At 45.2% G+C, this 288,358-nt stretch overlaps 2 protein-coding genes across 4 annotated transcripts in view; both read right to left on the bottom strand.

Moving 5' to 3' along the window:
• The window catches only part of LOC308521578 (7SK snRNA methylphosphate capping enzyme-like), a gene marked incomplete at its 5' end in the record, with an annotated part of 69,384 nt that extends 17,838 nt beyond the window's left edge, over positions 1 to 51,546 (bottom strand). Inside the window, one exon of the mRNA XM_081094643.1 lies at positions 51,511 to 51,546. Coding sequence (XP_080950769.1) covers positions 51,511 to 51,546 — 36 coding nt within the window. The remainder of the gene's footprint in view (positions 1 to 51,510) is intronic.
• A 109,602-nt stretch (positions 51,547 to 161,148) lies between these two features.
• Positions 161,149 to 281,096, bottom strand: RUNX2 (RUNX family transcription factor 2; the record flags this gene model as incomplete). 3 transcript variants are annotated; one of them, XM_081094249.1, is made up of 7 exons in its annotated part: positions 161,155 to 162,972; positions 164,712 to 164,777; positions 192,947 to 193,108; positions 211,064 to 211,237; positions 266,166 to 266,270; positions 272,134 to 272,290; positions 280,728 to 281,096. In XM_081094249.1, 7 exons carry the CDS (start codon positions 281,094 to 281,096, stop codon positions 162,494 to 162,496), a joined length of 1,512 nt encoding a protein of 503 aa, XP_080950375.1. In that variant the 3' UTR covers positions 161,155 to 162,493. The 3 variants fall into 3 exon arrangements, with proteins under 3 accessions (XP_080950376.1, XP_080950375.1, XP_080950377.1); XM_081094250.1 differs by lacking the exon at positions 164,712 to 164,777 and having other exon boundaries at positions 161,149 to 162,972; XM_081094251.1 differs by lacking the exon at positions 211,064 to 211,237.
• Between the last annotated feature and the right edge of the window lie 7,262 nt (positions 281,097 to 288,358).

The following is a 288,358-nucleotide window of genomic DNA, read 5'->3' as shown; positions in this document are numbered from 1 at the left end:
GTTGAATGTTTTTTGTGAGACCCTTTATAATAGAAGCTAAATTCTGGAGTCCAAATGACTATCAGTGTTCCAGAACACTCCAGAATCTTCATGGAAGTTCTCAAGCCATCAGCCCAACTAAAACACTCTCTCAAACATTTAAGGAGGGAAATGTTGCCACCTTTTGCTTCCAGAGTACATGCTATAAATTTCAGGACCCATCTTCCGCCTACCATCTCCTCTCCCACTTGAGCAAGCACGCAGAGGATTCTGGGTGGCTTCTACATCCCTCACACCAAGTTCTCGCCATCTGGAGAACCAGGTCCGCTGGCTGGACTGCTGAGGGGCATCCTGATCTCGGTTACGATGTCATACAAGCTACAGAGACGGAGAAGCAGCCAGGCCCAGCCCTCCCTTCTCCTACCCAGGGCATCCATCTCCCGTCACAGCTACTTATCTAATTGACTGCAGGCCCATTTTTGCAAAGGTAGGTTAAGGCCAAAGCCAAGACTGCTGCAGGAAGAAGATAAATTGCTTGCGGATCACCACCTGGGCTAGCAGTTCACTGGGGTCCTGGCAGTGACTAGACTTTGGTGGGGCATCCATGAGGCTGACACCAGAGCTCAGCCGGCCTCCGATGAAATTAGGCCCCAGGGAACTCTGAACTTCCTTCTCCTTGGAGCTGTGTTGACTCTGGGAGTACCTGTCCTCTTCACGTGTGTGTCTTCAGACAAGCCTGTGAGAATGAGGAAAAGAGGCCCCAGGCCAGTCTAGGGAGGAAGCTGGAAACACTGTGCCAAGTAGGTGTCAGACACTCTCCTCCAAGGCCCAGTGTGGGAACATTGCGTGGCCCAGGTCGCTCATAGCCTTGAGCCATAGACATACCCGCCCTCCACCTGCAGCCTGAGCCAGCTGTCTTAATAATGCCTATGTAGACAACAAGGAAGACAGGTGAGTGTGCAGACGGCTCAGGGAAACTCCTTCCTGCGACCACAGAAAGAACCCAACCCAACCCAGTGGTCTGCAAACTGCGGCTGGCGAGCCACATGCGGCTCTTTGGCTCCTTGAGTGTGGCTCTTCCACAAAATACCGACTTCTGCGCATGGGCCACGAAGTTTCAATTGCACTGTACGTGCGCGCCCGCATGTGGTATGTTGTGGTATTTTGTGGAAGAGCCACAATCAAGGGGCCAAAGAGCCGCATGTGGCTCGCGAGCCACAGTTTGCCAACCACAGTACTAGCCTCATCTTTAAATGTGAAAAGAGCCCCTTTGGCAGCAGCTCCATCACCGCGGGTACCAAAATCCTTCCCTGTCCACTCCAGTGGTGGCCAGGATGGAACCGTTGCTCAGGGTTAGAGAAACCACCTCAGCCAGAGCCCTGGTCCTGACGTGAGGACAACATAGGGTTTTTCCCAAGGTCCAGGCACCCCCTGCCCACCCAGAGCTCCCACTCCGGCCTCGCCCTTCTGGTCCTGTGGTTCCTGAGATGGCAGCCCTACAGCAGTTTCAGCGACAGGACTGATTTGGCAGAAGAGCCTCCTGCCTCTGGCTGGTCCTGGCCCAGGCTTCCACCCATCATCCCACTGCACTGACCAGCTGCGGGAAGTGAATGCTCTCAGGACCCTGGGCTTGAGTTTAGTCTGGGCCTTGGATGCGGGTGGAGAAAGCTTTCCCTTTCAAATCAGGTAGAATTACATCTTCTTATACAGTTTCAGCTGTAACTATTTTCGTCACACCTGCAATGCAACATGAACGAAGATTCACGTTGCCCACAAACAAGAACCTCATAGAAAACCATGTAGTGACCCCCCGACATGGGACCTACTTAAAGGACCCTAAAGGATCCTGTTAGACGCCCCCCCCCCCCTACACACACACACCCTCCGGCTGGCTTGTCACAACCCAAGGAATTGCCATCCTTAAAGTTTCATTCCTTTGGGTTAAGATAGTGTCCCCTGTCAAAATACTAAAATTCCTGGAAAGGATAGCACACTGAGTATCAGTCTCCAGCATCTTAGAATCCATTTATCATGTTTTCATCACCCTCACCCTGACCATCGCAGCAGCCCCCTCGCTGGCTGCCCTGCCGCTGTTCTCTCCTCCCTCCCGTCCATCTTCTTCTCTTCTCCCAGCAATTGCTTTTTATTAAAAAAAAAAAAAAAATCATCCTTGTCACTTCCCTGACTCAAAACCTTTGTTAATTCCCCTTCGCTTACAGAATACGACTCAAAGCCCTTAGAATTCAAGGCCTCGAATGTTTTAGCCCAGGGGTGGGCGAAGTTTTTGACTCGAGGGCCACAATGGGTTCTTAAAGTGGACCGGAGGGCCGGAACAAAAGCATGGATGGAGTGTTTGTGTGAACTAATATAAATTCAAAGTAAACATCATTACATAAAAGGGTACGGTATTTTTTTTTTTAGTTTTATTCATTTCAAACGGGCCGGATCCGGCCCGCGGGGCCGTAGTTTGCCCACGACTGTTTTAGCCCCCTGCAAGGAGATGGCAGCCCGTCACCTCCCTCCCCCGCACCCTGAGCATTTCCCAGAGGAACCAGGCTCTTTCCCCTTTTCTTTCCCACACTGCTCCGCCCTTCCTCCGCCCCTCCCCCTCCCCACGCTTTGAGATCCACCTGGAATTTTGTCTTGATTGTGCTGTGTTTCCACATCCCACCCCACTCCCTCTGCACTCTCCGTCCTGCCTTTCTTTTCATCCCAAAGATACCTTATGGAGATCTCTACAAAGACACTCATCACACGGGCCAGTGATTATGGATGAATGTAAAGGAATATTATATTCTTTCATATATATATAATATATATGAATACAATGGATATAATAATATTCCTTTCCCCCTTTCCACTGTGAGCTCTGTGGGCAAGGACTGAGTTTAATTCATCCGTATGCCCCAAATCCCAGCACCTGGTACACAGCCAGCCTTCAACACACGTGTGTTCTCTTCCACCCCTGGCCGTCAACTGGGAGATTTTTATTTGGAGAAGGAGTGATGGGGAGGAGCGGGGTCAAGCAGGAAACACATTTTCATTGGTCTGAAGACGATAAGCTGTCCCTTGAAGACTGGATGAAGGAGAACAATCATTGGAGGCAAGAACTCAGGACGGGCACCCCTTCCTGGTCATGTTCTCCGGACAAGCCCAATCCTAGCAGAGAGCTAGCCACTGCGGCGTTTAACACCTTTCTGACCACGTTGCTGTACAACTGAAACCGATACAGAATATGATTGAATGCAAACTGTCACTTAAAAATAAACAATTAAAAAAGAATAAGTGCACTAAAAATAGAACTTCTCTGCCCGAGTTCACATAATTTTATTTTGATCCCCAAGTTATTTAAAAGTATGTTCAAGTTTTCAAATGTGTATTATATTTTTGTTGTTAATTTCTAACTTGTGTTTTAGTTAGAAAACATGATCTATGTGTTCCTGATATTTTTCTTTTATAATTTGGGAACCTTTCCTTGTTGCCTAAGGTATGGTCAATTTCTATGAACATTTACACAGGAAAAAACACATAAGCCCCAATTGTGTGGTGCAGGGCTCCCTATATGTCCACCAACACAGCTTGTTCAGTAAGCCGTTCAAATCCTCTCAGTTGTATTAACTCCTGGTCTACTCAGCGTTGCATTCAACATCTCCCACCTCGATGGTGGGATTCAGTCGATCCTTCTAGTCTGCTGAGCCTCCACAATTGTATCTGCTCTGGCTTGCTTCAGAGCTATCCGCTGCAAGGAAGAGAGGGCTTGCAAACTATGAAGCATCACGTGAAGGATCATTGTTACTGTTGAAAATGTTCACAACACCTCGCATCATCTTGAGAAGGGATCTTAAGAGCTTTTATGTGCCTTCTTGTCACCTTCATCATCATCATTCCCACTGCTGAACACCTAGTGGGTGCAAGCTCTTCTCATTTCCCCCGGGTTTTCCCTCAGATGCCCATGAGGAGGTGCCATTTGTCACAAAGGGAAGAGCCTTGCTTGGACCCCAAGCTAACAAAGCGGCAGAGCCTGGAGCGGAGCCCAGGTTGGCCTGTCTCCAAAACCCATGTTTTTATTATGTTTTGTTTCATTGCTTAAATTGTTTTTCTAATGATGAAATATTTCATACATATACATAATAATAAACATAACACTATATAGAATGTGTAAAGAAAAACAAGCAAAACCCATGTCCCCACCACACGGCCTCAAACATTGTACATGTTGAATGCTTTTCCAGCCACCCACGTGCCCACTCTGTTCTCACGTCCCTCACCCCCTTCTCCAGGGTAACTACTCACCTGAATTTTATCATTTTTTTCACCTTGTTCTTTTTTTCAAGTTTTATTATGTATGTATATACTACATAAGTATGCACAATGATATATTGTGCATAATTCTGAACTTCGTTTAAGGTTCATATGACAGTATTCTTCTGCAACTTGGGAGATCTACCTGTATAGACAAGACTGGAGGAATAGATTCATTTTCACTGCTGTATAGCATTCCACTATATGATTATATCACCATTTTTTAAGTTTCTTCTACTATAGTGGATATATAATTTGTTCCTACTTTTTCTTATAACAACGGTGCTATAAATACTCTTGGTGTACATAGGCAAAAGTTTCTCTAGAGCATAAATACTAGAAATGTGTCTTAGTTAGCTTAGGCTGTCATAGAAAATACTCTAGACTTGGCAGGCGAAACAACAGAAATTTGTTTCTCACAGTTCTGGAGACTAAAAATCCAAAATCAAAGTGCCAACATGGTTGGTACCCGGTGAGAGCTCTCTTCCAGGCTTGTAAAAGCTACCTTCTCACTGTATCCTCACATGCCAGAAAGTCAGCAAGCTCTCTTATATGGCACTAAACCTATTATGAGGGCTTCACTTGCACGGCCTCATCTAAACCTAATTAGCTCTCCAAGGCCTCATCTCTGAATTTCATCACACTGGGGTTAGGGCTTCAACATATGGACTGGGGAGGGGGTCACATTCTGTCCATAGAAGAGTGGAATTGCTGGGTAATAGTTTACTCATATCTTCAACTTTACTAAACACAGTTAGTCCTCTGTATCCGCAGATTCTGCATTTGCAGATTCAACCTCATCAAAAATATTTGAACAAAAACATCCCAGAAAATTTACACCCAAACATGACAGCGCAACAACTATTTACATAGTGTTTTCATTGTGTTAGGTATTATAAGGAGTCTGGAGATGACTTAAAGTATATGGGATAATGAGCGTAGGTTATAAGCAAATACTATGCCACCTACACTAATAAAAGACAAAGATGCTAATTGATCATACCTTTGCTATGCTCATCAGCCAATCAGAAGAGTATGCAAATTAACCCAACAAAGATGGCCGTTAAATTTGCATACTGCAGGCATTTCTCACTGTGCCACCCCCCTCCTCCCCCGGGTGGGCAGGCCTCAGGCCCACCCCAGAGTGGAATCCAGGCCTGCCGTGTGAGGCCCGGGGAGGGAGGGCAGGGGGCAGTGCGATCCCGAGCTGCCACCCACCCCAGCGCAGGATCTGGGCCTGCCGTGTGCAGCCAGGGGCAGGCCGGGCAGGTGGGGCAGGCGGCAGCACGATCCCGAGCTGCTGCCTGACCCAGCACAGGATCCAGGCCTGCCATCTTCAACCAGGGGAGATGGGGCAGGCATCGCGGGATCTGGAGTGCCATCTGCCACCAGGGGGCCCTGGATAATGTGGGGTACTTTTCCCATATCAAGGCCCATATCCTTAATCACATCTACAAAGTCCTCTTAGCCACATGACATGACACATTCATGGGCTTTAGGCATGAAGCCATGGGCATCTTGGGCCCAGTAGTTTGCCAACCACCAAAGTCAGTGGAGAGCAATGAGCAGAAGAGTGACCTGCTTTCTGAGTGGCTGTTGGGAAGAACCAAGCCTCTGCTGGTAACAAGGGGTAACTCGATTGCTGAACTGTTGTCTGAAGAAGTCAATTCAAAAACCCATGCTCCTGACTGGCTCCCCAACTCACCCACCCACCTCCTTCAATATGCATGCCATCAGCATCCTTCAGTCAGATTCACAATGTTTTCTCTCCAAAACTTGAAGGATCTTTTATGTGTCCTGACCTGTTTGTCTTCCTTGCCCCCTCCCTGAGCCACCCTGCCTTGTTTGTTTCCTCCCCACCCACCCCCTTCTCCCCATCTTCCCGGTGATGACACTGGCTGACACACACCCACACCCCACCTGTGCTCCGGGAATCTGGAGTGCATCCAAGGTCAGAGTACAAAGGAGCATTTGTCTCTCAAAGGCACCCAGAGAAATGGTGCCCAACCTCCCCACAGCTCACCATCACGAACCTGCCCAACAGACACAGAACCAGCGGGCACTGGAGACCTTAGTGGTGGAAGAGGTCCAGAGAATCGCATCTGGCCGCCCTTTACACAGGAGCAGATGAAGGCCCCAAGGGGAGAGCGCTTTTGCCCAAGGCCACCAAGCCAGTGGGGGCAGCTGTGTTGCAGGCAGAAGTTACCATCCAGGCAATTTGTAGGGAGAAGGGTGATACTGTCCATGCCTGGGTTTTGGATGCAAACAGGTAGTCTCATCATAGTCTAAAAACTAAAATAAAATGAAAGTGTCCAAAATTAATTAGCTGCTTGGGGAATTTGTTGTTGAGAGCTAATTTTATGTCAATCTGAAACTAGCAACTACCAGTGTATTATAGCAAGAGGCTTGTTGCTAGTACATGATGATTAATACCTTGTTATCTGCGTGGTGAGGGAGGGGGCTGAGTGGTTTTGGGGAGGAGCGCTTCAGGCTGAGGAAGCAGCAAGTGTGACCATCTGAAGTAAGATCCCCCTTGATGTTCAGAGAAAGAGCAAGGAGGCCTGTGTGACGAGCAGGGTGAGCAGCTGAGGGGAAGTGAAGGAGATAAAGTCAGAGATCACTCACGGCCTTTAGGGTTTTACCTAAGTGGGCTGAGAAACTCCAGTAGGTCCCGTTGCGGCTAGAACACAAGCTGTGAACAAACAAACACGGTGGTTTAATATGACACCAATTCATCATCTTGCAGTCCTGGAGGTCACACGTCCACATGGATCTTGCTGGGCTGAGCTCAAGGTGTCAGTGGGGCTGGTTTACTTTCTGGAGGCTCCAGGGAGAATCCCTTTCCTCATGTGTTTTAGCTTCCAGAGTCTGACTTCCCTCTCTGGCTTGTGGCCTTCTTTCTCCAGCTTCAAAGCCAGCAACAGGGGGTCAGGCCCTTCTCACATCCATCCATTCCCACAGCTGACCATCCGTCCATTCCCACAGCTCCCCGGCCCTGACCACAATGTGGCCAGGTTCTCTATTCTTAGAGACTCACGGGAATAGGTTGGGCCCATCTGGGTGATCCAGGGTACTTTTTCCAGGTCAAGACCCATACCCTTAATCACATCTACAAAGTCCCTTTAGCCACCTGAGATGACACATTCACGGGCGGTGGGCATTAGGCTACGGACATCTTGGGGATCATTAGTCTGCCAACCAACAAACTCAGTGGAAGCTCTGAGTAGAAACGTGACCTGCTTTCTAAGTGGCTGCTGGGTAAGAGACCAGACTATGGCAGGCAAAGGTGAGGCAGAGAGTCCAGTGAGAGGGTTACTGTAACTTCCCAGGTGTGAGGGGAGGGGGAAGTGGGTAGAAACTGTGAGAGGCAGGCCTATTGCAGGCATATTTTAAAGGGAGAGCTATTAGGACCTCCTGATAGAGTGGACATGGAGGGCAACAGGAAGAGAAGAGAGGGGATTCCAAGGATTTTGGTCAGAGCATCAGAGAATGGAGTTGCTTGCTGGAGGGGAGGACTGAGAGGAACGGGGGTGGGGAGGGGTGACATCAGGTAATACTTCCACCGCACAGTTCAGCCATGTCTCTACTCTGGCCCCCAGCTTTCAGGATCTTATATTTCACTTATGAAATCAAGACACACAAGATAACACAACTGATTAATTACGGATACATCAGAGCTTATTTCGGCAAATGAACACTATCCCCAAAGCTGTCATCTCGGGAAGCCATATACATTTATCCTGAGGCTGCTGCCAAAATATCTTTGGAATTCCTTTCTAGGAGTTGGACTGATTTATGGATCCTGACAGAAAACCGACCTTGTCATTACTCCTTCAGAAGGTCACTTTAAACGCTTTATTCACCGGACCTGACTCTGCTTGCAAAAAACTGGAACCATTTGTCCCCATGATGACAATCTGCCACCACTGAGGATATTCACATCTCCAGCTGTGGCTCTGTCACTGGAAAAGTCAACTGCCATCTCCAGGGAGGACAGATTTTCTTCCACTCACCAGTGCTCCCTTCTGTGGGCGTGAGGGCCACCTCCTTCCTAGAGCCCCAGGGATTGCCAGTAACATGGGGGAGGGGGATCTTGACAACCCAGCACTCATCTGTATTGCATAGATTCAGGTACAATATGGTTTAAAAATAGTGTTACTTTATGACAGTAGATCATCCATGTGTTTCACAAGATACATTTTTCTCTGGTTTCAATAGCAGACATATTTATGTAGCTCCTAAGCTACTGGGTTGTTCAGATCATATGGTCCATGTGAACACATAACTGGTCATATTTCTTGCTTCATTCCCAGAGCTAGATTAAAATCCTCGGCACCCGGTTTGCTCGGTTGTAAAATGTAGGTGCTCATCACACCTTCGTGAGGCAGTTTTGAAGAGGAAATCAGGCATTTCATATGAAACACTTCACACAATGCCCAAGAAATTCTTGAGAAATCTTGGCCGAGACGGTTAACCTCAACCCGTGTGCGTGATCACATTTATCAGATTACTGCTCACCTTTTGCCTTTCCCTGAAAGAACCGCCAACGTGCAGGTTCCAACCGAGGTGGTTACTTTCTTGATTCTTGTCTGCTTTTAAAATTCCCTTTGAGGAACTTGGCTGCCCAGTTGGTTGTGGGAATTAGGTAAGTGAGCAATGCCCTTCTTCCTTCCCCTCCCTTCCCCTCTCCTCCGACTGCCAGGCCATCCCAGACACAGGCAACAGCTCTAGCCAGACCAGCATTCTACCAAATATCAGTCTCCTCGAGCCCTTCATTGCTGGCATACAATGCCAGCTGCTGCCTGGACTCCACCTGTGAGAACCACACACCCATCTTAGGCTCCACGGTGGAAACAGCCTGTGCTGACACCTGGATGCTGAGGGAGGGAGGTGAAACGATGTAAAACTTTGGGTCTCCATCCCTTGCAATGAAACCAACACCCAAGTTTTCATTAACTTGAGAAATCACCATGTGTCAGTGCCAGGAGGATTTTTCTCTTTCCTCACAGGGAATTTTAGGGACATTTTAACAGGAGGCTCCTGGAGTCCATGCCTCATGCTTCAAATCTGACTCACAAGTAAATCAGTGGTTTGGAATTTTAATCCAATCGGGGAGATAGTGTTGACCAGAATACGTTTTAGAATCACCCTCCTCCCCTGCCAAAATGACAGTGATAATGGTCCATTTGCTGTCTTTGGCCCTGGGTTAGAGTGGGCCCAAAGGGCAGTAAAACATCATGAGCCAGGGTTGGTGAGGCTATTGGCCACATTAGCTGAGAAAATAGATTTAAAAGTGCCTCGCTCTGTGCCAGGCACATAATTGGCACTTTATTCATGTCAGGTTGTTTTCCCCATCCCTCACGGTTTCCCACCAAAACCAGACCGTATGCCAACACCGTGACCTGGCTGTGAAGGCCCTCCTCCCGGAGCCCATTGCCCACATCGCCGGCTCAGGTCATCACTGATGGACCGGCCATGCCTATCTTGCTTCCTAAGGCTCCAGAACTTTAGAGAAACATCTAACCACTTGATTTGACAAATGACTTTCTGAGTGGAAAAGGGTTTTACATTTAATACATATCATAGGAGACATCAGAGCTATGCTCAGGAGATCAAATAGTTTCTTCAGCTAAAAATGTAAGCATGATCCCTATTAATATCTTTCCAACAAAGGCCTTGGGCTCCCCACCCCCGTGATTCTATGATCTCAGTTTATTAATGTTGCAGTCCCCTCCCCCTGGTTAAGCTGCCCTCACCGCAGACTCTCATTCCAGTCTGATGTATGCCCTCAGTAGAACACACCTCCTTGGCAAGCATTTAATGTAAAAAAAAAAAAAAAATCCTCCATCATCATAAATCGTAAAATCAAACAACTGCACACCATCTCCTGGGAAATAAAATCTGAAAAGTTAAGAAGGGAAAAGAGAGGGCTATGATTATTTTAATCCTATTCCAGATGCTCAAGTACTCTCCCCAACAAAACCCAGATCAAACATGAGCCTATTAAAACAGATGATGACTACAAAAGTGCATAACACGTTTAGCAAATAGTAGATGCTCAGTTAATATTTATTTTTTAAAAAAATAAGTACATACATATAAGCAGCCCTGTGGACCATGCCTGCACAGGCCCAGCCTGAACAGACAAGATGGGTTCTTGTTACCAAAGTCAGGATGCCGTGATTTTCAAAACACCTTCCTGCTTATTAGCTGGTTTGACAAATCAGCATATGGAAGCTTGCACCTGGCCTTCCTGAGGTCCCGCAAAGAATAGGTTAACACAGACACACAGACACACTTACACACAGAGAGAATCCTTTTCTTGGAAGACCTTGGAACCATGTGAATATTTTGGAACTTCTGTCAGCTCTACAAAAGTTGCTGAGATAGGGAGCACTGATGCTTTATCAAAACCAGAGTGAATAACAGCACTGATTCATCACCACCAACAACAAAGAAGTGTCAGAAGGATACTGATATTGAGGAATGGATAACGGAGAAGGTCAAAAAGGCAGACATACCAGCCCCAAAAGTTCCATTTCATTTAGCCAATCCAACCCTGAAATCAATGGTAAAGCCATGTAATTCCCTGGGCCTCCGTTTATGCAGATGGAAAATGGGAACAAAGAAGTTGCTTTCAATCTACCTGCCAGGATTCTTGGGAGAGCAAAGTTACCCAGCCTGAGAAAGGTGTTTGGAGAATGGAAACATAAACCGGCAGCAGCGGGTGAAGGACAAATGCGTGAGAACCCAGGAGAGAGGGTTCTTGGTACTGAGCTACAGAGGGATTCCTGGCCGAAGTGGCCCAAGGTAACAGGAGTAAGAACGCTCAGACTAACAGGTTGTGTTTGCTGATTGGAGGCCTCTGTCCTGCTGCCTAGGCTCACAACCTTGCTGTCCTGGGAGTGGATGCAGAGCTGCCATCTACCAGCTCCACAACCTGGAGCTTCCCGGGCCCATCGCCTTCTCTGTAGAGGTAGACTCATGTCTTCTCCCTCACAGAGGACCACTGCCAGGACCCAGGGAGGTAGGTGAGACCAGGGTGCACACAGAGGTGCCACACACATGTTAACTCAATCTGAAAGTACGTCCTTCAAAGAAACTGGTCCACTCTCAGAACACTCGGAGGGGAGAGGCGCTTCCTCGCAGCTTCCTGTGTGTGTCTTGGGTCCTGCCTCATTGCTCTGGGTTTCCTCCCACCACCCTCCCTGCGGCACTTCCAGAGCCTTGGAGAGTCGCACTGTGGGAAGCAAATGGCCTTTTGCCTCATCCTCTGCTCCTGCTGGTGGAGGCAGTGCCTGAGGGGAGGCAAGAAGGCCTGATGTGGTAGCTGGGGGCAGGTCTGCACAAACAGGGTCCTACAGAAAAGGGGGAAGCAGGTGAAACCCAGCTGCATTCCAGCATTTTCCCCAACAAAGCTCAGTTCCCCCCAAGAAGCACTGCACCAGCTTGTCCCCCTCCCTATAATCTGGTCCCCCTTGTCAAAGCCTCCTTAGACTCAGGACTGTGAGAGCCAGTGGGACAGGGCATCATTTCATCTGGATTGTCATCCTAAGCCCCCTGAAAACATCCTAGCAAGCAATAATGGGGGCACTAGAGAAAGTCTCAATATTTTGGAGAGCCATTCATAGAGTGCACATGCCTCACATGAGAGTAGACAGGCTGACCATGCCTCAGGGCTCTGTTGGATGGAACTGTATTGATTCAATGTGGTCACTCTGGTTAGCTGGTGCTGACAACAGTTCTGACTAGGCCCAGCCCCAGTGGCTCAGTGGTTGAGCATCAACCTATGAACCATGGTTTGATTCCCCCTCAGGGCATGTGCCTGGGTTTCAGGCTCCATCCCCAATGGGAGGAGGCAGGAGGCAGCTGATTGATGGTTCTCTCTCATCATTGATGTTTCTGTCTCTCTCTCCTTTCTTGTCTGAATTCAAAACAAATATGTTTTTTTTAAACTTCTGACTAGTAGTTTGTAACTTAAAATGGCTGCCATGATTACTTGATGAGTGCTATTGTAGTACAAACTTTTTCTAAGCAAGGAGTCCATTGGAGGAAAATAATAAAAGACTTAGTGGCCACACAGATAAAACCCACCAACCTCGCCCATTTTGCAGGTGAAGAAACAGAGTCCCAGAAGTTAGGTCTCTCCCAAACCCAAATGGGGCAGAAGCGGGATTACAGGTGACTACCTGGCATTTCCCTCCCAGTGCTGTTTGGTCAAGTTGCTCTGCCACATCCTGGGTCCCGCCCTCTCCACACAGCCCTGCTAATTTCCCGGTGACACCTAGTAAGGTTGGCCAAGTGATGGACACGTGTCAACAGATCCTTCCAGAATTGTGCTGTGCATCAGGCAGGATAGATGCGGATACTTAATTTAAAATTAATTAAAATCAAATCAAATGTATAATTCAGGTTCAGACTAGCCATGTTCCAAGTGCTCAGTAGACCCACGTGGCTAGCGGTGCCCACAATGGGCAGTGCGGACATAGACATTTTCATCACTGAAGAGAGTCCTACTGGGCAGCACTGCTCCGGAAGTAGTGACTCTAACAGGGAGGTGTCTGGACCCTGCATTTGGCCTGGACTTAGGGTCTATGGGACCCCAAACCCTAAGGACCTGGGGATCCGAGAGAAACAGCCTAAAGGACCACTTCCTTCTGAGACTGGCCTTATGGTTTCCATGACCAGAAGCCTCTCTCAAGACTCAGCCACCCTGAATGCAGTATTCACAAGTCACTCTGTCACCGAAGGAAGAGCATCAAAGTGGGAGTCAGGAGAAGGGGGTTTTAGCCCCCCCCCACCACCCCCCACCCCTTGTTGCCTGTTACAAGCTGTGTGTCTTCAGCAAGTAGCTCCCCCTCTCTGGTCCTCAATCCCCCACTAGAGAAACAACTCTGCCTTCTCAAGTCTTAAAATTCCATGCCACCCGTCATCCTTTCACTCATCTCTCTCGGGGACCTGTCTTATCTTTCTTTGGTGCGTGTGCATTTGGAGGGATTTTCATCTTAATCAAGGGAGCCGTGGAGAAGGCAGAGGCAGTCGCCTTGGCCAACACCGACATATGCTCGCATGCAGAGAAAAACCTCTGAGGAGATTCTAAGGCAGCAGAGGGCCTGTAGGGTACTGTTTTCCACGCAGGAATCCAGTAGAGGGGGACATTGCATAGAGGCCGTTCCTCACAGGCCAGTCCCTGACTTGATCCTGTGGCTGTGAGTGCCCAGATGCAGAGGGCAGGAAATGTGTCTCCTTCGTCCTCGCAGGACCCCAAATCTCTCCACACACCAAGCTTAGTGAGTCACAGCCAGAGGCTCCGGGGCAGGCCCAGGAAAGCCCCGTGCTCTTTCTGTGCCGTTAGCACTGACGAGTTTTCCCTTCCCATGTCCAAATTATAAAATCGAAGCTCATTTTCCCAGGTGTCTTACTTAGCAGCTGTCAAGAGTTGGAACTTGGCAAGACGAACAACGGGGTTTTAAAGCTTAAAATGCACTGATGTCCCCGGACGGGTTTTCCCCTCTCTGCCCTCCACTCCTTCCTCAGAGAATTGTTCCTTGTCTGCCGAGGTTGCTTAAGCCCCTGGCAGTGTGCCTCTTGAGATAAATAATGCTCTTAAGGAAATAAAATGGCATTCACCATTCACTTTTTCCTAAAGGCCTCATTTAACTTCCCACGTTGACAAGGGGACGTCAACCTCCTCCTCAGATAAAGGTTGATTGGCAGGCCGTCCACAATCTCTCACCATCTTCTCAGAACAAGACTCACCCGGCCTGGGCACAACTGAAAGCAAAAGGCTGGTTGGAATTTCCAGCTCCTGTGATTTCTCCCTTTAGGTCTTCAGAGGTAAAGGTGAGAGTAAAGACTCTCAAGAAAGCCCCTGACTCTGTGTGAGCACCCACCACGGGGTGGCAGGGCGGTGGGGGTGGAGGGGCAGCAGGGCACACGTTATTTGCAAGTTCCCAGTGAGATTTTCACAGAAAGGCTCTTTTCCTTGTAAAGGTCCCATTTAAGGGTTAAAGCTCAGAAGGTGCTGCCTGGATCCAGCTGCACCAGCATCTCCAATGCCCCAGGCTTTCCAGCAGGGAGGAGAGGGGAAGGGGTGCTGAAGCCTTGACCTGGGTAGTGACACCTTCTCTTTGAACCAGAGGCACCCGTCCTGGTACCTGAAGCTGTGCAGGGCAGCTGGGCGGGTGTCTGCAAGCAATCTAAGAGAACATGCGTTGTGGGCAGAGGGAGATTTCATCCCTGGCAGTTGGTCTCCAAGCTGAATAGACAAAGGAGCAAGAAATGGGGAGATTCCTGAGCAAATAAGGTGGATCTGCTGGTCTACCTGAGTGAGGACTCCCGCAGTATTTTCTAAGGCACCGGACTGCCTGGAGAATGCAGGCAGAGTATAGACAGACGTAAGGGCCCTGGGTTCACCAGAAGAGCCTGGGGTGAGAGGAAGGGGCCTCCAGGCTTTGGGGCCAGATATGGCTTCAGGTCCCAGCCTCATGACCTCTACTTGGATAACCTGAAACAAGTCACCTGGAAGTGCTGCACTTTCATTTTCTCATCTTTTGTGGATTTACTAGAGGCCCAATGCATGAAATTCGTGCAAGGGGCTCGGCCCTCGGAGCCACAGTGGCTTGCCCCGGGCTGAGCCCCAACTTCATCCGGAAGGTCTTTAGACTGTCCAGTCTAATTAGCATATTACACTTTTATTATTATAGATTACTGCGAGGAATCGATGAAATGATCTGTGTGAAGGTGCTCAGCACTCTGCCTGGCGTGTAGTGAGTGGTCACTAGATGTGAGCCGCTACCTTTATTCTCTGAATGAAATGACACGTCAGTGTCCCGCAGGTAGAGACACGGACGCACGAGGAAGCTCTCTTGCACAGGCTGCGGGGATTTCTTTAGGATTGACATTCTGAGGCCTGTGTGACTTCAGACCGACCCACACAGAAATGTCACGGGGGAGTTGGATGGGTGCTTCCTAACATGTGCTTCCCGGTCTACCCAACAGCCCTCTTGTGTTTGGAATTCTACAGAGGAAGCCACATGGGCAGTATAAATGGCACAGTGCCAATTAACCAAAAAACAAATATTTCTCAGATCCCCGGGCAATAAACTCTGAAAACACCACACCTCCACCTCATTCTAGCCCTCACTGTAAAACGATAACCCTTCATTTCAGACCCCACTGGAGCAGCATAGTGGAATTTGGGGTGTTATCATTGTGCCAACAGCCGTGCGCTGGGCAGGGTGTGACCCTGATGGTGTTAAGTGGCGTGTGCTTCAATCCCCATCCTTGTCCCTTGGCCATGGTCCATGAGGTGCTTCCTGTGCAACCCAGGGACAGCACACTTCTGGAGGGTTCTAATCCCAGGCCAGCTGCTTCTGCAAGTGAGAGTGACATTATCATGTGATAAGAACCTGAGTCCACACAAATTAAAAAAATTTTAAAAGAATGAAAAAAAAAAGCATTGTTTTCAAGTTTGGTAAGAAATTATCTTATGACACATTGTCTCAAGTGATCATTAACAGTGGCCACCCCTAACTGAATAGTGGGCTGGTTTATTCATTCATTTCACACACTTGTATTAAGCACCTACTACATGCTAGGCTCTGTGCCAGACCTTGGAGAATGAAGAATACATTGGACTTTAAAGCCTTTAAAGACCTCACAAAGATGCAGGGGAGACGGACAACACAGGGTGACCAGTGCAGTGCAGGGCACAACCAGGGCGCTGTGGAGCCCATGGGGGGAAGACAGTCAAGGATGAACAATTCTGTCTACAACCTGGAGGCCAAGGTCCTGAGATAGGAGAGTCAACCTGCCTGGGGCACAGGAGGGCTCCTGGGGACATGGAGGAGGAGGCAGGTGCCGGTAAGAGCATCTGAGGCCAGCAAAGGTCACAGAGATCAGGTACAAAGACACAGAGGTGGCAGCCGCTGAGTGGGCATGGCAGCCAGTGGGTGGGGAGCCTAATTCCAAAGCCAACATTCTTCCCCCACACCCACGATTTCTCTGAGTTTCACAACGCACACAGCCGTAGCATAATTTGTGCTGAACTTGAAAGAACAGACTTCAGATGCCGGAGGTGGAAAAGACCTGCAGGCGTCCTACAAAGGTTATGTCCTTGACCTTCAAGCACAGAAGCCACATGTCAGGTTCCAAAGCTCTCTAATGACGTACACACCATGGCAAACTCTGATAATAGTGTCTGACCTTTCTCCTAGAAAATCAGGCAACACGTCTTCCCATGGACCCTGTCACACTGTGAGCCAATGGTCTCCTGCTTGGCACGTATCATAAAGAGCCTGATAGTATTATTACCTTAATAATAGCAACTTAAAAAAAAACAAAAACCTCATAGAATAATGGAATGAATAAATGCCCCACACATGGCACTTAAGCCCTCTCCCCAAGTCAGCAACCGAGAATGGAAATGCTCCCCGTGAGCTGGTTGACGGAGTCTATATGAGTGAAGGTAGTGGGAGTGTGGGGCTATGTCTGCTTGTTTTACCTTTTTCTTAAACAGTGGAAAACGTCTCCCAAGTGGCATCTTGCAGACTGCCCCCCATAAACCATAATAGCAGATTCTCACCTAGTGTTTCCGATGTGCCAGATGTTGTAACTCACTTAGTCCAACAACAACCCTGTCAGATACAGGTACTGTTATTGCTAATGTTTTACAGGTGACACAGCTGAGGCACAGAGAGCTTAAATGGCCTGCCTGCCATCACACAGCTGGTAGATGGTAGAGCTGGCGGGGGCGGGGGGGGGGGGGGGGCGGGGGCTGAGGAGTCAAACCTGGGTGGTCTGACTTGGGAGCCCATCCTCTTACTGACCCCTCTGGGTGGCCCCAAGGTTGAAGGCATATAAACACAGTGTGCCCTGGTCTTAGCCCCGGGAGAAGGCCATGGATTCCAGGCTCCAGAGGAAGACCCTCAGGCACATCCCTGGAAGCATAAGATTCTAAAGTCACAGGGTTAAGACACTGTCTATTAAGGGTCACTTTAAGATAACATTTCCTTCCTCCTGGGAGTAATGAATTTGTGCAGTTGTAGGAATCGGTTTTCAAATACCAGGTACTTGAGAAAAATAGGACTTAGAACAGGTAAGATCCCAGCTGCAGGGCAGGGATGCTGGCCAGGGCGGACCTGGGGAGAGGAAGGGCTGGTCTCCAGAGTCTGAAGAGTAGGAGGGGAGGGTGATGGGAGAAACAACACCCCAGGACAACAAGCTGCCTGCCTGCATGTCTGCATGTGAGCTGGAGATCAGGCCGCAGCAAGGTGCCTGTGAGGCCATTTGAAAGGGCCTCCGGGCAGGCAGCTGTCTGGGTGCTGAGCGCTGAACAGCCGGGTCACTCCTAGGAGGCATAGCGTGACTAGAGCTGTGGGGGTGGGTGAGAACAAGTCTGACGTGAGAGTGTCAGGGCTCCCCAGGAGGTGACGCTCAGAGTTTTCAGTTTCTATCTTGATAAAAATTTTGCTATTTTCAAAATTGCAAAAGAAATGGAACCGTGACTCATATTTCACAATTTGCCTGGTGTATTTACTGTATTTCCAGAATTCTGACAATGGCGTGGTTTTCTGGGGTGATGGGACATCCAGGTGGACTATTTGGCACAGGGGCATGTTACCAGGGGCGTGGTGGGCCATGCGTTGCCCCCGCCTCATGTCGTATGTTCAACAGCAGAAGCCAAGGATTTAGGTGGGTTCCAGGTCCCAGTGGATCGGGGAGGACATTACAAGTTTGGACATATCCACGTGTGTATATGTTCTGTCTCTTTTTTAGTCCTCTCTGAGCCACATTTCCATCCTCTGTAACTTTATGAGGTCAATTACTTGCGCCTCATCATTTTTTAAAACAGGTTTTAAAATTTTAATGTTTAAGTGGTAGGGGTGTGAGTAGAAGCTTTCAAGATAATGGGATTTAGGAGCTGATGATACACAATTAAATCTTGACGCTTTGGAGGAACAATGAAAACACCCAGAGAAACTGAAAAACCAGAGTTTTCCCCTTTGATTTCTAAATGAGGACTCAAGTCAGGACGTCTGTGGAAGAAATAGACACGGGGCCGCTCCTGTCACCGGGAGATAGCACCCAGCTTCGGGTCAGCAACATGTTGACAGTGTTTTGTTTCTTTTTAAATGTGCTCATTAACCTTGGAAATGAGTTTATACAGGAAGAGAAACTACTTTAATCTTCCAATGGTTAGATCTCACATTGTTCAGCACCTTTCGTTCAGACCCCTTGATATTGTCCATATTTGCAGTTCTCAGAGCCCCAGGGGGCTGTTGAGGCCCAAGGTGAAGGTCATGGTCTCCTCTATCTCTCACCATCATGTTTTTCACTCTCTCTCTCTCTCTCTCTCTCTCTCTCTCTCTCTCTCTCTCTCGCTCTTTGTGGAACAGAAAGAAACCTGATTTCAAGAAACTAGTTCTCATTAGAAAATGATTCATTTAGATAGCCTGAAACTGGCACTTGTGGAGGTACCTACCTATACAGGCAACAGGACAGAGCCTTAAAATTGTTATTATTTCATTTCATTCTCCCAAGTGCAATTTTGCCCATTTTCAGAGTAAGGCATTATGGTCAGAGACTTGTCCCAGCCACAAACAGAAAGGGGCAGAATTGGGACCCGAGCCAGGCTGAGTCCAACAGCGTTAGTGCTCATAGGGATGAATAGAAATGGAGGCCTTAGCAAAGCTAAAAGCCAAATGAGGGGTGCAAACCCAGAGGGCTTTTAGGCCAGTGAATGGGAGTGATTCTTGGGGGGACCCTCCTGTTGCACCTCAATTGTCCCTGTGCAGCAGTTTGACCAGCTGGATGCTGCAGGGGCTTCCCAACAGGCTATGAGTCCACTCTGGTCCCCCAACAGGCCACCCTCCACACTCAGCCAGCGTGATTGATGCAAGCCTGGTGAGTTCTCTCTCTTGTTAAACACCCATTAGCACTGCCCATTGAACTCAAAAGAAACATCCCGATCCTCACGTGCCAGAAGGTCCCACCTGACCAGACTTGCACACTTCTTTTTTTAAAAAAAAAATTTTATTAATTTCATAGAGGAAGTGGGGAGATAGAGATAGAAACATGAATGATGAGAGAGAATCATTGATCAGCTGCCTCCTGCATGTCCCCTACTGGGGATGAGCCCACAACCTGGGGATATGCCCTTGACTGGAATTAAATCTGGGACCCTCCAGTCCGTAGGCCAACGCTCTATTCACTGAACCAAACCAGCTAGGGCCTTGCCCACTTCTTTAGGCTCATCTCACCCTTCACCCCTGCTGTCTGCTCTCCAGGCACCAGGCATGCACTTCCTCCTTCTGCCCGAGGGCCTTGCATGTGTTGCCCCCTTTCCCCTGAGCGCGCTGGCCCACCTTGCTTTCCACCAGGCCACCTTCTTCCCCATCTTTGTGCCGCAACGTAAATGTCCCTCCCTCAGAGAAGCTTCTTGTGGTCACCAAGCCACGCTCCGCAGCACATTCAAGAGCCCCTCGCACACATCTTCAGCTTCACTCATCACTGTTAACATGGGGTAGTTATTTGCACACTTGTGTTTAATGTCATCTTACCTTCCGCCCAAAGGAGGAGGTTTGGGTCGATAGACATCTGCGAAGCAGGAACCCGTCATTGTTCACGACGGTACCCCAGAGTCTGCTTCAGCACCTGACATACCAGTGTAGGAAAATGAGATGCTCAAGACATGCTGTTCCCCTCACCAGGCAATTAATTACAATGCAGACACTCGCTGATCTGTTTCAGACCTAAGGCCCCAGGCACGTGTCCTAGCTGACTCCGGAATTCCATCAGAGCCAATGTATGAGCAGCTGGTGGAGCAAATGTGAGCACACAGGTTACAGGAAAGCCGGGGCCACTCTGCAGTCCTCTCCCCTCATCGTGTCATCATAAGCTGACAAGGGGCACCAGCTAACTGTTCTCACCTTACAACCTAAGTCCAGGGTGATTCCACTTCCCTTAGTTCAGATCCCATTCCGCTCTGTTTGCCTCCAGAGGATCCTCCTCAATTATCATAAAAGCCCACATTCTAGGCCCGGCCTAGAGGCCCGGAGGATTGGCTCCTCACTGACTTGTCCTCCTACCGGCCTCTGCCCCTCTCACTCAGCCAGCCACATGGGCTCCTTACAGCTTCTAGAACACACCAGGCATGAACCTCCTGGCCTGTCAGCCCGCTGTTCCCTCTGCATGGACCCCTCTTCCCCCAGACAGCCACAGCGCTCGCTCCAGCATCTGCTTTAGATGTTACCTTCCCTAAAAAAAAAAAAAAAAAAAAAATACAATAAATAAAATAAAATAAATAATAAATAAATATCACCTTCCCTAAAAAGATTAAATAAATAATAAATAAAAATCGCCTTCCCTAAAAAAGATAAAATAAATAATAAATAAATATCGCCTTCCCTGACGTCAGTCCCACGCTCCTCCAGCCCCTTCCTTGCAGCATGGTTCTCCATCATGGACCACTGTCTAACACGCTACCTATCGCTGTTACTCATCATCTGCCTCACACCATTGAAACAGGAAGCCCCGTGAAGGCAGGGGTTTCTATTTGTTCACGGCTGGGCCCCACTGCCTGACACTTACAAGGATCTCAACAATCAGGCGCTCTGCGAGTCGATGTTCTCATTTCACCCTTAGGTTAATCCCAGGGATGCACGCGTTACCCAACACCTTCCTCGCCACCTGCTTCTGTCAGGGCTGCCCCTGCACCACTCTGGTCGGGTGGGAGAGAAGAGACCAAAGAAATGCAGGCCTCTGGACCTCCTGGATTCACAGCACGGCCCCCAAAGCCTGATCTAAAACAGGTGGCCTGTTTCCATTTCGCAATTCTTTCGTCGGCCGAAAAGTGGGTTTCCTTAGGTATCAGTCATTCATTCCAGGTAAAGATGACGAGAGTATGGAAGGCCCTTCAGAGTCAGAAAGCCACTCCCATTGGCCATGTTAGCTTCTTTCTGTCGAACTGTTTCCCTGCTCATTTATTTTTCTAATCTCAAATACAGATTTTGTTACCTTTCAAAATATAGGGCGTTTAAGAAAAGCAGTGCTCCTGGTTAGAACTGAGAGAGGTTCTTTCATACCTACTGGTCACAACCTCCAGGGGCGAAAGGGGTGCAGCTTGATCCCAAAGAGAAAAACACAGCAGTTTTTTAAACCAGGCAGGGGCTGTTTCCATGAGTTGGACAGGTCCTGGGCCCTGGGGGGGCAGTGAGCTTGGTCATGTTTGCATTTCCGACACCATCTCTCTGAATTCTTCCCCTAACCCATGGCTGCTATGCTTTGCTATTAGTTACTCCAAACATGTTGCTCATGCTTAAGGCCTGGTAGTTATCTTACAGTAAATACCCAAAGCACGCTTCCTCCCCGATCCCCACGCCCTGCGCTGAGCCTGCTTCTCCATTCCCCCACTAGCTTCACAGCTCTGTCGTTTTCAAAGCAGCCCCTTGTACTCGGGACAGCCAATTCCTTCGGCTCCACCCAACCAGTCTGCTTTCGAATCTACTTCCCTCTTAAATCCCTCTTCACTCAGCAGTGAAACCTTCTGCTTCAGTCTCACAAGGAGGCCTCCTCCCTCCCGCCACCCTGCCCCAAGAGGAAGGAGTAATATTAGAACTGAAATCAAATGTCAGTTTCAGCTAAACTGAGCAAGGCACACTTTCACCAGGTGTTTCAGATGTTGCCTCCAGAGACAGAGGAAGGTCACAAAAGCAAAGGGCGAGGACCTTTTATCCCCTACCCCTGGGTTCACACCTGCTTCTGAATAAACAGACAAGGCGTGGACTTGCCTGCCCCCTCTGATTAGAGGAACTGTCAGGGCTCCATGCACCCATTAATTCATTAATGCAGTCTTTTGTTTATGTAGCAAATAGTATTTGAGAAGTTTATTCCTTTGACTACTGACGGTTTTACAGTCTAATCTTCAAGAGTGCCCTATTACATTGCACGTAGTCTTACAAGATATTGTATCTTATTGAATGGACGTCAATTTGGTAAAATTCAGTTCCTTTATTTGGACCCCATGGTATTTTCTGATGTGGCAAAAGAGCCCTGGGCGCCGAAACCGGTTTGGCTCAGTGGATGGAGCGTCGGCCTGCGGACTGAGGGGTCCCAGGTTCGATTCCTGTCAAGGGCATGTACCTGGGCTGCGGGCACATCCCCAGTGGGAGATGTGTAGGAGGTGGCTGATCGATGTTTCTCTCCCATCGATGTTTCTAACTCTCTATCTCTCTCCCTTCCTCTCTGTAAAAAATCAATAAAATATATTTAAAAAAAAAAAAAGAGCCCTGGGCTAGGGCAAAAGAAAACTGGAGAGGAATTCCATCTATTCCACTTACTGTATGATTAACCATAGGAAAGGTGATGACTTCTCCAAGCCTCAATCTGCCTGATCCATAAAATGGGTATGATACCAACGGCCCTACCTACATCACAGGTGTTTCTGTATCTTACTTATCTCAGTGTCCTTGGCAATCAACACAATGCCCGACAGACAGCAGCCTTTCCAAAACCATAGATGGAACTGAAAACATTGTAGTTAAATTGAGAAAGTAGTCTTGAGTCAAGCATTATGGAGATGAAAGCCTCATCTCTACTTAACAAAATTCTATGCATTCTTTTGTTGTTCTTGTTGTTGTTGTTAATCCTCACCCGAGGATATTTTTTCGTTGATTTTTAGAGAGAGTGGAAGAGAGGGGGAGAGACAGAAAGAGAGAGAAACATCAATGTGAGAGTAACACATTGATTGGTTGCCTCTTGCACTCACCTAGACCAAGGCCGAGATCAAGCCTGCAACCGAGGTTCGTGCCCTCGATTGGAATCGAACCTGGGACCCTTCAGTCTGCAGGCTGATGCTCTATCCACTGTGCCAAATTGGCTAGGGCAAATTGTGTTCATTCTACAAGGCCTGTTTCAAATGCAATTTTACCCCCCTAATGTGAAGATAAGAAAGAGCTGAGGCTGTTGAGTGGTGTCTGGGACACCAGGCCTCACCTGGGAGATACAGCCCACTGGAGCAGAGCTCTCAAGAACTGCCATGAGAAGAGATCCAGTGCAGGCACTGGGGTCTGGAGACCCAGGCTCTGTCAGGGAGGAGAGACAAGTCAAGGATCCAAAGCAGAATAGGACTCTGACCTGTGGAGAGCAGGAAAGAAGCAGATAGGATATCTGAGAGAAAAATTGGGAGCGCTTGTGGAGCAAGTAGAGGTGGTATCAAGGGGCAAGTGGACAAGGACAGACATACTCTGAGTGTCTGGTGTGTGTTCTCATGCTGCTGAATCATGCAGGATGGAAACCATCCCACCCCTTCTCAAATCCCATAGCACCCTGTACTTCTCAGGGCATTGCCCACGCTGTCGCTATGGTTCTTCAAGGCTGTGCAAATCTTCCCTCCCCTACCAGAATCTAAACTCTTTGAAGGCAAGTCCAAGTCTTACTCATCATTGTACCCTCTTCCCAGTCCACACCCAATGCCGAGCCCAGTGTCTTGCATATAATCAGTATAACAAATATTTGCTTGCTGGATTAATAAAAGCATTATACTGTTTGGTTTCCAATATGAGCAAATAAAACATAGTCCAAAATACTATTGAATCTTTACTTTACTTGTATAGTTTTATTATCTGGGTTTTCAATGTTCTGCCTTATCCTTCAGCATTTTACAGCATACTTAAGTTTTCTTATACAACAAAAATCACTTGTCATTTGACTGTGTGTTATACCAAATAGCGTAGGAAGGGCTACCATCGATTGAGCATTGTGTCAAAATGGCTAGCTGTTGGTCAAAACCTGTGGCACCCCTTCCACAGTGTGGAGCTATTGCTAAGAGGTGGCAGCTAAGCTGGGACTACATTTCCCAAACGTCCTTGCACCACGGTGAGACCATGTGACTGGTTCTCATCAAAGTAATGTGAGTGGACGTGGATGAGTCTCACCTCTAAGGCCAGGGCTTTTCTTCACTCTCTCATTTCCCTTTGCCGCCTGGAAGCAGAGGTCTTTGAGGAAGTCAGGGGATGAAAGTCTGAATCCCTGAATGACCACATGGAGGAAAGCCTTCTCCTTTCTCCATTGACTCTATTCCATGGGCAAGAAATAAACTATCAAATCCCTGGAAATTGGCATTTAACTGTTAAACACCTAGTGTTACCTTAATATAAGTACCTACTGTATGCAGGTGCTTCATACAACTGAACACTTGTAACAGCCCTGAATGGTCGGGGCGGGGGGGGGGGGGGGACGGGCGAGGGGTGTCACAGCTAACAAATGTTGGAGCTGGAGTCTGGCCGAGGTTTGTCTGGCTCCAAACGATGGAGAGTTCTCTGCTCCAATACATCACCCTGCCTCCCATCCGTCAGTGATCCTGGACTCTGTCTTTGACATCATTTTTAACTTAGGAGTTTCTGCCCTGATTCTGACCTATACTTTTTAAAAGAGGTTCAGGTATATGTTCCCTTTCCTTCACAGAACCCCCTCTACCACCTGGAAGAATTATGCATTCCAAGCCCTGGAGTGCGCTTCAGAAACCTTAATTTCTTCCTCACCTGTTTTGACACAATTTTTTTATTACCAGAATTGAATTCTTTCTCTGAGGAAATATTTAAGCTTATTATGGCTTGGCTTCTGTTTTTCACCAGTCATGAGGGGTAAGAAGAGAATTCATTGTGGGTATTGAGTGGAGGACAGGAAAGAAAGTGAGAGAGAGAGAGAGAGAGAGAGAGAGAGAGAGAGAGAGAGAGAGAGAGAGATAATAGGGATGTATAAATGTCGCATGGTCCTGGCTTGCATCAGAAAGCGCTCTCAGAACCTTTGTACTATTTCTCAGGCACTTTGTTGATAAAATTTATGCCACCCACGGTTATGTCTGTGTTAGTTCTGTTTCTTTTTCTCCTTCTGACTGAGACATAGAAAAGTTCAAATGACTAATCCAGAGTCACACAGTATCAAGGGACAGAACTGGAAAGCAAATTATATCAGCATGAAGAGGCATAGAAAGAAAGGTCAGTATAAACTCCTCTGCAAAAAAAGAGCTCATGAAATCACAGGTGTGGGGCTTTTTGACCCTTAACACATAAAATGACAGTTATCCAAACTTAGGGAAATAAAAGAGTAAACAATCCCAGATTTTTTCAAATAATTGAAATTAGCTCCTTTAGCTACTTAAACAATAACCTGTCTAAAATGTATATACTTGTTGCCTTTTTGAAGTATATTAATTATTCTTGATGATTCAAGATAAACATCTGTTAATGAATTGGATTGTTAACTGATGGACCAATTCGCAAAATAGTGAAGGAAATAAGGCTGCTGCATTAAATATCCCCAAAGCGGTGTGTAGCACAGTTCAGTGCGGAGATTTTGTCTCTTTTGTTTAATAATGTAGCTTAAGCACCTTGACCAGTGCCCACCACATGTGGTCACTCAAAACCATTTGTCTGGTGATTGAATAAATGAATGACTGTCTCCTTTTATATCAGGTCATTTCTTTTTTTTAAAATATATTTTATTGATTTTTTTACAGAGAGGAAGGGAGAGAGAGAGTTAGAAACATTGATGAGAGAGAAACATCGATCAGCTGCCTCCTGAACATCTCCTACTAAGGATGTGCCCGCAACCAAGGTACATGCCCTTGACTGGAATCGAACCTGGAACCTTTCAGTCCACAGGCCGGTGCTCTATCCACTGAGCTAGACTGGTTTCGGCTAGATCAGGTCATTTCTTATCATCACTCGGTTTGCCCTTAATAGGTTGGGAAACTAGTGATAAATAGATAGATAGATAGATAGATAGATAGATAGATAGATAGACAGACAGATAGATAGATAGATGGATAGCTAGATAGATGATAGATAGAGGAAATTGTAACAACAAAACTTTTAGAACTTTCTGCAATGATGGGAATTTCCCTGTGCAATGTCTACTTGCCATTTTTAAGTACTTGACATATGACTAGTTCAACTAAGGAACTAAATTTTACATTATATCTACTTGTAATTAACTTAAATAGCCATGTCTGGCAAGTGGCCCCTATACTGGACAGCACTGGTTTTGAATAAGTAGCTAAATAATTCAATAAGGTAGTCTGAAGGCTCAGCAGCATTATTTTATTAAAAGATTTTATTCTGCCGTGTTCTGTATTCTGAAGGAATGATGGAAGCTGGTCAAAAGGCTCTCCTGCAGACCGAGGCGTAGGAGTGGGGTTGACAGTGATTTGGCTCAAGAAGGACAGTGCAGCCTTAGTGGTCGTGTTAAGAAGGGCAGGGGCACAGACTGGGAAAGCAGGAAGCTCTGCCTGGGATGCCACTGAGGCCAGATAAGCCTGAGAGGAAAGCTGGGCTTTTCAGGGAGGCCCTCCATCTTGTCGCTCAGGGCAGGCAGAGCCCCCTGAGACCCAGGCCCAGCTCAGCGAGGAGTGCCTTCAGGCACAGAGCCCACAGCGGGCACCAACTTGGGCAATGACAGTGCTTTGATGTGGGGGGTTTGGTTGTTGGTTTGGTTTGTTCTTTAATCCCTAGACTTACTCACAATTTTTTCCAACACAGGGCTCCGAGCAACCAGAATTGGCCTACAAGCTCTTCTCTGTCCCTATCCTAAGAGGCAAGGGTCACTCTCGTTTAGCTGGGAAGCTCCAGGGTCTGTTATCCGACTAGGTGTGGGGCTCTTCGGGGACGTCGGTGTCCTGCGGTGACGGGGTGGCTTTCTGAGCGGGACAGGGGCAGTTCGCTTGGTAGAAGGAGCCCACCCACTGCATCTCTGTCCAAGGTATTCCTTGGAGCTAGAACCACCTCAGCGACGTAGACCTCAAGGGTCCACACCAACGTCCGCTGTGCTCAGAAATGCCCTCTGCCTATCTCTGCAGGGGGAGAGCCTCATCACAGGACAGTGACACGAACATACCTCGTTCCTGGTCACGGACATCATTGCTTCTGTGTGACCGGCAGACACACGCCACTGAGTCATGCACCCACGTACTCCTAGTGGAAGGGGCAGGTTGGCCTCGCCCACCACCCTGTGGCACCGCTCCTGTTTCATAACCAAATCTGCACAATTCTTTGTTTTTAAGATGAAGATATACCTATATCGCTACATAGATATAGATTCATGTGTATATGTAATATAACATAAAAGTGATAATGAATAATAAAGAAAATATTTTAAGAATTATGTAAACAAAAGCATCCAAAGACCCTCATCCAAAGACAACCTCAGCTAACATTTGCTGTATGTCTTAACCTTCCATTTCTCTAGGCACAGAGATTTTCCTCCTTCACCTAGTTATAAGCATGTTATCATTGGTATCTTGCTTTCTGTCATATCATGAGCATTTCCCTTATAATAATACAGTTTAGCAAACACCATCTGTAATATCTGCAGAGTATTCTGTGGGAGCAGTTACCATGTTCACCTAATCATCCTCCTTTGGAAAGACATTTGGCTTCTAGTGTCAGCCATTTCCCTAAATTATGACAGCAAATAACTGTGTGTGCAAAGGCTTGACCCCCGCCCCCCCCCACACACACACACCCCAATTCTGGGACACTCTCCTTAGATTAGAAGAGGAATTTCTGAGTCCAGTGCCATGAAGACGAGGAGCCGAGGTTCAGGGTGGACCAGCAGAGCCAAGTTCAGGAGCAGATAATCTTGACCTTCTTGGTGTTCCAGCTTCCAGGTACAAGATCCATGACAACAGGATTGCCAGGGCATTTATTTAAAACCCCGATTTCTATGAAGCACCCAGATTTATTGAATCAGAAGACCCTGGACTGCGCTTGGGCGTGTGAGCCTGTGACAGTCACAGGTGATTTCCTTATGTCCACTTCTGAACCACAGGGCCTCCGGGGGACATTGTGGAGAATGCCTTATAAGCCTTCTGTTTATCTGTTGTTATTAAAACTGCAGGAAACAGGCTTCTTGCTAACCCTGCCACTTGGCAAGGGGGAATCACAACAGCAATGTGTTCGTTACCTAGATTCTTGGTGAAGTATTCAATTAAAATGCTTAATTTCTTGCCTGGCTGGCATAGCTCAGTGATTGAGTGTTGACCTATGAACCAGGAGGTCACAGTTTGATTCCTGGTCAGGACACATGCTTGGGTTTCGGGCTCGATCCCCAGTGTGTGGTGTTCAGGAGGCAGATGATCAATGGTTCTCTCTCATCATTGATGTTTCTATCTCTCTGCCCCTCTTTTTCCCTCTCTGAAATCAATAAAAATATATTAAAAAAAATAAATAGAAGCCCTTCTTCACCTTCCGTGATCTTTGAAGGTTAGCCTTTCCTGTGTGGATTTGTATTTTTTTCCTCAGAGCTTCCTTGCTCAGCCCCGTCTGCAATGTCCTCTGCCCAGGCTCCAGAGTTTTGTGTTCTCTTCACTCAAGGGCTGGGAGAGTTCCCTCCTCGGTTCTAATTATAAACCTGGAGGACTTTGCTGGAACTTTAGTAACATAATATTACACTTCCGCCAAAGGACAAGTGTCTGGGCGTCACCGACGGGGTCCTCTGGGGAGGAGAGCGAGCCTGGCTCAAACCCAGGATGTGCAAACACTCAGGGCTCGGATCGTCTCCCCACCCCCGACCGTGTTCCCATGGTGTTCCTTTTCTGAGGCAACAATGAAGTCACACAAACCCAAACCGAGAAAGACAGAGAAACGGAGTCAAAGCAGGGAGGAATTTTGGAGCGCACAGGCCTGGAGGCCGAGCTGGGTGTGATCCCAGAGGCTGCCGCCCAATGGAGTTGGAGGGAAACACCTTGCCTCCCACACCTTGGCCCCAAGTCAAAACCTCGTTCTCAAAGGAGGCGCTGAAAAGGCGTCTGAGTATTAATTTGTCTGTTGTGAGAGGTTTTAGTGCGGCTATAAATCACACCAGGTCGCAAACAGGGCCTCCGTGGAGGTGTCCCTGAGCTGCTGGAACCTGGTGAGACCTGCACAGAAGGAACTCCCTCCCACTCCCGCCCGGGAGGAGGGGGAGACGGGCTCCGGCCGCTTCTAATCACCTGAAGTGGTTAAGAGGCCATGGCTCTGGTCCCACAAAATCACCCAACGAAAGTGAACCTGGCAGGTGTGGGGTCCCGGCAGTGGAGGGATTTTTAAAGAAGCATTTCTCAAAAGTAGGGTGTGTTGAAACACCGGGGCTACAGTTTAAGGTGAAAGGGCCCGAGTCAGGGAAGGGAAACGTTCAGTTACCTGTGAGGGGCTTCCTTTTCACATGAGACAAGCAGGCAGCTGAATCCAGATGAGGAAGGGATAAAGGTGAAAGGGTGGCCAGTGTGACAGGTGACCTGGCCAGCTAATGGATGTAACTTCAAAGTAAGAAAGTTCCCTAGAGTTTGGTGAGTGGTCTGGTACCGGGACCCCACCCCAAAGTCCAAGCTATAGGTCCTCCTAGATCAGTGGTTCTCAACCTTCTGGCCCTTTAAATACAGTTCCTCATGTTGTGGCCCAACCATAAAGTTATTTTCTTTGCTACTTCATAACTGTCATGTTGCTACTGTTACAAATCATAATGTAAATATCTGATATGCAGGATGGTCTTAGGCGACCCCTGTGAGAACCGCTGTCCTAGATCAGTGGTTGGCAAACTGCGGCTCGCAAGCCACATGCGGCTCTTTGGCCCCTTGAGTGTGGCTCTTCCACAAAATACCACGTGCAGGTGCGCATGTACAGTGCAATTGAAACTTCGTGGCCCATGTGCAGAAGTCGGTATTTTGTGGAAGAGCCACACTCAAGGGGCCAAAGAGCCGCATGTGGCTTGCGAGCCGCAGTTTGCTGACCACTGGCTAGATAAAGAGAACAAAACAATGGCAGAGCAGCCAGGAGCGGGTTCTTGTGATATCGCTCATTTTCCAATTTCATATCATTAAGATGTCCCTACTCTTTTTTTTTTTAAATCCTCACCTGAGGATATTTCTCCATTGATTTCTTTTTAGAGAGAGTGGAAGAGAGAGGGAAAGACAGAGAGAAACATCAATGTGAGAGAAACACGTCGATTGGTTGCTGGGGAGGATCCTGCAACCTAGATGCATACCCTTGACTGGAATCGAACCCAAGACCCTTCGGTCTGGAGGCCAACGTTCTATGCACTGAGCCAAATTGGCTAGGGTGCCCCTACCCTTCAGAGTACAAGAGAAAAGCCTGGAGACAGTCCCAGGCCCAATCGCCAAAGCTTCCTAAGGTCCAAGAATCTTTCCCACCAGATGATCGATCCCAGTGCTGTGGTTGAAGGATCTGAGGTGACTGAGACCCTCTCCCAGAGCACCAAGCCTGGCCCCACTCAGGGGCACCAACCATAACACGTGTAGTCGGGGTTGAGCAACCCTACGGTAGCTCTGTGCCCCGTGGGTGAAAAGGCCATGGTTTTTTGGTCCTTCTCTTGGAATGAATCGCAGAAGGAGGACTATGCATTGGTTCTTTGTGTACACGAGCCAGTGACTCAATTCTGGCAGCAGCATTCTTGTAAGATGGCCTTTGCCGGGCCCCATAAGCAAAAGAGGTAGTCAAAAGCATCATTAGTTTATCTAGCTGACGATGACCACATTTCACCCTCAGAGGGGCCTTTCTAGATTTTATCATGGCTCCCAAATACTCATTCTCCCCTCCCCACTCCACCAATTATATGTCATATAAGCAAGAAATGTAAGAAATAAATGTTTGGTGTTGTTTTCAACCATTGGGTTATTGAGGGTGTTGATTATGATAGCAAAAGCTGGCCAGCACAGCCCTGCTCCTTGATAGACACAGCGATGTAGGACAGTCTTTCATCCAACATACTTCTTTGAAACATCTACTATGTGCTGATAGAAGTACAAATCTTACAACTATAGAATCTGACCACAACCTACCTTTTAGCTTTCACCCCTCCTGCTACAGAAGCAACTCTCCTACTCAGAACCCTTCAATAGTTCTCCAGCTGACTCCAAATTAAAGCCCAAGTCCTCTATACTGGCCTGGAGGGCCCCTCAGAGTCTGGCTCTTGTCTCCTCTGTGACCTCGTTTTCCTATTACCTACAGCTCCCCCTGGCCGCCTTGCTGTTCCCTGAATGTGCCACGTGTGCTCCTGCCTTAGAGCCCTCGCACTTGCCATTCTTTCTCGCTTGACTGCGGTTCCCCAGGATATCACAGGGCTCCCTCCCTCCCCTCCTTTGAGCCTTTGCTTGAGTGTCACCTCCTCATTGAAGCCTGCCTGGACCACCAGTTTGAATTGCAACCTCCCCCTTGCTTCCCAAAACCTCTTTTCTGCTAGAATTACCTGTTGCCCTCCCCACCCGTGTATATAATAGTCTGTATCAGTGTTTCTCAGAGTGTGGTGCACAAACCCTGAAGGCCCACGAGACACATTCCCACTATTTCATCATCATGCTAAGATGCTATTTTCCCTTTTCACTGTGTTAGCATTGGCACTGGTGATCCAAAGGCAATGGCGGGTAAGCAGGTGGCACCTTTGTGTGAATCGAGTCAGTGGCACCAAACTGTACTAGTGGCCATTGTGACCCTCCCTGCCACACACCCCCATTCCAAAAGGTGCTGGTTTCACTTAAGAATGTCCCTGAGGAAACTATGTAAATCATTAATTTTCTGAAATATTGACCATTGTGTGCATGTCTTCTTAATATTCTGAGGCATATGCCTAAAGCCCTCCAGTCACCTACCAAAGTATGATGTTTGTCTCAAGAAAGCACTTGTGAGATTGTTTGAGTTACAGGCTGAACAAGCTGATTTTTTCAGAAATCCGTTTTCACTTAAAAGAATGACCAAGTGACCAATTATTGTCACTCAGACTTGGATATTTGACTGAAATTTTCTGGAAAATAACTGGTGGTATTTACTGCCAAAGGGAAGACACAGGCTTTCCAGTAAAAATCAAAAATTTTGAAAACTTATTTTTACCACTTCCCAATACTGAAAAGACTTTTCTAATGAAATTGGTGTTGATAACAGTAACAGTGGCTTCTGTTATTAGAGCATGAAATGGATTAACATTTGGAAGATCTACAAAACTGGGTGAACCCATCCTCTCCAAATGATCAATTCATGGTGCATGGATAAAAGACATTCAAAATGTGGGATGGACCAACATATTTGAATGATATAAAGCACTGTTACAGCTTCAAATTCAACATTACAACTAACCTTTAAGAAACTGCTGCTTGGGTTATGGTGTAGTATCAAAAAAGAACATCCACAATTTAAAAAAAAAAAGGCTGTTAAAAGACTCCTTCCTTTTCAACTACATATCCGTGTGAGGCCAGATTTCCTCCATATACTTCAGCCAGAACAACGTCAGCACCGATTGAAAGCAGAAGCAGATATGAAAGCCCAGCTGTCGCTTACGTTAGTCAGAAATTAAAGAGATCTGCAAAAAACTGTAAAAACAAACAAACAAACAAACAAAAAACCCTCCCTTGTCTAAATTGTTCTTTTTTCTGGAAAAAAATAGTAATATTTTACTAAATATATGTTATTTGTACTAAAATGTTAGGAGTATATTGTTATTTTTATATTTCATATCGTTTTAATTTCTAAGCCTCATTTCTAGTATTATAATATCAATAGCTTTGACTTACATAAACAAAAGCTCTTTGCGGTTCTCAATAATGTTTAAGAACATAGGGGGTTTGAAACGAAAACATTCGGGAACTGCTGCCTGTACATAACGTATTAGTTATTTTTCGTCTTCCTCTTTCAGAATGCAAACTACAGCAAGGCAGGGTGGTTTTCTGTCTTGCTTACCGCTGAGTTCCCAGAGCTTAGAAGAGTGCTGGGCAGTAGGCACTCTGAAAAGATCTGTTGAGTGAATGCATTAGTGAATGAATGAATGTCCCCGTGGCACCCTCCACTCACAAGGGCCTGTCTGCTCACTCTCCCACAAGCACCCCTGAGACTCAGAGTCTAGCTAAGGCCCCTTATCCATTCATCTGTGTTAAGATATTTTCCAACTTCCTGCCTCTCCAAACCCAACCATTCCCACCCATGCTGAACTCCCACCGCACTGACCTGTGCCACTCCGCTGGCCCTTCGGGCTACCACCCCCCCTTGTTTATGCGCATTTCTTTTTCTTCCCACTGGACTGCAAGATCCTGGAGTGCCGCGTCCGGGATTCCTTAGCCTCTTCCTCAGCTCTAAGCACAGTGCCTAGGACTGAACAAAGGCTTTGTAACTAAATGGATGATTTTAAAATAAGTGAATGATATACAAAATGAACATCCAGTCACATGAATAGCATATATTCAGAAGAATTGTTTCCAGCAGCCAATTAAAACCTGTTTCCAATGGCAGCCTGGATCCCACACATTTCTTTACCTCTAGCTAAACCTTTACTGGCTTCTGCAGGTCCCTTAGCTCTGGTCAGTGCACCAGAGCTAGTATCCAGGCTTCTGCCTTGTGGCCAGTGACTTGGCCCTGGCATTACTCCCTGCAGGGAGCTTGCCTCAGTGACAACAGTAGTATTTCTTGGGCATCTATCATGTGTCAGTCACCATGGTCATAGGTATAAGTAACCTCCCCACCTCTCAGCAACTAACAGGAAAGAACCATAAGGAACTAGAAGCCATGTCTAATTAATTTGCTGTGTTTTCACCCCTGGCAAATAGTAGTTGCTCAATCAGTGTTTAGGCAGTGGTTCTCAACCTTCTGGCCCTTTAAATACAGTTCCTCATGTTGTGACCCAACCATAAAATTATTTTCGTTGCTACTCCATAACTGTTATGAATCATAATGTAAATATCTGATATAGAGGATGGTCTTAGGTGACCCCTGTGAAAGGGTCGTTCAACCACCAAAAGGGTCACGACCCACAGGTTGAGAACCGCTGGTTTAGAGAATGAATGAATGAATGAACGAATGAATGAATGAATTCTACAAGATGGGCATTCACATCCCATTTTTTAGATGAGCAAACTGAGCCTCACAGAGATTAGGCAGCCCACCCATCATGTTATTATCCCTCCACATATTCAAGGCCACCCACGGTATACCCTTGGGTTTGTGCCCCAGGCCTCGTCTCCCAGTGAAACAAACCTAGTTTTCAGGCCACAGATGCTTCTGGTCTTGATTCCTTCATTGTTCATTCAGCAATAACCTCTCAGTTGCAGCTGCCTGAGTCACAGCCCCTCAGCCCTTCCAGCCCTGCTATCCATGGAGCACAAGCAGCTATGTTTGCAAAGTGCATCAGACCTTTTGCATGAAACTTCTTGACTTCAGTTGTCAGTTCAGATCAGGGCCAGCTCACAACCCAGAGAGCAGCACACCAGACCCATGAAGCCAGCCGGCTCCGGGTGGAAAGCTAAAAGCACCTCTCGCAGTCCTCCTCAGCTTCCGCTGCTGGGGAAGAAAATGAAGGTCAGGAAAGGCGGCTGGCCTACACACCCGAACTGCTCTCAGCCTCCCCACCCTGTGGCTACAGTATTTGCTGGAAGGTAATCGACCTCTGGCCTGGGCAGTGGTGACCGCTCTGCTGCCTGAGTGCCTCTAAAAGCCGTACTTACTCGGAGGAAACGGAGCTGGGAAGGAGCTGGGAAGACCAAGTTCTGCCTCCTTCCCAGACACTTAAGCTCTGCCATGACCTGGCCACAACCATTCTTCGCTCAGCGATTGCCATTTACAGCGCAGAGAGCAAGTAGCCTCGTGTGCGGGCTAGCCAGGTGGGGGATGAGTGCCAGGGCCCCAGAAGGATTGGGGGTCCCAAGCCGCGGGTGTCCCCAAGCTCCCTGGAGCTCACGGCGGTCAAGGACAGCACCGATTTGGCAATGGGAGAAGGGAGAAGAGAGGAGTAGGCCCTTCCCCTGCAGCCGCCGCAGAGAACAGAGCGGCTGTGGCACCTACACACACACACACACACACATACACACACACACATACACACCTTTTATTGCTGTAGGTTGTTCTCTACCTTAAAAAGCGATACATTTCAAAAGTAAGAAAATTTGAATAATATGTTAAAAGCACTAAAAAGAAAATTTAAATTACCTGTGACCCCACCATTACTCAGAAATGATTATTTGGGGTATTTTGTACAAACCCTCTAGTCTTTCTTCTAACATATCTCTACTTTGTGACATCTTCCTCTCATAAAGTTTGTACTGTTTTGTAAATGAGTTTTTCACCAAACACTACACGACAAACATTTTTGTCATCACAGTAAATAAGAGTGTGTTAAAAGCATACACACTATATTCCATCATCATCTGGAATTTATTTAAGCATTAACTTTTTTAACTATGCCCTCTTATTGAACTTTTTCACTATTCTAAACAATGTTCTAAAGATCTTGAACAGAAATTGAGCACCTCAATTATTCCCTTAGGAGGGTGACCAGAATGGAATTATTGGGTAAAAATATACACACATTAAAAAAAAATTCAAACAGCCCCATTAAGGTATAATTGACATGCAACAAATTGCACATATTTAAGGTGCCCGATTTCATCATTTCTGACATACATACACGCGCGTGGCACCATTGCCACAATCAAGATCATGAACGGCCATTACTCTCAGAAGTTCCTGCACTCCTTCCTCCTCTCCCCGTCTCTGCTCTCCGCCTCCCAACCAGCCACAGGTCTGCTTTCTGTCACTATAGATTAGTTAGCATTGTCTAGAGTTTTGTATGAATGAGATCCTGCAGTATACACTCTTTCCCCTCTGACTTCTTTGACTTAGTATAATTATTGTGAGATTTGCTCACATTATTGTATGCATCCATAGTCCATTCCTTTTTGTTGCTGAGTAGCATTCCACTGTATGGCTAGAAATGTGCACACACTGTAAGCCTTCCTGAGGCACACTGCTGAATTGTCTGTGGAGGCTTCTTGAGGTGCTTTGCCATTAGAGTATAATGATTTGGGGTTGACCAGCCCCGAAAAGCTGGGATTGAAATTTCACTGTTCAGAGAGCACCATTTTGCCTCCTGAGCTGCACAGCCTCTAGCATGGATGACCTGGGGGACAAAATGAAAGCAACCAAAAGGAACACAGGAGAAGAGGGGCCAGGCAGGGTGGCAGTGGGGTCATGGCAGCCCTGGTGGTCCACATCTCAGGCTTCTGAGCCCAGAAGGGCCCTATCTTCCTGGAGGCTGCCCAGCTGGCAAAGGAGCCTTTGCTTAACCAGCTACGGTCACTGGCAGTCATGGGCATTGATGAGCAGAGCACTCAGACCACAACGCTAGTGTGTGTGAAGTGTGTCTGCCCTCACTATGCCTATGCATGAACATTGTACTGATACAGACAAACATAACTGCAAAATAGCAAACAGAAAAAAAACACAAAAAACAAAACAACACCTATATTTGCTTTGCTACTAGACTGTAAAACCACTTGAGGGTCAAGTCTGTCACTGACTCACCATTCTACACAGCCTCTTACTCTGGTAAATTCTCAGTACACTTTTCTCGAAGGCCGTTGCCGACAATTTCTTTGAAATCACTAAGCTCCTGCCCACACAGGGAGACAGAAATCAGATGACCTCAAGGAGGATTGCTGGGGGCCCGGGCCTGCTATGATCAGATAGGATATGTTCTTCTGAGGAAGACCAACATGAGAGGAGCGGTGACAGTTAATTTTACGTGTCACACACACACACATGTTCATAACAAAATGAGGAGGAAGTCTCATGACAATTACAGTCTTTGTTCCTGTAACTGGTCTCAGGGTGGTAGCTGGAATTACTAACTACCTTCTTCCGCTCCCCATTCTGTATTCCCTGTGCCTTCAGCAAGCACCTCCGCTGGCTGTGGTTCTGTACCTGGTAGAGCAACTCAAGCCTTCACTCCTGAAGGATCTGGGCCACCAGGAGTCCCGCCTGGACTGGATGGAAGCTGTTTCCCATTGGTCTTAATCACAGAATGTAGTGATACTAAGAGATATCCCAAGAGATCTCCTGTGTTCCAGACATTGTCTTCCTTCCCTCCTCAATGGGGTCCCAGTCCAATTCCTCCTTGGTCATCAGGATCACTCGCCCTGGCCGGCACAGTCACTCCCTTCTTTGCATGATGGTTCAGAGGTTGAGGAGCCGAAAGTAGCTGAGTGGTAGCCTAGACTTTCAGTTCAATGGAACCATTATTGTATCCTGGTGAAAGGAACTAAGACTACTAGGCCAGCAGAGCATAAAGTCACAGGAACAGGAAGCAAAACTTTTGCTAGTGGGTCATTAAGGGTGTATCCTCCCTACTCCCTTCCCACAAGCTCCTAAGCTTCCTTCCACACGCAGCCCCATACCCTTTGTTTAAAGCCACTTCCAGATTCCCCAGTGGGAGTCAGTCAGTCCCTGAGGATGCCTTGTTTTCCATTGCATTGAAATTGTTTGTTTATTCATTCAGCTAGTTTCTTGGGAGCCTACTGTGTGTACCCTGGGAATCCAGCATCTAGTGAAGCAAAAAGAAAACCATCAGTTAAGAGCAATGATGGAGATGTGCAAGAGACAGCCTGGGTCTGCTGAGCAGAGGCGCTTGTCAAGGAGAGACTGGGGATTAACAAGAGCTTTTGGGGAGAGTTAGGCCCAAAGACGAGCCTTGAAGAATGAATAGGAGTTATCCAGGTACAGGAGTTACAAAGGAGGCAGGGAGCAGGGACCAAAGGCAGAGAGGCAGTGGGTTTGGGGGAGAGTCAAAACACCTGCCCACCAGGAGGACTGGAGGCCAGTCCATACCAAAGGGCTGGGTAATCAGTCTGGTGGTCGGGAGCATCCACAAAGGACAGAGCTGGGACCGCAGGCACCAGCCAGGGCACCCAAGACTTTGTACTCGAAGTTAAGTGGACAGAAGGGAACCACTTGAAACTTTGAGTGAGTGACTCATTTAGATGTGTATTTTAGGCAAATCATGTGTGCTATGGTGCAGGAGAGTGGTCAAGGATGATAAGAACAGGTGAGACAGAGTAGTTACAGGGGAATTGCAACACTCAACAAAGGAGGTTTGAAAGATCTAAACTAAGAGAGCGGTGGCCGGGATGCTGAAGGTGATTATGATGAGTATTTTAAAGGCAAAATTGGTGAGACTTGATGTTTGATTACCATGTGTAGGTTAAGGGAGAGGAAGAGTCAATAGTGATTCTTGAGTTTCCAGAGTGGCTTGTGTCCGGATGGTATGTCCCCTTAAACTGGAACAGACCTGACTTATTCACTTCTCCATCCTCAGAGACCAATTGAGATTCTAAAATACAGCTAGTGCTTAATAGAATTCATGAATGAATGTATGCATGTATGATGAATGCATGAATGAATGAGTTAAGAACAGGGTCAAGGTCTTGTCTCAGTGTCCAACTCTAAAGAGACATTTACACAGAAAGCAGAGCTGATTGCTGAATGGTGCCCTGGAGTTGGGCAGCTGGATGCCCTACAGGGAAACTCTCAGTTTGAGGATGGACCTCTGTCAGTAGCCTGAGCTTCACAGGCAGGAGTGTTGAATGAAGACTCAACCACAGCAAGGAACGGAGGATGCCAATAACCACAGTGGAGATGACTTGGATCTTTGTCACTTTCAAGCTATTGACAGCTCATCAAGTCTCTGGGATAAAAATCCCAGGGGCTTGACCTAGACAAAGAGAAAAAGGTTTGAAGACTTTAGGCAGCAAAAGAGACTGAACATGGACAAGAGCAGTGTTTACAAAGTCATTAAGAGGTCACCTGAACAAGGAGATTCCAGCCCTCTTCTTAGTACACAGGTCAACTAAATGGAAGCTATACTTCCTATGAAAGGGACAACATAGATTGCGGATCCTCTTCCATTTTGAAGAAGATCAAAGACTCCAATAGATTTTAAAGAGTGTTAAATTGACTATGGCTAATAACCTAAGAGTTACTTGGGTATTTGTATAGGATGGGGAAATTGAGTGCTTTTTCCCTTCATCCCTTCCCTTTTTTGTATTTGTTGAGAACTCCTACATGGGCTTTATAGAGCTTCCCTGGGAGCCTTCCTAGCTGAGTATCCTAGAACGAGTTTTTAAACTCTGATTCTTCAGATTCCTCACTGTAGATTAGGCACAGTAGCACCAACTTTAGAGGGGCGTTGTAGGATTGAGTCAGATAATACAAATAGTATATGTTCAATAAATGTCAGATTTTATCCTCAGAGGTAGAACCCTGATATTATCTTAGAATAAATTAACCTTTATGAGTTTCCTCTCTCTCTCTCAATCTCTCTCTCTCTCTCTCTCTCTCTCTCTCTCTCTCTCTCACACACACACACACACACACACACATACACGTGCATGATCAAGTTTTCCTGGAGATACTGAGGATTTTCACCTAGAGCATACAACTTTTTCTCTTTATTCAAGCCTGCAATTCAGATTGGAGATCTGCTTAAGAGCTAGGTTCTGGACTCCCCTCCAGGACCACCCAGGAGTCTGAGCAGCCACAGGACGCCTGCAGCTTGTTGACTTAAGAATATGAGCCATTGGAATGTACTACACCTGTCTGTACTGGCTACCTAGCCTTTTAGTCCTTCAAGGTGTTTAATTTAATCTGCAGAACTCTATACAGTGGGACCCTCATTCCCTCTGAGGTTATTGCTTGCTTTTATAACATCAAGCTAGGAAGTTATAAAATTGCAAAGTGTGGGAAAAATACCAAGGGCCTAACCTTGGTTTGACCACCTACCAACTGTGTGGTCTTGAGCAAATCATTTCACTTCTCTAAGCCTCAGTTTCCTGGCCTATAAAATGGGGCTCATGATCCCTGCTGATCTCTCAATGTTATTATGAGGATCAAGAAAATATTTTGTGCAGTATAAACAATTATATGAAATAAATGTGTAAAATAATTTCTATTTCTGCTATATTCATTAGCTTCAGCTACACTGTGCTCCAAGAATGCAACAAAAAGTCATTTCCAGTTTATACAAGGTCAGATGTGGATTGAGCGGCTCTTGAGGGCAATTCTCTCCATACAGTGATTCTGGGGCCCAGGCTCCCTCCACCTTGAGATGCTAATATCTCAACATGTGGCTTCCAGGGTCACTGTGACAGAGGAAGAGAGGGATGGTGGTTCCCCCAGGATATTATTAGAGGTCATCCCTGTAGTTGGTTGTACATCACTTCTGCCTCCCTCCGATGGGTAGAACCCAACCATGTGGCCCAACCTACTGTAAGCAAAGGTGGGAAATTTAGGGGAGCCCATGGACTAATTATGAATACCACTATCTTTGCTACACCTGCACTAATGACAAAGAATTCACATGGTTATGGAAATGCAGGACAAAGTACAAAGATTTTGAAATCAGACAAGCCTGGATTCAAATCTAAGCTTTGTTGCTTACTAGCTGTTTGAGTAGTTTGCTTAACTTTTCAGAAGCCCAGTTTCCTCATCTTTGAAATTGGGGTGTTAATAGAACCTACCTTTGTATCTGACACAAATAATATGTTTAAGAAAGATGGCTGTTTATTTTGTTTTTACTCTACTCTCTGAACCTTGAAACTGCTGCTCTACTTCTGTGAGTATTTATAGCAACTTGAGAAGGAAAAATCTAAAGCATCTGTTGCACTTGCCAACTCCTACCCTTGAAATACTTTATCGCTGGTAATACTGATCAAAATGACCTTCAGAAAGAAGCCATCAACTGGGGGACATTCATTTATCAAATAAGCACCTTATACTATGTTCCAGGTGCCAAGACGAGGGCTCCTACTATTCCATAGAGCACCTGTGTGCAAATTTTAAAAAAGTACTTTCTCTCAGTGTGTGACCATCCCATGGGGCCCACAGCCTGCTGAGTGTGTGTTTTAGTCACTCCTCAGCCAGGCACCCTTGTGCTATGACCAGCCTGCACAACTCTACCCAGCAGCCCTGCCAGAGATGCATGAAGAAAAAACACCTAGTCCTACTCTTGAGGGACTCGCAAGGAAGCTCTGGGAAGACAGATCCACAACCAATTAACAGACTCCACTGTAGAGCAGAGAAGAAAGAAAATAATGTAAGGACACAAAAGGCAACAAATTGCCCTTCTTCCTTCTCTCTTCCAGAAAATGAGCCTGTCTTGGACTTTAGTGACTTTTATTCTGGGGTGGTTCATGCTGTTAAAAGAATTCCGTGCCTTTGCTCTCCCTAAATGGAGTCCAGTTGAAGCTCAAGATACATAAATTAAATCACACGAGTTTGGTCTACTATCCTTCCTCTGAAAGCCCGGGGCCCTGTTTTCAAGTCTCTTTCCAGTTCTTTTACTAGCAGGTGTTTTACTTGGGAGAACCCAACTTCCCCATGCCTCAGTTTCCCCTCGCATAAAATGGCCATGGGATACTAATCACAAGTATATTAAGAAGGATTAAGTGAAAACATCATGAACTTTGAAAATTATTAACAAATATAAATGCAAAGAGGTTGTTGTTGCTTTATGTGTATAATTTATGAACCGCTACAGTAATTAGCAGTCATATTTTCTGTGAGATAGCTTTACAATGTGCCTTAATTTGTTTGTTCTAAGCACTTTCTTCAAATGAAGATAAAGTGGGAGGTAGAGTTTGCTATTAAGAATTACACTAAGTTACAAGTAGCATAAATAATTTAGAAGTCTTATTTTTTTCTCTTGTAACTGGAAGTCCATAAAGAAGGCTTTCTGGGATTGGCACAGTACTAGTATTGTGGCCATACTATCAGAGGCCCAAGCTCTTTCTGTCTTCTCTCTCAGTCATTCTTAGCTTCTGCTGTCACCTCAGAGTAACACCCTCCAGCATTGCAGTCTCATTCCAGGCAGGAAGAAGGAGAAGTGGGGAAGGGAGTCCCCACTCCTCTTCAGGAAACTCCACTCAGTGTATTGGCTTCTCATTGGCCAAAGGAGTGTCACATGACAATTCCTTTCTGCAAGGGAAGCTGGGAAATGTAGGTTTTTAGCTGGGCACATGGTTCTGTTAGTAGCAAAAAGGGAAGAATGGTGCACTGGCTGGGTGGCTTAGTTGGTTGGAGCATCGTCTCATACACCAAAAGGTTGTGGGTTCAATTCCAGGTCAGGTCATATACTTAAGTTGTGGGTTGGATCCCCAGTCAGGGTGTGTATGGGAGGCAATTGATCAATGTTTCTCTCTTTCCCTCCCTCTCTCTAAAATCAATAAAAACATATCCTCAGGTAAGAATTAAAAAAAAAAAAGAAAGAAGGGAAGAAGAATGAATATTAGGTAGGCACCTAAGAATGTAGACCAGATAGTGTATCTGATCAGTTGATTGAGACAAGGAATAAAGGCATGATAAAAAGTATATGGTATAATTTCCCATATCAATCATCTACTCACATTATAATGCTGTCTTACCATCAGGAAACCTCAGTGACACGCAACAATAAACACCTGAGGTCAGCTCGGGGTCAGCTATGTGGCTCTGCTAAGCTTAGCCAGGCTTACTCACATGTCTGGGGATGGCTGGCTGGCTTTTGGCTGATCTAGACTGGCTTTGGCTGGGACAACTGGGGTGATCAGCTCTGGGGACAGTGTCTATTCCTCAGGCTAGCTCAAACATGTTGTCATGGCAATGAGAGATGCACAAGAGAGCAAGAGGAAACAGGCAAGGCCTCTTGAGGTCTAGCCTTAGAACAGATACACATCATTTCCACTTTATCCTGTTGGCCAAAACAAGTTCATGACTAAGCCCAGAGACAGCATGGAAGGGACAATACAGAGTTATGGCAAAGAGCATGGATACAGGAGGGATGAAGTATTAGGGTCATTTTTACTATCTTGCCATCACCTCTCCATGAGCCCTCAGGTCTATGGGCTCAAATAAACATTAAGTGGCTAAAAACGATTCTCTAGGGAGTGGGATTCATTACATTGACACTCACTCACAGGTCTGCTGCAAAAAAAAGAGTTATGTCCAAGCAGCACGATCACAGTATTTCTTATTTGGGGTTTTGAATGTTTTCCCAGAAAGTAGAGCGACAGTGTCAGAATTTTTAAGAGGTAGAAGAGCCAGGGTGGCAAAGGCTGCATCAGGGTGAGGAGGAGGAATACGAGTCTTTCAGCTGCAGAAATGACCCTTCACTTGAACTTGGCTCTTCACCTAAACTTGGAACTAACATAAAACTAAACCCGTTTCAAAGCCGCCTTTTCTGCACAGTGCTGCTATTGTGCGGAGGGTTGTACAGTTAGCTAGCCTCACAGAATCCATTTCCCTGGGCACATCCTGCAGGATTTCTCTGACCGCTGGTGCGAACACACCAACATGGAGCTCATTTGTCAAGTCGCACTGTCACTCAGCCTCCTTCCTCCTAGAGACACACACTGGGGGGAGGATGTTTCCTCTGGGGTCTTGGGCTTGTCTGTTCATGGTCATATAAGTCACAGCAAGGAGAGAAGAACATATGAGAGAAAAGGAAAGTGTCCGAAGGAAACAGCCAAGTGCACAGACACTGGGCTTGAAGAACAGCTTCAGGGGACGAAGGCCTTCCTTCTCCACGGGAGACGAACAAGAATGCAGTCAGCACAAGGCTCGCACTGGGAGGAAGAAAAACGGCTTTCGAGAGGCCTGAGTTCTACTTTAGATAAGTGAGTACTCCTCTCAGGGCCTCAGTTTCCCCGAACAAGCAGGTGGAACTGGGTGAGAATGAAGTTCCTTCCAACCCTTGGAGTCTGTGTTTAGAGAAAACCCGGAGGTCACCAGCTCAAGGAATTTGTATGGGAGCATGCGTACATCCCCAACCTACATGGGAGATGACAGGCCAGCTGGGCGTTGAGACGACTAGCGTTGAGAGCTCCCAGCCCAGGAGAGTAGGACAATAAGCCCTTGGAGGGTGGGAGAAAGGAGGTACGTGGAGTGTCCCCAAAATGGGGCTGACAAAGAGGGGGGGAAAGAGTACTGAGAGAGTATATTTTGGAAAAGGGGATTCAGAAAACAAGCTTTGCTTCAGGACCCAGAGGCCCTGGGGCACAGAATGCTCTCCGAGCACATGTGAGCATTCACAGCAGACAACCTCGGTTCCCGGATCCACAAAGGGTGGCCACGTCCGACGGGTACAGCAGGTGTCATTTTCGAACTGGATGTGCCGTTCTAAGAGAAGGGATGATTGCATTTAGTAGTCCAGAGCCCTTAAATAAATTGGGTCTAAGCATCCAATCATTGACTAAAGATGGCCTGATCACCCACTAGACACCAGTCACACGTGGGGCATCTTGTTGCCTTCCTGTCTTCAGGACACTGATGCCAAATGCCATCACCTCTCAGCCACGGGTGGAGACCCAGGCCAGGGAGACACGACGGAGGCGCAGATCAGCCCTGACCGGAAATGCAACAGGCAGGCCTCTTGTCTCCCCAGCTTTGCTTCTATAACAAATTTCCTGCTCTGAAATGCCGTCCACAGGCAGGCCCAGGAGCAAGAAAAAGAAGAAGAAAAAAATAGGCCTTTTAAAATTAGCGCACTAGGATATGGAGCTGGCGGGAGGCGGGGATGAAAAGAAGGATCTTGGAAGAACTCCAGCTACTTAATTCCAGCTTTTTCATTCCGATTTGGTGATCTGGGACAGACACATTGATTCACAACTTTATAGTTCTTGTTCAGCAATGATTTATGGGTTGACCAATCTGGGCCTAATCAGTTGGAGAAGGATGGTTGTGTTTTTTTTGGTCCAATAATGTTATATTTATGAGCCCATGAAGTGCACCGTGGCTGCAGCCCAGCCTGCAGACAATAGAACAGAACTTCTAAGATCTCCGAGAGGGAGTTCACAGACCATTTTCTCCTCCCAGATCATGCTTAAAGCTCGGCTGTACATTAAAGGCTTCTGGTGTCATCTCGTGTTTAAACTCCAAGCTGCCTGCCCGTAAATCTTTAACAACTGTGAATGGCTCCGACAGTTTTGAACGTTCCTGGTTCCATCTGCCCATCATTTTTTCCCCCTCTTCTCTCGGACTGTGGAAGTCACCAGCCGTGGCTGGAGCTTCAGACACTGCTGGGCGCTCGCTGGCTACTTCGCAGCTGCCCCGCCGGGGCAGCCTCTGAACATGCGTCCGGAGAAACCGGGCCAAGGCCGTGCAGAGTTCAGCGGGTTATCGTGTGCTTCCGGCTCTACTTGTGGTTATTCTGGTTCAGTAACTATAAAGAAATGAGCAGCCTGGACAGACAGGAACTAGTTGAGAAGCCTGCGTGCTGGGGAGGAAATAGAGGCACTCAGATCAGAAGCGTCTTTGACGGGAAAGATAGTTCCCTTGTCACTCTTTTGGCAGGTGGCTCACAGCCCCCACCTCCAGTCAGCCCCGACCGAGTCATTTGCAGGGTGCCTCTGGGCAGTGGTATCCGACTCCCCGAATTTAGCTTTGGAAGTCTCCTGACAAAGGGTTCACCACTTGCTTTATCCAGAGAAGAGACAGCACTCGGAAATGTCATGAGCATCTGCAGGATGAAGGACACAAAAGCTGGGAAGTCTGAATTCCTGGGCCAGATCCCTAGAAAGAGGCCCAGGCCTCTCCAGAAAGAGGCCTTTTCAGGATCCTGGGAAGATTGGTTACTGTCACTACGGGGTGAACAATAAAGGATCATCGAGACCAGGGATTGGCAAACTTTTTCTGCAAAGGTCAGACAGTAAATATTTTTGGCTTTGCAGATTACCTGCAGTCTCTGTCACGTATTCTGTTTCACAGTGATTTAAAAATGTAAAAGGCCTTCTTAGTTCACACGCTGAATAAGACCAGATTGTGGGCCATCGTCTGCAGACTCAGTTTAGAAAACGATTAAAAAAAATTGTTTTCATTAAAAAGTTTTGAGCTGAAACCGGTTTGGCTCAGTGGATAGAGCGTCGGCCTGCGGACTGAAAGGTCCCAGGTTCGATTCCGGTCAAGGGCATGTACCTGGGTTGCAGGCACATCCCCAGTAGGAGATGTGCAGGAGGCAGCTGATCGATGTTTCTCTCTCATCGATGTTTCTAACTCTCTATCTCTCTCCCTTCCTCTCTGTAAAAAATCAATAAAATATAAAAAAAAAAGTTTTGAGACATCCTCCGTGTGTGTCCACTGTCAGGGGCAAGGGCTGTGTCCACGGAGGTAGACTGGCAGCTCTGGGCAGTCCTGTCCTCAGAGAAACATTTACACAAAGGGAGCCAGCGCGTGCTGTGGTTGGAAGAACACAGGACTCAGGACACGTGAGCTCCCAAACCAGCTCAGCTCCACATCTATCCGGTGCCCCTCAGCAGGTCCCTGGACCTGGTAAGCCTCCTGTAGGGTGGCACAGTGTAGGGCAGTGATGGCAAACCTATGACATACGTGTCAAAGGTGACACGCGAACTCATTTTTTTTGGTTGATTTTTCTTTGTTAAATGGCATTTAAATACATAAAATAAATATCAAAAATATAAATCTTTGTTTTACTGTGGTTGCAAATATAAAAAAATTTCTAAATGTGACACGGCACCAGAGTAAAGTTAGGGTTTTTCAAAATGCTGACACGCCGAGCACAAAAGGTTCGCCATCACTGGGTAGGGGGTCAGGCCTGATGATGCCAGCGCCCTCCTACATGTGAAACTCCATGTAGCCACCTCAAGTGCTTTTTGGAACAAAGTGGGATATAAAAGGGAGGAGTGGATCAAGTCTGTTAGATCTGTTCATTCCAGCTCAAAGCACAGCCAAGTCTGAGGCGACCACCCATCAGAAAACCCCGGAGCCGCTGGGTGCAAACCCTGCCTGGGGAGACATGGGAGGTATGCTCGGCCTGGGGGCGCCTGCATCCCTGGCCTGCTCACCATGGAAACAAGGGATGCAGCCCGTGCATCGCCAAGAATCCGGGCAGCTGAGCGAGCCATGCCATTGTGGGCAGACACCGAGGCTCCCAGAAAACAAGCACAGGCGAGGCCTGGAAGCAGCAGCGGAGGCAGGTCATCGTGACCTTCCCTCCCGGCCGGCCGGCACCAGACTGGTTGACGGGCGGGTCTTCGTCTCCATGCAGGCAGCCAGGCGGCCCTCAGGAAGCGAGAGGTGGAGCCCACCACGGCCGGGTGAACCCCGGGGCTGCTCCCTCCATCAACATTCACTCTGCACCAGCTCCAGGCAGGAATGGTGTTGGCATAGCAGGGACGGGGACCGGGTAAACAGGATCCATGCCTGCTCCTCCGGAAGGGCTGGCTGGGCCAGAGAGCACGCGGGCAATAGAACAGCACTTGGTGCGTTTTGAAGATAAAAGCTGGAGCCGAGAGCCTTGGAAGATGCTCCTGGTGGCCCCTCATCAGAGGCTTTGCAGTCTGGCTGTGTGGAGATGGTTTGAGCCAGCCTCATCCCTGAAAGCCACGGCTGGAGTCAGCATGCTTGCTGGGCCCTTGCTTTACAGGAGGCTCAGCAAATACCCCTGGGACTCAGGATCCTAATGTGGGCGCCACAGAAATGGCAGAAATTCTGGCATTTTCTGTTTCTCTAAGCAGAGCTGGTTGTTTAAGTCAGGTAGCCGAGGGACTAAGGAGCAAGAGGCGGGCAGGAAATACAATTATGGCCAAGTCACTTGTACAAGCAATGTGGTTAATGACGTTGACCTTAAAGGACCCGGAGGTTATTGGTACTTTGGAGGCACCAGGTTGGCACAACCCTCCTGGCCTCTTTTCTCATCCACTCTTCCCTATACCTTGCCTTTTCCTCCATGGTCTCCTCTCCCCGCCCCCCCCCCCCACACACACACACACACACCCCATATGCACAGCCTCATCAGTGCTGCGGGCCGGTGCGGGAGAGGCAGGGAGGGGGTGGGCAAGGTCCCCTGTTTTCCAGTTTACCGTTCCAGTTTGCTGGCATTTTCTCGTTTTTCAGAGACCTGTTACTTCCAGAGAGCAACGCTGCTGCCACCCCAGGGAGAACCACCTGCCCAAGGCAGCTGGGCTGCCCCAGGTCTCTGACCTACTTCTGAGAGGGAGAAGTCCTCCATGAGAGGCAGCCCCAGGTGGCGGCCCAGCCAGAGCCTTGGAGACAGACCATTCCAGGCTGTTGGTTACCAGCTGTGCGGCCATGGGCAAATCACAGGATCCTTTTGTGCCTCAATTTCCTGGTCAAGGAAATGGGCTTATAAGCCCTTGTTCCCAACCTCTCCTACAGAATTACTGTGAGAAGTAAAGGAGAACCTGTATATGGAGCACACAGCACAGGGCCAGGCACCTCCCAGGAGTCTGAGAGGTGTTAGAACAGAAGTCCTTTAGTTAATGGGCGTGGCTGAGGGCAGGTCCCAGGGCTGGCTTCCTGTCTCCCAGCGTGACCACACACACCGTTAACCTGTTCTTATCCAGGGCCTAACAGCCCACCAGGAAGGCTCAGAAACCCAACCCGTGGGCACTCTGCAGTGGAGACATCCCCCAGGGACACTCTCCCATTGCCACGCACTCGTTTGTTGTGCAGCAGCACTGCTGTTGAGCCGCAGCAGATGAGAGAGCCAGGTGCCCGAGCCCACCTGCGGCGGGGCCCAGAGGGCGAGCCCTCCTCTGCAGCTGTGAGGACTGCCCACGCGTCTGCTGCTCCGTGCGCTCATGGCTGGCCAAGCCTGCTCCCCGGCAGACAGCTGCTATCTTTAGCTGGACCACTGCTTTGACTCCAGTCGCTGCTGCCGCTTGTCATTTGCCTATTCGCCGTCAGCTGCGTTCCCACCCTTCTTCGCTCTGTTCTGTGTCCCAGGGGCCAGGGTCCCACAAACTGCATTCCCCAGACTCTCTCCAACAGGCTTGCAGCTAGATCTCTGGTAGGTGTCCCAGGAGGCAGCAACAGAGCTGGCGAAGTGTGAGGGTGATGGGGCAGTGTCTGCAGTGGCAGGGGCTGTGGCCTGGCGGAGTCACTCCTGGGTTCCCGCTGAAGCAACGCATCTCTGAGCAGGGCCTTTGGAGTCACACATCCGTGCCCTCTTGGCTCCTGCAGCCCACGGCTGGGAGAACTTTCCCACAGTTTCTCGTTTGGGGGCTCCATACCTCTCTCCATGCTCCCCCAGCTTCCAGCAGCCTGGCTTCCAATTGCTCAGTGACATCCCCTCTATGTGGCAAACCTGGGGAGCTCTGTGTCCTGGCCAATCCAGACTAATGGACCATTTGAGTGACCATCCAGGATTCACTGTTCGCGGTGGCTTTGCGCCTCTCCAATCTGCCCCACGGTGTGCTGGTTTAAAGTTTAGCCTTCAGACAGCAAGCTTGTTCTTATTTCCCCTTTTTCCAGGTTCTTCAATGGAACCGCCCGAGGCCCCTGTGCTTCTCCTACCGTTCATTCACTTCCCCTTTCTGAACCTAATGCAGCCACAGCAGCATCCTAAAACAAGAAGCACGCCCTCCGACCCAGCAATCACACCTCTAGGAATTTACCTTAAAACATAACTACAGAAGAGAAAGACATGCATGCCCCAGATACAGTCATCACGGCCCTGCTTATCATCGTGAAAAATTGGAAGCACAAATAGGAAATTGGTTATGAAAATTTCACTTCCTATCTAACATGGGCAAATCTATGATCAAGGTAAAAAGCAAAACAGGCTACAGAACAGCAGACATAGTATGAGCACAGTTAAGCAGAGCCGCACACACGGATGCATTTGTGCAGAGACAGATGTTTCAAACAGCAATTGCCCAATATCTCTTGGGTGTGGAATTTTGGGTGGGCATTATGGTCTTCTTTGTTCTCCTCTGTATTGTCTTAATTCTTACAATTGATGTGTCCCTTTTACAAAATACTGTTTTATTGGGAAAGGCGGTATGCTGGGATAGCAGCAGTGAACAAAACAGACAAAACTTCCTCCCCTCGTGGAGCTGATAGTCCAGTTAAAAAAATGAAGGAAGACACATAGTGTGTGGGAGGTGATCAGTGGGAGGCAAAAATGTAAGAAAGGAGGGTAAGAAATGCAGCTGAGAAATGAACGGTTCGGATTAGGGAAGGGGTTACCACTGTTGAAAGAATGGTGCTGTTTGAGCGAAGGCCTGAAGGAGGTAAGGGAGCAAGCCATGTGATATAGCTGGGGGAAGAGTAGTCTAGCCAGTGGTCGGCAAACTGCGGCTCGCGAGCCACATGCGGCTCTTTGGCCCCTTGAGTGTGGCTCTTCCACAAAATACCGACTTCTGCGCGTGGGCCACAAAATTTCAATCGCACTGTACGTGCACTCCCGCACGTGGTATTTTGTGGCAGAGCCACACTCAAGGGGCCAAAGAGCCGCATGTGGCTCAAGAGCCGCAGTTTGCCGACCACTGGTAGGCTACAGAAATAGCCAGTGCAGAGGCCCTGAGGTAGGAATATGCCTGGTGTACAAGAGAAGCAGCAGGAGGCTTGTGTGACTGGAGTGGAGGAAAGTGTTAAGAAATGAGGTCAGGCAGATAATAGGAGACCAGATTATGTAAAATGCTGGCTCTTACTGTGAATGAGATAGAAGCTACTAGAGCAGCGGTTCTCAACCTATGGCTCTCGACCCCTTTGGGGGTCGAACGATCCTGTCACAGGGGTCGCCTAAGACCATCGGAAAACACATATATAATTACATATTGTTTTTGTGATTAATCACTGTGCTTTAATTATGTTCAATTTGTAACAATGACATCGGGGGTAGCCACAACATGAGGAACTGTATTAAAGGGTCTCGGCTTTAGGAAAGTTGAGAACCACTGGACTAGAGAGTCTTATGCAGAGGACTAAGCTAATCATAAATATTTTAAAAGACCACTCTGGCTGGTCTGTGAGAATATGGCAGGAGCAGGGAGGCCAGCAGGGAGGCTATTGCAATAACTCAGGTAAGAGAGGATAGTGGCTTAGGCTAGATGGTAGCAAAGGATATTGTGAGAAGTGGTGGATAATGGACCTCTTTAGAAGGTAGAACCCATGTGATTTGCTGTTGGATTGATGTGGGTATGAGAGATAGGGAAGAGCCAAGGATTACCTCAAAGTGAGAGGGAAAACGTTCTTAAATCACTGCTCCATCCAGTATGGAATCCCTTCTGCTGCAGCATCAGTAGCTCCCCGCCTGGTCTCTGCTTGCATGCCTTCAGAAACAGGCCCCTCACTACCTCACAAAGATGAGCTGCTGTAACTGCTGGTAAATTCTCCCTTGGTTCAGGTGTGCCATTCTCTGCCATTGGACTTATGCCGATGTTCCGCTTGCCACTTTGAACCACTGTGCGCTTGTCTTATGCTGTGCCAACCCTAACAACTCCCTAAGCCTTGGGAAAAACACAGATCAGGGCAGTTTAGCATCATTCAGAGGGAAGTTTCAATCTAAAATCTACAAAACCAATGTTCCTTTTTTTCTGCCGAGCCCCTTCAAATTTTTATTTTATTTTTTTAAACTCAATTCCATTCCCCTCCAAGCTCCTGGGCACTGGCAGGTTTTCCCTGGCTGTACCTTCTGCAAGGTGAAGGCCAGTCCTGCTCCTACCATCCCGTTCAGCCCCATCTCCAAACGCCCAGCCCAGGCCCAGTGTCTATGGCCCTACTCACCCAGGACAGGAGCTCGGACCTCGCTCTGCTCTCCTGGATGAAACGAGCGTGATATCAGCTCCCTCCTCTGATCGCCACAGTCCGAATCTCACATATATATACACACAGTGGCATTCTGACCATAGGAGGATTCAGTCACGGGTTCTGAACGTGGGATTTATATGTCAGCCCCTCTTTGTTCCTGAAAGATCTCATCTCAGCATTTTTATTTTCAACCTCATACCAAAGGAGCCCACTGAAATGAGGACAAAAGGCTGTGTGACGGCGCCAGGAGTGGAAACCCGCTGCTGAAGCTCCCTGTTGCCAACGTAGCTGTTTCTTCAGCTAAAGGGCAGAACGAAGGCCAGTGACTGTGGCCATGGATCCTCTTCCTGAAAAAAAGAAGAGGGGAATGCCTTGTCCCTCCGAGACCGAAGGGCAGCTCAGACCTGAGTGTGTGACTCTCACTCCCCCGGGGCCTCCTGACCCAGCACAGGGGAGGGGAAGTAGCAGTACCCACGAGCCATAGAAGGGCAGTGGGCAGACATCAGCTCCATGTCTGGTCCTGATAGACCCTGGCAGCGCAGAGGCTGCCATGCCCACTGCACACAGATGAAGAGACTGAGGCCAGATGAAGAGAGGGGTGACGTGGCTGTCCCAAAGCCTAGCCCAGGAAGCCTGGCCTCAATGGGACTGCCATTTCCGCCACCCTCTGCTACTTCTCCCCAACCCCTTCAAACTGTTGCCACACTGGAACCTGATCACTCCCCCTCCCCCACTCCCCCCCCCCCCCATGTGAGCCTGGAGCTCCGGGCAGAAAGAAGCCTATTCTATTCATCCATGTGTCCCCAGGGTCAGCAGCAGTGTAGACACTCAATTAAGGTTTGTTGAAGCTTCTGTTGGAAGTGGGTGGCTAGACCTAATACGCCCTGGCTAAAAAAAAACAAAAACAAAATAACACCTCCCCCAAGGAGCTGCAGGGAAAGTTTTGGTGAGAGGTTGAGCCATCTAGGCCACTGTGGGGTGCAGAGACAAGTGGCATTCCTGGGAAACAGCCGCAACTGGAAGCAGCAAGAATCCCACAGCAGACAGCCCCTCCCTACCCTCCCTACTGGCTCGCTACTCAGCATGTCTTGGGCCAGTAGCCTCAGCATTCCCCTGGAGCTGAGTGGAAATGCTGAGTCTCAGGCCTCGCCGCAGAGCTGCTGAGGCCCAAACCGCACCTCCGCAAGCTCTCCAGGTGGTTCCTACGCGCAGAAACCAAACAGCCCGCCTCGGCGCACCAGCTGGGAGCCTGCAAATGTTCAGGGGTGGGATTGTACTCTGTGCCATGTGGTTTCTGCCCCCAGATTTGCTTCTGGAAGAAGAGCAGTATGTTTGCTTTGGGCAAACGATTAGACTTTATTAAAATTCTAATTCCAATAGGAAGGTGAGAGGGCCCTGGCTCGGTGTGGGAAGTCAGATCCTGGAAGCAACCAGTTATTCCAGATTTCTGAAATTCCATCCAGGTCTCAGCCCGGGGACACTGGCAGGATCTGGAGACATTTTCTGGTTGTCACCATTGGGAAGGGTGGTATCCAGTGAACAAAGGCGGGGGATGCCGGCTTCCTCCATATGCCAGTCACTCCTGGCTGGGTTCTGGCTTCCATCCAGAGAAAAGGGGTGGGTTTACCAAACCGGGGATATCAGGGGGTTTTAGGAAAGAATCATGAGAACCTTTCGAAGCTTCTTCTTCACAAGCATGGGAAAAGCTGGCCGAAACTGAAGGAGAAAGGAGGCTGGACAAGCAGCTAGGAACAGGAAGAGCGGGCCCTGGGGAGGAAGAAACGCACGCGGCAGAGAGGGCCGCTGCCAGGCAGTACATATAAAAACTTTATTACACAAAATATTTTCTTGTTCATAAGAACGACTTAAATACCCCGCCCTTCTCCAGATACATCAGTTTTTTCACTTCTCTATTTTCCAAACGTCTTGAAATGCGGTTATAATGAGAAAAAAAAATAAATTTTCCCCAAACTTTTTTTTCTTTAAAGAAACATGTAAACGTTACCAGAGGTCGGATACACCATCAGCAACTCGCGAGAGGAAGGCTGGGGCTGCCGTGAGCGGCTGCTTCTGTAACCGGCTGTGCACCTGCCCTCCCTCCGCACTTCCCAGAAGCCACAGGCGCGGCCTGCGAAAGGCTGGTTCTCTAAGCATCTTTCCCACGGTCCCACTGCCGACTGGGGGCGCCCTTCCTGCCAGGAGTTCAAGGCCTTTTCCAGAACAAGAGAAGGGCCTGTGAGGGGCCTGGAGAGTCCAGAGGCGAGGGGCAGGCAGCCTGAGAGCTGAGAAAGCCTCGCATGGGAGAGGTGTGGGCAGTGACATCATTTCAGATGGAAAGGCGCGTGGAGGTCCGTTCCCCTAAGGAGGTTGATAGAGTGATTCCCTCTTCTGCTGGGTTTGCTGGGCTGGTGGGTGACGGACAGGATGCCGGGTGCCCTCCAGGACCCCCTTCCTGAGGTGGTTCAGATGCCCAGCTGAGTGCCCGCTGCACTGTCATCCGCCCCATCAGGCAGGGGCTGGGGCTGGGGCCCCAGGGACGAGGCCAGTTTGGTGAGGGCCTTCGCTATGACGTCCAGGTGGCCGTTCATGGCCCGCAACTCCACCAGGATGTCCCCAACATTGGCTTCCAAGCTCGCAGGGGCGGCGGTGACGGGCGGAGCGGCGGGAGGCAGGGAGGTCCCCGGATCCTCTGCGCCCTCCTCCCTGGCCGATGCTCCCGGGCGCTGGGCGCGGCCCCTCTCAGGGCCCTGGACGGGCACCGGCCACACCCGCTCCTCCCCGCGGCCGCCAGGAGGGGTGGCCGAGGGGCAGCCCGGCAGCCAGTCAAGGAGGCGCGGGGCAGCCTCTGGAGAGGAGGCCACCACAGAGTAGAGGCCGGTGCGCCTGGGGGCACCAGGGCCAGGGGGTGCAGGGGCTGTGGGGAACTGAGGGGGCAGCAGCGGGGGCAGCACGGAGGGGCCTGGAGAAAACGCCTGGGGCTCGCAGGAGGAGGAGGGGGAAGGCAGAGCGGTGGCGGAGGGCCCGGGTTCCTCAGAGGAAAGAAACAAGGTCGAAGACTGGGAGTCCAAGGTACTGGGCTCGGAATCTGCCAAGGAAGAAACGAGAAAGGGTCACTCAGGCATTATGGTCTGCTGCAAGCCCAGCTCCACGCTGGGGGCTGAGGAAGAAGGTGAGAGAGCAACGTGGACAGGTGTGGCCCAGCACTGGGATGCAGAGGCCGGGAGAACCGCGGGGTCCCCATGGCACCTCAGCGGGTGAGGAGCTCCCCTGGGGTCAGGAGAGGCGGCACTCCTGTGCAGACAGCAGAGAGTTCCAGGCAGGAGCGGGAGCTGCAACCTCTTTGGAGGCAATCTTGCCCAGGACAGTGCGTGCAGACAGTGGAAGGAAGGCCCTTCCACTCTTCTCAGAAGCAGAAGTGGGTTAACCAGACAGCCCCTCACTGCCCCAGCAAAGCCAGGCTCCCAGAGGGGAGTTGAAAGGGTTTGGGGTCGGGACCCAGAAGTCCTTAGTGCCGATTCTCGCTCTAAAAGACTTGATTTCATTTCCCCATCTGTACAGGAAGGCCGGACCCAGTGGCCCCTGGGGACCCTCCTAGGACCTGCCGTCGGAGGTCTTCAACTTGAAGCCTTGATCTAAGTTCACAGTGGGCAGCACTTGACAAACCTACCTTTGCTGCTTCTCTCCCAATCCCCTGCCTCCAGGTAGAAAGTGGGCGACAGCTCTTTGTGACTGGGCTTACCCGCCTCAGATCAAAGGACCCACATCAATGCCGATGACCTAACCCAGCCGTCTCAGCCGCCTTGCTTGCTGCTGTGGGCACAACGGTCCATGCTCACCCTAGAAGCTGTTCTGCATTTTACCAGAGCCATGTCTCGGAGGCCTCTGCCTTCCGTTCTGCATTGTCTGTTTGGGTGCCCACCTGTACTCCCTGCCCTTCAGGGATTCCACGCCCTTCAAGGGCAGAACCTGCTTGGCTGCCTGGGTGTATGATGCCGGGGAGAGTGCCATGATGAGAGTCAATGAGTCGACACATCCCCCATTGCATGGGAACACGTGCGCTCTTAACACTCGTCATGGGTGAGCTGTTCTTTCGGCTGCGTCTGGCAGAGCCTCAGAGGAGCCCTAATCAGCTGGTGAGAGCTTGTTTCCTCACCCGTCCTGACTTCAGCTCCCAACAATGTCCTCGCAGGCCCCAGATGTCCGGTGCCCAGTTTGTGTGGTGGGGAGTGAGGTCTGATGGGACCAGGGAGGCAATTGTTCTCAGAGGGACAACCTTTGAGGAGAAGCCACCCACGTGCCTGCAAACCTCTCTGGTAGAAATGGCCCGGGTACTGTCTACTGTTGGCTTTCGTAGAACTGCCTCTCCTCCACCAAAACATAACCCCTCGGGTATCTGTGATGATCTTATGTTGCAAACCAAGAATCACACACACCTCTAAGCACGTAACTCCTGTGAGCTGGAAAGGATAAAGGAGAAACCCTCCAAACTGTTGGATCTGCTTTTGCTTGAGAAAGATGTTAATGAGCTTCACACATCCAGCTCTTGCAGCAGACAAGAGCCCTTTATATGAAACCAAATCGAAGTCTCGTGTGTAAAATGGAATAGAGGCCAGCACGCAGAATGTTCTAGGGCAGCATTTCTCAAACTTGACTGTGCATGCCATTCCCCGGAGACATTGTTAAAGGGCAGGTGGTGATTCAGCAGGACGGGGGTGGAGCCTGAGACCCTGCATTTCCAGCCAGCTCCCAGGTGATGAGGATGCTCCCGGTGGGGACCATAGCTGGGGTAGCAAAGGTGTAAGCCAAAGGGACAAGCTTGGCAAATAAAGGCTAGGATTCATGATTGTAGACATCAGAGTAACCAGGTGTAGAAGAGCAACCTGGAAACCTAATATGATCATGAAAATAGTAATAGTGTTGATGCTGATGAACACTCAGCTGCCAGGGGAACAGGGAGGTGACCTCACCTGCCATTACCGTAATAGCCTCCAGCAAAGCCTTGAACCATGAACACTGGCTTGAGGGGTGTGTGTGTGTGTGTGTGTGTGTGTGTGTGTGTGTGAAGATTCTTAAAGAGAAAAAAGCCCTTCGCTGTTGTTTCAGCTAAAACTTCAAAAAAATAAAAAACACCTCAAGTTGTCAGGACTCACCCCCAACCTGAATGGCAAATAGAATTTAAAAACTAAAGCAACTTTTGAGCAAGTACATCACCTTCCAGAACTTTCACCTGGCTGTCAGGAAATCCGGTGGCAGCAAAAATCTGGGCTAAATGATTTATAGGTCTCTTCCATCCACAACTGATCATTTTATCCCTGATTTGGGACATAAACTTTTGAATCAGTGACATCATTTTTATGCAGCTTCAGTGATTGCTACAAAATAATGTCAGGATCTTGCTGTTACAGACACTGCTCTTTGTGGAGGATGGGGGCTCTCAGGTGCAGAGGGTCGATTAATCAGACTCTTTAGTTCCTTCCTTCACCCCCTCACTTGGTCTCTGATCCTTATCCTGCTTTATTCGTCTCCTGAGAATGATGAGCACCTGACATTTTATGATTTTTTTGTTAACTAGAATGCAAGCCCTATGAAATGAGAGACTCTGCTTATTTCATTCTCTGCTGCGTCACCAGGGCCGAAATTGTGTCTGGCATGGAGTAGATGCTCAATAAATACTTGTTGAATGAATGCCATATAATCATCATCGGGCCAGAAATACAACTCCAAATGCAATAAACTGATCCAGCTGCATGTCGTTTACTCATTCGGTGCTTCGACTATTTATGGAGTCTATACAATATTTGGGACACACTTATACTAAAAAAAAAACTTATTCTTTGTTTATCTGACATTCTAATTTAACTGGGTGTCCCATATTTTATCTGGCAACCTTATGGGAAGTTGATTTTTTTCATCCTGTCTCATAGAAGAGGAAACGAAAGCAAAGATGGGTTTGGTGTTTTCACAGAACTGCAGAGTTAGGAGAAATCTTTGTCATGACTGGATTAATTACTTAAGAGGTGTTTTCACGGAATTTCATAGTTAGAAGGAATCTTTGACGTGACTGGATGAATTACTTAAGACGTGGAGATGAAGGCCAGTGAGAGAAAGGAACTCGCTGTTTCATGACACAGCTGAGAACAGTCTCTTCTCTCCTTGCCATCTATCATTCAGTTACAGAACCAATAGGTACTGAGGGCCTACTATGTGCTAGATGCTATACCAGGCCTGGTAAACACAGCCGGACCAAACAGCGTCCCTGCCCTGAAGGAGTGTTCAGGTTGCCATCTGGGGGATCGGACTGGGGTAGAAATCCAAAAAAGCTGCCCAGCAGATGGCCACCAGCTAGTAGTTAGCAGTGGCTTGCTCGGAAAGCTTGGAGCCTTGGCCTTTCCTGGGTGTATTCGAGGCTGGTGTGTGAAAAGCTCAGACCAAGCTTCCCAGGTCTGGCACTCTTTCTTCTCCCCACTGCCATCCCATCTCACTCACACACAATCAAGCACTTGGGGGGGATGCTACTTCTTGAGATGGGGAAGATTAAGTTCAACTAAATGTCAGTGATTCTGGCTCCTGTTACTATCCTGCAAATATCTTCACAAAAGTCAGTTTTAAAAAGTGAATAATATATATGTAAATATATACCATAGACATATTAAATATATATTTATATATCCTAGATGTTAAATATATGGTAAATACATATTTAATTGCAAATCAAAATTATGAATTGAAAGACATATTTAAAATATATATAAGAAAATATATGTAAATACATGTTGAAAATATATAAAAAGCATTTAAGAAGTGTTCATTCTAGAAATGAAAGAATTGCAAATTAAAATAATACTGATTATGAATTGAAATAATTATGAATAATGAGTTGCTATTTTTCACTTGTAAAATTTTCTAAGTATCCTCACGCTGATGCTCACTGCTGGCCAGCTAGGCAGGGAAGACGCGTTCTAAGATATTGTTTGTGGTCGAGTAGGTCAGTACATCCTCTCCGGAAAGCAATTTACAAATACATGCTCCACTGCTTAGTGAGACAAGGAAATTGCCAAATCATATTATGTGGATGCCTTCAACTGCCTGTAAAAAACTGTGCAAAGTAAGGATTCAGAGAAAACACATCTAGATGTTAGGCACGTGATGAGATTATACTTTTCCGAATTTTCAAAGATTTCTGCAGCCACCAGGTGCAGATATGCCTTCCTTTGTCACCTATCTTTAGCAGAATGTGACCACTTCCTACCAAGCCTGCAGGGCACGGCCTTCTGACCACTTTCTGTCCAATGTGATTGCTGAATAAGGCTGAATCGTTTCTGGGCTGGCAACTGTTTTACCTTTTGTACACCCACTTGGCACCAACCTGGGACTTTGGCTTTCTCTGCAGGGGTGGGGGGGGTGGGGGCCTGTGGAAGAGTTGAAGTGTAAGGCCAGAGGGCTATGGGAACCTGCCATTCATTTGCAAATGTGCCCTTACCATCATCTCCCTAAATCCTGTTCCTCTCCTTGTCTTCACCTTCTTAGTAAATAACCTTCCATTTGTTCATCCAAGCCTCCAGGACTAATCCTTGACCGCTCTCTTTCCCTAACCCCACCCCCATCTGCCAGCAATGATTATAGGATAAGCTCTGCCTTCAAATATATCCAGCATCTGACCATTTCTCACTGTCTTCTCACTGTCTCCAGGCAGTGGCCCAACGACTGGGGGCTGAGCTGAGACAAGAAAACAGGTCTCCTGAGTTCCTGTTCAATGTTTCCTCTCCACACCCAAGAGCCCACATGATCTGAATGAATCCTTTAGAATGCTCCCCTACTCACTGCATGTCCCAGCCCTCCTGGCCACCCTCCACCACTTGTTCGGGAAAATCATCTGCTGAGGTCTAGCTATTAGATAACAGCTAAATTTATTCATTAATTCATGCAACAAATATTCATTGAGCACCTACAGTATGTCCAGCAGAATGCTCCATCATGTGCAAAACCAGACTTAAATCTCATGGTGGGGGGACATGAAATCATCAAATAATTGCACAAATATGTAATTACAACAGTGACACAATCTACATGCTATAAACATCTGAAATAGAGGGTTGACCTAATGAAGGAAGATTCCATGAGGAAATGCTGATTGAGCAGAATCCCGAAGGATAAGTAGTTAAGCAAGAAGAGGGGGGAAATATTGAAGTGTAAGCAAGGGGCAGTGACAAGAGGGAATATTGCAAATATGTGGGCCTTGTAGAGAAAGCCAGAGTGACAGGAGTGTAGAGAGCAAGGTAAAGGAAGCATGAGGTAAGATGTTCAACAGGTGAACAGGGGACTGGAGATGCAGCAGATAACATACACTGCCAGTTGTTATCCATTCTCCTCCTACACCTCCTTTTTAGCTGGACCATAGCACTTAGAATAAAGATTACATTTCCCAGCCTCTCTTCCAGCTAGCTCTAGCCGTGTCATTAAATTTGGGGCAGAAGGATGCAAGTAGAAGTGCTGTGTGCAATTCCTCCTTCCTGTGCCTGGAATTTGGTTGCGGTGGCTGGTGCTCAAGCAGCCCTCTTGGGCCATGAGGTGAAAACCATATGCTAAGCATGATAGAGCAGAGAACTGAATCCCTGATAACCTTGAGGAATTGCTCCAACAACCCTTGCTCATTTAACTGCAGGTTCTTCATATCTATTATATAAAAAGCTGATGGTCATCACGCCATCATGCCGTAATGACCAATCAGCAGGAGGCTGTGTGCACGGGGTGGGTGGGGACTTGACTCTGGAGGACTTGACCGGAGGTGGGGGTGGGTTTCTGGGTCCCGCCTCCCATGGCAGCAGCGGCCGCAAGACTCTTTCTGGGTCCCGCCGAGCTGCGGGACTCTGGGTCCTGGGTCTTGCACGATTTCAAATGCTGGGCCCATTGTGAGAAAATAAAATCTAATCTGTCCAAATCCCTGTTAAATTGGGTTTTCTGTGATAGCCAAACCAAATCCTGATACATGTGGCCTTGTTGAACTTGTTAAGGAGTTTTGTCATTATCCTAAGCAATGGAAAGCTTTGGAAAAGTTTTAAGCATAAGGGTATGTGTGTGACATGAGTAGTTCTGTTTTTTGAAAAGTTCACCTGGCAGCACTGAGCAGTGAGTAGACGGAACAGGAGCAGGGAGACCAGTAAGGAGGCTCCAGGTGCAGGTGAGAAATTACAGAATGACAGTGGTTTTTGTTAGAGTTGTAGCTCTGGGGATGCCGAACAGTAGATTCTACAGAAAGCTGGGACATGGAAACATTAAGTCTTACTATCGGCAGGGCGAGGAAAAGGAGGCAAAGAAAAATGGGTACCCTAGCTGGCTGCTGTTTCAGTGCAAGATCCCAGAAATTCTGACTGCAGAAGGGGAACTTTCCCTTTCTGGTTCTCTGGAGTCTGGGTGGCCCCTTCCCAGCCCACACCCAGCCCTCCAGCATAGCTCAGCTCTGACACACCTCACCAGAGGCGGCCCTCGGGAACAGTTTCCCAGGAGCCTGGAGGGAGGAGAAACTGCATAGCCTTGGGGAACCAGAGAGGCAGAGGTCTGTGGGAAGAGGACCAGACCTGTCTGCGGGAGAAGCGACGTCTCTCAGCACGACGGCCGGGCCCCTGCCTTTGATGGTTCAGACTTGGCTGGGTTGCTGCCTGCTCCTTTCAGGATGCCCGGGACACAAAAGGGAGGGTTGAGTGTCTGATGAACTCAGCCCAATAATATTCACTTCTTTTATTTTCCAGGAACGTCATGAGAACCACAGGGCAATCTTCTGGTTTTAAGACCTGATGAGTCAAGTCTACAAATACCTCTGACTCAATCTGATCCCAAGTTCTCACCAGGCATCTCTCAGGAACGTGGCTCAGCAGGAGGGCAGCCCCAGCAGGGGAGAGGAGGGCTGAGGAGGGCTGGCTGTCCTGGAGACAAGGGGATTCCCGACTTGACACTGACCATTCCCACAATAGGAGCCAACATTTACTGAGTGCTCACTGTCTCCATGCGACGTGTTCAATGATCTCTTCTCATCTGCGTGGCAAACTATGGAGTAGGTTCTGTTCTCAGTCCCATTTTACTGTTGGGAGAACTGAGGCTCTGGTGTGTTAAGAACCCTGCTCACCGTCACAGAGCTGGGGTGTGAGTCAAGGCAGCTGATGCCAGAGGCCAGTCCCTGTGCAGGAGGGAAAGTGCTTTCTGGGGTTTTTGCAGGCACGGAAGGAGTGCTGAGAAGGAGGCTAACATCTGTAGAGGGTCTGCTACCCTTAAGGCCTGTGATCTGCATTTAAAATCACCTGGAGAGCTTTGTAAATATTATTGATGCCCCCAAACAATTACATTAGGATCTCCAGGGCTGGTGCCCAGGCATCCTGCATTTTAAAAGCACCCAGGTCATTATACTGATACCCAGCTAGAGTTTCTCAACAATGACCCTCAACTCATTTGCAAATGGAGAAATTGAGGCTCTCAGAGTTTGGAGAGTTTGGACAAAGCCCATGGCTGACAAGACCCACGTCCCAAAGTTGGTGGCTGACTCCCCCATCAGTGCTCATCATGTTGACCCATTCTCTCTCATATCTGGGCCTCCTCTATTTTGAAAGTGTGTGAATTTTTTAAATGTAAACCTCTTCTGCAATTTGCATTCTTTTTTTTTTTTTTTTTGGTTCAAGTTCAAGTGCTATTTAGCCAGTTGCCTGAGAGTAGCAGTGCAGTCTATAGCCACTGAGTAGGATGGGCTGGCCCAGGGGTCACTGAAACCATGGCCTTGGCTTCATCCAGACTCTGCTACGGCCAATGGACCAGACCCTCCAAAGTGATGCCCAGGACGTGCCCTCTGACTTTCCCAGGAGGAATGCTGCCAATCCACTGTAGTGCCAGCCTCTGAGGGGCCACCCTCTGGGTTCAGAAGGCCCAGCCCTGGGGAAGTCCTCAGTCTCTATTTCTTGCAGCATTAGTGACTTCCCAAGGAGCGACACAGGAAAAGTCATTGCCCCTTTATTTCATTGTGAAGTATCCAGCCTCTAATTTCCTAGTGACTGGGGGTGGAGCTAATGAGGAATATTCATCATCAAGCGAGTTACTAGAGCAAAGTAGCTGGGAAGGGAGAAGGGCAGCCACAGGGACTGACTCAAACAGCCCAGAGGTGCTCCTGCCCGTAGAGCACCTTTGAAGAAGGGGAGAAAAGGAAGGGGAAGCAGGTACCATACGTCCATGTTCATAGCAGCATCCTTCACAAGAGCCAAAAGGTGGGCGCTGCCCCAGTGTCCATGGATGAATGAATGAATGAACAAAATGTGATATGTACAATGGACTATCATTCAGTCTTAAAAAGAAAGGGCATTTTCATAAAGGCTACATGGATGAACCTTGAAGACATTATGCTAAATAAAATAAGCCCGTCACAAAAGCCAATACACACAATATTGTATGATCCCTCTTGTGTGAGATCCCTGGGTAGTCAATTCATAGAGGGAGAAAGGAGCACAGTGGTTGCCAGGAACTGGGCTGGGGGGGTGGGACGGGGGTAGATGGAGAGTTACTGTTTAATGGGTGCAGAGTTCCGGTTGGGAGACTGAGGACTTCTAGAGATGATGAGGGTGATAATTGCCCGACAGTGTGAAGATACTTAATGCCACAGAACTGTACACTTCAAAATGGTTAAGATGATAAATGTTAAGCTGTGTATAATTTACCACAATAATAAATAATAAAATGGGTGGGGCGAGGTATGACAACTGAATTCACAATTTTATCCAAACACTTGAAAGAAGGTCTATATATGACATTTCTGGGACTTTTGTAAAATAGGAAGAGAAAAGAACTAATAAAATAAATTATTGCTGAGAACATTATAGGTCGGATGAGGGTTGAGCACCCCAAGGAGCCCTAAGAATGAGGGTCACTTACTCAGTCCTGGACCTAAACATTCTAAGATGTCTCCTTTTCTGGTTACCAGGGTGAAAGCCTCTAAAATAGCTTTGTTGGCACTGTGTGGACAAAGGCTGGAAGAAAGTACAGTCCAGAGCCTGACACTCTTAGATCCACTTTTACACCTATTCTGCTTTCACAAGCAAGGTGACTTTTTAAAAAATATATTTTTATTGATTTCAGAGAGGAAGGGAGAGGGGAGAGATAGAAACATCAATGATGAAAGGGAATCATTCATCGGCTGCCTTCTGCACGCCTCTTACTGGGGATCGAGCGGGCAACCGCGGGCATGTGCCCTTGACTAGAATTGAATCTGGGACCTTACAGTCCACAGGCTGATGCACTATCCACTGAGCCAAACCAGCTAGGGCGAGCAAGCAAGGTGATTTTAACCCTTCAAGCATTCCACAGCAAGCCTCTGGCTCCTCAGGGTCACATATTCTGATTAGCACCACTGGCCACAGAAAAAAGGAGGGAGTTGTTCCAGTTCAAGAGCCGATGGTTCTGAGCCAGAGTTATAGCTGCTCCATTGCTTCCTCTTCACTCTGCTCAATCATTCCTTGAAGGTACTGGGCACATTTCCACCTCAGGGCCTTTGCACGTCCTTTTCTTTCTACCTGGAGTGCTGCTCCCTTGGATATCTGCATGGCTCACCCCTCACATCCTTCAACCTTTGCTCAAAGTCACCTTCTCAAGGGACTGTTTCTGGACACCTAGTTGAAAGTGCCACCCCGACCCCCCTCCCCCCCACATCAGCTTCTGGTCCCCCTTGCACTGCTCAGCCAATGCTTGGGACCCTCTCCCACTTGTATCCCCAGGGCACTCCAGGTGGAGGGAATTACATGTGCAAATAAATGCATGAGGCTTGGCAGACTGTGGCCTGCAAGGCAGTTTGAAATGGCTGGAGGGTGGGGTGCACAGGCCTGGGAGACTTGCATGAAATGGCTTAAAAGATAACAAGGGCAGACAGCTGAGGAGCTTGTCTGCGAAACTAAGGAATTTGAACTCTGGCAGGCCATGGGGAGTCCAGGAGGGGATTTAAATCCGAGAGTGAGAGATTTGATTTGCAATTTTAAAAGATCACCCTGGCAGCCAGCAGTGTGGAGGCTGAACAGGAGGGGGTGAGGTTGGAGGTGAGAAGACCAAATGTAAAAAGTAATGTCTTGCACATTCAAGGAGCTAACATGATATTACAGCAGAAGAAAGCACAAGAGTGAAGTCCAGCCAACCGCTATAGGAAGCAATTGGCTTTTTTTTTTTTTTTTTCTAGGAACAGATTGCATTTCAGCAAAAAGAAACTTTCCTGCCACCCTTTACGACCCTGCCGGTGAAGGCTGGCTCCTGCCCTCGCTCCAGTTGGCCACCCTGGGTCTTGCATGCATCAGCGTTCAATAAAAGCAAGTGTGGGCTTTATGGGATTGTTTGCTAAGCCCCGGGCCAGGCTTTTCCACTCCCTTCAGCAGGGCTGCTCTGCCAATTTCTAAGTTGGCTGTTTCTCACATATAGGGTGTGAGGGATATCTCTATGCGTCTCTCTGAACACATCCATTTGGAAGGAGACATGGGTGACTACATATAATATCTTTCTGGGATATTTTTTGAAGAGATGTTTATACAGCCTGTATCTTCCATGGCACAAGCCTTTCCGTAGTAGAGTATGGAGACAGGAAGAGAAAGAATGAAAAAGCTATTCCCACACCATAACCGACTTGGGCTCATGAAGGAAAATTCAAAATAGATTATGTTCCTCAGCTATGCCTCCAGGGTTGAACCGTTTCCAAATCAACCCATTTAATTCTTCCTCCTGGACGGTCACTCACCTTTGAACTTCACTTTTTAAAGACGATCGTTAAAAAATATAAATAACACGGCACAGACCAGACCTGCCCAAGCCCATGCGCCCTGCCCCTCCCCCTCCAGAGAGAGAGTGCACCAAAGGGGCCATCTCACTTGTAAAAACAGGGCTGTCTGATGCCCTGGATGGAAAGAGCGGGTTGTAAAGTCGGCATTTTGGCTTTAACAAGGCCGGGAAGCCCAGAGCAGAGCCAGCTGGGTAGTCTGAGCAAACCCAAGGATATTAGAACCTGGGGTCACAGGGAGCCGGCCGCCACCAGGAACGCGGGGAGGGGAGACAGTCTGGCGGGGCTGGGGGAACAACTGGAGCCCATGCTGCCAGCTCCTCGAGGTCAGTCCACAGGCAGCGGGACGCAAGGCGGGAACATGCTGTGCCCAGCCACCCAGGGCTTACTAGGCCCTCTTCACACCCAGAGGCTCCAGGACCCCAGGGGTGTGGCAGGCGGGCACACAGGTGCGCACTCACCAGCGCGGCTGGGACAGCATCTTAGGGAAAAAGCCCCCCTGCCAAGCTGTCACCCCAGCCCCAGTGAGAAAGGAGTGGGGTACCGCCTGGAGAGGAGGGAGGGATGATGGCCCATTGCCCAAGGCAACACCCAGCCGGTTCTTGACCAGGGTGTTCCCTACAGTAGTGGCAGGGCAGAGGAACGGGATCCTCCAGGACCCTCCACTGTCCTGTGGACCAAGTGACAGTGCCCAGGCCTGGATGCCTGGTGCACATCCAGGGAGTGGACTGGATCCATCAGTCATCCCTGCGGCCTGGGCAGCAGACCCTGCTCTTTACAGTGGATGCCTCTGGCGTTGTTGCCACCTGTTGCCACCACCCGCTCCCTCCCTGACCCCTGCAGAGCCCTAGCAGGTTCCCTAATTGCCCATCCAGGCACTTATAATACCCAGTCCTTCCTTTCTCCTGAGAATTCCTCGGAGGTTAGCCCTCCCGGCCATGCCGCTGTGTCTCTCCTCAGGGTATCTTTCCTACTTTGGGTCCACGCTTTCCCTTTTCTTCATTTCATGCCATTCCTCCTAAGGATGACCCTTCGTGCCAGGCTTGGTGATCCACAAAGCTTCAGCGAGCAACCCCAACCCTAAACATGGCCCTGTCCATGGGAGGCAGAGGTCCGGGCATCTTGCTTTGTCCAGGAGGAAAGATGTTGCTCCCCAAGGGGAAACAAAGCAAGGTGGGGGGCAACTTTACAAAATAAAAGTCTAGAGTGAAGCAGCAGAGCAGCGCCGCTGCCCCCGGCACCGGGCTTGAGGCCCACTCTGCAGCCCCAGCCAGGCCTGCGCGGACCCCGCCTGCCACCGGCCTGCAGACACGGCCGAAGTGCTTCGATGTTTCCTTTTCAAGAATGTGCTCAGCCTGACCCCACCTGTGCTCTGGCTGCGCGGTCGGCAGAGGGGGGAATGAGAGCGCGGGCCCGGAATTTCCTGACCTCTGTGAAGTTCTCTCAAGATGTGGCCATGAGGCAGTGCGATGCCCAGTGAGGCAGGTGCAGCTTACAGTCCCCCCACCCCTCCTCTCCCGCCCCGCCTCCGGGCCGGCCTGAAAAGCACCTCCCTGCGGAGTGACTGAGGATGAAAATCCCTAAGTCCCCCCACTCTCCCTCCATGCTGTCCCCAAATTGGAGGAGCTAAGGAAACTATAGTTACACCACTTACTCTATATTTATATAATTGTAGACTTATATTACATATTTATGAATTTATTAAAACATATATAATATATAAACATATATTAACGTTATAATGTATTTATATTATATAGTTATATATATTGAGCTTTATTTAAGCAGGACATTAATATTGTCTAAAAGTACAGAAAAAATCTCTATGCAGTTTCAAAATTAAGCTCTCTTGCCTGATTTTGTTGCTCTTTCAGAGAACAGGAGGGAGAGGGAGAAGAGGAACAGAGAAGGGAGGAGCCCCACTGCTCAGATCTGCAATGTCCTGACAAGCTCTGGGGACCTAGGACAGCCCCTGAGAGGTCCAATGAAACGGACCAGGTGGGTAGGTAGAATTATCCGTTCATTTTTTATTGTGAGTGGCAACTAACCTGAAACAGTCAGACAAAGTGGAGTCACTATAATTTCACTTGGAAATTGTCCGAGGACCAGGACTGACCAGCACTTGCCAGGGAGGTGGCAGTTTACCATTAGCCCAAGGGTTCGGAGGGAAGGGCTTGGAGCAGTGACATCCTTCCAAAGATGCTGGAGTGGAAATGAAGGGAGTGTTGAAAGGGGACCACTGAATGTCTACGGAGCCTGGCCCCACGCGGGGCTGTTGGGAGCTTAGGTGGAAGCATGTTACAAACCGTCAGTGCTCCCCAGCCGGCTAGGACTCTTGGTAGTCCCATCATTAGGGTGCATTCACACGCCAGCGCAGGACCAAGAAGATGCAGGCCTTGCAGAAACAGAGCCTAGAATGTGTACTGTCCTCATGAGTTAGGGGCCAATACATTCATTCTTGTCTTTCAAATACAGACAATGATGAGTGGACACCAAGTGAGGTGCACAGGCGCCGATGGAAATGAGGCACCCATGCCCTGAAGCCTTGGCCCCTCTGCCCACACCCCACCCCATCACCTCCCTCTACCCAGGCCCTGGGAAGAGCCGGGACCTCAGGGATTGTGAACCCAAGAAAGCCTAACTTGGGAAGGAAAATCCCAACTTGAAGCAAACGCTCACAGAGCTCTTAGCACCGCCTGCGCTCTGAGTTGAAGGTAAGAGAAATGTTTTCTGGGGCCTTTCAGCCCAGCTGAGGAAGTGATTCTCCCCCTCTCCACTCCCTTCCTCCCTGGCCTACCTGCCTCCCTTCCCTCAGCGCACACCGTCAGTTTTCTTTTCCTTCTGGGGAAAAAAAATCAATTTTTCTGAATTGCTGCCTCTTACTGTGGAGATGGCAAAACAAGAGCATCAAACGAGGCCATTGGGCAAAAAGGAACCAAATCCTAGTGAACTGTGATTTTTAAATGAAAAAAATATATACTGTGTATTTTGTATTTTATTATCTATTTCTTATTTGAACATTATTTTATTCTAGTTTTAAGGTAGCCTATAGGTTTAATTTACTGTAACATTGACGGAACCTTTCCTTTCCCCAGCCGACCACGCACCTCTTCTCCTGCTGGGAAGCGGGTGCTGGGCCGCCTGGGACTCCTCTCGCACCCACGGGCTCTGGGAACATCTCCCAGACTCTCGGTGCGGCCTTCTCCTCTATACAATGGGCAGAATGACACTCCTCCTCCCACAGGTGCGCCATGAGGTTGTGATTGCAAACGTGGGAAGTGCTCTAAGGGCCTCGGATTAAAGGAGTTACATGAGAAGAAAAGATCATTCCAGAGTGGACTTCTGCTCAGTTGTGGCCACCTGCGCCTTTCCCCCGTGCCCCCCCCCTCCCACCCCTGTCCACAGGACTTGGAAGGAGTGCCAGCTGATGAGGTCTTCAGAAAGCCTCTTCTGCGGTTCTCAACCTGTGGGTCACGACCATCGGAAAACACATATAGCCTACCAGATATTTACATGACGATTCATAACAGTAGCAACATTACAGTTATGAAGTAGCAACAAAAATAACTTTATGGTTGGGGGTCACCACCACATGAGGAACTGTATTAAAGGGTCGCGGCATTAGGAAGGTTGAGAACCACGGATCGCTTGCCTTGCTTTTCTTTACTCTTTTAGTGAACCCGTGGGCTACTCTTCTTTTCTCCTGCTTCGTGCAGCCGAACCTCTCCCTCCTCAGAGTCTCATCAGCAGAGGAGCCAGATGGCTGGAGATGGACCTTCCCCGTGTCATGTTTTCTCTCGTTCTCTCGCCCCTGCTTCCCCTTGGCCGCCGCTCCCCGCACCTCCCGTTTGCAACATGCCGCACATTTTCATCACTTAAGACAAAGTTGACTCTGAGCCCTTGGCCGTAGAATTTGCTTCTGCTCTTGGACTGGCGGCCCAAACCGGGTACTGAATCCGCTCACTGGAACCCAGTCTGTGCGCCCCGGGGTGCGGGTCACTGTCCTGGCGACGGCTCAGCGCCCCGCTGCCCGGGAGGCTCTCCGCACTCAGGGCTTCCCGGCAGCGGCTCACACGGGGAATGTGGGCAAATGCCCAGGCAGCTGCCGGGGCCGGCGTGAGCCAGCGGCCAAGAATGCCCCTCGCCCTGGCACAGCTGCGCCCTCAACAGGTGCTGCCTGGCTGCTGGCTGCTCACGATGTGTCACATCCTCCTTGGGCACATCCCTGACCAGAGCCACACGCCCTGGCCAGTCCAGAGGCCACAGGGATGTGAGCACAAGATGGTCCGCAGGTGACAAAAAGCACCCAGAGCCATGTTTCCTCCACCCTCCTGCCTCCGCGTGGGGCGAACTGACCTCCCTGCCTGGCCTCCCAGGAAACGAAGCGTCCCCAGAGAAGGGAACAGCTGCCCCTTCACTGGCTGGCTCTGCACAGGGCACCCAGCCCCATGCCAGCCTCACCGAGAGTTCTACCAGGGCCCTACTGCACTAATCCCACAAACTGGAAGAGCCAGTGAGGGAAAGCGAGTCTGAGCCTGGAGACAGGACCCAACCAGGGCCCCTGGCCCCTCCTTCCTGCCTTCCTGCCCTTCACCTGCTCCTCCCAGCCCACCATGTCCTCTTCTCCCTCTCCTGCTGGCCTCCATGCAGCCTGCCTTCCCCTCAGGGACAGTTAGTTACCTTGGTGTGTGTGTGTGTGTGTGTGTGTGTGTGTGTGTGTGTGTGTGTTGCCTCCTCAGCAAGATAAGAAAAGGGATCCCCCCAACAGTGGTATACTCATCCCTGCAGAAATGAAAACTAAATCAGAAAAACATCACATGTTAAATGTGTGTATGTAAAAATCTCCTATCCCAATCCTATATAATAAAAGGCTAATATGCAAATTGTTCCCTCGACCGAGAGTTCAACTAGAGGTTTGACCAGGGGGCAGGGCTGGCCAACCACCCTCGCGCCCCCCCCCCCCCCCCGCTGGCCCCGTCCCAGATCGCTCCCCCCCACCCCAATTGGGGCCAGAGCCAGCCAGACCCCACCCATGCACAAATTCATGCACCGGACCTCTAGTATCTTATACTTTGGGAAGCAACTTATATTTGTGTCTTTCTTAGCTGTATTTACTTTATGTTATCACCTGTATTTTACTTTATTTTTTTTTTTACTGTGTTTTATTTTATATTTCCCACTCACTGTAAATGGAGTTCTATGAAAATTTAGTTCCATGATCAAGGAATGCTGGCATATTCTGAGCTGAACAAAGTTAAATGGTTTCCTCACTGTAGACTTTTCAGGACCTTAACTTGATAAAGGGCATGGCGGGCATCCATGAGAGAGAGGGATTTCCAAGCTCACCTAACCTAGAAGTCCCCTTTGTGGAGGAATATTTTGAGAGACTGATATCCCTGTGGCCAAAGGGACGAGACCTCAGCTCCTCTCTTGAATTCTGTACAGCGACCAGCACAGACCCTGGGCAGGCCGACACTTAATAAAAACCAGCACCTCCCCTTACTTCAAGCCAGAAGGACAGTCTCTTCTTCTAGAACCTATGACTGCCCCAATGGGAAGAGCTCAAGTCTTTGCTCGGGGGTGCTTCAGCTGGGATAGTCAAGGGGTACCCAAAGCCCACACGAAGCCCCCATACAAAGCTACACCCCTCGGTTTGGCACCAGCAGTGCCAGCATAAGGGCAACCAAAGCCCAGAATAGTACAGATCTGGCCCTGGGCTGTGAGGAATCTTTTCACTACAACTCTACCCTCCACTGCCCACCTTCCTGGACCTGCTCTAACTTCTTTTGAGTTCCTCATTCATCAACTCTCACCCCCTGGCTCCCGGAGGCCTCACTTTGGTGGTCCATGAGACAAGGACCTGGGATCTGGGCCCTGGTTCTGGAAGCCTCCAAACCCCCCTCCAGCCTGCACATATGTCCATGGGCCAAATTTTTTTTCCCTTTAAACCAGGGGAAGAGAAGAGTGGTCTCCAGCCTCCTGGGATTAGGGGGCTGGGGTGTAGGAGCACTGTCAGGGCCAAGCCGAGGACAGGCCAGGGAGTCTGGAGATGCCAGGCAGGTCCCGCAGAGCCCTGCCAGCACGGGTGCTCTGAAGAACAGAGTGCCCTTGGCAGAGGCAGCGCTGTTGCTGGGGCACTAACGCCCATGATTTCCTCCTCCTTTCCCTGGCGTGTCCCTGCAGAGGGGTAGGAATTAGGCAAGAACCAGGCAGACAGTATCCTCTGGACAACCTTCAGGGCTGTTAAGAATCACGGCAAGCATCTGCAAGCCAACGCATGTCCCTTCCTCTCGCTGGGCATGCGCGCCGGATGAGACAGCGAGGGAAGCACGGCTCCTCTGAGTGACCTCGGTGTAGTCACTTGGCGGCGGGGACCTCGGTGTGTCCGTCTGCGACGTGAGCATAGCGGTCCCCTCCTGGCTGGTCCCACGGGGGCCTTCTGAGACTCACGGGGGGAGAGGGGGCCTGAGAGATCTGAGCCCGAGTCTCACTCCCTTTGTCCCAAAGCTTTCCATCCTGCTGCTCAGCCTCTCTTCCCCACGCAGATCAAATCCAGACTCCCTCTGTGCCCACACAGGGGGGGAAGGAGACCCCACGGCCCCCCCTCCTCGGATTCCAATTCCAAGGCTACATGGCGGGAGTCCCTGCGCTGCCTAACCTGGGACACACTGCATCTCCGAGCCCCTCCCTCACCACGCGCCCCTCCCTCACTACGGGCCCTGCTATAATGGTGGTAGGTGTCCTGTCACTTCTGAAAAGCCCTCTCCTGAGAAGCTCTCCAAGGCTGTGGCAGAGAAAATGGTACCCTGACCCCATGGAGGTTTAACTCAAGGTGACCGTTCCTCCCCCTTCCTAACTGGTGCATGTGGAGTGAGAGGGCAGGCCCAGCACAGGAGGGCAGGGTAGAGGAGAGGACAGGATGGGCTCTTTTCTGCCTCTTCCTCACTCCCTCAGGCCCATCTCCAGGACACGGCTTCCAGTTTCAGCCTTTCGCCCGGCATAACTCAAACGGAAGCTCAGGATTAGATGTCTTTCCCCGGACAGAAGAGCCCTCCGGAGCACCCAATGTGCTCAGCGCAAGGCTCCCTGGGCCTGGGCAGTGGCCCCTTTATCCTCGGGATCGTAACTTGCAAAGCCTTCACCACCCCAATCTCAGACTTCAGGGTGTGTAGACCAAGTCCCGTCCCTTCACACACCCTCTCTCTGCAGAGATCTGACTGTGGTCATTGTTCCTTGGCCTGGGACTGCCCGCTCCCCTTCCCCAAAGTCCCAACACAGGGGAGACACCAGGAGAACCCCAACCCATAAAATCAGGGCACACTATCCAAGGACAGGAGAGAAGGGCTGTACTATAGCCACTATAGAAAAGGGAAGAAGAGGAGGGGAAAGGAGGGGAGGGGAAAGGAAGGGAGGGGAGGGGAGGGGAGGGGAGGGGAAGAAGGGGAGGGGAGAGGAAGAAAAAAGAGAACAAACAAACAAAGAACAGGAAGATAGGAATTTTAAGCCAGGAGGCCTTTAAAAGAGAACTTTCTCTTCCCAAACAGAGGGATGTGCCTGGGGAAGGAATGCCACCAAAGGGAGCACGTACCAGTCAATACAAACAGACTTATTTTAGGACTCGGTGGAGAATGGACGCTGGTGGTCTCCCCCTTCTTCCCGGTGGGTCGGCGTCCCTCCCAGGGAGGAAAACTGGGCCATCACAGGGCTGGCCCTGCGGCCCGCCGAGGCGGCCAGCGTGGAACCGCGGTGGGCGGCCACACGGGCGGCGGCTCGGAGCTGCACCTTGAGGCGGGCGATCGAATGTGTGAGCAGCACTTTGATATCTGGCCATGAAAGGGCGAGCTCTCAAAGCCCCCATTCATGGACCCTCCACACAGGAGCAGCAAACAGAAAAAAACTGTTTCCCCGTCCGTCTAGAAAGGTAGGTTCCTGTTTATTAATGGAAGACCACATAAAGAATGCATGGTTACAAATGTTCTTTCTGAGGCCCACAGAAGCTGGTGGCTGGATGTTAAATAAAAAATAAAAATAAAAATTCCATCCGGTGATTACCTGGGACAAACAGCTGCCTCTGTGGCCCCCGTGTTAGTTTTAGAAGGAAAATTCTACTAAAGTACGGGGGGCCCATTCAGCAGGCCGTCCCTCATTTAGGGCGAGGCGGCTGTCCAGGGGGTCTGCTGAGAACAGGGCTGCTGCTGGGAGCTCTCAGGGGGTGGGGTCAGCAGCAGCCACAGCCGGCCACAACGTCCCCTTCTTCCTGCTAGCACCCCCCTTTCCTTCCTCCTGAGTTTGTAGCAGTGGGAACACCCAAGGGGATTTTTTTTAAAGGTCATTGGCAATCAGCTCCCTGTGGAGATGGGGACCGTGGAGAGGAGGCCCCGGGGAGGAGGTTCAGAGAAGTTGGGCAAGGCTGGCTCAGAGCAGGAGGGACCGGCCACCTGAGACCACGCTGCACCTCCCACCGACAGCAGGACCGTGCAAAAGGAATTAAGGAGCAAACTGGAGATAAGACCGAGGCTCCGGCTTCCCTTTGAAGCTTAATTAAAGCAAACTGCCCAGCCTTGCACTGCGCACGCTGCAGACGTTCGCTGCAGAAGACCCGAACATCGCGGATAGTCATCAGCAGAGAGCGATGTTATTCCGGAGCTGGGGTGGGAGGTGGAGAGGAAGCGGGTCCAGGCTTCCAGGGCAGTAGGGAAAATCTGAGCTGTGATAATGAAATACATATCGTGCCAGGGGCCAGCGAAATTCTTGCTCTCCCCAGATAAGGGCGGAAAGAGTCCAGCAGGAGAAATGGATTCGGGGCCATCGACATTCAACTTATTTATTTCTCCGGCAGATCCTAACTGATTTCTAGGTAAGGGGATCAAACAGGCCTGTCACCAAATCACAGAGTCGTCTCAAGTGTGTGCAGAGGGGACCCCATCCAGCCCCTGGACCACCGGCGCGTTTTATGATTTCTTTACACTACAAATATTTGGCAGTGCTGAAATCACCCAATAAAATCCACCTGGGGCTTCATCTGCAGGGTGGAGGCGCTCCCCCAGTGTGTGCTGGAGCTCGGCCCAAAGGAACCGCTGCTCATCTTATTCTCACATCCCAGGAAAATGCGTCCCCTCTGAGTCTGCCTACCACCTCCTGTGAGTGAAGCGGAGGTCTCTGCTTGGTGTGTGCGGTTGTTGCTTTTGCTGTTAACGAGGCGACTGTTGTTTTCTATTGCACACAGACACAGACGCGGTCAGGATGAGTTGCCTGTGGGTGACAGCTAGGTGCCGTGAGCAGACTACCAGGCCAGTCCTGACCCTCCCCAGACAGAGTGAGTCCAGGCCAGTCCTGACCTTCCCCAGGACAGAGGCCGGGCCTGCCACGTTGGGCAGCATGGGGTAGCCTCGTGGCCTGAGTCAGAGGACCACGACCCAGATCTCCCCCTCAAGCCCATCGGCACCTTCCTGCCTGGAGAAGAGGGTCGGGGGGAGGCGTGTCTAAGACAGGGACGGCAGCCATGGCTCGAAGAGCTGCCTGAAGAGGGGCCACGCGGGGTGAGCAAGACAAGGGAAGAGAAGCAGGAGGCAGCCGCAGTCGTGACTCCCCAAGGTACCCAGGGACTTCGGGCAGGTGGGCACCATTGTCAGCGCGGCCACCATTTGTTTTTGGCCGCGGACTAAGATTGCAACCCGTGTGAAGACATTGACACACATCTGCATGCTCTTCCCTTCGGGTTAAAAGTTCTCAGAGAAAAATGTGGGTTCCACTCACAGCCATGCAGCCTTCCTTGGAGAAGTTGGTACATCTGCCCTCTCCACAGATGAGAATACAGAGGTGCAAAGAGAAGGAAGTGCGGTGGGAGGAATGGAGGCAGATTCCTCAGGCTGGGCCTGAGGCTCTGCCATCCAGCACTGTCCAGTGTCCCCAAGGGAGGGCCTTCCAGGAGGCCAGGGGGGATCTGGGCTGCTTGCTAAGCACCCATCTCTAAAAGCCTCAATGTCAGAGGTTCGGGACTAAACCACGGGCCTCGATGAGCAGTTTCCTCCACGAGCCCTCAAACTTCCAAAGCCTGGACCACATGACAAAGGAGGCAGTCCTGGCAGCGTCTACAGGACCATGAGTTCCATCCTCATCCTCACCAGAGCCAGGCCTAAGGGCAGAACAGACTCCATGAACTCCAAGTCCCTCTTCCTAGGACGGGCAGCTCATCCTGGGCCCCAAGGAAACATGGAAACCAGCCCTGCTCACCATTAGAGAGAGACGTCCCGAAAAGACACACACAAGGTGACAAAGCCAACAAAAACTAATGTTTCTCCAAAGACCACGCCATGCTGTAAAGCAATGAAGAACCTGCCTTCCTTTCAGGGATGGGCTTGCGGATGACGTCCCCAGCTCTGCTTCTTCCCTCCTGTCTCAGCAATTGCCAAGAGGCCGGTTACAGTCTCCACAACGTGTTGGCATGAAATCCAGAGGAGACTGCCTTTTTCCTGGTCCTCTTCCCTCCCTCCTGAGATGCCCGTGGCTCTCTGGGGGGTGTTCTCCCTTGCTGCAGCAAGTTAATAAACCTGACTTTGTCTGATGATTCTTGGTGGTGTTCTTGTTGGAGTGAGGAATGTGGTTGCAATAGCTGAGGCTGAGCCTTGCTTCTGACCACAGGGGCCTCTGCACACCCAGCTCCCATCAGGGATGATACGGATGCTCTGCTGCCATCAGCAACTGGATTCCAAGAGAGATCACAGGCCCAACCCATGGGTGACTGACCCAAGTCCCAAAGCTTCTTCCCATTTCTCCTGGGGGCCATATGGCCTGCGGGCAGTCAGGGTTCCACAAGGAGAGAAGAGGAGGACACCCTGAGCTCTGAACTGCAGGACTCGCCTTTGTCATAGTGTTGCTATTTTTTATTTTTACATTGAAAATAGCTTTGTTGTTTTCTGATTTAAGAATAATAAATAGCACAAAACATTCAAACTCTAAGAAAATAAGAAAACTAAAACTAATCTGAAATCCACTAACCTGCTGATCACCATGAACATTTTGGTGATTCATTTTTATATCTCTACTAGTGGCCCAGTGCATGAATTCGTGCACCCCCGGCCAAAGGCAGAATCGTGCGGCCCGTGAGGAATCAGGCTCCCTCCTCTCTGGTTCCAGGTGCATCACCTGAGAACCACCGATGCTAAGTCACTGCAGTTCAGCAGCTCCTGCATTGAGCATCTGCCCCCTGGTGGTTAGTGCACATCATATGTGCCAGCCGGTCAGATGGTCACTTAGCCTTTTATATATATAGATGTGAACAAATATACATTGTCTATATACATGGGAGGCCACACATGCTGGTGTTCTACAGAGTGTGCACTTTTTTCTCTTTTTTGTCTTATGCTCCACCTCTCCATCTTCAACATGCCCCCTGTGGGAAACCCACACTCCCTATTGTGCCCCCTCCCAGGCTGATCTCTGCCTGCTTTCTCCACCCAGTGATGGAGCTCATTGAAAACCCTGGTCCTATGAAGGCCTAGATTTTGACAATGGACCCTGGGGACAGACAAAGACAAAGGTCCACATATGCAATGAAGGAGTCTCACATTGGAAGTCCAAAGATTCTAACCCATAGATGCTGGATGTGGTGCTATAATTTTAAAGATTGTCAAAGTCGGTTGTTGGGCCGTAACTGAGTTCTGCTCAAAACACACTACAGGACAGATAGGGCAGCCTCAGAGCATCCTCCTCCTCCCGCCAGAGCTACGCTGGATAAGGGGAAGGGTTCTGTGTGAATTTCTATACACTCCTGGCTCCTTCAGGTGCTACTTCCAGTTGGTTCTCTGTGGGTGGCAGTAATTTGGGCAGGAAAGTACCCAACCAGGTCATTTCCAGCTTTCATGGCTCCACTCACCCCACATAAACATCTTCCCAGTTGCAAAGCACTCAACTCTACTATAGGGAGTTTTTCTCTGTTCCCCACCCCCTCCTAGCAGTTCCTTCCTTCCTTGTCCAGTTATTTAAGATCTTGGTTCTCCTGCCCTTCACCCGAATGGATTCACCGTGTTCTGCATTGAACCCCTCATGCCTGTGCATACATGCCTCTCTTCACCATTTTGCATGACATCTTTAAGGCACCAAATAGGATAAATGGCCACTTCGTTTGTGCTGCTGCACACCCAGCATGTGACAAAGATGGATGCCCTTTTAATCAACCTATCTTGCAATGAGATGAATGAGATGGTAATCACTTGTTTAAAAAACAATTCATTGCATAAAAATATCCTATTTTGTGCTGCAAAAATATAGGATTTGTACCCAACGTTTCAGGAGCATATTTATTGCATTAAACAGAGGGGGGCACATCTGAGTCCCTGTCTGTGTGTTTCTGCAGCCATGAGCCTGGGCCTCTGGTCTCTGGCCTTTTAAATCAGGACCAGGTTGCCTGCCACATACCTCTCTCCTGCCTGTCACTCCCCAGCCGTGGGCCCTGGCAGGCCAGAGCTCCGCTGTAAAAACAGGTGCTGCAGAGTTCACCCAAAAGATTTTTTAAAAACCCAAAAACAAAAACTTTCCACTCCGGGCAGGCAAGCCTTACTTTTTCAAAGTGTTACTTAACAGAAGGCCTTGTAAAGCTCATAAAAGCAGGGAACATCTGGTAACCGGTGTCAGTTTTACACGTTCTCCAGCACAGGGTACATGCCTCTTGTTTCCACTGGTGTAACTCAAGGATGCTGGTGTGCCTCCGGGCACCCTGCCCATCCCAACTTTCATGGGATGGGCTCGAGCCAAAAGGTCTGTCTCCACCTTCCACCAGCCCAGCAATAGACAACAGACAACCTCAGAGCCCAAATCCAAGAGGCCAAGGCTGGGGAGAGCGGACTGGGCTGTGACAGGCACACACCGAGGACTGGGAGCCTGGGGGAGGGGCACAGGCTCGGGTGCTACATGTGACTGGCAGGCTGAATTTTGGGGGGGACCTTTAAAATACCATGAGAACCCATGGTTTTAATATTCATTCATTTATGCAAGAAGTTAAACATACCTCCTGTCGACTGGGTTGGGTGCCAGGGGTTGGGGAGCAGTACTCAAAAACATTTAAAATCAACATGTCCAAAGTCCTCTGGCAATGAGGCCTCTCAGCTGGCAAGTGAGGACCCCAAGGGGTTCACTATGAGTTTCTGACTTGGTTACCAGGAGGCCTCCTTCTTCCCAGCCTGCCTTCTTGCTGTGAGACTTACAACCCTAGGAACAGTCATCTAAAAAAAATCAGAGGGGCCATCTAAATGTTGGGTCTCTAAGCAAACACCCCAGAAAGCAAACACTCACACGTCCCTTTGGGATGCAGTGCATTCAGGGCCCAGGATTGTCCCACTCTCCGAATCTCAGAAGACGGGGCACAGTGCAAGCACCCAGGAGCAAGCTGCAGGCCCCAGGCCGGCCGCGGACTGACCATGTGTTCTAGGGCAGGTCTCTCCCTCGAGCCTCAGTGTCTTCATCTGAGAAATTGCTCTCTTTCTCACGGGATTGACGTGAGAAGCACAGAACTTCTGAATGCGGTCTGCCAGACATTCCACACACGTTCCTTACAGCGACTCACGTATGCTTGCTGCCTCCTTTGTCTTTCTGTAGTTTCACTAATAAACCCAGTCTGGCTAATAAGTAACGGGAAGTCTGCTGAGAGTTTCTGGGAAAGAAATTTTGCTGCTGACGAAATACCCTTGTGTCAGAGAAAAGAGCTCCCTGGTCGCCCTCCTTCCCTGGGCGTCCTGTCTTTGGGATGGGAGCCACGGCAGCCATTCTGTAATCACTAGGCGATAAGCCCAAAAGTGAAAGGTTCATATGTGGAGGACGGCAGGGAGGAGGCACAGAAAGGGCCTGGGTCCCTGACCATGTCACTGAACCAATGCCAACCTGCTTTTGGACTTGTTGGTATGTGAAAAGCATAAGTAAATCCTATTTATGTAAGCCATTGTTCTCATAGAACCTTGTATTTTTCTCTGATGAACTTATCACAGTTGTAATTACCTTAAAATGTTTAATTATTAGTGTAATTATCTGTTTCATGTGTCCATTCCCAACTAGATTTTAAGTTCTATGAGGGCAGAAGCCACACCTGTCTGGTTCCCCAGCTCCAAGGACAGTGCCCAGCATGTAGTAGATGCTCAGTAAATAGTGGTTGGTTAAATGAACAGCTCTTGCTCTGAATGGACGACACTGGTTACCTCAATTCTTATTCACAGGAGCACTAGTAGGGTGATCACTAAAATTAGCGTTTATGTTCTAGCAACATGGAGTGGCCTCTCTACCATTTTACTAACTGGAATCAAATTTTCCAGGTCAGTGGAGCTGCCTCCCTCATGGAGAATAACGCCCAACACGGACCCATTAGAAGACCTCAGTCAGCCCCTGTTGAACAGAATGTGCAGCCTCCGAGAACTGAGAGCTGTTTCCAATAAGATACATGTATTCTGCATTTGAAAGGCAATTTGAATCCTTTCTCCTGACGGTGAGCCTCCAGCCCAGCTTTGAGAAAACACCTCCATAAGCAATATACCCCCTACAGTTTCCTGATTTTCGCTTCAAGAAGAAGGAAAGGCATTTTCTTAGTGAAAACCTTCTTCCTCCTTGCCTCCCCCGGGGCTGTGTTTGACCACTTGTAGTCTCAGCCGGAACTAGCAACCCAAAAGCAGTCCCAGGAAAGAGAAGGAAAAAGGATCGCACCACCCACCCGGATCAGGAGTTTACAAAGTAGTTCCCCGTGGTTGGCTGCGAACACAGAGTGGAGGGTGGTCTCTGTGACCATCGCCTGTGCCTCGTCCTCCCTGTGCGAAGGGGTGTATGTTACCTTCTCCCTCTGTTAAATGCCAACGCACAAACCCCCGGAAGAGGTCCATCGGCAGTCCGAAGACGGGCTCCCCCACAGAAGGCAGGAGGATCTGAGCTTCAGCTTCCTGTCTCCATTCACAATGTACTTCCAAACCGAGGGAGACAGGCTCCCTTGGGGCCAGCAAGCACAGCGGTCAAGAACCAGGCTTCCAGACCTGGGAACTCTGCCACCTCCTGGTTATATAATCCTGGCATGTCACCCGATCTCCATAAAACGTACTCTCTGCATTGCTAAAGTTTGGAAATCGGTGAGATAACCCATGTAAAGGGTAAGCTTGCCACAGAGTAAGCTTCAAAAAAACCCAGATATTTTTTAAATATTTTTAATTGATTTTAGAGAGAGGAAGGGAGAGGGAGAGGGAGATAGACACATCAATGAGGAGAGAATCATTGATCATCTGCCTCCCACACACCCCGCACTGGGGATCGAGCCCGCAAGCCGAGCACATGCCCTGCCGGGGAATCAAATTGTGACCTCCTGGTTCATAAGTCAATGCTCAGCCACTGAGCCATGCAGCTGGGCAAGCCAGGATTTTTATCCAGGCTCCACCAGATTCACGCTTACCCATCAGACCACACTCCGGGAGTTGCTAAATGACCTGAGAGGCTTTCCCTCTGCATGGGCCGGCTCCCCCAGCCCTCGCTGGTCCTGCCTGTGTTGTTTCCAAGTCCACTGGACAATCCCAGCCTCGTTCTCTAAACTCAGCTCTTCTCACTTGAGAGACGCCTTCTGCTGGGTTTAAGTTGTGGAGCCCAGCACCCGGCCACCTCAGCCACTGCCTCCGTTATCCTGAACTCTGCCCCCGTTCTCTGCCAGGCACGTACCTCCTCTCAGCTTGTTTACAACCTCTGAAAATCAGGGATAATGATTTCTGCTTTGCAGAATTGTGATAACGGTAGAAATTTAAATATTTGTAAAGTGCCAGGCACATACTAGGCACTGGAATTGTACTTCTTATTGCTCATAATATGATGATGATGATGATGATGATGATGATGATGATGATGATAATGATTCAAAGTCCAGGTTGGCATATGCCTAAACCAACCAACCAACAAACCTGGAGAAAGGACAAAAATGTTTTTTCTTTTCTTAAAGCTGAGATGCACCTTGGCAGTTGGCTGGGTGCAGAAAGGGAGCCAGTCAGCCACCCAACGTGCTTCTGCTTCCGGGGAAGTTTCACCTGAAGGCGCTGCCCTGCTGGGCAGGGTCTGGGAATGCCGGGCACATCACTGGCACCACCACACACATAGAGAAGAATGTGTGGGTGCAAATACAGATACCGATTGGAGCTAAGAATCAGATGTACCCACCAAGCTTTTATTTTAGAAGGATTTCTATCTGTCCTGCCATCTCTCTCTCTCTCTCTCTCTCTCTCTCTCTCTCTCTCTCTCTCTCAATATTCTGGACTCCTGAAAATAGAGGTTTATTATGGAAATGCTGACAGACCCTTAAATAGGGCACTGTATTTGCAACTCTGCAATTATACCTCCATTGAAAAGCTCCAAAGAAAACATGATTTCCTTGTGCAAATAAATCATGCCTGGCTTTAAAGGCCCCAGATTTAAATCATCTGAACCATAAAGAGACATCATCTCCCATATGTAAGTGAATTATAAATAAGGATGACTTGAAAAAACAACAACTAGGCTTATACCAGAGAAACATACATGGACTTTGATGGTATTCATCACACTGGACCCGCATCTCACGGCCATCCTTTTGCACAAGTAGGGACGAGATTAGCCTTATTGCAGTGTTAATTTGATTGGCCTAGAAATTGCCCCTGAATAAGTAAGCAATCTATATCTCAGGATTCAGGTCTCTCTCTCTCTCTTTCTCTCCCCCCCCCACCCCCTCCCCACCATTGTCCCACCCTTCTCCTCCTACCCCCACCACTCCAGCCCCATCTCTAAATTTGCTCTGTGGCATTCTCCAGAAAATGATCAAAAGTTAGACCCAGCAAATAACCATGTCAAGGCAGTACAGTAGCTCATATGTGTGCAGTGAGGACAGACTGCCACACATCCATGTCACTCCATGCTCCGGACACACATCTCATTGCAGACCTGAGGCCACCAGCCCTCAGAGCTGCACCATGACAAGCAGCGTGTGTCTGATACACAGCATGTGTCTGCAGCCTCGGCAAAGCTCAGCCCAGGTTTCACAGGGCTGCACGGAGCGCTGGATGAGGGGCCCTTATGCGAAGGGGGGCAGCTCCCAGCAGCAATCAGAGAAGCAGAACGCGGTATTGAAGGGCGGGCTTCTTTTTCCATCCAGATTGTGGTTTGCTTGTTTTCAAACAGTTATTGATACTTCCAAATGGCACTCACTAAATGACAGGTTTCCTCTGGATGATTATCGAAAATGAAACTAGCAGAGTCGAGGCTGTAAATCTTTTTCTTAATCGCCAAAGACAATCTGCATTACAACAATATGGACCTGCGTGTGGTTACACATATTTATATCCACAAAAATGGAAAAGCTTATATGACATTTGTTGTTTCAACGACATGACTATGTGTAGCTATTTCCCACAGATGTAATTTTCACATTTGGGGGTAGGTTCACTCCTACGTGGCCTTCCAAATTACAAGTGAGAGATTAGGTTATGCTCCTTCTGATTTTCTTATCCAAATCTATTTTATTATAGTCTCATTCTTTGAAAATTGGGTAGCAGAGTTACCTAAATCTGTATATAACCCTAGTAAGCTGAGGGTCCCTGTAACCCAGGCTTGGTGCAGTGGTGCAGTAAAAGCAATGCAACAGAAAAAAAAAATAATGTAATTGGAAAGAATTTAAATCATTCTTTGGTTCTTTTTAGAAAACACCAAATTGGGGCAGAGAGCACATGTTTAATATGATAAAACAGCTTCTAACCCTCGTTACAAACTGAATCCTATCCCTCCCAAATGCGCATGCTGAAGGACTAACCCCAGTGTGGCTGCACAGGCAGGTCTTGTTTTATTGCACTTCTCTTTATTGTGCTTTGCAAATATTGTGTTATTATTATTATCATTATTATTATTTTGCAAATTGAAGGTAAGACACTCTACCAGCAAAAAAAGATTATGACTTGCTGAAGGCTCAGATGATGGTAAAAATGTTTTAGCAATGAAGTATTTTTTAATTAAGGTATATATTTTTTCAGACATAAAGCTATTGCACACGTACTAGACTACAATATAGTGTAAACATAACTTTTATGTGCACTGGGAAACCAAGCAAAATGTGTGTGATTCGCTTTACTGCCATATTCACTTTATTGTGGTGGTTTGGAACCAAACCCACCATATCTCTGAGGTATGCCTGTATTTGGAGATGGGGCCTTTAAAAAGCAATTAAGTTTAAATAAGGTCATAGGTTGGGCCCTAACCCAATATGACCGGTGTCCTTATAAGAAGAGATGAGACACTAGGGATGCAGGCACACAGAGGCCGTGTGAGGACACGGCAAGAAGATGGCCACTGAGCCAAGGAGAGAGGCCTCGGGAGATACCAAACCTTCCAACACTTTGGTCGTGGCCTTCCAGCCTCCAGAAGTGTGATAACCTAAATTGTGTTTGTTTAAAAGCCACCCAGTCTGTGGCATTTTGTTATGACAGCCCTAGCAAACTAATACACCCCTCTTTAGATATCTTTTGTCCTTATTCTCCCCACTTATCAGTGGCTACACCCCACCCCCCACCCCCCAACCCCTGCCAAATCTATGTACTCCTTCTCCCTCTATGGCCCTCAAACTCTCCCGAATGCCCTGTTTGCATTTCTCTCCTCCCACTCCCCTCTGTGGCTCTTTATGATGGATGTCTATTGGGCCTGCCTGGCTGCTCTAGCCATTTGTCTTTTCTTTTTCTCATCTTATCCTGCCCAATATCAGATATTCCAGAAATTTAAAAGCCTTCCTCCAAGAGATAGATGGAGAGAGAGGCCACAGGATTGTTGCAATCTGCTGTCCTTGTTTCATATTCAAGATTATAAAGTAGAAGCAACTGGGACAAAACCAAAAGGGATGAAGGTCAAATAGACAGAATGCAAACAGCAGCCCTGCTTACATGATGTCAAAAGTTTAGTAGAAAAGTATTCTTTCTCATCATTAAAAAATAAGAGAATCCAAATGTTTGACTAATATGTTTGTCATACCAAGAAGATTGACTGCAAGCTTCGACACTCTGTCCACCAGACCAGCAATGGGTGTGAAGGCACCCTGGTGGGAATGAGTGCGCTCAAGTCTCCTCACCAGCTCCTCCCAGGGGAAAGCAGAAGCCCGCCGGGCTCTTTCAGTCTCCCTAATGATAGAGAAATGAGAGAGGAAGAAGGGAACTGGAAATGCTTGGTGGAACTAGGACAATTTTAAAAGCTCCAGTGTAGTCTGATTTTTGTTTGGGAATGGGCTTGTTTACAACTGACAACCAAAATATTTAGAAATGTAATGGGGAGAAAAGGTCATCACCAACTCCAGCAAATTCTACTATTAGTCAGCAAAGTGCCTGGAAGTCTGGATTCAGGCATCTGTGTGCAATTATGACAGCATTCCCAATGTACTCTTCACCTTCAAAGCCCTTTCCCCAGCATTAACTAATGAATCCTCACAGCACACTACCGGGAAGGTGTGACTAGGTCTGTCTTGGAGAGAGGGGCCGGGGTGGCCCAAGGAGGACTTCACTTTCCCAGGCCTGAGAGAGAGTCCTGGAGATATACATCCTTGGCCAACTGCAGTCAGCTAAGGCTCACCCAGCTCTGCAAAGACTTCAGACTAACTGGCTCCCCTAGACGAAGGAGCCATCCAGAGAGGAGGCCACCAGCTATGGCTGCCGCTCCCTAAGAACTGAGAGACACAGCTCCTTTCCCATGGATGATGCAAGCTCAGTTCAGCAATGTGCACTGACTTTATCCAGTGTGGACTGGGATTCCCAGAATGTCCTTCCCTCTATGGTTCCAGCTTAGGGCTGACCTCAAGGGAACTTGGAGTGGGATTTGGGAAGTGGAAGCCAAGCAGCCTCCATTAAACTGGGGAGATGGTGGAGGGCTCCAAGCACCTCCGGCCTTCCACCTGCCCTAGTCCTCTAGCCCACCTGCTGGAGGGGAGCAGAGCTGGGCCGGAAGCTCTTGCAGATCCTGCGGAATCTCCTCCTTCAGCTCCTCTGAGCCCTGGGCCAGGCACACATGCAGTTCCATGAGGAAGAGCACCTGTTTCTGCAGGTCAACCATATCATTAGGTGAAAGGTGATGAGTGGCACACACAGTACCCATGTGTTCTCGTGGGCTTCTTAAAGGTGTGCTCCAATTTATCCTGGCTCCCCACTACTTCACACCTACACTCTTCTGCCCAATTAGCAACACTGACCTTCAGTGACTTCAGGCCCACCACCAGACACAGAGGCAAGAGCCTTCCATAAGCTTCTTCACCGGCTCCCACAAATGTCTAAGGTACAATATCTACAGAAAATCTCTTATTTACCTCATCACTTATAGTGGTTTGGCTTCCTTGATCAAACCCTACCTGACACAGAGCACTTGACTACTTATGTGATCACAGGACCTCCCAACAAAATGGGCCCCAACCAGGACTCTCATCCCCTGGAAGCCTACCAGGCAAGTAAGATAGCTTCCACAATCTGGATGGGCTGCCAGTTGTCCCCATTTCTCTCCTGTAGGTTTAACTGACCACATTCCCAGTGAACCAGGACTCAGAAGACCTGTCAGTCTGGAGTCTAACCCAAGAGCACATTTCAGTCCTATCTTCTCCCTGGTACTTGCTCCCATCCCACTGGTGGGAGCAGATGAAGATACAAAGACTGCGCAACACAGGGCACCAGCCTGTGCATACAGGACAAGTGTTTGTTTAGAGGAGCTATCTAAAAGGGGCTCCACCCACGTAAATTTCAGCCTCAAGTGTGAGCCAGGTTTAGGGATAGAGTGGCTTCACTAAACAGTTTAGATACTAGTATTTTCCAAGTAAGGCTCAATATGGAAGAAAGAGAGAAATGATTCAGCACAACCCTCCCAAGGGACCACCATTCATCTAAGGGGAGCGCAGCCATACTCCCTCCAACTCACACCATAAGGACTGTTGGTGGAATCTATGGCTGACTGGCCGGATGCTGCACTGATCATTGGCCCATTTGCCCTTAGATCCAGTTCCCACCATTTCCTGTATTCAAAAGGGATGACTCCAGAAAACTACCAAGACTTCCTTGCCCACTGCTTCCTGCTTGGTTTGGCCAATGAGAAACACAGGCAGAAAATTGGAGAATGGGCGGGAAAGAGAAGCCAGTGTTCACCGCTGCCCCATCCTGTACATGGGACTAAGTCTTCTCCAGCCAACACAACACCAACTGGACTTTCCCTAGAACCAGATTCCAACAGGTAGCTCAGGCTGTTGGGCTTGGGTAACGCCTCTGTTCCTCTAGTCCTAGTAGGAGTGATGGCTTTCTGCAACTGTTAATCTTGGGGTTGCCTTCTAAAAACCTTTGTAACTCATGCCCCATATTAAATTTCTTCTAATAAATCACTCCACATGGGTTTTGTTTTTTTCTTGCAAGACTCTGGCTGATACAGATACTTTCAACCCTGGAGATTAGAATTTGCCAAAACCAACTTCCTTCCAAGATTTCTAAGCTCCCTGGGCTAGCATCATTTTTTAAAATTACTTGTAGACAACAATACACAAAGTGTTGCAGAAGAGGAAAGTTGAATGATAACTCTGTACCTAGCCTTTGGAGGTTGGGGGTAGTGGGGTTCAAATTAATTCAAGTCTTCCTACTAACCCAGCAAGAGCAGACATGTTCTAGAGAAGTTTCTCAAGTGGTAGCAATCAGTTTACACTCATAGTGATGGGTTTTCACACTGTCTTACCCCAACTTCACATCTTCTGTATATTCACTAGCACATGATCTGCTAGATCCTGGAAATATATGATGAACAAAAATGCTCCTGACATCAAGGAACTTCCAGTCTAGCAGTCAAGTGTGATCATGTGATCCTATTCTAGGATCAGCCCTTGCCATTTGAACACAGGGAAGTTAAGTGGCCTCACTGGCATGAATCTGTGGTACTGGCTTAGAATGGCCTGCTGCAATCAAACCAGCCAGATAAATTAATCATAGACTACAACCTTTGAAGTCACTTGGGTAGAGACGTTCATAAACATAAAGGCAGGCTCTTCAGGTTCATCCTGACAGCATTACCCATCACTAAGATCATTCAGATAGGGAGGGCAGTGACATGTACCCCCAGGGAGGAGATGGTATTCCCCCTCTCAAAGTTCAGAGCCCGGTCTCTTCCAGGGTTGGACATTCTGGGTCGTTCATTTCACTGCACTCTGTGCTCTGAATCTACTAAACCTTTAAGGGTTGCCTTATCCTACATGTTCAAAACACCTTATCTTCTCTCTTCCTCTGTCTCCAAGCCAGACACTGACCCTGTTGTTCTTCGGTTTCCTTCAGACCATGATCTTTCCACCTCTTCCTTCTTAATCAGCTGTGCACTTCTGCTCAGCACCTGATAGGTTCTGATGAATTGAAGGCCCTCAATAAGCGTCTTCTTGTTGAATGAATGATCCTATGGATGCACAACTGATCAGCAACCACTGATGTGTTAGCAAGCTGTCTACAAAGCACTGGTATAGAAATCTTACTTTAAATGTAGTAACACATCCACTTTTGATCATCATTGGGGCTATATGCCAGAAATAAGCCCTACAAGGAGTAATGCTAAAACCCCCTCTCTGGGCACAGACCAGGACCAGGGTATGCAGCGGCAGGCTGGCTGCTGTGACCAGACCTGCAAAACTGGTTCTGTCCTAAGATTCAACTAATTCTAGAAAATCAAGATTTCTTAGGAAATATTTAAAGCATTCATTTCCCAGAGTGCCCCCATGAAGTTGGCTCAGTATGGATCCAATATTTTAAAATCTTCCACTGGCATTTCCAGTTGCATAAAATGTGGATCACAACAGACTACAGGCAGACATCTCCTTCATTTTCCTTTGCCAAAGTGGCCTGCAAACCCAACACCCACGGACAAAGCCCTCAGCAGAGTATAAGTTAGAGACCACAAGAAAGTGTCTGTTCATAGCTATAGGACTCTCCCTTTTCTCAGACCTCAAACCTTGCTCTCTAGCTCATTAAAAATAGACAGTAGACTCCCCTGAGGCCCAGATTTGTGCCAGCCTAATAGAACAATCAGGAAGCCAGAAGTGACTCAGCTCCTACTTTAGAATCAGGGTGACTTTTCTACCAACCTGTGCTGTTGTTCTGAGGTGCCCAACCATTAGTGTTCCTGACCCTGCTGGTTCTGACCTCCAAGTCATGTTTGTCCTGTTCTGCCATGACTAATCCCCTGGCTGGGCTTCAGTCTTGCCTTTGACCTCTGAGAGCATAAAGCTCATCACTCGTGGCCTGCAGACCCCTAGACTCAACTCCTGTTCCACCTCTGCATGTCCAGTCCTGACAAAAGCCACCCACACCACCTAGCTGCGAGTAACTCTCCCCATGGGGGTGGGGGGTGGAAAAAGAACAAAACATAAACCAATAAAAACCCTGGCTGAAGATGATATGGCAGATTTGCAGTGACTTGGATGCCATGCGGAATTAATACGGAATGCCTTGTTCCATAAGATGAAATCACAGCGCCCAAAACAAGCCAAAGGATGGCCTCCAACTGTCCCCCCGCCTTACTGAGACAGGGTGGCAAAGGTTTGCCCTCTCTTTGCCTCCTAGGCAGGAAGTCTTCTATGGCTCTTGCATTCCATCCAAAAGACAAAAGAGGGGGTGGATTTCTCTGAACCCTCGCCAGGTCACATTGAGGTGGGTGTTGGGTCTTTTGAAACCGTCAGAATGAGTATGCTTCTGATTATGGGGTTCCCAAGACTCTGAGCCAGCCTTCTTTTTTAAAGCACATACATTTTCTTTCTGGACCAGAGCCATGTTGCTCTGGCTATGTTAATCCCCCCCAGTAGTCACAGTGCTTCCTAGGACATCCAGGGAGTTGCTTGTTTTAGGGAAATCCTGTTAGTTTGAACTCTGTTCAAGAATGTGCCCAGTGTGCTTCAGCCCAAGAGCAAAGTGAATTTTGCCTGGAGAGTTAAAAGCACTTGGGTAGTTGGGGGTGGGGCCAGAGATCATACATGTGAATCTGAGGGGTCAGTTAGCTCAGCCCTGCAGCACTGGAACCTATGATCTTGGAGATGAGCTAGCCCCTGGGAGATTCTCAGGATGACCATAATGGAAGGGTCGGTTAATATTGATGTGGTGTGGGCGACGTGAAGTGGACTGTCCTCTACTCTTGTTCTAAGACCTTCCTCTCCCACTAGCTATTGTCCCTCTCTGTGAATGAGAGGCCCGGGAATTCTCAAGGCAACGTCTTTGCCGATAGGGTGGTATGTTGCCCTTCCCAGATTTTTACCTCTTACTTTTCTGACCCATCAAAACTTGTCTGTCTTGTGTCTCTCTGCTGATAATAGGAGAGGATGATAATCCTCGTTAATGTGTTTTCCAGGGCAACCCTTAAAAAAGTAACTAGAGAAGGTCATTTCCTATGTGATTGGAATATAAAAGTGCCAGTTGTTTGCTTCCCTCGGCCCAAGAATTCTTCACCTCTGAGTCAAGGCCATTTAGAGGTTCACTACGATGTACGGTAAAAAGCAACCCGAAGAGGCAGCAGTAATACAATGGGCAGAACATGCCACTGAGAATCAGGGACTTCTATCTCCCTCCTGACTCTACCATTCCCTGGTGATGTGATCCTAGGTAGGCATTTCACCAGTAGTTCACAAAGGTCCCAGGCAATAATGGCAATTTACTGATTCAATAACGCTACACCGACTGAGGATTATCTGTAGGGGGTACTCTCTAAATATTTGGTGAACAGATGTGTTCCTGCCATAAATTGTCCTGCAGAACAGTTAAGATCTTATTATCACTTATACTTGTACATTCATCGTATTCTTTCCCAATATTGGGTTTTATTTAGGGGAGGGAGGAGGAAATAGAGAAAAGGAGAGAGATGCTCAACCACTGAGCCTGGCTGACATGGCTCAGTGGTTGAGCATCTACCTATGAACCAGTAGGTCACAGTTCAATTCCCGGTCAGGGCACATGCCTGAGTTGCAGGCTCGATCCCCAGTGTGGGACATGCAAGAGGCAGCCAATGGATGATTCTCTCTCATCATTGATATATCTCTCCCTTTCCCTTCCTCTCTCTCTCAAATCAATAAAAAATATATATATTTTAAAAATGAGGCAGAACATGAAACATGCCATCAAGGAAAGAGAAAAAAGACAGAAAGGAAAAGCAAAGGCAGTGGTGCTGAGGTGAAAATGAGCCTCCTTCACAATTGTGCTCAATTGCTCTTCCCTTTCTCATAACCTGGTAAAAAATATACCACAGGGCATGTGGCCCAGCAGGGAAGCAAGCTGATAGGACTATTCTGAATTTGAATCCAGTCTCTACCTCTCATTTTACAGAAGTAAGCCTTTCTATGCCTTGACTTCTTCCCTATACAAGGAGGTTAACATTAGTACCTTTCTCAATGGGGTGCTTTGGGGACTAAAAGAACTAAAGCAAGTTAAGCTCTGCCCTGGTACTGCATGCTAAGCCTTCCCCACTAGAGACTCACTATGTGCAGCCTGTTGCTCGTGTAGGAGAGGAACACAGGTGATCTGCACTCCAGGGCAGGCATCTAGAGGGGAAAATATTTTTCTTTTAAGTGGGAGGACAAGAGTACTGAGGCTTGCCAAGGCCTCTTGAGTGGCACCATGTAAGATGGGAAAATGAACTCAGCTCGATGAACTACATTAAAGACATGCATGAGGCCTATTTATAAACCCCCAAGTAATCCACAGGCGCCAGGTTACCAATGCTCTGCACGCATCCCCTGCTAAAGGTCAGACTCATAGCTGGGACTCACCCCTGCCCGTGAGATGCCATCTCTATGCTGCTGCATTCTGAAGTTGGATGGTTCTTGACCAATGAGTTGTTCTTTTAGTTGAGAATGGATAGAGCAAAGCTCTTCACAAGTTAAATTGTCATCTAGAGATAAGGTCAGTTGAGGCCTGGGGATACCACCCTGCTCAGAAGGAATCGGGATGGGATGGGTGAGGCTGCTTTCTTCCCAAACTACCATTTGGGATTCTCATCACCAAAGACAAGGATGTGAACTCACAGCTAGAGCCACTTCGTGAGCTACTAGGGCATAAAGAAGTCTCAGTGTCTTTGACACTCAACAAAAGTTTTTTGTTTGTTTTTTAATATGCCATCGAATTCTTTTCTGAAGAACTAATCAAATAAAATCCAAAGTCCTGACCATGGCTTCAATGCTCCACATGATCGAGCCCCTTGTTTGCCCTTCTCTCCCATCACTCTTGTCCTAGCTCGTCCCCAATCATGACCAAGCTCACTCCTTTAACTTGCTGCATCCTGCTTTTGGAAAAGTCTTCATAGAGGCTCCATCACTTCATTTAGGTCTCAATCCAAATGTTACCTTAGCCGCAAACTCTACCTGACCATGCAATTAACAAAGACACTACTAACCATCTTTCCCCCTTTCTCTGCACTATTTTTATTGATACTACTTAGCACCACCTTACATACTGATTCGAGAGTGGGCATTTACAAAATGTTCTTCTGCTAACCATAGTATCCATAGGCAGTGCCTGGCAGGCACTCCATAACTATTTCGCCTACACACAGACAACAATGCGTGAATTTGCTGGGTGGATGAATGAATGGATGAATGAATGTGCAGTAAGGTGGCAGAACCTTTAAGGGATTCTTAGAGAATGCTGCATGATAGCCATCCTTTGAGTTCTATTTCATGAAAAAGAGCATAAAATAGAAGATTTTGACATCATTGCAATCCATTGATATTTTTAGTTAGTCCTGAAAACCGGAATTCCTCTTCCAACTCATTTTAGAAGAGCCCTGGGTCAGGCTGAGGAGGGTGAAATTTAATCCTGATTCGGTCTCTTCCAAGTACATGATCTTGGACAAGACTCATGACATCCCTGAACCTGAATTTCCTCCTTAAAGTAGAGCTAGAGATAACATCTTCAAGGGTGTGGGTGGTGGGCATTAAATGAGATGCTATATGCAAAAGCTCTCGCAACTGTAAAGTGAGATGTACATGGAGTGTAGGTGCTATATTATAAAACATGGAATGTGGCCTTCTTTTAAAAATTTGACATTCAATAAATTGGTGGGATGAAGTGGCTATACTCAGGACTATCTCTAGAAGAGTGTTTTTGTAACTATGGACCTTTACTCATTAGTGGGTCATGAAATCAATTTGATAGATTGAAACAAAAATGTTATGCAGTAAAAGAAAAAAGAATCGAAAATAGGATATTTTTGTAATATTCATATTTTCATTTTGTGGATGTATTTGTAATGTCACAATATAAAACAAAATTTTCACCGTGGTCACTGTTAAAAGCATTGAAAATTACTGAATTGGAAGAATCTAATATGGCCCTGATTTTCATGATCAAGTCCTGCAAAGAAGTGGAAGCTATGAGAAAAAGAACAACATTAATTATTATTATTGTTGTTACTATCTCATGTGATCCTCAAAATAACCTTGCAAGGTAATTATTGTGCTATCCCGACTTTTCAAAGGCTGAATGTAAGTCACACTGCAAACCGGTGGGAGAGCCTGGTTCCAGCCCGGTTGGTGTTCCTGACTTCTCTGTGTGCTCCAGATCCTACGGGCCTAGACCCAGGCTCTCGCCTCACCTCCTAGGGGCTGAGGGAGGTGGCAGCTAAGGAAATGAGGAGCCAGTACTGACACTGAGGCTTCAGTTCTGAGTGGCTGAGAGAACGCTGGTACAGATGCGTAGCATGGGTACCTACGCAGAGGGAAGTAGTTTGTGCAGTAGGGAAGTGGGAAAAAAACAGCATTTAAAGTGATGGGGGGACACCCAAGTGACTAATTTTCTAATCAAAAGAGAACTACAAACCCCTGGTAGAGATCGCTGGGCTTTGGGCTGGCACATCTTTGGATCAGAACCAGCACCTGCCCTCTTGTGCAAAGGATACTCCCTAGTCCCTAGAAGGTAAGTGAAGCTTGTGAACAGGGCACCTGCCCTCTCATGGGGCCAGTGTCCTCGTGACACATTTGGGTTGTGAGGGGCCTTCAGCCCTTCCCGGGGTGCGCCTCGGTACCCCTCCTCCATGCAGAGGCCAAGGAACGTGCTAAAGAGTCGCTTCCTGTTCTGCAGCTTCAGGGCCTCAGGGCCCTCAAAGCTCTCTAACTCTGTCCCCCTTCAGGTGAGAAGCGTTCAGGGGTCCCGGAAGCTCTCACTTGCCTCTGTGATCAGCTCTTCCACGTATCTCACCCACATTTCTCTTGCTATGGCATGAGCTGAGGTGCTTTCAGAAGATGAGCCAGTCAGAGAAAGATAAATACCATATGATCTCACTTAAATGTGGAATCTAATGAACAAAATAAACTGACAAGACGAACTAGGTCCAGGGCATGCATGCATGGAATAGAATGACAGATCTCACAGGGATCTGTGGGGGCTAGAAGAGATTAGCTGAAGAACATATAGGCAGATATGCACAGCCCATGGGCACAGACAACAACGTGGTGAAGGGAGTGGGGGATGGGGTTGGGAGGGGGGCAAAGGGAGAAAATGAGGGACATCTGTAATAGTGTCAACAATAAAAAATAAAGATGTGGCCTTCTGAAAAAAATGCCGACCAAGAGCAATCATAACTGCTAAGCATCCAAACTGCAAGTCAGCCTCATGCCAGAAGCAAAAATTCAGGCTCAGGTATCAAGAAAGAGTCAACAACATGCCACAGACACATTTTTTAAAAAATTACTGCAACAACGCATGTGTGAAGTGACTTAAGCTGCTGGATGATTCTGAATTCTCCTCAGCACAGGTAACGCCCAGAGGTGAGGAAGATAGCCAATGATTGAGACTGTGGGATCTGGGGTCAGAAAAAGGAGCAACAACAAAACAATAACAAAATATATAAAGGGCTGAGCTGTTAGCCTAAGCCAGTGGTCGGCAAACTCATTAGTCAACAGAGCCAAATATCAACAGTACAATGATTGAAATTTCTTTTGAGAGCCAAATTTTTTAAACTTAAACTATATAGGTAGGTACATTGTTATTAACTTAATTAGGGTGCTCCTAAGGCTTAGGAAGAGCCACACTCAAGAGGCCAAAGAGCCGCATGTGGCTCGAGAGCCACAGTTTGCTGACCATGGGCCTAAGCCATTCCATAACATTTAGGATTAGTCTGCATGGTAGGCTGAATAACAGCGCCTCTAAACATCAGCATGTATGTCCTGGTTTCCAAAACCTGTGAATATTAACTTTTATGGGGGAATGACTTTGCAGATGTTAAATAGTTTTGAGATGGGGAGATGATCCAGGATTATCTGAATGGCTCCTAACTATAATAACCAGTGTCTTTATAAAGAGAGAGGCGGAAGGGGATTTGCCACACAGGGTAGAGAGGCAGCAAATGGAGAGATGCGGTTAAAGCAAGGAGTGTGGGCAGCCACCAGAAGCTACAAGAGGCAAGGAGCAGGTCCTCCTGAGAGCTTCCATGGAAGGCCTGGTCCTGCCTACACCTGGACTTCTGCCCAGTGACACCGATTTCAGACTTCTGGTCTCCACAACTATGGCTTGTAAGTGTCTGCTGTTTAAGCCACTAAACTGGTGGTAATTTATTACAGCACTTTGGATGCTCAGTACAAGTACCACCATTAGCTGAGAAAACTTAGGCTAGTCATGTAACCTCCCTCAGTTTTCACATCTGCAAAATGGGGATAATGCCACCCACTATGTAGGGTTCGTGTGAAAAGCAAAGGAGATAAGACACATCAATCTTAATGCAGTTTGGTTTGCATCATGTACCTATTTACCTTGCAAACTGAACTTTCCATATTTGGGTAGGAAAGAAAATGAAAGAAAGATAGTAATAACAACAACAACAAAAAATCCTATTTAAATAGCACTGGTAATGAACTGTTTAAATAGTGCTGGTAAATATAGGCATTTGCCACAGAGAGCATATGGGATGAAGGATATGAATCTGCTGTTCCTTCTGCAGCGTGAGCCTCAGCTGCTTCTGCTGAGCGCATGTTCTGGACGCAAGTCCAACATTTAAAGACAAAGGTTTTCATAGAGCACAGTCCCTAAACACATGCCCACTTCTTTATCTGGTACCCAACCAAGAAACACCCAGCGATATGATCCAACACCGAAGAAAGACCACCTGAATGCTTGCCAGACCGCAGAAGGGGCCTTCCTATGGGATGGTCACCACTCATTTTAAGCATGCATGATGTACACCTATAAGCAGGTGGGATGTGACTGCACTACTGACTAGTCACTAGCCTCCCACACAGGCACGCACTTGGCTATCCAGCCCTTTCCTTTCATTCCCCCAGTGAAGCGACCCTCCCTGAGCTCCCAAATGCTACTGGCTTTCTTATCTCCCGGCATTGCTGCAGTTCTGGGACAATTATCCTCCCCGAATCTCATCTTCATTACGTCATTTCAATGCAAAGCTGCAAAGAAGCCATCAGGGGCATAACGACTCCCCAAAGTTGGGGAATGCACACCGCACTAAAAATCCGTGAGACTTATCCATTACCCTGTTTTTGCTGCTTGCTCACAGTCATTGCCTCAAAAAATTCATCCATATTTATAGAACACTGCTCTTGCTTCAGCATCTCCCACTTCAAACATGCTCTTTAAAATTGCGGCAGAACTTATTGCTAAGCAGCCATGTCTGCATCCAATAGCCCTTTGGGAGGTTATATGAAACAGATAAGCAGCTCTAGCGGAGTCATAACATAGCAAAAACCTAGTCATACCACTGAAAAATGAAAACCTGAAATTTACCCTTAAAAATGGGAGTCTCTCTGGAAGGGAAAAAAAACGTCTCTGGCTTCTTTAAATATCCCCCTGTATTTAATTTCACTGAAAACCACGCTGCTGGCCCCACTGTGCCTGCAGCCTTCTCATTACCTCCAGCAATTTACATTGCATCTTTTTTGAACTCTGAATTCCCGGACAGAGCTGTGTGTGGTGCGGCAAATTAGTGAATCATAAAAATTAGAGCTGGAAAGGCCTCTGGGGTCATAGGGTTATCCTCTGCCAATTCTAGATGGTTCTCCGTGGTTTTGTTCCTGAGTGCTTTGTTCAAACTGGTTTTAAGTCAACAGTACATCCCACAGGGAGGGGAGAAAAGAGCAACAACAACAACAAAAATGTCCCTTGCCCATCCATTTCCCTGGCCAGCCCAACCCAGGAGAGGGAAGCCTGGGGCCACCGGGAAAGGAGCGATGAATCATGGGATATGAGGGCTGGAAGGGACTTCAGAGGGCAACTAGTGCAACATCAAATTTCACAAATAAGGAAAATGAGGTTCAGAGAGTTTACTGCACAATCCCACAAGGCTTATATGAGACCTGACATTGGAAGCAGGGCCTGGCACATCAAAGTTATGCGACAAATATCGGTTCCACTTGCTTTATTGGATCATCCTCTGCCTTGTGTTAGAGATGGTTGTAGGCACACATTAGACTGTGGCTCGTAAACGCCTTGAAAGTAGAGCCTCTGTTTTATTTATTTTTATGCCCCCACAGTGCCCAGATCAGGGCCTTACACATAGAGGATGGCTCAGTGTTGGTCACATTGAATTAAGTTATCACAAAAAAATGGTCTTTCTTCCTTACACAAATCTCACTAGCTTGTATCCCTGGGTGTCCCTGCCCCCATCTTCCAGGCCTACCAACAATGGGTGTGCATTACAGGAAGGTGGGTTTAGGGTCAACGTGGGCCGAGCTTTCATATGGGCTCCACCTGAAATGGACAGGGCTGCGGTGGAGGTGAGTCAGGCAAAGCTGGATACTGGGACGTAAAGGCAGGGATCCGGGCATTCCATTTAGGTTTAGAATATTGACCTCTGAGGTCCCATCCCACCTCCAAGCTTTTAGAGTCTATGATATAAAAGAGCTTTATTTGCAAACGCACATAAGGTTTCAACTAGTTGAATCCCTTAAAAGTCAAAGCCCTCTCAAGACAGATCCCCATGATCTCTCGCCCTTATAAATCAAAGACATCAGGACATGGCTCCAACCGTGGGCACGGGGAAAGAGTTGTCCCCAAACTTTCCTCCCAAATGCACCTCTTGATCTTGCTTAGAGACTTCAAAAGTTATCCTCTAATACACTCTTTAAAACCTCATTTAACATAGTCTAGCGTGGAATTGGTTCTGTGAGTTAGTTTGGCGGAGAGATGAAATCACATCAAATCCATATTCATTATAGACATCCCATATGTCATCTGCCAGGATGAATGGGGGCTCTCACGTGGGAGGGAGGGAACTTCAGCAGAAAAACTCCAGGCTTTCCAGAGACCTGTCTGCTGCCTTCCTGTTTCGCCTCCTTTTAATTGATTCATCCCCAAATGCCAGGCAGCCAGGGGCACTCAGCCTTCCCAGCCGAAACCCTTTCATGCTTAACGCCTCTTCCCAGCCAGTTATGCCTAACTTGGCCTTTGAAGATATGGTTTAACTCTTACGTGTTGTTTTTAAAATTAACTTATTTAAAACTGGGAGTGTCCTTGTAGAAAAATTAGAAAATGAAGGGAAAGCAAAAGAAAACCTCCCACCTCCTGGAGAGAAGTGTTATGGATATCTAGTCTGTAATATTTCAAGCCTTCTTTCTCCTCTTGGTTCTCAAGGGGAAAGAGGGTAGTTAGAGAATGACTTTTTACCACAGCTCCACCAAGAGTCAGCTGTAACTTCTAAGTCTTAACCTCACACTTGAACACTCACCATAGAAAAGCCAAGAGTTGGGGGAATGGGAAAAGCTTACAGAAATGATACAAACAAAAACATAATCCCCCTCCTAGAAGAGTCGGGGAGGGAGAAAGGACAGAAATGGCCTTTTGACCTAAATATTCAGACTTGCAGTCGTTATTATCATAGCTACCGTCTATTGAACACTGAACCATGTGCCAGGCATCTTTCATCTCATTGAGTTGACATCTTCCAGAGCCTTCTGAGGGTGCGCTGATAAAGTTTTAACAACTTATAAATGTGGGGGTTAACCCATGACTTGCAGCATTTTGCCATTTGCCCTGGTGTAAATACTCCTACCAACTTCAAGCTAAGACCCAGCGCTGGAGAGAGACGTTCTGGAGCACAACATCCTAGCGTCTTTCTACCATTGAAATGTAATATGTGAGAGTCACAGGGCCAGGAGGGAGGGATAACAAGGAATCCTTTTGGGGTTGTGGATACACTCATTAGCTTGATAGTGGTGATGGTTTCAGGGGTGTATACATGTGTCAAAACTTACCAAATTGTACGTACTAAAAATGTGCATTTGTACCTTTAAAAGGGAGAAAAGGAGGAGAAGGAGAGGTGGGAGAAAGAGGAAAGGAGGCGGTGAAGTGGCAGCGACAGCCGCAGTGCCATGGTATAAGGCACTCTCTCTGCCCATGGGGAACGTGCAATAGAAGCTGCACCATTAACACTCACCCTGGATTTCCCTATAAACCAATGAATGATGGTGGCCCCAGAGTTTCTATAGAACAAGGGGCTCAGGGATGACATTAGTGAACGAAAATGGTGCAGGTGCTTTTAGTAACTCATCTTGGAGGTGAGTTTGTATAGAAAATGTCTATTTTTGATTGTTTATTTGGGTGCTTTGTGGAGATTGGCGGGGGCGGTGGGGGGCGGGGAGCGGCTAATGCCCCTGTGCCTGCCACTCTGCTGCTGCAGGTCACTCTGCTGAGAATCCCAACGAGTAAACAAGATTGATTCCCTGGTCCCATCTGGCCTGCACCCCGGCCAGCCCCCAGCTCCCACCTCTCTAGCACCTTCTCTTGCCCATTCCCCCCCCCACCTCCCCCCCCCCCACCCCGTGCCCTCTGCACTCCCTCCTGCCGCCTGTCTGAGCACCCGGGGAACTAACTGCTGTCCTCACCCTGGCCTGCATTTTTGTAGATCCGTAGAATAAAAAGACTCAGAAGGATTCATTTCTAGAGGGGACATTAAAGACTCCACTGAAGTCTGTGGGACCACAAGAACAATCACCTACAATCACCTATCACCTTGGCAACTACAAGTCACAGACCTTTGCTCTCTGATTGTTGGCCTCTCGATAGAGGGAAGCTGAGCTCCCCTCGTACCTCCCTTCAAATTGAACCTCAGGAAAGAGCCGGTGGTGGGCAATCCTTGGAGTCTGTGCTGCCTGCTGGAAACCCAGTCGTGCCGGCCCCCACTGAGGATGGTAAGTTCCAGGGTGAGGAATCGGGAGCAAACCCAATGTCTTATCAAGAACGTGTTCCAGTGAGACTACGCCTGCCAAAGGGTGCTTGAATCTCCCTGGAACGGAATCCTTCTTTCCTCTGGGTGGTAATGACGGGACCAGGTGAGCTCTAGACGGGCCGGAGGGTGAGCCGGGACCTGGACTGAGAGCGCCTGCGATTTGAGATGGCACAGATGAGGCCTGCAAGCCAGCCTCCCGGAGGCCCGACTCCCATGGCGCTGGCTGAGCCCCAAGTCAGAGCTTGTCCGAGACAAACAACAATGCTATTTCTAGAGTCATTCTGACTGTGTTTAATTTTTTGGAAAACTTAACATAGGATCAGGAAGTCTCAGTTGGAGGAACAGTAGAAGTATTCTAGCCTGACTACTTCTCTGACCCAAATCTCTGCTCCATCATCCCTGAGAAATAGCCGTCTCCTCTTTGCCTGAATGCTTCCAGTGACAGTTTTATTTCCAAACAAGGTCTAATTGTTAGAAAGTTCTTCCTTATATGTGCAGCTGTGAAAAAGAATGAGGAAGTTCTCTTTGTACTGATGAGGAAAAATCTCCAAGATATACTATTAAGTAAAAAATAATAATAGTGCTGAACAATGTGTACAATATACTAACTACTTGGGGATTTTTTATCCTCACGCAAGGATATGTTTATTGATTTTAGAGAGGAAGGAAGAAACAGAAAGAGAGAGAGAGAGAGAGAGAGAGAGAGAGAGAGAGAGAGAGAGAGATGAAGAGACAGAGAGAAACATTGATCAGTTGCCTCCTGTACGCTCCCTGACCTGGGATGGAACCTGCAACCTAGGTATGTACCCTGACCAGGAATCAAACCCACAACTTTTCAGTGCATGGATGACACGAAAACCAGCTAAGTCACCTGGCCAGGGGTACTTTGGGATGTTTTTTAAATGATAAAAATAAGAATTGACATTCATATCTGCTTAAATACACATTAAGGAACTCTGAAAGAATACACAAGAAACTTTTAAAAATACAGGGTGGGATTTATAGTTCTGAGTATGCAAAAGTTTATTCTTGTATTATTTATTAATTTTTTGTATGGCTTTCCACATGGACAACTATAGACCTACTTTTGCCCCACCCTGTGTTAGCTGTTCACAGAAGAAAGGGAAGAATGAAGCAGAGAGAAGAGAGAGCTAACCTGTATGTGAAATTTACTGCATGCCAAGAAATAGTCTAAGTCCATGTATGAACTCATTTACTGCTCACAAGAACTCTGTATCATTATCCTCATTTTTCAGAGGAGACCACTAAGGTTCAGAGAGGTGAAGTAACTTGCCTAAGGTCACACAGCTAGTAATCAGCAGGACTGGGACACAAAATCCGTCGGCATGGCGTCAGAGACTATGCTCGTAAGGGCCATACCAGACCTCCCCTACCGGACTACCAGGATGCAAGGGAGGCTTTTCCCTGTATTTGTATTTGTTAGTATGATTTTTGTTAGTTTGGTTGGTTGGTTATTCATTTACTTACTTGATTAGTTAGGTTTTGAACCGTGTAAGTGTATTATATACTAACTAAAAACTTCTCTAGCTGCTGTGAGGAGGCATATTAGATGCGGGGGGGGGGGGGGGCGGGCGCAGGGAGGCGCAGTTTGAAAAACCAAGAGAAAAGAAAAAGGAGAATGAAAGGTCTTCCTTAAGCTGAGCAAAAACCTGCTTTCCTCAAGTTTTTTTGCTTTTTGTCGGGATTGATTCTTTGGGTAACTATGAGGTCCTGCTAAATGGAAAAGGGCATTCCTGATTCTCTCTGCTGATCCCTAGATGTCCTGGGTTTCCATATCCTTCATGCTGGTCAGTCTCCCCCAAATGCAACCCAGATCCCACTGTCCTCTCCGGGGGGAGGCCCCAAACAGAGCTCAGGTCTCGGGCGCTGGTCTGGCCAATATGATGGTCGCCTCCTTTGCTTTGAGAACTATATTTCTGCTAATACTGCCCATGTTCATGCTTGCTCTTTTGGAATCCTCATTTTCTATGGCTGTTAACTGAAACGGCCAACGTTAATCCCCAGGTGCTTCTGCTTATTCAGCTCTTCCCCATCCCTCGCTGGTGCAGCTATTTCCTGAGCCCATATCTGGGATGTTAAATCTCTTCCCATTAAATTTTATCTTTTTAGTTTGTTTGATCCATTGTGTCAGCTCGCCTCAGTGGGATCCTGGCTCTGTGCCCCAAAATAGTCAAGATCCCTCCCAACCTCATGTCAGACAGGTTTCCATTTAGCAGATAAGGAGACTGACTCCCAGAGAGGCCACTTGGCTGAGATCTCATACATTATTGGTTCAGGGGAAGGGACGAACCAAGGGCTCTTGACCTCCGCTAGGAAGATCCTGGTGTCCAGCTCCATCACCTTCTGCAGGAACCGGGGAGAGAGCGCACCAGGTCGTCCCACGGTGGAGGGTTGCAGTTGAGAAAAGGAGGCCCTCATGTGCATGGCACATGTTCAAAGTTGGCTGGCGATGATAGTGGCTTAAAACATCATGTTCTAGATTAGCTGCTTGGGGTTTTCTGCAGCTTGTGCTGCAATCAGAGATGCCGTGGGGATGACATCTTCCTTATCTGTGAAGTGATGTGATGTGGAGTTATTCACCGAGCAATCCCGAGACCACAGCCAAGGCACAGATCCAGGAATTCCACTCTAGTCCGCCTGCCCGCCCACCCTCCCGCCAGCCAGATGTGCAGGTTGCAGGGGGTTTCAATGCTCTGCCTGTCTCCTCTCCGAGAGACGAGATCAGACAGCCACTTGAAAGATGAGTCAAAAAAGGAGGGGGAGCCTATCTAATCCTTATGCTGGTAGCGTGTCTGATTTGGCAAAGTGGGTGGAAAAAGCGAAAATGGGGAAATTCCCCAGGGGAACTTAGTCTGTGGGCATGAAGACCCCGGAAAACACGGCAGGGGAGACAGAAACCGCGAATGGGCCGATCCAGGTGCTCCGGGACCCTCGTCCCTAGGAAAAGTCAGGGGAGCACAAGTACAAGAGTGAGTCCTCAGGAATGAAAGGGCCTTTGAGATGAGGTGACGGCCGTGGGACTCGAAGGCCAGCCCTCTGTAAAGGTCACGGGGGTTTCTTGGGGGTGTGAGACACACCTCAACAACTCCAGTGAAGTCTCGGATGCCATCAAGGATCTGGGGCAGGACGTATAATAAAAGCTCGCTAACCTAGGCCCCCAGATTGTGGTCCCCAAGTCTGACCCTGCCTCCTGGGGGGGTTTTGAACGTTATACAACCACCTAGACCTCCATTTCCCCATTCTGCTGGTGACTCGGGGGGGGGGGGGGGAGGGGGGAGGGGAGGGGAGGAAAGGGTAGGAGGTAGAATAAGGGAGGTGATTAATAATCTCCACCGCACCCGCCTAACTGATGTCTTATGAATACAGAGACGATAACATCAGGAAATTCTTCTCAATTACCTCGAGAATGACAGGGGATGAATAGGAAACTTTGTTATTGCTATTATGATGAAATTCAGAAACCTGCCTATGGGGTTATGTTTTCTGAAATCCTGCAACAATTTTTTTCTCAACTAGGTCACAGTCTTCACCTTGTCGAAACACTTAACAGAAGTCTCCGGGTCCATCATGGGAAATGAAATCCTTGGACGCGTAGAAAGGCCCCTGCAACATGCCCTTCTGACCCCACGCCGGGAGCAGGTTAGTGCGGGAAGACATCTCAAGTATGTTCGGTTGTGAACTGGGTGCAGCCGGCATCCCTAACGGATAAAACTGGTTCCAAGAATGAATCATCCTGATTATACCCTCGGGACATTGTTCATAAATATCATCTGTCCCCAAAGACTTCCAAAACACGGGAGTCATGGCAAAACACACACACATATATACATGTAAGCAAGGTTCCTAACAATTGGGCCATTGTTCACAGCAGCGAAGCCAGGCACACCCTTTATCTAAGATAAAAAGAAAATGCAAAAAGCAATCAAATGAAATCTACCCTGCCGAACCTGAAAAACGACAGCTGGATGAGAACATTGTCTGCGCCCCACGTCCAGCCAGCCACCTTCTGGGAGCATTTCAGTGAGCAGAGGGCCCTGCCCTCAATGAGGAAGTGCGCCTGCCACCTGCAACCCACGTCCCCTTTTGTGGCTGTCCTCCCAGTCACTGCCACCCTCACTCCCGGAGCCTGACCCCTGGTTAATTAAATTTCTTTCTCCCCTGTAATATGTTCTCAGAACAAAAAAAATCGCTCTTTTTTTTTTTTAAGTAGGGGATACACCTTTAGCTGTATTAATTTCAGCATTTCAGGCACCTGGAGAAGGGGTGAGGAGAGGTGAAGGAGGAGGCGAAGGGGATTTGTTTCAGATGCTCTCTAACTCCTCCAGGAAGAGTCTGCATTTCAGCACATCAAGGGATTCCCTCCCACCTCCCCGCTTCATTCCTGCACAGAACAGAAAGTCTCCAAAAGACTAGCCCTACTCCATGGCCTCTTGGTCACACTGTGACATCCTGCCCCAAACAGACTTCCCCTAAGAATGAATGGCTCTCTCAGAAAGACCAGGGAGGAGGCCATGACCACATAGTGTAAGGCCAGGTGCAGGGTACATATCCACCCTTGCTGAGCCTGCAGCATGGGGTAGAGGTTGAGGAGCCTCTGTGTGCACATCATGGAGAGATGCACACACAACCTGTGCACACAGCACCTCCCCATGCTCCTCTCTTCCCGCATCTCAGGACTTAGAAACTAACTGGACCCCAAACCCTCATGTGAAAACCAACTGTGGCCAGACCCCTACACACACATACACATCCAGCTAGAGCACCAAACTTAAAAGAGAATCAATGCTCCTACACCAACCTTTTATTTTTTTATTTTTTTAAATATATTTTATTGATTTTTTTACAGAGAGGGAGAGGGACAGAGAGTTAGAAACATCGATGAGAGAGAAACATCAATCAGCTGCCTCCTGCACACCTCCTACTGGGGATGTGCCCGCAACCAAGGTACATGCCCTTGACCAGAATCGAGCCTGGGACCGTTCAGTTCGCAGGCCGATGCTCTATCCACTGAGCCAAACCAGTCATGGCCCATGCCAGCCTTTTAGAGGGCATTGGATCAACAGCTTCCCATTGGACACACATCTTCTCATTTGCCCACCCAGAAGTTGTAACATCAAGTGGAAAGAGTTCTAGCTTTGATTCTGCACATTCAAAACACTCATGCAAAGAGAGAGGGAGAGAAAAAGGGAGAGGGAGACAAAGAAAGGGAGAAAGACACATGGAAGGAGGGAAATTCTCATAGACCACCAGGGTTGGAAGTCACCTCCTTAGATTAAGCCAGGCCAAGCCACTAATTTTTTAAAAATGTCTTTGATGGTTATAGACCTATTCATTTTTTAATTTAGTCTGAGTCAATTTGGTAATATACTTTAATAGAAAAGTGGCCATTTAAATTTTCAAATTTATAGCATAAAATTTTTCAAGATAGTCTTTTATTTATAACTAGAGGCCTGGTGCACGAATTCGTGCATGGATGGGGTCTGGCCAGCCCAGCCTGATTGGGTGCTATCAGGATGGGCGGCCAGGGGGTGGAGCTGAGGGCAGTTGGCCAGTTGGCCCCACCCCTGATTGGGATGAGGGGGGCAAACGGGGGCCTCCTGGTCAAACTCCTGGTTGAACTCCCAGTTGAGGGGACAATTTGCATGTTAGGCTTTTATTATATAGGATCGCATCCCTTTTTTCCTGGTTTGTTCATGCTTTCTGTTCTTTCTTACTGAGCTTTGCCACAGATTTGTCTTTTCAAGAGAAAAGAAATAAAGTTGTTTTTTGCATATTGATATTATACCCTCCCACCTTGCTGGACAAGTTTATTACCCCTGAAAGGTTTTCTGTGGATTCTCTATCCAGGAGCAGGTCATCTCTAGCAACAAATAGAGACCATTTTATTTCTTTCTTTCCAACAAAGTTGCCTTTTTTGTTTTGTTTTGGTGTGGTTTGGTTGTTTGGTTTTTCTTTTCTTTTGTCTTTGTTTGTATTTTTGCATACTTCTCCTGGCTAGGCCTTCCGGTCCAATACAGAGTGGAAGTGGTGAGATGGTACATCCTTGCCTTTTTCCTGACTTTCAGGGTAAAGCTTTCAATCTTTCACCACTGAGCTTTCTTAGCTCCAGGCTTTCCATTGATGCCCTTTATCACTGGTGTGAAAGTACAATGGTGAAGCTGGTCTGGGCAGCTGTTTGGCAGTTCTTCAGAAAGTTAAACATGGAGTTACTATATAGCCCCAGCAATTCCACTCTTAGGTACATGCCCCAAATAATTGAAAACCTGTGTCCACACAAAAACCTGTACAATAATGTTCATAGCAGCATTATTCATAAAAGCCAACATGTGGAAACATCCCACATGTCCACCAACTGATAAATGGATGAAGAAAATGTGGGCTATCCACACAATGCATTCTTCAGCCATAAGAAGGATTGAAATACTAATATATGCCACAACATGGGTGAATCTTGAAAATATGCATAATGAAAGAAGGGAAGCACAAAAGGCCACATATCCATAGAAATTATACTAGTGTTGGCAAGGGAATGAGGAAAGAGAGCAATACAGAGTAACTGGTAATGGATGTGAAGTTTCCTTCTAGAATGATGAAATGTTCTGCACTTAGCAGTGAGGGTTGCAAAGAGCTGTAAATATACTAAAAACCACTGAATTGTACACTTTAAAGGGGTAAATTTTATGGTACATGAAGTATATCTCAATCTCTCCACTTAAATTTTCTTCTAAGCACTTTGGCTGCATCATATAAATTTTGATGATGTGTTTTTGTTTTTATTCAGTTAAAAATATTTTCTATTTCCCTTGTGATTTCTCGTTTGACCCATGGGTTATTTACACATGTGTTGTTTAATTTCCAAATATTTGGAGGTTACTCATATTTATTTCTGTTGTTATTTGCTAATGTAACGCCCCTGTGTTCAGAGAAATACTTTGTGTTATTTAAATGCTTTTAAATTTATCAACACTTTGCTTTACAACCCAGCATGCAGTCTGCCCTGGAGAATGTTCCATGTATGCTTGAAAAGAATGGGCATTCTGCTGATGTTGAGTGGTGCATTTTATAGAGGTCAATTAGGCCATGTTGGTTGGTAGTGTTATTCAAGCCTTCTTAGATCCTTGCCAATATTCTGTCTAGTTATCTATCAATGGCCTCCAACTATTTTTGTTAAATTACCTATTCAATTCTGTCATTTTTCTTCATATATTTGAGACTCTGTTCTCAGGTGTGCATAAATTTACAACTTTGATCTTTTATATCTTCCTGGTTAACTGGCCTAGTTATCATAATAAAATGTCTCTAATAAAATCTATTTTGTCTGACATTAATATAGTTCTCTTATGATTACTGTTTCTATATTATACCTTATTCCATCCTTTTATAGTCAACTTATTTGTGTCTTTGAAACTAAAGTGCATCTCTTGTGGACAGCACATAGTTAAATCTTGTTTTTTAATGCAGTCCAACAAACTGTGCCTTTTGACTAGAGTGTTTAATCCATTTACCTTTAATGCAGTTACTGTGATACTTGGGTTTATGTCTGTCCTATTATTTTGTTTTCTATAAGTCTCATGCTCTTTTTAATTTATCTGTTTCTTCTTCACAACCTTCTATATCAAATAGATATTTTCTAGTGTGCCCTTTTAATGTCTTTGTTGCGTTTTTAAATTAATTTAGTTGTTACTCTAGGGATTATAGTTTATATCTAAATTTATCAAAATCCTCTTAGATTAATAAATTTAATAAATTAACTTTATTCCAGTACAGTACTGAAAGTTTACTCCAATATAGCTCTGTAACATCTCCCTCCTGTTTGCTATTCTTAATATATATTTCTTAATATATATTTTTCTGTTCTTAATTTTTATATTTATATGTTATAGACCCCAAAATACAGTTTTGTAAATGTTCTTTTATGCAATTATGTTTTTAAGTCTGATATGAGAAGAAAAGAGGAAAATATATAATATGGTCTTTTATAATTACCTACACAATTACCTTTTCCAACGTTCTTTATATCTTCATGTGGATGCTGGTGTTATTTTCTTTCAGTCCAAAGGACTTCCTTTAATATTTCTTGTAAGGCAGGTCTTCTAGCAATGAACTCTCTCAATATTTGTTTACCTGGGAAGATATTTAATTCATCTTCACTTTTGAAGGACAGTTTTGTTGAATCTAGTATTCTTGGCTGACTTCTTTTCCTTTCAGTGCTTTGAATATGTCATCCATTGCCTTCTGACTTTCAGTGTTTCTGATGGAAATTCAACTTTAATCATTTATCGTTCCTGTGTTCATGATGTATTGTTTTCTCGTATTGCTTTCAAGTTTTTCTCTTTGTCTTTATCTTTCAATAGTTAGACTATGATGTGTCTAGGTAACTATTTTTTTCTAATAAGGCTTGAGTTTGTTGAGCTTCTTGGATTTTTAAATTAAGCTTTTAAATCAAATTTTTGGACTTTAAACTATTATTTCTTTAAGTGCTTTGTCTGCATTTTCTCTCCTGCTTCTTCTGGGACTCGCATTACACCTATGTTGGTATGCTGAATGATTTTCCATAGATCTCTGAGGCTCTTCATGCTCTTTGCTTTCCATTCCACAGATTAGATTATTTCTGTTGATCTAGCTTCAAGTTTGCTGGATCTTTCTACTGCTGTCTCTAATCTGCTTCTGAGGGGCTGTAATTTTTTGTACTTCCCACCTCCAGAATTTTAATTTGGTTCTTTTATAGAATTTAGCTCTTCATTAAAATTTTCAATTTGATGTGTCATCATCATACTTTTCTTTTAATTATTTAAACATGGTTTCCTTTAGTTCCGTGAACATATTTATAATATCTGCTTTGAAGTCTTTGTTGGCTAAATCAAAAACCTGTGTTTCCTCAAAGACAGCTTGTTTTGGCTGCTTTAATTTTTTTCTGTGTAGGAGTCATGTTTTCCTGTTTCTTTGCATGTCTTGTAATTTTGTTATTGAAAACTGAAGATTTCAATTCCTATGTTATAACAACTCTGAATTCTAATTTTCTCTCCCCAGGGGTGGTTGCTGCTGCTTTCTTTCTTTTTTTTTTAAGTATAATTTCCATCTTATTTTTTTCCAAAGGACTTTTCTTTAATCCATAAGGACTTTGCTCCCTCCATGGGCTTTGGCGGTGGCTGTGGGGCAGCACCTGCAGGTCTAACTCATTGTGGGGGGTATTTGGTCCTTCCAGGCTTCATGAGAATGATTCCTAACTACCTACTACTAACTACTAACTACTAACTACTAACTACTAATTCCTTACTACTCCTGTGCTGTGAACGGCACAATTCACAGTAATGTAGTTTCACATACAGCTCAGAAAGAACATAGGCATCAAAGATATTCGCTAATGGCTAGGCCTCTACTATGTTTTGAATGGCAAACTTCCTCCTCTTCCTCCTCCACTTCCTCCTCCTCCTCCTCCTCCTCCTCCTCCTCCTCCTCCTCCTCCTCCTTCTTTTCTCATTCAAGGATATTTTTCTCATTGACTTTTTTTTTTAAATATATTTTATTGATTTTTTACAGAGAGGAAGGGAGAGAGATAGAGAATTAGAAACATCGATGAGAGAGAAACATCGATCAGCTGCCTCCTGCACATCTCCTACTGGGGATGTGCCCGCAACCCATGTACATGCCCTTGACAGGAATCAAACCTGGGACCCTTCAGTCCGCAAGCTGACACTCTATCCACTGAGCCAAACCGGTTTCGGCTTTCCCATTGACTTTTAGAGAGAGTGGAAGGGAGAGGGAGAGACTGAGAGAAACACCGATGTGAGAGAGACACGATTGGTTGCCTCCTGCATACCCCAGACTAGGGCCAGGCACCTGCAACTGAGGTACATGCCCTTGATTGGAATGGAACCCGGGACCCTTCTGTCTACAGATTAACCCTCTACCCACTGAGCCAAACTGGCTAGAACTTGAATGACAAACTTCTTAATGGTCTTGTCCTTGGGCACGCCTCGGATGCTTTGGTGCATCAATGGGCTGCATGTGGCTGCAGCCCTTTTTTGATGCAACCATGTTCCTTCTTCTCTTGATCAGCTTAGGAGAGAGTAACCAAGAGAGGGCTGCTTTGTTTGTTTGTTTGCTCACTTCATTAGTGACTTCCTTGGACTAATTATAAAGTATGCCTTCCTGAAGTGTGTAGCCACTGATGTACCTGCCCAGGTATTTGTTCTCTCTCTCTCTCTCTCTCTCTCTCTCTCTCTCTCTCTCTCTCTCTCTCCTCTCTCTCTCTCTCATAAAGTCTGGCTTCCTACACTCCATGTGCAGCCAGAGATGTAAGAATAGTCACTCCTGGGTATATGCACAGCCTTGCATATGTATGTAGGCTTCCAGACCTCCAAGAATGTTATCAATCTCCACTATGAATCTCTCACTCCTTGAATCTCCCTGTTAATTTCTGGCAAGTCTACCTGTCAGTTGCTTGCCCCTACCAGGATTGCAGCCTCAGGATAACTACAATGTTGGTCTTCCTTATTCATTTACCACCAAGATGATACATTTTTATATGGTTTTTCTGCACTCCACTCCAAAATAATTCGGCCTCCTCCAGCAGCAAACCTGCTGGTCTTCGTGGCTTGCCCTCCTTGTGGAACTGCTGTGCTGATGGAACTGGAGTGGAGGATGGGAGCAGCCCCCATTTAAACTGCCAAAGATTCCCTTTATTCTTAATCAGCTCAGTACTTTGTATTGAATAAATACTTCTCAATTTGTTGTTTGTCTTTGATTTTTCAGAGTCCTAAAATGGTTGTCTTTTTCTTTCCTTTCCCCCCAATTTTATCATTGCATTTGGGGAAAGTGTTTGACAAGCTTCCTTATTCCACCCTTCCAAATGTTCCATAAACCTTCATACTATATCTCATTTAATCTCCATAATACAATGAAGTAATGCTATTATTTATTATTATTTCAAGTTTCTTGAGGATGGAACTGGGTTTCAGAGAGGCTAAATAACTCACTGAAAGTCATGGCTCATATTGCTCCAGGGTGGTGCTGTGTTTGGAGGGCTTTACATCTGAATCTTTTCTAACTCTTTAAAGACACTCTTTATAGAGATGTTATCTTGAAAAGCCCTATGCATCCTGACAAAAAAAGATTAGGAATAAACACTATTGTCTTGGTAGTTCAGGTAATGCTGTCTATTTTGGTCATGCTACAGATACAAATTGTTTTCATTACATATTACCCATATTCCAGGTGCTAAACAATGTGCCACCATCGTTCAAATTTAATCCTCATAGAGTGTTAGGAGGGAGGGAGGCCCAGCCACGTTCATTCTGAGGTTGTGAAAGCTGCAACTCAGAAACATCTCCTTTGTAAGTGGTGTAGGTTTCGAACTCAAGCTTCAGACTCTAAGGCCTAGGGTCAGACATAATTCAATGTTCTCCCTCAATTGGGATATCATCTAGCAAAAATAAAGTGGGGAACATAGAAAGAACCCCAAGAAAACAGATAAGAATAATGAAAGATTTAGAGATCTAAATCAAGACAGAAAACTTTAATGCTTGTTAGTACTTAGTCTAGAAAGGAGCTAAAATAATAATACTTAGTATACACAGTGATATCAATGATTGCTCATAAGCACTAGATTATTATTTTTGCTGGAGGAAAAAAGCAAAACAAAACAATAGGAAGTATATTTCTATTCCATCAGGAAAATCTTGCTTCTTTCAAGGATTCATGAGATATTAAAGTTTGTTGCCCCAAAGGTTATGTGATCTCATTCTGCAAAAACTAATTGTTTTTCAAGTTATATATATATATTTCAAGTCATCATACACACACACACACACACACACACACTGAGTGGCCAGATTATTATGACCATCTGACATTTGTAGGCAAATTAGCTATAATTTTGCGCTGAAGTTGCTAGAGGGCCAGACCATTATAAATAGGGAAGCAGGTTTTTTACCATAACAGTAGAAGTGAATTTTTTTCTGAAGATATGGGTAAACAACGCAATTTAACAGCCTTTGAACATGGGATATAGATATACACTGAGTGGCCAGCAAAGGTGCTTGAACAGACCTTTGGCTTCCATATCCCATACGATGCAGTGTACATCTAATTTGCCTGCAAACGTCAGGTGGTCATAATAATCTGGCCACTCAGTGTGTGTGTGTGTGTGTGTGTGTGTGTGTGTGTGTGTGTGTGTATTTTAAGTGAAGGCAAGGGCCCAAATTAGAATGACAGGCTCCCCATCAATCCCACCAGTGCCTGAACTCTATATACTGCTCATCTCTGGTGTTTCCAAATCCCTCTCTGGTTCACGTGACTAATTAAAGCAAGACTCTTGCATGACACACCCTTCCAGGCAGGGCTAAATCCCTATTTAGAAGAACCAGGCCACTACAGTGTGAGTTCTAACGCAGAGGTATGTAAACGCCCCACTTCCTCCAGCGCATCTCCCTGGCCAACTGCCATGAAATTCCCCCACTTGATGTGATACGGTAAGGTAAGGCAGAGTCTCTGGAAGGTTACTGATACAGCATATGCATCAGCTTGGCCACATCTCTTTAAAAAGATGTGCACATCAAGTTGGCATTCTGAGGTTGGAAGAAGGAGTGGTTCTGAGAGAATACCAGCTGAGATCGGGGGTGTTCGATTTGTGGACAAAAAGGCAGAGAGGTTGAAACTTTTGCATTGGTGGAGAAGTGAGTCAAGGGTACGGAGAGAGGAAAAGCCTATGAGAGGGGAGGGCTAGTTCACATTCAGAGAACACTGGTGTAGGCCAAGCATCACACTTTTGTCCTTCACAATTGTCCTTCCACCCGGCACTGACCTGGATCATCCAAAATGTATTCCTTGGGGCCAAGGGTCTGAGTGCAACCTTGACTGCACCCCCACCAGCCAGCTGGAAGCAGAAGCATATGTTTTTGCATTCACTTTTATATTAACTTCGTTTTGCTCGAGATTTCATTAAAACCCACTTCCAGTGTTGATATGTGCAACATGAAATCCTCCAGATGAATTGGGTCTGTAGATGGTGACAACACTCTCGCCACACTCCATGGATCAAGTTGCTCTTTATCCACTTGACTTGCCCGGAATGTAAAGGCGAACGCGAAGCAAATGCTATGAAATCAATCGCCACAGAGTGTTGGTTTTTTGTTTCTTTTTTTCCTATGTAGAACCCAAAGGAGACTGACACTCAGATTAGACAAATCACTTTTCATAATCCTAAGGACTGCTGCATGATGTATCCAGAGTATTAATCAAAGGCTGAGACCGAGTAAAATGTGAATTAAATTTCTTAATGGAGAGAGACATGAACTTTCTATCCTTAGATCTTGGGCTGTGGACATCTCTAAGGCAATGAAAAATTCAGCTACCCGGTTTATAATATTCTGGGAGATATATCACCAAAGTGACACAACTTAGCATGGTTACATTTTCTGTTTAGAGAGCTGGGTTTCCGATGTGGTCAAAAGGAGCTCAGGGGCTGCTGGCAAAGAATTCGAGGGTAGCCCATGAAACCCAAGGTCCTGTATGTTTGGGGTCACTTAAAAATTCCTTTCCATCAGTGGTTGGGGGCCTGTCCTGGATCTCAACCAGAATCTGGGGTCTTAAATTTTTTTAATTTAGTCCACGGAATTGCAATGAAGTAATTCATTTTGCTTCTCTTTTGCTTTCTATGCCAGTGCAGCCAAGATGAGCCTAAAAGAAATTAGACTGAAAGCAAATGAGATTTAATATGAAAATTGAAAATAAGCTTGCACGTGGCCTTTTCTGAAAGTCAGACTCACACATCTGTAGTCCCTGCCATGACACTGGTTAAAACAGAGATCAACAGCAAGAAAGAAATGTGAAAATTGGGTCAAAGTGTTTGGGAAACAGATTTTTTTCTTGCTCCCCACCGAGGCATTTGGGGTGACGTGGCTGTGCAACGTCAATCCACCACGACCATCTACCTGAGCAGGAGCGGACACAGCAGCAGCCCAGGCATTCTGCATCTGGGACTGTCTCTGGCTCCTTGAGGATGGATGCGGCTAGGAACACACAGGGAGCTTTTCTAGTGCCCAGTGTTTGCGTGTGGACAGCTTTCTCCCAGGGGGTTAATGCCTTTCATGAGTATGATCTGACTTATCCCCACAGCCTTCTGGTGGATGGGAGGGAGAGGCGAGGAGAGGAAGCCAGCAGTGTGGATTGAAACACCCATTGGAAATCCACAAAGCCCATTTTAGGAAGAGCAAGTGTAAATGGCTTGCTCAAGCAAAAGCAAGCTGGTGGGAAAAGGAATCAGAGGCGCTCAGCTTTCCCAATGAGTTGCCTCCCCCTACACACACACACACACACACACACACACACACAGTCCGAGCCTCCCTGGGACTGTTTTCTCCACTTCTAAAATAGGGATTATGGTGCCTAACTCAAAGGATTTTGATGAGGACTCAGGGACATGGCCTAGGTAATAAAAACTGATCCAGGCCTGGCTGGTGTGGCTCAGTGGTTGAGCATCGGCCCATGAACCACCGGGAAGTCAGGGTTCAACCTTGGTCAGGGCACATGCCCAGGTTGCGGGCCCAATCCCCAGTAGGAAACAGCCGATGGATGTTTCCCGCTCATCCATGTTTCTATCTCCCTATCCTTCTCCCTTTCTCTCTCTAAAAAATATCAATAAAAATATATTATTAAAAAAAACGGACCCATAATAAAAGCCATCCCCTCCTTAAACCCTTCACTTTCTCCCCTGCACTGCCATATCCATCTGGAAAATGGGCAGCCACAGAAGGAGGCAGCCAGATTGGCAGTGGAAGAAGTGAGCTTCTGACAACCACCCCTCAAACAAACTGGTTACCTAGACGACACATTTTAGGCTATGCATTGCCCACATACATTCAAGCACCATGATAAAATGTGTTCTGCATTTTGTCAGGCGGAGAGTACAGTGACTCTCAGCCGTACGTCAGCTTCTTCCTCCATGCCTCCTGCTTCTCTTTGCCCCTCATGGCGTCCTCAGTAATTGGGAAAGACCAGGCCTCCCCACCACCCCGGAGATGGCGATCATCAGCACACGTGCAGTAAATCTTGAAGATCTATCCCCACTCGAACAGAATGTGCCGCCGCACACCAGCTTACAAGAGGCATAATTAGAGCTCATTCGGCTGACAGATTAATGGGAGGGTAGCAGAGGCCGGCAGCAGTAAATTAGGCAGCTAAACACAGCTATCTCTGGCGTCGCATCGGCACTGAAGTGCACACCTTTTGCAGAGTACTGGCCACTTCTCACAGTTTCTTAAAGGTGTATGTGTTTTCTCTTGAAGGTACCTCAGGAGTGATACTTTTGTGGGGAATTTGGTCTACTGGTATTCACCACTCCATTGCCCCAACTACTTCAGAATCCCCTACTTAATATGTGATATATATATTCATGGCTTATTATTGGATGAACAGCCAAATCTATATGTAACAACAATGACTTCTTAATAGGACTTAGAAATATTCTCACTAACTAGCTTGGGGGTGTGGGGGAAGGTGGTAGGGGACACCCTAACAAGCTCATGATTTTTGTACCTATGTTCTGATTACTGGATTCCCTTGAAGTAAAATGTGGTATGAAGGAAGCTACATTCCAGATTATTCTGATAGATAAAACAAATAAACCTGATGGTACAGGTCTTCTCATTCTAGGTAAGACAGCTCGTCAAGAGTACACAAGGTCAAATTCATTCTCAAGTGCAGGCTGTGGTCCTGAATTCTTCACATCCTTTTCCACCTCTTTTCAGATTTCTGCAACTTTGAGAGCATTTTTCTAATCCCAAGGCTCCTTCCTGCCTATTCATAAGTTTTCTCCTTTCCTATGTCCCCAAATTTTTTGTAAACTAGGGATCTTCAAGTGACATTTTTTTTGTACCTGCCAAGAGAATTTTTAAGCTACATTTTTAAGATGACATCTAAATTTCATCATCACACATTTAGATAGTTATAAAGAATGTACCACCTGGCAATTTATGTACTCTACTTGTGCTTTCGCTTTATTTCATCAAAACCTTATTGCAATAGATTCTGGCTTATTCCATTTGTGGGCAAAGTCTCCCATATATGACCTAAATGACAAAGCAGTTCTCACTGCTGCTCCAATTAACCAAATCAGACTCACAGGGAAATTCTAACTTCATTTTTCAATTCAAATAAGTGTGCTAATATGTGTTCCCATGGCAACTAAGTCATTTCTGAATTGGCATTCTAATAGATAAATAGATGAGTGGGGTAGATAGACAGCTATGGCAGATACATACATACATCCATGGAGACTTGCTCATTCCCCTTTCTATAGTTCTCTCCAAAGCTCTTTGTTTTGTTCTCCTGGGATTCTCCTTTGGGAGAAATGCCTCTTCAAATTATCTCATTATTTAGAGACCCAGAGGATATTTAGACCCTGGGGCGATGCTCTATTGTGAGATTAGGAGGGATGAGAAGATGCCTTTATTTTAAAAGTGTGACAAGGGCAATTGTTAAAGGATGAAAGGAAAACCAGAGGTGTATCCTCAGCCCTGTGAGTTTTATAAAAGACTACAGTGGGTGTTGATCCAAAAATCAATGTCGTTAAAGCCATCGGCACCAGCAGAATCCCTAGAACAGGGGAGTCGTCCCTCCTTTGGGAGTCGAACGACCCTTTCACAGGGGTCGCCTAAGACCATCGGAAAACACATATATAATTACATATTGTTTTTGTGATTAATCACTATGCTTTAATTATGTTCAATTTGTAACAATGAAATTGGGGGTCACCACCACATGAGAAACTGTATTAAAGGGTCGCAGCATTAGGAAGGTTGAGAACCACTGCCTACAACAGTGATGGTGAACCTCTGACACGAGAACTCATTTTTTTTGGTTGATTTTTCTTTGTTAAATGGCATTTAAATATATAAAATAATTATCAAAAATATAAGTCTTTGTTTTACTATGGTTGCAAATATCAAAAAATTTCTATATGTGACACGGCACCAGAATTAAGTTAGGGTTTTTCAAAATGCTGGCACGCCGAGCTCAGAAGGTTCGCCGTCACTGGCCTAGAGCATCATCGGGCGCCTGCAGAAGGACGCACGCCACAGTGTGAGGATGGCTGCTGTTGATCGAGCACATGGGACGGGGTCATCCTGGGGCAAGCTGCATCTGCTGCACCACCATCTGCCTCTGTTCCTCCAGCCGCCACAGCCAGAGGCGTCACCCCTTCACTTGCTCTTCTATTTATTCAACAAACATCTTGTGTGAGCCCTAGTGCTCTGATGCTCCCTTGGCATTGTGTCCCAGGGGTCACCTTGAATGATCATGATCATCAAGATATGGAGATTCCTATCAGCCCTCATTTGTGACAACTTCGTGTCCTAACAGGCAGTGCGCACTGTGTGGAGAGAGCAACTGGTTACTTGGTTCCAAAAAAAAAAAAAAATCTGCCTACAGTATTTTCAGACACTTGAGCCAACCAGATTTCAGATCCCAAATAAAATGAAAGAGGTGGGAGGGGTGCTGAGGGAAGAGGTCATATCCTAAACTCATTGTTAAATTGCTGGGAAGTGTGAGTGATGAAAATGGCCAGAAAATATGATCCTTTGGTGAATTGGGATCTCACTAATGTTTAATTGGGTCTCCTGTGAGACATTTAAATCTATGGGCAGCTATCAAGGGTGAGAATTCTACTCTAGTGGCCCCCAAATGATTTCACCTTCACTTTCATTTTAGTGGTGGAGAAAAGCCAGGGCATTCGCTGAAGTATGTGAGCTATGGGCTTGTGCTTTAAGGCCTGCATGTGTGTGGTAGCCACCACTGAGCAAAGTCAGCATTCTGTGATCTCTTTCAGCATCACTACCAACACCAGAGCAGCCACCCTGGAGGTCTGGTCACCCCGTACATGCCCTGGATTTCTCAGTTTCCCAAAAGAGAGTGTTTTCAAAAAAGGGGGGGCGGGGTGTAGCAATGACCATATTCAAATTTTCTTCAAGTATTTACAAACATCCTTAGGCTGAAATCTAGGTGCTTTCAAATAAACAATAATAGTTTGCAAAGCCCTCCACAAACTCTTTACCCACAGCCCCTTACCAATAAACAAAAGGGTAAGGTGTTGTATGACGTTCTTTGAAATTCCACCTCATCATCACGGGTTTGGGGGCTTGAGACAGGTAGGAAGAGCAGTGGACCAGGAGGCAAGGGACCAAAGTTTTCATTTCAGCTCTGCGGAGGGGCTCAGGGGGCTCTGGGAAAGCTGTCATTTCTGTCCCACCGTCTGCCTCTGTTCCTCCAGCCGTCTGTGCTATGTGATCTTGGATAAGTTACTTAACCACCCTCTGTCTCGGTTTCCTCATCTGTTGAATGAGGAGGCTGTCTGCAGGTTGGCAATGATTCAAGGAGCTAAAGCGTGGGGAGTGCTAGGCTAATGGCCAGCACGCACCCCAGGCTCAATAGTTTGTGCCATCACTGTTGGTGGCACTGGGCGAGCAGGCCTCTCCGTGCCTCTAGGTCTCCACTTTCTCCTCTTCTGCCCACGTGAGGGGGGAGGGGACACAGTTTTTTAAGTGTAAATTTTAACAAAAGGCAACTAGATCAAAGAGTAGTTTCTCCCTCCATTAACCTGCAAATGTCTTGAGGTCTAAGACCAGAATCTTGTTTTCTAGTCTAGCCCAGGCTCCCTTGCTCCCCTCTGTTGCCCAACAGCACCGTATACATGGTAGACATCAATAGATGCTTACTGAGTTGAATTATCTCTAAGTTTAGCTTTATGATAAGGGAGTAAATGAGCGAGGCCGTTTTTGTGGGGGTGTTAACGTGAGTCTGGGAAAGTCTGTTTCAATGAGAGTAGGTGTGTTTATTAGTGATTTAGAGAGGAACACAGGGATGGGTGTAAACATTTCTGTAATGACTGAGCCGCTTTAACTGACCCGAAGACATCCAGTGACATAAATCTCCTTCTGGCAGGTAGAGATGCTGTTATTACATTTAATAATAATCATGATAAAAGGTACATTTTAATTTCCAAGTGAATCGGATTTTGACATTGATCTCCCAGAGATAAGTGTGCATGGGGAGAAAATGAGGTGCCCATTTTCTCTCTTTGCCTTTGCTTGCCTTCGTTCATTGAAAATGTCACCTGGGAGAAGGCTCTCTTGGTTCAGAAAACAGTGATAATGAACGCTTGCCTCCCCGGGGGCTCCACCCCTCTCCCCTGTGAGTAATGCCAAGTGCTGAGGGAGACCTCTGAGGCTAGCCTGGGTGTCCAACGCGCCACTTCAGTAACCTAAAATGGAAAGCAAATCTAAACAGTGGCTGTTAATTTATTTTTACTTTTCAATAAAGGAGAGGGGGGAAAAACCTGTAAGTGCTTCACCTGGTGTGTGTTTGTGATGACTCACTTCGAGAAAATTCTGGGGGGGGAAAACCCACCCCACCGCTACCTCTAGGAAATTCCCTTTGCATGGGAATGAAGCTCCGGCTCCCACGCTCTCAGACGGAGACAGTGGTGCGGGGAGTGGGTCTGCCTTCTGGCCCGGGAGCAGCAGCCCTGGGGCAGGCCAGTGCTTCTCTCTAACCAGATCCTATTTTTCGACCTGAATGACTTTATGGTGGGGGCTTAAGCAACTTCCTACATTCCCGTCGCTGCTCTCCATTTCTTCTGCTTGGAGTGAAAACCCGACAGGGAAGCAGTAAAATAAAGAAAAGAAGGAAGACAACATCTCTCTTCTCTTTCCTCCCTAAATCCCCCTCGCAAACATCCCACCCCACGTCACAAAATGTATGGCGAGCGCTAAGCCCGGGCAGTATTTTGACACGGTGCACAGTCCCTTTCTCCTCCCCGAGTCCTTTGAGGTTCATCTTGCAGCCCGGGGCTCTGTTCCCCTGCCAACTTGGTGGGAGTGTTTAGTGACTGGAAGGCTGTGGCCTGCTCTCCCCAGAACTTCACACTTCATTTTTCCATATCCCTGGGAGCAGCAGCAAATATTTCACCAGCCTGGTTTGCCGGCTACTGCCATAAATCAGACTTAGGCCTCAAAAAAATAGCCCGGCCTGTCAAGGCATTAAGCTTTTATTTTCTGACTCCATCCAGTGGTAAATGAGAGCTTGTATTTTCCTTTAAAACTGTAAAGGGATTTTTAAGGATTGTCGCTGGATGGCAGCCAGCTCCGAAAGATACAATACAGAGTGTAACTGGTTAGGAGAGATTTGAAAAAGTCTTAAGTATGAAAAATGGCTTTTCTTAAAGGTTTTTCAATGAAATGAGAAACGGGGCTTAAATTACATAAAGGTTTTTTGGTGTGTGTGTGTGTGTGTGTGTGTGTGTGTGCTTTAAAACCTGGACTATTCATGAGAAAGGCATTAGGAAATGGAAGAGCCGCGCTCTTGGAGAAATATGAGTTATATTTGCGAAGCGTGCTCGCTCCTACTTGCCCCCCTTCCTTCCTCTCTCGTTCTCTGTGTACACAGATACTTGGGCCGGTTCATTAGTCAGTTCCTGCCATCATTACCAACGATATGACAGCAAGAACAAACAGACCGGACAGTTTTATGTGCTGTATATTAATTGCTTCATAATTTAGGCCTGCAAACCAGGACAGTGAGGCGAGTCCACTTGGAAAATCCCCTGCTTAAAATTCTAAGCGCGTCTGCAAGGTGCAAATCATGCGTCTGAGATCACTTCGGGCGCGTCTCCCCCGCTGAGCCATCAGAGCTCAGACTCCAAGTGCTGTGAGCCTCCTGCCGTAGGAAAGGCAATCGCGCCAAGACCCACGCCCAGGAAACCTGGGCAAAGGTGTGAGGAACCGAGATCAGGCCCTCGGTGTAGAAAAACAACCTGCTTAGGTTTTGTGATGTGTCATGTTTCATTGAGGCGCGCAGTTAATTTCAGTGAAATGTAATGAAATGGAAATAAACATAAGCTTTCCTCTGCCTGGTCTGGGTCACTGTGTGTGCAGCCTGGGGTGGTCCGGAGGTGGGGGAAGGCAGGGAAGAAATGATCTGTGTTTATGACGGCTTCCCAGCGGCATTGGTATCAGGATGAGCTGGATTTGAGAAGGCAGCAGGCCATGAGACAACGTGATCTGATTTTACAATCAGGAGGAGAGTTGGGCACAAGGTGGGTGGCGCTGATGGGGAAACAGCAGCAAAGGACCCGGGAAGTGGAAATGACAGGCGTGTACCAAGGAGTGTCATAACAAGAGTGAGGCAAGACATGCCCCGGGCTGATTCCGCAAGGATCCCACAGACCGTCCACCCTGCTTGCGTAGCGATTTCTGCCCACCATCCCCACGTTGGTTACTTGCATTGAATGTTGGGCGTTCCCATGTGGGGCATTGTTTTCCTGGGTGTTGCTTTTTCTGCTCTAGGGAGTGCAGAAGAATCTGCAAGCGGACTTTCTGGCCTGAAGCACTCTGAGCAATGGTTCTAATCTCGGCGTGATCCCGGAATGCATGGACTTCTAACGCTCCCTCCAGCTGATTTGGCTCCGCAATGTTAAACCCTCCCCTGGCACATGGAGCCAAGCTGTCAGGGGCTGAGGCCTCTGCAGCCACATCCCTGACCTCCTGGCCACTCGGTGATTGATCACAACCTCCTGTTAGTTCTTTGGGTTGGCTCGGTTTTTCTCTTGCCTCTGTTCTTCTCCCTCTGAAAACTGTGAAAATGATATGAAATTCAGACTTGAATGTCTGTGAGTGAAGTTTTATTGGGACATGGCCATGCTTACTAGCTCACAACAGCTGAGCAGTTGTGGCAGAGATGGTGTGGCCCGCGGGTACGTGCCAGCTGGCTCTGTACGGAAGTTTGCTGACCTCTGCACGAATTCCCTTCATCAACCTCAGACACCCACACGGGGTGCCGTCTCTGCCTCCTCCACATGTCCTGTGGCCTCGCCCTCCAGCCAGTGGTCTTATACACCCTGGACTTGGTTGCGTAGCGAATATTTTGTATACTGAACTCATTGCTAAATGCTTTTCATTCAAACTACAAAATGGCAAAAGTATTAAATGAAAAAATCAGAAAGCCATCAAACAATAAAAAAAAGATTGCAATAGAAAACCTGGAATGTACATATTGGTCATCCATAAGTAGTGATATTATGGATGAGTTCAATCTATTTTGATTATCCACACTCTCTAAGTTTTCATGATATACATCTTCTAAATTTTCTCTGGACTGTACATATTCTAGATTTTTCTCTACTGAGCATTCCATAATGTATAAATGTTATTTTTAATGGGAATTTTACAAAAATGTGTATTGCGTGCCTTTCATATGCAAGGCACTGAGTTAAGCACCATGGAGAATATAAGATATATCAAAAATAATTCTTGACCTCAAGGAAATCTAAAATCTGGTAGTTGTGTTTTTTTTAAAGACACATGTAATGATGTTAAGTATAGGCAGGTTTGGCCTGTTTGGGTGGAATATCCCAGACAACAGCTATTCGTTGCTGAGGAAATGTGTTCGAGTGTTATTGATGGTGTGCATGTGTCTGTGTCTGTGATCCCTCTTTCATTCCTCCCCACAGGAGATCCTGGCAATCCTTGAGTATGTCTACTATATCCTTTTAAAATATGGAGTGTGTGTTTTAGTTTGCATTACAGATATTCTGACATGATATCATTCTTTAAATTTTATACTAAAAAATCCCCCAAAGCTTTTGGGCAATCTTCTGTTGGGTTAATTCCCAGGTTTGTTGTGGATTTAGTGGCTCCTGTGAATGGGATCTCATTTTCTATCATCTTTCTGGTTGGTTATTGCTGATGGATAATGAATCTTGAATATGGCAACCTGGCTGGGGAAGGAAAAAGTAAGTAAAACAACAGAGGAGCCTCTGACAGAACCCCGAGCCACAAACCATGGCGTCAGAGTCTGCACCTGAGGTCAAAAGCCTGGAGTCGGGGGAGGGCCATCTGGGTCTGTGTCACCACCATGTGCTTCATGCTCTTCGTCACTGAGGCCCCTGTGGGTCTGCTACACCTGCACCTGGCATTCCCTGACCCCACACCCTTGCCACACTGACTGTCCAACCTCACCACACAAGCGTACCCACCAAGTAACCCATTCTTCCCTTTAAGACCCCCGGCAGTGTCCCCCTGGGGCTCTGAGCCTGTGATGTCCACTATAAACCCGTTGGTAAGAGGCAGCCCAGCTGCGTCCTCTTTCCTTCAAGTTACATTTGCACCCTCCAGGCCGGCTCCCAGGATCCAGCAGACCGTACTGAGTGGCGCGCATTATCCTAGGGCGAGTCTACCAGTTCAATAACATCTGAAGAAATCTGGAATGATCTGATCACCAGAGGTTTCAGGTCTTGGCTGGCTCCTCTTACCACCACCAGCACCTGAGCTAACCCATTCCACTGGTGACATAACTTCCTAATTCTCCCAGAGGTTTGCTGAGTGTGCCATTTGGAGTGAAATGAGCTGGTACCCTTTGTCCACATCCATGAAATGTTGGGGATAAGCTATTGAGAAGCTTGTCCAAAGACCCGGGCTAATCAAACCATCTTTATCCAGTGTTTACACAGGAGTAAGCGGTGCTAACTCTTACTATGGCTGAGGCCCAATTTTCCCCAGTGACTTGTCTTCGAAACACAGTTAGTCATGCTGGTTCTTTCAAGAACTAGACCACTGGTTCTCCACCACCTGGGAGCCCTTAACAAATACCCGTACCTAGGCCCCACCCCACAGAAACCGAACCAGAATGTCCCCATCTGCATATCAAGAGTATCAAGTTTGGTCTCTAAGACCAAGCAGGATAGTTGTCTGGCAGGGAGAGGTGGAGGGGTGGGGTGGGGAGCCTGTCCTCCGACCCCACCTCTCTAACCACATCTAAGCTGAAACCACAAAACCAAGTAAACAGGCAAGTGAGGGCTGATGCAGTGATTGGAAAGAAAGGGGAGGGAGGGAGAGGGAGCGGGGGAGGCTGGAGGAGGAAGAGAGGCCATATTTTATGGACGGAGTTTTTCTCAAGTTCAGAGCCCACACTCCACTGTGGATGTGAGCTTCGAATGCCATGGAGAAGGTTGGTGCCCGCCGGTGCCCGCCAGTGCCCGGCCGGAGAGGGAGAGCCTGGGCTGCTCCAGGCAACACTTCCTTTTCTTCCCTGTGCCCGGCTCACACTCACTTCATCATCGCTGCTGCCGCTGCCGGGCTTCTTGGGTGTTCTGAGCCTCTGGCTGCCCGTGAGGGAACGAACTTCCTCACATGCCCCAGCCTCAGCAGGCCATTCTGGGAACCCGCAGCGGGAGGGGCACGTGGCTCTGGAGGATGGGCATCCACCAACTAGAGGTGCCGCACGCTCCTTCTGGGGGCGCGTGGGGTGGGACCTTCGCTCATCGGGGTGTTTCTAAGGAATGAAGTAATCGGCACTCCGAGGCCTCCTCTGAGACTTTCGCCAAAGTTATGAAGAAAGAGAAATAACTTTGCTTCCATTCCCATAGTCCCCTTGAAATGACCTACCTTTCCAGCCCGGGTCCTCTTTGCTTCCTCTGCAACATACTAAGTGCCCTTCAGTGGTGCTAGCGGGTACCTAGCCATGTGTGAGTGCTTCTCATGTGCTCGCCTCTGTAATACTCTGTTCATGGATGAAGAAACTGGGGCCCATGGCCGGTGGTTGGTAGATAAGAGTTTAGACTTGGGCCTGTCTGAGACCAAAGCCAGAGCTTGCAGCCACCACTCCATGGGGAGAGCTGTGCAGGCAAGAGACCGGGTTGTCTGTGAGGTCAGACTTGGTGTTCAGAGTGCCTGGTGATCATCCACCAGATTCACCCGAACTCAGAGCCACGTGAGCAACTCTGGTGGGAGCAGCACAAGCAGGGCTAGGAGCCCTGACTATCCAAACTTCCACTTCCTCCTCATCCGCACAATGGGACAATGGTGCCTACTTCATAGGGTTGTTGAGGCAATAAGATAATTCAGGGGGAATGTTTACTACAGAGTCAGAGCTAATGTAAGAGCTCCATAATGTGGGCATTTTCTTATTATTAGAAATGTAACCACCACATATGAACTCACTCATCCTGTGAACATACACAGAGGGCCCTGTACCAGTCACGGAGGTACACGGGGGAAGCAAGATAGCACACTGTTAGCGCATGCTCTCCCCAAAGTCAACTCTGCAAAGCAAGCTGCTATTGGAAGTCTGCCTGGGAGTTTCAGAGTCATCAGAGAATGATGACAAGAGTCCTCAAGTTGTGACAACTTCATGTGGACACTTCCTCCCCCCCCCCCTTTTATTTTTAATCCTCACCCAAGGATATGTTTTATTGATTTTGAGAGGGAGGGATAGAGGAGGAGAGAGAGAGAGAGAGAGAGAGAGAGAGAGAGAGAGAGAGAGAGAGACAGGGCTCAGTTACCTCTCTGACCCACCCTGGCCAGGAAATGAACCTGAAACCTTTTGGTGTACAACAATGCTTCAACCAACTGAGCCACCCGGCCTGGGCCCCTTCACACGTCTTTGAAAACTAGGAGCAGGATTCAGGAGAGTTGGAGTGCCATGGACCAAGCCTTATTGAGGGAGCACTTTCTAGGGATCAGCCACAGTGTTCCTTGTTTCCATGCAGGGCGATGCCTCTCGTGTGGAGGATCCCCAGGACTCATGATGCAGGAGGTGCTTTCGGGCAGCACCTGAGGTGCTCGGTTGTCAGGAAGTCATAACAGGAGATAGCACTGACTCGGCGGGCGAGAGGAGAAATCACTGTGGTGACGAACTCCATCTCGGTGGACAACCCGCCTTGGTTGCCAGTGTGTCCGTGTTTCTAACTAGCTGTGTGCTCTGAGCAAGTGCAGGATTTCCTCTCAGCCTGGGGCCTTCCGCTGGAAAAGGGGTGGGAGTCATAGGAGCCCCTGTCTCATGACGGTGGAGGTGTGGGTGGAAATACATGCTAGTGAGGGACTCGACAAATTTTCCCCGTGACTCTTATCCTCTGTCAATCTTCTTTATTGCAACAAGGAAGTCTCTGTTCGGTGTGCTGGTAAGCCTAGGATTGCTAACCAGCCCTTTAACAAAAAGAGAGCAAGCCTCAGGCCCAGGTGACAGCACCTAGCTAGGACCTAACACGTTGCTTTCATGGTGGTGATGGCGATGGTGGCGGTAGTGTGTGTGTGTGTGTGTGTGTGTGTGTGTGTGTGTGTGAGAGAGAGAGAGAGAGAGAGAGAGAGAGAGAGAGAGAGAGAGGGAGAGAGAGATTAACTTCTAACTGTGGCAAGTGATGGTAACAGAGGCTTCCTTTTAACATAAACAAATCTCATAAAAATCAACTTAAATGCAAATATTGAGGAAGTAATGGGACAGGGAGCAGGGGGACAGCAAATCCCTAGATGGCAGCCATCGGATGACTGAAGTTCAGGAAACGACTGCAGGGCAGACCCCACATCACAGCTTCGAGCCTCAGAGAGAGATGCGGCTTCAACACCTTCCCAGCGACACAGCCCAGCTTTGCACCTGGTTTTTCCTCCCTCTAACACCTCTGCCCTTTCCCAGTATGTGAATCAACAGGAAGAGGCCTCCACTTTCCAGCCACCCAGTTTTCAGACTCCAAAGAGACCACTGCACTTCAGCCGCCCCCTTCGTTGAGGCACCATGGCTGTCCTTTCACTCCCTGGAGCTGCCCTCAGGCTGAGGGTAGAGCCCAGCACCTTGGAGGGACCCAGCTGCTTTTGGAGTCTCCTTAGAAACACACTGTCTCTAGGTGTGGCCCACTTCTGCACCCGGCTAACCTCACTCACGGGGTATTAGTTCCAACTACTTCCTTCCTTAGGTGGCAATTGTGGCACCTTGCTGTGGCTCCTCTTGTGCCAACCACACATCTGAGACAGGTGAGCACCTCATAAAGCAGAAGAAGCCAAAGCCACACGCACACGGAGGATTCTGTCTCCTGTTTCTCAAGCTAGAGAACGGGGGTGGGGGTGGGGGTGGGGACTCAGGGCAGACATCGTTGGATAAACAGTATTCTTTAGCACAGCTGTGGTGCTGGGTCTTACAAGTCAGTGAACGAGGGAGCCCAGGGGATGTGGGTTGGGAAGAGATGAGAATCACAGAAGCTGAGATGCAGACGTTTCCTAAAACTACACAGCCGCACTCTGCTGCTTCACACACGAGGGGAATGAGGCTGAGAAGTAACTTGACCTGCCCAAGGTCACGGGCATCTCGGTCAGAACACGACCATGTTTCCCTTTGGGCTTCTGAACCCCATTTGACCCTGGGCCTCCTTTAAAATTCTTGCCCTGTCGTCTTTCTTCAATGGATAATTTAAAATAGAAATAATAATAAATATAACACCTCGTTGTATATGTGTAGCACCTTTCTTCCAATAAATGGTGTTCTTTCAGCTTGCCCACCCATGCTGCACAGAGCGGAAGCGTTTCCACGGTGGACTCTGACATTGGTTGCTGCCTGGAGCCTAGCTTCCAGCCCACACACAGACCCTATCAAAGGTGCAGCTCAGGGACAGGGCTCAAGTCCTACAGGGAGAGCTGTTATTAGCTACTTCAGGGTGGTGTTAAAAAAAAAAAAAAAAAGGAAAAAAGGCCCTCACACATAATACACATGATGAATATGTTTAGAAAGCTAGAATTTAACTGCTTTTAAAATTAGCTATCTTTCTTTTAACTGTACTAGTAGCAAAACAGTAGCAGTAGTAATAGTAATTACCATCATTTATTCAACTTCTACATAGGAGACATTTAGATCCAGTATCTTATTTAATCCCCACAGAAATCATAATTGGTATCCGTCCACCTTGGTGATGAGACAAACTAAAGCTCAGAGAATTTGCCCAAATGCAAGAAAAGTAAAGCCTTCCCTTTCTGCGAATAGGTGAACTAGATTTGTAAAGAATTCCTAAAAGCACTTGGTAAAAGATAAAAACATTTTTTTAACCTATGACAGATTTGGCTAGAAAGTGAAGTGACTCCTTGGGGCCCAGAAATGATGAGACAGCCCCAATCCACGCAGGAGCCATCAGATCAGCATTTCCCACGCAGAAGGGACAAAACCTAAAGCCCAGAAGAGTAAAAGGTCAGAACATACACCCACAAACACAGCCAAGAAGACAGAAGGGCAGCACCTCAGCGAGTGAGCAGAAGAACGCCTGCCCCGCAGAGCAAGTACTCGCAGTCACGTGGCCAGCTGGGCCTCCGCTCTACGTGGAGCAGGAAGAGAAAAAAAATTCCCCCTCCCCATGTCTAATAACAGATATAACCTTTATTGAGTTTGGGGCCTGAATATACACAACTATTGTGGCTGAAAGAAAACCCTGACTTTTTAGTTTAAGTTGGTTCCAACTTGGTGAGACCCTTGGGCACCTGACAGAAGCAAGTTCCAAACTTCTCTGGAAGAAAATACTTCAAAATGGGCCTCAATGAACCCCTGCAAATTAAGTTACAAGGAAAATAAACTCTTTTTTTTTAAGTCATTAAACACAGGGAAATAAACCACCCTGAGTGAGAGTCAGCTGAAATAAGAAACTCTAGAATCAGATCTTCAGAGACCACAAATACTAGGACTTATCAAACATATATTATAAAATTAGTATAATTAATATGTTCAAAAATGTGAGAGGAGGTTGAAAGTGTATTAAATTAAAACTATTATAACTGGTCAGATTTGAAAAATGACCAAGCCGTAACCGGTTTGGCTCAGTGGATAGAGCGTCGGCCTGCGTACTGAAGGGTCCCAGGTTCGTTTCTGGTCAAGGGCATGTACCTTGGTTGCAGGCACATCCCCAGTAGGGGGTGTGCAGGAGACAGCTGATCGATGTTTCTCTCTCATCAATGTTTCTAACTCTCTATCCCTCTCCCTTCCTCTCTGTAAAAAATCAATAAAATACATTTTTTTAAAAAAGAAAAATGACCAAATAAAAATTCTAGAAATAAAAAAAAGATAAATAAAATTTCAATTTCAATGACTAGACTATCAGAGAAAATATATGAACTGGAATATTGAAGAGATTACACAGATTCATGAGGAGCGGGGAAAGCAATGGGAAAAAGGAAAATTTTTAAGAAACCTGGAGATTAGGATGAGAATATTCAAAATAAAAACAATAAAGAGAATGGTAAAAACCGATATTAAAAGAGATAATGGCTGGCATTCCCCAGAATTAGTGAAAGACATCAGTGCAGAGATTAAGAAAGCCCAGAGAATCCCAAGCAGGATATATCAAAAGAGGTCCATTCCTAGACATATTAAATGTTTGAAAAACAAACACAGAGAGGAGACCTTAATAGCAATCAGAGAGAACAAGCAGATTATCTAGAAAAAAGTGACAAGCATTAATATAAATCAACTAGCATCAAATAACTAGTAATTTTGAATTCTAAACAAGAAAAGCTATCTTTCAAAGGGGGAGGGCCAAAAAAACTACTTCAGATTATGCCAAACTAAGAGAAATTACTACCAAAACACTCTCATTGTGGGAACTTCTAAACAACATGCATTTTAGAAACAAGTAAAGGATCCCAGAAGGCAGGTTTGAAATGCAAAGGGTCAATGAGCAAATATGAAGTTAAACATGTGGTTAAATAAAAATAAAAAAAATGATGGTAGAAAACATCAACAATGTTTAATTTATGGGTTTTTAAAAATTAAGAGAATTGAAATTCTAGAAAATGGCACATAAAATTCGGAGGTGAGTAATTAGAATTCAAGTGTGCTTTGCTTCTTTTATTGTTCAAAAAAGCTTAAATACAGTGATTAAATTTCAATTCTATTATGTTAATTACGCATATTAAAGTTTCTAGGATGTCCATTAAAAGAACTAGAATACAGGAGGGAAATTGGAATTAGAGGTTCAGGAAATAGAACCAATAAATTCAAAACAAGGAGGCAAAAGAAGAAAAAAAATGAAACAGAAAAAACAAACAAACCACAGGATAAATATTATTAGAAAGTACAAAACCAAGATGGCAGAAATGAATCCAAATAGTAGAGTTATTACAAATAATGTAAATGGACTAAACTCTCCAGTTAAAAGACAAAGACTATCAGAATAGATCATGACCTGGATGGAGTAATTGGTCGAAGTGGAGGAGGAGTAGAACTGAGGCTCAGAAGGTAACCCCAGCAGCACCATGTCACATAGGTTTTAACAGTGTAGCTGAGGCATTTGACTTTGATTGGGCTCTCCAACAAGAAGCATGGGACAGGAGACTATTTTTTTTAATATTTCTACTATTATTTTTAATGCAATGTTATCTAGCATATTCATAGCTTATACTGATAAGCATTTTAAAAATTAAAACAAGAAAAGAATCTCAAAATAAAGAATAATCCTTTGGTTTTAAGATGGATAGATAGGTAGGTAGATAGATAGATAGATAGATAGATAATAGATAGATCTAAGATTTTCCTCTATACACTTCTGTATTGTTGGGACATTATTTAAGTGCTATTTTTGTGATTTAAAAAGCTCAAAACTTGGCAGTGGGGTACTGTAGATTCTTGAGTAAAGAAGGACTTGGGAATGGAATATTTAGGGGGAGGCGGTTAGCCTGCAGGATGAATTTCGAGATCAGGACACAAAGACTAGAGTTAAAGAAATAAGTTTGAACAATAGAAGAGACTGCCTGACTGAACCAGTGTGATAAATGTAGGATGGAAGGAAAGGATAAATCTAAAAGGAAAGAAGTGACAGAATTTGTTGACTGTTCCTGTTCCTGCAGGTCAGGGTTGGTTTGAGCAATTGAGTTCTTAAATATGAAGCAAGAGGCAAAAATTATCTAATAAATGGTGATGACAACAATGACGCCCGCTCTAGTCTGCTTCTGCAGAAGGATTCATTACTAATCTGAGCCAACTCCAGGGAGTCTCTATTTGGAGAGCAAAAGACTCAGTTATTAGACATCCAAGAGGATTGTACAGAACAGTGGTCCCTCCTTTATATCTTTCGTGGGAGGGATTTGGCATAGCAGAGGATGCAGCACCACTATAGCCTTTAGCATCTCCATAGCACAAGCCAATTTGATTAGAATGAAAAATTTTTTAAAAAAAACCCACATCATTTGTACACTCTACAAGGGCCTTCCCTAAACCTAGTCCACCATATTAGAGGAAATGGAATTACCTTGGAATTTCAGATAAATTGAAGGGAGAAGGCAGTATCCTAATTAGGCCACAGGTTGTGACATGGGGTTGGTAGGTGCAACCTCTGGGCCCCAGACAGGTTCTTTCTGGAGCTACGCTATCTAGTGGTTGGATAGGAGATCCTGAGCTCCAAAAGACAAGGAACCAATTACCTGAAAATGGAAGTACCTTCATCATCGTTTTGGGCACCACCAGAATGGTAGCCACACGGACCCTTCAGAGGCCTCCTAGAACTCCATGTACAGAACCTGAGCAAGCAAGTTCTCAGTTTCTCTGAGCCCTGGTTTCCTTATCTGTAAAATGGGTTGGCAATAACAGACTTCTAAAGGTTTGTCATGAGGGTCGAATGGGATGATGCTATAGAAATTACACAGTGCTTGGCCAATGTACTAACTTAATACGTACTTTTTAAATCTATTTTTTAAGGAGAGGAGATAAAGAGAGCTCTTGTGTGCCACCCCAGCATCCCTTCCCCACCGTTGGACCTATTCCAAAACAAGACGGCATTCTGTACCTTGAGGCCATTTGTGCATTATTAACCAGATCCTCTCCAAGGAGCTCCTCTCCATTACCCCTGCTCCCTGATAGCACTGCCTGAGGTCCGAGCCCTGAGAACTGACCCAGGCTCACTGGCACGCTCAAAGAAACGAAGAAACGTGACCTCCATTGGCTTCCCAGGTGCAGGTGCAGAGGCACATCCTCACCCAGAAGCTTTGGTGCCTGCCCTGCTCCAGACCCAGCTCCCATCACGATGCCCATCTGTCCCACCTGCTCTCATCACTGGCAGCGAAGTGGTTTCAGAGAACCTTGTACATGGAGGCAAGACTTGGAAGGAGTTCTTTTCCCTGAAGACAGTTTGTTCTTACAATAAACTACAGTTTTATCCACTCTGAATGCCAACAGGGATGGTATTTTCTCATGATTAAGCTTCTTCACTCCCCCCTTCCCTTCTTCAGACTTTGGCTATAAATAGGAACATCTTTGTTCTGTCTCCTCTGGACAGTAATTGGAAACACGAACTGGGGAGACACCCTCCTGTCTGTCCACATCTCTTGGTTGCTCCTCCACAAGTCGGCAGTCGCACAAACAAGCCGGCGGCTTTGGTTGTGTTTTCTCTGAAGTCAGTTTCTGCCACTAAATGGTTATGGATTCCAGCATCTCGAGAACCTCAGGACCAAGACGGATGGTATTTTCGTGTTTGTTTGAACATGTGCACTTAATGCGCTTGGTTAATTAGAGTAATTAGTAGTCTTTTCATCCCAAGGCCGTTGCTGAGATTAAAACAGGGCTGTTATTTCTTTTAATGGACTAACTGAAGAATTTTTGTCTTGGAAGTGAGTCAGATGAAGTTCTGCTCTGCAACAGAAGACAAAGGGACACGGATTCTGAGGACCTGGGGTCTTTGGGCAGAGTTCCCAGCCTCGGTTAGTCCCTCCAGATTTTTCATCCGTCAATAACGACAATGCCCAGGGTGATATCATTTAATGCCCAAACCAGGACACTTTTGAGGATTAAATGGGGCTCTAATTATAAATGCAAAGACTGTTATGACAGAATTTTCCAGGAGATAATTTTTGACAAATTCCTGGCCTGGGAGAGCTGGCCATAGCGCAGCTGTGGTCCGCGTGGGCTGTGGTCTGCGTGGGCTGTGACGGCTACTCTCCACCCCCTCATCTGTGACTCCTCTGCCAGGTAGCACTGATTCTCTCATTGCTCTCTGCTGCTTCTCTCCACCTCCCACCGCCCCTGCTCCTCGTCTTTCCTGCTTGGTGAAGGCCAAAGTGCGCCACTCTGCTTAACTAATTCCCTCTGATGCCGACATTTCTATCTTTGCAATTGGTGTCCCTGTGAAGTTTCCCTTTGTACATTTCCCTGTGCCTGTATCCCCATTATTCAGGTATCATCACTCAATAACCGTTCGACAGCTGTAATGCTTTTCATATGGAAAGAATTGGCTTTTATTGATGGCAAATGTTGTGATGAACGTGCATGCCCACTTGGAGCCAGAGGAGCTTTTTATTGGGTGAACCACACTAAGATGTGGTTGCAAGAGATGTCTTTGGAGTGTGGACTGAGATGTACTTTTGGGAACGGGTCTTGTGGTGGAGGGAGGGGAGCAGCCTTTCCCTGTATCAAAGTCTCATCAATCAAAATGCATCATAGCGACGTTATTAATAACCTTATAGCCGCATGGCACTTAGTATTTTTCCAAGCACTTCCCTGGAATCCTAATATGCAGGTAGGACAGATATTATTACTTCCATGGTATGAGTTAAGCAACATTGTAACAGGACTCACCGGCCCCATGAGCACGGAGTTAGTTGATAAGCAGGTAAGTGTCTCATGAGAAGGAGACGGTTAGCAGGTTAGCGGGCAGGAGTAGCCGTCCTGGGGGGTCCTAGATGCCCTCTGAACACCAGGAGTCCTTCCCAAGCTAAATTCTTCTCGTGTCCCCTTTGTCTGGTGCAAATATGAGAGCATGGCCCCCATGTCCAGGCACGGTGCTCATCTCAGTGCCGCCTGCAGTGCAATAAAGCATCCTGACACCTAACCCAGATGCAATGGAAAACAAGGCTCATTTAGCAATATAACGCCATTGGCTTGTGGTATGGTGGACAGAATGTGAATGCCACCTGTTAACTGTCCCAGACTAGAGCCATTCTCCACTGATCTAACAAGAGAATGGCAAACACTAGATGATGGGGGAGGTGACGCTAGTGTATCCCATCCACGTGAGCAATTGGCTACTTTGGACCCCAGGGCCCCCCGCCCCTCACCCTGCACCAGCCTTGGCACCAGCCACGGTAAAATAAGAGAGCTAGGGGGCTAGACAGGAACTGGGAACCCCTTGGTTGGGGACACCGCCATCACCATTCTGCTGATATGGAAGCTAAAGCCCCAGGACCATGAAGGGACTTGTCCTAGTTAGCAAGGTGAGCCAGGGCAGAGCAGTGCTAAGAACCAGGACCTCGAGAGAATATTCCCAGCCTGAACCAGCGGGTTTTCTAATGCACCCACCTGACTTCTCTTCCTTCTTAATCCACTGGCTCTCCCGTATTACTTGTCTGCAGCTGGTTCTCAGGGGCTCACCACTCTACCTGAATTAAGAAGAGGATATTTGGCCCGGCCGGTGTGGCTTAGTGGTTGAGTGTTGACCCATGAACCAGGAGGTCACCCGTTGAATTCCTAGTAGATCAATGTTTCTCTCTCATCGATGTTTCTATCCCTCTCCCTTTCTCTCTCTCTAAAAAAATCAATTAAAATTTTTTTTGTAAATAAAAAGGAGAAGAGGATATTTTTCTACACACTTGGTTTCTCCATGTCCTTCCCACCTTCAGATTTAGAGCCTTCATGATGAGGGAACAAAGCTCCGTGAGCAGCACGTTGTACCGGGGCCACGTGGAGGTGGGTGAACCAGCAGGACGTTGTCACTCAAAGAGGCGGTGCCTGCTCGGTGTCCCGAGGGGTGCACTGTGAGACACATCCTGATACCTTCAAGTTCATCCTCATCCCAGACACACTCGATCTCCCAGGAATACACTGGGAGGAAAGTGGTTTTGTTTCTAGGCCACCTGCTTCCATTATTCATGAATGTCCCTCAGCAGGACCACAGCCTCATTGCTTGTGTTAACTGGCTCCTAACATAACACTTGGACTCTCTGGAGCTCAGATTTTTTGTCATTTCAGACCTAACCCTCCATGGCTCACGGTTCAAGGGTGCTTTCTTTACCCTTTTTGGCTTCCTCTAGTTCTTTATCTGCTCTTTGTTTTGCTTGGCTTATGAAATGTCATATCTCATTCTAAGCCAACATGCTGCTCCTGTATCAGTTCAGTTTCAGTCATAGAATATTGACGAGAGGGCCTGGACCATGATTCGCTTCTATAGACTCTAAGATTGTAGGAAATTCCCTCCAATGGATCTACAGCTCATTGCCCATGCTATATGCAGGTTCTTAATTTGTATTTTGCTTGGAAAACTTATGGGGATTTTCCTCCTCAACTTTCCGTCAGAAATCAACCATCTGGTGCTACTACCACCACCATTTGGTTAAGAAGGAAGCCAAAGGCACCAGCTGGAGCAGTGGTGACTAATAAGGCCCTGATTTCATGGCTGTTGGGGTCTCTCAGCTGCTGGACTTACTCACTGTTCTGTCTCATACTCTGTCCTTCCTTCCAGCATTTGTCATGCTGCATCTTCCTCCATCACCCTTCCCAGTCTGGCTCCTCTTGGGTTCTCTTTTTTGAAATATTTTTATTTATTTCAGATAGGAAGGGAGAAGGAGAGAGAGAGATAGAAACATCAATGATAAGAGAGAATCATTGATCAGCTGCCTCCTGCATGCCCCCCACTGGGGATCAAGCCTACAACCCAGGCATGTGCCCTTGACCTGAATCGAACCAGGGACACTTCAGTCCGCAGGCCAACGCTCTGTACACTGAGCCAAACCAGCTAGGGCAGTGGTCAGCAAACTCATTAGTCAACAGAGCCAAATATCAACAGTACAACGATTGAAATTTCTTTTGAGAGCCAAATTTTTTAAACTTAAACTATATAGGTAGGTACATTGTTATTAACTTAATTAGGGTACTCCTAAGCTGGCCTTTGCTAAAAACGTCCTCAATCTGATTGAGGTACATTCGCTGAGGTCGACCCCTTACAGCTCTCCCATCCACACTCATCTTGTATACTTGTTTCATCTATCTCCTTTTGTTCATCCTCTCTATATGTCCAAACCATCTCAACATACCTTTCTCAATCCTCGACACTATATCTTCTTTCACTCCACAACGTTCCCTAAAATTAACTTAATAAACTTTACTTAAAGTTTTAAGTCTTAGTTAAACTATAGGTACATTGAATAAAACTTAATATCATACTTAATAACGATATTATTTATTGATACAATTAAATTCCTTACAATTTACCTTACAATATCCTTAAAATTAAATCATGACAATGACTGACAAACACTAATGTGAACAATGGCCTTGCATCTCCTTGGAAAGTTTGGGTAAGTCAGGTTTGTATGTTGTTGTTTTTAATTTTAGGCATGATTCCAGGTTCTCATCAATAAGACGACTTCTCAATTTACTCTTGATAAGGTTCATGCTTGAAAATGATTGTTCGCATAAATATGTAGACCCGAATAAGGAAAGAACAGCAAACGCTAATTTTTTCAGTTGATTATATGAGTCAGGAATACTATTCCAGGTGTTAAAAATCAACATATCTTCCTTCTCCAGGTCTTTCAAAGCAGACCACTTGTGCTGTGAACTAAGTTCACATTTGTTTTTCTCCAATATTTCTATATCAGCACAAAGACGTTCAAATTTCGAGCTCCACAGTTCTTTGTTTTTTAAATCCAGCAATTGCATTTCAAAGTTGCCAATGTCAATATTAAAGGGAGAAAAATTTAATTCTGTTACAGTAGCATTGAGAGGTTTTTTAACAAAGGCTAACGTCGCTTTGCTGTTTCTGAATTCCTGAAACCTGTTGAGAAAAGCTTCCCTCATATTTAAAAGTGTTGTTTTGAAATAGCAAATGTCAATATCAGAATTATTTTCTTGGCGATATTTCAACAAGCTTGGAAAGTGAATCAAAGTTTCTCTTTCAAAATCTTGAGCAAAAAGAGATAATTTGTTTTCGAATGAAATAACTTCTTCTAACATCGAAAAAACTGTGTTTCCTTTCCCCTGTAGTTTACGATTAAGCTGATTTAGATGAGATGTAACGTCTACCATGAAATAAAATTTTTGGATCCACTGATCGTTCGTTAGTTCTGGATAGTGAACACCTTTCTCAAGGAGAAATGCTTTAATTTCTGTTAATAAGGAAGAGAAACGTTTCAAAACGTTTCCTCTTGATAACCAACGTACCTTGTTATGCAGTAGAAGATCTGCGTACTCACTTTCCATTTCAACTAAAAATTCTTTAAATTGGCGATGATTAAGAGCTTTAGCTATAATGGAGTTGATAATCTTAATCACCAATTCCATAACTTTGCAAATTTCTTCTGGAAATGTTTGTGCACAAAGAGCTTCTTGATGAATGATGCAATGGTAAGTAAGTATCTCGTGATTAATTTTTTCTTTCATAATAGCAACAAACCCGTTTCTTACGCTGGTCATACTTTTCGACCCGTCTGTTGCAATTGAGACAATTTTATCGAGTGGAATATGATGTTTTTCAATGCACTCAATTACAGCATTTGCTATATCCTCTCCACGTGTTTGACCTTTGAGTGGCAATAATCCTAAAAGTTCTTCTTTAGGACCTGTAGATGAAATAAATCTTACAAACAGTGAAACTTGCGCTGTATCATTTACGTCAAAAGACTCATCAACTGCTATTGATAAAGCTGAAACCAATTTAAGATCTTCGACTTGCTGGTTGGTTATATTCGAAGACATTTTGACTGTTCTATCTTTCACTGTTTTAGCAGACAATGGTAACTCTTTAATTTTTTTTAGAATATCTGCTTTGTTCTTAAAATCCCGAAATAGCTCTTCGGATGCATTTATAAAACAACTTTTTATGTATTCGCCGTCTGTATTTGGTTTTCCTCTCTTAGCAATCTCTTGACTAACCACAAAACTTGCAATATTAACATTGTTGGAAGATTGCATCCAGTAATTAAATACAGAACTTGATTTTTCTTGACTCTTCTGAAGTTCCTCAACTGCTTTCTTCCTTGCATCACCAACAGGATATTTAGTACTAAATGACATGTGTTTAGTTGTAAAGTGTCTCTCCAAATTTGATTTCTTATTATGCGCCAGTTTTTCCTGACAAATAAGACAGGTCGGAAGGCCATTTAAGTTTTGAATAAACGCGAAAGTCTCGGTCCATTCAACCTTAAATTCACGGTTTTCGTCTTCTGTTTTTCTTTGCTTCTTCTTTGGAGCCATGTCAAGCAGGGCACCTAAAAAAATGTTTCATTTTATAATAATAAAGCCACCAACACAAAATAATTACAATTCTTAAATTGATGACAAAAATACCTGTAGGATTTGCAGCTGGTTGGAAAAATATAGGTAACTTTATGCTTCGAGTAGGTACTTTTGTCACCTGCGAGCGATTTGCGGACGCGACTAGCACTAACCACTGCACCATGAGACTGCTGACTGACTGACTCACTCAACTCGTGCATGAATCACACGCAGCTCCCCCACGCTGCGAATCCCACGGCCTGGCTGCACCGCTTCTCCCGTCGCCCGACCGACCGACACCCCCCTGACTTCTTCTAACGCCACTTCTTCAAAACCGACTTCTGCGCATGGGCCACAAAGTTTCAATCTCACTGTACGTGCTCGTCCGCACGTGGTATTTTGTGGAAGAGCCACACTCAAGGGGCCAAGGAGCCGCATGTGGCTCACGAGCCGCGGTTTGCCGACCACTGAGGTAATACATTTGAATAATCAGATTTCTTACCAAAAACAAACAAACAAACAAAAAGCCTAACCAATAAAGCCTACAGTAACTTATGTGCTTCATGCACCACCACCGACAGCTTCCCCAGTCACCTCAGCATAAAATCCAAAGGCCTTCACAGCCTACAACTGGGGGCCCAGGAACTGGTCCTGGCTTCTACCTTTCGTAGCTCTGTCACTACATTCCAACCACAGGAGCCTCCCCATTGCTCCTAGAGCCAAGCATAGGCATCATGCATAGGAAAACAGACAAGAAATATGCCATCAAGTAGAAAATATAAGATCAGTGGTGATTTAGTGCATAAAGTAAAACAAAGCATGTGCCCACCTCAGGGCCTTTGCACGTAGGGCGCCTATTGCTGGAACAGTTTCCCTGTTATAGCTTGTTTAGTCACATTCTTCAGGTTCCTCTTCAAGTGAACTTCAGAAAGATCTTTCCTAGCAACCCTGTCTAAAACAGTATCCCAACCTACTCTGCTACTATCTATGCCCTTTCTTTGCTTTTTATTTATGCAAAGCACTATCACAGCTTGACATGATGTTGTTTATGTTATTATAGGTTTACTGTTTACCTGCCTTTGTTATTGTCTCCTGTGTCTAGACCAGTGGATGGTAATATTTTATATTAACTAAATAAATGAGTGCATAAATGAATTGTTCTTTATATATCACTAGAGGCCTGGTGCACAAAATTCATACATAGGGAGGGGGGCTCTCCTCAGACCAGCCTGCACCCTCTCCAATCTGGGACCCCTTAAGGGATGTCTTACTGCCCCGGGATCGGGCCTAAACCAGCAGTCAGACATCCCTCTCACAATCCGGGACCACTGGCTCCTAACTGCTCACCTGCCTGCCTGCCTGATCTCCCGTAACTGCCACCCCCACCAGCCTGGTCACCCCTTACTGACCCCCTGCTGGCCTGGCCATCACCAACTGCCCCCCTTTGCTGGTCTGGTTGCATCCAACTGCCCCCCCCACTAGCCTGCTTGCCCCCAACTGCTTGCCCCCTCTGGCCTGATCGCCCCTAACTGCCCCCCTGCCATCCTGGTCTCCCCTTACTGCCCCCCTCTGCCAACCTGGTCACCCTTAACTACCTCCCCCACCGGCCTGGTTGTCCCCAACTGCCCCCCCCCCGTCGGCCTGGTCACTCTCAACTGCCCTCCTCTGCTGGCCTGGTCACCTCTAACTGCCCCTCTGCTGGCCTGGTCACCCCTTACTGCCCCTCTGCTGCCCCCCTCTACCAATCTGGGTCACCTCAAATTGCCCCTCTGCCATCCTGGTCACCCCTTACTGCCCCTCTGCTGGCCTAGTTACCCCCAACTGCCCCCCCTGCCAGCCTGGTCACCCCACATAGCCTGCTGTTCAGTCGTTTGGTCATCCCTCAACTAACCCCCCTGCTGGCCTAGTTGCCCCACACAGCCTGTTGTTTGGTCATTACTGTTATTGTGATGGCATCCCAGACAATTTGCACATTCCTCTATTATTAGTATAGATGCCTGGCCAGGTATTGCTGGATACCTTTCCATGCACACGTATCTTACATCACTCCTAGTTTTGGAAAGTTACATTTTAAAAAACTGATTCTTTTTTATTTACCACTTGTCTAAGTGACAGTAAACATAATTATTCTCATTATAAACTAATTGGAAAAGGTAATTTCCCAATTAATAAATATATGCCTATGTAAACTGTGTTCCTATGATAAAATAATTATAAAAGCTGCCGACAACTTTGGAAGGAAAACAAAGATATTTGTTAGTGGCAAGATCTAATGAAAAATCTGACAGTCTAAACAAGAAAACTGACGAGCACAGTTCTCCACACAAGAACCCTGGCAAGTTACTGTCGATTTAATAATTTTGCCTAAGGAGAATTCCAGGCTTTGTATGCACACATTCTCCCTGCAGAAAGTGCACAAAGAGAGAACCTGTGTTGAAATCCTGGCTCTACTCGTTACTGTTTACAGAATCTTGGCCAAGTTGCTTAACCTCTCTGAACCTTTATTGCTTTACCTGTAACATCGTTCCCTACCATACTTTGCAAGGCTGTTGCATTAAATAAGATCAAGTATGTGGATACAGTTTGTCAACTATTCAGTACTGTAAAAATATAGTCAATGATTTTACCTCTGAGAAAGATTTGGAGAAAATAAATACCTCAATCACCATTAAAGGTATTAGTAAAAATAACAATAGTACTAGTAATTTAGAAAAATGTGATTCTTCCTATACTTATTCTCTAAAGTCACAATGTTCGATAGAACTTTCTACAACAATGCAAATATTCTACTAGTAGACCTGTCCATCTAATACAGGCGCTCCTGGCCGTGTGTGGGTGTCGAGCACTTGAAGTGTGGCTAGTGTGACTGGGGAACTGCACTTTAAATTAATTTTATTCCGTTTTATTTTAACAGTCACAGATGGCTGCTGTATTGGATAACATGCTAGTCTAAGGCATCATTTCTTCAAATATGTTTTGCAGATAACTCCTGCATGGCCCTAACCATGAAGGGATTGCGTTTTGCAAGCATCCAAAAGCCTGGTGACAGAATCTTGTGGTTCAGAGCAAAGGGAAAAGTGTGGAATGGAATGAGGACTAGAAGAAAAGGAAAGGAGAGGGGGACTTCCTTGCCCTGCAAAAGCCGACAGAACCTGCCCCAGTGTGACCTTAGAAAAGGCTTTTACTCTGAGCCTCAGTCTTTTAACTATCAACTAAGACTCATAGGAATATTGTGAGGCTTTAATCCAGCGGTTCTCAACCTGTGGGTCGAGACCCCTTTGGGGGTCGAACGACCCTTTCACAGGGGTCGCCTAAGACCATCGGAAAACACATATATAATTACATATTGTTTTTGTGATCAATCACTATGCTTTAATGATGTTCAATTTGTAACAATGAAATTGGGGGTCACCACAACATGAGGAACTGTATTAAAGGGTCGCGGCATTAGGAAGGCTGAGAACCACTGCATCAAACAGGTTAATGATACAAGGTACCTAACACAGTGCCTGCCAGGCACAGAGCGAGCCCAGAGCTCTCATTCTCCCTTCACTCCTGGAGCACAAAGCGATGGGGGACAGGACAATGATCCACTTTCCTGCCCCAACCACATGGCTGCTGGGCTGCAGACTCACAGCTGGGGCATCGCTTGTGCTACAGCCAGCCTCAGCACAGCTGGGGCATCGCTTGTGCTACAGCCAGCCTCAGCGCAGCTTGGGCATCGCTTGTGCTACAGCCAGCCTCAGCACAGCTGGGGCATCGCTTGTGCTACAGCCAGCCTCAGCACAGCTGGGGCTGGCGCACATGCCCCTCCCTCCCTCCATTCAGGCCTCCTGAATGCCCTGACCTCACCCTGCCTTTGCTCTGGAGATCTCTGAGGGCTTCAAAGACTCCTCTTTGGATTCAACACAAACGATGTTCCGTCTGGGTATGTACACAGGTGGGGGGAGGCTGAAGGGTGTGTGGGGGGTGGAGCCCACCCCTTTTCAAAATGAGGCCACACCTCCCTCGGCCTGGCTCTCATGGAGCTGCCCCCTGCACTGCCACTTCCTCCTGTTGGCGGAAACATGCAGTCTAGCTCATCCCCACAGCAGCTGCTGTCAAGGCATTGGTGTTTGCTGAGCAGTTCACTCCAGCGATAAAGCAGGTAGGTGTGGTGGTCCCACTTCTCAACTGTGGCAAGTAAGCTGTGAGCAAAGTCTTCAAAGCCATACTTTCCCCAGGATTATCCAAGATAGTCCCATTGTTTACAATCTGTCTCCACAAACCTTCACAATGCCCCAGAGATCAAAGGCCTGAATCTCCCCTCTTCGATTGTCTCTTTCCCCTAAGGGGCCCCCAAATCCTTTGTTAGCCGTGGGCTCAGCACTCACCAAGCCTGATCACCACAGGTGACAGGTGACGTCTTCCCGTGAGGGCTGGTGTGCCCTGTCCTTGCATCTGGGTGGGCTTGCGTGTGCTTCGACCAATAGAGGATGGCAAAAGTGGCAACGTGTGACATCTGAGGCTGTCATGTAACCGCCATGCAGCTGCCACTCGGTTGGCTGGGATACTTGTTCTCGGAGCACAAGCCACTGAGCAAGACGTCTAACCACCCTGCCGCCCTCCAGGAGGCAGTCCTGGCTAAGACCATCCTTCACCCAGCCCGAACCGGGTGCCGGCATATGAGTGAGGACCCCTCCCCCCAACCCAGCCAGTCCAGTCTCTCCAGCTGAGGCCACAGACATGTGCAGTGAGCCATTCCTCTGCGCCTGCGTAAACTCCTGACCCACAGAATCTGTGAGCAGAATAGAATGCTGCCCTCTTGCACCACCACGCGAGGGGTGATTGGCTGCTCAGTCATCGATAATGGGGCCCAGTACAGTGTCTCATAGCACCCAGGCTTCCTGATGGGCAGCTCCTCTGGAGAACTGGATTCCATAAACTGAACCACCCTGAGTGTTGGCGGGACCACGTGGGTCCAGCTGCTACTCGTGGATAAGCAGGAGGCCTTGTTGGACAGCGATGGTGTGGTCTGGGGGAGGGCACACGGGCAGGAGGGAGACATTTAACTTTTTATTTTAGTTTCATTCTAAACTCTGATCTTTAATTTTCTTTTTGAAATACGTAAGAAATGGATAAAGGAGCAAGGACTTACTAATGCGATTTCAATGAATGGCTTTATTAAGAAATGTTCATGTTGACATATGCTGGCATTTTAGATGTGGTTTTGTTGTGCGTTTTTTTCATGTTTTGTTTTCATGCTTTGCTAGCACTTTCTCGTCCAGGCCCCCATGTTCTTCAGGGACATGTTGAGTTGCGGTGTGGCTGCAATGAAACATTCACGTCCGTAGAGGGACGCACAGGCCTGCAGCACAGAAGGCAGAGCTCGGCCAAGAGGAGGAGGCAAGGATTCACCAACACAGGGCTAACCCTTAGGCAAGTCAGTTACTGCCTCCAGGCCTCAGCATGCTCATCGCACATGGGATTCAAGAATTTCTAAGGCCCCCTTTTCTAACATTTTGGAGAGGAAGAAGTGAGTATTTATTTAGAACTTATTACCCTGTGGCAACACATCGCACTAGGCCAGGGGTGGGCAAATTTTTTGACTCGAGGGCCACAATGGGTTCTTAAACTGGACCGGAGGGCCGGAACAAAAGCATGGATGGAGTGTTTGTGTGAACTAATATAAATTCAAAGTATCATCATTACATAAAAGGGTACGGTCTTTTATTTCAATAGTTTTATTCATTTCAAACAGGCCGGATCCGGCCCGCGGGTCGTAGTTTGCCCACGGCTGTACTAGGCCCTCTATTTGGGATTATTTTATTTAATCCTCAAAAAAAAAAAAAATCCTAAGAACCAGCGTTCCCATTTTGCGCAGTGAGCCGGAGGTGTCAGTAGCTGGGAGCTGGAGGGTGGAATTCCAGAATTTCCACAGCGCCCCCAGGGAACGCTCACTCCCCTCTCTGCCACCCCAGCCGTTTCCACACCCTGTGCCCAATGGTCCTCCAGCCCATAATCCTCCGTGGCGAGGAGGGAGGGTCCTGACTACATTCCTTTGCACTGTCATCAGCCACTTCAAGTGGGGAGAAACAATAGTCTCTTTCTCTGCTTTCCCGGCAGGGTGGCTCTGGGACCCTGCAGACTCTCTGAGTGACAACCAGGGCAGCCAGCAGCCTCACAGCCCAGGTGCCCTGGGGGCGTGTGTCAGAGGAACCTGCCCCCCAGCTCTTCCCTGCACATCTCAACTCTGTGAAGTGGGGTCCGCTTCTCCTTTCCCCTTCACAGAGTCCCTCAGCGCCTGGTTGATCCAGGACACACCTTCCCCAGCCCCCTTCCCACCTTCTTCACCGCCAGGCTGCTTCTGACCCCAGTGCTTTGATGAGGCGGGTTCTGCCTGTAGCGGGATCCTCCTGCCCAAAGCCCCTCCTCACACACCTGTCACTGACGCCTGAATCCTGAAATGATCTCCCAATGTTGACTAAGTCCCCCTGCCGCCGGCACAGGGAGGGGTCCTGGGGAACTATGATATCTGAGAGGAAGGATGGAAAGAGTGGTTCTGATCAGAAGCTTCAAAGCCAAACTATTCCAGGGGGCGGTTTTAAAATAACTGCCGATCCTTTGCCTCTCCTCCTATGAAGAGTTGGGGGTCTCTGTCTCCTCCTGCCCTTGACTCTGGGCTGGTGGCCCCTGGGACCGGCTTTGACCACCCAACACCGTGAGGTGACCCGGCCCCTCTCCTCTCCCGAGATGGACCTTAAACGAGGTGCAGCCGCCTCTCTCGTGCCTCTGAGAAGCCCGTGTGTGAAAGGGTCCTGGGACCAGCATGCTGTGGGGAGGCCCAGGGCCCTGCAGGACTCCCGGCTGAGCCCCACCTGCCTCCCTGACCTCAGAGTCAGGAGCGAGCAAAGGGCTGCGGCTCTAAACCACGAAGGGCGGCACAGTTTGTGAAGCAGAAATAGGCCACTGAAAGGGTGTCAGAGGACAGAGGGCAGGCCCAGTGCAGACGACCGGGGCTGTGTTGGGCCACGGGGTCCACTGGGAAGGAAGTCTTTGTGGGGAGGGGGACCTGGAGGTTTACAGGAGGGGGTGCATTTGGGCGAGTGAAAGGGTGCGCGGAGGGGACTTCTACAAGGTCCAAAGTTTCCACAGGCCTCCGGGGAAATGCCCTGACCACGGCCAGGACTTCCCAATTATTTCTACCACAGCCACCTGCCTGCAGAGAGCAGCCCTTAACCCTGGGCCACCCGCCTCAGTGTGGCCCACAGGAAGGAAGACGGTTTACAGCTACTGTGAACTTTGCATTGCATGCCACAGTTTATGCATCTGAAATTGCCTACCAGTTAAATTCTCAGCCTGACTCTCCCCCAAGGCCTCCAAGGAAAACAGAACCTCCAGGGAGAGGAACCCCGTGAGCCCTGAGGCTGTGTGGCCAGGAACACACCCCGGGCGGGGCCAGCCTCACCTCCCTCCCAGCTCAGACACTTGGGATTTTTCCTTTGGAATCCAGTCACACATCTTCGGCAGCCAAATCTGAAGGCTGGGTTCTCCCCTCCTGTCTCATCCCCGGCTCCGAGCAATGCCTAGATTCACAAGGGACCCCATCAGGAGAGACCGGGCCAACTCCCTCCAGATTCAGAGGCAAAGCCAAAGCCGCCTGCCAGTCTAGTTCTTCCCTCTGACCCTCTCAGGTCAGCCTCACGGAGAGTGTTTGGAGAGGAACCTCAGGCCATTCCTGCCCATCCCAGCGTACTCGAGGGCTCCCCAAACGTCTTCTTCTTCTTAGACAATTCAAACACACACACACACCCATCGCCTGGGTAGGTACGCTGACACTTGGAAGCCAAGCCGAGGAAAGCTTTTATTATTGTTTGCCATTTGAAAGTGATTACCAGCGGGATGATGGGTATTGAAGGAGACAGCCAGCAGTTAGCATCCCGGGGAGGCTCCCCTTCCAGACCTGGGTGAGCCTCCACCACCCCCAGCTCCTCAAGGAGGGACTGCCTGGTGCCAGACTTGGATGCCGACCAACACAAATTAAAGGAATAAAATGCCTCCCAGACGGGAGGCAGGACATGGGAGAGTGAGAATGCTGAGAATTTTAAAGGGATCATCACCTCAGCAGGAGACCAAAAACCAGCCTCAGACAGAGCAGCTACCCCAACAGATGGTCCCCTCCGGTTCACAAGGTCTCCTGGTCTGGGTTCCTGTGTGATTCCAGGCGCTGCCTCTCCTGTACCCCCCAACCCCAGCCCAGGGCCTCGCGCTCCCCACCAGAAAACTCTCCTCTCTGTCCTAGTTGCCAAGATGGCTCTGACTTACTGAAAATCGGGAAGCGACCCCGTGGGACCCAAGCTCGTCAACTGCATCACAAACGAATCTAGAGGTGGGACTAGGAAGCAACGGCTTAGTGGGTGCAGGTTTCGGCTTGGGCCCATGAAAATGTAGTGTTTGTACAACACCGAGAGTCTACTAAATGGTAATGAGTCGTCCACTTTAAACTGGTTAATTTTATGTTATGTGACTTCACCTCAATTTTTAAAAAGGGCTCACCCCAGAGAGAGTAACCCTCCTCAAATCCCATCAACTGGCACACATTGGCCTCCGGACCCCAGCGGCCTCCTTGCTAACAGGAGGTCAATGGGGGAAGAAGCAGCTCCGACATTCAGAGGTTGTCCCAGTTCCTAGCAGGACAGGGACTTCAGATGACCGCAGGACAGAGAGAAAATGAGATCAGCCAGCTGCCCAGGCGGCTAAAATTAACTGACCCTCCAGGAGCTGGACTTGGCCAGTGACTGCACTTCTCTGATGTTCCTCCTCTGTGAGCTCAGACGTGTCTCATGAGACTCCTGCAAGGAACCCGTAACAGTGATTATAGGACTTGGGCCAAATCTGGGAGCTATAGATTTGAATCCTGGAACTTCATTTCTTCCTCTGCCACCAGCCAGCAGTCTCCAGGAAGTCCCTACATCAGGCAGTGCACATTTTTTCTTAATATATGATTTCAGTTTTCAACAGCCCTTGCCAATTTAAAGTAGAGAGAAGAGAGGATTCTGGGAGAATGTACCCTACACATTTAAAAAGAAAATGATAGCGGCCCCATCTTGTGCTGCAACACGTTGATTTGATACTTAGAAAATGATCCTTGTGGCCAAAGAATATTTTTACTTTTTGTGTCTATATACACACGCCTTTTTTTCCTTTTTAATAGAAAGCACATCACTGGTGTCTAAAACCAAACGTGGTTTTGATTGAACCAGACTTGCATTTATATCTGAAGTTCATTTGCTAACAATAGAACTGGTCTTCTCATTTGCCAACATCAATGTTGACCTGTTTTCACCTAAGTTTTATAGATGTCAGAAAAAGAAACCGTGCCGTGCGCAGTGGCATACCCTGGCCTTTCTCAGCCACACTTGCTTGCATTTTTTTTTGCAGCTCCTTTAAATTCCCCTTGTCACAAAAACTAACAATAAGGTCAAGTATTTCAGTAAGAAATATTGAATTATTATCCAACTTTTGTCAAACGGCCAAGAGCCTACGAAAGCTAACCACGAACTGCAGAGGAGAGTGGCTTAACCTCGGGCCTCCTGGCCCTGCCTCCGTTGCATGGGGAAGGATTTTTGGCACTGGGGGGCACCGGGAGGCCTGGGGAGGAAGGGGGAGGGCGGATGGGAGGAATGGGAACTGGACCGCTCACAATCACGTCCAAGCCCCCGTCCCCTGGGAGTGTCTCGTTGCACTCGCTTGCTGCAGCAAAGACCTAGCTTTGATTTTTCTTGGAGAGGGCTTCAGGCACCCCAACATCTCAGCCATGCCAACACCACGAGCCTGCCGAGCTCTCCTGATCCCCTGGCCATATCCCTGTCCATCAAGGCTAATTTCTATGACAACATAAACTTCACCATGTAGCCAATAAACTCAAACCCGATGGAACTTGATGTGGCCAGGAAGGAGAATGACAAACTGGCAAGGTGTCAGGGCTGGAAATAGGACTCGCTTCAGCGGCCGGTGGTTTGGGAGGAGGGGAGAGATGGATTTATGTCTGTGTGCATGTGTTTTATTTGTTCTAATAACTCTAATAAAGCTTCCATGAATCAATAAACGGTCTCTTGCAGAGACTGAAATGAATGCAAGGTCCCTAAAGTGAGCTTCAGGTTGGACCAGAGCTCGCCCTCATTTTCACTCTTACCCACAATGGCTCAGGGCACGGACCCCCTGTTGCCTTAAGGGATCTGGGCGGGGTGCTCGGGCAAGAGAAAGGGAGGAGAATGAGGACTGGCTTTCCGCTGGGCAAGGAAGAGCAGCCTGCAAGGAGGCAGCAGCCCCGGGATGGGACGTGAGGGATGTCAGGCGAGTATGGCAAGGAAGGGCGTGCCCTTGCAGCAGGGTGCGTGGCTTTGGAAGTGAGGTTTTAGTGGTTTCAGAAAAACCTTCCTGGAAATGCAAATACACAGCCTCCTCAAAGGTGAGGGTCAAGACAGGTTCGTTGGATAAAAGGAGAGGTTCACAGTGTGGGGTGGCTGCTGTGGGCTCGGGGAGAGAGGCAGGGTACATGTATGTATGGTCCTTTAGGGGCATGGTGGGCCTCCAAAGGAGAGGTCAGGAAGTGTGGGCAGAGAAGACCCAAGCGCCTGATTTAAAGTTTTACTTAGGGTCAGCGACGGGCACAGCTCTCAGTAAGTTCTTTGAATATGTCAACGTCTAGAGCATAAATGCCTCCCAACCACTTCTCCTTGTCACCCTTCCCTACTGAGTGCCTTGTGCACTCCATGGACTCCAGTGAGCTTGGTGCTAGGTGTTCAGCCAGCAATCGGGTAACATTTATCTACACTCTGTGCTGGAAATGTGGGGTTTCGTGTTGCCATCTCTCAGCATTTTTATATTGATGTCCTCGTTTGTTAAACATTAAGATCTCACACTTTTCCTTTGTGCTATGTATTTTGATAACATGGGTATCTCTTTTTTCCCCCAATTATTCTAATATTGAGTATGATTTTCTGAAGCATGAGCCATATCCCATGGAGGTTCTGATACTGCTCACCCACCCTGCCGCTGCACCCTGTGAGAATCCCTCTCGCTCATCTCCGAGGCAAAGTATGGTTGGCATGCTACAGAATGCCACGGTCCGGGAGGAATCTTCCTCTCTTTTTCTGAGAGCTGTTCATGGCATCATCCTGGTGGGAGATTTGTCTACTCCCAGGTCATGCACTGCAGGATGGTGTGGAGCTGCCACTAGCTCCGTTGCAGACCCAGAATGACAGGGAATTACTCATCCTTCCAGATCCAGATCCATGTCATCTTCCTGCCTGAGCCAATAGGTGCTTCCTCCTGGGGCTCCTCTACCCTGGGCTCACTTTTCTCTTATGGCACCTGCAGCACTGTGTTGTCACCTACACGTTTGTTTTTCTGTCTCTCAGAGCAGATGGTAAGCTTCTTGAGGGTAAGGGTGAGTCTCATTCATTTTCATTTCCATAGTTTCTAATGAATATTCAGTCAGTATTTATTGAATGAGTCAAAGTACTGCCCCTCCGTTAAGGTCAGATGAGAGCTGGGGGTCGTGAAGCAAAGCAATAACAGCTATTCTCTCACCAAGCAATAGGGTGAAGCCACAGTTCCTTCCTCCTCTCAAGGGATATCTAAGCCTTGACCTCCTTAGGCCCTACCAATGGCTTAGTGCTGTGTCTGGTAATCACCTGGCCCAATAAGATCATACCTATCATTAAACAGGGGTGAGTTAAGTTTTGTCTACTTACACTATGACCCAATTCCTGTGTGTTCCATCATTGCCCCATTAGCACGGATTTCCTCTTGCATTTTTTAACTTAAAGAGATGTTGGCTATAAGTAACTCAGATAAGAAGCATACAAAAGGTAAAATTAAGATGAAAAGTCTATCTTTTTTTCAAGATTAGGTGTCTTGTTTTCATTTGTTTAGGTGGCTGGGATATCATGTTGATGAAGTCAGGAGTGTGGCCTCATCTCTACAGCCAAAGAATGAAATAGGAAATAGAAAGACCTTTGACCCTTAGCATTGAGGGCAAGGGAGTCTCTTGTCCACTGAAGGACAATCTGCTTGAAGCATGATGCCTGCAGATAGGCCACTCTTAGAGTGAATTGCTACTCATTAAGTCAGGCCTGCTATACAACTTGGTGTGTGTCTTTTTAATGAAGTAATGTATAATGGGATTTTTTTCATGAAGTTAGCTGGAGCATGGTATGGAATCAGCATGTTGGAAATTAATTTTCTTGAATATACGCAATTGCTTAGGATCAGTTTGCTTAGATCTGTAACAAATGCTAACAGGTTCATGCAAACTAGAAAAGGAAATAGGTCTAGGTGCTTCATAGAAAGATAATGCAGAGATGCTACTATCATAAAGGAAGGAAACGTGTCTTCCAGATGAGTGAGGATGGGAGCTGCTTGGAAATAGATGTCTAACCCTTGACCTCTCTTCATCTACCTACATGCAATCCTACATAAGAGATGGGACTGCTCTGGGATTGCATTTCCTCCTCCTCCACAAAATGGCATTTTTGCCAATTCTGTGAGAAGCAATGGACTTCATTCTCTCTCTTCATGGTAGGCAGACTCTAGCTGCACCTCTTAAGACTCCCTGTAATTCCTCAGTTCTTAAAGGTATTCCAAAGCTATTGGTAAGAATCACTGCATAGACCCTTAACACACCATCCGGAAGGTAATACTAGTACATTATTGTCCACATGTAAGGAGGTCAAGAGAGGGCAAGTGGCTTGTTCAAGGTCACACATATAATTAGTAGGAGTTAAGGGTCTGGAACCCAGATCTTTCTGCCACTTTCTGCTTCCCCCTTTCAATATACCACTTGACCCCGAATGCAGAGTTGGCTGCAAGGCTGTGACAACATGGAAGAGAAAATGGAAGAGCAGCCCCCTCCCCCCCCCCCCGCTTTGACTATATGGCAGTTGCCCACTTTTTAAACACCAGGCCTCCTAAATATTGTGGTGAAATGAAAGGATTATATGACTAAATATAGGCTGTCAACTACCTTAAAAATACTTGAGTATTTTAGGAAATGAGAAATGGGAATGAAATTGGCTATAAGCAGAAATAAAAAGTATCTGAATCCTCTCTAGAACAGTGGTCCTCAACCTGTGGGTCGCGACCCCTTTGGCGGTCGAAAGACCCTTTCACAGGGGTTGCCTAAGACCATCCTGCATATCAGATATTTACATTACGATTCATAACAGTAGCAACATTACAGTTATGAAGTAGCAACGAAAATAATTTTATGGTTGGGTCACAACATGAGGAACTGTATTTAAAGGGCCAGAAGGTTGAGAACCACTGCTCTAGAAGCTAATTAACCTCTGTTGTTGGCGATATGAAGCATTCGCCTATTTGCTTAAATGAAGAATGGCATGACAAACGTGTTGTATTGGTATGGATTAAGTTGAGCAGAGATGCTTTCTAAAATGCTTTTTAATGGTGGCTGGCCTTCCAACATATTGTTCTGCCTATAGTAAGTGTTCAATAAATATTTCAGAAAGAAGAAAGTAAAGAAGGCAGACAGGATGAGAAAGAGAAAGAGAGAGAGAGTCATTTCTGTTCTCTGGGATTTCAGTAAAATGGGATATTAATTCCACAGATGATAGTATATTTAAGAAAATATCTTAAAGTGCTTTAGATACTTGAGGAGGAGCCTGCCTGTTTGGTTAGATAGGTGTGGATGATTGAGGACAGGGAACACAGACGCCCGTTCCTGGGTTTCTCCAGACCCACACACACGTGTGAAAGCCTGGCACCCAGCAGGTTTCCTCAGGCCTTGGGGCTCTCAGGTCACCTCCTTACACAGCTTAGTGCTGCCTCTTAGAGATGTCGGTTCAGTAATGGGGGATCTGGGTGCTGTCCTCTATCAAGGGGCAAGAAGGACCCCAGAGCCACGCCTTGGAAGGTAAGAATTGAAATTGACAACAATGTATTGGGTTGGGTCTTCTCTTGTTAGAGGAGCGCAATGCTGCCATTTTAAGTTCAATACCACGTTTCCTAGTAGCAACTCTGACACCAAACTCATCCCACCTAAGATGGCAAACGCTGGAAGAGGCCATAAATTGGGGGTTGAGGTCGGGGCAGGGCCAACATTTCTGTTCTGAATGTGTCCATGTGTTTTGTATTTACGGTTTATGTGATGTGATGTCTCCGAGTTCCTTCAGGGAAGGAGCCCATGGGAAGCCACATGCCAAAGTTAGCCTTGATGTTCAGTCGAAAATGGTTTATAAAATATATAGAAAAAATATTTCTTTCAAAGAGCAACACTTTGTAAAATGTTTAGTATTTTTTTGAAAAACCATTCTATTTGGGGCTGCAGCTCTATTGTGACTCAAACTAATTGAAAATTTTATTTGTGCTTTTTAAAAATAATCATCTTAATTATTATGGGTAAAAATAAGTACAATGTCTTTTATGCCCATCAGGTGCTGGCCGCTTGCTAGGCACGTTCACTGCTCATTAACTCATTTACTTCTCATCACCTCCATTCCGTAGATGATAAAGGAGATTGTCTCAAGGTTTAGCTTAGGAACATAATGTTTGGAATCAGGCAGATCTAGGCTTGAGTCTTAATAGCTGAGTAACCTTGGGCAAGCCTGAACCTCAGGGTCCTCATCAGTAAAATGGAGATAAAACCAGTCCTAACTTCTCCAGCGGTTGCTGGGAAGATTGAGATAAGCCGCGTGAAATATTAAGCAAAGTGCCAGGCCCAAAGTCAAGTGTGCCATACAAATTAAATATTATTAAACATGATTATTTGATCATGCCAGCTGTACCCAACAGGACTTGTCCCCCACAAGGGCATTAAAACGGCCTTCAGAGCCATCCTATCCTGTCCATCCAGAGCAGGACAATCACCTTTGATCTCCATTTCTTTCTCCCCAGAATGCTCCTACCTGTGAGATCAAGACCAAGCGAACTTCAAGGACAGCTATGGAGGAAGGAAAGAGGGAGGCAAGGTAGCTAGCATGCCCTGTGCCCTGCAGGGAAGGGAGTGATGACTGGGGAGAGAATGAGGAAGGTTTAGCAGGATGGTGTGAAGAGGAAAGGAAACAAGGGACCCTGTTGGAACTGACTACTGACCTGAACCTCTCCCCCTGCTCTCATCATCCTTCCCCTCTCTCACTCACTCTCCTGCAGGCCTGAGGAGCAAGCGCAGCCCAGGGGACACTGTGTCAGAGAGCCAGCCTGTGTGGCCCTTCCCACCAGGCCCCCTGCTTTCTGGGAGGCGACTCTGGCAGCATTTTGGGGTGGCAGGAACCCGGACCATGGCCGCTGCTCTGGTCACCTGGCCCCACAGAGCCCATGGCGCTCTGGCAGCTGCCTGGGACAGAAGCTAGGGGTCTTGCCCATGTGGCATATTCTACAACAAAATAATAACTGAGAGATTTGATGGACTCTGACAGGGGGAAGAAGGGAGTGAAAAAGATGGAACAAAGATGCCATTTTTAAAGTATTGGCTCGGGTTCAAGATTTCACTATTTTTGATGGCGAGGAGCGAGCAAAAAATCCCTCCTGTTGATGCGTATTTTTCTGCAGTCATCGAAAGCCGAAGGGCGCGGGGCTTCCGACCTGCCCTTGGGGAGCCTGTGAGCCAGGCCTCTCTCTGGAGAAGGGAGCAAAGGGCTGGATGGGGAAGGCAGGAGGCTCGCAGGCCCCCAGCGAGCAGCTCCGATGAGGACCGGGTGCTGGAGCACACACTGTGTTTTCAGCTCGGATTCTGTGATCCTCCTGCCAAACAGGGGTTTACAAAGCAAAAAACCTCCAGAGAATTCTCATACTTTCTGGCTTATTCTCCTGGTGTTCGTCTTAACAGGAATCAGCTGTTTGCCTTCTCACTTATACAGCATGTTGCCGGGGAGAATTTAGCATCTGGTCTGGCTATTATTAAAAACAAGAACATCCTGCTCTGTTGGGAGAACAGCACCACTGGCAATAAAAGGCCCGAGATCATTTGCATGCAGGAGTCCAGAGATGCGTTTCCTTCAATATCTGCTCGCTCCCTGCCCCCTTCCTCCCCCCACCCCCCCACGGCATTCATTTCAAAATTTCCTGGTGCATCCATCATTTGCATCGCCGGCTCCCTTTTCTGAAACAAGAGAGACAGGGCGTCCTTTTGCCTTTCCCTGGGAGGCTGGGATCACCAGGCGTTCAAACGCCGGCCGCTCTGGCAGTGTGATAAAGTTGAACTACCAGAGGATTTTTTTTTTTTAATTTTACAACTGCGGAAATGAAAAAGTAAACAAGACCGGGGCTGCATCGGTATTTAGGCTCCAGCTTTTTGTTGTTGTTTGTGTCTTTTTCTGTTTTAAGCAAGGGGCCTGAAGGAACCATATAATATGAAAAATCCTGAGAAGTTTTATTAGCCAATAAAAAAAAAAAACAAAAAACCTCAGTTCCTATTAACCACTTAACTCCTTGCTGGAGTCTCACACTTGCTTCCTTCTCACCTCCTTCTCTCCCTCTCAGGCCCAGGACGCAGGAAGGTGGTCCACCAGCCTTCCCCTACACAACCAGAGCTCACAGTGTGTGTGTTCCAGAAGCTGCGGTTGGGAATCACAGTCAATAATGTTCTCTGCATTTCTCATCTGTGAAGCCACTAGGAAGATGATCGCAATAAGGAGTCTGATTTTTTTTTATGCCTCCAAATCCACACACAAAAAAGATTTCTCTCTCTCTCTCTCTCTCTCTCTCTCTCTCTCTTTGGGGGGAGTGGGAGGGGGTAATCCTCACCCAGTGATTTTAGAGAGAAGGGGAGAGACAGAGAAAGAGAATCATCCGATGTGACATCAATTGGTTGCCTCCCACACTGACCTGGACCCTGCCCTTGACTGGAATCGAACCTGGGATCCTTCGATCCAAAGGCCAACACTCTATCCACTGAGCCAACCGACCAGGGCCAAGAAGACGGTTTAAACACACTGCCTAAAAGTAGGAAGGGCACCGTGGCTTTCAAGATGGAAATATAAAGTGGCTGTTAGAGAAGACAGAATCAGGCCGAGGCATCGCTGGAATATGTAAAGATGGCTCCTCTCATTCAGGGGCAGGAGAATAAAGAGAGACTCACAGAGAAACTGAAAGTGAAACTGGTCCGATGGGCTGAGCGGTCCAGGATGGATGGAGTTGTGAAAAAATAAATGACCTAATTTAAAAAGGAAAGGATGTCAAAGGAGATTTAGGTCATTGCTATTCGTTCCCACACCATTAGGCATGTCACACGAGTATGTTGTTTGCTCTTTGCTGTTTTTAAATAATAAATTTGCACAGTGATATCAATCCATCACCCCATTGTGTGTTAGGAGTTGCTGGTACCTTCCTCTCTCAAAAACCCCCTAGCGCTCTGCCGCCGGCTCCTGTGTCTCCCAGCTCCCCAGAGCCTGTGCTGTAATCCCACTTCCGTCCTCCACACCCGCTCATCCAGCACCGCGGGCTCCCAGGGGAAATGTCCCAAGGCCTGAAGTGTACAGGTCACATGAGGCCTGGCTGCAATTCTGTGTCCTGTCTCTTGTTGAGGGGCTTTTGTGGAAGAATTTTAGCATTTTGCTATATGGCCTTGATTTCTTTAGGAGAATGGGGGGGGCGGGGATTCTTTCTGTTGGTTCTGGGGTGGGACAGAATGACCTGGGATGAAGATAGCAATCCAGGAGTTATATATGCAATGCTCAAACAGAAAGCAGGTTTTCCAGAAAACCCCACAGAGTGGCCAGACATTACTGCACCAAGATAATAAGACCAAGAATTAAAATAAGTTTTAGTAAAGGTTCAGTGGGTTCCCAGAAACTTGGTCCTTGGCTTTTCCAACCGCTTGGGCATCTCTGAACAGCAGGGCTGGTTGAATCGAAGAAAGCTTTTGAATAAAAGTTTTATAAAAATTAGTAATAACCCTTCTTAAATGTCAGCTTCACCGTGCTCCTGGAATTTGGGGGGCACCCAGTGTCCCTGGTCCCCTCTAAATAAACTATTTGCAGAAGGGTGATTGCTGCTTCACCACGTGTGCGGTGAAAGTGGTTCTCTTCATGTGCAGGAATAACAGACACCGGAGGCAAGTGAATGCTGTATCAAGAGGCATGTGTGTGTGCGCCGTGAGCTTCATCTTCCCCTGAGTGTCTGCATGGGTGCCTCCTTCCATCCTCCACCCTCCTGCCTCCTTTAGGGCGTGTAGGCGTGCACACACACACACACCTTGTATATATTACCCTTAGCACTGCAGTGGAGCCTTTTCTTTGCTGAATTTTCATTCATAACATTTCTAAAAACTTCAATTCCAAGGTCTCCTGACTGAGTAGCTACCGATGGAAAAGCCCTGGGAAGTCACAGAGTGCACAGAAAGAGTAGCCAGGAGGAGGGGATGCCTAGGCCTTTGCTCAGAGCTCCTAATTTAAACAGAGAGCATCAGCTGTCCCTGCACTGGCTCCTACATGGCCATCCTTAAGCACCTCCAGGCCCAAGGAGAGAGCCAAGGAAGGAGGAGCAGAGATGGGTGGGAAACAAACTAGAATAGCCGGTGTACGTAGACCTGGTGTGCAGGCCAGCTGTCTCCACACCTGCAGTCTCTGCACCAGCCCCGGGCAGCTCTCCCCACAGGCATCCTTCCTGGCCCTCCGTGCTGACTGTAGGGGCAAATGTATGAGTTGGCCTGTGATCTCACAGATCTTGGCAGTCAGTTGAGTTGTCCCCAGACAGACATAGTAACTATGATAGTCTTATCATAAGCCTCCAACCTTTTTTGATGCCCCCAAACCATTGTTTCCTAGGACTAGTCCAGGGGTGGGCAAACTTTTTGACTCGAGGGCCACAATGGGTTCTTAAACTGGACCGGAGGGCCGGAACAAAAGCATGGATGGAGTGTTTGTGTGAACTAATACATGTTAACACTGCTGCTGGTGAAGGAGCGGAGGGGAGAGCAAGAGAACCCTCCGCTCTTTCGGCTCCGCGGGCCGGATAGAAGAGCCGAACGGGCCGGATCTGGCCCACGGGCCGTAGTTTGCCCACGGCTGGACTAGTCTCTAAAATGATTTTCAAATAATTGGGACACAGAGATCAGCTGACTGCTGCCTGTTTACCTAACAATCTAGGTGGAATTGTTTGCTTAAATCGGACACCCGTGCCTATTTCTGTTGCGGCTCTTCAATGTGTCGTGATTGTGAATCACCCGTTCCCACAGGGAATGAGAAATGAGCCCACGGAGATCCCCAGGCCCTGCTCTCAGACTGTGAATGAGGGCTCTACCACCTCCTCCCTTGCCTTTTCAGGCTGTTTTCAAATCCCATAAATATAAACACGTGGCTCTTCAGCCGCATCTGTAGATAATAACTTCAGGGGGCTTCCTGTTTACATGGCGATACCCATTTCCCAGCCAAATAAACTCTGGGACAGAGAGCTGAGGTGTTTATGGGGCCATCTCGGCTGGGATTGAGTTAACAGGAAACACCCACTCTGGGAGAAATGTCTGATGATTAAATATTTGGGGGGCAGGGGGCACAAGGGGTCAAAAACACTGCAGGAATTGCTTTCTTCTCCCGCCTGTCGTTTCCCGTAAGAAACAGAAGCAGCCATGATAAACATGGCCAAGCGTCCAGGCCTAACAGAGCCCACAGCTGTGCTGATCGTGGCTGTACCGTGCAAAAGAGAGAGGAGGAGGGTCGGCAAGGCCAGGAGCCTCCCGCACAGCACACCCAAACCTTCAGGTGCCAGCAGGAGATGGGCTGGAACAGGCTGATGTACCCCCACCACTGGGAAGCCCCTGCATCTTCTCCCTGGCCCTGACTGTAATGTGTCAATGAGCAATGTTTCCGCAAACCAGACTGGTCAGTAAGCCTAGCCTGAGAATTTAGAGAGAGCCTCTAGCCCAGCGGGTCTCAATTGGGGGGGGGGGGGAGATTGTTCCTCCCAGGGGACATCTGGCGATTTCTGGAGACATTTTTCTTTGTCAGGACTGGGGCTATGCCACTGGCATCTAGCGGGTGAAAGCCAGGGCTGCTGCTGAACCCCCAGTGCGCAGGGCCCCACTCCGTCCATACACACCGAAGCACCACCCAGCTGGAAACGTCCCTAGTGCCATGGTCTAACCCAGCGCCTTTCCATAAACCAAGAACCTGAGCCCCAGAGGAGACCCAGCTGGAGCGGGAGAGAATGCCACTGTGCCCACCTCCCATGCGACGCCTTTTAAGGTCACACAGATGTTTAATTTAAAAGGATAAATAAGTATACATCCTCAGAGAGTTGCAAACAAGTTCCCTGGCCTAAGTCCACTCAAGTGCTTTTAGGATGTCTCTTAGTCTTAGAAATGAGCTGTTTCCACGGTTTCTCAGAAAACAGTGCCCGAGGGCTAAGAGTGAGCAGATCTTAAGGAGGCCTCTAACTAGAGCGTGACGTGTGCCACTGGCCAGCTCTTGAGCTCCTCTACACTAGTTTCCTGGTCCCCGTTTTAGAACTGTGGTCAGCCAAGGCCTACAGACAGCACAGACGTAGAAAAAGCCACCACTCTACCCCGGCCCTCAGCCTCGTCACAGGGGAGGGACTTACCAAAACCAAACAATGGCCAGAAAAAAGAAATCTGAAAACTACAGTTATGCCCACGAGTAGAATTTTTCTGAGGCTAGAGCTCTCCAGGCCAAAATCCTTTCTTACTGATCCTTGGGCTTCGGTTGACTGTCTTTTTAAGAACCCAAAAGAGAGGTGGGAAGGCAAGTAGATGACCCACTGTGGCTGGGCAGCCTGTGATCTGACTACAGGCAGGGTGTACTTGCTGGCCCGTTCACGTGCTCAGAGATTAGAATCATGGAACCATCCAGGCTGCTGTCTTTACACGCTGACCCGTCCATAGTTGGCCAAAGGGGTGAGCATTCTTTCCTTCAGACACAGGCTGATAAGGAAGTGAATTCGCTGCTAGATTCTTCGCCCACCCCTCTTCAGGAGGAGGACAGGAACCCAGCGCTTACCAAGGTTTTTTTCCCCTCTCATCAGTAACACAGGCTCTCTGCTCTCATGCAGCCCGGGCAAGGCCTATGACCAGTAAGTGCCCAGGTGTAGGCAGGAGCAGGCGTGAAACTAGAGAAGAAACCGCAGATGAGAAAAGACCCAATGTACACACATAACAAAACCAAAAAAAAAGCCATTTTATTGAAAATTAAATTCAAACTTCAAATTAATATTACAATCATGAGAAAAATGCCAAATAATTCAATTTACAGTTGCAACATACAATACAAATAGTCCCTTTGAAGTTCAGAGTAAACTCGTCCACAATCGTGACCTGTGGCACAAAGCAGAATTTGTACAATATGTGCATGGGAAGCAAATCTTGGGCAATAGCGATTGGAAAAAAAAATAAAAATGAAAAGCTTGTATTTACACAAAATGCTACACATATTTTTGTTCCACAGAAATCTAAGAATGGTAAAGCATATCCAAAAAAAAAATGGAATTTTATTCAGAATACCTAAGAAATTACTGTAAGTTATGGTTTTTGCTGATATAGTTCAAAGTACTGCAGTAATAAGCAAACAGTTATTTGTAAACATGAAGTAAACAAACATCTAAAAAATCCTCACATAGAAAATATTTTTTAAAGGCATTATCTTTTTTTTAAGAATAACAAATCAAGGTTTGGAAGAGCCGTCCTTTATTTTATTTGTCTTCGTTCTTTCGGATATCATCGATATTTTTGCTAAAGCTTTGTGTTTCCATGTATTACCCTGGACTCTGAGTCGGTCCCTTTCCTGGGAATGGAGGGAGCTCTCTAAGCCAGCAAGCAAAACCCTTCTCCCCCCTGAATTTGCAATGGCTGGTCCCTGATCGTGGGGTTTCTCTGCTCATTTTTGAAAGGCTCCGGCGGGGGTAAGACAGTCTGAAGAGCAAACAAGAGCTAATCTGTCGCGTCTCCCAGTTCCAGGCTGGATGTGATTTCACAATCTAAAGCCAAGGCTGTGGTGCCCGCTCTGGAGCTCTGACAGGTTACACTGGGGGAAACCCTGGGACAGAGGAGCGGCTGTGGGCCACGCTGTGAACGCCAGCAACCTGTGTGCTCTTTCAACCTGAAGGAAACAGAGTGTTGGCTCGTGCGTGGTGCCAGAGCAGCAGTAAGGCTGTGCTTTGGTTTTGAATCACAAATCATACTTGTGACCCAGTGCAAATGAAGGGTTCATTAAAAAAAAAAAAAAAAAAAAAAAAAGGGTAAAATAAAAATTTAACCCCCAGGCCAAAAAAAAGGGCAGAATTTGATCTAAAAATGTGAATTACCCCATTGGAGTGGTTGGAGTGAGGGTGGAAGGATGACGTGCTTGAATGTTTCCCATGGAAAAAAAAAAAAGTTTAAGTGTTCCTGGGTTGCTGCCTGCAGCCACTATAACAGCATTTCAACACAAAAGCATCCCTAAGGTCACTTGGTATGTGTACTGTAAACTTAAAAAAGCCCTTTTTACATTAGAAACTAACGTACAAATATAGTACCTTTTTTTCTTATTAAATAGGGTACAGCTGGCACTGGCGGTAACATTTTTATGTCAATTAATTAAAGTTGAAATGTGTAACCAGACACTGGCTTCTTTAAGTGCTGCTGAAACAAACATACACATTTTACACTTACAAATAAATGGACAGTGGCGTGCTTCAAGCTACCACACACAAACAATAAATAGTATCAGTGACTACTTCCATCTTCCTTAAGTAATAGAAAAGTGGCTTCTTGATCTAAGCATACTTGGTATACAACCTTTAGAAGGCAACGTGTTTTGTTTTGGTTTGGTTTCCCTTCAATTCTTATTAGAAGGAATCGGGATGAATTCCAAGGGGGACTCCCAGGCGCGGCAAGCTGTCCTGCAACACTGGGCGGCTTAGAAAGGTGGGCTTGAGAGTCACTAGAGAGAGCCAGGGGCCCCTGGGGGCTGGAGGCAAACCTCTACCCAGTTCTGCCAACAGGGGCACAGAATTCAAACGAAGGGGCCCTGCCCTGTCGGGGAGGAGGGCGGGGATGGGCCTGGTGGTGTCATGACAGGGTCCTGGCTTGGATTATTAAGGATTCACACTCGAGAATTCGCCATGTGGCCGCCAGGAGAGGTCAAAGTGCATCCTACAGGAGGGCTTTTGCTCAAGGTCACAGACAGTAGTAGACACCAGACGCCACATAGTTTTGCCTTCCCTTTACCCTCCACTGTGAGAAATCCGAATGTCGGAGATTGTATGTGGGGCCCTGTGAAGGCTGGTATGTTCTCTCAGATCGGCCCTGTGCTGGAACTGGCCTACTGCTTCAGAGGACCCTGCTCCCATAAGGCAATGGCTTAGGCCTGCTCCTTTAAATGCAAATTCTGTGGAGAGGTGCCAGGGGCTCCCCTGACCTACTGCTTGGTAAGGCGGGTGCGCTGGGAAGCGCTGGTGCAGCTCTGCGTTCCCGTGCTGTGTGTATCATTACTGCTCCCTTAGCCGCAGGTGTGGCTGTAGGCTCACTGTGTCTTCACTATGCAGACTGGCGAGTTAGAGTTCTGCTAGGAAACCACAGAACGTTTTCTGCAGTTCAAGGACTCTCTTGTGCTTGTCTTTTTTTTTTTTTTTTTTTTTAATATGACAAGAGTCATCGCTATTTGAAATAAATGAGAAAACCACATCACTCCAGCATTTCATGCTGATAAAGGGCAACCTAAGTGATAAAGGGCTAAGAGTTGTCTTTTAAAATCCCTAATTATTGCTTTAAAAGGCAAAGCTGTGTTAGAGGCAATCAAAGATCTGAAAGAACTAAACAGAACATTTCCTTCATACATCACAAAAACAAGCTACATCTAAAATGTTTGGAGATGGAAGTATTTTTTAAAAATCACATTGTGCCCGGATGAACTGAAATTGCTTAGCAATATTTCAGGTATGGCTCTAGCCCCGAAGAAATTTGTTATTTAATAAAGAGCACTTTTAGAGACCGAAGTCAACACATCAATACACTAAGAAATGTTTCAAGGGTCCAAATGTCATTAAATAATTATAAATATATCTTTAAAGTTATATGACCATTCACTTAGCAAGTTACCTCAGATTTTACACATATTCATAATTTAAAAAAAAAACAACAACACACAGCCAACACAAACACTATCTATATCATTATGGCTATAATAAGGTATTGCCATTTTCAGTTTTGCATAAAAGGAGGAGAGGGGTTTCAGGATGGTATTTCTTTTTGGTTAAATGGGAAAAGGGGAGGAAAAAGTACCAAAAAAGTAAAACAAAATAACCTTTCCTGATCAGTATTTTTGAAGTCACTTTCTTAAAGTAGGAAAAAAGAAAAGAAAAGAAAAAAAACCGAACCGACCAGTTCAAAGGGGTGCTTGCAGCAAGTCTGAAGGCCAGGTCGGGAACAGTCACACTGCCACGGCAGCATCCACGCTGCCTCCTTCCCTTTGCATGCACCGCGACTGGCTCTGCCAGCGGGTCTGCAGGTGCACGGGCCTCACGCGGCTGCACCCGTGAGGACGTGTGGTTTGAGCAGAGAGGAAGCGCTTTGCTCTTCTTCCTCCTGAACCTGGAGTCCACCTCTCTGAATCGGCATATGAACAGGTTATTGATAACAGACCAAACAACAGTGACAAAAATACCTTTTTTCTTTTGTTTGTAAAAGTATGTGTGTGTGTGTGTGTGTGTGTGTGTGTGTGGTGTGTTTCTATTTAAAGAAAAAATAGATCAAAAACAACCTGAAACCTGATTATGATTGTCTCTCTCAGGCCTTTTGCTTCTCAACAGCTACCCTCTTACGGTTGCAAGAGCATGACCGAGTGAGTGAAAAATCTTCTAAGAAATAGGCACTTTGTAGATAGCTGATCGATATACATATATACGCACTCTCTCTATATATATGTATATATTGAGACATTTGGGATGTGGCTCCCAGATACCGCTGGGCCACGGCTGAGGAATTTCAATACGGTCGCCAAACGGATTCATCCATTCTGCCACTAGAATTCAAGACAGTTGGGGAACTGCTGTGGCTTCCATCAGCGTCAACACCATCATTCTGGTTAGGCAAATTGGGGTTTAATAGCGTGCTGCCATTCGAGGTGGTGGTGCATGGCGGGAGCATTCTGGAGGGAGAGCGGTCTCCCCCCGGCACCATGGGGAACTGATAGGATCCTGACGAAGTGCCATAGTAGAGATATGGAGTGCTGCTGGCCTGGAAGGGTCCGCTCTGGCTTTGGGAAGAGCCGGGGTAGGGTGGTGGCAGGTAGGTGTGGTAGTGGGTGGTGGCGGACATACCGAGGGACATGCCTGAGGTGACTGGCGGGGTGTAAGTAAAGGTGGCTGGATAGTGCATTCGTGGGTTGGAGAAGCGGCTCTCAGTGAGGGATGAAATGCTTGGGAACTGCCTGGGGTCTGAAAAAGGGCCCAGTTCTGAAGCACCTAAAAATTACAACAGAAGATGGGGGGGAAAAAATCTGTAAATATCAATTAAAATAATGAAAGAATTTTTTACAAGAAAAAAGAAAACTTTAGCTTCCCCCACAGGAACAGCAAGCCACAAACAGACCTTCAAATGCACAGGTCGCTGCAGTCTTTTTTTTCCCTCCCCCCCTCTTAGCGGCATTTTGTCCTTAAGCTCCTCACCCCCAGAGAACATCAAAGGGCTTTAAAAACCCAAACGTGTGCTAGGTCCTAGGTGTAAACCAACCCAACACTCATCATATAGATTCACTCACCAGACTTTCACACTGAATCTTCATTGATTGTTTTCTCTCTTTTTGTTTCTCGTTGCACCTCACATATTTGAAAGTGACATTTTTTTACTAAGGCATACGAGCTTCATTTTCTCAACCAAATGGAAAGGAATTCCAAAACCATCAGTTTTGCTATTGGTACACTTGGCCCCCCTTCATCAATGAAGGAACTTTAAAAAGATACCCTAACATGTTCCTATCACTTCTTTTCAACTTGTGAAATAATTTAAAATCTTCTTTATCTTAGAAACAGATTTCAAAAATCAAACCAGACTGCAATCAAAGAAGATTTCAATGTATGCTGAACTAAATTATCTGGGGATATATAAGGAGGGTCTAGCCCTTAGAAATTCTCCCGAGGGTCATAAACTAAATAAGTAGCTTTAAAAAGGGGGCTTATGCCTGACCATAGGTTGAGCATCGACCTATGAACCAATTCCTGGTCAGGGAACATGCCTGAGTTGCAGGCTCGATCCCCAGGAGGGGGCATGCAGGAAGGAGCCAATCAATGATTCTCATCACTGATGTTTCTATTCTCTCACCCTCTCCCTTCCTCTCTGAAATTAATAAAAATATATTAACAATTAAAAAATGAAAATAAATAAAAGGAGGGCTTAGTACCCAGAAATCATTGCATTTCTAGCCTCGATAGTAGACATAGGACTGATTTAGGCCAGGTGCTGACAGTAGTTTTTGTGAAAGGCTCTCTGGGTAGGGGACCCATGAGGAGGGCACGTCACCATCCATGTAGCAGGCCCCCGTACCACGTCTTACAGAATTCGCTTCGGGCCACTTTGAACAGGTAACAGGGAGACAAAGATGGTTTCCCCTGAAATGCGAAGTCCTTAGCTGCTAAAACCAACAGTGTGCTTCCTTAACTGATGTTTCTGGTGCTGAGCATATGAAACCACAGTTATAAACCACTTCATGTGGAAATCAGTTTTCAAAGATCGGGTTATGATTTTCTAAAATTGACAGAATTGTGACAAGCCCTTTCATGATACCAGTGTTCTTAAGGTTTTGACCGCATCTGAAATCTTCCAATTCTTTGAATCTCGTGTATTTGCTTTTCTGATAGCTGTTCTCTATCAGGGGAAGCACCTGGGAACCCGGGAAGCCTTGGGGAGTAGGTGCTTCTTCAGCCCCATTTTCATTTAGCACTTGTTCTTAGATGCTCCAATGCTTGTTGAGTGAATAACTCTAATACTTTTCTTTCAAGGCTGAGTGCGGGTTGTTCATTTTTGTTAAAGTGCACACTGCCTGTGACCTTCATAAAATGCCAGGACTTTGTGCCACGGTGTGCATTTGTAATAAAAACGTGACTGTTAAAAGTCATCTGTAGTTAACAAAAGTTTTTCTCACCAATCCGACAGTAGCCATCAGACAGCCCACCCGGCCCAGCCCAGCAATGGTTAAAAGTCTCACCTGCCTGGCTCTTCTTACTGAGAGGGGAAGGCCAGAGGCAGAAGTCAGAGGTGGCAGTGTCATCATCTGTAAAACGAGGGGGATGAGCTCTAAGTTCCCTTCCATCTACGTTCTATGCCGCGAACTCCAAGACAGAAGGAGAAGCAACAGCCGTAAAGGAGCGGGAGGCAAGGAAGTTCCCACCCCCTCATTAGTACTTTCCCGGAATCCACAGGCCCCAGAAGCAGAGGGTAGAAAGCTAGTGAGCAGCTTCTAATACCAGAAGCAAACACTTTCAAGATGACAAACCAAAACTAACACCGTCTGGGCAGTTACCCTCTGCTTTTTATAAATTCTTCCATCCTCCACCGGCCTCTACCTAAGCCCTCCCAAATACGAAATTCTGACAAGCTCAAGCTGAAACATGGAGAAGTAGCGATTATGACAGAATCGCAAATGGGAGCAGACGAGATGGAACGTCTCCCCGCCCCGTGCTCATGAATGCCGTACAGGAGACAGGCACACCGCGAGGCCACAGATGTTCCTCGGCCCCCTTTCCCTGCAGAGCATCTAGGTGAACTTGAGTTGGCAGAGCTAATAGTTACAGGCGGGCCACTTCTGTACACATTAAGCTCAATGCTCGGATCATGTGAAAGAAACCAGAATAATGGGAGCCATTTCCAACAGAAGTCACACTTAAAACATCAACGTCTGCCCCCTACCCCCCGGCCCAGAAGCAGAGAGCTCACACAGAGAGGCTTGCCAACGTAAAAAACTGCTTCTCGTGGGCATTTGTACTTAAAATGTACTGTAGTCATAATTAAAATTCCATGTGGTTTCCCTTGTTTTGATGCAGAAGCCTTATTAAAACCCTTTATGTGGGGCCCGCCAATAAATTCCAATATGGTTTTGAATTTATCCCTCCACCTTTTCAATTTTACCTGATACATTCTGCTGATTTTTTTATTATCCGTAGCATGCCAGGATCGCTGCACTTTTTCAGTTTATGGATGCCAGCTAATGCAAATTGACATTCATTTTCCAATTAATGAGCTCTGGTTGTGGTTTATAGGAAACAATGCAACAAATTTCTGCTAAGTTTACAGAATTTTGACCAATCATTTTCGGTCCCTGGAGACTGTCAGGTTTTGAGCAGTAACTCCTTCTGGGCAGAGAGAGCTAATGCGAACATTAAATAAATGACATGGTAATTTTTATAACTTTCAAAAAATAGAACTTTCTGGAAGTTGCTTAGTCATTTTGTGTTTACAAGAAATGTTTCTGAAACATACTGCAATGTGTTCTGTATGAAGAACACAGTATCATATGAGATCTCTTACATCAGCGATTTTCACCCAGTATGCCGCAAGAATTTTTAAAATATGCAATACCTGACTATGTAGTCAGGGGCACTGACCTTTTTTCTGTGATTCTGTAAAAAAAATGACAACAGCCAACATAGCAATAGCTATCTGGTGTTTATGAATCAAAATCATACTTATTTTCTTTTGTCAGATCAGCAAAAAATATACTTTTGGTGTGCCACAGAGTTTTAGTAATTAGTTTATGTGTGCCATGAGATGAAAAAGGTTGAAAATCGCTGCCTTATAATAATCTATGATGGGGCGATGTTAACAACATAAACCCTTTCCTCATCTTCAATTTATTTATAATAATCATTGCAGGAGTAAATGGTATAATTAGTTTTTCTTTCATCGAATAGTGTTCTATCTCTAATTCTAATTTCTGTTGTGTATATGGACTCAGGTGTTCTGTTAGACAGCCTTCTTGGGTTATTTTGACACTGTGTCCCGAATTATTCATTCCTGTGTCACTAGCCACATTACAACTACAAATTTTAAAAATAGCCCTAGGTATTATATCAATGAAAGTAAAGAAAAGATGAATCTATTTTTTAAAAGGGTCAGGATTAAAGCCTGGAGAGTTTGGGACGTACTGTTACCCAAGTCTAATTTTATAAATGTGAGGCCAAGGTTCAGTAACCGCTCAGAGCTGTGCCTTGTAGCCTCTGAGCTCCCCAGAGAAGTTTAAACTTCTGACTACAACCTACTGATTAAACTAAGCCAGTGCTGCCAGAAGTTACTTGGAGCCCATGATAAACGGGGAACATCTTCCCGATGGGCTGGTTTTACTCCACCTGGAGTCAGGGTAGACCGTACAACAAACATGGATATGATATGGGCTAAATGCAACACCTGGGTGAATTTTTAGACAAACAAAAAAAAACAACCTTTGCACTTGTGAAGCTTTAAGCTATGTCTCCAGATCCCCTAAAGCACCCTCTTACCTTCCCCTGCTGGGGGAGAAAAACTCAAATCCCTCATCTACTGAGATAGAAAAACTCAAATCCCTCATCTACTGGGTAGATCATCCTAATCTAACCCATTGATAAATAGGAAAGGGAAGGTCCAGAGAAGGGGAGCCATTTATTCTACAAAATCAAGCAGTTTAAGAGAGATTGGGCCACAAACTGGCCAGACCTCTTTGACTTCAAACCTCTTTGCAATTTCATTTGTCCTGAAGGAATCTGGTTGACACAATCACAGATACATATATATTTCCTGCCTTAAAAGTCTATTTGCGTAAGTACGTTCACCTGAAAATAGTTAAGTAGGCTCTTCTGGTGCCTACATATTGGCCCAATGAGAATTATGGTCTTTGGAATACTATTAAGAACTCTTTTAAGTCCTGTTGTTGATCTAACCTACTCAATAGTGAGCAATTAGTTCGGTTGCTTATGACATAATGTGAATGAGACCAAGGTCAAGGGTTTGATTCCCTAAAGACCTACTGGCTTCCTTCAGATACATTTCATTCCAGACCTGCTATCTGCACCCCTAGCCACAGTCAGACAGCTTGCAAATGAATGTAGCTATCACAAACACAGATGCAAAAACCTTGCTCATTCAAATAGCAGCAGCAGCAGCAAAAGCTTTTCACAACCTCATATACGTGGGGAAGAATAGTTTAATAAGATGCCCTTGACACACAAATAAAAATAAAATCAATGTTAAAAATAAAAAAATATATATTTCCCCTTCCTCCGCCCAAGATCTATGGGTCAAAAGGAAATCACCTCTCTTTTCCCAACCAGGTTTCTTGGGTCTTCAAAGCAAGAAAGTGTGGTGGAAAAAAGGGAAACCAAGATAAGGGAAGATAAAAGAGAACCTCTGATCTTTAATACTGGTCGCCTGCAACTCCCCACTCAGCACCTTTCACACACTGCTTGTTAATGCCAGCGATCCTGCCCGGGTCACGCTTAACTCGTAACTGCAGAGTGGGCTGTTGAGGGCAGAGATCTGTAGAAACCTTGTTTATCTCCCCTTCAGTGCTCAATAACAACAATACTTGATGTGTCCAAGCCTTTCCCTAGTACTTTAGCATACATTTTCTCATTTAGGCCCTCAATAAATAATGGTTGGTTGACAATGAGCAAGGAGATCTCTAGAATGAAAGGAAATAGTAGTGTTGTTTTTTTTAAATATCAGACTGGGTACTCGCCATTTGAGGCTGTCAGCTAGGAAACACTGTGCCGTGTCTCGTGCCCCGTAAACAGTGGAATTACACATCCCAGCTGAGGAGGAAGGTCGGGCCCAGGAAAAGAAAAAGGGGCCTAAATCCAGGCGGGACATCCGCTGGCATATTTAGAATTGTCTGCCCTGCTTCTTTAACGCAAGGGTATAAATGTGCATCATGAAAAGCCATCATACTTCTCAGCAGTGAGGTGTGAACTTCCAAGCTTCATTGGGGCTTTTTAAGTGATAGGAGTTATTGCTCCAACAAATCTCACATAAAGTCCAAGTGCTTTTTATGAAGCCCCTCGCGGTGTTCTTCCTACTGGAACATATAATACACAAGCTCTCTAGGGCTGCTCTCCTCAAAGAATCGTCTTCCCCCTCTACAACTTTTTGGCGGCCCCCTCCACAACTGCTCTATTATATGATTTCCTAATTCACTCCCGTTCCAATAGCATTTACTTTCCATATCATTCTTTTGGGCTCTTAGTCAATACTTTACTGAATTATTAGCTGTTTCGTAGCCTGTTCTCTCCAACTGTAAAGTAAGCTTTGGATGGTCAAGGTCATGATTTATTTTCCTCTGCTATCCCTCAGAACCTTCTATACTCGAAGAGCTTACACTTTTTTTTTTAATTTGGTGTATGAGTGGAGGGATACAAGAATGAATAAGTGAATTAGGGATCAGGAACTCTGTATGATAACTGGTATATTTTTGACACATTAAAAAAAATTAATATAGTAAGAACTAAGCAATGCTGGCATCCAACCTGGAACTTAATCTGAATACCATTCCATACCCATAAAATTCTCTCTAAAGAGTGTTCAGAGCTCTTCCCAGGCATCACTACGTCACCTGACCTCGTGTTTCACACAGGCGCCCGCACATGGCAGTTGCCCCTGGTGAACAGACAGATGCCTCTGTTTTGTCCCCAGTCTCCTTAGAGACTGTATCTGTGTGTAAGTCTACACTGAGGAGCCACGGGGAGAAGACATGAAGGAGGAAGAGGGCCATGCCTGTCTGGCCCACAGGCAAGTTAGTGAGCACCCTCGCCCTAGGGCCCCAGGGTAACCGCTGCCCCTGCAGTCCTGTGATTTAATGTTTGGAGTAGGTGGTAAAGGTAACCGTGGGTGAAGCTCACGTGCCGCATGAATTTCTAGACTAATATATAGAGCTGGTGTGTCAGAGCTGTCAGGGATCATAGACGGCCTTTGTAGATGAAGAACCGGAGATACGGCGGGTCTGGGTGGCATCACAAGATTAAAACGTGATTCTACCCCGGTGGGAGCCTTCTACTCCACCTCTGCTGCCGCCCACAGCGTGACGGGGGAAGGGTGGAGGGGCAGCTCCCTGGCTTTCCTTAGATCTGCATTTGTGAAAGCACACCTGGGAGGGGAGCATCTTCCACTTACGCTACCTTTCCAGGTGGCAGAGCCTTAAAACCAGAGGGTGTCACCCCCAACCAGCACAGGCCAGCCACTTCTCACAGGCATGACTCAGCAACTCTGTCAAAAATAAAGAGGAGGCTATTGGCGTCTTCAGAGTCCCCTGTCCTCCTTTATGAAGGTCAAGTCCCACTACTCCTCAGTGTGAACGCCCTCTTCATGGCAGGCCATGCACTCAGGACCCCCCTGGAGCTACTGCCACCTCTCTTCTCTCTCTCAGACCAAGTAAGCCAGCCCGGTCTTTAGAGCTCACCGCTACACAGGGACTTCCCAGCCACACAAATTCTCACCATCTCTTCTTTAGCATATGCATGTTGAGTATTTAGGATGTAAAGTTTACCTCCCCGTGCATTTTAAGGAGTTGTCACTGGTTTTACATGAGTATTTTCATTTTCCAACTAAAGGAAAGCAAATGAAGAATAAGAACATCATGTCCTTTTTGATCCTACCTAGTACATAGCCTGGTGCTGAGAAGAGATGGGTTCTTCAAAAAAAAGTGCTAAACGAATAAATTACCAGCATAGTCTCAAAGCAGGCGACATGACAGAGCAGAAATGCTATGGAACCATTACCCCAAATCAATCTTAGACTATATGCAGACCAATATTTTGCATTTTCTACACTGAGGTTTTTAAGGGATTTTACTTCATTTCCCTGAATTTGTCTCCTTACACTAAAATGATCAGGTATCTGTCACTAAATTAATTTCACTTTTAATTTCACTAGATAATAACTGGAAAATATATCTTATATGGGAGAAATGTAATGGGTCATGCTGATGGAGAAGAAACCAGCAAAAATGAGAATTTGAAATTAATTTTTAAGATAATGAAATATCAGACTAGCAAACGCCATCGCTTTGCCGTTTTGCAAAAGAGTGGAAAAGCGCCTCGACTATCCAGTATAAATATTTATTTTCCGTGTTGTAATGAATTGTACTTTTCCACTGCATGCTCACAAATTCTGAAAGACCAGCTGATCCCAAGGCTAAGAAAGTATGCTATGCTGAGGGAAAGGGGCGGGGGGAACCCAAAACCTGGCAATTTTCAGAAACTTCCACCATTCCTTAAAGTCACCCAAATTTTGAGGATATTGTTGGAATAATATATTTCCTCTTTGTGAAGGAAAAGGAGGCAGGCGGTAGAAGAGGTGTGAGTGTGTGTGTATGTGTTCAGAGGGAGAGTAAGAGAGAAGGAAGAAACCAAGCTTTGGGGGGGGGGGGAGAAACGGAGGAAAAATGAGAGAGATCTTCTTGCTAGGCCTTGATTAAGAACTTTTTAAAGGCTAGGAAGGGTGGATAGTCTTTGAAACCAGATCCGCTGCAGGAAGGAGGCCAGCACCCAGGACACCGTGTCTTTCAGAAGAGGCCACCCACGGTGCCGCGGCGGTCATATGACTGCTCTGTCACATCCTGAAGCCATTTCCAGCCCATGCACACGTCTGTGCTCCCATTTAGAGAGGATGGGATATATTGGGAACACACATATGGAAACACTTTCAGAGAATCAGTTTCCATGAAATTCATAATGAGCCAAGTGGCTTCAGATGTGGTTGCGTTCCTCCGATTAGCCAGGAAAAAAAAAAAAGAGGAAAAAAGGAAGAAAAAAGGGACAAATCCACCCTTTCAGACCTTATTTCAGTTTCAGAGAAATTAAAAACCACTAATGACTTATGGCTACCAAAACATGGAGCCACAATTAAGAAAGGAGGAACTAGGAAAAGGAGGGAAAGACGTTTAGAAGCAGCAGTCTACCTCTCCTAAAAATAACAGCTCTGACATCAATAATCTCATCTTCAATCGGGAGAAGGCTCTCCTGTGATGGTATCTGCCTGGAGTGGATGAATTTTCTGACAATCTGGCAGAATGTTGCACGCATGCGCACATGGGCGGGGGGAGGCAATGCGGAGGGAGGCGGAGGCTAGAGGACCGGCTCTTATTTGATAACATATGTGGCCAATTAAGATTATTTTAAAAATTGCAACTAAATGATAAATTGTTCCTAAGTAAATCTTTCAAAAAAGCTCAAATGCAGTAGGGACAGCCTCGTATGTTCCTGTGGCCTGCGCTAGTGGTAACTCAGACTATATTAAAAGCATACATTTATGAACTGGCTGAGATGTATGTTATATATTAGACACTGCAGCCTAGGTGATAGGAAAGCATGAAATACAGGAAGAGAACAAATGGGGGAGGGTTTTTTAAGAGGGACGTTGAACTGATATTAGTAAGTTAAAACATTGTTTTTATATTACATACAAAACACTCGCATATCATGGGGTAAAAATTCACATGGATTTTAAGATAAAACCTGAGGCTTGAAAATGCTCACCAGGCGGGAGCTGGGGTTGCCTGGGGTTATGTCAGCAGACTGGGAGAGCGGGAGCAGTGAAGGAGGCGTGGAGTCCGCTCTGCCTTTGGGGTTCTTCCGTGGAAAAATCTGAGGAGTGCTTCTTTCAAGCTTGGTAGCAAGCCTAAGCCCATTGTTTAGGAATGTTCTGACTCAGGGTTGCTTGATGATGGGCTGGGAACCAGTACTGGCTATTGCTTAACAGACCGGTTTTTGCTTTGCTCCAAGCATAGGGCTCCTGCAGTGCTTTCATATTCACAGTAACCCAGCACATTACAGGTTTGCTAAGAGGAAAGAGTGGCTAACCAAACAACTGAGATGCAGTGACCCCCATCTACAGAGGATCTTTACCCAAACACTTTCGTTACAGCATTAAATCCTCACCACAGCCTTGTGAGGTAGACAGTGTCCCTGGCCCACTGCGTAGGGCTCAACGGCCGCAGTCTCCTCCACGATGTCAGACTCTGCCCTTTTCTGGCAGATCCTAACAGACCGGCCATGTCTACCTCGGCGGCAATGATGAAAGGGCTCTGGTCACTTCTCAGTGACAGCTCTGGAGATGGAGATGGGCTGTGGAATGGGGAGGCTGAGTGCCAGGTATTTGCCATGCCCTGGAGTTCTCAGCCTATCTTTACCACGGATGTTCTGAGAGTGATCTTAAGCAAATCTTGTACGAGGCTGGCAAAAGCACACAGAAAATAGCAAACACCTCCATCTCAAAAAGGCATTCCTTGTTACTGGTACCAGCAGAGCCTGAGAAGAAGGAAACTGAAAAGATTGGGTCCAAATGAGAAAAGACAGGAGAATCAGAATCCTGAGATTCCCAATTAGCCCCACACACCCAGTTCCAGGCCCAACCAAACTCTGCCTGCTGTGGCAGGAAAAGGAGCAAACCATCCCCATTGAGGCCACGTCCCACACAGCGTGAACGCGCACGCTGTGTTTCCTGATGGAGCCCCAATTCTCCACGTCTAAAAGTAGGAACAGATCTGCTCCTTTAAATCTAGCACAAATCCAGTCTCAGACCATCCTTGTGACGGAGTCTAGCACTAATCCTGAGAAGTCCAGGAAAAGGAGGAGTGGATCCAGGCAGCAGCTGCGCGCCCCCCCCCCCCCCAAGGCACTATCACTCAAAACCTGGCAAGCTTGAGGGACAGTGTGCAAATAGAATCCTGCTCCAAAGGCTTAGCACCCTGGTGTGGTCCAACAGCCCTGAGGCCATACTGGACCTTAAAGCACATGACTCAAACCACCCAATGCCCCAAGACCCAGAACTTGAACAAGATTACCAAAATGCTGTTCCGTCTCTCTAAGTCAGCTAGCTCCAAGAAGCTTGGCTATCCCAGTCCTAACAATCCATATTAATCTAGGGTCAAAGCCACAGACTTTAGCCTCTGTACTGTATCCTGCCAGCTCCTATCCTTATCTTTGCCCTCTCTCCCTCTATGGTCAGATGTATCCACTTACCTGCTCACCAATGTAGGCCTGGGCTGCTCATGCCCTGGGATTGGTTCCTGGCCCGGGAGGAAAATATGAGAGGCTTCCTGGTTTTGACAGAAGGTTGCCTTAGAATCAAGATCCACTTTTGTTTGTGTGATGGCTTATCTGGGTTCCTGAATCCTCAGGATTTCCTTGTTCGTGACTGCCTACCTGTTCTGTGACTGTGTGTCATGCTATTTTTCAGGAATGTGCACATTTCTACATCTCTTATTAGGCACTCAACAAATGTTTGCTGGAACAATAATCTTGCCCCAACTTACCTTTCCATTCTCATTTCTCACTCTACTCCTTCATGAACCTAATAGTCCAGTCAAACTGGACCCTTTTCCGTTTTTTGTGCTCCCACCTTCATGCCTTGGTGGTCTGTAGTCTTCTCTCAGCCCTTGAAATTCTAAGCAGCCTTTAAAATAGACTTCACTCTGCTTGAGAGTTTTAGCCCTCAGTCACCTCTCCTTCCTCTGCATTAGTGTTTCATTTGTATCTCACATTACAATCACCTTATCACGTCTACTAGCCTACAACTTCCTTGACAACAGGAACTCTGTCCTACTCATCTTTAAATGCACTGCAGCCCCTTTCAGAGGGACATACAGGAAGTATTTAAGCGTGTATGTGAGGAAAAAGGATGGGAATCCCTAACTCTGTCTCACCTTCAGCCAACTGCTTTATCTGACCTACCATCCCTGTTTACCTGGACAGAAAGGGCTCACGTTAACTCCAGATGTACAGCTCTGCTCTGATCACCAGTTCTTGGATGTCTCTCTCTCTCTTTTTTTAAAATATATTTTTATTGATTTCAGAGAGTAAAGGAGAGAGATAGAAACATCAACAACGAGAGAAAATCATTGGTCGGCTGCCTCCTGAACACACCCCCACTGGGGATCGAGCCCACAACCCAGGCATGTGCCCCAACTGGGAATCGAACCCTGACCTCCTGGTTCTTAGGTCGACGCTCAATCACCGAGTCACGCCAGCCGGGCTTGGATGTGTCTCTTATTCTACCCTCTTCCCTGGTTTATTCCTTTATCCTATAAACAAAAACTTTTTCTGGCTTTTTTTTTCAGTCCCAAGCAAACTATTCTGTCCCACACCAACACAGACCCTTGAGAATAATAATAGAATTTCAAGCCTCAAATTTACATAGTGGTTTTTACTTTGTCACTGTTTTCCCTTCACAAAAAGCCTGTGAGGTAGGCACGACAGGTACCAGCTGATAATGTAGCCAGGTCAAGGAAAGAATGGCTAACTCAAGGGACACAGCCAATGAGGGACAGAGCTGAAATGAAACTTCTGGATTTCCTAATTTGTGTTCCTTTTCCCCACTAGACTTTTCTCCTTTGCATCTACTACTGTTCATCCTAAAAGAAGTTTAGATAGGGAAAAGGATGATATTTCTTTAACAACAGGGGACATTTCCATTGAATAGGACAGTGATAACTGGCCTGCCTTCTCACACTGGAGGTTAGATCCAGTAACATCAGAAACCAATCTAGTACCTTTTAGTGAACTGAAAAATGACTCACTTTATTTTTCTATCTGGTTAGGACTTAGCCTGAAACCATGGACAAGAGCCTTCGTACTATCCTGACACATTCTCCTTACGTAACGTCCGCGTCCCAGCGCAGTGTGGTGGTTACTCGTTCCTCTGACAGTTGCAAAGTTTTTCCACTCGAGCCTTGCACACGGAATTAACTCAAAACTTCTGCAAGGAAAATGTCCCTTTCTGAGTTTGATTTGGCATCGATTTCAAAGAACTGTTTGTATATTTTAGAATATGTAGAATTTTCCTTTGATTGAAACCTCTCTTCTAACAATGGACAAGAGATGATTTCTTTTCTGAGTGATTTAAACAAAAACAAACACATCTTAGTTACATAGAGCCTTGTTCTCAAAGTGAATTTTTTTTTTGAGCGAAATCAAACCCTACAGACTGTTAAGCATTTGGCAAAAGCCTTCAAACAGCCAAAGCCAAATAGTGAACTTTTCCTCATTGAAGGAGATAAATACTAGAGCAAACCTGAAGAAAAAAAAAAATAGGACCTTCTTTCACTTTCTACTCTGCTCGGTAACATTCCCCTCTCAATACACACGCTCGCCCCTTCAGGGGGTTGCATCCTCAACGCTGCTCCCTGGCGCCAGAGTGAAAAACTGGCCACAGTGGACATTTCCAACATCTGTTTGTGGCTGCTCCCAGGCTCCTGGTGTGTCTCTGGGACATGAAGCCCTGTCTCCCAGTGTAAACAGACACACCTAATTGTGTATAAGGTGTCCGAAAAGAACTACTTGTTTTGATGACCAAAAAAAAAAACACACTAAACCGAAAAGGGAAGGGCTGAGTGTGTTGTGGGACAGCAGCCAGCCGTAGGTAAGTTCTCTGTGTGCCACAGAACAACCCAAGCCCCGTTTTCCCAGCCTGAGAATACTGTCCACGGAGTCCACGCCAGGTGTGGACCAAACAGCTGGTGACTGGTCAGGAGAGACGGTGCTGTCACAGAGCCAGGGCACCATCTGTGCAGTCTCTTCCTAAGATTTGATTTTAGGATGAAGAGAGGAAAGGCACCAAGGAGGAGGAGGAGGTAATTTGGGGGTAGCTTTTTCTTCTTCATGTGACAATGGCATGTACAGCAATAACAGTAACAACAACAAAAATGCCAGCAGCCTATTAGAACTGCAGCAGGAGAAAGCGATCCGAGGGCACTGGACTGGCCATCGGGGCTGTGGGATCTGGTCAGCGTGCTGCCCCCAACAAGCAGGGGGATCTTGGTCGGGTCCCTTCCACTCCCTGTCTCACACACTCCTTTGCAGTATAAAACGTCAGAATGTCACTAAACCATCTCCCCAGGTTTCCGGTTCCAAAGTTCTGATTCTGCTACATACATACAACCTTGAGGATTCCCAATACACCTTTGAAAATTCTACTAGAAAATTCTACTGTTCCTCTTAAGGACGATGCCCATTCATTAAAATACAGTAATTACAGTTTTTGAAAAGGAGGTATGTCCACTTTGCAAAATATACCCAGGTTTTCTCTCTAGAGAGAAAATACCAATGAGAACATTTAGATTATCTTTTCCACAGAATAAAAAAATCGAATCATTAACAAGAGTTTGCAACAGAGGCCAAAAGTAAATAGAAACACTATTAGCTTTTTCAAAAGGTTTTCATCATTAAATTTAGCAGTAAAGGGGGCTCAAACTAGCTTTAGGCTCACATATTAAATATGAGATATGATGTGATCTATTTATTTGTTCTATATTCTCCTAAACAAAGTGTTCTGATCTGAACTATCTGAAGTTAATATTAATAACATTTTACATCAACCTTCCCAACTCTCATAGGATAGGCTATAGTGTGATGCATAGTTTAAGAAGCTTAAGTCTCCATGCCCTATGTATAACAATATATACTCTGAGATTTTAAGATTTCTTAAATATGTGCACTTTTAACTTCTATAATAAAACTTTGTTTTGTAAAATTAGGAGATGGATTTGTTTCCACCGTTATTTCTGCTAGAAATTAAGTGAATGTTACCTTATTTGTGGAACTCTGACCTGCATCAAGCAAGAACACTGGCTACTTCGCAAGGACTGCTGGGGTTCTGTCCCCGAGTGCAGCCCGGGGAAGATGAATGTGACAAAAGTCCCTCAAAGGATGACACCCACAGGCTGCCCCAGGAGAGTCTGGCTGTGGTATGGAGACTTCCCTGAGAAATCAGAGTGGGGGTTGCAAGGCTTGGGGTTGATCCTTTACTCTCCCTCTCCCCTCAAGTGACCTAGAACAAGTCTCTGAGCCCTAATTTCCTACTAGGAAAACAGGGACTGTAATAATATCTATACTCCAGTGAGCTGTTGTGATGATTAAATGAGATAATGTCTGCGAAAGTGTCTTTAGTGCACTTAGAACACTACCTAAATATCATTATAAATATATAATATAATTATTTATACCAAGTTTTGCTATGCTTTTATTTCCTATCTCCTTTGGACGTAGTTGTTATAATTCTTCCCATTTTCCTCATTTGTCGGCGGTCCTTCTGTGAGTGCTTTATCTGGAAGCTTTCAGTGATTCCTGCCGTCAGAAAAGCCACTGTTACAGATGAGTGGAGTGTCCTGTGTCTTCTCCATCCCCACTCTCTGGAGCTCCTGACTTACAGCAGCACAAGAGTTCAAGGTTCTCCCAAGGATGCCTTCTTCTTCCTGGTGTCTTCAGTTTTCCTTCTCATGTTCTGTGGCCCCTGCCGAGTCTCCACGTCCTGTGAGGACAGCCGTCTGACCTGCCGGCGCCCGCTCTTTGTCTACCTGCCCTGGCCCCGCGCCTGCTCACATCCTGTGTGAGGCTGTGGGGACCAGAGTCCTCACTCACAGGCTGCTTGTCCACGTCTCTTTCCCCCCTCTGTTCCCCTCGGCGCTAACGGGCTTGTTATGTTTGCTAGAGCTGACTTCCTTGCCATATTTTTCTCTAACCTGACTCTGAATGGCTCCACTTGCCTTCTCCATAACCCCAACGTGGGGCTGGCTTATTCAACTTTTACAAACTTTCAGAAAGATTCTTTTCAAACTTTTATCTAGAAGTTCTATTATTTGCCATTTGGAATTTTGACCTTTTTATGAAATTGTTGGCAGGGTGAGGCTCACACTTTGGTGAAATCCCTTTTCTCTTTTAGGCACCAGGGAGATGGCAAAGGAGAGCAGGGTGCCGGCGCATCTTGGCTATCGCAGGGTCCTGGCTCGAAGCTGCTCTGCGTCCAGGCTGGCACTTCAAACACTAGCCTGGAGGGCCTGCGCGTGCGCGGGCTGAAGCATAACCACATCCCCAGTTTTCTAGTTCTAAGGTCCCTAAATATAGGCCTCGTTATCTGTTTCCTCACCCACTTCTGCGGTGACTTTCAGTATCTTACTGCAGTTGTATTGTGAAAAAGGACATACCAAAGCCTTCGGGTTGGAGAGGACCCTGAGTGTGAGGACCACCCTCACGTGAAGAGGAGGAAAATTAGTACACACATGTGGCCCATCCGGAGGCAGGCCTCTGGGATCCTGGCAAGAAAAAACCCCTCTTTCCAGTACAGTACACTATCTTTATATTTTATTCCTGTCAGGTGACTATTATTTTTTTTTAATATATTTTATTGATTTTTTTACAGAGAGGAAGGGAGAGGGATAGAGAGTTAGAAACATCGATGAGAGAGAAACATCGATCAGCTGCCTCCTGCACACTCCCTACTGGGGATGTGCCCGCAACCAAGGTACATGCCCTTGACTGGAATCGAACCTGGGACCCCTGAGACCGTAGGCTGACGCTCTATCCACTGAGCCAAACTGGTTAGGGCAACTATTATTTTTTACAGTGGACTGTTATCTGTTGTTTCTCACTCTAGTTTGCATCCCACTCGCACGGAAGATGGTGACTGTATTCTCCATCCCTGTTCCATTCTAAATGGCAAAGCCAGAGAGAAAGGTGGAAACTAGTTTGAAAGCCGACACAGCAACCCATTATCCAGAACTCCAGTCTACAGAGGTTGCAGAGCCGTTGGAACCATTCTAGATTTCCCATCCTAGGAGATGCTGACACCTGTGAAAGGTACTTCATTGTGACTTCTTTGCTTGAGCTTCCAAACTCAACATAAATCCATGAAATAAAGTAAGTAGATCACTGACTGAGAGGTGTGCACCCAGACTCTGACTGAAAACAAACGAACAGATGTTCGTGACTGTTTGCAGTATGGATACCTCTGCATCTCGGGATACCAGGGAAAAGGGGAAGCTGTGTCCACGGGAAACAGGGCTTTAGTGACTTTCAAACAGGAAACATAAGAGCTGCTCATAGCTTCAGGAGATCTTGAAGCTGGTTTCTAGAGCCACAAATGGAAGGTTTTGGGGAGGGGGGGAAATTTCTTTTTAAGGCACAGATAAAGGATCTGAGAAAGGGGTGATAGTCATACAACAGCCTCAGCTATTTAACGCTTCCTCCTTTAACCTCGGTTTGTATTTATGAGATCCTGCTTAGAACAAGCTCCTCATCCCTTAGCAACTCAAGTTCTTTCCAATTTAAGATATGCCCCAATTCTCAGTCCTCTGGGAAGAAGCTGTCCTGGGGGCGGACTCCATTCACAGGGCGGTCCAGGCTGGTGTCTCTCCTGGCTTTACTTTTCTCAGATGCAGGATGGGGGCTTGTGAGCCCTTTGTAACTAGCCGTCAGCCCCTGGCCCAGGAGTCTTCGCACTTCCAGGCTGTTGCCACACACCTGCAGGCCTGATCAGCTAACGAGCACCTGTGTAGCCAGCTTGGTCATACCAATCTAGTGATTTTCATTTCTCTCCGTCTTAAAAGCAGTAAAACGAATAGGTGTGTACACAGGGTGTGAAAGGTATAAAAACAAGCTACCTACATTTTGAGAGGATGAGAGGAGCATATAACACTGGTCAATCACCCAGATTAATCCCATCATTGCGCCTCACTGCACTGAAGCCTGGGTTTGCACAAGGCCAAGGAAGGGGCGCTACTGGAAATAATCAGATTAATGTGTCAATGAAAACACCCAAGCCAAGCACTTCAGCTCTCAAAATGGATTTCTGGCCCAAATTTTCCAGATTAGTGGCTCTGTATTCACTTAATAAATCAAGCACTTCCTGAATTGCCACTTCATCATGGGGCATATAAACAATGTCTAAACATTAACTAAAAACTTATAAGATGCAATATTATTCCTTTTAAAGGAAACTAACCATTGGGGGAGAGCATTACTAAAACATTTTGATGATACAGGCAAAACACCCTCTCCAATCCAGAGCCTCCATCCCCCACTCGCAGGCAAGCACAAGGCACCATCCTCTCCCCAGGGTGACCGCCACAGACACCTAGCCACATTCTTGCTTCCTCCCTCACCCTCTTGCACAATTCTCCCCCAAACAGCCAGAGACATCCTTTGAAAATAGAAATCCATTTATATCGTGACCCTGCTTAAAATCTGCCAATGAATTATCACTGCATGCACCAGCAAATCCAAACTTCTAATCCTAACTGGTAGAGGCCCCAGGTGACCTAGAGCCGGCTACTTCTCTGCTTCCTCTCATCCTCTGTGCACTCCAGCCCCTAGGCATCCTTCTTCGCACCACAGGGCCCTTGCACTGGCCTTCCCCTCGGCCTAGAATGATCTCCACAGGGCCAACCCCCTGCTGTTCAGATCTCAGCTAAAATGTTTCTTCCTCATCACATCACACTGTTTTACTTTTCTTCACAGTACATATCCCTACTAAATCATATTTTCTTATTTTCAAATGCCTACCCTTCCTCAATAGTAGCTAACATGTACTGAGTACCAGGCATTAGTCTAAGGACTTTGAGTATATTAACCCTCCCTTAGTCCTCATAACAACCTTTTGAGGTTGGTGGTATTATTATTAGCCCATTTTACAGGTGAAGAAATTGTGGTACAAACAAGCTAAGTAAAATACGCAAGATCATAAAGCTAGTGAGTGAAGGAACCTAGATTGAAACCCAGGGAGTCTGGCTGCAAAGACTGTGTTCAACGACTATGCCATATGCCAGTAGGAAAAGCCCCCTGAGCCTTTCTGTCTCCTTCATTGCTGTTTCTCCGGTGGCTGGAACAGTCTCAATAAATGAGCTGCCTTCATGTTTGTAATCATTTGTATTAATAAAGATTTTTTATCACGTGGTCATAAAATACTATGGCAACAATGTTTCACTAAAAGGAACTTTGTTATAATGCCACTCATATTTTCTCTAAATATATTGAATATAGAAAGTCTGGTCCTCTGATCCCATTTATTCTATTATTAACAAAAATCACCAGTTCTTTTGTTTTAGTAACCTTTAGCTTATAAGATTCTCGTTTCTCCAGTTAGAGAAATTACACTCCATGATAAACATTTTCAGGTAAAAAGGGTATAACAGATAAGTTACATAAAACCATGCAAGGGCATGTAAAATGTCAGTAAGTAAAGTTCCGTCATATTAAATAAAGCTGGGATTCTCCAATCTGTCTGCAGACTCTGACACACATGCACATACATACGGCTTCACCCTGGACAGAAGTTCAGCTGTGGCCACGGTCTAAGGGTGTGGTTCTTAGGCTTTAACTAATCTGAGCTTAGGTTGCTTCTCATCAGAATCAATTGAAGCAAACAAGACAAAGCTTTTCTTGAAATCTATAGTAGTTGTTCCTATTCATAATAGCCTTTATTCTTCTTATAAATAAGAATTTACTGAGAACAAGTATTTGGTTTTCTGATGTGGTGATTACAGGAGCTTTCTGTGAGAAAACTTACCCTTTCGGGCCTTATTTTAGATTCACGGATGTTCAACCTTATGATGTACTTTGGAGAATATGCAGCCCAACTAACTCATTTCACACCTGATGAAACTAGATCCATAGAAATTATCAAGTGACCTGCTCAAGAACATCAAAATTAGGTGGCAGGTTCCTCAGTTTGCAACCAAGCACTATTTCCAACACAATGCCAACGATTCAACGAGTGTTGAGTCACCATGCCATATGCCTGGGTCTTAGAAGAAAGGTTTTCTGATAAACAAAACTAATTCAACACAAGTTTATTGAGCAACTGTTATTTTATCAGTGTTGGGTTCAATTCTCCGTTGAGATCCATATCAATCCAACTATATCACTAATCACTTTGAATATCAATGGTCTAAATGCACCAATTAAGTCACAGATTGTTACAACTCATCTTAAATACTTCTTCCTCACCATATCACTACACAAGACCCAACTGTATGCTGTCTACAAGAAACCCACTGTAAATATAAAGACACATAGGCTATGTGGAGCAATGGGAAATCTCATTCATTGCTGGTGGGAATGCAGAATGGTACAGCCACTTTGGGAGACAGTTTGGCAGTTTCTTACAAAACGAAATATACTTTGACCATGTGATGCAGTGAGTGTACTCCTTGGCATTTATCCAAAGGAGTTGAAAACTTACGTCCACATAAACCCTACACACAGATGTTTATAAGGCACCCATACTACCCATGATGTGGTAGATGTAGTGTTACTGAAAGTAGACTTGAAATAGTTGTAAATGTATATCGCAAACTCTAGGGCAACCACTAAAAAAGGATAAAAGAGAAGCATAACTCACATGCTAAGAAAGCATTAAAACCACAAAGGAAGCAGACGTGTAGAAGGACAAATAGGGTGAATAACAAGGGCAACGAATAGAAATCATTAACAAATGTGCGAGATATTCATCCAACCCGGTCAATAGCACTTTGAATGTCCATGGTCTAAATGCACCAATCAAAAGACAGACTGTCAGAATGCAAGAAGAGCCAAGACTCAGCGAATGTTCCAAAGGTATCGTACCTGTGGCACCCACCAACTTCTAAGGGCAGAAAACAACTTTAACTTTTTCTGTCAACTGGCCAGGGGGTCAAACTCTCCTTTTCTGAGCCCTTTGGCCAACATTCCACGGCACTTTGAAGCAACACTGAGAATACACTGTTTTCCTAAGGTGTAGTTTGGGAACTTACAGGTTTGTGTGTTTTTTTAAGGATGAGCACCACAACATTATTATCAGACTTTTTTTTTCTCTTTTTCAAGCCTGTTTTTATTTCCTTTGTAGTTTTTATTTAGAAAGGGTTCTTCTTAATTATGCATGGCTTTATTGTGACCACATCAATGGGTTTCTTATTGATTTATCATGAATCACTCCTCTCCTTGGCACAGGGTGGAGTGTTTATAACCATCATTATATTTGTTGCTATTATTCCACTAACTACGGCATTATTACTAATTATAATAGGAAACGAGCTAGAATGGTGACTGTGTTGGTTGGGAAGAGAGCAGCGAACTTCGGATACAGAAACACTGGTCTTGTTCTCGTCTGCCATGCTTAGCTGCCCTATTTCTAGTTGGTCACACTGTCCTTTGAGATATTCAGGAACAATGTTGCCTGAGCAGTAGTTTATTTTAATTTACATTACTTCCATGGACTTAGAGATATAGGAATTTCTTCAGCGTCACATTAAAAATAATAATTTAGACAATATGTCAAATGGGTTCCTCGATTTGCCTCAGAACAACTCACTTAAATTCTGACTCAATTTATAATATATGTCTTCCTACTGGCCAGAATAGTTATACGTACACTCATTCTAAATGCGGTGAAGAGGTGGACGCATGCATATGTGCGTGTGTGTCATAGCATAGAGCTAACAGTGTTGCTCCCCTTTAAAGAGAATGGGGAACTTTACAATATAATAACCTGCTAGGAATGTATTTGTGTAATGGAATGTGAAGTTAAGGTATATGGCCATTGTCATTAGCCTCCTACACAGTCCCACTTCTAGATCTATGAGCCAACTCCTCGCCCCGGTCATGGCCTAAGTAATCCTGAAGCAAGCAGCCCTGACTATCAGGCGACCTTTCTCTGCGTGCAAGCACTTCCCCTGAGCACCCACAGGCAGAGCCTGAAACTAGGAGTCACCCAGACACATAGCAAAGGATTAGAAGGCCAGGCCCTTAGCCTGCAGGGGCTTTCAATCTCGCTGGGAAAAGATAAGATCTTACATATTCTTGTCATATCTTAAGAAACATTATGAAACCACACATGTCAACAAGTGTAATTTTTTTTTTCTCAGCTGAAAAATGTAATTGTTGGAGCAACTCAGACAGTATAATCTGAGCAGAATGGAACTGATTTCTTTTTTAATTTCTTAAAGGAGAAGGCTTTATAAAGTTGGTTATGCAGCAAAACAAAGAGACCTCCTTTCACTAAAATCGGAACATTGTTTGCATAAGGCATGTGACTGTGTCATGTTTGCAAAATGTCATTGCCTACGTGAGACTAAAAGCTTCCTGAAGGCAGAGACAAAGTCTTCTGTTCCCTTCTATTCACTGCCTCCCTGGGCACCCTTCAGGTATAGACCTAGTATTTGTTGAGCTGATCTGAAATGACTGAGGTGAATTAAAATTAACTCCTTCCAGGCAGGAAGGAATGAGAGAAGCCACTAATATATTGGGAGACATTATAAACATCCACAAAGTTCTGGAGAGCGAGCTACTATTACCTGAATTAAATAAGATAATGTTAACAGGATTAACTATCAATGATCCTACCTGGAACTAAAAAATCAGTAAAAGTGAAAAAATGGAAGACATGCAGCTTCACAGAAGTGACTGATGTGAGAAATAGGCAACGTGGTAACCCAATGCTAAGGCTGCTTCAGGGGCCTTCTCAGAGGCCGGGAAGAAAGGAGCTTGGTCCCAGGTTCCGGCATTTAGAGGGGCACTGACAAACTGCAGTACACCAGAGACCACGGAGCAGGACAGTGAGGTGACATAAAACCCTATCTTACAGCAAGGATCTAGAAAGGGGTGAGGATGGGGGAGTCTAGAAAAAAAAATCAGCCTGAAGATAAGACTTTTTAAGAAATGATCATTGTCAAAACAAGATCTTTTGCTTTGTTTTAGAGGAAGAGTTTTGCTTCGGTGTAACAGCCCCGTTGATATCATTCTATCGTTTCCTCAGAAAAGACTCTGACACTTTATTACATGATGGCTATAATTAATGTCAGACTCTAATTTAGAAATAAAAAATTCTATTTGATCACTTGGTTGCAAGCTGGACCTGGAGTATGCTTTGGCATCATTACTAACTGTTAGCAGCAAGTTCTGGAAACAGATGCAGGCTGGATATGTGCTCTAAATATGAAACACATTGCAGAGAGGCTTGGAGATAAAAATACATACTGCTTATGCACACTCTAACTGTGCTATTTCCTGTCCTTATCAGCAACCAAAGTTCCTCTGGTTTTGCTCTTTCTTTGTTGTTCCAGGTGAACAAACTGCTCTTTCTTCATTTTTCCCTTTTTTATCTCTCTCTCTTCTATGTGCTCATCTCCCTTTTTTTTCTACCTTCTTTTCCACTATATTTGTTTCATTAACCATTAACTGAGCACCTTCTATGTGCTAGAAACTGTGTTAGGGTGTAAGGATTCAAGAACAGGTAAGGCACAGACACAGTCCCTGAGAAGCGTACCCCTAAAAGGGGAAAGGCATGTGGTCACACTATGAAACTGAAGGAAGATATGTACACATGAGAGGTGTCCAGTGTACAGAGGTGAGAAATGGCTCTACTGAGATGAGAGAGAGATTCGCTGTGAGGAAAGTGGTGGCTGAGAAAGAGATGTTTGAGAAGGCTCGACAGGGCCCGGCCCCCAGATGCAGCCACTGGACTGGCATGGAAGAGTGAACCAGCTCCGCACACTTGAGGCACGCTGGGCCTCCCTAAGAGAAAGGAGCGTCCACTGCCTAGGAGAGTTGATTACATTATTTGGAGGCAGCTAAGTAGCCACATCAATGGATTGTTCTTTTTAGCTGGGTCTGTTCTGTACTTGAATTGATATGAATGACCACCTAAAGGTAAATGTTTAGTAATTTGTCTTATGGGTAAAACTAAAGAAACAATTTAATTAAAAAATGGACCAATGATATGGAAAACCATTATCTGGACCATGTGGTAACAACTGCTGGGCGGAGAAAGTGTTTCCCAGGAAGGAATGCATGAAATACTTGCTAAAAAGAAACATCGCCGACAAAGTCGGGGACAAAAGGAAATAGTGAGGCGGTATCCCCAGTGTGGGGAGAGCCGTCTTGATGTTTTCCACAATATTAGAACATCCCTACAATGGGATATTCAGTGGTATCAAGAAATGAGCTATCGAGCCATGAGAAGATAAGGAGGAAGCTTAAATGCACATTTCAAAGTGAAAAGATCTAGACTGAAAAGCCTACATACTGTATGATTCCAATGACAGAACATTCTGGAAGAGGCAAAAATAGAGAGTCCCGAAAAAGACCAGTGTTTCCAGGGGCTAGGAGGCAGATAGGGACAGATAAGTAGGGGGAGCTCAGGGGATTTTTAGGGCAATGAAACTATCCTGTATGACTCTGTAATGGTGGGCGCATGACATTTAATGCATTTGACAAAACCCATACAAGTGCACAGTGCTGAGTGAACCCTAATGCAAACTACAGTTAATAATAATGTACCAACAATGGGTTATCAATTATAACAAATGCATCGCACAAATGCAAGAGGTTAATAATAAAAGAAAGTAGGAGGGAGGGCGAGTTTGGAATCTGAACACATATGCTGCTCAATTTTTCTGTAAATCGAAAATGGCTCTAACAATAAAATATTAATTTCAAAACAAATGTATATAATGGCATGCTTTTACTCTTTTGGAGTTAATGATACAACTTAGCTGCTCACGGGCACTTATTGGGTAGGAAAAGCTGTCTTTCCTAAAAGTCCTAAGATCAACAAATGCCTGGAAAGACATCATCTTAGTCCTTGCAGAACCTCTGAGGCGCGTGCACGGGCAATTCTGAGTAATCACTTACATGAGACCGTTGAGGCACAATAAACACCCCGACACATCAGAGAACAGTGCAAAGAATCGTCAGTGACAGTGAAACTAAAACTCGGGTTTCCTCGGTGACATTGCCTCCACCCTCTTCTCGGGTCCCAGTGAAGCACAGAAGCCACCGCGTCATTAGAGAAGTAACTTTAATACTTTCGGTGAAGTGAGGTTCGAGCTCCCAAGCTTCCTTTTAAGAAAAGAGAGGGACTGCAGCAAATCTTCCCATCCAATTCCTAACCAGGTCTTCGCCCTCCCTGCATCAGCACGATTCCTCTCACTACTAAATCCTTTCTCCACGTGTGGGTGCTCATGCACGTATCCAAGATAAATCCTCACCAAAAACATCTGACAAGAACCACGCAGAAAATCAGCGTCGAACCATGTACACGCATTTCCTTCCGAGCTTTGGTCCCTCGGTCTAGCTACAAATGACAGGAACCGGTCACACAGCCAAGGTCAGTCAGCTCTGTGAGCTGGGCCAACTATCCCCAACCGACCTAATCGGAATGGAAATCACTTCTTGGGTTCTCAGCACGAGCAACTCAAAAGTTATAATAACCTGAGGTCCAGGTACACCCTGAACCTGGGCCCGCGGCAATAAGATAAAGACATCCGCTGCTCACGCCAGAAGACAGCCCATTTTTAGAGAAAGCAAGATGAAGTCCAACTTACAGAATGCAAAAGTAACCCAACAAGGCACAGTCGATAGAACAGAGAATAGTGAACATTCAGTTGGTAGCACAGGACTTGCCTTTGTTGAGGGCCCGTTACATTTAATATCTTCCCCTTCTGTGGCTTCAAACAGAGAACTTCTTCAAAATGAAAGGGGATCCTGTTAAATGTACTCACTCGCCCGTGGCTGCTGTGGCAGAGGTGTGTCCACCAAACAGGTGGCTCTTAATACAGGAAGGGCCCTAGAGTAACAAGTAGATGTTCTACTGTTTTATTGTAGTGGCTTCAACTTTCTGGCGTATCGGTATTAGTTGCGGGAGTTTTCCTTTTAACCTCTCTTAGGGCACCACTCCCTCCCACGTCCTGGCTACGGCCACGGATACGCGGCACATTCCTGAAGCGGCTGGTTTCAAACCTTGATTCAGGGGACTTGATAGGAACTCGGTTATAAGGGTCCTTTAAAATTGAACTGCATCAATCCCCACTGGTTTTTAAATTACATGAAACCATCACCCCAATATACCTTTAGTGATAAAAGGAGCTTTTTTCCACTAGCAATTTCCAGACTTTGTGGTAGCAATAAAATAGTTTTAGTCACTTTATTTATTACACTAATGCCCATTCTGCTGACCTTTGAAAATATTATAGTTTAGCGACCAAGAGTCATAAAAACAGAGGCCTCTTTAATGTTCTGTGTAGTTAAGTGGAATTTTTTGATATTTAAATATCTTGAAAGAAATTCAAGACTATTGGCTTACGCAAAACAAATAACCTTCAGGAAGATTATAGTTCGTAACTGTTTCGTGTAAAAAGGCCCTATAAATGCAGAGAAAAATCATCCATATATGTATTGGCCTCTGAGAGTAAGTCACACAGGCAGAGAACACGTAGGCCCCTCCCTTGGATCTAATTCCTGTACCCTAAGTCTCTGAGAGACCTCCAGAAAGCATCTGTGCAAAGCACACTGACCAAGGCCACAGAAAAAGATACCTCTGTATATCCCTTCTACCTCGTGGATGGCAAAAAGTGATGCCGACTTGGGTTCATCTGAGCTACTTCACTCAGGTGGGTGGGGCCGGGGGGAGTTATTTGCAATGAATAAACTTTCGCAGGCTGACAACAGCTCATCATCTGACCCGCAAGTCAAAAAAGCAGACTCGATACACAGCTGTGCTTCTTTTCACTGTAGGATAATTACATAAAATACGTTTTGAAAGTCAGTGAGTTTTTATTTCCACAGTGTTTGGTAATGACCTCCTGAAAAATAATTACAATCTTTGTGTCAAGCCTTACAAGTGCTCTGAGCATCATAAATGCCATGGGTGCTAACATGATTACGATGATAAAGACAGGCCGTGGTTAGGGTGGCTGTCAGGTTCCCTGGTCCTCGCCTTGCCACGCTTGCTCTTTAACTTCGCCTACCTCTGCATGGTAAATATTCTTTTAGGATCATGTAAGATAAAATGAGATAATGTATAAAATCACTAGGCGGGGTGCCACTGAAATACAGATTACTTTGTGATGAGGCTACAATTATCACAGTAAGTGTGGTGGGAAAGGGGGGCTGCTTCTGGGCTGTAATGCCTCATTATGATAAGGTAGATGCTATTAGTCAATTACATGACAATAATTTATTGATCAGTCATAAACCTATACATGCTGCTATTGTTTTTGTTATAATACTATTCAAGGTTAAGAAAATGTTTCCTGAAGTTTGTATTGTAACTATGAGCTTTGAGACATCTGGTTGTGTATCATTCTTTGCAATAGAGATTGTGGATAACATACCATTATAATATTATTTTACTTACACCTTGCTTCCATAAAGGATATGTGGAAGACTAAAGGAACGATATAATATCATTGTCACTATTGTCATTCATTAAGTTCTAGAATTTGTATCCATACTTGAAAAATTACTCATAAGAAAGGATACCAAAAAAGCAAGTTGTAAAATCAGTTCTCTGAAGGTAATTAAATAGATTAAATTGTGCCTTTCTTTGGCAAAGTCTTTTAGGATGAAATAGCATTTCTTTAGGAACACGTCTTTCTGAAAGAGCCTTCTGGTTGCTTTTATTTCTATGTTCTCTCAGAGAAAAACATTATCGAGCCCAGTGACATGTAAGTATAACTTAATATTTTCTATTTTCTGAGATATAATTGAATAGTTATTTTCTTTAGTCTTTACTGACTTTATGTGAATGGCTCCCAATTGTTTTAGCTCTATAAATATTCCTGGTAAATCTACAGAATAATAATGGTAATAATGACAAATATTTACTGAGTATTTCTATGTGCCAAGCACAGCATTGTGCTTAATGAATGCATTTGAGTATTAACTCATTTCAAAGGTTTTTATTTTAAATATGCTTTGTGGTGACCCATTTCATAAAGCAAATAATGCCCTCTGAAAGTTTAGATTGTTATCTACTTGATATATTTAAGCCAGGGCTTGCCTGCAAATTATATATAGACATACAATTCTTGCAAAACAGTTTTAGCTCCAGAATATCAGCTACAATCTGTTTAGCACATAATGTGTGTCAGGCCCGTCCTAAGCACTTTAGATAAAACACCTCATTTAATCCACACAGGAACCCGAAGAGAAATCTTATATCCCTATTTTACAAATAGGAAAACTGGGTTTCAGAGACGTAAGAAACGTGTCCTATATGTGTATGAGCGAGGATTCAAGCCTGAGTCTGAACCTCCAATCCTATTCTTTCTCACCCGTGATGGTGCGAGAATATTTTATGTATCCCTTCCTATTTGGGGATGAGAACTGATTACTCCACATGAAAATATGAAACTTGCCGAAACCGGTTTGGCTCAGTGGATAGAGCGTCGGCTTGCGGACTGAAAGGTCCCAGGTTCGATTCCAGTCAAGGGCATGTACCTTGATTGCGGGCACGTCTCCAGTAGGAGATGTGCAGGAGGCAGCTGATCGATGTTTCTCTCTCATCGATGTTTCTGACTCTCTATCTCTCTCCCTTCCTCTCTGTAAAAAATCAATAAAATATATTTAAAAAAAGAAAAGAAAATATGAAACTGGAAAGCACTGGAAGAGGTGAACACAGGACTGCTTAGCGATGGAGATGAAGGTTAGTATTGTAGCCGTCCGTGTCACAGAGAATGCATGCAGGCCTGGACCTTAGGGATCGCTGCAGACATTGAGGGGGAAGATAATGCAACAGAAACCATGCACCTTGGCACCTGGGAACCTCTGAGAGAGGCAGTGAAAATGGTGCTCATCCCAGGCAACTGGGTCCCTGAGCCCCGCAGGGAGCACGGTGAGCAGGGCAGGTGGAGCAGGGTCCCTCCGGTTCCGTGACAGTCCGCACCTAGTTCTTCCTTCCTGCTTCCCCGTGCTGCTGACCGAAGGGATTTTCTGTTCTCCTCACGTCAGTGTTTATACAGACCCTCCCACCCTGGCACTGTGCAACTGTGCCGGTAACAACTCATAGAAATGTTTGGGGTGGGAGGGAAAAGCTGGACTGAACTCGTTTGACACCAGTTTAAAGCAGAGGCTCGTTCCTACCTTTGGCCTCCGTTTTTGCTCCTACCGCCTCCTCTGTTTATGGACGTGTTTTACCTAATGATCAGGAGATAGACTCAGAATAACCTGGCTGTCCTATGCGACACGTGTAAATGAGAAACACTCCTCAGGGTCATTTTCGATGGCTTCCCCACTGAATTCATCTACAAGCAGACTCAGTAAGAAAGAGTTTGGGGCGAGGGGGGTCCCTCAGGCTGCCACCACTCCCGAGGCTTTTCCACTCAGAGCTGCCAGAGGACAAATAGCAAACCTGCCTCAGCCACACACGTTGGAACCCAGAGGACCCTGAACAGACGCAAGCTGGCGCAAATCCGTCCTGACACAGTGTCACATTGGCCTGTGCAACACAAAACACCCAGAATAGCACACAAGAGGGGGGACCAGAAGGGACTCGACACCATCCAACACTGCCTCTGGCTCCACCCCAGCCTGCCTTACCATAACCCTGTGCCTTCCCTGTCCTTTCCTGTGTCTTTAATCGACACTTGCCTGGAGGAGCCCGTGATTCCAATCAAGGGAAATGATAGCTAAGATTCTGTACGCGGCCCCACTCCCCAACCAAGAGCATGTGACTCAGGAACCCGGCAGTCAGAATGCAAAGCGTGGCACGGTTCTCCCTCCATCCCTTCTTGGCCTACTCACCCCCACGGAGTCCGTCTGTGGCAGGAAATGTGACGGCACTGGGACCCGAGAGCCCTGGCCTATTTGCTGGAGAAGCAAAGCCTTCCCTCCTCCCCCGTTAAAAGAAAGGAGACTGAACTAATCGAAACCTGCAAGCCTGCTGGTGGGGCTTCAGCGTGGCAGTGGTGCCAGTCAGCGGAGTGAGTAACGGCGTCGAGCTTTGCAGAAAAGGAGAGCGGGAGAGAGACAGAGACAGAAACACAAAGAGAGAGAGAGAGAGAGAAAGGCATTAACCTGGCCAGGAGTCACACAGGTGCCTGGAGCCCGACCGCTGGGCAGTGTCTGACCAATACAGGATCTGACTATGTGCCCCTGGAGGCCACTGTATTTCTGGGGCGGGTGATGCCGTGGTATGTGCAGGGGGTGTGCTGAGAGATGTATTTCTTATTCACAGGACTCATGTGGTTGGCCAAGAGCCTTTAGGTGGACGATGGGGAGGCTGTTTACCCCACGCACTCCCACCGCGAGCCACAGGCGGCGGCTTTGGCAGAGTGGACGTGTGAGCACTGGGCTGCCACACGGAGAGCGATAGCAGAGCGCTCTGTGCTTCACAGAAAGGCTGCCCTGGCTGAGCTGGCCACTCGGAAGCCACACATGGCCTTTTATGACCCTTCCAGGCCTCACTGCACCTCAGGTTTGTGATAAGCATCCTAAATGTGCAGGTGCTCTCTCCTGAAGCTGGTTAGCTTGGACTCCTGGGACTTAAAAGCCTTTAGAAATGGGGGGCTGTGCCATGACCGTCATCTGGCTCACAGGCAGGTGTGAGGAAAAGAGAGGAACAAGCAGAGGAAGGCCTGGCAGGAGACCCTCAGGAGAAGGCCCTGGTGATAGGGGCTGTGCCCACTGGGGGGTACAATGCAGCAGGACGCAAACTGGTGGCATGCACTATCGCCTTAGGAAATATGCCATCTCTGGAGCGTTTCTGACTTAAACTGGGAGAATATTTATAACCCCTAATTCAGAAGACCCGGTCTGCCAGTTGTCAAATCCTGGCCCACATGCGTCTGAGAGAGAGTTACTGTGAGCACAGGTAAGATAGACGTGGCCCATCCTGCAAGCCCAAGCCCACCCCTGCACGGGAGTGAGTTTTGAGTTGAAGTGTGGTCTTTACCTGAAATACGCCTGGGCACGTCGGTGATGGCAGGGAGCCCGGTGCCCCGTGTGGAAGACAGCGGAGTGGTGGAGTGAATGGACGGGGAAGTCATCTGGCTCAGGTAGGAGGGGTACGACTGGTCATAGGACCACGGTGGGGAGGACTGTGCCTGCCTGGGGTCTGGGAAAAAGAAAAGAATCTTTAGTATACCAGCTGCTGGGACCTTAAAACACACAACCCAAACAGTATAACACACACACACACACACACACACACACACACACACACACGGTCTATTTATTCCCTACAACCCCATCCCCTCACACCCTATATAGCACAAAGCTAGTCAGACTCTAGGTGTCAAAAAAAGTAACAAAATGAATCACAGGGAAGGACTATTTGTCTCTCACATAAACATGTCTACTTAGAAAGCCTAATAGTCATTAGAAAACAATCTGCTTCAGTTATCTTTGCAAAGCTGAATTCCATTTTACTTGCTTTCTGTACTTCTTAATTTACTCCAGTGAACATGTACTGCTTATTTCTTTTAACGTTTAAAAATTCTTTGAACAATGAACTTAGTGAAGGAACAGGCAGACTGCTGCTTTATATGCGGTGTACCCAGCTACTCTTTCAGGCGTGCTTTTGGCTTTCATCGTGTGTGATGCCACCATGTTAGCACGGCTCACTTTCTTCCCAGGGAGGTCGGTGGGATGTCACTTGCTAGCACGGAGTTGGGAGCAGAGATGAGAACAGGGTGGGCAGCATGTGAGAAGAACAGAATGGAGGGAGCTCATGGTAAAATTACTCCAGAAAATAACCTTTACAAAAAGGCAAAACTTAACTTCAAAGTCAACTACTATGAAGAACTGAAAAGCTTCATCACCATCCAGACAATAAGAAAAATGATCCAAAACAGGAGAACAGGGACATGTCTTTAAACCTATTAGAATCTGTTTTAAAAAGGTGTCACATGTTTGGAATGTGACCTAGTGTTACCTACAGTCACTGTGATAATAAAAATAACGGGCAGCCAACTTGTTAGGGTTCACTGCTGACCATCAACGCTATTTTGGGGGGTATCTTTATGGAGTTTCTTGGAGGAACAAACTCAAACCAAGGCCAAGCAGATTTATCAAGAGCTTCAGTCTACATATGAAAAAAACGTAAATTTTCTCTATGTTTCCAGGGCGGAAAAGTGTATATTTCAAACTGTTTTGTTCTTACTTGAGGGCTAATCAAACATAATCACAAGCACATTTCTCTTAACATTTTTTTTTCTAGTTTCAAACATTTTTGTTAATTTTAAAAATGTTTGTTAATTTCTAAAATTCTAATATAGCAGGCCATTCGCAAGACAGCGTTATATATTAGAATATCTATGGATTTGGGAATGTTCAGAATTAGGTTCAGGCTCTGAAACTTCTGCTTTCTAACTGTAATCTTGGGTTAATTACTCAGTGACTCTGAGCCTCACTTTCCTCATCTGTAAAAGGGGTAGAGGAACAATAATATCTAAATCACAGGGATGTGATGATTACAGGAGAAAACTATGAATAGAGGACTAGCATAGGAGGCACTCCGTAAGTATTAATTTTTCTCTTTAAAAAAAAAAACTCTTTGTAACACTAGGGTAGTTCCATGGTTAAAACACATCTTCATTGGAGTTAATAAATTTGCAATAGGTTTTAAATTATGCCTACATCACCTGTCAGCCTCTGGATATGAAAAGCTTATTTTTCAAAAACTATTAAAATATTTGGATAGTCAACTAAAGTTTATTTCTTAAAAAATGAGAATAACAAGACATAGGTTTTTCTGAGATGATTCCTCTTTTTAAATACTTCAAGTTTTTCTCTACAAAGTTATCTAGTTTCAGCTATTTCTTGTTTATTTGTTCAATTCAGAAACAATTTATTTAAAGACTGTCTAAATAGGACATACTTTTCTTGACTCAAAATAATTAAACACATCTGGATATTTATCTGATATTTACTCTACCAACAAATATATAGAAAAATTCATCCTATTCCATTTTAAGAAACATTTTTACCTGAGTTTGCAATTTGAATAAAAGTATATTAGTGTAAATGGTGACCATAAACTTTTCCTTCAGAAATCTAAAGGATACTTGGTCGTTAAAGTAATGAACCTTTGTACTTTAAAATGTTCAAGGCTGAGATTGTATAGATTGGCAGCATTTCAAATCTGAGTGAGTGGTCCTTGTTATATATCTGATACTGACTTCCTTGCTTTAACCGTTAATGTAATTCACTATTCAGAGAAATGGGAAATGATCTTCAGATGGGAAAAGACACATTCCTTACAGCACCAGAAGCAACATTTTCAATAGACACAAGGGTCAGGAACCACAGAGCTGAGTTGGGCACAGAGGGACTCATATTTGGGTTTGAGTTCTACTCTAACGTCACCAGATGACTTCCTGAGCAAAGCAGTGTGGCCTGAATGTCCATTCCTCACCTGTGACATGTTGTCACCAGTAGTATTGGGGTTCCATGCCCCCAAATAGGGAAAAAAATACAAAGAAATGTAAAGAGTGACTAAAATTATTAAAGTTAAACATATCACAAAGAAATTGGGGAACTTAACTTGGATGTAAGATACAGCCTTTCTCTTTAAAAAAACAAAACAAAAACAAAACTCTTGGTGACACAGGGATAGTTCCATGGTTAAAACAAGTCTGCACTGGAGTTAATACATTTGCTATAGGTTTAAAGTTATTCCCACATCACCCAGTCCTCCTTGTGCAGAAAGGCAGCCCAGTGCCAGGAAAACAAGTGAAGAGAGGATCCGAGTTGGAGTCCAGCAGGTTTAATAATATTATCTCAGAGCGTTGTGTAAGCATTAAATAATATAGAGTGGGTGCAAACCCTCATTATAAGCTGTATGACCTCAGCTGTGTTATCATGCTCTCTGTACCTCAGTTTCCCCGTGTGGAAAACGAGGCAGCATAATATGGTAGAGCGAATACAGCAAGGGGAGTTATGTGTATGTGGCTAGGCAGAGCTCCCCACTGCACTAACCAAGGCACTTAAACTTTGGGTGCCTCAATGGTTCATCTGGAAAATGAAAATAATGATACTTATTAGGGTTGCTGTGAGCAGTACATGAACTAGGCCTTACATGATAAGTCATCTGATACTTCTGGCAATATTAAGTGTATAGTATCTAGAAGTGATTATTGCCCTCTGAAAAATGAATATAATAATAACTACTATCATTCTGTTTACAAAATTAGATGTGATAATATAAGTAAAACATTTGAGTAACTGGAAAGTGGTATATTGAAACTTATTCTCTTTAGGAGGCACATCATCAAGGCCCTGCTGTGTGATTTGGGGTATGTTTCTTAATGTTGCTGAGCTTTAATCTCCTCATCTGTAAAACAGGTTTGATAATGTTATCTCAGAGAGTTGTGTAGGCATTAAATAATATAGAGTGGGTGCAAATCATCACTATTCTTCAAAAAATTAAAAATCTGACTCTAAACTACGCAGTGTGGCTGGGTTGCCTAGTGTGATTCGTGAAGATTTCCAAGGACACATTCAGCATAATCGGGTATAAGGCCTGTCACACAGTAGGTACTCAATAAACCCCCAGCGAATGAAGTTTCCAAGGTGGCTTGAGAGTGAATAATGGAATTTTACAAGAAGTAGTAGTCATTTTCTAACTTCCCCTATAAAAGCAGTTGTGTCAGTGAGGTTTTAGCTTCTACATAAACTTCCTGCCAGAACAGTCTATTAAAGGATAGTTTTACTTAGTGGGGGTCCTTCCTGAAGATAGCCAAGATTAGCCAAAATAACTTCTCACTATCCCTAAACAACTGAGAAGATCTCGCTGCGTTTTGGGGGTGCTTTGTCTCTCAGAGGGCAGGCTGCCGTCCAGCCAATCTCTTTCAAGGCCACCATCACCATCCTAAGATTCTATAATAATGACCTACTTAAGAAGAGAGAGTTACTAAAGAAAAATAGAACACAAGAGCTGCCACATGGAGATCACTAGATTTGAGTACAAGTAATTTTAAAAGGGACAGCAATCTTTAAAAAAAAATGTTTTTCAATTACAGTTGACATAAAATATAATATTCATTTCAGATGTACAATATAGTGATTAGACATTATATAACTTACAAAGTGATCCCCCCCAATAAGTTTAGTACCCAACTGACACCACATACAGTTATTACAATATTACTGACTATATTCCCTGTGTGAGATGGCAATCTTAACAAACACGTAATGGTCTCTAAAGACCCTAGGCCTTCCCTAATATCCTGTGAAGGAACCATTAGTCATCAATCCTAGCTCCACCATTTCTGGTCTGGGTGATCTTGGACAAATTATATAACCTACCTGAGCTTCAAGCTTCCTAATCTGTGTCATGGAGATAGACCTCCCCACTAAGGTTGCTATGAATGAGATGATGTAATAACAAACTTAGCACATGGAAAGAACCCAATAAATGTTCCCCACTGTTAAAACTTACACCTTTACTGAACCTTCATTCTGTATTTAGGTTTCCAGCCCATGAACTCTAACTCTAGCAGAGGACAATTACTAGGAAGCTTGCTATAGTTTTGAAGTTCACTATTTGGAGAATATATCTGTATTAGTCACGTCAGTAGCCACTGCAATCATTTAACCTTAATCATGTTCTTTCTTAGTCTTGGTTTCTCCAAGACCAAGAAATCTTCATCTCTTTTAGTGCATTTTCTAAGACTGTACACTTTAACTTTTTTCAAAATGTTAGGGGAGAAAAAATGGCTCTAAAATACCTTGACTTCCAAATGCCCAATCACCAAGAAAGTAGAATTCTGTTATAAATATATGATTATAGCGCATTTGCTTTGTTGTACCAATGATTCATGCTTACAGAGAGAAAATTCACCTCAACCTGATCTCATAAAGGATTTCTGATCTCAACTTCCTGAAGAAACCTGAGACTTCTGAGATTCACTCTTAACTTGGATGAGTCAGAGCAGGTGACAGATGTTTTTTAAGCATCACCAGTCAATCCCAAGGTCATTAATAGGGAAGAGTACAGGGCCCAGCTCTGAGAAAAACCTACTGATTAACCACTAACAAACCAGAAACTGTCTTCATCTCAACCTCAGGCCCCACAGAGCCAGTATAATCCACTCTTTCACTCTGCCCATCCAGAGTTACATTGAGTAGTTTGTCTTCTCCAGCCGGCAGAAATATGGAGGGCACACCGTGTCTTACCACTCCAACCTAAAAGAATATTCTTGATTTTTGTGTCTCAGAGGATAGAGCGGCCAATCATAGTCTTGATGCTACTAGTACATCCTGGTGTCTTTCATTAACTATAAGCACCCATACATTTTGAAAGGATAACTGAAATTTTCAAAAGAGATGAAAACTGCTGTTAAACTTTAAGTATGTTTATGGTGTTTTATAAACTGTAATTCACTGTTTTTACATGGCAATCTTCAGAAACAGTATCAATGCTATTTTTATTACTATCCTATAGAGATTCAAATATGACATTTTAAAAACAAAACCCTTGGTGTTATGTGCACATATACTAGTCCTTGGGAAATCTGCAATATTAAATGCCACATGAGCATTTCAGTAGGACTCCACCCCTATTTCTCCCCAAACTTCTCTCCTAGCACCTAAAAAGGGGGATTTAAGGGGAAGTTGAACTGTAACAAACAGAGAAAAAATCAGGTCTTTCCTATGTTATGGGCCTGCTGTCTCACAGGCAGGATGTGACTAATCAACATGACTAAATGGGAAAGAAGAGAAAGAAGCAGTAAGGAGCTTAGAGATAAAACCGATGAGAAAACAGTCCCCCGTTCTACCTGTGAACGCATGCTAAGAACTACCACTGGGCATGGAAGGGCAGGCACTTCGTTGAACACCTCAAATCTGCAACAGCACACTTCCCAAAGAAACCGTGGCTTCCTCCGTAAGAACAGACCAAACCTAGCTACTAAGAGTTCAACTTAAAGAAAAAGCAAACAGTCATTTGACATAAGGAATCCCTTCAGCAATCATTCCAACTGAGGCAGAGTCTGTCAGAGATACTGCTACTCTTAAAACTGCATGGGACCACCCCACACGGCTGGTATTCTGAAAGGACACCGAAGTCCAGAGCCTGCGGGCACTTGGCAGTTTCCCTACTCACTAAGTGGCGGGCAAGGGTCTGATTAGCTATCCCTGTCTCATCTACAAAGTACAAATGGTCACCACTGCCACACGAACAGGACTTTTGAGGGGGAAATTTTTTGCATGTTGTTCTGGTGAATCAGCAAATCATCCGCTTTTGTTGAGATAAACAGCTCCTGGATGCCCACATGGCCGTGTGATGTGTAAGAGACAGATAAGAAACAGAAGATATTTCTTGCCTTGAAAAAAAATCTCACACAACCAGCTGGGGAAGTAAGACTAATAGATGTAAAACAATGAATTCAAAACGTTCAAAGCATCTACTTGTGTCTTTAAAAAAGCTGTGACGATAGAGATGAACAGAACACCAATGTCAGAGTGGACTTTGTATGTTCTCCCTCTAAGGTGGTGTTCCTTCGGCTTAGGCTGCCTGGAGATTGGTGGCATCTGCTTTCCATTCTCTAAACCTCCAAAGCATAACAGCACAGACGGCAACATGCTCAGGGGTTGCTCAAAGATGCTAACTGGGGGGGGGGGGTCCCCACCTCTCAAGTTGTCTTTGCATAAATGGAGATGACAGTTTACTTCCTCCTGTGGGTATGAGGAGAGCAAGCTCTCTTCTCTGGGTTGGACGAGAGCTTCTGAAGGTTATAACTGGTCTGGGGAAAAGGAAGGAGTGGCTGGGCATTTTCTGAAGTGATATGCAAAGAGTCATGGGCTCTACGAGCAGCCATACTTGCAAATGACTGAAAAGCTACATTTCATGTCTGCATAATTGAACTCCAAACACCTGGGCTCATAATAAGAGAGGAATGGGAAGGGCAGATGGTTAGGGAAAAAAAGGCATACTAGGAAATGAACTGACTCTGGGAAAACTTTCTTAATAAGTTTGAAGGGTAGGAGCGGGGGGTACAGTGGTCAGAGAGCTTTATAGAGGCCCAGTGAAAGGTATGTGTAGAAACTCGGTGGTGGATCCAAGCAGGCTCCCTTTTGAAAACACTTCGGTTAAACGTGTGAAGAAGGGCCTGCCTTCCTCAGGATCATTCACAACGAGGCACGGTGGACACGGTGCTGAACTCCATGCAGAGACGGGAGGAAACAAGTCAACACGGCAGAGCCCGCACCAGCACCCAGAGGCTGCTTCCTGTTTGTGCTGCCAGCAGGCTCTGAGTAGTGTGATTTCTGCCCAAGCTCAGTGTGCCTACAGTGAGCTCCTGCTGCACGTGGGGAGCAGGGCGCAACTGGAGAGATCCACATCGCCCCTTCTTATCCTCCACCCCTGTGTTTCTCTTAATCAGCACTCAGATCAGGCTCTGTAGACCTCAACTATTTCTTGAGAAAACTGGGGTATTTACAGTGAACAGAGTCTCATAGTTTAAGATCATGTCTCTCAATTGCTACCAGGGTCAAGTAAAGTCAATACTATTGACAGAGAGAGGCAGAGTTAGTTTCCCATCCTCAACTATTCCTGTCATATTACTGTCATTCATAATATATACTCACATTCACTTGGACATGAATTCCCATTTCAACACAACTTAGACTAAATACTAAATGTTAAAGTCTACGTCTTCTCTAATAACCTTTTTAGCTAGACTGGATTTTTCAATGAACTTTCTCAAACTGACCAAGGCGGCTGCCAGAATCATTTGGCAGAAAACCAACCCAACTGAGTCACAGAACGTTAAACTGAAATTTGAGGGGGGAAAGAGCAAACGGGGTAAAACTGCATGCTGTGTAGGGTATACCAGGCATGACAAGAGATTATGAGAAGGGAAACTTAGGAGACAATCGCAGGGAAGAGAATGAGAAGTGATAAGTATAGCCTAACACATCATAGCCTGTAACAAAATGCTCAAAGTAAAACCAGAAGGAAGTTGGACTATGAGGACAAGGTAATGAGAAGCGCCTTTTAAGTTTCTCCAACCTTTGGCTGAATGGAACTCATAACTCTCTTACAGAAAATGAAGGGGTTTCTTTAAATTTAAAAGGAAAACCTAATAGAAGAAACAAGAGGTTATATCACATGTCACACTTAACCTGGTTTGAGCCTTGGCCTACCCTGGATCTTGGAGGTAAAGCCAGCGAGGGGGGACTAAGCTACACACAGGTAGAACCAGAACTTGAGATACAACTGGGATGTGGGACTGGCCAATGGAAGTGACTCTTAGTGCAAATCACAGTATTGAAATGGGTATAATAAATTCTGGTTCAAATCACTTTGATATCAACATCCAAGGTGTTAAAGAAGGTCCCAAGCATGGTGAGTCCTGCTATTGGATAGATGATGTTGCCCACGGTTCTAAGAATTATCTCCCAGTCATTCACCCATTCATTCAAACGAAATTTATTGTGTGCCTACCTGGTACTGTGCTTGGCACTAGGGATATTAATGCCCTCATAGAGTTTTCAGTTTGGCAGGTGAGACTGACAATAACCAACTAATCATGCAACTATGATAAATGGGGAAAATGAGATGTCCTTGGCACCAGAAGAATGTACAGTGGGGGACTCCAACCACATCTGGGGGTCAGGGGAGGTTTCTCTAAAGATGTAACGATTAAGCCAAGAGCTGAATGGCAAGCTGAAGTCTAGTAGACAAGTAGATGAGGGACAGGAGAACTTAAGGAAAAGCAAACAGCATGTATCAAGTTCCTGGGACTGAGGCAGTATAGTTTGAGAAAGCCGGTTTGGTTAGATTACTGACACTGGGTTCAAAATAGTGTGACATGAGACTGGGAGAGCAGGCAGAGAGGAGCCAGACTATGCAGAACCTGCTGGGCCACACTGAGGTGCAATGAAAGGTCGCTGAGGTGTTTTGAAGTATGGCGTGACATAATCAGACATGCAGGTTTAAAATCTCCCTCTGACAGCATCATAATAGAAACAGGGCAGAAGTCCAGTACAGGACTGGGCACACAGGGAAGGATGTGGAGGGAAAACAGCAGTAGAAATGGACACAAAGGTGGTGCCCTCGGGAAACTGAGAAGCAGCTGAGGGCACTTAGCTGCCCCCACACATCATCTGACCTTGAAAATGAGGCTCCTGAGACGCCCCTGGCTGGATCAGGATTGACTCTGGATGAGCAAGGTAAGCCTGGGGTAATTGGCCTTGGGCCTGCAGCACTGGTACATTCTGGTTCAGGGGTAACGCCTGGACACCTGTACATTTAACGAGCTCCCCAGGTGATACTAATGTGCAACAAAGTTTGAGAACAACGAACATCATTTTTACGGATGACAGTTATAAAGGAAAATTACCCAACACTGTTTTTGATGTAATCTTCCCTATCAAGAATGTTTTTCAAATAGAAAGAGCAGAACAAACATGCTAAAGAGGAAATTAAGGCCCAAGAGAGGTAAGGAGATAAGGGAGAGCAATTTGCTCCTTTAAATGCATTCAAGTTTCTCCTCCAAGATGAATGATACCCCACAGTATTGCAAGATTTTGTGGCAACTAGTCGGCAAATGGCTTCTAGTTGACAGAGCACGGTCAACATCAGCCTAGCTGGTTTCTACTGGATGCATATTGCTTTCGAATCATCATAAAGTTTAAAAATTTTAGGTTGAACCAGCCTCAGCTGAGGACCATCTGCAGTTGTTTTGGAGCCATTTTTGTTATTGACTTGCTTGCAGTCCAATAACAATCCTCAAGTCCATTTCAGTAGTCTGTATACCATGAACTTTTCACCTTCATCTCCTACCCTTTGTGGCTATTGGGAAGCAGAAGGGGTTCACTAAAACTTGCTTCCTAGGATTAATAAGGCAACAGATTAAGAGCAAGCTCATCTGCCTATTGTGCATGTTATCCCAAGCAAGATAATGCCTTATCTCTAATGTGATTTAGAGCTAGTTAAAAGGCCACCCAGAAAATAGCCGTTAATGTGGATCAGGGTCCGCTTTGAGAGAGGTACACAGGCATTCCCTCATTAATGCCCTCATTAATATCCTATGCCAAGAATATTATAGTCCTAATTATGTCCAGCATCTTCATCACAGTCTTGAAGAACAAAAGCAGCCTGTCTTAGCTTCAAGGTGAGACAAAGTGGTAAGGACTAGCCAACACTCTGGATGAAGCATCAGAGCCACAAAATAACCCTACAAGGTAGAAAGAGGAGGTGAAAGTGCCATAATGAAACCGAGTAAGAACAAAAGTACAGAGCTGCGTCTGGTCAGCTCCCAGACAGGACGGGGGAAGCGTGGGATGCATTAACAGAGCACTACCCTCAGCCTTTCCATCAGATGCTCCTACTTCCCACCTGAACAGTAACTTGGGTTTGCCCAGTTCTTCCCTCTAACCGTTTCATTTGGCTGCTGCTCATCCTCCAAGGCCACAGAATGAGCCAACTTCTCTTTAGAAGTTCTTCCATCTTTATCATAACCTACACATTTCCAGAACGTTCCCTCATGTTGGTACCTGGCTCAACAACTTCCTGGTTCCCCTGACTTATACCGAGTCCCAGGAGAAACTGTCATTCCCACTGATGACCCACCACACCAGAGCCCACTCCTGTTCACAGGCTGTGACCACGACAGGAGAATATCACATAACTGAGCTGACTGGCTCCCCCAATTATCTCTCTCTTTAGCTGGGTCCTCAGTGCTGCTCAACCAAAGCCACTTTCCTTTCACACCGTTCACCTTGGTGACAGTTCCAAACGTGTTATTATTCTCAACCTTTTCCCCCACATCCTCCAAAGCTCCTCACCTGACCCACCCTGTCAGGTTTCACCTCCCTGGGACCCTGATTTCTAGTTTCAGAAATCTCCTGGTGCCTACATTTTCTTATTCCCTAACCAGGGCTCACAATACTGACCCTTCTGTAATGGCTGTCTTTTCCAGCTGTTTTTAAACAGTTAAAAAGCAAATCCTTGCCGAAACCGGTTTGGCTCAGTGGATAGAGCGTCGGCCTGCGGACTGAGAGGTCCCAGGTTCGATTCCGGTCAAGGGCATGTACCTGGGTTGCGGGCATATCCCCAGTAGGAGATGTGCAGGAGGCAGCTGATCGATGTTTCTCTCTCATCGATGTTTCTAACTCTCTATCTCTCTCCCTTCCTCTCTGTAAAAAATCAATAAAATATATTTAAAAAAAAAAAAAAAAAAAAAAGCAAATCCTTAGCAAAATAAACAAAGCCCTAGAAAGAATCTTATAGCCTTAACTGGGAGTAGTGCTACACAATTATATTCCCGGAATATTTCTGTATAAACTGAAGTGTGAAAAAAAATGAATGAAAATACTTTTTAAACTGATGATATTTGTAAAACATTGTTGTTGCTTTTAATGCTGCAGAGTACAATATACACCAGCTCTCTGTTTGAAACCCTGGGTGCCCACCCATGTTTAAATATCAAAATATACCACCAGAGCGTCTATTATACCAAATCGCATGCCTAACTTGCCCCTGGGCTAGCCCTGTAGATGGCATATTTCACTCAGAGTCAGCCCCCTATTGTGATCATTGTGCCCACAATTCAAAGCAAAAGGTAAAAGGGGGTGAGAGAGGTCCTGAGGCAACTAATAAAAGGAAAAGATAGGCATACATGTGTGCACACACTTACATATATACATGTTTGTAAAGCTGTAACTAAATATACAACTAAAATGAGAAAGATGATGCTTTGGAAAAGAATGAGAGAAAGAAACTGTCCTCTGGGCAGAGACCTAAGGGCAGGCTAGAAATGGAGACATTAGTGAGACATTATGTAGGAAATGGAGCCTTATCCCAATTAGATATTAACTATGCATATCCTATTCCAGATAGGGGGAGATTATAAAAGCAGGTTTTTGGAACTCAAGAAATTAATTTTTCTTGGAACATGGCCCCTCTGTTTCTTCTGGAAGCACAATAAAACCAAAGCATCTCTGGTTAATAGGGAGATCCCGGCTGCCAGAAGACAGAGACCTATAAGAAACTGATCTACGATGCTGCTAACCGGTGAAGCAATAATATGACAAGCGACCACCAGGCCTTCAGGGTCTTACTGAGCTTTATTCCTCAAAGCCAGCACAGGCAGGACATGAACGCTGCTCTCCCTCCCCAGGTGGCTGCCACAGCTGCACAGATGTGAAACAGTGCTTACACACAGGATCTGCGCCATTTTTTCACAAAGATCATAACCAGCATCTCCACGAAAGACAATGCCTGATCACACATGTGTATGGCAGCAGCAAATTTACTTGGCTATCCTGCCCAAGAGATCTGAAAGGAAGAAGACGGGACAAGACTTTCCAGTAACTTCAGAAATTAAAACACAGCACCACCAACGTAGAAGAAGAGTACTTCTAACAACCTGCCTGTGAGTGTGGCTATTTCAGTTCCTCAAGACACAGATGGCTACAGGTGAGTAGGACCACAGTGGTCATAAAGCATGAGACCTCACTTCATTCCCACTCTCCACCTCCTACAATCCTCCGCACTGTCGGCGCCTGCAATCACTCTTCCTGCTCACAGCCACTGAGACTCTGAGGGGTTCCTTCTCCTTCCCATTCAGAGCCACACCACCCAGCCCCCGCCCACTGCACCTCCCAACTTGAATCATGTGGCTACTCGGCACTTGAATAAAATGGTCATTTGAAACACATACTACTTAGCCGTGCCTTCCTACTTCTGAAGGGATTACACTAATAAATGTATCTGTGCAAGCAGAGTGGGCTCAGGCCTAGGACAGCGAGACACACGTGCAGCCCCGGCCAAACTGAGATTAATAACCATTAATAACCATGTTATTAATGGCCGAGATCCTCTCAATGCTCAGAGGAGGAGCATTGTGTGCCAAGGGCAGACAGAATCAGACTGAAGCTGGTGGGAACCACTATTTGGCCAGGTGACTGCTAATAAGATTGTCATTCTACATGATGTCTAGCAAGTTGTTTTTCAAGATATTCCTAAAAATGTTACCTTGAATATATATATATATATATATATATATATATATATACACTCAAAAATATATAATCATTAAAATGATTAGATTGCATTTTAAAGTATAATTCAGATACTCCTAATGCATCCTTTTAATAGAAATATTGTCTCTAAGGATCTTAAGTAATATTCAATGGAGAGAAGGAAAAGAAATTAGTCCCTTAAGATGCATGTCACTTAGACTGTTAGCAACATGCCTGGCTTGTCGGATGAGGGTGACTGCCTGCCAAGAACCTGGAACTCACAGTCAAGTGTAACAGCTGATGAGGCCTTCAGCAAGCCATTTCTCAGAAAAACAATTTCTCCCACCTGCAAAATATGTACTTTTCAGAATAAGGCTTTAATAAAAACTCCAGGTAAAACCATGTTATTAATGGTAAAGAGCTGCATAAATGAAAGTTGTTAGGTACTGAAGTGGGAGGAAACAGAGTCTGGATAGAAATACGTGTCAGCTTCCCAAGGGCGCATGGTGGTGAGGAACTATGTGGATGTGAAGTTAATTCCTGTATTAGCACTTACTAGAGGTAAGTGGAACCTAGGGCAAGTGTTTTAGCTTCTCTGAGCCTGTTTTCATCACAAAGCCACCCATCTCATAGAGCTGCTATGAGGTATGTCCGTTAACCCCATTAGAACAACGTCTGGCACAAGGCACACATTCAGTAAGTGCTAGCTAATGGTAATTCAGCCAAATAGGTACTAGAAAAATATTAGGGCTACAATAATAATGAGTCACACTTCCTGAAGAAGTTAATGACCTGTTCATTCATTCAACACCAAACCAAAGTCACCAAGCAGAGGCACTATATGAGACACTGGAGATGCAGAGATAAACAAAACATGGCGCTAGACTTTGAAAGTTCAAAGTCTGATGGAGGAGACAGACGTGTAAACAAATAACTGTCATCCACAGGCAGTGGGACGGAAAACTGAGACTCGGCTCAGGTTGGAAGAGGCCTGGCAGCGGTGCCAGCATTTGATCTGAGTTTTGAAAAAAGAAAAGAAATGCTACCATCCGCAACAATCTCCTGGGCTACTGCAGTAGCTGTCTACATGATGGCCCTGCTTCTACCATTGTCCCCTGATGATCTGTTCTTCACATAGCATCCAAAGCGGTTTTAAATATATATATATATATATATATATATATATATATATATATATATATATATAATATTCTCTTGCTTCACATCCTTCAATAGCACCCCACTGCAATCAGGACAACCCCCGCTCCCTATCAGGGCCTTAAAAGCTCTCTATAATCTGGCTCCTGCCTGCCTTTCTGTATCATTCCCTTTGTTTGCTACTTCCCCCCTACACTGACCTTCCTGTCCCATGAACGCCACATTCATTCCTTCCCGAGAGCCTTTGCACGAGCTTCTCACTGCCTGAAGCGTGTGCTCACAGGTCTTCAAAGCTCTTCAACGATCCCTTTCCCAACTTTCTAATCAAAATTACCTTCTTCCCTTCCTAAACTGCTATCGCATTACCCTCGTTCATTTTCTCAAAGCATTCACCATAATCTAAAATTGTCTTGTATGTATGCTTATTTTCCCATTCACTGACTATCAGACTAAAATGTAAGCTCCTGGTGAGCAGAAACTGTCTCCATCTTGTTCACTTGAATAACAGAATAGCAGAATGCTCCGCCCAAAGGTTAGATGACTGTCCCAATCCCCCAAACCCAACGGCCTGAGGCACCTCTCCTTTAGGTGCAGTCCGCCCATGCAGACAGCACAGAGTCTGAAGCAGGGATTATCCTGAGCAATATCTCCCAGCACACTGTCCCTGCTCTACTGCCATCACCACATTCTGAACCCAAAGAGGGAGACATTTGTGACAGACTAGGTGTTACCTAGCACCCAGAGACCGGCACCAGATGTCTGAAAGATTAAAAAAAAAAAAAAGGTACAGAGGAAGCAACTTCCTCAGGAAGCTGTGAGGAGGCCCTGGGCCCTCAGGCAGAACATCAGCCGCTGAAGACCGCAGCAGAGTGACACCAGCAGACCAGCGCCGTGAGGATGCCCGCCCACCACACAGCTCAACCCGTGGCCCTAGAATTGCAAGAGGCACCGGAGAACACTAATATGAAACACTGAGTGCCTATGACTCAGTTTATGGTTTCTAATTTCATTTTGCTCTTCTGGGAGTTTGACTTGCCCTTTATGTTGGCAAGTGCGAGAAATAGTGGTGACTATACCACCATGATTGTTATCTTCAGTTTTGGGGTAAGAGCTTGAGATATCAAGAGAGCCAAGACATTGAGAGCGAACTGGGCCCTTTCTATTACAAATGTCTTTATCCAAAGGATTACATGAACTAAAATGCAGGTGTGGCACATTACAAAGAAGTTATAAAATTCATTATAGGTAAGGCTCTTAGGTAGAACTTAAATTTAATCATGCAATTATGTAGATCCCAAAGTAGAATGCTTCCAAATGGTTTAACCCTGTAATTGCTACATTGAAATGTGATTTTTCCCGTTATTGCTCATCACCAGGGAACAGTGACACCCTGGGACAGGAAATTAGAAAGAACAGTTAATGCTAACAAGGCATGATAGTCCAGCCCTTCTTGCACTGGTTGCTTCTCATCTAAGCTTTTTTTCCGTTCAATATTTAATGAGATGCTACCATTGCACTAGGAACAACAGAAAATAAATCCCTCTAATAAACCCCTCAAAGAATTTATAATCTAGCAGGGCAGAAGAAAGCAAATTCACAGAAGCTATGAAATAAGGCAATCTCAGTTTAGAGGCTGGATAGGCAGCCTTCTAGATGAAGTTCTGGGACTCTTTCCTGAGGAAAATGACAGTGACCTAGAAGATGGGTGGATGTTGCCAGCACAGAGACCACCGTAGATAGGACAGCCTCAGTAAGGGGATACAGAGAGAAGACTGTGGACTCAAGAAACAACAATCTTATAGTCTGGGGCACAGAAAGTTGAAGTCTAATCTCTAGCCCTAGCTGGTTTGGCTCAGTGAATACAGTGTTGGCCCACAGACTGAAGGATCCCGGGTTCAATTCCTGGCAAGAGCATGTACCTTGGTTGCAAGCTCAATCTCCGGCCAGGGTCAGGGTGCCTGCAGGAGGCAACCAATCGATGTGTCTCTCTCACATCAATGTTTCTCTCTCTCTGTCTCCCTCCCTCCCTTACACTCTCTCTAAAACTCAATGGAAAAATATCTTTGGATGAGGATTAACAACAACAATAAAGTCTAGACTCTAATTTTCTTCTCTTCCTCATATTACCTCAGACCCAATTCTCAATATGTGTGTGGTAGGCTCTAAATCATATTTATTCAAATAATTAAAACATTAATCCAGAGAGAAAATAATGAAATCTATTCAATTTACTTTAAAGTGGCTGCTGCAATGGGTATTCTTGGGCCATGGTACAACTCTTCACGGTAGAGATCTTTGGTTATGGGCAGATACTTGTATTGTCTCATTAACAATATGGGAGCATTTCAGGAGAGTGGGTAAGGGTGTGAATCTTCAAATTTGGAAAGTTTGAGAAAGTTGTTGGGCCCAATACTTTGTGGATGTTAAAAAAAAAATGAGGAAGACTTGTCTATAAATCAGTTCTACTATGCTGCAACCCCCCGACACACAGAGTCTAGGGATTACTATAAACACAAAAGGCCAGGTATCATGAACCTTAATCAGTGATCCAAAATTCACTACTTTAAATGCGGCAGCACCTGTAGCTATAAGCTTCAAATTCACATTGCTCTGGGGTGTGTCCTCTTGTTTCATAAAGTGTAAATTTCACCCCTGCATTTTTATCCAGGGCACATGCTAGTGAACACATTAACTTTTTCATTCTGCATACTGACACTTGCAGGTTTATGAGGTTAAGGCATGGCAGTTCTTCACAGCGTTCTAATGTTCTTCCCTGATGCGGATACCTGGTTCTCCCCAGTGTTCAGACATTTCATCCTTATAATTCTATTTTTTTTTAAATAGATACTCAGGCATCTTCATATATTCAGACTAATATTCATATACCCACAGTTACGTACTCTAAGTAAATATCCCAGGGGACATATACCTTATAGATACCTAATATATACTTACTATGAGCAGAAGAGAAGGGAAGAGAGGTCATTTAATTTATAAACAATTATGTTTATAGACCATTAAGCCACTCAAACCTAACCACGATAGACAAAAACCTAATCATTAAAAAATATCCATTGAGAGTTTATTGTGTATTTTGTTTTGAGTTATTTTCCCCTCTATATTCTAGGCCACCTCTGCCAACAATAGCAATGAGATTACATGTAGACTTGCTTTCAGCTCTCAATACTTATGAGCTGCAAATGAAAGCTCTACGATGGTTGACATACTCTCTTGTCAGCATGACCTAAAAGCAAGCAGAATAGTCCTACCATTAAGTGGACAGGGCAAAAAAAGGTGGGTATCTTAATGCACTAACTGTGAATTAGTCTGTATGCAATGCTGATGCTAACTTTTAAGAATAAGGGTGAAGTAAGCAGCTTACTAGAATGTAAAAGAGAAATGTCGCTGGAAGAACCAGAGCTAAATGTGAATCAGAAGTAAATTCTGTGCCAATGAGCTGTTCATTGACCTTGCCTTATAACCACCAATCAAGGCTTCCTGTTAGCCCTGGGCAATTTTCAAGAAAACTTAATGAAATACTTATACATCCAAGAAACTTAAGCCCAAACCTGAGACAGTAACTAATTTTCTAAGAGTGAGGGTGTGATGGTATCCCCTGCACCAAGTGGACACAATACAGAAACTTGTAACAAACATTCTCCCAGAGATGACAGTCATTACCATTCCACCAGTGTGCAGACTGACACGGCTACAGCAGAAACTTCACCCACATTTCATCCCAAAGTTAGTAAAGACTGGAATCTGGTTGTTGTGGGTTTTTTTTTTAATTTAAAAAACAAGGTCAGCGCCTTCAAGTTTGATTCTTGAATAGTAAGCCATTTCATCGCGCCAGGAGTTTTGAAGTGAACACATCTCATCTGTAGCCCCTCACCCCCAGCCTACCAGAGTCTGCGCAAGTGAACCTATGAGTCTGTCTTACCTGTAATCTGACTCTGTCCTTGTGGATTAAAAGGACTTGGTGCAGAGTTCAGGGAGGGCCGTGGGTTCTGAGGCGGGACACCTACTCTCATACTGGGATGAGGAATGCGCCCTAAATCACTGAGGCGGTCAGAGAACAAACTAGGTTTAGAGTCATCAAGCTTCTGTCTGTGCCCTGGAAACAGCAAATCATAAAATAAAAGCATATTAATTAGCTGAACAATTGACCATGCTAAATAGATATGTGAACATACATACTGAGGGTTTAAGCCAAGGAATTATCAATACTGGTACTCATAATGGAGTGTCTATATAAAGCCTTCCGTTTCAAATTGCTTTATCAGCATCATCTAGTGGCAAGCATTGCTAGTTCTGTTCTGTAGTGGAGAGCTGAGGTCCCAGAGGGTGACTCAGAGTCAAGCATCAGAGTGAGGCCAGGACACTGGAGCTCACGAGGGACTCTCTGGGTACCTCCTCTAGCCCTTCAGTGAGGATGGGGAAGGTGAACATGCTCTGGGGGGGGGGGGGGTGTCCTCTTCTTTCATGAAGGACAAGACCTCCCTGAAAGTTCAGAGAGGCTGTGCCCTGACAGCTACTACCCCAAAGTTGGGGCAGAAACAGAGACACACACATTTGTCAAAGGGAAATTTCCATGATGACTATAGTGACTTTTTCTTTTTTCTGGTACAATTAATATCCTACTGAGACTCTTTTTCTGAAAAATCAAAACTCAATCCTAGAACCCCTTTAAGGGGAAAAAATAGAAATATAAATAAGGAAACTCAAACTCTCAAGAGGAACCTGGATACTTTGTGAGATGTCAAAGCCTGAAAGCATGTAACAACTTGTGTTAAATCACAGCTTTTTTTTATTTTAAATCTAGAACGGTGGCTTTGTAAAAGATTGAAAAATATCCTTTGGGTTACCATGTGAATGTGATAATCCATTATTTAAAAAACAAAAAATGTTGTCTCTCTTCTAGTTTATTCAAGTCTAAAATCCAAGGAAATCCTAAAATATTGGAAATGTACAAATTAAAAGATAACTAAGGTTCTAAGACTTCTTTAAAAAGACATCAAATCATACTTAGTAGAGTACAGTACTGTCTCGCTGCCACATTAGTAAAGTGTAGACCTGAACAGTGACGCTGTGGTGAACAAGTACAATAATGCCTAATACATAAACAGAAATATACTGTGGATTCTTCTTTCCATATACCAGTGATGCCCTAGCATGTTGCCCCAACATTTTAGTAAAATGTTAAGTAATTGAAGCTGATTTAAAGAGCCGTTAAGAAGACTAGAATAAGTCTTTCCCCTTTGATTAAGGGAATGAAGTTTAATATCCATAAAAGAAAAGAAAAAAAACCTTGAAGGAGGATTATTAAGGACCTTCAAGAACAGGAAGGTATATTCTATGGGCAGCAAGAACAACTCATCTTCCACTTAGAACAGGACAAGAGGACTGTATCAGGATAGGGTTAAGTTGAACATTAGAATTTCCCAACTATAAGCTGTCTTCATAAGACAAATTCCTTATTTTATTTGCCCCAAAATGTATTTTCCTGTCTCCTTTTTCATTGCCTACCCAGCCCAAAGAAAACAGATAGGAAGCCAAGGCTTGGTAATATGAGTGTAGCTGTCTCCCCAGCCAAACATGTTCCAACGAGACCCATTAACTGAAATGCACCCACCACCCTATTTCCTGCCAGTGCAAGTTTGGGGCATCTGCTATAACAGAGGGACTAAGGCTAGGAGAAAAATGATCAGAAAAATACTAGGGAAACTACCCTTTGGATTACCATGTGAATGTGAGATTTCACATTGTTTGTTGATGGCTGTTTTCCCTACCATTTATGACTTTTTATCCAGCTTACAAATAGATTTTAGAACTCTGACGAGCTTTTAGAGATTAAACAGCTCCTAGACCCCAGCAAGTAAGGTATTCATAGATGAAGTGACTGAGCCCTACAGAGGGAAAACAACTACCCTATGGTCCTCAGATACTGACTAGCGAGGCCTGAACTAGGGTATGGTTCTTGTCTTGGTTGACTAAGTTTTCCACTCATCACGTGGCTCTACCAATGCTGACATTCTAGTTTTTTTTCTTCCCTTCCTCTTCCAGCGGCTGTGGAGGACTGAAAAATATCCAGATCTGCAGAGTGAGACACCTAAGAACTAAGCCCTGTGAAGTGTCAAGGCTGGTTTTCAAAGCAAGTAGAAGCAGCAGCAAGGATTCAATTACAAAGTTAATAGCGCACCCATTACCCTAAACAAACTTCCATCAATACATCTTGCTGTTTCTAACTAGCTTCACGATTAGGGAATTATACAGGACTTGTCACAGTTAAATCTGTGGATTCTGTTCCTTGCACGCATACAAAAAAGTATTGGTGTGGTGTTGATACAGCTGTAAACATTAACAAGAAAGCTTATGGAATTGTCCCTGGAAGTTATTTTTTTTAATAGGCCATATTTTTGGAATGGCAGATTCCCTGAGGGCTAAGGGGAGGGCTACATGATCTTGCATGGCTCCTTTATACAGTGGGACTTTATGTGGGCCATGGGTCACAAGAAAATTTAATAAGCTTTACCTCTGCTTTCTACAGCCTTTTCATTGGGTTTTCATGGAGACTGCATGAGATTTGAGCTCAGTATATGGATGTGTGAGCACACTTTTATTTTCTCTTAGCCTGGTGCTTCAGGGGAGTAATTGGAAGTCATAGACAAAAATAAAGGACTTGAGAAGCACTTACAAGCGTGAAAAATTTAAGAGCAGGTGAAATTTTAAAAGCCTCAATGACCTTTTGGAAATTATCTTTGAAGGCGAGCTACCAAGTATCTACAGACACCCTAGAGCCGCGGTTCTCAACCTGTGGGTCGCGACCCCTTTGGCGGTAGAACGACCCTTTCACAGGGGTCGCCTAAGACCATCCTGCATATCAGATATTTACATGACGATTCATAACAGTAGCAACATTACAGTTCTGAAGTAGCAACGAAAATACTTTTATGGTTGGGTCACAACATGAGGAACTGTATTTTAAGGGCCAGAAGGTTGAGAACCACTGCTCTAGAGTAACTCAGGGGCCATCTCCCTGTGGCTGCATATATACAGAAAACACATGTTTCCCCTTGTATACGTTTGCTCCTGCACAGCCACCACAACCACAACACATTCTTACAGGACAATGAAGAACAAAAGCTGAACAGATCCTCTGTCTCTCAAGCGTGACAAATACCCACCAGCACTACACCACATCAGGGTAACACTGGAACTACTGGCTGAGAGAAGATGTACGTAAACCCTCAGCCCCCCAGCAATGCCCTCAGAAATGGAGGGCACGGAAGACAGAGGGCACACTGGCTGTAATCTGGGACAGGTGCTCTGCCATGGTGTAAGGAGAATCTAATCTCAACCACACAGCCAAAGGCTGGATCTTCCAAGCAGGATAAAGGTATAAAGAATGGAAAACTCTTTAAGACTATTTAAAAGCTCAGTCCTAGGCCCTCTTCTATGGGATCCTCTCTACTTTCTTCCTTGAGCAGTGGCTCTTCCACCCTAACTGGATAAGAAAACCCTAGGGAGCTTTGAAAATATGACTGTCCAGGCCCCACATCAGCTCAATTAAATCAGAATCTCTGGGAGTGAGTCCAATGGCCAGCTGAGGTAGAGAACCATTGCCCACTGTGATCTCAGTCCCATGCACTCAATGTACCTATTCACGCCAATGACTCCCCATTTCTGGGGTAAGCCCTGACCTCTGCCCCAAGTTCCAAGTTTATGTATCTCACTGCCTACTTGACTTTCTCCTGGGATGTCTCAAAGGTATCTTAAATACAGTATATTTAAGATGAAATTATTTATTCTTCTATCCCCAAAAAACCTCAGTTCCTCCCTAAAAGTGCCCCCATCTCAATAAAAGTGGCACCAGCCATTCATCAATTATCCCTCACTCCCACATTCAACCCATTACCGAATCTTGTCATTTCCATCTTGAGAGCATTTCTCAAACCTCTCATTTCCAACGGTACCACCCTAGTCCAGGAACCCATTATCTCTCTCTCTCTGGTCATCCGACACTGTCTCCTTTTCCTCTCTTATCCTTATGAGAACCTTCCCATATTCCTGAAATGCTCTCCCCGGATTCTTTGTACAATCTTCTCCTTCTCATCCCTTAGGCCTTGGGGTGAATACCAGCTCCTCTGAGAGGTCTCGCCTGCCTACTACACCCAGAGTATGTTTCCTCCCTCTCAAACACACCCTCTCTTTATTTCCTTTATAATTAGCTTGTGTATTTATTTGTCTCCCCTGCATGACTGTAAGTCCATGAGAATGAGTGCTCTGTCTTGTTCACCGCTGTATCCTCCAACAGTTCAGTGCCTGCACATACAGCAGGTACTCAATATTTATGTAATAAATGGATGAATAAATATTTTCTTCTTTTAGATGAATGTCTTGGTTGAGAGGAAATATTTTGGCCCAGAATATCATATTACAACCTTATCTTTCCCCAAAAAACACTCTTCTCATTTGGCAATCTAGTGGGTCCAGTGAGCAAAGCCATTCTTTAGAGAGCGGCCTTTATTAGTGTTTCCTAAGAAATTTCCCTGAAAGACATTCAAGTGAAAGCTTACTTGTGTTCTTTCTGAAAAAGTCTCATTTGCCCTCTCAATAATTCTTAAGCATTGTTGCAAGTTATTTTGAACCAGAGGAATAAAAAAGACAACAGAAATAATTTAGACTCTAAATCTTAGAGCAATGAACTTTTTTTATGGATGAGGACCCTGAGTCCCTGAGAGGGGAAGTGACTTACCCAAAGTCACATAGTTAATGGCAGGGTGAGAACTCAGGTTTTCTGGTTGTTGGTCTAGCCCTCTTCCCTCCCATTGCCAACAAGCTTATTTTAGATTCTAACAGTGAAGTCTCAGTCATTCAGGGGAAAGCATGATCACAAGTGAATTTAAAATGGAAAAAAAGTTTTCAGAACAAATGTTCCTCAAAAAAGTTGAGTGTGTTTGACTGAATGTGACTTTTGTTGCAGTAAATTCAGGGGCACAAGAAGAAAGCATGATCAAAAAGGTCACAGCATTCACATATCCTTAGAGCAAAGACCTATGAGAGACTGCTAAGCCAGGAAGCAAAAGTCCATCTAATCGTCCCATTCCTCCCCACCCAGCTCTTTAGTCCAAGGGCAACTACCTCACAGTGAAAGTGAGTAATACTGCCATTAGAACGTCCACGTAAAAATATCACACACCTGAAACTGGTATGTGAAAACTGTGATATGTGAACTATGAAAATACACTTGCTGCTGAATGTGACCCATTTTGCCCATTTTTTGTAAAAATTGATTGAGAACAACTTCACAGCTTTGGAGACCTAGGTAGGTCTCCAGCCAGAACCTCACCATCTCACTCCCTATGCACTATATTCACATCAGGATGCACTACACCAGTCATGGCACTCCTCCTGACAGATGCCCAAAGGCACATACAAACCAGTGAACATCTCTTTCTTTCTTTCTTTCTTTCTTTCTTTCTTCCTTCCTTCCTTTTTTTTTTTTTGCCAGTGTCAGGTTTTCTTCTTTTGACTAAATATATTGGGGTGACACTGGTCAGTAGGGTCATATAAGTTTCAAGTGTACATTTCTATGATCCATGATCTGTATATTTCATTGCGTCCCCACCCCCCAAAGTCAAATCATCTTCTGTCACCATATATTTGGCCCCCTTTACCCTTTGCTAACTCTCTACCCCCTTCAACCACCATCTTGTCTGTGTCAATGAGTTTCAGTTTTACATCCACATATGACTGCACCTTTCAAAAAGAAGGCACTTTTTATGCAGATTTGAAAAGACCCTCTACCACTAAACCTCATCAGGGTAACGTTCATGGCCAGCCCACCCGAATGTGGCACAGCAAGGCCACTCTGTTAGTCACTAGGGCATGATGTTTAGCAGCTGATCTTCTTACAGTAGTATTTTAAATGAATTTAAACACGCACATGTTTTCACTAGGCCCCTACTTGTATCCTGGGTATCATGAAGACACATTTTTTAAAATAAAGTGAAAAGGCAGATCTGCAATAGAGCATCAATCAGGAATCAGTACACGCCCATACGCAGGTCAGCTGATCCAGCTAGTGTACCGAGCATCTCCCACATGCAGGGCTCACTAGGCATTGTAAGGAGGAGGGGAAAGAAAATATATGATAATGTCCTTATCCTCAAGCAGTTCACAATCTAGTAGGGAAGAAAGGCAAGCAATTAAATATAACTAAAAAAGACTATCGTGAGTACAAGCACTAAACTGCTATGGTTTGGTGATCCACTGAGTAAATATGACTACTTCAAAGTATTAAGGAAGTGGTGCTTTGGTGATTATGTAAAAAAATGTGCCCTTGCCGAAACCGGTTTGGCTCAGTGGATAGAGCGTCGGCCTTCGGACTGAAAGGTCCCAGGTTCGATTCCGGTCAAGGGCATGTACCTGGGTTGCGGGCATATCCCCGGTGGGAGATATGCAGGAGGCAGCTGATCGATGTTTCTCTCTCATCGATGTTTCTAACTCTCTATCTCTCTCCCTTCCTCTCTGTAAAAAATCAATAAAATATATAAAAATAAAAATGCGCCCTTTTTAAAAAATATATTTTATTGATTTTTTACAGAGAGGAAGGGAGAGGGATAGAGAGTTAGGAACATCAATGAGAGAGAAACATCCATCAGCTGCCTCCTGCACACCCCCCAATGGGGATGTGCCCGCAACCCAGGTACATGCCCTTGACCGGAATCGAACCCGGGACCCTTCAGTCCGCAGAAATATGCCCTTATTTTTTAGAAGGGCTTATATGCTTAGGGTTACATGTCATGATGTCCAGCATTTGCTTTAAAATATTTCTGCATAATAACCCATACAGCAAATACGGCAAAATGTTATTAATTGCAAAATAAGGTTAGCATATGGAGTTTTATTAAATATAATCTCTCTTAATGTACGTTTGAACTTTTTAGCACAAAAAAATTAAAATTAATAAAGTGCTATCTGTAGGGAGGAACTGATGCCAACTAAAAGAGGAGACCTTCACGAATGAGAGCACCGTGTCCTTGGAGACTGAGTAGCATTTTGATAAGCAGAGCAGGAAGGAGAAAAGCTGGCTAGAGGGCAAGTGACAGAAGCATGATAATAAATACCTTGTGAGTCAAGATAGTGCCAAACATATACGTGGCATTAATCTAAACAGAGTTATGCTATTCTATTTATTTGGTTTTGTTTATTCACTTACTTTGGGGTTTTTTTAGATTCCACATATAAGTGAAGTCATATGGTATTTATCTTTCTCTGTCTGAATTAATTCATTTAGCACAATACTTTCCAGTCCACCCAGGTTGTTACACATGGCAAGATTTTATTCTTTATTATTGCTGAGCAATATTCCATTTTATGTATCTCACAGCTTCTTTATCCGTTCATCCCCTGATGAATATCTAGGTTAATTCCATATCTTGGCTATTGTAAATAATGCTGTAGTGAATACAGAAGTGCATATAACTTCTCCAATTAATCTTTTTGTTTTCTTCAGATAAATACCCAGAAGTGGAAATGCTGTATCATATGGCAGCTCTATTTTTAAATTTTTGAGGAATCTCCATACCATTTTTCATAGTGGCTGCATAAATTTACTAATTAATCTAAAGAGATTCTCAAATCAGTTGATACTTTTAGTTTTACAAGTGAATTAATTCTTTTAAATTATGCAATATATATGGGAAAAGTGCTTTTAAGGCAGATCTTTTTATTCCCAGGCCAATTACACTCTGCTTTGGCAACCCATGCGCTCCTCTGCCATGAATTCGGGCTTCCCTGGAGGAGAGAGGTGACCAGGGAGACATTAGCTAATTTTGCTGTCAGCAAGTATGTGATAGAATGAAATCTGGTCCAATACTCTGGGGCTAAGCCACAGGATATAACCATTTAAGAATGTTGTGACAATAATCCTTGGAGTAAAAAGGAAGAGAGGAAAGGGCCTGCATCCGAATTACCATTTTGCAGGGTAAATTGGTAACACAGAAACAGAGCTGCTTATTCCATAGGACTTCAGGGGTGGGGGAGATGACGCCTTCAGTTCTAATCTCTCTACCCTGAAAGTGGTACATAAAGGAGAGTTTGCAGGAAGGGATGAGGGACTAGGTTGACTAATTTTAAAGCTGCAATTCAATTCCTAATGAAATGACTTGGATTCTACTACAAAGGAGGAACCTTAGTATATCTTAGAGAGTTCAGTTTCAATGGGTTGCAGCAAAAGCAATATGACAAAGAAGATTACAGGCTCGAGCTCTTAGGGAAGCCGTACAAACCTTGGACCCAAATAACTCGTAACTACGGAGGCGCTAGATTAAAAACCTTGATTTTCTGCATTCCTACATATGTGTGAGGATGGAAATACTACTGACAAAAGTGAAACTCTTCTCTGGTTACATCTGGATGATACATTTTACTGGGGGTTTGTAAAAATCTAAAAACCCAAGACCTACTCTCTTGTAAAGCCTGTACTATTTAGTAAAGCCTTTTTGCCTCTCCCTGACACACCCATACTCTCCACTACAAACAGTCTCATCAGCTGCCCCTCTAATTTCCTTATTTCCATTAATATCACCATTTTTTTAAAATATATATTTTTTATTGATTTTTTACAAAGAGGAAAGGAGAGGGATAGAGAGTTAGAAACATCAATGAGAGAGAAACATCGATCAGCTGCCTCCTGCACACCTCCTACTGGGGATGTGCCCGCAACCAAGGTACATGCCCTTGACCAGAATCAAACCTGGGACCTTTCAGTCAGCAGGCTGACGCTCTATCCACTGAGCCAAACCGGTTACTGCTCAATATCACCATTTTCTAGTCTCCCAGGCTCAAAACCCAGCTCAGGTGTACCTTTTCCACTTCCCTTTCCTAGAGCCCATCACCCAGCGAAGCCCATTCCTAAAGTTTCTACAAGGACAGGCCCCTGCTTTCCACTCCCACTAGAATCACTCCTAGCCTCTCACTGTGGCTAATCCACCAGAGTAGCAGCCTGGTATATTTGAACGGGCACAGAAAGGATTGAATGGGACCCTCTGAACCTAACAAAAATGAAGGGCTAGTTTCCATACTTTTTAAAATCCTTTCAGTTCCTAAATCCTAACATTAACGTAACTTATCTTCTCAAAATCTATCAATTGTGTTGCGCTGTCTATTGAATGAAACAGCCCCCGGAGCCTAGCAAACAAGGGCCTGGAAAATATGGTCTCAATTGAACCCTGTCATTCTCATTTCCAATGGCTACAACTACATATATTGCTCCCATGTTCTACTCACACTGGACTATCCAGAGTTCTTCAGAGCCCAAGCCGTCTTCTCTACACAGACTGCCCTCTCCCCACCACCTCCATTTGGCCAAACCTCTTCCCAGACTCAACTGAGTCATCACATTGTTCTGGTCTTCCCTCTCCCTAGGGCCTCAGGGATCCCTCTGGTTTCTATCTCAGCAAGCTGAGAGCAGCTACAACTGTTTTTTGTCTACTACATGTGGTTCTACTTAAGTATAGTACACGTTCAGTAAGCATTAACTTACTATGAATTGAAATTTTCTATAAAATTTCAAACCCTAATATCTTAGATTCTCCTGGACTTGACTATGAACCTCTTGAGGATGGGTGTCATGTCTTAAGTCTAGCACATAACTTAGAGCCTAGGTAATGGGAAGGCAGACAACACATGCTTGTTGAATTGACAAATAAGAACATTGTTCAATTTAACATTATCTCTCCTTTTGTGCAGTAAAAGACAGAGAGGAAGGGGGGGAGAGGCTGGTTATTGGGAAACATTTCCCACAGTAAAATTGATGAGTCTATAATCTTTGCTGGGAAAGGCTGCTGAGTCATCTTTTTTCCTAAGTGTATTCTGTCTGGTTCAGGTCAAAACTATTTCTGGACTAAAATACTGAGCTAGACTAAGAAACTATCTTCATGTTTGAGGCCTCTGGCTCCTCTGAGCCACTGGAAATTAGCAACCATGCAATATGACGTGTGCATGGGGCCCCAGAGCTCACACAGGACAGCCTGTGAGAGGAGACAGCCCTAGAGCAATGTTAGTGTGTGGCTCAGACAGAGGACCACAGATCATAAACAAACCTCCTTCCAGGAGATTCTTCTCCGATGGCATTTCAAAAATGAACTAACAGAGCTTCTCACTAAAGGCCCTTCTTAATATATATAAACCAATTTCAAGGGGGAAAAAATCATAATCACTCCCACATATCTTCAAGAGCCCCTTTCAGCCCTTGAACACAGTCGGGCATGTAGAATGCAAAGCTTAACAAGGAAGAAGAGAGGAAGAACAATTTCACCCAAGAGAGGTCTGAAGTCTTCCAGTCTCCCGGGTAAAAACATAATTATGGAAAGAAAAACATAATCTACTCAAGAGACATAATTACATAGTTAAGCCATAGACTCCATAGAAATATTCTAGGAACTCCAGTTCATAAAAAAGAAATGGTAAAAGCTGAATTTGCTTTCTTTTAATAAAAGGCGCCAGCTTAGATCAGTGAGTAAAAAGTTCACTCTCCCAAACTCATAGTCATTTTTAAGATACAATTAGATGCATGAGAGAGACCATTGAAAGGACAGCCTCTTTCACAATTTAGGCTTCTAAAGGTTAAAGAATTCAAGACCTTTCAATAAATATACAAATGAAAGAACTGGGAAATTTTAATTTGCATGTATATAAATGCAAGTTCCTTTATAACTTTTAGATGTTAGTCTGTGGCAAATCACCACAATCAAGCAAACCAAGTATCTGGAAGAAAGGACAAGCTATCAGGCTATGCCTGAATCAGTCACACATCAGGGGAGAACTTCTACTAAACATACCTTAGAATATAATTCTTTTTTTCTTGAAATAATGGACTTAAAAAAAAAAAAAACTTGAGACATCTGAAGAAAACACAACTCATGGGAGGTATGAAGAAAAACAGGATTAAAATTTTTAAAGAAAGACCAGATGAAAGCATAATGGAAATATACCAGAGGAGATGTAACACATTTTGCAGACAGGGGGAAAAAGCGCTACCAGGGCCTTGGCTGACTTCACTGTGAGGCCTCTCCCAGGTCCTAACACAGCACTCATCTACTCTGCCTCTTTACCTCCAAATTCTCTGGCACTTTCTTCCTAGTTCCAGTCGTGCTGCCCTTGACTTTTCCTGCCTGTTGTTTCCAAGGGACACTTCTTTCCCTTTTTCCTCCCATTCAAAGTAAAATTATATGAATTAGAATTTTTCAGTTGGAAGGGAAGATGGATTGCACCAGACCATGTTCCTCATTTTAGAAAAGTAACTGATGCCCAGAAAAACATCTGGTTTAAAATCATGGAAGTAGGCAGCGACACTGGAAGCCAGTCCCTTGACCTGCCTCAGCCCTCTTTCTCGTGTACCAGGCTACCAGATCAGCGAAGGAGAAAAAAATGTGGAGGAAAAGAGACCTAGCAAGGACAGAATAAGAAAAAGCAGAGGAAAAAAAAAAAAAAAACTTGAGACATCAAGGCCTAATTCCGAGGTTTGATTACATTTTGGCTGACATTTCTGCCTCCATTTTTATCACAATGCATCTTGGTCTCCTTTATCTATAACCCAACATCCACAACCATCTTGGGCCATCTGAATCTCCATCTTCAGTTTCTGGGAAATGAACAAAGATCTCTTTCTCTGCATCTACATTTTACTCCCAAAACTTAGTAACACTTGAGTGTTTTAGTTTTGGAAACATTTCCTTTGCCTTCTTTATTCTGATATATTCACGCACACCACAGTGCTGTGTTACTAGCATTTATAGAGACCCCACTGAGAGATGTAAAGATTCTTTAACGGTCACGTTTTGAGCAATGGAAATGGTAGTTTCCACGGTGGAACAAAAAGCATCACTGTTTATTTGCCAATAATCCAGCCAAACGTGGATGGCATTATTCTTCAAAGAGTCCAGTGACAACGAGCCTACACGCTGTCACGCAATTCCTGGAATCTGGCTGCATCTCCTTCCCATGTGATCTTCTCTGTTTCTCGGTTATCGTGGCTTTGTGCATATGTTATATGACTGTGTGTGTGTGTGTGTGTGTGTGTGTGTGTGTGTGTGTGTGTTAGGCAGAGAAAAAAACACTACACAACGGTGATTAAACTGTGCAAAGGACCCCTCTCTTGACATTTGCTGCTATAGCAGCAGCACATCATTCTCAATTTTCCCATTTCTGTAACAGGAAGAAAATGCTAAAAAGTAATAACCAGAAAAAAGGCAGCCAGCTCCCGCAGCCTGGTCTCGCTGTGCTGAATGGCAGTGACGATCATACAGGAAGAAAAAAAAAGAAAAAGACAGAAGGAAAAAAAGGGGGGAAAATTTCTTGCTTAAACTGGACCTCGTCCAGCTGGCAAGAAGAGGTGGTTTTCTTAACGCTTGCGAAACCTGATTACTTTCTTAAAGGAATGAAGAAGAAGGAGATGTAAACACAGCCATTAAAACAGATTTAAGGTGCTTAGTTCTAATCTAGTCTAAGGCCTCTCCAATTGTCTGCCTCTCTGCAGTTCTCTGCTTGCTAGACAGGAACAGGGCGCATGTCAGTGTCTCTGTGCAGGGAACGCTGTCAGCTGAGCTGTGGTTACCCTTTCAGGTCAGGCATGGAGGGAACAGCAGCTTAAGCAATAATGGATGGATGTCTGTTCGGCGCTGTGTCTGTCAGAAGTCTGTTTTCCGACATTAAAGGGCTATTGTGTTTATATCTACACAACAGGTCTTAAACAGATTGTTTAAACATGATTAAACAGGAGATGTCTTTGAAATAACCCTCTTAATAAAATTCAGATGGGTAAAAGGAACTGAAAAATGCCGTCAACAGTATATTTTTTTAGAAAAGATCATTTCACTCCAAGCTGCAACGGTAACATGATATAAACTCCAAAATAAAACAGTTTACAAGTTAAACTCAAAGGATTCCTTCATATTTCAGCACCCTTTTCTGATGGAATAGCATTTATCCACCTATCCATCCACACTCCCTAATGCTGTTGCACAATTTACTATAGTCTTGATAGACAGATAATTGCTTTATTCAGCCATGTGTTATGAAGGGAGTCTATTGTGTTAATCCCGGGATTCTTATCTTCTGTGAGCTCTGAATAAGGAATTGAAAACTCCACCTCTTCATTCCAAAATTACTGGAGTTGTCTCACTTTCAGATCTGCTAAAGTGTTCCTACATTCCACTCTGTCACTAAAGGTGCCAAGTATTTTGAGTAGGATCAAGTTATTGTTATGTAAAAGGGAGTCTAAAACAGTGTTAAATGGAGTTAGAAGATAGCAAGTTCTCCCCTTTTTTTCAAGGCACAGCAGGTTAGAAAAGTGCATTCTTTTCAAGCTGAAGGATGTGGGTTGGCGCTCACTTTGCAGAGTTCAACACCCGCTACCTCAATTAAAGAACACTGTTGAAACTGCTCAATGCCTTTAAAATATATATATATTCCAAAGAAACCCTTCAGATGATTAAAACTAATTTGTTTTCAAAAGCAAGTGTAAAGGTTTAAATATTTTTATCTGCTGGCTTCCTGCTGACTTATTTCATCAGTAAGGATAGTTTGGTGAAATTTTTTTTCTTTCGTCCATGTGAAATGTATAAAGTATTGATTGGCTTTTCTATATATACGCCAACCCTCTTAATAAAATTGGTTATAACCAAATATATATGGTTATAAATTTATAGGATCTCTATTGTATACATGCATATATTTGTACAGAGGAGGAAAGTCTAGTCAAAGGAACATGATACTACTAATGAGTTCTACATCTCTTTCCAGGTAATTCGGATGCTGTCCTCTCAAGGCCCAACAGACTTTATCCTCTACTTACACCGTGACACCACAACCCTTCTCACTGCTGAACACACCTTTTCTTGCAATATGGAATTCTTCTCTGTCAGCCTAATTAAACACCTTTGTTTTATTTTGAAATGGCATATGCTCAAGAATCTACAAAACTCACTGGAAAAGAAGTAATACAATCTGGACGAGTGGGGTAACCAATGAAAGAACATCATCATTGATTCTCTTCTGGGTCCTATCTCTTTCATGGACCTTCACTGAGAATGTTCACAGAAATGATACTCTTTCTGCTACAGGGTGGTCTCTTCCCAAGCATTAACCAGCCTAAAAGCTCAACAAACCCTACTAACAACCCTTGAGATTCAACAGTAAAACTCTGTCCAATAGAACTGATGGTTGCCCAACATGTAGTAAGAGAGATAGCGTGTCACTGTAAGTCAGGAGATGTGGGTTTTGCCACTAATGATAAGTGGTGAATTTCTCAGGTACAGAATTGTCCTGTCTGCACAACAATAGACAACTTAACTTCCAATTCTAAAAATCAGCCTCACCTGTCACTATGGGTTACACACATATACACACACACACACACAGAACTTAATGGAATAGTTAAAAGACCAAGCCAGTGTCTGACGGAGAAGGAGAATCCCCTATCTAAATCTGGGCCTGACTATACAAGGAGCAAAAATCCTGGAGTCTGTTCCTAGTTCTGCTGCTAACTTGGTTGTGGAGCTGCAGGCAAATAAACTATCATCTCTGTGACTCAACTTCCTCCTGTGACTCAGCTTCCTCATCTGTCAAGTGAGGATCAAAGTGTCTGTATCACAGGGACGTCATCAGGATGAAATGTATTAGAAGTGAAAATGTCCTACACAGGTACAACCACTATGTGAATACAATAGTCATTTATCTATTAAAACTTCCTAAGAACTTATTGTGTACCATAAAATATGCTAAACTAAGAGGCTTGAAGCATACTTGGGGGGGGGGGGGGGCGCAGCATATAAACAAATAATTACAGCAATGTGACAAGGTCTGATCAGGAAAAGCTGAACCAAAGAATTAAACGCTTAACTTCCAAGAGCAGTCAGGAAGGGCTACAGAGGAGAAGTGAACGTAAAAGATGAATATAATTCAGTCAAGCAAATTCAGAAGAAAAAAGGCAATCCAAGTAGAAGGAACAGCACATGCAAAGACAGAGATTTAACAAGTGCAGAGAGGGAAACACTTTGGCACAGCTGGGGTTCAGCTGTGGGGTGTAGGAAAGAGGCAGGGGCAGATCAGAGGCTGAAGGGCCTTCTCCTCCATCCACAAAGTCTGACCTTCATCTAAACAGGGACCCCTGAGGTATTTTAAGCAAGTGAACGCCATGAGCTGACGTACAGTTTAGGAGGACCACTTTACTTACAGGGAAAAAGCGTTCTAGAACAGGGGTGGGGAATGTAAGGCCTGTGAAATCATTTGGTCTGGCCCTGCCAAGGCATTAGGAATGAGTTATTTAAATGTTTGACCAAATACGGCAGGCTAATTTTTAAGTTGATAATTTTGTATGACCTACAAATGATGTTATAAATATTCAAATGGCCCTTGGCAAAAAAAAAAAAAAAAAAGGTTCCCCACCCCTGTTCTAGAAGGAAATGCAGAGGCATGGAAACAGTCAGGAAATTAATTTTATATTACAGGCCAGGAGATAAACACTGGGAGTGTGAACTAAGCTAAAGCAGTGCTAGTGGGCATAAGGGAGTGCACTGGAGACACAGAGGTTCGCACAACAGTGTATAACAGGATAATTAGAAGTAAGGCAGAGAGGTTTCTGGTTTGGTCAAATGGGTGAACTGTGGGGCCCTGTCAGGGGAAGCTGGGTGGAGAGAGTGGAGGAGTTGAGAAAAAAAACAGAAAAAGCTCATGGACACAAGTGTGGGAATTGCTGAGGGAAGAGGGGAGGAGAAGAGGTGGACGAAGGTATGGGAGGATAAATGGCGATGGAAGGAGACTTGACTTGGGGTGGTGAACACACTATACAATGTACAGATGATGTGGAATTGTGCTTCTGAAACCTGTATAATTTTGTTGACCAGCGGCACCCCAATAAATTCAATAAAAAGGATAAAACTGGCGAAGGCTCCTATTTGGGTAGGGAAGTTTGGTTGAAGTGGAGATGGGAAAGCTGAATACTGTGTGTGACATCAGTGTGAAGTCCCCGTGGGGATCCTCAGGTGGAGATGCCCAGAAAGCAAACTAGAGAAATCAGTCTGAGTCCCAGGAGGGGCTGGAGAACGTTCTCAGGAGGCAAGGGACCTGGCGGCCATTGGTGTGAATGACATGGTCACTCAGAGAATGGATGTAGAATGAGTGAAGGAGCCTAAGACAGGTAAGGAGTAAGGAAGGAAGAGGAGCCAGGGATGTACGAAGGCGGGGAAGGAGGAGCCCCTGGTGTCAGGGAGCCCAGCATTCCTGGGTGACACAGCCCTGGCCCCTGAAGCAGTCAGTCCTGATGCTGCTCCTCGGCTCCTGTAGGGCCTTGAGGTGTGTGTGTGGCGGGGGTGGGGGGGGGTAGGGGGAGGAAGCAGCCTCTCCTTCTACTCTGGGGCCAAGGGCACAGAGTAAATTCAGCTGCAATGGAAAAAGGGATAGCTCTCCTCCCCTCGTTCTGTACCCATTCCCTGAGCAACCTCATCAACACCAATGGCTTCCAGTTCCTGTGACTATCCAAAAAGGCATCCGCAGCCTCTCCTGAACTGCCCGGGCGCCTCCTGGGCATCTTTTCAATAAGAACACCTTTAATGGTCCTTATAAGCATGCACAGTACCTGCTGAGTTCAAGCGTGGTCATGCTATTTCAAAGGAATGGGAGAGTACCAGGCCCAAAGCCTCCCACCTCGTGGCAACCAGCCCTTTCTGGGTCAAGTCACAAGGCAGACTGAGGCTCTATACCTGTCACTTGCACAGGTCAGAGCACAAGCAACATTTTTTCTAGTCTAAATATTACACTGGGGATGCCAAGATTGGAGTTAGCATAAAGATGAGGGAGAGCAAAAGAAAACATAAAACAACAGTTGACAATCTCTAAAATCAACCAATCTTCTGAGAAAAGTTTCTTCCCGAATCCCATGGAGCAGTGTATTTGACTTCTTATCCTGCCAGTTGCAAGTCCAATCCATCAGAAAGTAATAAACCCTTAAGAATGTATATGGAATGGAAGAAAAGAATCCATCTGTAAGAGTGATATCATTTATAGAACAGCAATTTGACTTATAAACACATATAAAAGGACTTTTGAAAACCAGCAACCTGGCCTGAAAATTGCTAGACCTTCTCCTTTTCCCTGTATGAAAACTCAACTCCAGAAGTTGCTACATTGTAGAGTAATTTAGGATTTCCCTTGAAAAAAATACGATTATCACCTCTACTGATTTTGTAACGGGAGCTTCTTTTCTATTAATTCAAAATTAGGCCCTAGGCTGGTCTATAATTTTATGTACCAGGTCACAGTATACATTTTTATTCCTTAATTCTAATTGAAAACAAACTTCAATATGTATTTGAAAAGTTAATTCAATTACCTGATCTACTTTGTTCAACTGAATTACATTCAACTGTGTACCTATAATGAACAAAACATTGTCACATTGGTCCTGGCACAGCTCTAATGGAGGAGATCAACAAATGCAGAACTAAAGAAAGATAGAATCATTAGAGTATTAGAGAAGGCAGCATTTGGACTTAGCCGCAAATGTTGAGTAGGCCCCAGATTAACAGAGAGGAGAGCTTAGGTCGGAAGAATCACCTGAGCCAAAGCACTGAGCCATGCTGGAATTTCCATCAGCACCTCTGCCAAGGGAACCAGGGTTAAAAGATGGAGGGTTTGGGGGAGTTTATCATAAAAATAAAAGAGATTTAGTGTTTTCTGAAACTCCCCATCTATCTACCTAGAATTTAACATTCAAGAATTTCTTCCAGTAAGTTTAATTACTGATATTCAAGATTCAGCTTAAACGGCTTCACTTCAATAAAACATCCCTCCCCCCAAGCAGAAGTAAGACTGCTTCTAAACATCCATGTCACTTCACTTGCCACTTTTTTAGGCTCTTTCTAATTTTCCATCACTTCTATCACACAATCATGAACATCCATGCTTTATCTCTTCATTAGAGTGAGTTTCTAATGGGCCATATAGACAACTAAGTCATCTCTGAATTCTTACAGTCCTTTCTTAAGTACATATGGGAACTACCCAATAAAAGTGTTTGTTGAATAAATAAATGAATGAATCCAGAATGTATCAGTGACTGAAGAAATCTAAATGTTGGCAACCTTTTTTATCTAGTAAAAAAACAAAACAGTTCTCACCATGAAAACACGTAAGGCATTAGAAAAGCCTTCTAACTATTCAGTCATAGGGATCTTACCTTCTTCCTCTCTAGAATATGAAATGAAAAGCTGGACATAATATCTAGTAAGTACTCATTGGAAGTCTGACAGTCAGGAGACATTTTACCTTCCTAGCTTTACCAACAACCAGACTAGGCTCTCTAGATTCTGATAATTTTCCAGGCTTATTAAATGAAATGAACAGACATTAACTTTTGCTTATATTCCTTCTATAGAAAAGACTAAACAGAAGACTGCATCCCCCACCAAAAAAAGGTTATCACAATGTACATGTTATATTGTGTACATATATATATATTTAGCACATAATTAATATATATATTATATAAAAATATATCCCACACAATATATATATATATATATATATATATATATATATATATATATCTCACATAAAAATATTGTGGGTGTTATCCTATATAATAAAAGGCTAATATGCTAATTGTCCCCTTCACCTGGAGTTCGACCAGGGGGCTGGGCCAGCTGGCCAACCGCCTGCATCCCCTCCCCCCATCCGGCCCAGCCAGATCAGCCCGATCAGGGTGGGCTGGCTGGACCCCACCCATGCATGAATTCGTGCACTGGGCCTCTGGTTTAATATATTTACCTAACTTGGTTTTATGCAAAATATTCCCCAGCCATTATTGCAAACTTCACTCTTCCTCACTTTAGCTTCTACTCTGGAGCACACTTACTAGTGACAGTAGTTCAGAGGAAAATTTTATAGCTGAGCAAGAGAAAAAAAATAGCAAAGCCAACTAAACCTGCATTAAGGGCTTGGGCAGACAGAGTGTAATTAAGCTGACCTTAAGATGTGTTTTCAGTGTTAACAAATCACATGGTTCACTGGATTAAGGGAAATTTTTATTTTCTTTTGAGAACAAAATCCCTTGGCCCAGTTAATAATTCAAACATGTCCACCTGAGGTGGCCGTGCTGGTGCAGGTCAGGTAGCCTCCCAGGACCTGATACCTGCGGGCTGTGGTGGCATTTGTGAAAAGGGCACGAAAACATCAGACTTTCACAACTACACTGGAGGAAGAAAACTTGACATTCATTCTCAGACATATGTGACTCCTTTCAAGAATTCCTGACTCAAAAATTCAGAGGGAAGTGGCCCTGTAATAACATCTCTTCTGAGAATAGTGCCATATGGTTTTAACAGAGGTTTATTTCCTGAACCCAAAGAGGGCTGCTGATTCTCAATCCAACGAAAATAATTATGCAGACAATTTCACTCTATTACTTGCAGTGAAACCCATTCTGTGTGGTCCACACATGCCTGCTGACACCTTCAAAGAGACATTAAGCCATTTTTATAGACCATACCCTTAATGGGTGGAATGCAAGGTAAATTTCCTTGAAGATTAACACCTGTCGTCACGCATATGGCACCCCCACACTTTGACTATCACATGTTAATTCTCTGAGTGGGCCAGGAAAGAGGAGAGAGATGAACTGAACTTCCAAATTGCGTAACAATCAATTACCAGTCAGATATTAGGGCAAACACACACACACACACACACACACACACACACACACACACGAGCGAACCAAAAATACTGCATCTCCCAAAGTCAACAACACTGCTGGGAAATTACTTCAGATACAATTGGCAGGTAGGAGGACTAGGGGAGGTTGGAGTTGGGGGGAAGAAGGGGGAACCATTCCTTTGTGTAAATTTCAGCAACATTAAACTGCTAACCTTAAAATAATCAAGAGAATGGGGAAATAAAACCCTTTCAGCGCAAAAATGGAGCAACACAAATGCTGTAAAAATAAAGATTTCAACCAAAGAATACAACTCTTAAACAGCGCTTTCTAGAAGACCACCCTTTAAGCCTAAGAATATTCCCTTAAGAACAGAATACACTGATCTACACCAGTTTGCCCCTGAATCTGAATTCCATTATAGTATTGGCTATGAAATGAACTAGTTCTCCCTCTCAGACTATTAACTTAGTTTGAAAGTGAACCCATGAAAGCTACTTTTTAGTTTGCCAGGGTACTTGGCGCCCTGCAGAAAGACCTTCTTTTCTTCCCCTAAAATCTGCCTTCCAATACCGATCTCTGTTTGAATCAGTAGAGAAACAACCCAAAAAAAGAATAAAGTTTCTCTAGATGTCCACAGGAATTTCACAAAATCACAAATATCTTTTGGGAGGAGGGAGAGGTGGAGAGGAGTGGAGGGGAGAAAAGAGAGAGAGAGAGAGAGAGAGAGAAGAGAGAAGTAAGAGGGAGAGAGAGAAGAGAGAGGGGGAGAGAGAAGAAAAGAGAGAAAGCAGAAAGAGGAGAGAGAGAAAACAGAGAGAGGAGAGAGACAGAGGGAGGGAGGGAGGGAAGGAGGGAAGGGGGGAGGGAGGGAGGGAAAGAAGGAGGGAGGAGAGAAAAAAGAGTAAGAGAGAAGAGAGAGAGACAGAGACAGAGAGAGAGAGACGGAGGAGAGAGGGAAAGCGTGCAGGCCTCAAGGTCAGAGCAGGAACCAGATACCCGCAGGCACAGCATAACCACAGGCAGGCCCAGAGGCTGCTCCGGGGCTGTTTTCATTACACTGCCGAAAGGTCTTGCCAAGAAACAGACGGATGCTGCTGAAAGAATATCTTCCACAGCTGGGCATCTGGGTTCTATGACAGACAGCCCTGCTCCTGTGTGTGTGGCCTGTAGAACATATCGAAAGCTCGGGAAGGAAGACTTGGCAGAACAGGAGAAAACCTAAGGATGTTCTTTTTGGGGGGCGAGGGGAATATAATCCCAACATCCCACACAACTGATGGAAGTGCTGCCTTTGTTGCTGCCACTCCAGACTTAAACTTGGTTTCTCACTTTTGTAAATGTTTCTGATGCCCACACTGATGGGGCCGAGCGATCTCTCTGCTCACTTTCACTTCCATACTTTTCCACCTCCTTTTTGCACCAGTCAACACTAAGCCGTTTTTGCTTCTGACAATCCAGGAGAAAGTTTAAATTAAAAAAAAACCTGAAAATATTAAAATTTCTTAAAAACAGAAAGGACTGGCAGCGGCCTTGCCATGGCCATGCATGAGAACAATGTTGCTAAACAGGTTTCCGTTGAATTTTCTCGAATTAAAAAAAAAAAATCTACATACCATCATTTATCGGCCTTTTTTCTTTAAAAGACCAGCAGTACCAAAGTTTCACTTCGATGGTATGCTGGCTAAGACAACAAAACAAGGGCGTCTATTAAACATAGACACTAGCCTCTGTTGTGCGCTCTCCAAGCAAGAAGTCAGAACTCAGCTGAGTGAAGGGCGGTGAGCCTGGCAGAGTGAGTGTTAACAGACAACATCTATCCTGGGGTGAGGGATGGAGGTACTGCTTGAGTTTCCAGAGGGAAAAAATCATGCACAAAGCAGACCTGCTTTTTAGCAATTTAAAAATAGAACAATTTTCTGATTTATATCCATAAACATCGCCCAAACACTAGCATTCTGTATGAAAGCCATACATACTCCTCCCAGTCAGGAAACCCTCTGGTCTGAACCTGCTCTTTGATGTAACACATCTGGTGAAGCCAATGCGTGAGAATCCATTTACCAAGTTGAGAAGTGGAGGTGCTTCTGCTAAAAAGAAGGGGGAGACGTGGTGATCCCCCACTCCCACTAGGAACCCTCTGTGTCCCGGCTTCATATGGATCCTGGGTTGGGTTTCTAGTATCCTTGCCTTTCACTGGCAAAACTGAATAGCTATAGCATTTTAATTATCACAATGCCATTATTATGTAAGTTTTGTTAAATCTCAAATTTTGGGACATGAATTCACAAAGCCTACAAAAATTTCCCTAGGACAAGTTGTGAAAAGAGTGAGTTAAAATGAATCCACTAAATTTCTACGGAAACTTTTTGCCTTCCCCAAAGCCACCGTACCTGCCAGAGTCTTGAGCTAACAAATATAAGAACTACAGAGTGTGGCCCAGCCGGCGTGGCTCAGTGGTTAGGCGTCGACCTGTGAACCAAGAGGTCACAGTTGATTCCGGGTCAGGGCACATGCCCGGGTTGAGGGCTCAGTCCCAGTACGGGGCATGCAGGAGGCAGCCAATCAACGATTCTCTCTCACCCACCACCGATGTTTCTATCACTCTCTCCCACTCTGAAATCAATAAAAATATATATTAAAAAGAAAAAGAACTACAGAGTTTGGGGCGTTTCTTCAAAGATGTGAATTACGAAGGGAAACAGGAAATGTTTTAATGAAGCAGAAACAAAGGGAAGTGAGAGATATTCTGGCACCAAAGAAGGACGATCTGATCAAAAGACAATCTTGGGATCAGAAGGGGCCAGCAGGCTTTTTCCGAGTGCCAGGGTCCACAATGATCTTGTCCCAGAATTCTGCGGTACTCTTACCTGTTTCCTTATCTGACATTTACTAGGTTGTTTGTTTGTTTTTTTAATTCTCACCGAAGGATATTCTTCCATTGATTTTTAGAGAGAGTGAAAGGGAGGGAGGATGGGAAAAGAGAGAGAGAGAGAATGACACATCGATTGGTTGCCTCCCGGACAAGGGCCAGGAATCAAACCTACAACTGAGATGCATGCCCTTGGCCTGGAATGGAACCCAAGACCCTACGGTCCTCAGGCCGACACTTTAACCACTGAGCAAAACCGGCCAGGGCTACCATATATTTCTTTGTAATCTTTTCTGGCAGGTACTAGTATTTCTAAACTTTCCATCTCTATGTAAAAAAAATCTCTGAAGGCAAAACACATCTTTATACTCCACTGTCTCCCAAACTACAAGAAGAGCTGATTTGTCCAAAGTCTGTGTTGTTGTTTTTTCTCGATCAAATCTGGGCAAGGCTCAAATGCATCTGAGGCAAGAGATGGAAAGAAAGTAATGAAAATTAATCATGTCATTTGGCCATATCATTTTCTTGGATCACTTTACATGGTCTCTACATTCAAAGACAAATACTTCCTACTTCAAAAAATACAGATAAACAAAGCACTGTGAAGTTTCTCACAGAAACAATACTTTTGTTGAGTAGCAACTACGGCGTGCCTGGTTATTTAATACATGAAAACACAACCATCAAAACTACACACTGCCAGAGTGCTGCGTTTAGATTGACAGAAAAAATAATGCCTACTTTTCCAGTGGCAATGGTGGTATGCAGTAGCTTAAATGTGTTTTTCATTGTTGAAGGGGTCTGATTTCTTTCATACGGATATTGTTAGGAGGCGGAGGACTGGTGATGGAGTTAAGATGACAGAAAATGAAGCCATGGCAGGAAAGACTGCACAAATGCTTCATGCTCCTCTAGTTAGAGATGAAAGGTGGGTGGAGTGAGCCCTGGGCTTTCCTCGCTCATGTCATTGGAGGGAGATGCTCGAGAATGGAGTATAAAGAGTAAAAGTTAAAAGCATTCAGTTCTTGGAAATCTTGCTTACTCTTTAGACTGCATGTGTTAGAAGTAGATCTTGAGGGAATTACCCACAGTGGTTTTGAGGTTTTTGAATAAAGGGGGAAAACAGGGAAATTGCACAGGCAATCCTGATTGACTTCAAACGTCTATTTTATCTGTACATTTCAGAACTGAGTGAAAAGAGGCACGTAGCCACATTTATCACACATTCTTTACTATGTTTGAATGCTGATTTAATTTTGTTCCAAACTTTTGCTATGGATAGTGAATAAGGTCTTATCTTTAATAATAATTCCAACAAATACACATATAAAAATATATACAGACCAAACCCAGAGACTTTTTATAAACTTTTCTGATATGAAGTGGTATCATTAGAAGCTTATGACATGAAGAGAAAATGAAAATATCACTTTAAAAGTAGGTTTAAATGCTAAAATCATAAGAAATCTTTCCTTTTGTTTTTCTCTACCAATATTCTTTTTAAACTATCCATTCATTTACCCAGTATACATTCATTGGGCATGCACTATGTGCAAGGCACTTTGTTGGAAATACTGGGGAATATAACCTCCCATAATGCATGATCTATATCATCAAGGCTCTTACAAGCTGAAAGGTAATATCTATACATAAATAACTAACATGGAGCAATATGTTTTAAGAATTGTAGTGTCAGAGGGGGAGTGCTGCAAGATTTTAGATGGGCAGACCGCGCTCCTGAAGGAAAGCTTCATGGAATATATACCATTTGAGCTACAGAGGTGAGCAAGGTTTCAAAAGATGGAAGAAGCATATTCGAAGCAAAAGCAGAGTGTGAGAAGAGACACGCAGCTGGGGAAGGGCAAGGCAGTGAGAACTGTTTGGCTAGAACGGTGGTTCTCAACACAGATAGGACCAACCGCTGGTCGAGTTTCAGGAATTTGTGCAGGTGGTTTTGATTGTCACATGATTGGAGGTGCAGGACTGTGATTGGGTGGTCAGAGGCTAACAATGCTAGCCCGCTGATGCATGGACAGTCCTACACAAAGAAGTTTTTCCACATCCTTCACAGCTGTTGGAAAACCCATCAGGCATTCAAGTAGGTAAAAAAAAAAAAAAATCTGGTTGTAATTACCTGAGCCTAGAACCTAAACCCTACTTAAATATAAACAGAAAGTATTTTTTCCTACAGTTTTAATACATTGGATTGTCTAGAAATAAAACTACCAAGAAACCAGGACAAGAGCATAGTTTGTTTTGTTAGGAATTTACCAAGAGCATTCACCTGCAGTAACATCACTTTTGGCATTTGAGCCGCTAATGCACACCTGCATCAATCTCAATTTGCAGCTGTCACATTCAAGATGAGTCTACACATGGCCAAGCAGCTGGAGAGTCCATTATGTTTTCTAGCACTCTCTTCTCCAAGTGTTTAGACACTAAAATATGTCGCTATATGTTTTAAATGAAGTTCCTTTATTTGTCCGTTATGCTAGAATCATGGCATTATATTAATCTTTTAGAAATTATGTGAATAAACAGAGAGACATAGAAAAGCTATGATTCCTTTTCAGAGTAGTAAAGGGACACTATTATTTTTTATAAAAAAAATTTTAAAAAAAGGTGTCGGCTCCAATGCATTAGGAAACCACTGGACTAGAGTTCATGTGAAAGTGATTGGAGATGTGAAGATAAGAAGGGGCCAAGTGATGGTGGGCCGAGAGGCTCCTGGGAAGCCTGTAATTGATTGGGTAGCTTGTAGGGTACCACTGTGGGTTCCACACGATGAAGCCCTCCTGTTAACATGATCAAAGATGAGCCTTGAGAAGGCCGAGCTGCAGTGCTGTGTAAAGAGAACTTTAAGGGGAAAGAGACAGGTGGCTAGAAGAACAGTCAGTAACCCTGGTTTGTCACTGCAGTTCCTTATTTTAAGGTAAGAAAGGGATAACTTTTACAGAGAAACATTATTTAAAGATCAAAGACCAAACGGGTTGCGTGGCACTAGCTCTAGGGCTAAGGAGATGGGGAAATTGAAGATAGGAAGTAAGATAAAGATTTGGATGTTACTCATAAAATCGGGATGATTTCTCTTGTGATGGTGCCATAAATGAGCAAGCAAGGAAACAGAGAGAGGAGCGCTAAGAACAGAACTTCTGGTGGCGTCTACTTGTAGGAGGTAAGTGGGAGTTTAAAAGATAAAGCAAAAAGGAAAGAGGAGGAAATAAGAAGACAAGAGGACAGCAGCCAAAGGCAGAGGCAGAGGAGGTAATCACCGGCACTACAAGCTGCAAGGGGTCAAGGCGGATGCTGAGAGAAAGGCTGCCCAGAGGAGGCGTGGGCTGTTGCTAGCAACCTTCAAGCCCCGAGCGGAAGCCAGACAGCAGGAGGCTGGGAGTGAGTGGGTGTGAGGAAGTGGAGGTGACAAGTCTAAGTGGCTCGAGAAGTTTGGTGGTTAGAAATAAGGTGTTTGTTCAAAGGAGGAGTAAAGAAGAGGGACATTTTTGGATGATAAACTGATCAAGTAAATAACAACACGTTGCCAAGGACCGTTTGTCCGTTTCCGTATGTCAAATAAATGAACCGAGTCCCAGTGGCCTTGGTTACAGCTCTGAGTATATGCTGAGCTGCTCGAAGGTGCAAATTACAATGGTTAAGAAATGAAGTATTCCAACAAGAATATGCTTCCTGCAAACAGGACTTATCTCTCCGTGAGATTTAAAGAGGGAAAGAGATAAACTGCCCACTCCTCTGAGGCTCCTCCTATAAAACACCAGGCATTAGACCACCTGAAGGGCCCACACAGCCCACCCATGGAGAGGTGCCAGAAGCCAGACTGGCCGCCCTGCTTGCAGAGCTCAGAGACCACTGCACAACCAGCTGAGAGACAGGGCGCAGACACCGGCCAGACCAGGCTCCGACGTCAGTTCCCACCCTGGCTTTGCAGCCTGTGACAGTAGAGTTTGAGGACTTGAGCACATTACTTAACTTCTCCAAGCCTTTTCTTCTTCACATTTTAATTGAGATCATTGTCACTACAGTGTCCTAAGTTTGTCATGAACATTATATAATGTGAGCTGTTATTCATGGTAATCTCACTATCTCAAGATTAGAGTTACTGCTGCAGTAACTGAGGCGTGGAGAGATGAAGTGGCTTTCCTAAGTTGCTGCAGATACAGAATCAAAGGCAAATTTCCAAGCTAACAGCGTCGTGGCCGTATCAACCAGACCCAGGCTGTTTCTTTAACTGAATATCTGCAGCAGCTCCCATCAATTAAGTGTCAATATTCATTATACAAGGTATCAAAATTAGAGACCTTGAAGAATGAGATTCTTGTGACCCATCATATTTATCTGCTGCTAAATAAATCATACAAAACCCCCAAAGATCATGTAATGAACCACGAAACACTAACATTGCAGAGAAATGGATTAAAAGCCGTGATGTTTCCATTCCACTGCCCTCTTTTGGTTTCGGACGCCTTACCCGCCTTACCCACCAGGCAAACGCTGAGTGTGGGCAGGAAAGGCACCCAGGATCTGGTGCCAGGGAGGAGCCCAGCGGGCTGGCACCGGGTCCACTTGAAAATGTCACAGACGTTTGGCCAGTGTGTTTTTTCGGGGCTGAGAAACCTCACTGAGCAATGTTTCTGAAAGATCCCCTGCGATCATAATAGGAACTTGGGAGTTTTCCGAGTATCTGTGGAATGCCCACAAGAAATGGCTTGGCCAAGGCTTATAAACGTGTCACAACACAGGTCACCTTATGTCAGAAACATGCTACTCCTCCCAGAGCCACCGGGTGAATTATAAGGAACTACAGTCGAGACAAAAGAGAGCCACCCATAAACCCTAACGCATTTCCCCCAGTTTACAAACATTTATCTTACGCGGCACAAAAGATGGCAAATCTTGCGAACTCAAGTATCATTGTCACTCCCCTTAGAACTCTTCTGTGGCTACAGCAGTGCTGCAGCCACGTGATAGATAAATGTTCCAGATAGTTAGGGAGCTGCCATGATCCCGTTGTGCAACAAGAGGTACTGTGATTCACACCCAGGGGCTTTGTCCAGAGAACTTAAAAACACTTAAAAACACTGTAAATCGGACTAAGACACAGGTGCTTGCAGCTATCAAAACGACACCTTCTGATGGAACGAATGATCTGAGGACATGCATCAGGGTAAAATGAGAAAATGAATGGACAGGCTATCTCTCGGCTCAATCATTCACTGATTCTGAAGGAGGAAGTTCTTCCATTTCCTGCAAGAAAGTATTGGATAAATGCTGTGACACAGGTCCCAGCTGGTTTTTCCAGCTCCGTAGAGCACAAAGTAAAGAGACAATAATCTGGTTTCAGGCAGCGCATGCCACCCAAGGGCCACGGCAGACACAGCGTTAGGATGCTGGCACTTCTCAAAACGAAGTCAAGGGTTTGTGTTTCCTTTTACATTATTCTCATGTCATCATCCTAGTCCACTGGAGGAGGGAAAAACATGTTTGTGTTTATTTAGTGATTGCTTCTTGGGTTTAGCAATCACTTAACAGTTCACTTACTCATCCTGGAACTCTAGTCCCTGTGAACCCGACAGACACCACAAGCTGGGTGTTGGTTCTTAGGGGGAAAAGACAGAGCGCCTCATAGAACCCTAATATTCATTTAGAAGCCCAACCACCTCCGCTGTGGAGAACATTTTTCTAATTTTGAACACAACCTATGCCTTCAACTCAGTGTCTAATTGGTCTTATCCTGCGAATTAATAAGATAAAAACATTCCCATTAATTTATTTCCAGGATAACGTGAAGAACAGGCTGCATATATTTCAGTGTATTGTCTCAAAGCAGCGTGATCCAGAGAAAGAAGAGGAACAAATAAACCGAGCTCCCTGTGCTTGCCAGGGAAACTAAACTAAAGGAAAAAGGGAACAAACATAAAAGGATAGAGAATTAATGTGTGGGTTGTTTTTTTAAAAGCATTTAAATAAATGTGAGCATCAAGATATACACTTCTTTGGTTTATTGCTATAGGACACTTATGCTGAGGGAATCCATCACTCTTAACTCTACTGGCCAGACACAAGGAAAAAACCCAACATATACCAAATGAAATAAAGATTAATGTGAGAAAGGGTTTTTTCCTCCCCAGCTAGAAAGGAAATGTCTCCATCCTTTTGGAATAATAAGGAAACTTAAAATGCCTTAATGTTAGCCTATTTAGCAATACAGCCCACCTTATAGCATTACTTTACTATTATTACTTAGTCAACTCACTCACTCTGTAATATTGCCTGAGGATGATAAATGCTTCCTCATACAGGCTTTTCCTCGTTTCTTTATGGAAAATTTTTATTTCTATTGGAAAGCAATGGTACGCATTTTATTTCCATTAGAAAGTATCAGCGTGTATTTTATTTCCTGTGTGCCTAAGAGCAGAAAGAAAGACAACGAAGTGACCTAGAAACCAAAATATTTGGTAGACTCCTTCCCTTTAAAACTCACTGATCAGCATTTGGTGCAGAGAAACTGGCCGTGGCCTGCGCCTGTTTCACTTCACATATATAAGTGGCTGCGGCTCTGCGAAGCGGCCTGTGCCAGCGCCTGTATCCTTCACGCAGGTCCAGATGGGGACGCCTCCAGCCTCGGGTCCGGGCCAGCCAGTACATGTCTGGGCTCAAACAATAACTTGTTTCTTTTCTGACATGAGCACAGAAAGACAATATCGTACTGTGGCTCATAAAAAAGTATGCTAATTGGTGATGCTTTCCAGACATCTATGTCAAAATTAACTTGTAGTGGATGCCCACTTGCTTACATTTCATTCGAGTTCAAATCACTTGCTCTGAAAGGGAAATGTTTACTTTTGTACACATTTTGGTTTCAACCTCCGAAACCATTGCTAGAAATTAATCGTAACCACGGAATATCTGCTTGAAAACCCAAACCCAAGTCCATCATTTTAATGCCATCAATGAAAACATACTGTTTTTAAACCGCTCTTGTGAATAGTGGCATATTGTCGCCACACAAACCATTACAACCAGAGCCTTAGTCCTGATGAATTAATTACTCAGAACTAGAGTTCATAAATTAGTGAGCACTCACTATCTCACGCTTAAAGTTAGGTTTGAGCCAACTCAAGTGCTCCTTCACTCATGGTCCGTCTATCCCCAGCTGCATTGCTAGGTGGACTTCTCATCCAAATATACCTCAGACCCAGGAGAACATCGGTACCAAGGAGAAACAGTGCAGTTATCACTGATATAAATAACTTCGCAGCGTAGATCATAATAATAAATCCTGCAGTGTATTTAACCCAAGTTCCTCCAGACAGACGGTCAGAAATGGAACCCCCTTTCCCTTTACTTTTAATCCCTGTTTTGCTTATATCTTACTACCTTCTATTTTGATGATTCATTTTTATGAGTGTCACATGAATGGCTGGAGGTGGGGGAGAGCTCGAATTTGATAGTATTCTTTTGCAGTTGGGCAAGCCAAATCTGGTCATGCATTCTAACCACAGCTGTACTGGGAGAATATTTTTAAGGCTAGAAATGTGTGTAAACAAATCACATTTTTTATAGAAACTGCAGCAACAGATTAATATTGCTAATGTATTTACTAAATATTACAAATTCATTTAGCAAACTATGTGATAGCCACAGAAAAACATACAAAATCCAGTTAGCTGTAATCCCTCACAAAACAGAAAGAAAGAGAAACATAAACCTAGTTTTGTCACAGTCTGGCTTCCTCCCACACATTTCCTGCCATGAAGAGCGCTGCAGTCCACGCTTAGAACAGAGTCTGGAAGGGTGCCCGGAAGAGTGCCATGGCGCACAGTAGGTACTCAATAAAGACTCGTTAACTGACTGACGAGGACTCACTTCACGAATGTTTCCCCTTCTCAAGACACTCCATCCTTATGCACTTTCCTTCCCTGGGGTGTTAACACTTTAATGGCACATGAACGCCCTAACAGTAAGGTTCAATCCTGACTCTCATCACACATGGATTGTGAAGGTACCTTTCCAGGTGGTTTCCTTGCCTCCATTGGCTCCTTACCTCCTGTTTCTTGTCTTTGGTTCCTTCAGCTTCCCCCACCAAACTAAAATATCCCAGTTGTATCACAACACTGGAGGTCTTCTGCAGACAGTGGTAGAATTTTCTCTAATCCCTGCAATTCCACCTCATATAGAAACCCAAAGCCCTCCACTTTCAACTATCCTGCAAGAGAACCAATCGGGCCACCCTCCAACCTGGCCCATGAACTCAGACCCTCTTGAATGACCATCACAGCCCTGCATCATCAGCCCAATTTGACTTGATGTCCTCTTCTCCCCAGCAGTCACCCTCAGTTCCAATCTGGCCTTTCTCTCTACCGGTAGGTTTGATTACTCCCATGTTTCTGTTAAAGATGCCAAGGCCCTGAGAGACAAGATGGTTTTCCAAGGTCACTCATTCATGAGGGGTCAGCACCAGGGCTCCAGTTTTGCAACTGAGTACAAATGGTCTTTCCATTATGCCAACCCCCTTCCAGTTCTCTGCCCCATTCACTAATCCCCTCATAGAAAACACACTGAATGGGTTCATTTTCTAAATACCTTTGCCCACCTGCTCATCTCCATTTTCTTTTAAACTTTCACCAAACAATCTTTTTTATAATTTTATTGAATTTATTGTGGTGACACTGGTTAATAAAATTATATAGGTTTCAGATGCACAATTCTATAACGCATCATCTGTATATCGTATTGTGTGTGCCAAACGATCTTTTGAACCTGTCCTTTCACTGACATTTCTTTTGCCAAGATTGCCAATGTCTCCCACATTGCCAGACCCAGGGGCAGCGCTTGGTCAGAAGAATTTGACTCAGCTGATGTCATTATTCTCGAACACTGAGTCCCTTGCTTCCTGGATAACATGTTCTTTGGGGCTCCTCCTACTCCCGGACTATACCTGCTCCGTTTCCCTCACTGGTTCCTCCTTTCAATTATAATTTTCAAATGTTGGGAATTACCCCAGGACTTTGTCCTTGGTCCCCTTCTTTTCTCTATCCAAAAGGTGTTTCTTCCAGTCCCCCGGCTTAAATACCAGTCCAGCCTTGACCTGACTCACATTCTAGATCCCCCCCGATCTGGGCCTTCCGGCACCACTCCCTGCCACCAACTGCCTCTGTGGCCTCATCACCTACCACTTGCCCAATCCCTCACTCTGCTACAGCCTCACTGGCCACACCTGCTACTCCTTAAGCACGCTGAGGAGCTTGGCCTCAATGCCTTTGCCCTTGACATTCCCCTGCCTGGATTCTTTCCCAGACAGGTATAGGTGGCTCACTTCCTAACTTAATTCACGTCCCTGCTCAAATATCAGCCCCTCAGCAAGCCCGCCTAATTTACATAAAAGAGCATCTACTTCCTCTCCATGATCTCTATCCCCTTACCCTGCTTCATTTGTCTTTCAAGCACTTATCACTACCTGCATATTTGAATGTTATACATGTATGTTTCCTCATTAACTGCATCTCCAACAGAATGTAAGCTCCGTGAGGAAGGAAAAGCGTGTTTTATTAAAGGTTATATCCCTAACACCTAGAAGAATGTCTAACATAGAGCAGGACTCAATAAATACTTGTTGAAGGAATGAATGTGTGATAGCATCAGACAATTGAATAAATAATACCATTTATTTAATTATTTGGTAATTATAGTGTTATTTTCTGAACCATATTTTAATTCCTTAAGGGCAGAACTTTGTGCCTTGTGTTCCAAATTTGTATGTAGTTGGCATAATTATGAACACACAGTACTAGTAGATGCTCAAGAAAAAATGTAGATGCCTGATTGAATGATTTGAGCAATGCAAAGAAAAGCGGGATCCGGATTTCAAGGATATTCAACAAGTAGTTATTTTTAGGTTATTCTATGTATGCAGATTTCCCCAAAGAAAATTAACTTACATAGTCGCTGCCCTGAGGGGATATAGTTCTATCTTATTGAAAATGGAAAATCGTGTATGTAGACATAAAAAGGTATAAAAATAAATAAAAACATGTCAAGCCTATGCCAAGAACCCAAGCTGGAGTAAATTCACCTAAAAGACAGAAGAGTAAAGGTTGAGAGCAAAGAGGGGATATGGCATTTTAACTCAAGAAATGAAGATAGAAATAAGAACTGAAAAATATTCCATACAAAAGGTGAAAGGATAATCAGGAAACAGGAAAGAAGAAGGAAGTGGTTCAAAGCTACAGGTTTCTGTCAGGTTTTAGAAACAAAGAACAGTGGCCTGTCTCTATTGACAGGCTGTTTGGAGAGGATGGAATATGGACCTTGAGACTTTGCATCAGTAGCACCCGCATCTCAAATCAAAAACATTACAAGTAGCAGAGCTCTGGAATTTCAGGGTATTGGGAGGTTTTGTAATATTTCCAAATCATCCTATATAACAAAAGGCTAATATGCAAATTGACCAAATGTGGAACAACCAGTCGCTATGACATGCAGTGACCACCAGGGGACAGACGCTCAACGCAGGAGCTGCCCCCTGGTGGTCAGTGCGCTCCCACAGGGCTCAAGGCAGGTGAGCGCAGCGGCGGTGGCAGGAGCGCTAGGGATACCCGACTGTGAGAGGGCACAGGCCGGGCTGAGGGAACACCCCCAAGGAGTGCACAAAATTTGTGCACTGGGCCTCTAGTTTTTAAAATAAATCTCTCTCTCCTGCCACAGATTACAACCTATAGGTTTTATTTATAAGATGAATACGTGAAACCTGACAGGTTCATTGAGCTAACTGGAATATTCTGTTAGCAGTCTGTTATTCATGTATTTTTAATGGAAATTTTATACCAGAGAGAAAAAAATCATGAAATTATTTTTGTTGACTTAATTTATTTACAGGGTAAGAAGGATTAGAAACCAAAGAAGGTCATGCTGTACTTGCCAGTTAACACCTTTTGGCACTGAATAAATGTATAATTTATTTAAGTAATCATAGTTGGTTCCTAAGTGACCCAGTATTTCTGATTTTTTTCATTGTTACCAAAGTGAAATATGAACTCTAGTTTCATCAAGACATTAAGATGCTTAATGAATACTCTGCATCTCCTGTAAGTTGCTTTAATTTCCTATCCCAGAACACAGCATTGCCTCTGTTGCGCTCCCATGTACTCAGGGCATCTCCATTTGTCCTAGTCTATGCCTGTAAGCCTCGTGTCTTATAACAGGGAAGAATGCACTTTAGAATCACCTCTGCAGACTATTCAGAGCTTTTGACCCCAATGGCTGACTGAGCCTCTAGTTTTTCCTCTCGGTCACAGACCCTCCTCAGCCAAGTCACCATGGCCCTGGTTTCTTTCTTCTGCCTTGTTCTGTTGGGCAGACTCCCCACAGAGTCCTTGCTTCTTTTTCTCTACTTCACTTAGTCCTCCCTCCTCCCCCTCCTCCCGGCATTAGAAGTCAGACAGGAAAGGCTGGTTTCCTTTTCACAAGTTTTGAATAAAAATAATAGTAATTCAGATTACGTTTCCAAGTAGACTAAGTAGCTTAAAAAACAAGGTATCTGCTGAACAAGATGCTTCTTATTTTCCAGATCTCCTTAGGAACTGAGGATATATTGTAGATTTCGGGATTCTTTAAGAATCTTGAATCTACATTCTGTCATCTTTTATGTTTCTAGAACTCCAGAAACAGGCAAAACCATTGTCTGATTTTGGATCTTCCTTCTACTGACTCCAATGGAGATGGACCAGAAAGAACTACTCTGCCCACTGATTCAGCTATCGCTGGTCCACAGCCTTTTTCTGTTGGGAAAAGTGAAAACTACCTTTTCCTTCCATTCCTGGTAATGACGAGCAGCTATATTAAAGAGACAATCTTTTTTCTTACATCGTTTTTTCCATGTTAATTAACCTAAAATTTTTTCTTCACTTGTACTTGATTCCTACTAATTTTGCCAAAAAACAAAAACAAGTGCACACACACACACACACACAGTATATAAAAATTAGTTAGCTTTTCTAGTTAGAGTAACCTGAAATTATTTTGGGACCAGGAATATTTTCCTCACTTTCCTTTAAATCCTCATCTGGAACCTTTTCTCTTGCATTAGTCTGAGTCATACTAAACCATTTGTAAATATGAAATGTTCAACAGAGATGTGTGACACTGGGCAAGTCCCTTAACTTCTCAAGACTTCTTCCTCACTTGCAAAATGGCATCTTCTCTGCCCATTTCACAGGGTTATTGTGAAATCAAAAGAGTTAACAAATTTTATAAACTACACAAATATAGAATATGATAGTTTTCTCAAAGGCAAATCTGCAAATTCTAAGCTAAGGCACACAGAACCACTCCAAAGAAGGACATGCAGAGATGGGGCCTCAAAGAGGTTGGAAGGAGAGACCCACAGGACCCTCAAAGCACAACATATACTGGGCCAGCACAACATATACTGGGCCATTTAGCACACCAGACATCACATGAGCAGCTACAAAACAGAATAAAGAGGAAAGGGGAAAGAAACAAAAAGAAAAGCAAGGAGGAGAATGTACAATCAATCATAAGTTATATTCTGATATCAAAAAAATAAGTCATCCTGTAGGCTATGATATTTTTTAAAAATGAAGATAGGAAATTTTATACTAATTTTTATAAACTGATTTTTAAAATGTTTGCCTTTACCAAATAGAAGATTTACCATTTTGAGATTAAGAATTAGGGTATAGCCCGATTCCTTCTAATAATTAACAAATAAAATCAGTTTAGAAGCTATGAACTGAAATTTATCAAATAAAAAGTATATATGAATATACATGCATACACACAAATATGCACTTACAACAAATACTGAAAGGAAATACATCAAAATATTACTTGGGGTTATCTTTGATATTGAGTTTCAAGTGACTTTTACTTTCTTCTTTATGCTATCTAAATTTTCTGAAACTTTTGCAACAAATGCGTTTCTTAGGTAGTAATTAAATTAAAACAAATGTTACTGTGAGTGGATAAATGAGCTGTGGTACACCCAGACAACGGAACATTATTCGGTGTTAAAAAGAAATGCACTGTCTGTTCAACAAACAAATTCAGTAAATTCAGTGTAAAATTTAGCCAAAGAAAGCATTTGCTGTCCAAATTGCATTGGTACTCGTAAGAAGCCAGTTAATATAAACACCAATATGAAAGACCAATAACATTTTGTTATAAACCCTCAAAAAAAAAAGAAAAGAAAATGCGCTATCAAGCCATGAAAAGACATGGAGACACCTTAAATGCACATTGCTAAGTGAAAGAAGCCAATCTGAAAAGGCTACAGACTGTACGGATCCAACTATATGACATTCTGGAAAAGGCAGAACTATGAACACAATAAAAATATCAGGGGTTTCCAGGGAGTAGGGGGTGAACAGGCAGAGCACAAAGGATTTTTAGGGAAGTAAAACTACTACCAAGTATACTACAATGGTAGATACAAATCATCATACATTTGTCCAAACCCATAGAATGTACAACACCAGAAGTGAACCCTCATGTATAATAAAGACTTTGGGCGATAAGCATGTGTTCATCAGTGTAGGTTCATCAACTGTAACAAACGTACCACTGTGGTGGGGGACGTTGATGATAGAGAGGCTGTGCACATGGGGTGGGTGGAGGAGGACAAGGGAATCTCTGTGCCTTCTTAATTTTTCTATGAACCTAAAACTGCTCTTAATATATTATGTCTGAAAAACAAATGTTACTGAAAATGTAAGAACAATGGAGCGGTACTGAGCATCACATATGCCTTTGTTACTAGTCCCACAAATGTATTTTCACCAGAACAGGGTATTTTCCACACAAACTACTGAAACTAAAAGTATTACTGCTTCTCTACAATGGCAGGGCATTTACCCATGGTGGCATTAAAGACTGACAGGAAAAAACAAATCCTGTATAGTAGGTAAGAATATTCATTTTTTTTGTGACTAATAGTAACTCTAAATTCTCTAAGAGGAAAAGATGACTTAGGTAAAGATGAACAAGACCCAGAGGAGTCCAGAGTTACATGGCTGATTGTCCTAAGAGACCTCTTAACCCTGGCCCCTCACCTTAGTACACTGTGCTAAGGACAAGCCAAAGGACCACAAATTGTATTTGAGGCCCTAAGTTAGTTTAGATTTGACTCAACCTTGATATAAAGTTTTTGACTAAACCTCTGCTATAAAGTTTCCCCCTAAAAATTACTCACAGATATTCAAAGCCTTTGTCATCAAGCAGCAGAAAAAGAACTGACTCCTGGTGTGAAGTCAGAAAACAGAGTTGACTCCCTATTGTAATGCAACCTCTTGAGACCTCAGCTTGCTCATTTATAAAAGAGAAGTTAATGGATAGAAAACATCCAGCGCAGAGCCTCAGGAACTCAGAATTTAGTTTTATTCTCTGACACCTCCTACTACCCACCACCACCACCACCACACACACACACACACACACACACACACACACACACACCACACACTTTAAATTGGATGAGGTTTGTTACACTCGATTTAGCTTTGGAACCCTTCGTGCAAATCAAAATGTACTCGGAAGCCCATTTTGTGCTGCAGCTGTGCTCACCTTGTCTGCTGGAAGGGAGAGGGTAGAGAGAAAGAGAGCTTCATAAGGAGAATAGATCTAGTGGTTGACAAAAAAGTGAAGAGAAGGGAAATACAAGATAAACTGAGATAAATAGGAGATTGCAGGATGGATTCTCCATGGGGGCAGAGAGCAGGTGTGGGGCAGACAAGGGGACTGGGAACTGTAAGGAGACATGGTTTTTGGCCAAAAAGTTGACAACGGACACGTACAATTTATTAGTCATAAACTTTTGTAAGTTATTAAAATAAAAGTTGGAACCCTACACGTTTCCCTATAAAATAAGCCCTTTATCTCCTGATATGTTAAAAATAAAACTGGGTACAACCCTTGGCTTTATTCCAGTTTTGCTGTGGCTCTTTCAAGTTAGATTCTCAAAGTTATTTCCTCAACACCTAGCACTCCAAGGCTCTGACACAGAGCAGGCTTGCTGTAAATGTTCACCCGACTAATGTGGAAATCAATGTAGAAACAAGTATGCTTTATTTATTTATTTCATGCAAACTGACTTTTCTTCCTAAGGTTAGCTTATTTTAATTACCACAGTCACCGAGAATAAAAGGGCCTAAGTATCAACATCAGAATTTCACTCAGTTACTATAGGGACTTTGTAAATGTGCAGAGGTCTTAAAATTTAAGACCCTAAAATATAAATAAGAATATTTTTGAAGCAGTTATTTTAAATAATTTACAAACCGTGAGTCTTCCAGTAGCCTTGCTAAATGTGCAAGAGGCCAGCGTGACAACATTTTCCTGATGTAAAAACTATCAAAATCCATTCTAAGAACTGGCCAAATAGTACCAGGGATAGAACTAGGGACAGAACTCAGATAGGGCTCGGCTTCAGGAGCTCTTTGCAGTATTAGAAAAAGAAGAGAGAGGAGAGGAGAGGAGAGGAGAGGAGAGGAGAGGAGAGGAGAGGAGAGGAGAGGAGAGGAGAGGAGAGGAGAGGAAAGAGGTGGTTTTCTTCCAATAGACATTTTATGCAATGTATTCCATTTTTAAAAGAATGAAAGGAGGCCTTTATTAGTTAGAAATGCTACCTACTGCTTTAGACACAAGGATCTCTCCCTTCCCCATAAAGGTTTTTATTTACAGCTATATTTGACTCATCCTGTTGAGTTCTTAGCACAGAGGCACACAGCGCAGCGGTAATAACCAGAGGCATCTATCTAGATCATCAGATTTCCTTCCTCTGGTCAGTGTGTGCCACAAATCTCGCGCTGCAAAAGCTACATTTCATCTTCCAGTGTCAGAGTCTTTCCAATTCAGTTGCAAATTTTTATTTACTCATAGTTGAGTTCTCCTAACGAAAGAGATTGACGTGGTGACTCCATAGTACATGAGGGCTTCTCCCAGCTGTCACTGATGATAGAAGGTTAACCCTCCGCACAAAAGGATGCTTGGTGCTGTTCCATCTCGTCGAGTCCCTTCCTACTAACCAACTTGCATTCATACGCCACCACTGGCCTAGTATGTGACCAACGAACTACCATCAAACCTCAGCACAGATCCTAGACACCTTCGAGAAAAGTAAAGAGAAAGGCATCTCTCCATTTGGGGCTATTCCAGCTACTTGGCTCTACCAAGAAATCACATTAAAAAGGGGCAGAAATATGGTCTGTAAATAATAAAATGGGCGTATATTCTACATTTTGTCCATCTATGCTTTCCTAATTATAGAATCCAAAAACTTCTGCATCCCAGGCCCCAGCAAATTTCCTTGCTACGTCCGATCTGTGCCACCAACGTAGAGTTCTAAAAATACCCACGGAGAGTCCTTGCGGGAATCCCCTGAGAACTGATCAAAGCCCAGGGCCTTCCACTGACAGGCCACCCAAATCGCCCCCTCCTGCTCCCTTAATCTTGCAGCAGTTCTCAACCTGTGGGTCGTGACCATCGGAAAACACATATAACATATCAGATATTTACATGACGATTCATAACAGTAGCAAAATTACAGTCATGAAGTAGCAACGAAAATAATTTTATGGTTGGGGGTCACCACCACATGAGGAGCTGTATTAAAGGGCCGCGGCATGAGGAAGGTTGAGAACCACTGGTCTCTTAGGCCTTTATGAAACCTCTGTCCTTGGGGATCACATGTTAGACATGGTCAGACCATGTGTCCCACCTTCTCGAAAGCCCTGAGCACAGAAAGCTCCACTCTCTAGCACAGATTCTCTAAGGTAAGGGAACTTGGTTCCTAAGTCTTACGAAAAGACCACGAGGAAGGAAAGAACTCAGGAAAGAACAGACAACCAGTTTTTGTGGCCACACCAATGGGTCTTCTGTTGCTTCGGATAAACCAGTATTATCAGTGCCATAGCTTATTCCTCAGGGAAATATAGCCTCGGTTCACGGTATCTCAAAGGGATTGCAGACAATAAAGGGCAAATGCCCTTCCACTGTGCCCATCTGGGTAATGAAGAGACTTTCCCATAACTAGGTTTGCAGAGGAGGGCTCCTCTTCATGAGAGCAGTAAGCCACATCTCTCTCTGTACGGTTGTTTCTCTTCCCGGTAGCAATCTTTTGGCCTCAAGAGCAGAAAAGAAAGGACACACATCCCTTGAAGTTCCCCTTCCCTACGGAGAAGGTAGCTGTCATTTTTAAGACCCCTTAGTAGGGGCTTTGCAAATAAATTATCCGGGAGTAAGGGGTGGGAGACACCCAAATGTAGAAACCATGAAAGGAACTAAATGAGGTCCAAAAGTGCCAAGGCCACCAAGAAAAGCGCCCAGACAAGGAAGGAAGCAAGCCAGTAGAAGGGAGTGGGTTGTGACTTCTGACCCAGCCATGGCTGTGGGTGGCTCGCCAACGGAGCCGATGCTGTGGAAAGACCAAGTGCAGTGGCTCAAGGGTCTAAATGCGCTTAGTGAACCAAGGAGCCCAGGTTATTTTGGGAGGAAAGAAAAATATGTTTCCTGAGTATTTTTCCTTTCCCCTCGCTTAGCACCACACCCATGTCGCCTCCTTCCCAGTCGTGTCACCTGTTTCAAAGTCTGCCTCTTTAGTCTCTTTGATTATTTTTTTCCCTTTAGAGAAAATTACATCCACTCCGTTCAAAACAAAAAAAAAAAACCATCTGAGAACACGACATGTGTGTGTGTACTTTGTTTTTTCCTGGTTTCATCAGGAACCTGTAAGTGCTTAAAGCAAACCATCTGCAAAGTGTGCTAATTGATTATTACGAAAGTCGCTCGGACAGGTATTTAATAAGCAAAAGAGAAGATTAAAGAATAAATTTAAACACAAAACCTCTGAGGCCTGGCTTCACTGAGAAAGGTTAACCCAGGAAGCAGGGCTGGAGTCGAAAAGAATAGATAGTCGTGCAGCCAGCCTTTCTCAGATCTGCTCTGCTCAACTTCTTCGCTGCTCTACCTGCTTTTAAATGCATGAAAGGTTTGTTTTCAAAAATAAATCCGGCCCATTTCCCCTCTCCTTCCTTCTCTGGGCCGATACATTCCTTGAGGGTGATTTTTGGATTGCACCTAGACAGCCCCAGGTTATGTGAACTCTGGTGTCACCTGGAAATGTTTTCAATTCCTCCTGGTAGAGAAAGAACAGAGAAAAAGAACCCAACTTCATAAAGCCCTACTTTTTCTATCTGGCATATTCAAGTCAAATAAACCTGAGCTTTTCTAACAACGAAACAGTCTCACCCTCACTCAGACCCAAATTCTTCCTAATGCATCTATTCTGATTATCAATAACAACGTTTTTTGATCATGTGGCAGATCTGTTCCTCTTTTTGGTCATATTTTTCTCAATTAAAGATTCTAATGGCCATTGAAGTAAGACAAATTACCCTCATCATTTATGTCTACAAACCTCTGCGACTCTGAGCTTCAGAATTATAATGGGAAACAGAAATCGTGCCTTTGATTTTAAAAAGCAGAAAGGTGGGGCTTTGCTGAACTTCATAAACACAGAATCGAGAACAAGGAAGGGATTTGAATGAAAAGCCCTCCCGTCACACCCTCAGCCTTCAGTAACCCCTTTTATTAACAATTCTTGTAGTCAAGAAGTCCTTCTTAAAATCTAACCTAAATCTATCATGCTTCAGTTAAAAACCTGTTCTCTCTCTCTGACGGTGCCAGAGACAGAACAGCTGGTCACCATACACTCCTTAATAACTCCTCATAATTTTGAAGTCTGTTATTAAGTCATTTTTCAGTCTCCTCTTCTTGAAGCTAAATAATCTCTCAAGTCTTTCAACTTATCCTTATAGGTTCAATTTTACAATCCTTTAATCAACATCAATGCTCTTTGCTAAACATCCTTCAGTTTTCCAAGTTGCTCTTATGTTTCGAAACCCTGCTCACCTTTGGAATTGCTCCTCATCCACGAAAGCCCAAGACTACTTCGGTGCATTTCACACAGTCCACAGAATCTCCTCCAGCAGGTAACCTGCTGCTTTGTTTGGGTTATTTTTAATACAAACCTGCTTCTATGGCTCCTTCTCCAAGAAAAACACGTTCTTCGGGACCCAGGACTCTTACTGAGCAACAGAGGAGCCATTCCCCCTCCACCTCTGCCCTGTGGTCTTCCTCACCAGAGCTCTTCAAGGTCTTTCCCGACCCACTTTCCCTAAACTGTCTGTTATAAAATGAGGATCTAGCTCAGCGGTTCTCAACCTCCTGGCCCTTTAAATACAGTTCCTCATGTTGTGACCCAACTGTAAAATTATTTTCGTTGCTACTTCAGAACTGTAATGTTGCTACTGTTATGAATCATCATGTAAATATCTGATATGCAGGATGGTCTTGGGCGACCCCTGTGAAAGGGTCGTTCGACCGACAAAGGGGTCGCAACCCACATGTTGAGAACCGCTGACTAGCTAATCTGACCTGGCCCGCTTAATTAAACCAAGTGGTGAGCCATCAATGCCTTAAAACACTTTATCCTTTGCAGACCACGATGAAGGCCCTGTCCTCAAAGCCTTGACTCCAAGGAGGGCCTCAGGCACCTTGGTAAAAATCAAATGAGAGAGGTGTGGGGCCAGTGGGGATGGACATGAGAACCCCGTGATCCTCAATCATGCCACACCAGCCTTGGTTAGAATCATACAACAGTCAACTTCTGGGTGTGTTGATTCTACTCAACTCTTTCTGCAACCTTTTCTTAACCATTTGGGCATTTCTAATGCTCTCTCTTCTATCCAAATTATTATTATTATTTTTATTCTGACACTGATTGCGTTCAGGGCTCCGCATAAGATGTGTGCCCTCTGCCTGAAACCTCTGCCCTGTTCTCCGTGGAGCTGGCTTTCCCTCCGCTCTAGCATTCCTTCCCCAAACAGGCCTTTCCCTGCACGTTTGGAATCGGCTCCTATCTGTCCCCTAATGCCCCATTATTCTTTATTAATACATCAGTGCGCTTTACAGCACTTACCACAATTCGCAATTAGATGCAATTATAGATAAATGTTCATTTACTCGTTTCTTGTCTGTCTTCTCCACAGAACGCAGGCTCCTCAACGGCGGGATCGTGTCTGCTCTGATTTGGAGCCTGGCACCTGGCTAACAGTACACACTCAAAAATAATTTTTGAGTGAAAAAAATGTCCCCATTGCCAGAAATACTTGTGTTTTAAAGCGTATCTTGAATTGTCATTAAAAAGGCTCTGTCAACTATTATAAAGGAGGAGGGGGTTTTGGGGGGTGGGATGGGGTAGTGGGAGGAAGGGGTCCTTCGGACCCATTTAGTCCTGGGCCTTCGGGCAAGCCTAGCCCTCCCATCACAAAATGCTGTGAATCCCACTCTCTTGCTCCTGCTCCTTAAAGCAATTAATCTCATTTCCAGTTATTCTCCCTGCTTTCAGATTCAACATAATGAGGCCACTTGTAGATTTCCATCCTTTTCCTGATGCTATTTCTTCACTGCTGTTCCCTTCACAAAAATACTAGCATTGTTATAGAAAATATTCAGGAGATTATGCATCAAAATATTAGCAGTGGTCATCTTTGGAGGTGCTATTATGGACACTTTTTTATTTTCTTCTTTTGATTAACTTTTATTTTCTAATTTTTGTGCCATGTACTTGCCTCCATTTTCTACTTGTGTGATTTTTTTTTAAAGTACACTTGTGCCGAAACCGGTTTGGCTCAGTGGATAGAGCGTCGGCTTGCGGACTGAAAGGTCCCAGGTTCGATTCCGGTCAAGGGCATGTACCTGGGTTGCGGGCACATCCCCAGTGGGGAGTGTGCAGGAGGCAGCTGATCGATGTTTCTCTCTCATCGATGTTTCTAACTCTCTATCTCTCTCCCTTCCTCTCTGTAAAAAATCAATAAAATATATTAAAAAAAAAAAAAAAAGTACACTTGTGTTCAAGTACTAACTTTACTTCACTGATATTCAAAGTGAAATTCTATTGACGGTTACCTTACACAACTTATTTTCATCTCATAAAATGCAGTGTTTTCAGCTCTGTTAAACTTTCACCTTAATGAATTGAAGATGAAGCAGAAAAACACACACACACACACACACAAACTATGTATATGCCTTCTCTGTCTGAGGTCTTATACCTTGGAACTTATATATAAAAGCCTAAGTGACCAAATGACCAAACGACCAGTTGACCAGTGGCTATGACACGCTCTAACCACCAGGGGACAGATGCTCAACGCACAGGATCGTGCTCCCTCCTGTCTGGATCGGGCCTGCAGGGATCTGGCTGAAACTGGCTATCCAACATCCCCCAAAGGGTCCTGGATTGCAGAGGGCACAGGCCAGGCTGAGGGACCCCACCGGTGCATGAATCCATGCACCAGGCTTCTAGTTTGCTATGTCGTAACACTGCTACATCACCAATAGTAAAACTTGCTTCTTGGGTAACCCTACTTCATAACATCAACCAGGAATATCCTGGGCCCAACACCAGGAGCTTCCACACTTTACTGACAAAGCATCAGGGAGTCTGAGTAGTGAGTAACTGAACACAAAGAGACCTGGGCTCCTTGCCCGCTCCCATAATCATGTGCTGACTTGCAGAGTGACAAAGAGCATGAGTTTTCAAATGCCCGTGCCTCAGTTTACCCAGCTGTAAAATGCATAATGCATCCCTCAGAGGGATGTAAAGAGAATCAGTGAGGTAATGTCTAAGTGTTTGGAAGTCCTTGGCAGAAAGGCGCTACATAATTACTATTTGGTATTTAAGTTGCCCTTCATGTGTGCCAAGTACTTTATGATCATTCCTTAGGAGTTACTCTCAGCTACTCTGAAGTTGTCTTCATGTCTATTTCCATTTAAAAGATGAAGAAATTGTATTGGAGAGAAGTCTAGTGATTCGTTTAAGATCACTAAGATAGCACTGAGGTCTCAAGAGAGGAATTTCCAGTCCTCCAATTCCTTTAACCATAACTGAACCCCCATCTTAAAATACAAACTACCCATACAGATGAATTCTCTGTTAAGCTACTGTGAAGTTTCATGGTACAAAACACATTGTGAATTGTTTTTGTAGGATACAGTGAATGGTGAGGAGGTGAAACAGAAACCAAGCCTCTAGAATTAGGAACCTGGTCTTCACAATCACCTCGCTTTCTTACACATCTACAGTTCACCTCCCTTCCAGTACAGTAGCCTGCACTTTGGTATCTTCATAATGTCCTTGAAGGGCCCATATTTTTCTACTAATTTCCAGAGCCAATCCTAATGAGGCATAGAGCCCAGGTTAAACCACCAAAACACACGGTAGCCTTTTTACCCAAGTAGTAGCTCATGAAAATTCGTGCCGAGTAGGTGAAGAATGAGAAGAGGCATGTCGCGGAGGGTGCGTACGCAATGCGAGGGTCAAAGGAAAGGCAGAGAGTGCCAGCTGGATTTAGTGTCCGCTGACCTCCTCCCCGCCAGCCCCTTCTGCACAGCTCCAATGACAGCCAACTCGGGAGTCACCATCCACGGTGCCCAGATGCAGTCCTACCCTCACCATGGCCTCCGGCTCTCTTAAACCTTGCTCCTCCAGCCCACACCTCTATTTTCTTCCCTCTGCTTCATTCAGTGATTCACTTACCACATAAAAGAAGCACCTTTTGTTTCTGAGTCCTGTACTCCCACTATAATGTCAGAAAATGTGCAGATACCAACCTCTAAGAAATGCTGCTCTGGTTGTTCAATGAGCAACCAACAGCCGGGCGACCTCTGAGGATCAAGCGTGGCGATGGAGTTCTTTAACACAGATTTGGATAGAAAGTTCCAAAGCAGCTTAGGGCTTGCCCAAGGCAAAGCGGTAAAGTAGGGGATTTCATCTCCTCCGCATATGCCCTTTCTTTGCCTTCTCCCCCTCTGCGGGAACACTCCCTCCCACCTGTACACCAGCTGGCCCTGGACTCTTCAGAGCTCCCCAGGGTGAAAGGTGAGCAGACATTTCCTTCCATCCATCTCCCATGAAAATAGATCTGTCTTGTGTTCCATTCCCTTAAATACCATTCCAACGAGCCTGATAACAATGGCCTGCCAAATGTCAGCACGAAAGGAATGACCAGCAGTGTGGTTCTCGGGCACTCAGAGCAGACAGACTGGCAGCAGGGCGCCCCTCCACTCCCATCAGGTGGACAGCCGGCCTTCACAGAGCTGACACTTGCAGGATCAAACGCTGAGGCTACCACTAACAGGCTCTCACTGGAGAACCACCAAAGGATCTACCTCAAGAGAAAGAAAACTGCCTCCTGAAGGAAGAACTGAGGTGCAAGAAGGAACAGTGAGCAATTAACTCAATCAGCATATAGACAAAGAGCAAATAAACAGTTTGAACAGTGGTGATGCCTAACCCAGGGACTGTAGAAAAACAAGGATGACAATATAAGACCAGAACATTAGCAGACAGGGTTTGATGATGCTTTAAAAGATGCTAAATTATTCCGGAGGTGGGCAGAGATCGTGACTAATTTTATTACGATAAATAATTTTCAAACCAGCAGAGAAGAAAGCTGGCCCGAAATAGTTTCAGTAAAAAGAAACTATTAGCAAAAAGAGGGAAATACAGGAATATAAAAACCAAAAATTAACACTTGAAATTATATCCTGTGCTCTTAGTAGCGCACCAGCTCTGAAAAGCATCAGGACCCCACACGGCTATGGCCGACCTGCAGGAACGCTGTGATGCCCAAGGTTGGCAAAGACTGCCCTCAAGGCCAGCAAGAGCCCTCCCTGCACACCTGACTTACTGTTCACCTTCTGGTGCCCAGGACTTCCCTGTCCTTTTATCTCCCCAAACCTGGCCCCAACAAAGGATTCTAGGGGACTTATTTTTACCTGACTACGACGTGAAGTCTGAGTTAGCTTTTCTAGGGGTCCTTGGATTTAAGCCTTTATCCTAAATTATAATGCTGTGCTTTTGTTTACTAGCACATAGATTGTAGCCACCCATGCACAATGGCAGGGAAAGTTGGGGAGGAACAGAGAGCCCTTCCTTTGCTACTTCAGCACACATCCCAAACGCAGTCTCATACCCGAACTGCTGCATATGACCTTAAATTAGTATCTTCCATCTATACGGCTTCTATGCACTCTCTTAATTTCCAAAAGTTACTCGAAAAGCATGAGCAATTATTTTCTACAAAACTTTTGAGATTTTATGTGAAGACCAAAGATGTGCTTTCGTTGACATCCCTGTGTATCCCATAAATATGGTGGGTAGGGACAGTGCAAAGAGGAAGAGCAACGCAATGAATCCCTTTTCTCTGTTATTTCTAAGTGTATCCTATTCACCTCTGGTCCAGTCCTTGAAGAAAATGCTTCAGGACAAACAAAATAGAAGCAAAGTAGTTCAGTGAGCTAGCAGAAATGATCTCTTTGGGGAAGAAAATTTTATTTTCAAATGAATAAATAAGTAAACAAACAAATCTCTCAAGTCCCTAACACTGTTTTAAGAATGAATGCTTTCACCCTGACCGGTCTGGCTCAGTGGATAGAGCGTCAGCCTGCGGACTGAAGGGTCCCAGGTTCGATTCCAGTCAAGGGCATGTATTTTGGTTGCGGGCACATCTCCAGTGGGGAGTGTGCAGGAGGCAGCTGGTCAATGTTTCTCTCTCATCGATGTTTCTAACTCTATCCCTCTCCCTTCCTCTCTGTAAAAAAATCAATAATATATTTTTTAAAAAAGAATGAATGCTTTCTGACTACACCAATGTACAAACTACTGACACATTTGGATTGAGTATACGTGTGTTTTCAGAGAACACACACCGCTGGAAAAGCTGCCGAGCTATATTTAGAGTAAATCTATCAGCTGGAACGCATGCATGTGGAAAGTGTGCTCTTATTGTAAAAGCCAGGGCTCCTTGTTCACACAAGTCCAATACAATGAGAAAGCACATTCAGAACCGGGGAGCCAGGGGAGAGTGCAAAGGAGGGCCACGAGCATGTTTTAACGGCTGTGATAATTTGCCATGAAAGGATGTGAGGGCCACAGCTCCTTGCTACAGCATGCCATGTGCTGCTGAATTAAATTACTGCCATGCAGTCTGCTCGCGAAGGAATGTGTAAACAGGCCATATATCCTTGCATCAGATCCAGACTGTTGCACAACACAAAAAAATGCCTCTCGATGTGTCATTTCCTTCTTGGCCATCTTCCCAGCTCCTGACAGGCAGTCAACAACCAAAAGTACTGAAAGAGATTAAAAACTGCTCTTCTCAAGAGCACATTCCACCGACCACCAGACCTAACCTCCACCAGAGCTCTGACCCCCCTTCTCCATTCTCCTTAAAGAAAGGGAAAAGGGGGGGGCAGTTTTTTTTAACTGTTATTAGCCTCTTAAGTCAAAGGTTTTCAACAATGTTTTCTATACTGGGGACCAAATAATTAATATTGATGACAATCAAGCTGCTGCTTACATTTGCTGTCCTGTAAATATCAACATACAGCATTTACCCGCAATGTCCATTCCTTGGGCACAGAGACAGTATGGAACCAGAGTAAAGTCTGCAAGTCAAGAAGTTCAGGGCTTTTCCAATGCTTTTTTTTTCTGTGTTTTTTTTTCCAATTTTAGGCAAAGGACTAAAATTCAGGCCTGTGGCATCACGAGTATGGTACAAGGCCTATCAAGTTTTTCTCAAATTGTCTTCACAGACAGCAAGAATGTGAATGCAAGAACTGTGTCCGGAGGTATCAAATAACCTTAAAAATATTCTCCTGCTATCCCTCCATCCAACACATTTTAGATGGTCTCTGCCTTCTTTTACACGTGACCAACCTCTACACACGCACCCACCCTGGGCGCACAAACAAAGGGCATGGGTAGGTATCCAGCCACCATGAGAAGCCTCGCCTTCACCCAGCTGGGATGCAGAGCAGTGCAGGAGGAAAGCGAGCTGTCACTGACATCGTCTGGAATGAGGAAGAGAGCATGCCCAGCCCTCACTCTCCCCACCCTGTACTGGGCTGGAAAACAGTCTCAGAGCTGGGTGGAACAGCAAGAGAGAAAATGAGACGATGCTGTGTCCAGACCACCCTGCTTTGTTTAAGTCTGCTACCTTCAGCTGATGAGGTAAAATGTCTGCAAGCGGAAGTACCTCGAGAATATGGAAGAATAAAATGTTCTCTAAAAAAATAAAAATAAAAATAATACGCTGATGAATTGGGCACAGGTGGGGAGAAGCAAACAGGAAAAGAGCACAGCCTGGCTGCAGGGCCTTCAGCCCAACAAGCTGAGTGAAGCCGGGTGCTGAGGCTGTCCTAGATACACAAACATCACTGCGCACTTCCCGGTAACCGCTCACTCACCTACGTGTCGGCCCTGCTGAAGTCACAGAGGGGCCAAGCAGAACAGCACTGCAGCCCTGCATTCTACGCCTGCAGGAAAGAAGCCAGGTCCCTGGGAAAGAAAAGGCGGGGCTTCTCCAGGTCCCAGTGGATGGCTGGTCAGTGATGAACAGCAGGAACCCAGCAGTAAGTACACAGATGCTGGCTTTGGTCTCTCTGTCAGAGTAACTATGAATTCCTTCCTTGGGGCATGACACAAATTTCTTAGAAACCCACTCACCTGTGTTAGGTATCCAGTTTGAAGGTGTGCTGGCAAGTGAGAATTTTCAAAGCTGGGTAACATCCTATATAATAAAAGGCTAATATGCAAATCAACCAAACAGCAAAACAACCAGTTGCTATGATGCGCACTGACCACCAGGGGGCAGACGCTCAATGCAGGAGCTGCCCCCTGGTAGTCAGTGCGCTCCCAAAGGGAGAGTGCCGCTCAGCCAGAAGTCGGGCTCATGGGTACAGGCAGGGCTGAAGGACCCTCCTCCCCTCAAGTGCATGAATTTTCATGCACCGGGCCTCTAGTAAAGTATAAAACCTCGGGCTTGTCCACTTGAGGATTCCTAAAATACTTCTGCTACAGGCTTTCCATGTTGCCAGGCAAGCTAATAACCTCCCTATGTTCAAATGTCTAATGTTCTCCTCTCACACGAGTATTGATCTGGCTCAGCTTGATACTGACCTGCTAATACCAAGCACCTCAAGGTAATTTGTCTGATAATTACCAAATCAAGAATGAAGCTACTATAATGGAAACTTGGAGTCACCTTTAAATGACCCCCAGATTAAAAAGTCAAGAGGCCTTTCAGAGAATGGCACCTCCAAACAATTATTTCTCCTGTTGCAGCAATGACATTTGCCATCGGAGCACTTATGGAAGTTGCTGTTATTGGAGATTCAATGAAACTCTGCCCCCATCATTCACATCTTTGTGGGGATTCTTCCCTTTGACTCTAGGCTGCCTCTGTATCTGGCTTTACCCAGCATCTGAAGGCAGTAACTCCATGACAGTTCTGAGCCTTAAGAAGGCTTAGGAAGGACTGACATCTCCCCACTTTTGCACCTTAGGGAGCCCTGAGGTGCCATGTAAGAAGTGAGACGTTGCCGGACATACCTCATGGAGAGACCACATGAGAGGCAGGGGGAGAGAGAAAGGCACTAGGACTACGTGGAAAGAGAAAGGCCCCGCTGTCCATCATTCTAGCCAAGCCTATCCTTGCAGACACCCCACCAAGGCACCAGGCATGTGAACAAGGCCATCGTGAATGTTCCAGCATCAGCCACCATCTTACCACAGCCACATGAAAGACCCCAAGCGAGACCTCAGAACGCCCCACCAAGATGAATCCGTCAACCCACAGAATGGTGAGAAATAATAAAATGGTTGTTATTGTTGGAAGCCATTAGGTCTTGGGATGGGTGTTATCTAGCAATAGATAACTAGAAAAGAGGCAAGAGAGGTAAAAGGATGCTGACCATGTAAGGCAGCCTATCTTTCCATCCCCTGCACAGCCTGCAACACCTTTACCATCCGTCCTCTTCCCTCGCCTTAGAATAGGACACTGCTAACCCAGTTTTCACCTTCTGGCAGAAATCCTTTAAACCAGACCGCAGTTGGAACCCACTGCATCCATGCAACACAGGATCCTAATAGAAACTGATGTGTAAAAGGGTCAGGTCTCCAAAGGCATGACTGTTGCTGCCGCCGCTCTGCGGACCTCTCCGGCTGGCGAACACACGGCAGTTGCTCCTCAGAGCTAACTTGCCAACAGGAGGTCAACACCCCCTGCCTAAACACAAGACTTACAAATTTGGGATCTTAAGTATGATGTCATGTCTTAAAATGATAAGCTGGCAAAGAAAATAAATGGCATTTTGTAAAGATGTGCACCGTTTTCATGTTTACGCTACTTAAGATGAAGGTTCTAATAAGTCATCGGCTATGTTCCTTTAAAGGGAAGTTTTATAACTGAGATGAATCACAACTGCGAAAGATCAAAGTTAAAAAACATCAATGATGCCATGGGGTACTTTTTAATCTTGTAATGAGTGATGATCATGTGCTCTTATGAAGTGAGTCCAACTGCCAACGCCAGATGTGTATATTAAGAAGAGAAGTTGTTTGTGATGTGACAGCGCCGGTTCAGCTGCCAGATTCAGAAAACACAGAAGGATAAAACCGTTCTGATTTTTGAGTGAAAAGCAAGTTTTGGCAGATGTGTTGATAACCAGGGCCTCAGAGGGGGCACTGGGGCCCTAGCATCCTCTCTCGGACTTTGCCTTGCTGCACAGTCATCAGCTCTGCACAGCTGTCTCCAGGCAGCATGGATACCTGCTCAAGACACAATTTATAACACTTATTAGTGTCATGTACTAATGAGCAGAAAATTAGTAAAGCCATCTGCAAGAGAAAAAAAATAATTCACTGGAGAACTGAATCTAGATGCTATCTATTTCCTGGACACATGCTATAAGCAAAACTCACAACAAACGCCTGACACTGAAGGAAATTGCTGTAATAAAAGCCAACACGTAGTGAGCACCCACTACATGACAATCACTGCCCTACGCATTTTATATGCACCACAGCATTTAACATCTTTACAGCAACTGATGGAGAAGATACTATTATTAGCATTCTCCTTTGAAAAGATGAGCAAACTGTGGCAAAGAGAAGTTGGGTAACTTGTCTACCACTGTACAACTCGTAAGTGGAGCTGGGATTTCAATCCAAACAGCTGGACACCAAAGCCCACACCTTTAATCACTAAGCTACGCTGAATAAAGACCCAGCCAGTTAACCCAGAACTTGTCCTTGTTCAAATGGCTGATCTACCAGAAGCAGTCTCTTCAAAGAGTGAAATTCCTTTACAGGAATCAATAGTGCAGGATCCTCAACTTCAAACCATTAGAGTAATAAACAGATGTACACTATTTCTATGACAACCATTACTTAAAGAATTATAATTTTGTGGGAGAGGAGGCTAAAACAATTGCATTAATGGTCTTTTTTCCCCCCTCATAAAAGCCTTTTTCTATAGCCCTTCTCTGTTAACAGTCAATAAAATAAACCTTTCTGAAATCTAGAGCAGCGATTTTCAACCTTTCTCATCTCATGGCACACATTACTAAAATTCTGCGGTACACCAAAAAATAGATTATGTTTTTACCAATCTGACAAAAAAAAGGTATAATTTTGATTCATTCACGCCAGACAGCTAGTGTTCTGTTGGCTGTTGTCATTTTTTTATTTGACAATCTAAGGGAAAAGAGGTCAGGTATTGCATGTTTTAAAAATTCTTGTAGCATGCTATTTGAAAATCGCTGATCTAGAGCAAGAGTTGACAAACGACAACCTGTGTGCCAAGTCTGACCCATCGCTTGGTTTTATAAATAAAGTTTAATTGAAACACAGCTACAAGCATTAATTTATGTATTGGCTAAGGCTGCCTTTGAGCTACAATGGCAGAGGTGAGTACTCGTAGCAGAGATCATATGGCCGCATAACTGAAAATATTTACTATCTGGCACTTCAGAGAAAAAGTTTGCCAAACCATGTTCTAGAACAGTGGTTCTCAATCTTCCTAATGCTGCGACCCATTAATACAGTTCCTCATGTTGTGGTGACCCCCAATTTCATTGTTATAAATTGAACATAATTAAAGCATAGTGATTAATCACAAAAACAATATGTAATTATATATGTGTTTTCCGATGGTCTTAGGCGACCCCTGTGAAAGGGTCGTTCGGCCCCCAGAGGGGTCGCGACCCACAGGTTGAGAACCGCTGTTCTAGAAGTTTTATCATTTAACATTATATACACACACTAATCCATCTCACAGTTGAAAAAATTGAAAATCTTGGGCATTCTTCGCATCTGTGAGTCTCAAAATTAAAGAACAGTATTGGGAAGCATGCAATACTATATTTAGTGCCCAGGGTGGCCAAGAGCAGGGCAGAAGGAAATAACCAAGCACAGTAGGTCCAGGTTGTAAGGTTAAGATGTTACTGATACCAGACCCATCCCTATATCCGGACACTTAGTCACCTCATGATGTCAGAGAAATGATGTCACATTTCACAGATACTTTTGGTTCTGGAGAAATGTCACTCAGGCTGATCTAGGGCAGTGGTCTGCCACTCGAGATCTGTATCTGCTTCCCCCTCACACCCTCAGCACCCTCAGCAGCACCCACAGCTTGATCTCAGGTCACACACATACCATCTACCGCTGCTACCCCTAATCCTCACTTGTTTGCCTTTACAGGGCATTGAGCCCATCAACTAATTAATACTGCCAACAGCCTCTTTGGAACAAAGTCATGTTATCCTCACTTGAAAGAGAAGTAACTTTCCCAATGCTACCTTTTGTCACATCTTTCAGAATGTGGCAGCACCCACCTCCCCTTTTCCTCTCCCACTCATCAGCTTTTAAGCATCGAGTCTTGAGTGTATGAACACACACAGATACACACCCAGTGACACACACACAGAGAGACACACGCACGCACACGCACAATAATGGTTTTTCCAAGAACTACGAGAAGCAGCTGAGATCAGCAGGAAACATCTTTACAAGATAAGTATTCGTAGGGCTAAATGTTCAAAGACTACTCTCCCGCTTTGTGCCTTACGGAAATGGATGTCCCTGCCTTTTCAGGAACTCAAGGGCTAATTCGATCAAATGTGAGAAGATGTCTCCCATCGTAAGGCATCACCCAGACCTATGGCAGTCCAGAAAAGTCAGGCAAGGCCCCGAACTGGGCAAAGCAGCCCTGCTCTCTTCTGCTCCCCTGCACTGCATAACCACTGGCCCCTAGGCATGGAGACCTGGTGCAGCCGGAGACAAGGGTATGGCTAGCGCCTAATAGGACCTTCTCAAACTGAACAGACAGGGCCAGCACTGACCCAACATTGGGAACCTGGAAGAAAGCCATACACATGAAAGGAGAAAAGAAAAACCTCAAAGACTGGCTTCTGAGGCAGGAAACCTCCCTCGTTCAGGCAAGCAGTCAGTTTTTGTGAAGAGAGACAGCCGCAGGAGGAACGGAAGGCACCGTATGCTCCCACTTGGGCCGAGGCACCACTCACCAGCCCTTTTCTCTCGGTTTTAGAGGAAGAAAGGAGATGCCACACTCCCTGTCTAGGCAGGTGTATTGTTATATAACAAATATTTCTGCCAGGTGTACCCCCACACAAACCAAACTAAACTCTGAACACAATGGCTAGGTCTCCGATGTATTCACTCATCAAAGGCAGAGTCCTATGCGATGTTTCCATTGGCACAGAATTTTTAATGTTGTATATGGCAAATAATCATTAATCTCTAAATACATTTAAATGCTGCTATGTCAAGTCTGTTCAAATCAGTTTGGGGGAGGGGGAAACCAAACCAGTTTCAATTCAGATTTAAGAGGAAAATGTGTATTAGCCCAAACGAATTATGTGCACTTTCTTAAACTGCTGCTGGTTAATTAAACCTTCTGGATGCCCAGACAGACAAATAAACCAAGATGGATTTAAACCTGGTTGGACTCTATATGTTAAAAGAAACTATCTATAACAATTACTAGAACATGACCAAACAACAGTGTTGTAACAATCAAGCAAGTTATCGTTTGCAAATACATTCTTTGTAATTAAGCAGTGTGCTCTTTATAAAGGGAATTGAGTGGGCGAGGTAAAAAGTTAAAACACATTCTTAGACCATGGGAAACATACGCAAATGCTTTTTGACTAAGCTCAAGAGTTTTCAGTTTATTATTTTCTTCCTCAGCTCTCATGGGTCTGATCTGCCCTGGCTAGTGGGTACAGTGGATGAGTAGAATCTCTTAGAAAATAGTTACTCATTTCTCAAAGTTATGTAGGCCTTAGCAATTTTGTGGCAAAGGTTAAGAGTATAATTTCTTTTTCTACTATCTGTGAAGTTGTACTAACTGTCCCTCACTAAAAATACATGCAGATAGTAAACTTCACAAAGAAACTGTTTACATGGAAGTAGCACTACCTTATTTGGGATAATTTCCTCAAAGGGTCTGTGCAAACTCTATTACCATTTCCAACAGGAAGGCAAGGACTTACTTCTGGGTTCCCGGGGTCCATCCACTGTAACTTTAATAGCTCTGTGATAGGTGGCTACTTGGGGAGGATTGGTGAAGACAGTTATGGTCAAGGTGAAACTCTTGCCTGCAGGTGTAAAAGAGAAAAATCCATGGTGAGTATAAAAAGATAATACTGATGACAATATAACAGCACAGATGTCCAAACTTCATTTAAGTTATCTCTGAGTTGGTAATGAAACAAAGACAAATAAGACGCCTTATTCTAAGATAGAATCTCTTTGATGGCCACTCTAGGAAGTTAGTGAACTCATTGAGTGTTGAGAGCTTCATCTTCATTGTAGTACCATACAAGGCAGCTCCAATCTAAAAAAAGAAAGAAAAGAAAGAAAGAAAGAAAGAAAGAAAGAAAGAAAGAAAGAAAGAAAGAAAGAAGGAGGGAGGGAGGGAGGGAGGGAGGGAGGGAGGGAGGGAGGGAGGGAGGGAGGAAGGAAGGAAGGAAGGAAGGAAGGAAGGAAGGAAGGAAGGAAGGAAAACAAAAGAAAAGAAAGGGAAAACCTGCTCAGTAGCAATAGTTGTAATGAAAACAAAAACCCTGGTCCACTTGAAGAGGTTCTCTTCCTTTCAGTTTTCTCCAACATCAGGAACACATCCAAGCACAGACAATTTTAGAAGTCTTTATTTAGGATTAGGTCATGACCCCTTGAGAGAACAATAGTAAATCACTGTTGATTATGTTATTTACTTCACATGGCTTTAGCATTTCATTTGCTCAACTGCACTACAATAAGAAGATGAAAGAGGAAGGTTCTTATGGGAATCATTTTAACAGGAGCCAGTGTCTCCTGTACTGGCCTTAATGTGCCTGTGGTATGATGATTTCATCATTACTGGAACAAAGATTTTCTCCTCCCTGCCCACCCCTCCCCTAACATACATCCTTGCTGCTAAATCTTCAAATAACTCCCTGACAGTGACTTATTTTTGCTAAACGTACAGGACACCTCCCAATATAAATATGAAGTTTTGCTTTTAGCAGAGGGTGTGCTTCATGGAAATATTACATCTGATGTTTCTCATTAATGAACTACAAGTGATGAATGGAGGGGGAAAGACAGGGAAAAGTTTGGTAGCAGATTAGGGCTTCTTTCTTTCTCCAGCAGAGGATACCAGACTCTGTTACACAGACCCACTGACAGTTGTAATCAGTTAGATTTGCAACGGTTAGTCATGTCAGATAGTCAAAACTGCAAACTGTTACAAGACAGGAAAAGGTGGGCGTGAAACAGTGACTCAATAAAACATTCAGCAATCTCAGGCCAGAGTATTCATTTAGCCTGGTCTATAACAGACCTTTAAAAAGCTCATTTTGCTTTGCTTTGTTTTTTGGTCAGAGACTGTTTTTTCCCTTTACTGAAAGCTGAGGGTATTAAATCAAAACACAAATCTGAAACAATATGTATCAATGCAAAGTTTAATGCAATCTTTTCAAAGCTTAATATGGAACAGGTTATATACAAGGCTTAATGTGGAACAGGTCTTTGACTGTCAAGTCTAGTGAATGGGTTTTCTTTTCAACCCAAACCATATAAGTTCCTAAAATATGTTTAAGACACACATCATTTGTTACTCAGGATATATAGTTTTAAGTCTCTTTAGCTATACTTTTCTATACCCAAGAGAAGGGGGGGGGGGAGAAAGAAAACACAGGAATGCAAGGAAGGGGAAGATGAATATTGATTAAAAACCTATGAAGTGCCAGGTTCATACACATGACCTCATTTGATCCTATCAGTTAAGTTTATCACCTTCTTTTCACATATGAAAAAAAAAAAATGAAGCTCAGAGAGGCTTTAGTCATTTACCCACACAGCTAATAAGTGGGAAAAGTCAGAATCTGAACCTAGTTCTTCCATACCCAATAATGAATGCTCTTCTTTTTAACATTGCCAGAAAATATTAAAAAAAATTAATAGGTAATTTATTTCTACATGTGTCCCAATATACTCTATAAGACCAAGAAACAGTAAATATAAATCTACTAACACCCTATCTTGGCCAAGATGATGAAAGCATCTATTCTTAGTGTCATTAATATATCATAGCTCATTATTACATACTGGATGTTACATGGGTGTAAGTGGTTTAATTATCTCATTAGAGAACAGGATTTATTATATACATTAAAACTAACCAGAAGAATAAGAGTCTAAGCTAGTTACAGAAAACTTAAAACCCACAGAAATCAAGATTAGAAAGTTGAATAGAAAGCCACTGGATCCAGGTCAGGACCTCAACACAATGGGGAGATCTGTCTGGAGGAGTGAACGGCGGACTCCCTAGGCCCGAAAGTTAATTTACATGAAACCATAAAAAGATGCCATCCTGGGTTATATCAATGGTTGTGAGTCAGAACTGCATCTCTTGGAAAGTAGTTGTCATCCCTGGCTAATCTCAACATATCGAGGATGTACTAGTATATATCCCAAGTGTCTCTAACGTCTGTAAATAACCTGCTAGAGCTACTGTCCATGTATTTATTTCAACTGGTTCTGAGAATATTTCCATTTGAGACCTGTGGAACTTACATAGGATGTTAAACGTCATTGATGCTGATCCCAAATTCAGAGAAACACCTCATGGAGGGACAAAAGCCAAATACAGAATTCACTCTGTAAGGATAAAGCATCTAAATGTTCAAAGTGGAACCAGTTTTCTATGAAGACCTCTTTTTAAAAGAAGTGGGCTTGGGAGGAGGAAATGACTACAGTCTTCTAAAATCAAATCCTAAGGATCAAGGTGTACTTTAACAACTAAAACAAAAATCAAGGAGGTTCTTTCCCCTTCTTTGTGCTCCTTCAGGAAGAACATGAAGGTAGTGCTCCAGAAACTACCACCCATCTAGGTAATTGGTTCTCCACCTTATAAATAATAATACATTTCCTAAGTCAAGTGTTTATGTATTTATTATTTCCTTAATGTTAAAAAAAACTTTTTCCAAATCCCACTTTTTATCACTTTCTATAAATGATAAAAATTCAGGCTCCTACTTTAAAATGCAGGCTCTTACTGTATCATTCATATATTTCTTTCTAAAATAAACATAGGAACTGCCATTAAAAGTCAATTCCAACCTAACCTGAGGGGCTGTCAGGAACAGTCAGCAGGAGGGCTGAGACTGTAAGCTGGGATTGCAGCCTAAATTGACAAAGTCCCAGGCTCTGTATACCATAGGTGCTTTTTAGAATGCTTGAAAATTAAAAGCAGCATGCTTGATGTCCAAAGTGAGGATGCACATCAAAAAAGCTTAAGGACCCAAGGCAGCTTACATTCTTCTGTTTAAAATACAAAAGACAAGGAGAACACATAAGCCACTCCTAACTGTTTCACTGATGCTCTACTTTTATTCCAAAGCACTTCCAGAAGTTGTGGTCATGAGTTAACCCATAAAGCCAAAGTAAGTAGTGATATGACGCCTTGATAAATCCAAAACTGGTTTTCAATTTCTGAGAGTTTTTATTTCTACCAGTGGAAAGAAAAACTATAATAATTTGGGGAACTTGGTGTTATTTTTCAAATGCTACTGAAAAGAGAAATGTTTAAATAGCTGGGGGAAAATAACAGTGGTAGCAGCATGCTGATCCAGACTTAATAACTTAAGAGAAATACAGAAGTGTGAAAATCAAAGAGGAAGCTAGAAAGAGTCTGTTAGAAAGCAGGTCAGGTACACAGGCAGGTTAAAGAGCTTCCTGCCACCGAAAAACTGACCTTTTTTTTTTTTTCTCCCCAAAGAGTGGTATCCCTTATCAATGTTCTCTGTCCTATTTCACTCTTCATTTCAGCTCGATATTACTGTTTCCTTTCATATAATGTTAATGTAGAGATATAAAAATCTATTATTAGTGATAAATCAATTTTTCTTTCTCTCTCCACCCGCTCCCCCCACTCCCCATCTAAGTCTCAAAGACAAGTCTGGACCAATTTCTCCATCCTGCCTCTGGCAGCAGACTGTAGCATTTCAGATCCTCCACCAAGTCCCGGCTGCTTCAAAGGAAAAATCCTACTTTCTTCAGTTAAGATCATAAGAAATATAGGGGGAGGGGGTCAGCTCTGTTTGGACATAATTACACTTCATCAAAAGAAGCTTTCTTCATCTTCCATGCGTGAAAAGTCTGCAAGCAGTTAAGTCTGTCTTTTTTTTTTTTTAAATATAAAAATTGCTATTTGGGAAACCAGCCAAAACTCAGAAAGCCAATATAGTAAAACAGTGCACACCCTTTGTTTCTCTTTGAAGTTCCTTAAATAAATATGTTGAGGGTTTACAAAGTACACTATCACTTTGCCATAGTTTCTACTCAAACTGATCAGAGAAAAGTTATGCAGCATCCACATAATACAAAAGCAAGATAAATGAAAGCACTAGCTTGAATCTGTAAAGTAAAAAAAGTACAATGCCCAATCTTTGAGATACTGAAATTCATTACTCTAGTTAACAACAAAATCACATTACATAAGAAGAACAATGTACTTCAGAGCATACAGGTATATCATCATGGTCAAATCTTTCTTGATTCTTACTAGGAAAAAAAAAAAAAAAGCTTAATGGTGCTGTGGACCTGCACCAATAACTGAAAGAGAGAGGGAACAAAAAGAATGAACACATACACGTACACACTTCACACCTAATCAGTCAATAGTGAGAGAGGAAGTGCCTTTTTTTAATGAAAGTAAACTAACCCTGATGCAGAAATAACCCCTTTAATTTTGATTCTACCTACCATAGGCCCTGAGCTTCATTTCATTTCAAACAACCTGAGCTTCATTTCATTTCAAACTTTCAGTGACAGTATCTCATTAGCATGCATCATTTTATTTTAAGTTAAAAAGTACAACTTCTTGGCCCTGTTCCTAGAAAGTAAACTAAAACTACTCATCGGAAACAGTCTTGCTTGAATTTCCCTTATCAAGTTTTTACAATGGTAATAATTTGACATCTGATCCAAACTAAAGAGCAATTACTGAACATGATTGAAAAAATTGATGCTTCTCATTTCCTAATTCAAACCTGGGTTGGAGTAACTCTATAGGTCTTTATAATTTATTTCACCTTAATCCTGAAGTGGTCTATTTTCTCTCTTATTATTGAAATACTTAAAATGGAAATATTAGATTCAATAAATAAATAAATGAACATAATACTTCTAAAGAATGACTATTAAAAGTCTCTCTATACAGTAAGTAAATAAAGCCAAAAATCAGTTTCCTTAGAGACTTTTTAAAAAACATTCCTATAAAATAAGGGATTATTTTCTATTTTATGATCTTTTTAAAGGATTCCTAACATTTGAATATTAGCATTCAGATGGTGTAGACCCTTAAATAATGTGGAAATATTTCAAGTCCTGATCATTCATCTGTCTAGGCGACTATATAGTCATTCTCACACAAGTAACACATTATTCATTTATTCAAATGAAAAGCCTTTTGTTTAAAAATAAACTATGATTTTTAAAGGGTTTTATCATAAGAATAAATTAACTCATACAGAGGTAACATGTGTGATAAGTGAAGTGCAGCATACCAACTGTCCTTGCTACCACTTAGAGCAAAAGTGATATTATGAGGAAATTGATCCAATGCATTCCTTTTTCTTTCCCCTTTGCCACTAAATTTACTCAGTTATTTGGCTCCTCATAATTCATAGCTTGAACCTCCAACTGTTCTTCTCTCCACCTTATGTGCTCACACCCAATGAAATTAGGAAAGAGTTCTCTGAAAACCCTGTTTGAATATTCAATATCATAAAACAAATGAAAAAGGCCTGAGTACTCAGAAAAACACTCCACTTCATCTGGACATATTTAAGTTAAAACCTTCAGTAACTCAGTTCAGTAGAAGAGGGTGCTGAATTGTATACAGACTAGTCCACATGTCCTCAGAGGATCCTAATGTGTTTATTCCATTACTAATATTAAAAATCAGAGACCTACCTCGTCCACTCCGGCCCACAAATCTCAGATCGTTGAACCTTGCTACTTGGTTTTTCATAACAGCAGAGGCATTTCGGAGCTCAGCAGAATAATTTTCATCGTTACCCGCCATGACAGTAACCACAGTCCCATCTGGTACCTCTCCGAGGGCTACCACCTACATAAAATAGGAAACACAGCAGCAATAATGGCACATCAGGAAAGCTTAAAAACTGAGAAGATATGCTCATGGCGAGTGATGTGTTTTATCAGGACTTGGTGCTCTTGTCCAGTCATGGCAGGCAGAAACGAAGCATCTGCATATGGGCTAGGATGCCACTTCAAACAGACCAATGTTGCAGGGTCCACCCATTTCAAAGGCAGGCAAGGGTTTCCTTCATTTGTTGTTGCATTCTTCACCAAATATATGTACATTTTTATTGAATCCCCATGTTAGGTTGTCCATAGGAATTATGCCACAGAAGGCAGGCTGATGCCCCATCTGCAGATTGCTTTGTGCATATTAAGGCACCGCCTGTCTGCAGCCAGGAGCAGCCTGAGGTGTGGTCTCATCCCGGTCACAGGCTAAAAAGGAAAGTCTAGTCGGCCCGATGGGAGATGACATTTAGGTGAAACCTCGGAGCTCCTGACTATATGGGAGCCTAAACATGGTGTGGTATCCAGGACTACATTTCATCTCCTTACTTTGGGTTAGATGTGCTTACTGTTAATCATACTGCAAATAGTTACTAAATGTCCACTCTGCTAGGATTCGGTGGGATATACAAAGTCACCAAGAAGCATAAAGTCTAGGTCCAGCATAAAGAAGTAAAACAGGCTGATAACGATGCCTGACAAATGAGTGGTATATACAGAAAAAACACTTCTGTTCTGTCTTTTTCCCATCTGACATCTTGGAATGACACATTCGCCTCCTTAACCTTCAACAGTTAACCTTTGGCAGATTAATCAGGCAAATAAGGACCCAGCATAATCAGTCTTTGAGGCTAATAAACATTTTCACTGCTCCAAGGCGAGGGATCCCACTTTTAACCAGGGTCAGCTAACTCGGATTAACACGGAACCTGGTAAGGGAGTGCTGGCGCAGAGCCCTTGCTGTCACGTATAAAACACAATGCTCTTAATCCATTACCTGGACACTGACCTTTGATGATGCCCTTTCTCTCAACTAACTTCCAGGATCCTATAGTCAGATTATTTCCATCTCTTCCTCACTCTCTGACATTAACATCCATATGTGCTTGCCTCTTTGGCAAATATCCCATTCCTCTATTCTCCTACTGTTAGAGCTACTCCCTCTTTTGTCAAGATTTCTGTAAGGGCAAATCTAAGCATTTAATTCCCTGCTCCCAATACAACTTGTACTTGCTCTCATCAAAGCAGATTTCTCAGACTATGATAAAACAGACACTGTAACTATACTCTGGGGCTTAATTTCCCCTACCCATGAACCCTAACCCAATACTCCTTAACGCTATCCTCTGCTTCAGCCCGGGAGGTGGGGGTGGAGGAGAAACATAACAAAACAAAACAAAAAAAAAAAACTTGTCAATATATTTTTTTACACATACTTTTTTCTTAGGCTATTTTTCAATTCCATTCCTTCTTTAGCACTTTGTTATTCAGTTTAAAATCCTAGAGCTTTCCTTAAATCACAAAGCCCACTTCCACAGCATTCCACTGTGCTCAAATGATCCTCATTTCAATGTGCATATATTAATCATGTTTCTACTCCTTTGCATACACTAGCCCAAAACTGTGAGACTCGCTCCTAGAAGTCCAGATTTATATTAGTTTGAAAACTGTAAGAGGGAAGGGCCTTTATCTGTCTTGTTCAGTACTATATGCCCAATTCCCAAAACTGCTTGGCAAATAGTGTTTGATAAATATCTTTGAAATAAATTAAAGAGCACCAAAAAAAAAAGCATCATGTTCCACAGCCAATAGTCTGTGAGGCTACCCGGTAAAACGCTGAGAGACCCAGTTAAAGGTTGAGTCAGCACGCCTCACTAGAGGCAATGTGCCCTTGCTCCAAACTAGTTTTCTGACAACTTTTTCCATCCCAGGGGAGGGGGAATCATGCCAAAGACCCTTTACTCACAGTATATGGTTACTCTCTTCAATCTGAGAAGAGTCCCTGACCCAGGGTAAATGCCTTGAGAACACGACTTCCGCCCTGCATACTTGATCTGGTGCCTCAAGCGGCCACCGGCTCTCTAGGTACTGCTGTATTGCTGATGGGGGCAACATGCTTTTCAATTTTTCAAACTCACAATGCCAAAAATGTGAACATTCTGAAAATACTGAAATAATTGACTATGTTTGCCAGGATTCATCGCGACGTTTGACATTTTTTACACTCAGCATATTGCGTTTTAACACCTGCTGTGTGTGTGGCATGCTATGTCAAAGTAAATATGGAACCAGTAAGTGTATTAATGAAGGCAGAAAAGTTGTACTGTTTAGAAGAGAATGAAGGCACCAAAACTCAGGAGGCCCCACTTTTTCCCCACCTCTGCTATGATCTCATACAAGTCACTTCATCTCCAGGAACCACAGTTTTCCAATATAAATTGGAAATAACTTTTTTAAGTCTGTAAAATGTAGAAGAAACTACATAAGTATAGACTGTAATTATAATGATGTACTTTTTGTAAGATGAGGAGGCTCGCTTCTATTCCAAGTCTGCTATGTGGTAAATACAGGCTTTTACTTATGAGCATCCTTAAAGGATTCTATTGAATATGTAATTCTTCATGTCCTGGGATGCTTTTTGTTGCTGTTGAAAGATAAAGGATAACTGCTGATGGGTTTCACTCCAGTCTGGCTAAATTTCAGAAGAAAGTAAAGAAATCTGCCCCGATATGAAGATTTTCAAGAGCTCTGGGACATTATTATTTTACTGCATATTTTTAACATAATGGGTTTTGTGTTTTTTTTAAGTTAGAAGAAAAGGAAAATTGATTCAATATGGGAAAATATGAAAGAACAGATCCCTAAGAGTGCAATACATAAATCCATTTTACTTTGCTTAAGCAGCATAATAATGACCATATTAAATACTGGTATGTCTTACGTATTATATTTAATAAGAAAACAAATAGGTAATCACAAATTGTGAGTCTTCTATGAGGCTTAGAACTTGGCCTAAAAAAAAAAAAAAAATGCTAACTAAAATGATATAGTGACAACTTTTCCTGTTATGGCTGAACTCTATTTTAATGGTTAAATATGTTGGGTTATTTTTTTTTTCTGCTATATATGCTACCAAATCACATTGGCTAATGTTTTTCTGAGGGGAAAAGGGGGAAGGGAGTACTGTATTTGAGTTTATATCAGTCAGAAGGGAAATTATATGTTTGAGATTTTTTTATAGTAGATTTCTGAAGCTAAAAAGTTTCTCTTGAAGATTTTCAACTATGTTTATCTAAAAGAAAACCAAAAGAATCAAGAAATTTTTGCACATTTCATCTGTACCAAACCCAAGCAATGGAAAACATTTTAAGGGGCAGAGAGAGAGCAGACAAAAATTGCTCCTTAACCAGTTAGGAGTAAGCACACATTAAAATTTATTTCCGTGCTACCCAATACAAAAGTTCTGTTCTACAAAGAATAATTTGTGATGAAACCTTAACAACTACATTTTTAAGTGTTTTTAAAACATAAATTCTACAAATTTAAGAAACTTCATGGGAAAGAGAAGTAATTTTACGTCCTGACATTTCAGACTTGAGAAAGAAGTTCCTTTATTTAGCACACCTCACTATAACCAGTATTTAAATCACATGATACGCAGCTTGTACAAAATAAAGGGTATTTCTTTAACTCTAGAAACACTACTGAAATTTTGTATAAGATTCCTTATGACTAAATCTGTAAATTACTCTGAAAGAGGAGCAATGGAGAATTAACTCAGACTCTTAAAATTGTTTTTGTGGTCTTATTATACGGAAATAAAAATTGCCCATTACATTTCCATGAACAGAAGTCTAGTCTTAACTAATCAATTACTCTTACAGACCAATATGATCTGGCATGTTGTACTTGCAGGAAAATTGAAATATAATTATTTTTCAAGATAGAATCTGATCAAATCTTTCTTTGGAATAAAAAGCAAGGTAAGGAAATAGTTGCAACAAGAAAAATTTTAATCCTATGGTAATTATCTAAAGATAACTTTAAATAAACTATCAAAAACTTTCACAAATATTACAGTTAATTTTTCAAGTTTAACCTAGAATTTAGGAACAACCATTGAATTGTAGAGAAAAAAAAGTAAATACAATATAAAGTATCATTTCATAATTTTTAAAATATTTGTCAAAGAGGAAATTGGTTAAAATTATTCCAATTTAAACCAGGAATATATGTGCCATGTTTTAAGCTGGTTTAGATCATCTAACAATGGATATTCTGAAAATTTTTTGAAAGGATACGAACACAGCAATGACAAAGGGAAAATATAATGAAAGATATCTTGTCATGCCTGTTTTCAAATGTAAGTTTTCTAACATTTTTTTAATATTTGTTTTCCATCTGAAAGTTTTTATTTCAATTACTTTATCAGTAAGTTTCATATGTTCAATCCGAACATTTTTAACTTTAAGTAACTGGATTGTATTTAAAGGTATAACACAAAAATGTGTCTATCTTCACACAACTTGAAATCTATTGTGATTTATATAATTTTGCATAACGGTTCATGGTAGGCATAATAAGGTATTAACCGGCTTAATAACCTGTTTTTCTTTGTTTAGGTATATTTATATTAAAAAGACACAAACATAAAAATCTGATCATTAAATATATAAGGAAAATACAACTCACTAGTGTCAACTGTTTATTAGTTGCATATTTGTTTCTGAAAATAGGCCAATTATGTCAAAAAAATTATTTTCAGCTAGAAATTGCTCCATCATTTTGAAACCCTACTTATGACAAATACTGAAAGCTATCATTAAGCATACAGAATTAACTATGAGTAATAGATCATACATCTAAAAATGCGTTTTCTTTAACATTGCCAGAAAAACATATGATACTGGTAAATATATAGTGCAATGTTCTCTAACTTAAAACAGCGCAATAACTGTGCGCTTACTATAGTTTTAAAATATACATCTGGACTTAAAATTTCTGCATAGTGTTTCAGCTTGAAGCTATTTAAAGCAACTGAGTTATGAACCCTGAACACCAGGCTTCATAGTGGAAATGCTGACAGACCCCTAACTACAAGGGTGCTACTGGATGCAGGGTTGACGTACTCTCTCTTTTTCTATCTGACCACTAACTAAAGTGATGAATTTGCAAACTGCTTTTTTGTCACTAGAATTTCAAGGACAGAAAGGCCTGGGGCTCTCTAATAGTATGTCTTAACTATTTTAAGCTTTCGGTGAGATACACCTGAAAGAAATGTTAAAAATATTTATTTCCATTTCCTTGACACCTGGGAGGACCGAACATTTCAAAACTGCAGAACTTTGTTAAAAATACAATGCTGATAAACAACTTGACATATTTTAAAGTATGCTGGAGTTGAGTATCAACAAATGAAGTATTCCTGTATAATCCCTGAACAAGATCAGATGGACAACACTAACACATTACTTAGGACTTAATACAATATGTTGTTAATATCACTTTGAAGCACTATTTTAAATGAACATATCAAGACACAGTTCATTGAATTCATTTCTGATTCTCTACAGTGGTGAGCTCAGTATCACAGACATAAAATACAGGCTCAATAAATATTGTATTGATTTGAATATCAGATTTCTCAACAATTCAGTTCTCTGTGTGTTTTAAGATAGAGTATTTACCTGTCTGTTATCTACCCAATAACACTATAATTTACTTTGTATATGGCTCTATCATAGCCAAATTGTTCCCATCACTTTTAAAACTTCTTCATATTATTTCTTCATTACAGATGTATTTGCTTTTGTTGCAAGTGTAGAAAGCCTACTGCTCACAGGCTCTTACCTCAAAAGAAAGGTAAAGAGAGTCTGTTGTTACTAACACTCTGATGGAAACAGAAATTGTTGTCTATATCTGGATGTTCCAAAAATCTACACCTCCTTTTCAGCAGAGACAAAACTTCTATATTAAGAGGATCTCAGCTATCACCTACTATTTGAATTCTGTTAAGCACAGGTATGTGAGTTCACGTTTTAGGTTAGCTCCATTTCTTTTTTAGTTAATATGTATTTAATATTTCCTTTAGTATGGTCATGTGTTAACTATGGCTTTGTTTGCTGGTTACAAGTAAAATCACCCTAATTAACAATAAATATGATTAATAGCAAAGAAAGCAATTTCTTTTCAAAAGTAATTTTTAAAAGGTGGTGGCACAGAGCCCTAAGTGCAACCAAAATCTGACAATAGGTCAAACTAAATTGCATCCTATCTGTATGCCAAAAACATCCTTTTATCTAAAATACTCAAGTTCAAAATCAATTCAGCACCATAAATATGAAAGAACAGTTCAAAACAGTTATACTTAAACACGTTTAGCAGAACAAACGGAATGCAGACCATCAAACATCTAAAATGTTATCTTTAAAAATGCAGGCACTTATCCTTAAATTTTCACATACCCTGACTTGTGGCATTGTGGAGACAATATATATGCTTATTAGACAGGTTTTTTTGTGTGTGTGTTTGGGGGGTTTTGGGTGGGAAGAGGGCTAGAAATAAAGGCTAATTAGAAAATTCTGGGCCCATGGACGACGAACATTGTAGAATATATCTCCTGTACAGAAATTTAAATTTCTACAATATTCTGAGCTTTTCGTGTTTCAAGAAGAAAACAACCTACAAAAATGGATGGTTTATAAAAGGAGAAATGGGACGGTTAAAAACACACACACATACATTTCTTGAGCCAAGTGCAAAATGGAACTTGCCCCAGAATGCAGCATCCCCTTTCCATAACGTCCATCCTGATTTCTGTTCTGATATAAGACCTAGGGAGATAACCAGCTCTAATTGACCTGGACTCCTCTCTTTCCACCCCACCCACACATGGAATCTGAACGGATGCCTGGGGGGACAGGGGAGGATGGGGGCGAATCAACAACGGGGAACTGCCAGTGGCCCTTGGGAGGTTGGCCCCAGGGTCCACAGTGAAGAATCTGGCATGATTTCTCCTCTTTTCCCCTTACCCCATGCCCTTGCTACCCTGCTCTCCTTAGATCCCAGAGCCCAAGGGTCCAGGCTAGATGGGACCAGAAGCGGCTTTCGGAGGCTATTCTCCGTGGATGGCTCCACCGTCTCCCTCCATCCCGGCGTCTAGTCCCGCGACTGCCCAGGAACCCGCTTCCCTTCCACGCAGCTCCGCCCTGGGGGCTCCGCGTCTCCCCCAGGCGAGGGCTGCCTTAGCCATCGGGGTCGCTTTATTGACACCCATCAGGCTACTGTTCTGGACCCTACAACCCTCAACCTGCCGAGCCGAGGCCGGCGACACCCGCTTCGGACACCCGCCCTCCAACTAACGGCCCGGCGGCGGAGGAGGCCGCGGAGGGCGCTCCCAAACCCCGGGATCGCTCCCTCTGCGCCCGGGCCACCCGCCCGAGCCTCCCACGACCTTACAGAAACCGGAGGGAGCTTCGGGATCCGAGTCCTTTAGCAGTAATAAGGAAAATCCGCAAAATTTCACCTCCGATTTCAAGGCTGGTAAACGGAAGGCATCTCCCAGGTTTCCCTGGTCCCCGCCAGGCTGGGCGAGGCGGGAGCGCAGTCCCGGCGGGAAGAGGCGGCCCGAGCCCCCGCCCCCTCAGCTGGCCCGCGCCTCCCGCACTCGAGGGTCCAGCGCCCGCGATTCCCGGGCTCCCCCGCCTCGGGGCGCGCGCTGCGACCCCGGCGGCCCCGCCTTCCTCCCGGTCAAGGGAACTGGCGCGAGTCTGCAAGCCGGGCAAATCCCCCCGTCCTGCCTCCCACCTCACATGCTCCCGGAGTCCGAGGTTCGCCTGCGACCCTCTAGGGGCACCGGTAATGCGGCCCACGCGCCGCAGCGGGCGCCCCGCCCTGGGCGCAAACTCCCGGAGTCGTCACCCCAGGAACACCGCTTCCCGAGCCCGGGATGGGCCGGGGCCGCTGAGACTTAGCGGATCCGATCTGGGACTCCTAGACCGGCGGAGGGGCGTTCGGCCGGACGAAGGAATCCCGGGGAGGGGCCGGCCGGGATGCCCTGGGAGGAGGACGCGGGGATCCGGGGAATGTGCCGGGGATCCTCACCCCTGGGAAATGGGGGCGGGGTGGCGACGCCAAGAGTGGGCACCTGGAGGCTCTGGGGGGCGGGGGGCGGCTCAGAGGAGTGGGTTAGAACTTTGCCCAGGAGGCTTGAGGGGGACAAGGACTGAGGTGGTGGCTGCGGGCACAGGTGGGAGAGGGAAGGATCTGTGCGGGGTCCTTGCGCCCAAGCCCTCTGGGAGATCCGGAGCAAGGGGGCCATCCGGGGTCCCTCGGGTCTGAGCCTCCAAGGTAGGAGGCCTTAGACCGTATCCGGGCCCCGGCCCCAGTGGTCAAGGAGACGCCCGCGGGCAGGTCCCGCGGCGCCCGGCCGGGGGCGGGGAGCAGCCGCAGCTTCTTACCTTGAAGGCCACGGGCAGGGTCTTGTTGCAGCGCCAGTGCGAGGGCAGCACGGAGCACAGGAAGTTGGGGCTGTCGGTGCGGACAAGCTCGGCCGGGAGGTCAGCTATGATCTCCACCATGGTGCGGTTGTCGTGCGGCGGCCGCAACCGGGGCACCGCCGCCGCCGCCGCCGCCGCTGCCGCCGCCGCCGCCGCCGCCGCCTCCTGCTGCTGCTGCTGCTGTTGCTGCTGCTGCTGCTGCTGCTGCTGTTGCTGCTGTTGCTGCTGCGCAGCCACCACCGGGCTCACGTCGCTCATCTTGCCGGGCTGCAGGCTGCTGGAGGGGGGGCTGAAGCGCCGGCTGGTGCTCGGATCTACGGGAATACGCATCACAACAGCCACAAGTTAGCGAAGTGGCCGGGGGAGGGGGAGGAGGGTGGAAGTGAGGGGCGAGGAGGAGGAAATTGGGGGGGGTGGAGGCGAGACGGGGGAATGAGGATGGAGGTGATGGGGCTCAGGAGGTGAGAAATCAAGTTCGATGAAGCCGACTGCCAGGCGAAGTCTGACGGGGGCCAGCGGTAGCGATTCGGTGCAATCAGGTTGGCGGGTGGGGAGACCCGGGAGGCGCAGATCTTTGCCGGAGCCTTTGGAACACCCGGGGTGGCAGCTGCGACCGGGTGCGGGAATGTGTTTGACCCGGGGAGGTGGGGGGGGGGGGGGGAGCGGGGGGGGCTTTAGTTTGCAGTTTAGCGTGGGGTCTCTTTGGGCACAGCGTCCTGGGTGCGCTGGCGCCCCCTCCCAGCTTGAGTCCAGCGGTGGAGCCGAGTGGTTTCAATCCAGCCCCGGGACCGGCATAGTCGAGCGCTGCCCGCCACCGCCGCGCCGCACCGCGCGCAGCTACCCAGCTGCCGGCGCCCGCGCCGCCGCCCGCGGGCTCGGGCTGCTGCCGCCGCCGCCGCCTCCTCCGCGCGGCCGCTGCTCCCCCCGCGCCGGCTGCGCGCTCGGAGTCCTCCCGCGGCGGCTGCCCGCCAGGCTCCCGGCTCCGCTCCTTCCTTTCCCTTCTCTCCCTCTCACCGCCACCTCCTCGCGTCCACTCCCTCCTGCTACTTGCAAAGCTCCCCTGACCCTCGCGCTTCGAGGTGCCAGGAGGTAAGTCTCGGGCAGCGGATCTCGGGGCAACGGATCTGGAGCATTCGCGTTCGAATCGCAGCCGCTGCCGCCGCCCGCCGGCCGCGAGAAGGAGCCCCCGGGACGCCGAGCGCAGCTTCCGAAGCCCAGAGGCGCCCGGGTCTTGGGGGATCTCGCCTGGTCGCGTCCTCTTGCTTCTCCCCGCCTCCCCCCGCCCCCAGGGCAAGGAACCCCCTCTTGGTCCGACGAGGTGGAAGCTGCGACGCCAGAGAGCTGCCGGCTGATCTGACTGTCAGTATTTTTCGTTGTAAGTTCAGGAGAGGAGGAAGGAAAATTCTTGAGTGTCTGTGCTGACTTCTGAGCACTCGTCACCCTTCCCCCACCCCACCCCCACCGCTGCCTGAGTGGCTCCCTGGGGGAAGAAGATTTTGCAGGGTTTGGGTGTTTTTTTGTTTTAAGTGACACGAAAAATGGGGGCGGGGGGTGCACGCGTCAAAATAGTTTTAGAAACTCAAGTGGGTGGCTGGACCGTTTTTTTCTTCTATATTCAAGCTTGTTCCTAGAGAACAAGGATGAGTTTTGTTTTTTTTTTAAGGACTGGAAAACTGTCATCCTGGTGATTAAAATAAGTTGCAAAAACCTTTGCTGGGGAGAAACTCCAACAGTTTTCCATCAATTTCAATCTTTTATTAAGTCGATTCTGCATCTAAAATGAATGTCTTAACTTTCTTTCCCACCATTCCCAGGGAGGAAAAAAAAAAAAGTAAAAACACAAAATAAAATATTCAAAATGCTTCGATGGCTATTTATTTATGTATTTATTTCCCAATGTGGGTTTAAAAAGCGACTTTGGATCCCCCAAAAAAGTTGTGGTCGAGAAGACGAAGGAGCACGGGGGGAAAGCGGCAGTTTTACCTAAAATGTGGTTTTTGGAGGCTGGGATTTCTAATGATTAGGTTTTTGTGGTTTATATAGACACGGCTCTGGCTGAGGCAATCATTACGCTGATGAGAGTCAGAAGCACGTGGGTGTCTCCGACCAGCCTCAAACTCTGAGCCTTCAAAACAAATACAACAATGTGCGGCGCCCGCAAAAGCCTGGAAATCCGCTTGAGGCTTTTGCACCCCTAAGAAGGGGGCACCAGGCCGGCTGCCCTCCACGTTGCGCGGTGCTACGCTCCTTGCTTACTGTCAAACTCCTTTAAACCCCCCAAAGCTGTTTGAAAACGTGTTTGCAAAAAAAACAATCATCAGTTGTCAAAGTTTCAGGGATTCCTAATAGGGGAGCTGACACAGTAATAAGTGGTTTTATAAATAAATGAGAAATTAGAATGCCTCCAACTCGGAGTACTAAGGAAGCAAGGTAGTTGATAGATATCCCCTCCCCACCCCCACCCCCATCTTATTCAAAACAATTGACTACCCATTAATTGGTGTTTTTATTGCTCAGCATAAACGCCTCTCTCACCCGGGTAGCGACCGGCCACGACCCTCCCTCTCGGTTGTTAAAGCGCTGAGCCTGCGCTGGGGTCCGCGCCTTTGAAGGGGCCTGGAAGAGCTTCGAGAGTCTGGGGGCGGGGGGTACGGAAGAGGGGACCTGGAGCCTGTCGCCGATTCAGAACCCATTTCAAGCGCAAGATGGACTTGGAGGGCTGTCGTTGCGTGACTCGGACACCGGATTGGCCTCTCTAAAGAGATGCGCCTCCCGTGTAGGGGCTTCCAGCCGCGGGAGCGGTGGAAACGGGGAGGGTGGCTAGGCGTGCATCCTCACCGGGGTAAGGATGGGGATTCAGGGGACACCACTCTGCCCTTCCTCTTCTCCCCAAAATACCCCCGCCCCCTCAGACGCGAGTCCCCTTGCCTCGTCCCTCCAGACACCTCGGCCTTCCCAGGGCCGCCGGCCACCCTCCTAGACTTCGAGAAGCATTCTGCGCCACCCACTGTGACACCAGCCCGGGTCTCCTGGCCTCCTGGCCCGCCGCCCCTGGGGCGTGAGACGCACTTGCGCAGCGAAGAGCTGAGCTGTCTGCAGCGCGTGCGATTTTTAATTATCTTTTCCGTCGCAGGGGAGAGCTCTAACCCCGGGCACCGCGCCGCCTGCGCGCACCAGGGCAGCGGGTGCCCCAGCCAAAGGCAGCCAACCTGCGAGGGGAGCGGCTTTCCCCGCAAAGAGAATAGTAAAGACGAGGCTGCATCCATTTCTCCCACCTTACACCCACTCACAAGCACTCAGACACACACTCCCCAACAGCCACGCACTCGCACTCTTACATACCCACACAACTCATACACGTGGATTTTTTTTTTTTCCTTTTCGCCTTTTTTTTTTTTCTGCCTTTTAGCTGGGCCGCTTTATTTGGGGCATGTTACACCACTGTCTAACCAGGATTTCTGACTTGTTCTGTGTGTGTGTGTGTGTGTGTGTGTGTGTGTGTGTGTGTGTGGTGTGTGTGTTTTAAAGGTGTGGCAGCTGCAAAGGAGGGAATAAGTTACAGGAAGTGTATTATTTCTGTGGCCAAAGGGAGACAGAAATTCAGTAACTACCATAGTAGTTGATACGCCACCTTATCTGGGATTGTCCTTATCTCAGGAAGTCCACAGAACAGGGAACTCCCAGAAAATTTGAAGACGCTAAGTAACAATCAATATTTTAGTTATGGGCAACCAAACGAAGCCTTTCTGAACGAGATATTCCAGAGCTCTTTGGATTTCAGTCATCATTTGGGGGCTGACCCTCTTGCTCAGTCGCTGTTTTGTCCTTTGATTTACTTGGTGGACAGCAAGGTATGCAGGCCTCAGCGGTTGAATACTTTGGCTAGGGATTTTTAGGGCAATTTAATCAATGGTAAATTATTTATTTTAACCAATCATATCTGGTAATTCACCTTTAAAGCCTTCCTTGGGCATCCCCCCTGCACTTCACATTTCAGTGGAACTAATATAAGCAAGCTCTTGGAAGTTACTAGTCTTGGATCTCTTAAAATATCCTACAGTTATTTATAATGTGGAAATGAAATTTTCCACCAGATACCCTCACAGCATTTCAGGTATCTGGCGCAGCAGATTTTCAGTCGTCTTCCAAAATGTCCTCTTGCTGAACATTCACGCTTTCAGTTGGAATTGACTGGGCCTGGAACTGACGATGCCTTGGCTCAGAGCATTATACTTAAAGGAAGAAAATATTTTTACAGACCCCCTAAACCAAACCCCTCCTGGTAATAGTAGGCACATAGGAAAACGTGGACATTTTACATCTGAGTATTTTGTGCTGTAGTTTGCATGATCTCAGGTTTAGATTTTCTTCACACCAAAGTATTTGGAACAAATCAAACACTGCATTCCTCTTCAGAAATATTTATCTTCTCTGTTGTATGTTGTGACAAAAAAAAGAACAAGCATATTTTTCTGAAAATGTGGCTACTTTAGAAGATACAAACATAATTTTCCCCTTCATGTCCTTTAACACCTAATATCACTGTGTAGTAACAACATTTGGTAAATGAGATGTGAAATGATCAAGCTATTTAGTCAAAGAACTGAATCCCTAAATTGGGAACAAAACCCATGCTTCTTTCATTCAGGTTTCATCTTCTAAGCCCTACTCATTATTTTATATATACTTTTTTCTTGATGAAAAGTGAAAACGTTGCCCTGGCTGGTGTTGCTAAGCAGTCTCATGCATTGAAGGGTCTCGGGTTAGATTCCTGGTCAGGGCATATATCCAAGTTGTGGGTTTCATCCCGGTTGGGGCGCTTATGGGAGGCAGCTGATGGATGTTTCTCTCTCATACCTCGACACATTGATGTTCCTCTCTCTCTCTCTCTCTCTCTCTCTCTCTCTCTCTCTCTCATCAGTGAAAGGAACATAGCCTCAGTGAGGATATAAAAGAAAAGAAAAATGAGAAAGTCACTGTAAAATCTTAAAATTGCTTTCAATGGACCAGCTAAAGTTGGATAACCTTTTCAGACGTGCAATAGGAAATCATGGACATATTGATGATCCCTAAAGGTTTTAGGTGTAATATTGGAAAACGTTATAAACAGAACCATCTTTGGAGAGTTTTCCTTTGGACGGTGATTGAATTAAGAATACCTCGCCCTTGAAGAAGCAGTACTGCCAACACTCCAGGAGTTGTCATACTGAATACAGCTCATGGACCAAAGCTAGCCTAAAGTCTATTTTGTCTGGCACACTAGTTAAGAATGATTTTTGTATTTTAAAGTACCAGGGAAATATTAAAAGAAGAATATGAGACTTGAAATTATATAAAATTCATATTTCAATGTCCATAAATAATGTGTTTTTGGAACATAGCTATATTTACGTGTTTATGTATTGTCTGTAGCTGCCTTCCCTTAATACAGCATAATTGTATAGTGTGACAAAGATTGTATGGCCTGAAAAGCCTAAAATATTTGATATCTGTTTTTTTATAGAAAAAGTTAGCCAGGCCCTAAAGTGAAAGGATGGGGCAGAATGGGACAGCAGAAAGGAATAGATATTAAGAGAAGATATTGGGATGGAGTGTGTATGAGGTCCAGATAAGTTCTCAAAAAATTAAAAATACATCATTTAACTTATTCTTTTCTGTGTAAAACATTAATCACGTAGACTAATCTTTTTCACTTAATAATTTTGGATGTGCCAAAACAGACAGAAAAGGACGAGGCGTGCTTTTTCATGTGCTCCTTACGAAGGCTGGGGTGGGTGGGTGGGTGGGTGGGTGGGAAGAGATTAACTAACCAAAAAACTTAGAAGCTATGGACACAGACAATAGTGTGGTGAAGGCCCAAGGAGGGGAGGGTGGGAGCGCTAGAATGGAGGAAAAAAGGGGGACATTTGTAATACCTTCAACAATAAAGAAAAAATAATAAATAAGTAAATAAATAAAAAGTGTGTGTGTGGGGGGGAGGGGAGAACAGTTGTCATATAGGTCTCTCTATGTCAGCATTGCCTTTGCCCTTCATAGTGGGAGCACATTGACTACATAGATGAGAAAAGACTAAAAAACTTTCATGTAGTCTGAGCATGAAAAAAACAGGTAAAGTTTTAATGGGTTTACTCCATCTGTTTTACAGATTGATTACACAAGCAGCATAAACAAGCTTACCAAGAATTTTCTGGAATACAATATTTTCACAAGTCCTATATATACTTTTCAGACAGTTAGCTTAATAAGCTAAGTGATCCCAAAGCCTTCTGACATGTTTCCCATTTTAATTTTTTATACAGTTAAATACTGTCTGATTTGTTTTAAGCTCAGTAAACTTTTCCCTTTGTCAATGGACCTATAATAATTTGCATGGCTGTAACAAGAGATGAAATGTTTGTATTGGAGGGCTTAGCACTGTAAACCTTGCCTTGTTGTTCTGGTTAGCATCCCCATGGGCCATTTTCAAGCATTTATAAGAGAGCGCAGCATTGTCATAAAAAGGCTGACGTTCAACATGTGATCTTTCAGAACCACGTTTATGGAGCACCTGTCAAATTGGTCTTCAGGAATGGCACCGACTAAAATGACTTATGCCGTGTTTGACTAAAAGACCAACTTACTAAATTACATCCTATTTACCTGAAAAACCAATGTAATTTCTTTAAAGGCTCTAATTTGGGGAGGGGGGGGGGCAATGTGGAGAAAAAAGGGACATCTGTAATACTTTAGTTTAAACAATAAAGATAAAATTTTAAAAGAAAAAAACAAAGCTAATGGAAAGATTTTTTTTAAGGTTCTAATTTATTACCCACAGGTCAGAGAAATAAGACTAATCTTCCCAAAGCAGCCCTTTGGTATTTTGGTGTTGGCAATTGTCCTGTGGTGGTAGCAATGACCTTTGAGAGGTAGTGGGATATGAAATGCAGAAGTTAATATATTTTGATGAAACATTTAAGAATATCCTAAAATTATAGGTCTCCTGCAGTAATCTCACCATCCTTTTTGGATGTGCTTTCATAAGACATCAAGGAAGGTGCTATCTAATTGTAATCCCACTACTCAGATTCTAAAGCTTCACTTTAGACTTTGGGATGATGGCCTGAACTATTCCTCCCACCGTACACCCTGCCATCAGGGTGAGAAATGTAAATCATAATACTCTCAAATCACCTAACAAAGACAAAATCAGAATTTGCACCGTATGAGAAATTTGAATTACAAACTGGAAAAGCAGGAAAAATAGAAGAGGAAAAAAAAATACCAAGAATCCAGCTTGGTCCTATTAGTTCTAGGGGATGTAGTTCCAGGGAACCATCCCAAGTGTTTCCCTCCTTGGCATTTCATATTCAGAAACTCTTCCTCCAGGGTACCCGCCCCCCCCCCCCCCCGCCCCCGTGCTTACCTGAACCAAGCTTCTAAGCTTTTCTCAGAGAAAGCACTTCCTTCTTCCCATCTAGCCATGATCAAGTTCTATAAGCAATGACTCTTTTCTCTTCTTTGACTTCAAATGATTTATCTTTTTGTTGGGCTGGATCTGATCCTAAATCATATTCCTGTAAGTCATTATTTCTCTTCCAGATCATTTTCCTAGG

The sequence above is a fragment of the Myotis nattereri genome (assembly GCF_964212035.1).
Source record: "Myotis nattereri genome assembly, chromosome: 6".
In the NCBI taxonomy this organism is placed as follows: Eukaryota; Metazoa; Chordata; class Mammalia; order Chiroptera; family Vespertilionidae; genus Myotis; species Myotis nattereri.
This window is presented reverse-complemented; position numbering and strand designations above follow the sequence as displayed.